A 288,358-nucleotide genomic window follows, 5' to 3' on the forward strand; every position below is an offset into this window, starting at 1 on the left:
GTGCACATCCCCTGGCAAGCTTCTCATGGCGCTCTGCTTGGCCAACTGTGTGCTGGCTCAAGGGAGCTTTGGATGCTGGATAGGAGGTACTCAGGAAAAGGACCCTAGGGTAGCACCTATAAAATGTGGGACAGGTGAAGTCTGTCCCTCTGATCACCTGTATTCAAACATCAGGTCACCCACTTGTGGGCTCTAGGACTTGGGACAACTTACTTTACCACCTTGTTGCCTCAGTTTCTCTATCTTTAAAATCATAATAACAAAAGAAATTATCCTAGAGGATAATATAACATAAGCTATAGAATAAATACAGCATGAGCAAGCTAATGCATATAAAATGCCTGACAGAGAAAGACTCAACATTTTGGCAGCTATTAATTAATACATACTTATTCATTAATTTGTGTAGACAAATGCATATAAGCACAGATGCCCACAGCACGCACATCAGATGCTAAGATATTGCAGGAAGATAAGTGTGCAGGGCACATGTGGCTGCTGGCTTGACAGGATGAGAATCTTATTTGCCAATGCTTTTAAGAACGGAGCTCCCGTTTCAGGGTGCCACCTCTGTTTTCATGCCAGTGTCATCAACGGAGCCTACACAGACACATACCCTGGTGATGTGGCATCTGCTACCGACTCAGCGAGGCTTAAACACAAAACACAACTCCAGCACCCCATTTCACAAGGCCTCAAAGATGAATCGAGGGAAACCAAAATAAAATGGACAAGGTTCAGCACCAAGAACCGGGAGACAGGTTCCTATATGGAGGTGTACTGAGATATCGTTCTATCTTTTCCTTATTTTGAAGGTAGGCATAACTACGATGCCCGAGACACATAGTGGCAAAACTCAGTCACTTTGCAGTGGAATGGTTAGCTGAGGTTTAATGACTCCATTCTTTTTTTTTTTTTTTTTTAATTTTTGACAGGCAGAGTGGACAGTGAGAGAGAGACAGAGAGAAAGGTCTTCCTTTTGCCGTTGGTTCACCCTCCAATGGCCGCCGCGGTAGCGCGCTGCGGCCGGCGCACCGCGCTGATCCGATGGCAGGAGCCAGGTGCTTCTCCTGGTCTCCCATGGGGTGCAGGGCCCAAGCACTTGGGCCATCCTCCACTGCACTCCCTGGCCACAGCAGAGAGCTGGCCTGGAAGAGGGGCAACCGGGACAGGATCGGTGCCCCGACCGGGACTAGAACCCGGTGTGCCGGCGCCGCTAGGCGGAGGATTAGCCTAGTGAGCCGCGGCGCCGGCCTAATGACTCTATTCTGAGCATACTTGTGATTCTACTGAGTAGACAAGGGTGGGTAAATCCCAGTTTGCACCTTGACTTTGGCTTTTTGGTGAAGAGATGCAGGGAGAGACCGTGCTCCTGGTGATGAGCACTCTCCAATAAATGACAAAACTAGAGCCTCAGCTTCCGCAGCACCGTGGCCTATCTCGCAATCCATTCTGCTGTTGGTGCTCCTACAATGCCCCAGTTAACAGCTTTGGGTATTTGTGTTAAAGTCAAATTGAATTTCTCTTGGTGTGGGTGAACACTAAAACGAAGAGTTATTTATACAAGATGCACCTTTATTCATTCTCCAACCTGAAGTCGTCTTCTTTGTATTTTTACATGGGATGAGTGATCTCATCAAACCCTTCACCAGGAGATAACTCCCAATAGCTCAAGAAAAAAAGGATTTAATTTGTAGACACTGGTATATGCAGTCATGGTACTCTCTCCTACCTTCTTTGATCAACCTCAATTCACAATGCCCAATGATACTGTACCAGGGATCATTAAACTAGAAAAGGCGTAAGAAAAATCTGAGAGTTCCCTGCAGGCCTGGGCCTAGACAAGGTTCATGGCATACTTCTGTTGATTTAATATGTAAAGCTCCCAAGAAGCTGGTAACCCCTGCATGTTAGGGTAATACACAAAGCCAAGCTTAGAACACCATAGAAGGGGTATACATAAAATATGAGGGCAATAAGCTGCTTTTGATTTTTGAAAAACTCACAGGGGTAGGGCTTGTGGCACTGCAGGTTAAGGCACCATTTGGGATACCCTTATCCCATACAGAGGTGCTGCTTCCAGTCCCAGCTACCCTGGTTCTGATCCAGCTTCCTGTAAATGCACCCAGACAGAACAGATGATGGTATTTGAGTTCCTGTCACCCATATGGGAGATCCTGATGGAGCTCCTGGCTCCTGGTTCCAGCCTGGGCCAGTCCCAGCTGTTATGAGCATCTGGAGAATGAACTAGCCAATGGAAGATATCCACCCGTCCTTCCCGTCCCCGCATCTGTCCATCTTTCTCTCGCTGTTTGTCACTTTTTAAAATACATACATACATACGTTTTTTTAAGAAAATCACAAATCACATTCATCATAGAAAACCAGAAATTTTATCTCTTTAGAAGCACATTCTGATTTAATTTTTGGTTTGTTTTCTTTGTTTTCTGAGGGTAAATGGTTAGAGGTAGGCAAAAAAAAAAAAAAAAAAAAAGCCAATGTTTTTGGTGGTTAGATCTCCAGAGTCTCAATCCAGGCCCAGATCACAAGGCTAACGTCAGCCAGCCACAATGCATACATGCACCCATGGGATATAAAGGGATGAGTCTGTGTCGACTCTGGGTGCTCTGGAATGTTCCAGACATTCCTTTGGCATGGCACTGTACACCAGGACAGGACTTAATCTCTACTCAGACTTCTCAAGTCCTGAGCCACATCCCTGTCCATGCTAGGGCTGGGTTATCCCAAAGCTTTGTGAAAACGCTCCTAGGGGAGGTCTTTCGGCACCCAGGCAGTTACTCACTCTTTGAAGGGCTGCCAGGCACAACTCCCAGGCCCCAGCTGTGCTTCCATGACGTGGCTGAGGAGTACCTCCTCTGCAGAGGCGGGACAACCTTGCTACGTACTGAGGGCTGCAGTCCCAGGGCAACCTTGCTACATACTGAGGGCTGCAGTCCCAGGGCAACCTTGCTACATACTGAGGGCTGCAGTCCCAGGGCAACCTTGCTACGTACTGAGGGCTGCTGACCCAAGTCACACTTTCTAGACTTCCCTGAATTTCTGTCGGTGAAAATACAACTCAGTCTGTGAGACCAGACGAGAGTGACCATAAGGAAGAAGACAGAATACCTTGGAACTACTGGGTCGAGGTCTATGAAAGGTCTCTGAGCGACCAATTTAATCCAGGAGAGCCACCAGCTATGGTTCTGCGTTAGGAAGCTGGGGACGTCAGGTCCAATGTGAATCAAGCTTAGGAAGGTGGAGAATTCATGCAGAAAATTTAAACACAGAGATGAAGAACGAAGTTTGAACGGGAAAAAAATCCTTCTTGCAACCTTCGCCCAGCTCAGTGTTGGCAACAGGGGCTGGGGCTGCCTTTACGCACATTATCTGCCATGCCTACATTCTTTCAGCCCTCACACTAGTGTTCCTACCCGTGTATTTGAATTAACCAGACCCAGAGGATAAAACTTTCAAATTAAACACATTCCTGAAGGATTTCAGGCTCATTGTGTATGCACCAAGGAAACATAACATCCTAAAAATAATACATACACAGAGAGAAGCACATTTTCCACGAACATTAAAGTGGAATATGAATTATGACCCAGCTCATGGGAATAGACATCTGATTACATGCAAAATGGAGCTTTTGTAAATAACATCAGTCTTTGCGAGCTCCCACAATTATTATCAACCATTTAATTTTACTCCCTAGCAACTCATCCATCATTGTTAGAACTGTCCACTTTTGTTTTCTGCCTTCTGATTCATGAGGCTCCAAATTTTATAAAGTTCACCGTTAGAGCTCTGTCGATTACAAACCTAGCAGCGGAGGAGTTCACGAGATTATTAGATTCACCAAAGCATATGTTGCATTGTGTATCTGCTATTTCAGGATGTATTCTGCTGGTGAATTGCTGGAAGCAGCAGAATTACAATGGTAGCCATTCTGTTTGCTTTTTATACAAAGGAATCGTGAAAATACACTTAAACTTTTGATATCTGGATACTGAAAAGCAAAGAGACTCTCAAGGAAATCAAGCCCATTACATTTCCTTGTTTTTCTTACCCACAATGTTCAACCCTATTCTGTGAAATACTGTCTACAGTTCCAGTTGCACTATGTCATATTTAATATGCTTAACTCATAAATAGTGAAATGAGCCACTTGCTGGCCTCACAAATTCTATTTAATAACAAAAACATGAGAGATATTTATCAACAGAATTAAACTTTTCCAGTGGGCTACCAAATATATCCTGTCTCTATTCCTGAATTATGTTCTTAAAAACAAGACCCAAGAAATGCCCATGGCCAATGAACTTTTGTTCTGGGACCAGGTGCTAGATAGCTCACCTGAAAGATACCAAGAACACCCAAGAGGGGAGCGGGCTTCATAAAGTGCATATGGAATTTTCTCTGCCCTGAAATTACATTATAATCAGAGGTAAGGGTTTTCATTGGCTCCCAGTGACCTAGAATTTTAACTGCATCAGAAATAAGCTTAGGAAGCCTCTGGCCTGTAAAAAATGTTAAGTAGTTTCAAAGGCACACACAGTGAGCTGTGCTTGGCTGATTGGGTAAGGCAGGTTTATTATGTCTTTTTCTACTGGAATATAAGCCCACTGTGGGCCAGTGTCCATCACTATCATATTCATTTCCAGGTTCCCACAGTAGTAGTTGAAATGGTATTGTTGAAATGAAGAGAATACTGTAACAATACAGATTTCTGGTGTGTGTGTGTGTGTGTGTTTAAAGATTAGTATTTGATGGCATAGAAAATTAATTTTTAAAAAATATCATGTAGGATCTCTGTCTTTAATGTGCTGTACACTGTTATTTAATGCTATAACTAGTACTCCAACAGTATTTTTTCACTTTGTGTTGCTATGTGGGGGCAAACTGTTGAAATCTTTACTTAATACATTCTAAACTGATCTTCTGTATATAAAGAGAATTGAAAATGAATCTTGATGTGAATGGAAGGGGAGAAGGAGCGGGAAAGGGGAGGGTTGCGGGTAGGAGGGAAGTTATGGGAGGGGGGAAGCCATTGTAATCCATAAGCTGTACTTTGGAAATTTATATTCATTAAATAAAAGTTTAAAAAAAAAATTCTGGAGACCAGAAAAAAAAAAGATTAGTATTTGAAAGGCAGAGTTACATACACAGAGAGAGACAGGGAGAGAGGCAGAGAGACAGAAAGAGATCCTCCATTCACTGGTTCACTCCCGAAAAGGTCACAATTGCCAAGGCTGGGCCAGGATAAAGCCATGAGCCAGAAGCTTCATCCAAGTTTCCCATGTGGGAGCCAGAGGCCCAAGGACCTGATCCATCTTCTACTGCTTTCCCAGGCACATTAGCAGGGAGCTGGATCAGAAGGAGCTGGGATTCCAACAGGCCTAGATGTGGTATGCTGGCACTGGAGGTAGCAGCTTACCCCACTGCGCCAGTTTCGACCCCTTTCTTTTATATTTTACAATGTTGTTTATTTATTTGGGAGGCCGAGTGACAGAGATAGACAGATAAGACACACACATACACACACACATACGGGGGTGGAGGGGAGTAGGGGGCGGAGAGAGAATTCCTATCAGCCAGTCCACTTCTCTAATGCCCAGAAAGCCAACCACTGGGCTAGGTTGGGGTTGGAGCTGGGAACCTGGAGCACAACCCAGGTCTCTCATGTGGGTAGAATGAACTCAGCGACCTGAATCATTACCACTGCCCCCAAGGGTCTGTCTGCACTGGCAGGAAGCTGGAGCCAGGAGCCAGAGCAGCGACTCTAACCCAGGCACTCCAATGTGGGATGCAGGTATCCCAGCTGGTAGGCTAAATACTTGCTCCCTGTAAGTTTCTATTTCAAAAATTTTAACATTTTGGTATGCCACTTCTTTCTAGTCTTGGCCTGAAACTTGTGACCCACCTCAAGAAAGGTAGGTGGAAACTTGGGTGTGCTTGAGTTGCCTCCCTGAGAAGACAAGAGGGCCTGGACCTGAGCTCTGTGGAGCTCTGATGCTCATAGCTTGAGACTGCATAGCAGGACTCTGCTCACAAGGCAAGCCGAAGCCGAGGGCCACTCTATGAAACGATGGCCTACAGTCGTCATCTGGGTCAAAAGCATGAAAGCCAAGGACACACTGACCAGCTGCCCACGTGAAAGGAAGCTAATGAGACAGACATGACAACTAGACCCAAATAATGACATTTTAAAATTAATATGAAATATATGTGTGTACATATATGTACACACATATAGACAAGTCAAGTATCACTCAAAATGCTTGGGATTAGAAAATACCAAATCTTATTTGGGCACCTGGTTGGTCAGTTAAGACAAATGCATCCCATATCAGGAGTATCTGGGCTGGACTTAGGACTCTGGCTCTGGTATTCAGTTTCCCACCAATGCAGATCATGGGCCATAGCAAGAATGACTCAAGATCCTGTCACTCACACAGGAGACCTGGATGGGGTCCCCAGCTCCCAGCTTTGGCCTATGCCACTTTAGGCATTTGGGGAGTAAACCAGTAGATGGGGATATGCACTCTCTCTCCCTCTCTCTACATAAATACACACATACACACACACACAGAGTATATAATACTATATATAGTAGATATCCAAACTTAATTATAATGTAAAGAAAATTCTTTCTTAATATCATTGTCAGTCAAACAATAACATATTGATAAAAGTGTAATTTAGATTCTTTTTCCGATTTCCAGGTGAAGGATATTTTTATTTGGAACATATTCATCTAGGATCTACAATGCTCAGAAGAGATGCTGCCTCAAATTTATTTGAGTTATTTCTTTTCTGGTTTACATCAAATGGGAATACTTTTTCAGTCTCGTTTCAGCTCAGATGCATACTTGAACTGACACTTGACTTAGCTCAGCAAGCAACCAACTTTCTGTAATATTGTTACTAAAGTCTTACAATACAATGTGGTTGTGTGTGCTCTAGGCTTGTACCTTTGAAGCAAAGATCTCAGCAAATTGAAGGGGAGGGAGATTACGGTTAGAACCGTTATCTACTAACTTTCAAAGACATGCATGATGGACTGTTTCATGAAAAAAATTAAAGTATGTGTAGTATGATGTTTCTGTACAAGAAAACAAAGAAAAGCCCTCTCTATACACGACGTGTCTCCGTATTAGCAAGCAGAAAAACATGAAAGGATAAGGCTTTTGTTCATTTTTCCATAATGATGTGGGGAGTGAGGAGATGAGGGCAGAAACACAGAAGTGACTGGAGACCCTTCGTATGCAAACGATTATATACAAATGTTTATGGCGATTTATAAGGACACGCGTAATTTCATTCTCAATAGCACTTACTTCCTTTCTGCAGAGTTGGCAGACAAGTCTTCTTCCTGTTTCTCCTGCTGAGAACGGTCACCTTATCACTGAAGACCTGACAAGGTGTGTCTCTAAAACACTGTCCTTTTGTGTCACAGCAGAAGTGCATTGTGAGGATTCATTTCATGCACAGTGAGTATGTCAAATCTTGCACATGCTCTGCCCATGAAAAACACCTCAGTTAATTGATCGGTTAGCCAACACACATGCAGAGTGTTTGGAATCATGCAGAATTACAAAGGAAACTCGTCCAAGGAGCTCACATCACATTTAACCAATTGTGGTGGTTTACTTTTGTGGATCATTAAAGCAAGCTGCACACAGTGTAGCCCAAACACAACCTAAAACAGAGAGTGTGGAACCTAAAGAGAAAGCTCCCCTTCCCCAAATGAAACAGAATCCTGCAAACTGTGCCTGGGTTCCCCCTCTGGGCTTGGGAAGGAGTCAGCATGAGAAAAGCGCAAATCCTTGAAAGTTAAAGAACACAAAGAGTAAAACGTTGGGGCCACCCTTTGCTGCCTTCCCAGGGGCATTAGCAGCGAGCTGGGTTGGAAGCAGAGCAGCTAGAACCTGAACTGATGGTCCAATAACAGACGCCAGCATCGCAAGTGGTGGCTTAACCAACTGTACTGCAATGCCGGCCCCCACACTTAGAGATCTCCGAACACAACCAAGACAGCTACCTACTTGTGACTCAGTTTCACCAAGAATTGTCTTCATTCAAGATCATAAACGAGGCAGCACAGTTCTCATTCATGGACCAATAGTGCAATGCCAAAGGGTCCTTCTGTCTCAAAGACCCAGCAGTATCTTGGGACAGTAATTAAGAAAGGAATCATTTCTTATAAGGTATGGCTCTATAAATATTATATATTCACATGGTTCTTATATTATGGTAGCAGCTATCATTTCTTGCCTGCCTACCTCAGGCACCTTGCCAGGTGTCTTACCTACTTTGTGATACTTGCTCCTAAACAAAGCTGTGAGAAAGACATGATCTTTCCTGCTGCAGAGAGGAGAAAACTGATTCAGATCTGCAATTTGCTTCCAATCACCCAGCTGTTCAAACCAAGGCTATCAGATTCTTGAGGCCCACGCTCTCTTGGCTCCACCCCAAGGAGCCTGTGCCTGTCCATCACTAGGCTCTGCCTGGATCTGGCCCCAGCATATGGGCACAGCATAAGTCAGAGGAGGCCACAGGAAGCCAGGAAGAAGCAGGAGCTGCCTCGGGCTAGCTGGGGAGAACCATGCTGAGCTTTGCTTTAGTCCCAATGTTCTTCTGTTCTGAGATTGTTCAGCGAGGGCTAATTCTTCCCCCACATTGCTCCCATTGCACCCCTGCTCCCAGGTAAAACTCAAGAACTCACAACGTGCAGCTTTATGCAGAGAAAACCAAGTGATGCTCTCAGTGGGATGCTTCACCTTTGTAAGGCCTCCTGCCATTCTCTTTCTCCAAATCTACTGCCATCCAAGTGACAAACAGGGTGATTCTTAATCCCCACGTTGACCAAAATAGTAGCCTCAGCTAACTGCACACAAGTTTTTCTTCAATTATTATTTACTTGTTCTACTGTCCAACTTGATTGCCACCATTGCACATGGGTATCAAGAGCATGAAATGTTGCTAGTTTCACTAACATGGGCTGTGAGAGTAACATATGCACCAGATTCAGAGGCAGGAAAAGAAAAAAAGGAAGGGAAGATAGCTTATCAACAACTATTTTAATTTGTTACACATTGAAATAAAAAATATTTTGTATCTATGAGCCTAAATCTAGTACCCAAATTAATTTACCCCACTTCTTTTTACTTGATAAAACGAGAATTTTAAATCACATATACCACGTGCCTTACAGTTCTACAGGACAATGGATGTCTGCAATGAAGCTCTGCCAACACATGTAAGGACTGCTAAAGAGGTTATGTGTTTTCTCCGCATCCAGCATCAGGGTACCTGGGTTCAATTCCTGGCTCCAGCTTCCAAATCCTGCTTCCTGCTTACGCAGACCCGGAGAAGTAGTAGATGATAGCTCCAGTAACTGGGTCCCTGTCTCCCGGCCCCAAATGTTAGAGACATGATGGAGTCTTGGATCCCAGCTTCAGCCTGGCCCAGCCTCAGCCATTATGGGGTACCTGGAGAGTGAAACAGCTGATGGGAGCTCTCTTTGTCTGGCTATCTGCTTCTCCCTTTCTCTCTCCTTCTTGTTTCTACCCTTAAATTGTAAGGAAACAAAACAGTTATTAAATGTTCTGTATTGGGGCCGGCGCTGTGGCGCAGCAGGTTAAAGCCATGGCCTGAAGCGCCGGCATCCCATATGGATGCCGGTTCTAGTCCCAGCTGCTCCTCTTCCAATCCAGCTCTCTGCTATGGCCTAGGAAAGAAGTAGAAGATGGTCCAAGTCCTTGGGCCCCTGTACCCACACGGGAGACCTGGAAGAAGCTCCTGGCTCCAGGCTTCGGATCAGCGCAGCTCTGGCCGTTGCAGCCATCTGGGGAGTGCACCAGTGGATGGAAGATCTCTCTCTCTCTCTCTCTCTCTCTCTCTCTCTCTCTCTCTCTCTCTCTCTTCTTTCTCTGTGTAATTCTTTCAAATAAATAAATCTTTTTTAAAAGTTCTGTATTATACACAGGTTCTTTTTGTGTTTGTTTAAACCAAGAAAGAACTGCAATGAAATTGTACCAGTATTAAATCCTTGCGAGACTGAGACTAAAGGGAAAAAAGTAGTAAGGACTGAAAGAAGGAGAAAAAGAAAAATGAGTATTACGCATTTCCGCTTCAAAAAAATCATTCATGATTTGTTTGCTGGCATAAAGTGATTTGCAAAAGAACATCGGCAGCAAATGAAAATTCAGTTTCTTCCCAGCTCACAAGGTTGAGTCAAGTGCAGTACACACAGAGGCTATTCCAGGATCCTGATGGAAAGCTACTGCCTTTCCAATTGTTTAGCTGATCACTGCGAACGATAATTATAGCTCATTGTTGTTCCCTCTTAAAAAACCATTGACATCCATCCAAAAATTATAGCTCACAGTTCAGGGAATATTTATGTGATATTTATAGTCTGTGAAGAAAACCCTGGGGAATTGCCAGTAGGGAGGGTTATTTATCAATTTCTCATTCTTCAAGTATGAATTTACTAGAGACTCATATCCAAAGGACATTTTTTAATCCTATGGAATGCCAGTGTGTGATATAATTGGGCATACTGGTCAAGTTCAAGGAAAAAATTCTGCTTAAGATATGGCTTCTAAACCCTGGTTGATCCCACTAAAAACATCATACACCCTCCCCCCAAAAAATACACTTCAGGAAGTAGTGTTACAATCTTGAAGAATCTTCTGATGTTAGCCAAGAAAAACAAAGTAAAAGCAAGGAGGAAAAGCTGCAGTTTCAGTTTCTGGAGAATGAACTTCCTGGTGATATAAAAACAAAACTTAAATTCAGAAAAATTCAACTCTGAAGTTAGCATTGCACAAAAAACAATAGAAAATATTTAACTGTGTGCATATGTTTGTACACAAACAGAAAGAGATATAAACAGACCTTAATTAGCGTTGTAGACTTTAATTATCTTTGTACAGTAATTGGGAATGGTTTTGTTCTGATTTATTCCATAACGCTTACTGAGTTCTGTTAACAACTAATTTTTTCCCCTCACAGCCCATAATAGAAGGCTTTTACTGCATACTTTATTGCATCTGCTTCTCATTTAATGACCATTGTTCTGGTCTGTCAGAGCGAGTGGCTGCACAACTTCCCAAATCTGCAAGATTAAGCAAATATTTTGACAATGCCTAGATTTTTCTCTCTTTTTTTCTTGAAACTAAACAAATAAAAAATAAAGAGAATTTATATTATCCACACCCTGGTTGAAGAGTTCCTAATCCAACGAGTATTAAGAACCAAGCAGCAGTCAAATGTATTTCACATTTAGCAATTCTCTCTCCCATCTAAGCTAAGAATCCTATGAATCTTGTCTGAATGCCACTTCTGAGGTCCCAAGAAATATTCCTTGACTGCAGGGATGGTGTAGGTCCCTTGTGCAATCCATCTGGAGACTTGTCAACTGTGATGAGCTTCTAGAACAAAACAGAGGCCTTCTGCTCACCTAGAGAAGCTCCAGCAGGTAAGCAGAGTGACAGGTGCTTATATCACTAGGAAATGTCATTTTTAAGACTTGTTATGCTACACACAAAACTGCAGGACCTGGCGCTGTGGTGCGGTGGCTTAAAGCCCCAGCCTGCAGCTCCAGCATCCTGTTTGGGCTCCAGTTCAAGTCCTGGCTGATCCACTTCTGATCCAGCTCTCTGCTATGGCCTAGGAATGCAGTGGAAGATGGCCCAAGTCCTTGGGCCCTTGCATGCATGTGGGAGACCCTGAAGAAGCTCCTGGCTCCTTGCTTTGGATCAGCCCAGCTCTGGCCACTGCGGCCAATTGGGGAGTGAACCAGAGGACTGAAGATCTTTCTCTCTCTGCCTCTTCCCCTCTGTGGCTCTGCCTTTCTAGTGAATGGATAAATCTTAAAAAACACAACTATAAATGCCCGTGATGTCACAGAGGCCAGGATCATGAGTCACTCCATAGAAGGTAGGATATATACAAGAACACGAGCATTGTGAAGAAATGGGAAAGAAAGGAAATGATGGGGTGGGTAGAAATGGAGAATGAACACATAAGTCTTCAATTATTCTACAGATAATCAAATGGTAGGAAGCCGACAATAAACCAACAAAAAGCATGGCATGCAAATATGTGCTAAGAGACCCCAGCAGCCTTGAGATGTGGATGACAGGGTGGTTGTCACTGGCACGAGGTTCCTCATGAAGGACAGTAAAGCTTAAATAGGTAGTCTTTCCTTTTCATAGTAGTTTAGGACAAAAGTTACTGAAAGATAGCCAGGAACAGAAAGCAAGGTGAGATTGAGCACCAAAGGGAACCCCAGTAGCATACACCTCTAAAAACTATCAGGTGAAGTCTCTCCTTGGAGAATTCACCAGCCAGGGAAGGCTCCTGCAGGAGGCGCTCAGGGTAGCCAGAGTTCTGCAACAGACAGGAAAGAAGACATTGCTCAGATGGGGCTGGAGGAGAGCATTAGCAAAGACAAAGCTGTTAGAAATAAGCCTCTTTGGAGGAAGGAGGGGTTGACTCAGTGCTACTGACCTGCCTCAGATACCCATTGGTTTGTATTCCCCACAGTGAGGAAAATACAAAGCAGGAGATGTACTTCTGGAAGCTCAAGGGCAAGGCTATGAGGTTCAGCTGCAAACCACCAGCAAATACCTTGTAGTTGGGGTGGGAATCCTCTGGGCAGTGCGTCTGGAACAGTCCCTTCACTGTCAATGCCACTGACCAGGCCCCTCACTGCAGCACGTCTGTGCCACTTACTGAAGATCTCAGATGAATTCTCTGGATTGTTCTGTTAGACACTCTCTGCCTTTAGCTTAGAAGCCACAATGAGCATGTCTACTCTAGAGAAGAGATTTAGAAAGTTGTCATGTTGAAATCACTTGTCCCTCCTGCTCTCAAATCAAGAAAACCAATCAACCTCAAAGCTCCTCCAAGCAGAGTGCAAAATAAAACAGCCTGGGGCTGACTGGCTGGTCTCAGCCCAAGGAGTCTGAATTGGTAGGTCTTGGGATACCTGCAGTTTTAAGAAACATTCCTAGTGATTCTGATACAGAGGGTTTAGGAAGATGATTTTGAAAAGCACGCTGGTGAGAGGCAACATGGCAAAGAGTTTAAGTATAGGGTTTGGAGCCAGACTACAGGTTTGGAATTCCACCCTATTTCTTAGCTCTGTGACTATAGAAAAATGACTTTAGTTTCCTTATCCTCAAAATGGGATAAAGGTAGCAATATTAAGAAACAAAAATATGTCAAGAACTTAGTATGAAGGCAAGCATGTAATAAGTGTGCAAAAAATGTGAACTATTAATAGTGGATGCATTCAAAGGTGCTTTTAACTAATAAGACAAATTTGGGAGGAGAGGGTAAGCTGGAGAAGATTCCATCTGAACCAGTGAATGAGTGCAGCGCAGCATAAAATGGAATCCTTAACAAGTATCCTCCCAACATTATTTCAGTATGGTCAGCACCAGTCTAGAAGTGGTAAAGACATCCTATTCAATATGAACTTCCTGTAGCACAGTATTCCCTAACAGCCCTCTTGGGTACACACACAGCTGCAAGGCAAGAGCCAAAGCAACCGAACCAGCATGCACGTGCTCTGCTGCCTCATTTCATGGGAACCCCATTCAAAGCCAATCTGGGAAGAGATGACCTTGCAATGTAAACCCAGTTAATTCAATTCAACATGCATTTCCTGAACCCCAGTGCTGCATCAGGGGCTCCACAAGATGCTGAGGACGATAGAAAGAGGAACACAAAAATGATCCTGTCCTCAAGGAGGTCATAATCTAGAGGGCGGAAGAGATCCCAGTAATTGTAAGGCAGGGCAGCCCAAGATGAGTGCCGCAATAGTAGCTGGGAGGAGGCCCCATGAGCACAGAGGTCATAGTAATTAACTCTGATGTGGGCAGTTAGGAAAGGCTTCTCTGAAGAGCAGCCATAGCACGCCACTGTGAGAGATCAATAAGGCCAACCTAGGAAATTGCTTAATGACTTTTTCATTCATGGAAACCACCCAGAAAAAGCCCGAGGGACCATCCTGGTCTCTGCATTCACACCGGTGTGCTTGGGATCGGATCACATGTTTGGGTTACTGTACTACAGCACACTTTATAAACAAATATCAACATTTATCCACTCTTCTCATCTTTTTTTCAAGGAGAAAAAAAAAACCACCCAAGAATACTTTTCTTTCTCAAAGGCAATAACGAAATACTAAAGGCCATTCATTGAACATATATCCCAGGCTCGTTGACCAAAACAGAGCTCCGAGAAGGCCCACAGAGCAAGACGACAAAACAGGAGAGGTTTTGTATTTTTCTCTCCTATGTGGCTGCCTCTTTCTACCTGCCTACAATCACTAACAATTTCTCCAGCCCAGTACAGGAAACAGGTATTGATCACAATAACCACTGCATCCACCAACACCTGCTGCAGCAGCTTATGGTCTCCATGGAAACCCTCCAATAGTACCAATCTGAATTCAATTTCAGAAGTCATGAGAGCAGATAATTTTACACTCAATCAATCACTGTCAGCCGCCGTTATCAGCCAATCAGTCATTGTGTCCGTCAGTCACACTCGCAACAAACTTCCTCCGTGGCGTGGTCAGATGAGCATGTTTTGACATCCAGAAGTAACACAATCAAATTGGCTCATCTTTCCAGGTAAGATGCCAAAGACACAGCAACGCATAGTCAATAAACTGAGAGGCCAACCAAAGGATGAAAACTACAAGAAGCTCCCAGAAAAATGGAGCTAAAAGAGAAGTTTTATTTTTTTAGAGAAGATTTAGAGAGACAGAGACAGAGACAGAGACAGAGAGAGATCTTCCATCCACTAGCTCACTTTTCAAATGCCAAGATGGCTGGAGGTGGGACAGGCCAAAGCAGAGCAGCCTGGACTCAAATCACTGCCCATAAAGGATGCTGGTTTTTTCATATTACATAATTTTCATGAACTTTCTGATGAAGCTTTGCATGGATTTTGAAAATGTTTTGCACTAAAATCAACCTACCTTCATTTTTCATAAATTTTTTGAAGTAGCCTCATACACTGTGGTAGTAGAAGATTTCAGACACTAATTATAGCAATTGTTATGATGTTGAAGACAGAGAGGAGCTTTAGAGCCAAAAGTCACATAGATTAAGTCTCTCATTTCAATATGAAAAAAAACAGAGCACCAGAGAATTTAACTTATCTCCCCAAAGCCACATGGCTAATGGTTGAAAAACCCAAAAGGAAAACACTAGTTTACTCCCAGTCTAGTACTTATCCGGGATGTCACATTGCTATCATCCAATGCCGCCTTCTTTGAGGCAAGATGGTAGACACACTTGAAAGTTAAGTGCTTATTCCAGGCGCCAGCATTGAGGCCACTGCAGCATCTCATATGGGCACCAGTTTGAGTTCCAGCTGCTCTACTTCTGATTTAGCTCTCTGCTAATGCACCCAAGTGCTTGGGCCCCTGCATGCACGTGGGAGACCCAGATGAAGCTCCTGGCTCCTGGCTTCAGCCTGGCTTAGCCCTGGTTGTTGCAGCCATTTGGGGAGTGAACCAGTGGATGGAAGATCTACCTCAGTCTCTCCCTCTCTAGTTGTAACTCTTTCAAATAAATAAATATTAAAAAAAAGAAGAAGAAAGAAAAAGAAAGTTAGGTTCTAATTCTAAACAGGAAGTCAGAGCCTGTGGGAAACTCCCAGGATACTTGGAGAGCTTCTACTAGGGAGCCAACTCAAGCCTCCTATTGTTTGGGGTTAGGTTGACTTTGACCAAATACAACTTCCAGTTTCTTTGGGGATCAAGACTTGAAATATGCCAGAGTTACCAACTCACTGATACCAAAGGACATTTGTAATGAGTTTAGGGCTGGACTATCAAGAACATACAGATTGAGTTTCCTTGAAAATGCATGAGATGGGAGGTACAACCTGAGGGGAAATATCGGCTTCAAGCAAAATCTATCTGCCCTGAGTGGGATGTCCCTCTAGAATTCTACAGAGCCTGACAGGTGTCTGCTGCACTGTTTGTGAACACACAGGTACAGTTTTGGAAATCTCAAACGTCCTTCAGGTTCTTCTGTAGTTTCTCTAAGAGATGCTGTTCTCATTTTATTTTTCTCTTTCATACTATGTCATGGTTTTGCCTATTTCTCAGACATTTTTCCAAGGTTGATGTTTTCTTGGTAAAATTCAAAGGCACTTCAAAAAGTTCATGAAATTTTCATTGCCAGAAAATGGAATTAAAAGATAAGTTTACTTTGGTGCCCCCAACTTTTGAAATCTACATTTTTTTCCATGAGTGTTTGGAAGAACTCTTGTAGGTCATCAACCTGATGTCTCTCAAAGGCCAATGTGCATGAGAACCTACAAAAGTCACCAAAATGCAGATCCCACATCCCACTTCCAGAATTTCTTCCAGAATTTCTCACTCAGCAGGCAGGGTTGAGCCTGAGATCTGCCTAATTAGCAAGAGGCCCAGGTAATTTTGATGCAGTTTCTCTGCCAATTACCTTTAGAATATACTGGTAGCTAAGGCTGTCTGGTAAAGGATTTGGGTGAGTTTTTTCAAGATTTATTTATTTACTTGAAACACAGAGTGAGTGAATGAGAGAGAGAGAGAGAGAGAGAGAGAGAGAGAGAGAGGAGAGAGAGAGATCTTCCCAGCTGGCTTACTCCTCCAACGCCCACAACAGCTTGGGCAAGGCCAGGTAGAAGTCAGGAGCCAAGAATTCCATACAGCTAGCTGTCCCATATGGGTGGCAGGGATCCAAGTAGCTGAGTCATCACCTGCTGCCTCCCAGGCACATTAGCAGGAAACTGGATTGGAAGTGGAGCACCTGTTGTGTCACATGCCTGCCCACCATCATTGATGGTGGTTTTCCAATTACATTTCCCCTCAACTACCTGCACCTTCAAAAAGAATATGGATAATCTATGCCATAAGAACACAACTGTAATGGCCATGTTCACAAGCTCTGGTAAATGCATAATCATTGTCTATCAGCTCTGAATGGGCTTTATCTTAAATATGTCAGTGGTATAAAGTGCACTCTCATTCATCCCACCAAAACCTAAGTAAAATGAGGTAGAAAAGGAAAGCAAGGTTGTGGATTCAAGCCTGAGATGGGACCAGTTTGGAGCTTGAACTCGGGACTGCTGCTATATTTCTCCGAGTCTACTTGCTTGACCACAGCTCCAGCTCCTACTTCACTTTCTTGAGCAACCATAATATAAGGCCCCTTATTTCTGTTTCAGCAATATTGACTTATTGACTTTTTCCCTGCTTTTTCTCCTCAACTCACGTTTAGTACTTTATTTACATGTTCCAGAACATTTGATAGGCCTTAGAGTGTGTTAAATGATGACAAAGAGGTTGCATATTCACTAGATAGACCACTCAATGAGGACAGACAAGTGTTTTTTTTTTTTTAATTGTATTCACTGAACTTGTTCTGACAGAGTAACTACTCAATATATATTTGTCGAATACGTAAGAAGAATGGGGGTAGACACTTGGCACAGGGCTTAAGTTGCCACTCGGAGACCACATTCCATACTGGAGTACTGGGTTCAAGTCCTGGCTACACAACTCCCAACCCAGCTCCCAGCTAACACACATCCTAGGAGGCCACTGGTGATAGCTCAAGTAGTTGGGTCCCTGCCATCCACATGTGAGACCCAGATGGAGTTCTGGGCTTCTGGCTTCAGCCTGATGCAGACATCTTGGGAATGAAGATCTCTCTATCTGTCTCCTTGTCTTTCTTTCTCTGCATTTCAAATAAATTTAAACATACACTAATATTTACATAAAATGAATGAAAGAAGGGCTGAATGATAGACAATAAGTAAAAAATACAACTCCATAGACACTAGGAAGTGAATACAGGCACTTCAAGGGATCCACAGTTTGCAGTGTTGACTCATTTCCTAAACCTTGTTTTTGATTAAAACTCTTGGTTAGGTGCTTACAGAAATCAAAAGCAAATCCAATATTTTAAATATGCCTTCCTTTGTAATACCAGCCATCACATAAATTCTTCTTTACCTCATTTATTTTTTGTAATGGTTTAAATGAAAATGTTACTGGAAGCCAAAACTATTCACAGACAATGGGTAGGGGAGAGGGAGGGCATGGACTGGAAGAGGGATAAAGGGACAATTAAAAAAAAAAAAAAAACCAGGATATTTAGCAATACACTCTAGAAGGCTGCAAAACCATGACATATTTATTTATTTATTTTTTATTTTTTATTTCATAAATGTGACTTTACAAAGTGCAGCTTTGGTATTGTTGTGGCTCCCCCCCCCCCCCCACCTCCCTCCCTCCCATGGCCCTCCCCTCTCCCTCTCCCATCCCGCCCTTTATCGAGTTTCATTTTCAATTACCTTCATATACTGAAGATCAACTTAGTATATACTAAGCAAGGATTTCAACAGGCTGCACTCACACAACCGCACAAGGTATAGGGTATTGTTCGACTAGTATAGTTTTTAAGTTTCATAGTAAAACACATTAAGGACAGAGATCCTACGTGGGGAGCATGTACCCAGTGATTCCCGTTGTTGATTTAACAATTGGCACTCTTATTTGTGACGTCAGCAATCACCCGAGACTCTTGCTATGAGCTGCCTAGGCTATGGAAGTCCCTTGAGTTCACCGACTCTGAACTTGTTTAGTCAAGGCCATGTCACAGTGGAGGTTCCTTCCTCCCTTCAGAGAAAGGCGCCTCTCTCCTTGATGGCCTGTTCCTTCTGCTGGGGTCTTGTTCACCAGGGTCTTTCATTTAGATTGTTTTTTGCCACCATGTCATGGCTTTCCATGCCTGTGAGACTCTCATGGACCTTTTAGCCAGATCCGAATGACCATGACATATTTTTTTTTCCTAATTTTTATTTACTGTGTTTATCAGAGAGAGACAGAGACAGAGTGAGATATTCCCTCTACCAGCTCACTTCTCAAATGACCACAACAGATAAGGCTGGGCCAGGTCAAAGCCAGGAGACAAAAACTCAATCAGGTCTTCCCACTGGGTGTCAGAGACCAAACTGTCTGCTGCTTCCAAGGGAGTACATGAACAGGTAGCTGGGATTGGGAGCAGAGCCAGGGCTCAAACCCAGGCACTGTGATATGCACTATGGGCCTCCCAAGCACTGCTTCTACTGTGATGCCAAAGGTTATCCTCATGGCATCTTCAGACCTCTCTTTGCTGTCACCACAATGGTCCCTGGCTGCAGCTCTGCTGTTGCATTCAGATGACACAGGCACCCCCTTCCTCTCACTGGGGGCTTCCACAGCCTCATACCAGTGACATCACAGACATCAACTTTATAGGTCCCATGAATAAGCAAGCTCAAGGGAAGAGCTGAACTCAATGAGCTGTCAGAGAGGCTTCCTCTCCGGTTGGGGAAAAAGAGGAAGGGAAAGGAATTCCAGAGGGAGGGAGGAGGAACTGACACTTTTTGAGCATCCCCTGACCACCAGGTGCTACATTAAACTCATAACATATGCTACCCCATCAGTTGCTCACCACTCTACCCACAGGGAGAAGTTAGGGTATTGATTTTACAGAGAATGGAATGAGGGCTCAGAGAGGGCCAACCCCTAGCCCAACACCCTAAGAACAAGAAGGTTGGGACAAAAGCAACTGTAAATGTTCACTAAGGGCTTAAAGTGAGTCACTGCTCCACCTGTGTTAACTATGGACTCAGCAGACCTTCATATCAGGAACTCTATGCCATTTCGTGCAGTCATAGAACAAACACAGAGAGGCTACGTAACTTGTCCAAGGAGTCAGAGCCTGTAAGCAGTAGAGCTGCGGCTGGAGACTCACTGGTCAACTTAGCACACTATCACACCCTGTAACACAGTCTTAGCCTTTTTCCAAAGGCCAAGGTCTTCCCAACCTAAGTTTGATTTTACATTTCTAGAGAAAATGAAAAAGGTCTACTTGAAGAACATCCTCCCAGACTTTCTCCAGCACTACAATTCACGTTTCTTATACATACAGACAGGCTATGTGGATATAATAAGGTAACCATGTATTTTATTGCCCAAATTGAGCCTCATCTTGGAGGGAGAGAGTCCTATTAGTCATTACCTGAGGATGAGAGTTGTAACCTGGACCTGCTCCAGGAAAGCAAAGGTGCCTGGCTACCCTAGTCTTCATAACTGTGCTTACACACACACACACACACACAAGTAAACAGAGGCACTGTCACACTCTGATGAGATCAGCTCACTACAGATGTGAAGCTCAATGCCTTCTAACACCTCACAAGCCCATCCCTACTCCCACCCCAAGAAGTGCTATCCCTTTCTTTACCTAACACTTTCATTTTAATTTGTTTTTTTATTCCCAAAAGACTGCACATAATTGTTCAGTCACGAGAGACTAATTTGTATTTAGCTGGCTGAGCAGGTGCGTGATAACTCAATAGTGAACGGCGCCAGTGCGTGGATGGACAGCTCCATGCACTATGACAGCCTTCCTCCCCACACGCAGCATCATCCTTCTTCAGCCTGCTGCTTTGGGAATTGCCAGCCTGCAGGAATTCACATCCAAGAGTTTTCAAATTTTCCTCCTGAGCCATTGTCTTTTTGGAAATGGACTCGGTAGCAAAGAAACACAGACCCTCCCCTTCTAAAACAATGCAGGGCTCAGGGTGCATGGCTAGCGGGGAAACCAGGCATGGTTACCTGGATCCGTCATCCTTCTGACACTGCTGACAACTGCTGAAGAGAGGGAAGACTGGTCAGGGCGATCGAGAGGGTCATGGTGATGACGATGACGATCATCTTGAGGGATACACTTCCAAGAACTTACAAAGCGCTTTACACTGATGATCTCATTGAATGCTCTCTCAATGGTAGGGAGTGCATGCAATTAACATTCCCATCCTAGAGATGGAAAAACTAAGAGGCTTAAATATAGGTGATGACTCCAGAACCAATGCTGTTAACCACAGCATCTGGGCATTCAGACATACAAATCAATGCCAGATGACAGAGGGTCAGAAAATGAGACTGGAAGGACCCATGCTTCCCACCTCCCCATCTCACCAAGGAGGAGTCCAGCTCAGTGCCTTCTCCTCCTCCCCAAAATCCTTACCTGTCAAGAACTTGGCAAAAATGAAATGAGAGTTCAAAAACTATATAAACCAAGCACTGCTATATAAATGTTACCTGATGTCCCTGCACCAGCACTTAAACTCTATTTCAGAATGTATTTTACTCTGATAGAGCAATTTAATACTTGGACACAAGACACAGTGTCGGGGCAAATTCCACGTGACCACTGCAGTGTGTTGTGGCCTAGGTTTATGCCTGTCATAAACCTCTCAAGGCAGTGGCATTTGCCACATTCCTGAGGACTCCCAATGAGAAGAAAAATCTTCTGAAGTGTATTTTTCCCTAGATATCCCTGAGAGATTGGTTCCAGGACCCCTGTGGATACCAAATGCCTCAGACGTTTATATACATCGCTTATATACAACAGGACAGTATATGCACAGAACCTATACAATCCTCCTATGTACTAGGTTACTTCAAACAGCTAATACAACAGAAATGCTGTGTCAATCACAGTTATGCTGTAATGCCAAGATATTAATAATAACCAGAGAAAAAGTCTGTACACATTCAGTCAAGATACATTTTCTCCCCAAATAGTTCTGATCCATGGCTGGTTGAAGAACCCACAGACACAGAGGGCTGACAGTACTTACAAAAACACACAAGACAGGGGCAAGCAGAGAGAGGAAGGAAGGAGGCATGGAAGCAACAGGACTGCATGACTGCAAAGATTTCCCAGTCCTCCAGTCAGGTCCCTTTTTCTGATTGGCTGGTCCGGCAGGTGCAGGTTTGACCTTCAGCACCAGGCACCCTGTTCTCATCTCTCAGCAGCCTGGGGCACACCACGAGTTCACACTGGGGCATGAGTCAGAATTGGCTTTGCAGGGCCACACTACGCTCAAAGGATTGGACATCAGAAACAAACTTTAAATGAGCCACACACACACACACACACAAAAAGTTCACAGGCTCCTCCCACCCGCCTCTGGTCTTCACTGTGGGGAGTGGATGTGGTCAAGAGATTGCACTGCAATGAGGCAGGACAGAAGGGAAAGGCAAGGTGATCAACCCAGAATCGGGTCACCTCTGATAGGAAGAAACCGCTTGAGTTCTGAGATTTTTCAATGTATTTTTTCATGAGAGGGTGGCACGTTAGCTGGTGTAAGATTCACAGCCCTAGAACTGCAGTGCCAGGCCTGTGGTGGCACCACCCTTCCCAGAGTGGCCCAGCAATGATGGCATCATCTAACCTGTGCTGCCTAATATAGTGGCCACCCCGCATCTGGCACGTGGCTAATCCAGGCTGCAATGTGCCGACTGTACAATTCATATCTGATTTGGAAGACAATATAAAAATATCTCAATTTTATATACATTATATACTAAAGTGATATTTTCACTACATCAGTTTAAAGAAAACCATGTTCAAAATCAATTCCATCTGTTTCTTCTTCCTTATTTTTCCTAACAGAGCCACATGCCCACTGATCGGCAACAGTCTACACTCTCACCAGGAAGGATGCCCTCTATGGCCCACAGGCTCAGTATCCACGGGGAGCCTGCGAGAAATGCAGATTCTCACCCCAGACCTCCTGAGTCAGAAGCTGCGCTGGAACAACATCCCTAGGCGGTCTGCACACACACTCAAGTTTGAGAGGCGCTGCCCCAGAGGCTAAATGCATTGCTTGGCACATAGCGGGGATTTGGGAAATTTTTGTTGAATGAAGAAATGAGTGATGTCTACAAAGCTGCTGCACACAGGACACTTGGGAAAGGGGTCAGGCTTGCCCTTCACTTTTTCTTTAGCTCATTTATATTGATGAGCTAACCTGATTCATTGCCCTGCATTTAAAGGTTTGAGAGAACGGGGCTCCTGGGAGAACACGGGGTGTGCACACCAGCAGCTTGGACATCCTAAGAGAACCTTCAGAATTTAGAACCCTGGGTCCGTCCTCAGACGTCCTGATGCAGGATGTGGGTTATAAGCAGATTTCCAGGTGAACTATGAGCACGCTAATGACTGAGAAGCGGGGGCATCAAGGCAACATCTCTCAACTGCTTTGCAGAAGCAAAATGGCTGAGGCCAGGAAAGAAGGTGGGAGGTGGGCAGAGCTGCTTCTGCCAGGGTCACACAGACCAGACCTGGGAGAGAAGGGAGACGAAGACCCCAGGGGAGGGCAGAGGGAGCAGAGAACAGTCCCAGGCCAGGGCTGGAGGAGAGGTGGGGCTCAGAGGTGCACTGCAGTGTCCGTGAAGTCCCATATCCACGTGGGGAACGGGCCTGGTCCCACCTCTCCTGTCCACTCTTCGCTACATGGAAAATTCTTGACAAAAAAAAAAAAAAAGGAATGTCTGATCACTTTAGCTGCAGAAACACAGAAAACTGATTTTTTTAAAATCTTAATCAGAAGCAACAACTCAGGGAAAAGGCTGTCCTGACATGCAGGCAACAGCAGTCACAAGTCCCATCCCCGTCCCCTGGTGTTCCTCCCCAGACATCTCCAACCCTCACAGGGCCAAACACAGACCAGGAAAAGAGAGGCCAAGAGGTCAGTGTGGCGCGGGGAGAGAAAGAGACCAGACACGGAGAAATCAGGCAGCTGGGCGAGAGAGGAGGAACAGAAAGCAAGGGGTCAGGCCTCAGAGGTTCCAGCAGAAGCTACGCCTGCCTGGGAGAGGCTGAGAGAGTGGTGGAGTCAAGATGGAGAGAATCCGAGTGTGTCTTAAGAACGCTTCTCTTTTGATCAGATGAGGGAGAAGAGCAATACGCTGAACAATGATGGCCCTGGTGCCAGCTTGGTTTCTCCACCCCGTTCTGGCTCAAGACAGTGAGCTGTTTCTCAGCTCTGACAGCTGTCCAAGGGGCCAGGTTCCCAGGAGAGGTCACGGGAATGCAGCCTGCAGGTCTCCGCTAGCTGAGGAGCCTCTCCTAAAGGGGAGGGCACTCGTGGGCACACGGAACCGCCCATCACCCCATCTGCCACCATGCTGGAGCAGCATGACGTTCCACCAGAGAGGCCCAGAGGTGAGTGACAGAGAAGCCAGCACAAAGGAATGCAGGGTGCTCCCCAGGATCCTCCACCAAGCAGCGGGGGCTCCTTCGCCAGCTGTTGCTCAATATTTTTTAAGATCAACAAACCCCAGCTGGACTTGGTGGGGTTTACAGAGCAAGACCCAGCACTGAACTGAAGAAAGGGAGCCAGAACCACTACCGGATGGACTCCAGGAGGCCTGGAGTGCTTCTTCCATCGTGAACGCCAAGTTGAGTTTTTCAGCCATCAAGGCTGCTCTCAGGCAAAACAAGGACTCTCTGGGGGCATTGGGAGCTAGTCCCCGGCCAAGCAGCATATGCAGTCAGAGTGGAACAGACATTTGCACTCCCAAGGCCCTTACTTGTAAGCATCTTCTACTCAATATGGCCACTTTGGGGTTTTCAACCACTGTAGCAGCCTGATATGCTATGTATTTATGTTCTAAGACACAGATACTAGATAGATAGATAGGGTCTGTCCACAAATGCCCGTGATAACTGGGGTTGACCCAAAGCTTTTAGCCAGAGCCTGGCACTCAATCCAGGTCTCCCACATGGGTGGCAGGGATTCAAGCCATCACCTGCCATCTGCCAGAGTGCACATGAGTAGAAGGCTGGAAATGGAAGCAGAGCCAAGCCATGAACCCAAGTGCCCCAATGCGGGACGCCAGTGCCTTAACCACTAACTCAAACACCCAACCTTGGACGTGCTCATTTGAGGCAGCTCGTCATCATCCCCAACCTCTTACCTTGAACGGGGTAAGCAGCCATGCTACGGCGGCCAGGAGTGAAGGCCATCAGGACCCTGTCCTTTCACTCCAGAAGGGGTGGGGTCTCTAACCTGTGCAGAGGGGTCTGCTTAGCCACACTGAGTGAACTCCAACTGGCCCTGAATGCCTCCTCCTCTTCAGGTCGGCCAGTGGGTGGCCTGGGTTTCCCAACAGAAGCCTTTTCAGTATGGGACTAGGAAACCAGGCAGGTTTACCAGGACAGGGACGTGTGCCCTGTGAATGTGAAGGATTTCAGAAGGGGGACCGCTCTCCTCATTCTATATCCACATTTAGCCTGAAGAGGAAAATAACAGGACTTGGGTTTTCCCAAGTAGGAAGGAATCAAATGCATTAAAGTCTCAGAAGTGCCACTGGATGGCTTGGTAACAGCAGCCTCAGGGTGCTTTGCCCTTTCTCGAAAGGGCAAATGGAACTTCTCCTGGGAGTGTCTCTCAACTTGCTCTTGAGAAATAAATCAGGATGGGGGAGGGGTGATAGTGGCCACTGAAAAACTGGAGGCATCTCTCTGTTCATTTTCTTTTCAAAAAGGTTCTATTTGCAGGGCTGGCATTGTGGTGTAACAGGTAGAGCCACCATTGTGGCGTAGCAGGTAAAGTCACCATCTGCAATGCCAGCATCCCATATGCATGTCAGTTTGAGTCTCAAGCTGCTCCAATCCAATCCAGCTCCCTGCTAATATGCCTGTGAAAGCAGCAGAGAATGGTCCAAGAGCTTGGGTCCCTGTACCCATGTGGGACACTGGGATGAAGCTCTTGACTCCTGGCTTTGGCCTGGCTCAGCCCTCGCTATTGTAGCCATTTGGATAATGAATGAGCAGATGGAAGACCTCTCTTTTTCTCCTCTCTCTCTAACTCTGCCTTTCAAATAAAAAAAATCTTTTAAAAAGAATATTACATTTCCTTGTTTTTGCACCTGGTCCTTTACTGCCCCAGAACTGTGCATATCCTAAGGAGACCAAGAAAGAAAAGCACTGTGGTGCAGCAGGTCCAGCTGCTACTTGGAATGCCAGCATCCCAGATCAAAGTGCCTGGTTCAAGTCTCAGCTACTCCACACTTATGATCCAGTTTTTTGCTAATGCATCTGGGAGGCATCGAATGACAGACCAGGTACTTGGGTTCCTGCCACTCATGTGGGAGACCTGAATGGATCTTCTGGCTCTGGCCTGATAAAGCCCAGCATTGCTGTGGCAGACATTGGGGGAGTGAACCATCAGATGGAAGAGCTCGCACTCTGGCTCGCGTGCTCCCTCTCTCCCCTTTTCTCTGTCTCTCTCCCTCTTTCAGCCTTTCAATTAAATAGATCTTACGACGAAAAGCAGAGGAACCATGGTTCTCTGGTTGCAATCTTTTGCCTTGGTTTCCCCAGTTACTCAAAGGGATACAGACAGAGGCATTCACTCAGCTGGCATGTCTCGCAGACCCGTTTGCCGGGCTAGAACCATCCTAGTGAAGACAGTAGCTTTCAGTCTGCCTGGGCACAGAAGGGATTCACATGTTTACAAAACCAGGCATTCAAGACAACACATGCCTGAAAGAAGCCACCAGCAGCGTGACAAAGTGTCTCATCTGAGCATTCAAAGCCACACTCAGCTCTATCTTCTCACATGTGCATCTCAAATCAGCATCCTTCTTGCTCTCTTCTTCTTATATTCTATTTTAAACTAAGTAACCTCCGCAGTACTTTAAGAGGATGCCAGTATTACCGGTTAAATCATACACAGGCCTACTCACCCTGCTCTCATCCGTAAGCCTTTGATAACTTGTTCCCAGGTTATCCAGTTTCACTTACCCGAGTGCCCATTTCATCCTGGGGAAATGAGAGCTGAACATTGTGTCCTGGTTTCTTCTTTCTGGTTAGCCAGGCCCCTGAGACTGCGGCAGCTCAGCAAGGCCATGGACCTGAGGGAGGCACAGACTTGCTCCTGACGCAAGGTGTCTGCCCCATAGAAGGAAGCCCTTGCCCCTGGGGGAACTGGCTCTTCTCCTGCACCATATCCCACATCTCTTTAAGGGGGCCTGGAATCCCAGTGAGCACCATGGCCCAGCAGCCAGTCCATTTCTGATTATTCTGCTTGACAGGGGCCATCTGCTGGCAGGTGCAATTTTAGAAACTTCCTAAGCTTCAGACTCAAGGGGGCTTTGACGTCAATTCCAGCAGGATGCTCTCAGTCCCCTTGAATGATTCTGGTCTGGGTGGGAGAGTGGAGCCAGGGCTTGGAACTCACCATCTCCTCCACTCAGGACTTGGCTCGTCCAGCATATATCATTTCCTGATGCAAATACACACCGAGACCTACTTCTGGCCTCAGATATAGCCAAGGGTCGCCCAGTTGCAAAACACAGACTCTTCTTTGTCCACTTCAATTTTCCGCAGGCTTTTGTCTTATGGACAGATCTCCACTCCTTACTTTCAAACCAGTGCCACTATGGTAGTCAATCTAGCTGCAACCCATTGGATATATCCATTGGGTCTGAAACACCCTCATGTTCCCATACCACCAATGCTGAAGCTGATGAGACCTTAAATGTTGGCAGCTTAGTGTTTGCAGAAACCGCAGAGGGTTCTCTTGCCACAATTCTCTTGTTGTCATCAAAAGCAATTATATGTTTCAGATGATGAAAAGCACTGTCACAAAAACCTGGCACAGCAGCCAAGGAGACAGATGTATTAAGCCACACGGCTTCTGAGAGCTCCCACTCGGGCTGGAGCTCAATGCAGAGAGGAGCGCGGTGCCTGCGCCCTTGCTCCATCCGCCCATGTGGACTCAATGCAGGAGGCCCTTTCTGATGAAGTGCGAAATTCTTTCAGTGGCTGAACACAGAATCACACCATCCGTCATCAGTCAAGTCTAGGTCTTCAAATGACAAAATTCACAAGGCCAAAATCCCACCAACAAAAAATACAGCGGGTCTGATTTTAGCAAGTCAGCATCTTAACTGGTAACGGGAAGAACACGGATCTGCAGGATGATAGGCAATGCAAACTACATCCTTGGCTCACAGAAGTAGGAAAACTGTAGGTTATCCAAAATCTTGTTTCCTAACTGCAGGACTTCTCAGAGCTTTTAATATGGTAATAAGTATTGTGAACTTGCAAGATTCAAATCAGTATACAGCCAACCCTTTGAATTTGACCACAAAACCCATTTCACTGAAATATACTTTTTATCATCCCCTATAGCTGGGGTCAGAAAACCACTGCCCATGAGGTCTAATCTAGCCACAGTGCCTGTTTTTCTAAATGACGTGTTGCTGGCGTCCAGCCCAGCTCCTTCCTTTGCATACTGTTGAGAGCTGTTTCCACACCGCATCCACAGAGCTGAGTGTTGACACACACACCACGTGGCTCACGACGCCTGAAAGATTTACTCTCTGGCTCCTTATGGGAAACAATGGCCAACCCCTGTCCTCTGTAATACAGTTTGGGAAACCTACTTCCTTGGTGGTGTCAATACTTCTGACACCTTTCTAAGACATGAATTCCACATTGAGAAGCTTTCCACCGGTGCCTAGAAACTCCCAGAGCAGCCAGGCAATAGAGAAGAAAGACACTGCCCCTATATGTCTCTCTCTGCAGGGAACTTCCCGAGCTAGTATGGGAGGCACATATGTGAGACAGAGAACACCTGGGTGCCAACAGGTGCTCCAACTGCAAGAGGAGACCATATGGCCCAGAGGAAAGCAGCAGTGTGCAAGAGCAAAACAGAGATGGGCTCCGGAGCTCCAAGAGCTGAGGCTGAGTCTTGGCTGTGATCCTTCCTCCTGCAAGAACAGTAACAAACTTTTTACTGAGCACTTACTGTGTGCCAGGCATCCTTACAATTGCTTTCCAGGAAGGATTTCCTCTAATGCTTATCATAATGACGTAGGCACTATTATCATCCTAGTAAATGGGTAAAGAAACTGAGTCTTAGCTGATTAACAGAACAAAATAAAGCACGTGCCTGGTAAGTGGCAAACAAGGACCAAAACAAGCTTGTGGGACAGTCAGCAGCATGTTACAGTGGCTATGCCCTAGAGGGGTCATTACCTGCTGCATTTCCCCAGAGGTGATGGGGCATCACAGTACAGCCATCTCACAGACAAAGTGCACAAGGCCATGCTCTCTAAGCTCTGACACTCAGTTTACTCATGAAGCAACCACACGATGACATACCTAGGATCCTCAGGGGGTAGGGAGATTACAGTGGGCTGCAAGGCTCACACAGAAGTTTGCCTCTGAGCTGGGTAGTGAAGGCAACGGAAGGGAGGGAGGGAGGGAGGGAGGGGTTTGGCACTCAAAGTAGACACAAAGCGATACAGCCACATCCCCAGCTTGAATCAGCGAGGAGTTTCAAATTAGACATACTTCAGAAAGTTCATGGAAATGGAATTAAAAGGTGCATTTGATTGCATGCAAAACATTTTTTTTTACTTTAAAAATGTCATTTAATTCATTTTATTGAAAGGCACAGAGACAGAGAACCACATCTTCCACTGGCTGGTTCACACCCCAAATGCCTGCGATAGCCAGAGATGTTCCAGCTTCAAGCCTGGAGTCTAGAACACATTCTGGATCTCCCATGGGGATAGCAGAAACCCAAGTACTTGAGCCCTACCTGTTGCCTCCTAAGGTATATATAAGCAGGAAGCTGGAATTGGAAGCAGAACCAGACTCAAAGCCCAGGTACTCCAATATGGGATGCAGGTGTGTGAGCATCCCAGGCAGTGTCTTGCCTGCTGCATCAAATGCCCATCCAGTGCAACACATTCTCGAAACCCTTGCCTCAAAGGGATCTTCAAAAGGTCCTTAAAGGACATATTAGGGAAAAAATGCATGATTTAATATTTTCTGCACCAAAATAAACATCATTAAATTCCATTTTCCCACCAACTTTCTGAAATACCATCCTCTGTATGTGTATGTATATTTGTTGGGGGTATGCAGGGATGGAACAGAGAAAAACAAGCTCTGTGGGGTATAACTGACCCAGGAGTCTGAAAGCGTGAGCCCCGAGCAGCAGCAGACCAAGCAAGATGAATAGTGCCATGCAGGTGCTTTTGGGGACAGACCCTAGAACACAGCTTCTCTCTCTCCTGGAGTCAAGCCGCCAATTCACTGCTAATGGAACCCTGCACCTGACCAGAATGACCTGCACGGACACCCTCTGCACGGGAATCCTATCAGGTCTACCATCAGAGCCTCCCACAACAGCCTCAAGCGTGGCTCCATTAGATTAATACACCAGGGCAGCTATGCCACCTAGTGATGTTTGGATGTACTGTTTTCATCCCAGAGAGAGCCGGAGAGTCTGCACGGAGGCCTGGCATTAGCAATTTCTGGCCAACACTTCCATGTGCAGAAGATTCGGAAGTCCGGGCCTTGGCTTCGCAACATTCCTGGTGGCTGCACTAAGCCTTCCATATGACCCTGGAGGACATGAGTGACTTCCTGCCTGGGAGTGCACTCCAACTCTGCAGCCCTAATTTGCAGGGATTACCCAGGAGGCCCCCTGCTGCATCCTGCCTTTCAGCAGACTTGGCAGGTGCACCTGTGATGGCAATAAACTGTTTTCCTTCTTGCATAGCCTGCAAGTCTTACAGACACAGCTCCTGGTGCTTCCTAAGCCCAAAAGGAGTGCCATCATCTATAGGGAGAAACAGAAAGGACAGAGAAAACCCAGCAAAGAGCTGTCCACCAGCCCAGAGTGAGAAGTGGTAAGCGCTAGTGTGCAGTGAGTATAGCTTATGCACCCAGAGAAAGATTAGTGCTTTCATTAAATGAGACCCCTGCTCCACCAAACACAGAAACATAGTGGTGCAGAGAAGGGTCTTTCAAGTCCTGTTAAGGCTGAGGAAAAACTCTGAGATCAAATTATATGAACTGTTTTGGGTTTTATTTTTTTCCTTTCAGATTCCTTCCAAGCAGCTTCCCAAACAGCTAGCATCCTAGGAGTCTGAACGGTAGACCTCATGCATAATGCTTTTCATCCTTTGAAACACAGCCAACTGCAGCAGCACCTACTCCTACTGCTTTCAACCGGTGGTTCCAGTTTCATCTGATGCTGATATAACGAGCTACAACCATGTGCTTTGTGCAAGGAAGGAAAACAGTCCAGGAGAGAAATGGTGGGTGAATGACACTTATCAGATTGTAGTTTCGGCAAATGGGTCTGCCTCACTAGATCAGAGACAGCCTGTTTCTACCACTTCATCCCCAATTCCGGGGGATGCTTTCCAGACACTCTCAGTGTGCCGCTGAGACTGGGAAGCTAGTTCCCTCACTGAGCACTCCTGCTGCAAGTCACTGTGTATTTGCCATGCTTTCTTGATTGTTTTTACATAGTTCATCAGCAAGGCTAAAGCACAGGTTACAAAAAGCCCAATGGAGAGAGACAGGGTCGGGGTGGGGGCGCCTAAGATGAGGACTCAGGCAGCATGCCATGCACAGGTGATTGAGTTGTGCCCTGAAAGAGTCTAGCCCATACCCACTTACAGAGCTGGGAGCCTGTTATGGACTATGGAAGTGATACATTTCTTTATTTCACTAACTGGGTCTGCAAGATTAAATTTCAGCATTGTGCAAACAAGGGGTCGTAAGGGGAAAAGAAGCCCTACTGTCACAATCCTTCGTTTATTTTCATGATTTAAGGCAAATATATTGCTGCTACTTTTACCTACAGTAGGTCCAATCACTTGGTCCTGAATCACTTGGTTTTCACCATAGCCAACAATCTTGATTCCTCGTACTATAAGATGCTCATCGCGAAGTACTGTGACTGTCTGCATACAGCTGTCAGCTGTGAAAACATTGTATTCCAACACAAAAATCTGGCTTCTGCACCCCCCAACCTTTCCCCCGAGACACAAGGAGGCCTAGTGACTCAGGCTGACAGCAAGGACAAAGGCCCTGCATTCCCTCTGTCCCTCGCTGCCCAGAAGTGACTACATCTTGCACAGGGAATCCCTAGGGTGGCTGAGAAAGCTCTGCAAAAGGGCTCATGGTGAACACAGCACCACGATGGCCACCAAGTGGCTCTCATCAGTTCTCAGGGGACGGCCACCGGCAGGATGTCTCTCACAATGTTCCAGACACTGTTGGCTCCAAACCTGGTGTCCAGGGATGAGCAGAGGCTTGGAGAGAGAGAGAGAGAGAGAGAGAGAGAGAGAGAGAGAGAGAGAGAGGGAGGCAGCACCCCTCTAAACAGCTGAGCTGTGCATCTTTGTCAATCCTTGAGAAAACAAAGTTCCTGCTTCTCCCTGTTCAAGGGGCCTCAGGGAGCCATCCCAGCTGACGGTTATTTTTGTAGCCTGATATCAAGCAGTATAAGAGCTGCAATGGGTTCAGAAGAACATGGTCCTTTAAGAATCTACACAGCACGGAGGGTGCGCAGATCTCATTTGCTCCCTCAGCACTCCCAAAGCAGAATACAAGGGGCCTTCAAAACATCACGGAAATCACAGATTATGAAAAGCTATGCACAGATTGCAAAATCTTTTGCACCAAAACAAACTTATCTTTTAATCCTATTTTTCCATGAACTCATTTAAATACTTGTGTGTGTGTGTGTGTGTGTGTGTAGGGAGAGAGAGAGAGAGAGAGAGAGAGAAGAGAAGAGAAGAGAAGAGAAGAGAAAACATTCCTCAGGAAAGGTTTCTTGCAGGAAATTCAATTCTTACAGAAATGGGGAGTGGGTGACCATTTATTTTGGTCACTTTTGTGTTTCTCCAAAGCTATTTCCTTAAAAGGAATCTAAGTAAAACAGACTACAGGAGGTTTTTATTGCAAAGCTGATAGGAAGCAGGTATGACTTGGAAAACTCTAGTTTGTCTCCAACAAACACATTTTGGGTTGAGCATGAAGTAGGGGAGGCGTGAATGTGTAAAGAATGTTGAGGAATGAAGGCAAAGGTTTCATGGCGGACAACATCATTGCTTTCATGTGCGTGTTCAAGGGAACTTGGGAAAGTTGGTGGAAATCCCTGGGAACTTGTGAACACAGGAGAGAGGGTGTTGAAACACAAGGAACAGGAAGGATATAGCAGGAAACTAAGCACTGGACAAGAAGTTGATTTGCACTAAGGCTCTCCCACTGATGCAACGGAATTCATCTTCAGCAGCAAGCTCGGCCGTATTCTCCCTCCACAATGTTGTGGAGGACAGCTCGTGTCTTCTCGAGAGGAGGAAACCCAGCACGGCAGGGAGACAGCAGACCCCAAGGCTGGGGCTCAGCATCAGGACCCACCCCAGAGCCCCTGCCCTCCTCATCCTCACCAAGGCACAGGAAACACAAGGCCTTCTGATTCCAGCTCTAACAGTGTCTTTGTTGTATTTTCTGTCACTAAGCATATTCTTGTAAATACTCTCTGAACCTGAACAGGACAGGTAAGCGACACAGCCAAACAAGGTGTGTTGACCACAGAGCCACATTGTCTGGGCTGCACTGAGGAAATAATGGATGGTTGTCCCCTTAACCTTCGTGCAAAAAAACAGAGTCTTGAGCTGCTCTGAGCTCAGCCCCAGCGTGGCCAAAGACACCACCCTGACCTGCGCCTCCTTTCCTTCTCCTTACTTTCTCTTTCTGTTACAGGAAGTCTGATTTCACACTTCCTGTACCGAAGTTTAGTATCGGGGGCTTCCATGTGTCTTATGGGTTGGCTTTTGTTGGGAATTTTCCGGGCCCTTCCTTACCTCAGTTCATGAAATAAGCATGACTTCACCAAGGGAGCCACGGGGCCACGGGGAGGATTAGTATTTCTGTGGCTCGCCGTGACAGAACCCCTTGAGATCTTCAGGAGAACATCACTTCTTTTCCCAGAGCAGACACCCTTGCCTTGCTGCTGGCACCACCTCACGGGCGCCGCCCCGCAGGTGTCTGCAGCTTTTTAAGGTGTTTCAGATGTCGGGTCATCTGCGAGGCCATTGTTAGGCCCACCATACCAGATAATTTTAGAAAGAAAGAAGCTACTTCAAAAATCCCAGCTGGCTTTTGAAAGCAATATTTAGAAAAAGGACACAGGCAGAAAAATCTGATCATCCTGAACTTTTATCACACATCAAAATTTCCTTCTTTATATTTTTAGAACCATCTCAGTGAAAGGATAGAACGGCACCGCTAATGTCTACAGGCAACAAACAGAATCATTAAGATTTGAGAATCGTTTTCAGAAAAGGCGGCTTTAAATAATTAACATCACAGCGCTCTACCTCAATTTTTGTCCAGCAGAATAAATGTCTCCTGACAGGTGATATTCCATTAAAGGAGGCTATAACTCTAGTTTGTTCAAGGTAACTGTATCATGATTGAAAAGCACACTTTAATTAAATACGTGGCTTAGAAAACCAAGCTGCTTTAGAAGTAATAACTCTTAACTATTCAATCATCAATTCATGTGTGAAAAAAAGATCCACATATTACTTCTAGCTTTTCAAAAAGAAAATATTGAGACAAGTGTGAAAGCAGGAGCAGACGCTGCAGGCAATGCCTTACAGGACTGCTTGGGACCCCCACCCCTCCACCCCCCAGGCCTTATCAGAGTGCCTGGCTCAGGTCCTGACTACCCCATGCTTCTGATCCAGTTTCCTGCTAATGCACCGAGAAGGCAGTGGGTTATTGCTTGTGCTTCTGCTATTCATGCGGGAGACCCAGATGGAATTCCAGTCTCTGGGCCTCAGCCTGTCCCAGCCCTGGCTGTTGTAGGATTTTAAGGGACAAAGCAGTACATAGAAGATTCTCTCTCTCCCTGTGTCTCTCTCTTTCTCTTTCTGTGTGTGTGTGCTGGGGGGGAGACTCTGCCTTTCAAATGAAACCAAATAAATAAATCTCTTACACAAGAGTGAAAGCAGGTTTTAAAATAACCAATCAAGAAAACAAAACACTCAGAAATGATAGTACCAACAGCCAACACCAGTTTGGGGGTGTGCATGGTCAATTTGTGGGCTCCCACATGACACACTCTTTCATGAGTTCTCCATGCTAGCCTTGTCCTAAATTCAATAAAAGTTGGGATTAACATCCTTATTTCAAATGAAGAAACCCTGAGATTTAGATAGATGACATATACTATCTAAAGACAAAAGCTCTCCAGTGGAAAATTTATTGTTCCTACTGGGGTCTGTGGAAATTCCACAATCTTTGTACTATTCACAGTGCTTCTCCAACTGGAGAAAGTAAAATGGGGAGAAACTGAAGAAGACTGACTCACTCAGGAAGACAAAATCCAGGATTATTCAGAGACACAACATTAACTATATTTGGGGTAAATATGTGTTTTCCAGCCATTGGATCAACCATGATGTGATTCAAACTGGCTTTCATGAAAGCCAAAGATACCAGATGGACCATCTTTCAATCTGGTGTGTTTGTCATCTAAACACAGTACTAGAAATCAAAACAAATAGAAACATAAAAACCATTTTTTAAAAAATATGGGCAATCTCTACTGTAGAATAAAGGCAACAGACGAAAAATAGTTATCCAAACCAGTCCTCGAGTATCCAGGGCCAGTGCTAATGTCACAAAGGGTGGACAGCCCTCCAGTTTCCTTCTGCAAATAGTCGCCAATCACTACTGCTGCTGGAAGCTGATAAAAGCACCCCAAAGTGGTTGTCCACAGGGCTGCTGGCAGCCTTGGGCCTGCGCAACTTCTGCATCTGCATTTCCTCTTTACCGCCGACTTTTATTTATTTTTATTTTAGATGCGCCGTGGAAAGGCTTGGCAAGACTTGAAATTAACCTTCTAGTGAGTCTTTCACATTCAATGTGAAACAACAGAACCGGCAGTGATGTGACATTTTTGGTAGGTGAGCACATCAAAGGTGCCTGCCTTCAACCATCTCCTTGAACACCCAAGGGTATCTCGGGCTGCCATGTCTCCTTAGACTCGAAGGCAGAGAGAGAGAGAGAGAGGAAGCATGAGCGAGCTCACTGGATGTTCCACAGAAAATCAAGGCAGCCCACTTCTAATTTGCTCTCATGCACTTCATTACACCTGGCTGTTTAATATTCAAGTATAAAAGAGAAACACAGGATAAAAGACAGGGAATGCTACTTCTGACTGTCACGCCTTCAAACGCAGAAATACTTGAACGTTTGACTTCCAGCCCCTACACTCACACGTGATCTTTCTGCCAGCATTTCTCAGAATGATCATGTTTAGGAGTTTCTACTGGGAAGGCAAGTGCCTTCAGCATTTCTTTAGATGTCACAAAGCATTTTTAAACTGAAAGCACAGGAAATTTGGAGTCAGCTCATAATAATGTCATATAATCATGCAAGCAACAACTACTACTTCAGCTCTTCTCCATGGGACTTCTTTCTTTTCATTTTAAAGATTTATTTATTTGAGAGACAGAGTTATAGACAGAGGGAGACACACAGAGAGAGGTCTTCCATCCACTGGTTTAGCCCCCAAATGGCTGCAACTGTTGGAGCTGGTCAATTCAAAGCCAGAAGCTAGGAGCTTCTTCCGGGTCTCCCACATGCCTGCAGGGTCCCAAGCACTTGGGCCATCTTCCACTGCTTTCTCAGGCGCATTAGCAGGGATCTGGTTCAGAAGTGGAGCAGCCAGAATTCGAACTGGTGCCCATATGGTATCCTGGCACCACAGGCAGAGGCTTAACCCACGATGCCACAGTGTCAGCCCCGGCACATTCCTTCTTGCACTGCTACCCTCAGTGCCTAATGGTGACTTTAGAGGCATAGCCATTAGTAGAAACTTGTTTCTCTCTTACATTTTTCCTTAAAACAGGGAACTGAGGGGAGACAAACTACACAAAAATCCAGTGTTTTCACAAGGCTGCCTTTGCGATCACTCTCTCACCCTACAACGTCTCACCTGACTAAAGAGCAACAATCAAGCTAAGCACAAACCTTGGAACTGTAGAGCTCCTAACATCTCTCTCTATTCATGATTTCATCCTTGGAGGGGGTGGGAACCCTTAGAATGACAGATCACTGTAGATGGGGGAGCTTGAAGACGAGGCATTCGGATCTGAGAGATGCTTAAGATAAGACCCAACAGACCGAGGGAAGCTGGAGATCCACAGGTCGCTCTTACAGGAGCTCAGTCTGTACTGACTGAATAGGGTGCGGCTGTCATTCAGCTGTAGCCCCGCACAGGCTGCCGCGCCCCCATGGAGGAGGGGGGCTTCCCTCTGACCATGATGGTGCTTTTGGATGTCCTGGTAGGGAGCATAGCAGTGCAGAGAAGACATGGACGTGTAAGGCGGGCTGTGGGACTATGAGCAGAGAGCAATGGCAGGAAGGTCACGTTTAGATCAGGGAGAAATGGACCAGGAGGGCAGGATACAGCAGACTGGAAAAGATGAGAGGTCTGGAGCTCACCCCCAAAACCAGGAGGAGGGACTCAAAGCAGCCCTTCATCCTGTGAGGAAGGGGTACAGGTGCAGGGGGTGCGAGCGTGGGGAAGAAGGTGGGGTTTCAGCAAATGTTAACCTTCCTACAGCGTCTGGGATAGATCCCAACGATGTTGGTTCAAGGGCAAAGCAATCAGCCAAGAAAACAAGGAATATAATACACGTAGAAGGTAGGAAGGTCCTGGGTAGAAAGCAAAGGAGCTAATGTGAAGAATGTCAGGAGAGTTACAGACTGAAGTATCGCAGTGTGAGTTGGAGACGAGAGAACAGAACTGCTTATAACCAGGTCTCTGCACTGAGATGACCAGAGAATGAGGAAAGTCTTAACCGAACAGAGGTTTCGGGGAGTTAGGGAGCTTGACCCTACTTCTAGGACATAGGACTTTGCATTTTACCCAGAGAAACCACACTGCATGCTGTCCACCCAACTGAACTAGGCAAGGACAACATCTGCATTGTATTTGCTGTTGTATGTTCCTAACATAAGGTCTAGCACAAAAGAGGCGATCAAGAACTATCTGTTGTACAAAGAAAACAGACTAGAATGATGGTGCTGCAGCTTTTCCACAGGCAGGGCTAATGTTGACATCTGGGAGACGAGGGTCATCTTTGATTTCTCCCTTAGCTACCAACCACTGCCACCCCTCCAGTAACACACAACTACCCCTGCATCTCCCCTCCCACCATCTCTCAGTGACATCCTTTACTTTTCAGTGGACAGAGCTGTCTCCCAGAGCGAGACAGAGAGATAAGAAAGCCAGGGTATGCATGCACCCAGGCAGCAGGAGGAGAAAGGGGCACTCAACTCCTGGGCATTTCAATAGGCTAAGAACTACACACAGGGCATATGGATAACCTAGAGACAATCTCACCGGATGCTCCCTCAGAACCTTCAGCTGATGCTTATTCAGCTGTAGCTAATGACATTTAATTGTCAGTTTGGGAAGGAGCTCACTTTATGTTCTCTGCCTGCCCAAGAGTTACTCAAATGCACCTACTGATTATAAGACCACTGCACGAGCCATGGCAAACACTTCTGGAGGAAGAGCGGTTTGTAGAAATTGTTCTTACTCCATAGAAAGTCTGCTTTGAGGTGCACTATTGCAATTTATATCAATAGGATCTTTCCTCCCACTGGGAAATCAGAGCCCAGGATTTCCTGCTATTTATGGGCTATAATAAAAGATTCTTCTTCTCAATTTTCTTTACCTGTCCTATCCCTAAATAGAGATCAGCCTGAAAGCTGTGACAAGGACAGATGGCATCAAGGAGAAAAATTAAAGTGGATTCATTTGAAGCTCTAGTTTCAGCAGCCAATGGCTCTAATCAAGAAAAAGGGATTTGGTTATTTTTGATGATAAAATAACTCATAAAACATAGAGGTGGATCAAAATGCCATGGTTCCATACTGGAGAAAGAAAAAAAAAAGGTTTTATGGCAACTGCCACCCAAATACTACCACACAGAGGCAGAGGGGTATCTACAGGAGTGATTTCTCCTCACTGCTGGTGCACGGTGTGGCTCTGGATCTCATGAACTACTGGTGAGTGAGTGGATTACAAATGACCTCTGCGCAGGGAGACAGAGATTTCCCATTTCTCAGGCTTCTCCTCGCCACCTGGCCTCCTGCTGTGCAGAGGCCAGCACCTGAGAGAACCTTGTCCCTCGGAGTCTGGCTTCCAGACCCTCCTCTCCTGTGCTCCGCTTGGCTCACGTCCTTCCCCTCCTCATTCGGCTCCAGCTCAAGTCAGTGCACTGCGGGAGCAGGCTTCTCCCTGGCCTGGACCCCGGTGGTTGTCATGACAACGCCCCTGCAGAGCAGGCATGGGCCTTCCTGCCACACCTGAGAGCAGGAGGCATCGAGGGTGACCCTGTGGCCCGCAGCAGGGATGCGAGGAGGTCCCACCCACGGGTGATGGCACCTTGACGGCCATGAGTGGACCCCTTCACGGGAGCTCTGCCAAAGCAGCGTGGGATGCTACCACGGTCAGATGCCCTCATCCTAAGAGGAGGCAAATGGCTGGGATTCAGGGTGAAAGACATTGTAAAATGTCACGCCTGAGTCTAAAAACAGGTATCCCTGAAGCCCTTATGAAGGCAGAGTTGTTGTTCTTGGCTCATCCCCTAGAAGCTGGCATTAGAGGACACGGCAGGCAGTGCTGACGTTGAGCTGGTGCTAGAGCAGGTGGCAGGCATATCTGTGTGGGCTGGCACAAGGCGTGGACAGCAGGGGGTGGGGGCAGGATGGACAAGCCTCCAGCCTCGTGCCTCATCCTAACATGTAATTCTCAACTTTAAAGAATTGCCAGACCTCAGCCCCAAAGCCCGTTATGGTTTATTCAGCCCTAAGGATATTCAAATAATTCAGATTCCCAAAGCTCCTCTCTAATGGCGAGAGTTAGAAAGAAACACAAAACACTGCTTTAGCTGCTCACCATAGGACATCACAGCACGGACACCTGGCATACAGTAGGTGCTCCATAGATGTTCACTAGCTGAATCCAGATACCACAGCCAAAGCTAGCACCCTCACCCCAAGAGATACTATCACCTCCTCACCAGGTCTGAAGGCTGGACAGTGCCTTCCCCAGGGACAAAGGCCTGGGTCCACCCACAGGGCCAAACCACAGAACTGGATGGAGTCATGGACCAGGTCTTGGAGGAGGGGTCTTTGCAGGGAGTGTTGAGAGGCAGGAGGATCGAGCCTCATATAGAAGAGCAGGGAGGGTGCTTCAGGCAGGGAGAACGGCGTGGGGGAAGGCTGGGAGGCTGTGCCGTGGGAGAAGGCTGGGATGCTGTGCCGTGGGAGAAGGCTGGGATGCTGTGCCGTGGGAGAAGGCTGGGATGCTCGTGACTCTTGCTTCTCAGCTAAGTGGCCTGGAGGAGTGCTTGCGGCATTTGCATACCATGTGCATATTAATTTGTGGACTCAGCATGTACGTGGCCTTCCTGTCTGGATTGACAGTGGCTACATCTTCTCCCCCGTCAACTGCGTTGGAAGCAACAGGAGCCCCTGTCTCAGCGGGAAGTGGGCTCCATCACGGGGCACGAGTGTTTACTGCTGAGGCTCAAGTCCATGTCCGCCACACACAGCCTGTGAGGAAACACGTAGTGGGATGAGGCATCCGACTTCGCAGGAGATCTTCTTCCATACTTGTTGATTTAACTCTTTAAAAGTTATCTGCTTGCTTATTGTTTAAGAGGCAGAGAGACAGATGATCAGAGCCCCACCCAGTGGCTTACTCTGCAAATGCCTGGCAATGCACTGGACAGGGCGGAGCCAAACTACGAGCCAGCAACTCACTACGGTCTTCCATGTGAGTGGCAGGGACCCAGCTACCAGAGTCAACCTGCTGCCCTTGAGGGCCTGCATCAGTAGGAAGCTGGAGTCCGGAGCTGGAGCTGGAGCTGGAACTGGGTACCAATCCTGGCAGTAGGCAGGCATCTTAACTGCCAGGCTAAACACTTGTCCCTTCTTTACTGAATCTATTACGATTATCTGAAAATGACAGCATTTACACAGTGCGAGCATCTTACCTGAGATTCACATCCACAGCACAGAGCAAAGGTTGTAACAGAAGGTGTGAAAAGCAGGGTCTCACAGGCCGGATGGGCTCATCCGCAGGCTCACCAACACCCAGGACAAGGCTGCCATCCCCAGCCTGCCCTCGGGAAGCCCCCAGATCCCAACACGCCACCTAACAGTGCCACCTGCAACCCAGCCTCCCCTGAGAGGCCAACGTCTCATTCTTCACGCTGCGGATGGTCCTGACTGCAACTGCAGGCTGCACAGAAAACACGGATTCTCCGCAGGCTGTGTTGGCTTATTTTATTAAAAGCAAAAAGAAGAACGGAGAGAGGCAGCGAGAACACAGCCAGAGCCCAGCGACAACAGGCTGGGGTGGAAAACTGTCACTTGATGACACCAAAAGTCCCCCAGAACCCTTGTAAAGTAAATGTTCAAGGCATCTTAATTTTAATCTTTGATTACCTCAGTGGAAAGAATAATTCAGGTTAAGATGAGTGGATTTTACAGCTATCCAAAAGGAATTTTTGTAATCAGCATGATCAACCGACAGGGCAACAACAACAAAATAATCTTAACATCAGACTAGTCTGGTGGAAATCTTCGGTCTCCAATTTATTCCTTGTGTATCCTTGGAAACACCCCTGAAAGCTTATAAAGTCTCTGTCTTCCCATCTTTAAAATGGGAATATTTACCTCCATCGGACTGCAGAGGGGAACAGGAGGTTAATGAGGATAAAGTGTTAAATGCACAAGCCTGTACACAGTCTGTGCTCAGGAAATATTAACCTTTGCAACTCTAAAAGAGAAAACACCAAATGACAGCTTTTGAACTTAAAAATTACAAATCAGATTTCCTGTGAAAGCAGTCAAAAAAGAGCCAGTACTACAGAATAAAGTACGAGCATGCTTGGCTTAGCTACTCAAAGTGTCAAAATCTCTAGGAAAGCCAAGTCCTGAACTACCTCTCTGTGGGGCCTGGGCATGCCGCCTCACCTTGCTGGGCCTTGCTCACTGCAGAATGAAGCAGTAAGTAGGTGCTAGGCAATGTCTCCAGCCCCTTCCAGCCATAACATTCTACAGTCAACCTCCCGGGCAGCTCAGATGGCAAAAGTCAACACAGTACATTTTATAAACCATAATTAGAGGACACAGTGATCAGGGCCTATTGGCCGCATTATGTAATTAGCCCTCTGCCTCCAGGGAGGGAGTGCCTCTGTGCAATTATGTAATCCTACTTGGAAAGGAAAGGCACCAACTCACATCACCTCATCGAGAACAACAACTCTGGTTCACTCGAGTCAGTTTCCACCCAATGAAGGCTGCCCAGGTAATTTTCGTCTGAGCCCTCACAGTGCCTGATATTTGAAAATAGTTCTTTATTTTTGCAAGATCTTGCAACATTGAGGTACATGCATGTAGCCCATGTATACTGACTTTATATTAGACAATGGAGCTACATCCTTTTAGGCCTCGGCAGCGTCTTGGGCACGCCCACGTAGCCTAAAACTCTAGTGCAAACCTCAGGGCTCTTAAGCTTTACAGAGTGCCTGTGCATTACAGAGACTGCTTGGTAAAAGTGCAGGCCTCCTTCTCTCCTCCATATTGATTCTGTGGGTCTATTGTGGAGCGTGGGGTGTGCTATTTTTAGCAGCCGCCCCCTTTTCCCCTGATGTCAGTGGGCCCCTGTATGAGAAAAGCATTATGAGCTTCATCATGGACGGCTTTAGCAGACTGTGCATACGGCTGAGGGACCACCATGACCTGAACAGAGGCTTCTGTGCCTTCTCTAGTCACCAGGCAGCAAGAAAAGCAACCGCCTAGTCCACCCCCTTTCCTCGTGCAGAAACAGAATTCCCAGGACAAGTTAGGAGCAATAAGCATTCCCCATATTCCACTGCCCACCCTGGACCCTCACACCCAATGCTGTCTCTCTGCTTGCCTTGAGCTAGTTACTCATGCTTGTTCTTCCTTCCCCAACAGAGATTTAACAAGAATCATTCAGTGTTCCCAGGACATGAAGCATGGAGCAAGAAGATGTGCTTAAGGTTCAAGGTAGTTTCATATATGCACAGTGGTGTGATCCTTCAAAACTCGCCTCCAATGGCACTTCTTTCAGGAAGCCTCCCTTGAGCATAGCCCCTCCCTGTTGGAATGTGTTTCAGATTTCCCTCCTAAGTGGTAGCACAACATGCCCATGCACACCTTCAACACAGGGAGCAGCCATCACAAGTCACAGCAACGATTTTAACTAGAATGCATGCCCTTTGCAGGTGGGAGCCATATCTAAATCGACTTCACCACCTCGGCGACTCTCTGCTTTGGCCAACATGTGCCAACGTGGGCTGAATGGCCATTTCCCCAAGACAGCCTTCCCTGATCCAAGTCAGACCTCTTTCCCTTGGATACCTCATTGTGCCATTTCTTGCAACACTCAGTGATGCTTCTGCATATTTCCCATACGTGAGGAGTTCAGCGATTGGTTAACCAAAGCCTCTGGCCCGAGGGAGGGGCCTCATGAGGGCACCATAAGGTTGAACACAAAGCAAGTTCTCAAATCCCTCTTGAATAAAGGAATGGATTCAGAGGTCAATACTGCCATCCTCACAGAGGCAGAGATGGATACCTAGATAATTCTACCTCTGAGCTTGGTTGCTTCCTGGCCTTGCCCTCAAAGAAGCCAGTACAGAGCTCACGCTGGTACAAGTCTGACTGTAACACTGGGGAAGAAAGGACGTCTCAGAGCACAAGAATGGTATCAGCACTTGGTTTCCACTGCATAATCGACTTCCTCTACTCCTAATTCTTTATTCCGCCCACATTTTATATTCTCTTCCCCCCAAAATGAGAGAATTTCTCTCTCTACCACAATGGGTGTTTTCCTTTCAAGTCTGGTGGCGGCTTGGTTGAGTATCACAGTGGAAAGCCAATGACAAAATCCTATCACATTGCTCCTTTTCTGGAGCAAGGGTTGGGCCTTTTACTTACACCGACTTGTCTGAAGAAATTTACTAATAAGTCTGCTTTGTTGTTGCTGTAAAGAGGCTTTTACAGGAATTCATTGGCACTCTTCTATATCCCAAGTCCAACATGCGTAACGCATTGTCATCTATCACCCATCAACTCTGAACAGATGCAACATGACGGTTGCACAGTAGCTGACTGTGCAAAGTGGACGGCACTGTGCCGTGTGCTATCAGCACTAACAACAGTTCAGAAAAAAGTGGGAAGCGTCAAGTATTTACCAGGAAATGGAAGTTCCACCAGGTGAAACTTTTTTTTTTTTTCCTTTTGAGGAGCAAATGATAACGAGTTGAGTCATCAATGATGTGTATAGCAGTGAGAAGAGATGGCATCACCCTCAAGGATGTGGGACATTTTCCCAATTAATGTTACGTCTCCTTAGAACTTAGTCAGTGAAAATGGGGTTTCTCAGGTCCAAAGACTCCAAACCTTCCTTCTTCCAGATGCACATGTCATGAGAGAAAGGTTATTGAGACAGAAGAAAGGATGACGAAGCTGGTGAGGCACTCCTGCTTTTGGCTGTCACGTGAAAGACACAATGTGGAAAGGAAAGACTACAGCCCCGAGTTCAATGTCAAGGGCTGATGATGCACCCCAGATGCCTTAGCTCTGTGCAGTTAACCATTACTGACATATGACCTATGTTAGTCTCAACCTGCAAACTCCTTTTCATTTCAACCTGTGCACTTTGATTTAAAAGCATCTCTGTTGTGCTTCATTGTAATGAACAAAACAAAACATGGCAGTGATGTTGTATGGTGAAACATTTTAACAAATGCCAAGAAGGATTGTGTTATGCACAATGTGTGTGCCTCACTAAATTAAAATTGCATCCCCTGTTTTCAGAGAAGAAAGTCAAGAATCAGATCAGTGAAATGCCTATAGTCAAATAAATGGTAGAACTCGGGTTCTTATACAGCCTACTGTGGGACACCCTCAAAACACAGACATAGATATTACTGCTGGGTTTGGGGAGTGTTCTCATCCTTTATTCATAAATAAAAGGCACTAAAACCAAGTTTGCCATCATCTGGTAATATCTCAAATCCCTGGGCTAACTTGATTACCCCTGTCAAACCCTCCTCTGGTCTTGACATGTTGTTCTTGAGGTACACTAGCCTAGCTGTAGATTATTGAGCTATGAATGGCTAGAGACATACTTTTGGTTTTTATTTTTAACATTTATTTATTCTTTTGAAAGGAAGAGTGACAAAGAATGAGAGAGAGACATACACACACACACACACGAACACACACACACAATGTGAGAGAGAGCAAGAGCAAGAGAGCACACTTCAATCCACTGGTTCACTCCTCAAATGGCCGTAATGGCTGGGGGTAGGACAGGCCAAAGCTAGGAGCCTGGAATTCTATCCAGGTCTCCCACATGGGCAGCAGGGACCCAAGAACTTGGGGCATCTTCCACTGCTTTCCCAGGTATAATAGCAGGGAGCCAGAACACAAGTGGAAAAGCCAGGACTCAAACTGGCTGCCAACATCACAGGCAGCAGCCTAACTCACTGTGCCACAACACCAGGGCCCGTGTTTTCAGTTTTGATTCTACTCCCCTCCAGGATTGCACCCAACATTTGGCCTCCCTTCTTGACCCAAACCACATTTTGTTCAACATCCTTGGAGAAATGTCTGCAATGATTTATAAAACCACTTATTGGTTTATCACCTATAATTCTGGCTGCTCATCTTCAGCTGCAATTTGTGCTACTTTTTTTGTAGGCTTTTTCTACAGATGCTCTTTTCTCTGGAGTACACTGGCCCATGTATTTCACTGAGTGGAAGATTCAAACTTCACTATATAGACAATGATATGCAAGTGTTAAGCTGGGTCATCCTTACCCAATGGCCTACAGGTCTGCACTGCTTATAGAGAAATAATGTTGTACAGCTAAGCATTGTTTCCTGTCCCTAAGACAGCCTCTAGCCATCAGAGTGTTTCCAATGATATGATATTCATTAGCAATTTTAGGGGGAGGAAATAGCTGGAAAAATCCATTATATCAAGGATATTTGTCAAAATTTCGCAGTAATTGTACAAGTGTTCCATGTTCTTTGACATCTTAGACTTGACTTTAAAATACTTAATTGCTCTGTGCATCTTGGTCTACATAAGCAAGGAATAGGAGATGATTGCACAGTTGTCCTAAAATATGCATTGTTCTGAGATGAGGGACACTACTCTCCCTGCATCAAGTCTCAGTTCCTGGGTAGGACCACATTTATCCACAAACGAGAGGTCTTCAAGAAGTTCACAGAGGCGCTGGCCTTTGGCATAGTGCTTAGCCCACAGCTTGGGGCACCACACCCCGTATCACAGTGCCTGGGCTTCAATTCCGGCTCTGTTCCTAATGCCAGCTTCCTGCTAATGTGCACCCTGGGAGGCAGGAGCAGATAGCTCAAGAGGTTCAGTCCCTGCCACTCATGTGGAAAACCTGGCCTGTGTTCTGGGCTCCAGGCTTTGGCCTGGACCAGCCCTGGCTGTTATGGACATTTGGGAAGTGAACCAGAGGATGGAAGAGCTCTTTCAAAGAAAAATCAAAGATTAAAAAAATGTATTTAAAGATTATTTTAAAAATATTCATTGGGAGGGAGAGGAAGTAAGAGAAGGAAATATCACTACATTCTTAGAATTCTATCTATGAGCTATATTGAATCTGTTAAAAAATCTTTGAAGGATAAAAAAACTTTTCATAGATATCAAAATTTTGTTGCATCAACATAAACATTTGTTAATCCCATTTTTTTCATGAACTTTTTAAAGTAGTCTCATATACAAAAGCCCTGTTCTTTGGTTTAGGTCATTTAACTCAAGATCTGCAACCCATCACTCATTAAAATAGCAAAAGTATGACTGGGCACACAAGCAGTTAAAGTCATTTTTCCATTGGGGAAGATGCAGAAACGGGCCTCTTGAAAAAACAAAGAGAAATTAGTCTGATAATGAAAAATCACTGAAAGCAATTTAGGAACTGATCCCCGGACGTCACGTAAACTCCTAATACACCCCACGTGATTCAGGGTTGGTCTGTTTTTGATCCCTTCCTTCTAATCACACACCTTTGTAGCACCAATACTGACACCTCACCTCTTTTTCTCACAGTTTCTGAGAGCTATCCAATAGCCAAATCGGCTATGCACTGAATAAAGCTAATGACTTGTATTATTTATTCAATGGTGTGCTGCTGGTAATTAAAAAAAAAAAGATTAATCAACCAGTTGTGAAACAAAATAATCACAGAATGCAAGCACTTTGTAAAACCTAAATTCCTAGCTATGTGCCCTTACATAAATAAACTACATGGTTGCCACAAATAAGAAAGAACTTACATGGTAAAACTATCACTCCCTTAAGAATGATACTAGCCAAGACAAAAATTTTGCTAAATAAAATTGGGTGGAGGATGGAATAAACAAGAAGGCATAGCATCCCAAAGGAGACAAGAGCAAAAAGAGATTTCAGAAAGGATAACAAATTAGTTTAGCAAAGTCACAATGAGAGAGGGCAGACAAAAATAAAGGCAAGGCTGCAGCGTCCAGGGAAAGAGGAAGGGGCGAGTGGAAACAGCTGGAATTGTTCAGCTGTGTCAACATTCGGCTGTTTCACAGATTGACTAGCAAAGTGTCATCTGAAACCAATTACATTCCCAAAACCCCACGGACCCAGTTCATAACATTGATTAATCCACATTGTGAAAAAGTCCCCAAGCAAAACTGGAACAGCTGTCAGCCCTTGGAGCTCAAAAACCAGCAATTGCTTAAGGGAAAAGAGAGAGAGAGAGAAGAAGAAGAAGAGGAGGAGGTAGGAGGGGAGGGAGGGAGAGGGAGGGAGAGAGGGAGAGGGAGAGGGAGAGGGAGAGAGAGGGAGAGAGAGAGGGAGAGAGAGAGAGACTGCTTGAGCACAAGTGAGTATAATTAGAAAAGTAGGGGTCATGTTCAAATAAACCAAAAGTCTATTCCCAAAGTCAGCTATAACTGCCTCTAGATCTGGAATACCTTGTGTCTTTCTGCTCCCTACAGGGAGTACCGCCATGATTTTATTTTTTTAAGAGTATTTTTATTTTTCATGATTTTAAATGCATTAATCAGCTCCCTTTGGGCCAATAAAAATGTAGCTATATTTCATATATTGTCTAATAAAAATCATGTTATACCCCTTGTTGTATTTCCCAGTGGCAGAAGTATTCTCAAAGCCCTTGATTTGCAAGCGTCTTACTGGGCATGAGTCAAACACACAAATGCCCACCATACTCCTTTGATGTGCAGAATTACCTACACGGGAGCCTGCAGCAGAGTTCCCACATACCCGTTTGCCCCCGTGGGATCCTATACACCCTGTGCCCTCTGGCAAAGCCTCTGATCCACAGATGACAGAACTCGTGCCAGAAGCCTTGCCTTGCCTCTGCAGCTCCTGCAGCTAGAAATCCAGCCATCGAGTGTTGGAGAGGAGGCTGCCACACTCCGAAGTGGCCCTGGGAGCCTTAAGAAATCTCCATTTCTGTGGACCCTGGTCTGCAATCACTACCATGAGGCAGCAGGCGTTGCAGGAGTCTTAGTATCTCTGGATGGATTTTTTTTTCCCTTCACAGAAGTAAAATGCATGCTGAGCATTTGCTCATTCATTCAACAAACACTGATCCGATGTGTACTCTCTATCAAACACTGGGCTACATACCAGAAAGAATTGTTTATTTAGAAAACATTCTGACATGCTGAATTCTGTAGCTGAGCCACCTGCAGCTCAGGAAGGTTTAGGAACCTGTCCAGAGCTAGGTGCATTACTAGTAGGAGTTAGTTTGAACTCAACCACAAGGCTATCTGATACTTATTCCGGTGCTCTTTTCCCTGAAAGGTATTAATCCATTATGCTTAACATAAGCTTCCATAGACCAGCTATGGAACCCAAAAGCATGCAAAATATAGTTCTTACCAAGTCACAAAAAGACTGGTGTAAACTGGACCTTCAGAACCTGAGTGGTTTATAGATTCTGATTCCATTCTAGTTTTGCTCTCTCCTCTATAAATACCCCATCAGTAATCAATGGTCCCCTCTATTGAAACATCAACCTGGAACTTCAAGTCTTACGAAATAAAGCTACCTCTTTCACACACTGATTCTTTTTCTTCCACATACGTATGCCTTTGTGGCACCACCCAATATTATAAGACTGTAACTCGAACCATCAAACAAATATAAACCTTTATTTCACTGGTTCTTCCTTGGGTTTGGAAAAGAAACAGAAACAGTCCATAAACACAGGAATTTATTACACAGTACCCCAAAACTATGTGAAATTAAAATAATTTAAACAAAAGAAATGAAACACAGCTCCACAATTCACCTTGTCACACAAAGAGATTCAGGATTATTCTTTGAGTTTTAGAATTCAGAGTGAAATTAAGAAGACCCATGCGTTATTTTAGATCTAAAGACAAAAATATTACTGAATACTGTCTTCCAAAGAATAATGATGTTTTTGGGTATGCTATGGCAAATGTACAGAAGTGGAAGTGGGAGTAGGGCTTAGGATATTCAACGACACTGCAAAAAGAAACAACTACTAAACTTTGCAGGCAAATTCTCCAACTCTTCCTTTTCACTAGTGTTTCACCCAGGAGGATATTTATAATTATTGGTTTTTAAATGCTCATGATGTCACAGATAAAGAACACCAATTGCTCCCAACAGAACTCTAACTACAGTATGTGTTTAGAAGAGCAAATTACTGTTTATACACGGACAGGATTGTAAATGAGGGAAACATTACAAATTACACACTACTGAAGGGAAGCCGAAACTGCTCCATTTCTTTCTTTTTATGAAACAATACCGTTACCTGTACCACTCCCCTTATCCCGGTCCCCTCAACTGACACTGGCACTGAGAAGCCTACAAGGAAGACAATAAGTAAGCTTCTATGTTTATGTTATGATTTTAGAACATGGGATAATACCCAGAAGGATGGAGGAAAAATCACTCACACTTAAGCTACTCCAAGACTTATGAGAGTGCAAAAGTTATAATGCTAAGTGCTGAATGGAGAAATCTGTTCCAAGAACTATATGTCTCTGAGTTTCAAAGCAATCTAAAGGGCCTCCCACTTTTTATTTTTTTAAAGATTTATTTATGTATTTGAAAGGCAGAGTTATAGGCACAGAGAGGAAGAAACACAGAGAGAGGCCCTCAATCTGCTGGTTCACTCCCCAAATGGCCACAACAGCTAGAGCTGAGCCAGGAGCCAGAAGCCTCCTCCAGGTTGCCCACAAGAGTGCAGGGGCCCAAGGACTTGGCCATCTTCCACTGCTTTCCCAGGCCATTAGCAGAAAGCTGGATGGGAAGAGGAGCAGCTGGGACTCGAACCAGCGCCCACATGGGATTCCGACGCTGCAGGCGGAGGCTTAGCCTACTACACAACAGCACCAGCCCAAGTCCTACTACTTAACAAAAAACCAAACTTAATAGGAATCCAAATGAAGTTTTGTCTAAACTGAGGTCTTTCCTCTGTACATTTTGATTAGCAAAATCTAACTGTAAATGCTACTGCTTTCATTATAAACAACTATTGTATGAAGACTAGTCCTACACCCACAAATATATATTTTTGAACTAATGAACACTAAAATATATTATGAGGCCCCCATAGAAACTCAGGGAGGACCAAAGGATCATGGTAGCAGGTTCACCTCACTGGTGGTGATACTGTTTTGAGGATTAAACCAATTAAGACCAGGTAAAACATGCAGGACAGACATGGTCCATAATAAAAGTGCTGGAATGATACTAGCTGTTCAAAAACTCTGCTTTCATCCCAACGAAGTTCCAGGAAAATTCCAGGAATTTAGGTCTGGGTCAACCCAAAGCAGTTTTATAGCAAAAGAAAGCTGTGAAAGGGATGGCTTCCTATCCACTTCTCAGCACCATCAAAAGCACCTTTTCTTATCTCGTTGCAGAAAAGCAGCTGAGAAAGAGCAGGCTTGCAAGGTACAAGTGACCATGGGCTGGGCATGCTCTCTCCTCTCGCTCCCATGCTGCACATGGCCATGGCTCCTGGGAGCAGCTTCCTGCCACAGGGCTTTCAGTCCTGAGACAAGGTGCAGGACAGTGTACAGGGGCACTATACATGCCACAACAAGCTTTCTTTCCACTCCTGCTCTGTTTAAAATCAAGATACTCACTGATCATGCAGGATCATTAAGAGTACAGCTCACTGACTCTCTCAGGGTGGGGATGGACACAGAAAGCTGTCTAGGCCCACCTCATTGCACACTGTCTGTCACTGCTCCGTGGTTCAAATTCTCAAATGGCATGAACTGCATAGCAACAGTGAACTCAGCCCGAGGGAGCTCCAATGACACTGACCCAAGGGATAAAGGGAAACACTTGTGCTGAGTTGATAAAATCCTAGTAGTGAAATTTTCATTTCAACTCATCAGGTATCTGACTTAATGGAAGGAAAACCTTAAATGGGAATGGACACATTACCTTCTCAAGCTAATTTCTACATCAATTCCATCATGCTTCACCCATATTTAGATTAGGGTCAGCCAATCCCATTGGAGGCCTACTTTTTAAAACATGTTAGGGTTTTCTGGAGTTAATCAATGTCCCCACCGTGTTTTCTCACCATAAATGCCAAGAGCTGCTAATTTCATTGTTGAAGTTCCAAAGAACTTAGTTGGACACAAGGAATGGGAGTGGCATAAGGCTCCAATACGTCCTACTCAGGAACAAGTCCAGGCACAGAAGGAAGCCTGACACAGACCCACATGAGCTGCTTGCTGTAAGCATGAGGAGAAAGACAGCTTCACCAGGACTTCCCACAGACCGGTCGGTGACCTCTTTGATCTCACTTCTGCTTAGGAACTCTTGAAGAGGACAAGCCTGTGCCTTTTCATGCAGGCTTAGCTGCAATGCTGGATGTATTTATGCTACTTTGCAAGGCTAGAAGAACAAGCATGAAGAATGACAGGAGAGGTGGCCACTGAAGAAGCCAGTTGAGGGATTAAAATAATCCACAAGCCATTCTTAGAAGTGTGGTATAATTTAAAATCACGATGAGCATCTACTCTATCCCAGATAATATCCTACCAAAGGCCCACTGTGGGATACAATGCAGAGACAGATTTGGGATATGGGAAGTCATTGCTACTTCAGAGACACTATTGCTTCTTAACTAAACTACAGGCAGCACATCTGCAAATTGGTTGAAAGAAATTCTTTGCCCAAAGCTCTGGCCTTTAGACTGAAACTGATCCTGATGTTGAAGTGCTGGTAAAGAGATCATATCTGCCCATCTCTTGTAATTTATCAAAATCACCTCCATGCCTATAGAAACGAGTAAACAAGGACACGTATTGTGGCACAGCAGGTTAAGCTGCTGCTTATAATGCTCATATCCCATATCAGAGAGCTGGTTCAAGTCCTGGCCACTCTACTTCCAATCTAGCTGTCTGCTAATATGCTTTATTTATTTCAAAGACAGAATTACAGAGAGAGAGAGAGAGAGAGAGAGAGAGAGAGAGAGAGAGAGAGATCCTCCATCCATTGGTTCACTCCCTAAATAGCCAGAACAGCTAGGGCTAGGCCAGGCTGAAGCAACAAGTCTAGACCTCCATCTGGGTCTCCACATGGGTGGCAGGGTCCCAAGGGCCATCTTCTGCTGCCTTCCCAGGTGCACCAGAAAGGAATTAGGTAAGAAGTAAGAAGTAGAGCAGCTGGGACTTGAACCAGTGCTCTTATGAGATGCCAATATTGCAGGTTGAGGCTTAATCTGCTGCGCCACCATGCCTGCCCAAGTTTTCACTATCAATAGCTCCATTCAGACTTAGTTGTTGGTTCAAAAATGCAATCAGTCTGAACCAATTATTGTCTCATTTTTACCCCAAAAGCAAATCTTTACAAGAATCCATGGGGTGGAAACAAGTTAGGTTTGCTGGTCCAAGTTAGAGTATGCAAAGGAGGATGACAAACTTCGGTGTTATCCATGGCACTCAAGATAGTCAGGTGTGTTTGCACACTATACAATGAGCCCACCACACAGTGGCACCCTCTCAAATTACCAGTATGAAACACACATAGCCTTTGCACCTACCTTGCCCCATATGTTAGAGTCTCACCTGACAGATGGAAAATGATGATGGATAGATTCAGCCAATTATCATTTTCATTATTGGATGGGTGTTAGCATTGTGCCTGTAGACAAGTAGAAATAGAGACCCAAGCAACAATAAAAGAACAAGGCAGATTTTGACCACTGTGGGAAAGGGGTCTCACGATCTTGTTCAAGCAAATCAGGGTGGAGGACAGGTTGCAGACCTGGCTAGTGCCAGACCATCAAAGTTTAGGCAGAAGGACAGTGTGGGAACTAGAGTCACACACAAAGTCTTCAGTAGCTATAGTTTGTAGGTTGGGCATGAGAAAGGAGTAGGATAGCAACAAGACATGCTTCAAGTCCACCTACCGTGTGACGCTGGAACTACTGATGTGTTGTCAGGTTAGGCCCAAACGTCTGGGGTTTTAAACGCAGTAAACCCACCCACTCAACAGGCCCCAGCTGACTCATAAATGTCAAACACCAGCTGCCTTTGAGGCACTAGTCCATCAGCCTTCCTCCCACATCCTTGCAATGCATGCCTCTTCCAATTTGATGACTCCTGTTCATATTTCCTCTTGATCTCAGTCTTCCCACATTTCTTCTGTTCTCCCCATTCCCTGGGGCTTGCCTCAGCACCACTGGCATGTCCAAGCCAAAGTAGCTTGCTCACAGATCTGCTGCTGAGCCCCACCCTTGCCCAGTGGTCAGGAAAGAGGAGGCCGGCCTGCGAGGGCCCACAGGGCCGTCTACTGGACATGGCACTTGGGGACGGAGGAGAAGAAATACTAAAATGCTACAGAATCACATGCACCTATATTAGCATTTTAGGTAGCATTTTCAGAGTGATGTTTAAGCTCCTGAGGAAGGAGAAAGCTTCTCCCTTCCTCTTCTTCTGTTTGCACTGTGCAGATGGAGACTTTCCACCCACAGCCCCATTTCAGCACTCTCCCAACAGAGAGCAGTCTTGCAGGGATTGCTTGAGATGTGCCTCTCCACTTTACCTCTCCACTCCCCACCAGCTGCCCGCCTTGGGAAGGGGTGTGCCCAGTAAGGTAAGTTGGAGCCTGCCCATCACTGGACTACGGTCATGAATGGCAGGATTGCTGTTCTCTTATGCAGTCTTGTCAGCTCCCCTCCTTCTCTTATTGTGGCCTGACTCTTGAGATTCTTGCCTGTGTGTAGTCATCACCCCACAGTCTTGGTCATACTTGGGCTTCCTGCTGCTCACACATAAGCTGGTTGGGTAACTGGATATATAATCTGTCCACAGTCTGCAAATACAGAGCCTCTTCGAGGCTGATGTGACTTAGCCTTTGTCCTATCACCCCTCACTAGAGAAGTGTATATACGTGGACTTGCACACACATGTGGGTGTATCAGCTTAATAAAGTACTTTGCTCTGATTGGGCTATGGTTCTTGTTGGTAGGGCACCTTCAGCCAGGAATCTGAGTGAAGAAGTGAGGGTTGGGGTTTGGGCAAAATCTTATCCTAATCCCTATCTCAACTGAGCAGAACGTGCTATGAAACGGACAGGACAGATATAATTATCTCTGTTTCTGAGATGGAAAAACTCAGGTCCATCTGAGTTTAATGAGGTTAATGGGTTTTCCCAGGGTCCCAAAGCTACTGGAGCAGAACTGTGCCTTGACCTGAGTCCTCCACACTGAAACCTCCTCTCAGACTGCACAGCTGTTTAGATTCTGAGCACAAACTCTTGCCCGTCTCAGCCTCAGCACAATCCTCAGTGGGGAATCAAGGAGACATTCCCTTCAAGGCAAGAACTCCCCATATCACACCCACCCTACACGACCTTGTGGAACTACTTAGCTCTAGAGCTGCCAGGTGGCCTTTAACCATCCAAAGAAGGAAAGGCACCATGTGGACACACTGCCCAGGCAGCCGAGTAACTGTGCCAAATCTTGCCTTCACCCTCAAAGCTCAGTCCCCACCCTCTGGTCTTGCTACCACCTTTTGTCTCTCTTCTCTTTGCAGAACAAAGCTAGGGAAGAGGCAAAAGGGCTGGCAGGGATGCAGACTGGGAATTCTCTCCTCCGAGCATGCATTGGAAACATCTGGCGTCCTGTAGAGCACAGTTAGCAGGGGTCTGACCCCCAGACTTGCTGAGCGCCAAAGTATCTGCATTTCCAACACATCCCAGAGTGAGGCTGAGGATCCTGCTTCAGGGCCCACACGTGGAGACCCAATAACCTCTCGTGACTTGTCCCTTCCAAGAGCTTTGCTTTTTGCTCCACACAGAGCAAAGCAGATACACTTACTGAGCAAGCGTTAAGGAGGGCATCCTTTGATCGTCCCAACAAAAACATGTAGGCAGTTCCTCTCTTCAGTTCTGTTTTAGACCCAGTGGTATCAGTTAGACACAAGTTGCTGCCCTCTGGGGACACAGAAGCTAAAGACAGACACCATCCACATAGACACACAGAGCAAGATGTGACTCCCAGATTCGGATGATGCTAACTCCCGCAGAATTAAACAAAAGCCTTCTGTAAGAGCCTGCACGGTTGCTCACAAGGTCTCCCAAGTCCGCCCTTGTTCCTTTCCAGTGATGGCATCACAGTACAGATGTCACAACTGTATTTAATCACCATTCTAAAGTCAGATCAGGCTGCTCGGACCTAATGGCCTACGAGTCCCTGAACTGCCATCAAGCGGCTCTCACAGGCAGGCAGAGCTGCAGAAGGCAGTTACAGAAATGGGTTTCAACGTGGGTGACTCACAGCACCAAAGATCTGTGAACTGTTCAGCTAAGCAGAGGAATCATCAGAATAATGATCATTTTTCACTCTACCCCCTCCCTTCCTTGTTCAAAGAGAAAAGCCTTTAATTGCTTCTTGAACTACACACAAGTGGGCCGTTGACTGTGACTGTAATTCAGCATGGGGAAGCAAAGAAAATAGTAAAACAGATTCTGTGGAAGCAGTGTCTTAAAACTGAGAGAACACTGCAGTGGGATCAGCAGGCACGGGGCACTGTTAAGTGGAATGATATCTTCTTAAAGCACAGCTTGGGATATTGTCAGCAGTTGGGGTAATCTTTAATTGTAGACACTAACAGGTGTGATAGGGGAATGGACTTCAAGGGGTGGGGTAGATGCAGAAGGCAGGGAGACAGAGAGAGAGGGAGAGGGAGAGGGAGGGAGGAATGGAAGGAGAGAGAAGAGGAGGAGGGAGAAAGCATAGAAATCATTTTAGAAAGATGCACATTATCAATGCTCTAGAGCAGGGGTGGGGAATGTCCAGCCTGTGGGCCCACATGTGGTCTGGTCCTGCCATGGCAACTGCAGGTGGAACTCACAACCCAATAAATCTACAGCAGGCTAAGTTTTAAGCTGATCATTTTGTATGGCCCGCGAATGACGCTATAGATATCCAAATGGCCCTTGGCAGAAATAAATGCTCCCCAGAGGGTTCTGGTTTCTAATGAAGAAGACTCTACTTAAGGAGGGACGACTCACTTGCCATTTCTCCTCCATCTACATCCATGTAAAAAGATACATCCAGATAAACTATTCCATCTTAAGAATTCTCGACAGGCCCTTCTTTCTTTCTAGACTGGGTACCTAAAAGGGGCTGTGATGAGAGTGAAAAATAATGACGCCCACACTGTCCCAATCACTCGCCACTCCATCCAAGGTCATGGCCAGCTCTGTAGAAGAAGCACTTGCTACAGGGTATCGAAAAGCAGTGCCCGCAACTGAGAGGCCAACTGTATTTTGCAAATACAGCCCTCCATGTTTACCTAAGAAACAGGCAGGCTCTCCAAAAAGAGCCTCCTCTTGGAGACTTTTTACTCTTTTGTACTGTGAGGTCCAAGAAATAGAAATCAGTGTCCAGAACCAGTCTAAGCCTCCCACCTTACTCCATCCAGAGGGCTCTCTTCCTGTAGATGTTTTCTGCACTATCCTATGTAAGGAGTTCTGCCATATTTGTCACATGCATATACCTGCCCTCTTACTTGACTGCTCCACATCACCTTTGCTGGGCTGGGGTTGGGGAGTGAAGATCTTTCTCTGCTGGCCACCACAGAGTGACTGTCCTATCCCCACAGTAAGCATGGTGAAGAGAACAGGTCCTCTAGGACTGGGAAAAGCTTAGTGAAGCATCAGAAACCTGAATCTTCCATGGTAGCAGTGTGCTGTGTTTATTTCTGCCAAGGGCTATTTGGATTTTTAAAACTGCATTTGCAGGCCATACAAAATGATCAACTTAATCATTAGCCTGCTATAGACTTACTGAATTTCAAGTTCTCTGTGCAATTGTCTCGGCAGGGCAAGATACCCACTTCCTAGTGAAGCAACCACTGGATAGTTAGAAAAAGAAAACGGATGTGTTGTGTTGTGGTGTAATAGGTAAATGGCACTGCCTGTAAAACTAGCATCTCATATGGGCACTGGTTCAAGACCTGGCTGCTCCACTTCTGATCCAACACCTTGCTAATGGGCCTTAGAAAGCAGCAGAGGATGGCCCAAGTATTCAGGCCCCTGCACCCATATTGGAGACCCAGAAGAAGCTACTGGATCCTGGCTTCACCCTGGCCCAGGTCTGGCCATCATGGTCATTTGGGGAGGGAACCAATGGATAGAAAATCTCAATCTCTCTCTGTCTCTGTCTCTCTCTCTCTTCACCCTGTAACTCTGCTTTTAAATAAACAAATCTTTTAAAACAGAAAAAAATATAATAATTAGCATCTACTGAGTAATTATTATGTGCTAAATCCATAGTAAGGGATTTAAACAGATTCTCTCATTCAGAACCAATATTCATCCATCCACTTATCTATCCATCCATCCATCCATCTGACCATCTCACATAATCAGGTTTTAAATGTCCATTAGCCTGGCGATTGTTCTTCATATACTATTTCTAAGGCTTATAAGAATTCTACAAGGTCTTCTCTTTTTTCCCCACTTAACAAACAAGAAAACTCAGAGCCCACATGTCTGCATACCATGTCTTGGTTTCCACCAAGTCTTAGGTAACAGGGACCAATTCAGAGTCTACATATGCCCCCCTTCGCATTCCTGATCCCACTTGCCCAAGTCCCTTTAGTAAAAAATCACAGATTTACTATCATTCTCCTTTTAATTAGTATAAAAATACATTAACTCCCATCTAGGCCCACTTGTAAATTCTTACAGACTCTGAGCATCAGAAGTGATGCCGGGGCTGGCGCCGTGGCGCCAGCATCCTATATGGGCACTGGTTCTAGTCCTGGCTGTTCCTCTTCCAATCCAGCTCTCTGCTATGGCATGAGAAAGCAGTAGAAGAAGGCCCAAATCCTTGGGCCCCTGCACCCACGTGGGAGACCAGAGGAAGCTCCTGGCTCCTGGCTTTGGATCAGTGCCAACTCTGGCCGTTGCGGCCACTTGGGGAGTGAGTCAGCGGACGGAAGACCTATCTCTCCCTATCATTGTCTGTTACTTTACCTCTCAAATAAACAAATAAAATCTTTAAAAAAAGAAGTGATGCCAACAACCCAGTTAGGCATTTCCTTTCAATTCTCATATATGGGATATTCACCATAAAAAATAAAACTGCAATTTGTAAATGTGATATTAAGAGAAATTAAGGAAACTGAAGTTACTTACTTCACTGCCAGATCTTAGATGCAGTTCTATATTATTCATCTAGTTTATAACATTTTTCCCATGACATAAGCCTAACTCCATCTCCCTGGTGGCAGGATATGCCCTCTCCCTCTTGAGCAACTATAATCCCACTTGCATCACCAAGCAGAGTACAAGGATTTCAAGAGTCTCTTAATAGCAGCTATGCGAACCAGATCATCTGCTGATTCACCTCCCCAGTTTCAAAAGAATGATGTAAAAACTGCACAATTTCAATTTTATTCTTAATTCTGTCTAAACTCTTGTGAGAAGGATTGAAAATTGGAACAGAAGTAGTGCAGAGCTTCAGTTAGCAAATATTTATTGAGAAGGCAGAATGTGCTCTGCCCTGAGGCTCTGGAAACCTAGAAGAATGGCCCTGAGCCTGGAAGAGCTGGCTGGGGAGTGGGGGAGAAGACTCAGGACACTGACTGTCAGCTTCTACCAGCCTGACTCTTGCTGGCCTGGACTTTTCTGGCTGGGGGTAGCAAAGACTCCTTGTTTTGAATTAGACCTGGTTTCACATCTGGCTCTGTTTCTCTATTTACTGCACAGTCATGATGAAGAAATTATAGAAACACTTGAAGACTCAATTTCTGCATTTATAAACAGAGGCAATAATGCTTCTGATGGGTTGGGATGAGTAGGTCAATCATGCAAATACAGAGGCCAGCATGTACTCAGCACACATAAAGGATTATTAGAGCCTAGCGTGCAGCTGAACAGAGGGGGCTGGTTGGTGGGAGTCACTTTGCAGGAAGCTGAGATGTCATGACTTATTCAAGAGTTTCTCCCTCTCTTACCTACCCAGGCCTTTCCAATCTTCCCTTGGCTGCAACTCTTGCTTTCCTACCAGCAAAACCCATGCAACCTTCACCTGGTCAACTGTTACTCCTTCTGCAGCCTAATCTAACCCTCATTCCCATTGTCTCCCGAAAATCCCCCAGCTGATCACAACAGCATGTAAACTGACCCACATCTTGGTGTCTGTCCTCACCTTTGAGGGTTCCTATTTTCTTGCTTACACCTACTACCAGATCGTGAATAAATCAAGGGCAGCACCATGTGTCAGGACTCTGTCCCCAGGACTGAGTACAAGAACAGACAGTAGCAGGTGCTCAATCGCCATTTGTTCAGAAGATGAATGGATGAAGGCAGAAAGATACCATGTCCAAACCTGCATAAATCTGCCCTGAATAAAAGGGCAAGGCTCAAGCGCGGCATCAAATTCTGCTGTCCAGTCTTCTGCCTGGTCATTAAATCTCTGGCTGAGAAGCCGAGACGGCTGTGGTGTCACTGGGAGGCCTTTCTACGGCGACATTAGCTGCTTGTCCCCCACACCATGGTGTAGAGTACATTACATGCCGTGGCTGACTTTCTGTTAGTAAGATCGCTGTTGCTAGATATGGATGTGAATGTATTTCCCATGTTTATACCAATGCCTGGCATAAATAAACATAGAAAGAACTGGTGTCAGCCCAACCATTAGTAACAGTATCTCCCTGCTCTACAGGGAGCTGTTTCAGACTCTGGCTTTGCCCCTACCTCTACATAGAGAGGCAGCAATGGAACTACAGCTTCTAGAATTACAACCATTTTGTCAACTTGTCATTTGACTCACTGGCTGGCTGGTGCCTCTCCCTCTGGGTCCGCAGACATTTTGTACAGGAAGAAAGCAATAAAGTGAGCAGTCACAGGGCCGGCGAATTCTCCCATCTTCAAAGCACCTAGCTCTGTCCCACAGTACATACATATTTCTGGTAAGCCCCGTGGAGAGCTTCACATCTGCTACCTCCCGCACCGCTGGGCATCAAAGCATTCACTCCCATGAGATGTTTTCTAAAGGCCCGAGGGCACTGGGCCATTTTATCCCCACTCTTTGGAGAGCGTTCCTGACTACATGAAAATACCTGAAAAGGCTAACTTTGTCTGTTCCTTATGGATTTAAAAATAAGAGTATGCTTAACCTTTAGGGATTTATATTTGGAAGAGGGAAATGAACTAGATACAGCTTACAAAAAGGTAGGAGGGTGAGTCATTTTTAAAATTGTTTACAAGCTTGGGACTAATCTATGTCTATACAGAGAATGCCAGATACAAGAGGGTCTTATGTGTGTTACTGTTTCTAAGTGAATGTAATACCTTTCCTAGATTACCTTTTAACTTTTCAAAAAAAAAAAATAGGTAGAGCCTATAGCAGTCTTTAAACAAGGCTATTTGATTATTAGAGTAGCCAACATTTAGTCATGGGTAAGTTAGAATTAGCATGGGGAGAAACAAGCAGAAACCTAGAAAACTGGGAGACAGAAAGCCCAGATTCAGGGTTTCAGCTTTACCGTTTTCGATGCATTTCCAAACATGAGGAGAGCACACAGTCACCTCACAGGCTTGCCGTGGGAAGTCTATGAAAATAATTGAAATATGAAATAATTCTGTCAAGTGCTGTAGGTCTGTCTGTGATCCTTCTAGCTCCTCATCAGCACTGAAGGGCACATGCCAATGGGTTGCTCTGTCAGAGAATAAGTTAAATCAAATTTTACTTATTTAAAGGTCAGAGTTTGTGAACTCAAGAGGCTTCCAGAGCCTTGGCAGCTCATGACAAGAGCCTTGGGTGATTCCTTACGTCATAAATAAGAGTGTCAGTTGTTAAATCAACAACAGGAGTCACTGTGCACCTGCTCCTCCTGTAGGACCTCTGTCCTTAATGTGTTGTACTATGTGAATTAACGGTATAACTAGTACTCAAATAGTACTTTATACTTTGTGTGTCTGTGTGGGTGCAAACTGTTGAAATCTTTACTTAGTATATACTAAATTGATCTTCTGTATATAAATATAATTAAAGGTGAATCTTAATGAAGAATGGGATGGCAGAGGGAGTAGGAGATGGGATGGTTTGTGGGTTGGAGGGTGGTTATGGGAGGGAAAAATGCTATAATCCAAAAGTTGTACTTTCGAAATTTATATTTATTAAAGTTTTCTAAAAAAACAAATAAATAAAATGTATCTTAAAATTTTTTTACTTACTTATTTGCAAGGCAGAGAAAGTGACAGGCAGAAACAAAGAAAGAGGCAGACAGAGATCTCCCATCTCCTCGTTCACTCTCCAAACACCCACATGGGCCAAGGAGCTGAAGCGGGGATCTGGAAACTCAATTCAGGTCTCCCACGTGGGTAGCAAGGACCTCTCCACCTGCACTGTCACCTGCTACTTCCTGGGGTACACATATCAGGAAGCTGGAGCCAGGAGCAGAGCCAGGACTTGAACCCAGGCCCTCTAACACGGATGCAAGTGTCCCAAGGGGCATCCTAGCTACTAGGCCAGCCCTTACATCAACATTTTGCTAAAAGGTAATTCATGTTCAGAAATAAATCTCCACCAATTATTTCTTTCAGTTTCTTTGGGTTAGCCCATCCTAGGATTCTCAGAAAAGATACAAACTATGAATAATTTATTAGCCTATTGAGCCAGCGCCGCTGCTCAATTGCCTAATCCTCAGCCTGCGGCACCAGCACACCAGGTTCTAGTCCCAGTCGGGGTGCCGGATTCTGTCCTGGTTGCTCCTCTTCCAGTCCAGCTCTCTGCTATGGCCCGGGAAGGCAGTGGAGGATGGCCCAAGTGCTTGGGCCCTGCACCCGCATGGGAGACCAGGAGAAGCACCTGGCTCCTGGCTTCAGATCAGCGCGGCGCGCCAGCCACAGCGCACTGGCCGCAGTGGCCATTGTGGGGTGAACCAACGGAAAAAGGAAGACCTTTCTCTCTGTCTCTCTCTCTCTCACTGTCCACTCTGCCTGTCAAAACAAACAAACAAATCAAAAACAAACAAAAAAAAGTGAGTCAAAGAAACAGAAAGTGCTGTCTTTAGAAGCAGCTCAGAAGGCATCTGGTTTTCATCCATCTCACTCTGCAGTGGTGAGGAAAGGCAGGTGCAGATAGGCTGGATGGAGTCCCCAACGTGACCTGGAGAGTAACAGAAGCAGGCTGAGACCCCTGCTTCAGTGCTCCATGTTAGACAAAACCTCGCTTTCAGCGAACCACGTGAAGCCAGCGTCTGAAATCCTGAAAGCATCCCTCTCAAAAAGGTGTGGAATTGTTGTGAAAGCTGTGGCCGGCAGGGCTGCACCTGCCTGTTCACCGTAGGCCCCTTTGTCTCTGAGTCCAGCAGGCAGGCAGGGCTGATGCTCCCTTCCTCACCCCTGAGAGCACCCGCCCAGGTCACGTCGGCTGCACCCACGGGGACCCTCTTATTAAAATTCCAGGCAGACTCCAAAGTGAGAGATTATGCTTAGGAAATGCCTGGTTCCAGTAGGTATGAGAGCAAAGAGCTTCATTCCTTGAGATTATTTGAGCCCACGGGGGTAGTTGTGTGACTCAAAGTCTCCCCACCTACTGAGCTTCTGGAACGGGGTAATTAATTTCTGAGTCCCTCCAAATCTGAGGCTGCAAATCTCGCCGTGTTCAAAAGCCCAACATATTTCACAAAATCCTCTGGCGCAGGAAAAGCCCAATTTCAACAGGCCCAAATAACCCCAGAATACCCTGCTGCAACAACACATCTGTCACCGGGTTTGTTCATCTGGCAAAGGATTCTGTGGCTCTCGGGCTCGCAAGGGAGACATGAGGCAGGGGAAGGAAGCCCCCAGCTCACACTTCCACCCACTCCTCCATGCACCTTCTGCCTTGGGCTAGTGTTCTCCCCTAGGAAATGAGACAAACAGAAGATGCGAATACACAGACTTCTCTTGTTTGTCCAGGCTAAAAGCATGATACAAAACAGAGAGGGAGAGAAAAAGCAGGAACAATGCAAGAGTTATTTCTGATGAGTTGCAGAATATTAAGTGCATGTGCACACGCCATGAGCCCATCACGCACGGAGAGCCTGGGGCTCTGCATCCATCTCTCCCTGAGTTACCCAGAGTTTAAGGCCCCAGGTCTTAGGTGGATTGAGAGCAAGCAGGATACTCGGCACCATGGGGATCCCTCTTTTGCAGCCAACCTGAAACCACAGACATGGGAGGGAAGAAGGCCTCTCACCTTGGATTGGTCCTACGAGGAGCTGTTTATGCCACTCTGCTCTACAATTTTCTTCCAAACCTCTCAGATCACAAATCATTTCTCTTGTTGTTTAAAGAAAAAAAAAAGATAATTATTTTTGGGGGCAGCACTGTGGCGCAATTAGGTTAAGCCTCTGCCTGTAGCGTTGGCATCCCATATGGGCACCGGTTCGAGTCCCAGCTGCTCTGTTTCTGATCCAGCTCTGTGCTAATGGCCTGGGAAGGCAGTGGAAGATAGCTCAAGTGCTTGGGCCCCTGTCTCCACAGGGGAGACCTGGAGGAAGCTTCTGGCTTTTGGCTTTGGGCCAGCCCTGCTCCAGTTGTTGTGGCCATTTGAGGAGTGAACCAGCAGATGGAAGATCTCTGGTGTCTCCTCTGTCTGTAACTCTGCCTCTAAAATAAAATAAAATTAATCTTTTTTTTTTTTTTGTAAAAAAAGGCAGAGAATCAAACAGAGGGACAGAGATCTTCCATCTACAGATTCATTGTGTAAATGCCCACCACAGCTAAGGCTGGGCCAGGTTGAAGCCAGGAACCTAGAACTCAATCCAGGTCTCCCATGCAGATGGCAGAGATCCAAGTACTTGAATCATCACTGGCTGCTCTCAAGGTACGCATCAGCAGGAAGCAGAACTGGAGCCAGGACTTGAGCCCAGGTACTCAGATGCAGGTGTCCCAAGCAGCATCTTCCTCACTGCTCCAAATGCCTGCCCCGCCCCTCTCTACTTTAGAGTGCTCTGGTCTATTCCACTCTATCTGGACTCAATGGAAAAGCACATGATTCATACAGACTCCATTCACCATGCTGTGAGAAGGGTGTCAGCCTTGACATCCACTCACCCTGTAAGGAACAAAGCTGGGCACTGACCACACTGACTCTGCATTCTAAAAGAGAGATTTCACTCTCCCTCTGGGGAAAGCAAGAGGTCTCTGTACAAGCCCAAGGACAACCCCGAGAGATGGCTCATTTACTCGACCCTTTCTTGAGATGCGTAAATCCTGGATGGAGAAAGAGTGAACGTTCCTTGGGAATTTTCTCGTATTTCCCGAGAAGCAGAAGAATCGTGTGTGTGTGTGTGGTGTGTGTGTGTGTGTCTTTCTCTCATTTTCTGTATTTCAAGTGTTCCACTGCCAGTTTGAGTTCTCTTGGCAGAACCTTCAAGTGTTCTCAGTAACAGATGCCTGGAGGAGAGGGAAGCTATGAATTCTGAAACACAGCAGTGCAGAGTGGAGGAGCAGCTGCTCGACTCGAGTCACTGTGTATACAACTCCACTCAAAGTGTTTAGGAAACAGATCATTCTGGAACCTTTACCACCTATTCAAAATTCAGGCCCTTTCCATTCCACCCATCTTTCTCCCCCCCATGCTGTTTGTTTTCTGCCATGCGTTTTTAGCAATCTGTTTATGGTGTGTGTGTGTGTGTGTGTACATGCAGGCTTCCCTCCCCAGCCTGCCTGAATTATCCCCAAGTGACTCTTAATCCTGTACCGTAATTCCCAGTGATTGCACTGACATGATAACAGGGGAGCCCAGACTCCTCCCACCCCACCTCCCTGCCTCCTCCCCTGTTGCTAAGCACAGCAAAGGATGCTCCAGGGAGCTGTTCATTTCAAAGAGGAAGTTCCACAGCAGGGTCTCCACATTTTTCAATAGAGAGAGAGGCTGCCCCCCAGGGCAGGAGGGGCAGGAAGAGAGCTGGAAGTCACAACCATTTCCCTCTCTCCTCTGAGTTCAGCATGTGTGGATGTCCCAAATGGTCATTCTTTCCAAGGCCCTCGACTTTCCCAAAGACCCCCTAGATGGGCACTGCAAGGACAGGAACTCTAGAATGGGAACCAGAATGCCAGGGCCCTGCCCCGAGCAAGGTGTCTGAGAGTGGGCAGCTCACCTGCCCTGTCTTGCCCTCACAATCATAAAATGTCACTAGAGAGATCTCACCAGATAAGAAATCAATAGCAGCATTTCTCAAACTTTGCATATCAAAGATCTTGTGAAGACAGATTCCTGGGCCCTTGTGAAAAGATTATCATTCAGTAGGGTGGCCTAAGTGCCTGATAATCTGCATTTCTAACACATTCCCTGGTGATGCTGATGCCACAGGTCTGAGGACCACTGACCAAGGTCTTTCACCCCTAACATCCCAAGGCTCTATCTCCAGTGTGGCCCATGAGCCCTCACAACTACTTAGCCCTGATGACATGAAAAATTCCACCATGGCAAACAAGCCAAAGGGTTCTGCCATATGCACAACAGTTCTTCTCTTGCCACTAACTGCTCACTCATGGGCAAAGACAAGCAGCAAAGATACATGTGAAAAGGGCTACTGGCTTAACTTTAGGCTGCCCATAACTGCTGGACCTGTGGGGGCATTGAAATTACAAGAAAGAAATAACTTGAAATAGAAAAATAGGAATAAGAATAAATTATTTGACTTCCACTTGCCTAGGCTGCCAATCTGGGTCATAGTTTGCCAACTGCCTAAGTGACCTGGAACAGTGCAATGCAAATATGGTGGTCTCAGGTGCTATTTAAAGATGCATAAAAAAATAACCCCAGAGTAATAGAAAAAGGAATACTATCATGTACACCCTTCGATATTTCCCTTGCTCCTAGCTCTATAATCCTTTTCAAACTATGAAACCAGAAATCTTCTGGCCATTCAGCGATCTGAGGATCATCCATTAAATATTTTCAAATTCCTGCACAGATCCATTCTCATAGGGGTCTACAGTCCTGTGTATAATACGGACAGCACAGGGCTGGGAATGTGTGCTTTATGTCTCAGAAGGAATTCTGGTTCTAAGCTTCTGCTTTCCAGTGCCCAAATATTCCTGTCAATCTGAAATTCTACTTATTTGAATGCAGTAACTCTGCTAAGATTCAGTTTTAAAAGAAAACGACTCAAAAGAGTATCACTCAGCCCCACTGCTTCTGCGAAATTTTTTGCTGTCATGAGCCACTGTTTCTAGGAATGCCTTCTATGTGTTACATGAACTAAAATTAAATCAACATTAAGAACTATTGTGTTAGAATAAAGAATACAACTGTGCTTTGGGATTTTAGACTTTAACTTGAAATTTGATTTGGCCACTTTGCAATTTGCCAAATACAAGGGTCCATTTTCAAAAATTCTAAATAAAGAGTTTTCTAGATTTCCCAGCTTTTGAAACACCTGTGCTTGTTTGCGTCCAGGGTTAGTAAACTGCAGCTGGCTGGGCTGTCTTTTTGTAAGAAAAGTTTTATTGGAACAGAGCCACACCCATTTATTTACATATTGTTTATGGCTCTTTTGTGCTTCAATGGAAGAGCTGAGCCACTGTTGCAACAGTAAGTATATCACTTACACAGCCTAAAATATTTACCACCTGGCCTTCTACAGAGACTTTGCCCAACTCTGATTGAAGTAATAGAAAGGAAAGAATAACAGCAATTTAAACCTAAGATGTGATGTATAGCATGCATACCCCAACCAATTATCATATAAATTAATTACAAATCTGTTGGATCAAAACCCCATTAGCCAATGTCAGAATCCATTCCTTTTCCCTGGCTCTCAGCAGTGTCTTCAAATGTAAAATGATAATGCTTTGAAATGCACTCAGCTGTTCGACAAACTTTTGAGAGCTATTTTATCCAAAGTGCTAAAATCAATTTAAGTACGGAAAATTTATACATACCCCGTATCCACCAAGAAATCAAAGCAGAGCCCACTAATCACAAATTTCTGTATGTGATTTGAGTCATAGAAAAGAACAACAACATATGAGAACGGGTGTAAATGGGGCCTTTAGAAGCCATCAGTCTACAGTTGGCAGATAAAATGCCATCTCGGAGAATCGCATTCAATTGTCACTAATGTTAATATATGTCACGAACAGTCGAGCGCTGCACACCAGAGGTTAGCTTTACTGCTCCTATGCAGATGTTTGCAATACTGAATCTCTGCCATCACCCTGTGGGAATGGCATTTTTTATGTGTTCTGCAGTGAATTTATGGCCAGGGAGCCATAAATGTTATAGTTCTTCAAACCTTTTGCTTGTGGAGATTGTCACAGTGCTTGAAAAGTAGAAAGACACAGATGTCTTCTGTTAGCAAGTCATTTCGAGACCCACTAGTGGATATGGCCTATGCCAGCTCCCACAGTCTCAGTTGTCTGCATCACCGATACCTCCCACGTCTGAAATCCCACTATCAACTTGGTGCAGATCAAACCTGCAAACAGCTTAGAAGCCTGGATGTTCAAGGTTTTTGGTCCAAGCCCTGAAACAAGGCCTTAGACCTGAAGGCACTTACACACTGCCCAGAGTGACAGGCCATGTACATGCTATGACGTAGTAAGTGCTAAAACAGCCAGAAATCAGAAGCATGAGGGACAAGAGCAAGCCTGCTTATGGAAGCTCCTGTCTGAACCATGACTTCCAAGACCAGTGTAAGACACCCAGCAAAGCAAGGTATGTGTCTCTGTGTCTGCTTGGGTTCCCTTCTGCTCATGTGTGTGCTCATGTGTGGTTCTGGTGAGAACATGCATGAACAAAGCCAGCTGCAAACAATAGGACCATGTGTTCCAGAAACTACATGTGGTCTGGTGCTGGTATGCAGAGTGGGAGGAAGAGGGACACCCACACAACTGTGCAGTGTGGAGAGGGTATGGACTTGGGAGAGACACAGACCTTGGTTTACATACTAGTACTTCGACCTGGAGGAACTTCCCAAGTCCCTACAAACCCACATAAGCCTTGCTTACTAGTGTGGATCTAAGAGGGTTAACATGAGGAAGAGGGGCGCTTAAGGCTGGGTTCTGAGAGCAAAGGGAGTTGGAAAATGGGTTAACTAACAACTAAGCCACGAGGGAGGAAAAGGACCCATTCTGTGCACCAAGAAAATGTCTTGTTAAAGAAAAAAAAATAAGAACTCTATCTATAGCCTCTTCTGTCAGCATCGAAGAGGGATGGGAGAATGCATCTCAAAGAGGAACATAAAGGCACAACAAAATCCCTCCACCCTCCCATTTCCCTGCATCATCTTCCTGCAGGTGAAAGGAACCCTGCCAGAGAGACAAGGAATCGCAAAGACAATCAACTCTGTGCAAGAGGGCAGCCTCCTGGGCACCCTCCCTGATACCTGAACCCCACACAAGCCACACGAGCTCTGCTCACCCCACGTGCCCTCGACACCACAGAGGTGGGAGAAAGCTTCCCCCAAAGCAGCACACAAGCCCCTTTGGACACATCACACTCCACAATGGATGCAAAGGTTCTTTACAGAGCAACGTATCAGCACAAAAAAAGCAATAACCTAGAACCTTCTGTAACAGGAACGTTTCCAGTTTCTTTTGGGGGAAATAACAAGCCACAGATGCTTGTGAGTAAACCCTCGTGCTCTGAGAAAAAGCCAAAGCCTATGGGCCACCCTTCCCCAGGGCCGATTCCAACAGAAACATACAGGACCTCGCTCACTTGGGAAGCCATCCTGATTCCTGCAGCTGTGACTCTGCTCACTGCTTTTTCTGCCACGAACAACACATGTCACATACACGCAAACTCACATGCATAATCACACACACAAAGAGGAAAGGGGATTGTTGCACCTGCGTGGCTGGGATCTGTCTCTTTCAGAAACTCAGTAGGAGGTAAGAGGGATGCATTTCATTTGTCTGGATGCCCAGGCCAACCTCAGAGATTTCTTTTTTTAAATTTTTTTGACAGGCAGTGTTAGAGAAAGCGAGACAGAGAGAGTTATAGACAGTGAGAGAGACAGAGAAAGGTCTTCCTTTCGTTGGCTCACTCCCCTAAGGGCCGCCACAGCGGGCACTGTGCCGATCCGAAGCCAGGAGCTGGGTGCTTCCTCCCAGTCTCCCATGCGGGTGCAGGGACCCAAGCACTTGGGTCATCCTCCATTGCCCTCCCGGGCCACAGCAGAGGGCTGGGGTGGAAGAGGAGCAACTGGGACTAGAACCCGGAGTGCCGGTGCTGCAGGTGGAGGATTAGCCTAGTAAGCCATGGCGCTGGCCAGAGATCTTTTCAAAAATAATCTCCCGGTAGAGGTCCGTGGGTCCCAGGAATAGAGTCCTGGTAGAGCCTCAGATGGGCAAGATGCCCTCCCATTACCCACTCCGCCCCCAATCCCAATCAAGAAATTCTCCTACAAACGTCTCCAAGCCTTCTTTGTGTATGGTAGAGGGAAGACCCAACTAGTGACCACAGAAACCAGCACTGTAGGCTTGGGGTCCCGGGACCAGTTTTTTCAGGTTCCCCTGCAGTGCTCACAGCACTGACAGGCAGGGAGCTGCAGGTGGGCCACCAAGGGAGGGAGGTGCTATTCCAAACACAGCCTTCCAGAGTCACACGATAAAATATCCCCGACTGCCATGCCAACAACCAGTCAGCCTGGATATAACTGAACAAACGGGCCACAGAAGGGTGATCCTTTATCTGGACAGCCCGGCAGGGAGAATTCTCTCCATTTCTAGCATCTACCTATGGCTTTCCAAAGTGCTAACTGGAGAAAGCACAAGGTCTTCTCCCAAGGGCCCTCCCCCCCGCCCCCCGCCGGGAGAGAACTCTTCATTCTTAACCTTTAGGAGGTGAGAGAAATGATCTAAGGGTTTTGCCCTAAAATGTGCTGAAATGTGGAGAGCTGTGGCCTGGCTTCAAGGGCACTCAAGGTGAATGATGTTCAGGAGCTCATGTTTTTTCCTCTGTCACCGGGGGTTTGGAGTGACTATATGATCCTACAGCTTCCTCCCAGCCCTCAGTTTGCTCTATGACACTTTGTAAAAAGTAACCCCAATCAACAGGTGCCTCTGTCAATATAAATGAGGCTGTGGACAAAGTGCTGTCATTTGAAGGCTGCAAAATATAAATAAATTTCCATGCCTCTATTGGATATCCCTGAAAATCCTGCCACCTAGTGATTCCCGAATCAAGACATGAAAGCCGCTGAAATGGACTCATTGTGTAATCTGGGAAAATGTGGTTGTTAACTCATTATGAGCCGTTGAGTCACCCACATAAAGTGTGTGCTCCGAGAAGTCAGCCAAAGGGTAGGTAATGTTTGTCAGGGTAGCCCAGGAAGATGAGAGCCACCACAATTCCACAGAAACTCAACAACTTGGGAGCGCCAGACAAGAAGAGACAAGACACAAGCAATTTAGTTCACGAGAATCCCTGTGGGCAGGGATCAGTGGTCCACAGCTACCACCTCGTGCAGTCGAGGTCCCCGTGACCTGGTGGGTACTTATCCCAGCTTGATGCTTTCTGCAGACCCCCAAATCTCCTCCAAACTTCGCTGTCTCAACACGGTCATTTGTGAGTCTCAGAAGAGCTGCCAACCTCAGCCCATCATCCTGTCCCCACCATCACCTAAAACAGCCCACTGCTCCACTTCCACAGGCATTTCCTCAGCAGATTTGCAAGGTAACATCTGCTTCAGAAGCAGATGTTGATGCCAGAATTCTCTTCTGCTCATTAATGCTTTTCCGGTTACCATCCAACTATCTCACTCATTAGTTCTTAATAATACTTTTTGTATCCGAGCCATGCCAAATACGCGCTCTTTCGCGTTCGGCGTTATTGTTGCTTCTGCCGCTGTTGAATCGCGCTGCTGAATAAAGGAAAAGTAAAAATAAGCCCCTCGAAGAGGGCCGCTGTGTGGCACAGCTCTATCTTTGTGAACCGAACAAGCTGAAATCAATTAAAAGTGTGTGTTTAGAGAAGGCATCTCAGCTGCCTAATTGCGCCACCTCTGCTTTAGGGCCAAAGTTTGACTCCCTGCCAACTGCTCTTCCAAATGGGGCATCCATGAGCGCGGCTGGGGCCTGATTCCAATGCTCGCTTCGTGGAGGACGCCCAGGGCGTCCCGGGGCTTGGCGCACCAAGGCTCCCACTTCCTGGGGCTGTCACACAAGACTCTGCAAAGCCCTCTGGGAGTGAGCCCTGGGACTGCAGAGGCTCCAGAGTTTAGCTCAGCTTCTTCAGTCGGACAGGGAGCACTGGTGTGATGTTCTCTCCTCACCCACAGCCAACTGCACCTCACAAGAACTGACCCAGGTAAGGGAGACTCAATACACCATTGCTGAGCCCAGCACTGCCCAGGACTGCTATGGAATTTTTATATCCATCTTTCATTAGAAATACAATGAGTGTTTCTGAGTGCTCACAGCCAATGAAAAAGATGGAGTTCCAATATTTTCTTCATCTATCCTACAATGCCTATGTGGAAAACATCTTTGATGGCGTGGGCATCCAGCACCATCGTTAAGACACTACTTGGGATGCCCAGATCGGAGGGCCTGGGCTTGAGTCCAGGCTCCAGTTTTGAGTCCAGCTTCCTGCTAACGCACACCCTGGAAGGCAGCAGTGACGGCCAAGGGCACAGGTCTCTGCAAGCGACATGGGAGATCCAGATGGAGTTCCAGACTCCCAGCTTCAGCCTGGCCCAGCCTAAGCTGTGTGTGTGGGGGGATACTTAAGAATGAATCAGCAAATGTATCTCACTCTCACTCTCTTTCTATGCCTCCAAATAAAATTTTTTAAAAAAATTATCTTTGAAACACTTCTAAAAATCATTTTTTAAGAAAGATTTATTTATTTGAAAGAATTACAGAGAGAGGTAGAGACAGAACGAGAAGTCTTCCATTTGCTGGTTCACTCCCCAAATGCAATTGAGCCCATCCATAGCCAGGAGCCAGGAGCTTCCTCCGGGTTCTTCCATGTGGGTGCAGGGGCCCAAGGACTTGGGACATCCTCCACTGCTTTCCCAGGCACATTAACAGGGAGCTAGATCGGAAGTGGAGCAGCTGGGGCTCAAACTCGCGCCCATATAGGATGCCAGTGCTGCAGATCAGTGCTTTAACCTGCTGCGCCATAGTGCCAGTCCCTAAAAAAAATCACTTTTAAACACTTGAGGATCACTCTCCCAAAACGCCTTTTATGTTTGAAGAAGCCAACACCATAGTCAAACAACTGAGCAAGCAGGTTAAAAAAAAAAAAAAGCTAACATTCATTTATATGATAAGGTAAAAGCCAGGTCTCCAGGGAACTTGGGGTAACACAATGCATTGTTTGGGATAAGGAGAAAGAATGCCCAATAAATCATCAACAATGGTTTCCATGGTTACAATAAATGTATGGTCATCTATATTGTTTAGCTTTGTGTGATCATTCCTACAGGCAAGAAACACCAAGGACCTTGGTGATAAGCAAACATGAAACTCATTTAATTAAAGGCTAGCATACTGTCCAAAAAATGTGAAACAGAAGTACCAGTCCGCTCATGCAAACACGTGGTCTCTGGAACTCTTGGTAGCCCCCGATTCTCGGTGTCAGAGAACTACATTTTGGCTCCATCCTGGGCTCTGCTCCTTTTAGAGCTGGTGCTTCCCTGTCTGCCTAGTGGCTGCTTTTCAGCAAAACGACTTGGCAAACACTGCCTTATCAAGTATAAATCAGATATGCTACTCGGGAATCTAAACCCACAAAGAATATGCCCCATAATGCTACAGAAGAATGGAAAATGGAAATACTCTATTACTGCTGCCAAAAGAAACGGAAAAATATGAATGAAAATGATTGCTGGGTGTGTCCTCCAAGAGATTCCATTTAAACAGCATCCCCACTTACTTAAATCTCTACAATCTGATGGGCTTACAGACTGCAAAATGAAATACAAGCACATTTTATGAGGAAATTAAAATGTTATGAACTGCCCTGGGTGGTGCTGGCATGATACAAAGAATGGTGAGTACTAACCACAGTCAAAACCTTGTTCCCCTCCAGTCAACAGATACCATCTGAGGTTTTGGAGCCATGTGCTCAGGGAAGCCATGCCGGGGAGCTCGGGGCTCTCCCCAGCTGCTCTCTCTGTGTCAACACCAGGGGAATACGGGACAACAGTACAGGTGGATGACGGAGTGAGTGCAGAACCCTTACAATGTTTTACCTCCCAGCTCTCTTGTTTAAATGCCCCAGGCCTCCAGCCCCACTCTCCAGCCTCTCGCTTCCCTTGCTCTCAGCCCTGCTGCCTGATTCTACCAGACCGCCACAGATATTTTCTTATATCTTCTGGTTAGACTGACAGCCCAGACCTCCCTTATGTGACTGAAGTAACAAACACTTACTCAGTTACCCACAAAGAGATTAAACAAAAAAGGCAATAGTCTTCCTTCTTTTGTAGTCTTCTTAAATCCTAGCGAGGAAGAGAAGTTTCCTTTCCCAGCGCAGTGCTCTTTGGAAATAGATGCACCAGGTGCCTTCAGATAGCAGCCTGGACTCAACGCTTCCCCAGGACAGAACCCCAGGGCATGCACTGAGTGGTCACCAGGTGCGGGTCAGCCAAACATGATGTATGTACAAGGCCACTTGGCAGACTGGGCATTAGCCTCTATGCCTAGAGACACAGACAACAAAGCAATGGGTAAAGAGCCATTGATTTTCTTCCGCTGTTTACTCTGAAGTTACCTTGGACAGAGGAGATGATGAAACAGCAAAGTGAATAATGAACACCATGAGGCAGTAGTGACCAGAGGTGGATCAACAACAAGTGAGAGGAACGATCTAGACTCTTGTAGGATTGTAGCTTTTCTTGAGCAAAGCCCAGTGCACATCAAGTCCTTGTAGGCGGTGGCTACAGCAAAGCTATTCTCATTGTAATTGGTAACTTGAGTGTCATCTTGATGCTAACAAGCTGAGAAACTGAGGAAGGAGTTGGCATTATTTTTCTCTTGCTGCACAAGGTCTAGAAGTAGCTGGCTACAACTTCCATTGCCTTCCTAGATGCGTTAGCAGGGAACTAGATCAGAAATGGAGCATCTAGGATTTGAACCTGTGCACATATGGGATGCCAGCACTGCAGGTGGAGGCTTAATGTTCTATGCCACAGTGCCAGCCCCTTGGTCTGTTTTCAAAGACATCAGTAGAGAGCCCAGGAGATTCCCAGGAAAAGGAATCTCTTCAACAATGACACCAGCTCTCAGACAAGATGTGATGAGGTACACAAAATGCACCAAGCCTATCTTACGTTCATGGCTCTGTGGGGAAGATGAAGATGAATCAGAGAGGAGACCAGCCTTCTAGGAGATTACAGTCCAGTAGGGGGACAGCAGACAGCAATAAAAATAACTACCCTACCAGTGGAAATAGATAAATGCCATGAAAACGATAGATGAGTCATTTCTAGTGGGAAAGATCAAGGAAGAAATGAGACAAATTCTTTGATCAAGTGCTGGGGAATACAATGACCAGCAAGAACCTGATCCTGCTCTTTAAGGCATCATCCACCAAGCAAAAAACTCACTCCACTCTTCTTAAGGTAGAAGAAGAACAGATACACATGCAGAATACATTAACAACAAGAAAGGGGCACACCTCTGCCTCAGAGAAGAATTCCCAAAGTATGCCATCTGAGCTCACTCTTGAATGGTAAGCTCACTTTTCACCAGGCAGAGAAGGTGGGGAGGACCCAGGGTGGAGACACCCCATCTCCTGGAAGGTCCAACCTTGTTTCTTCAGTGCCCAGAACAGGGCCTAAAACTTGGGCCCTCAGGCAACAGGACCGAAGCCAAGAACTTGGGGCCTGAATCAACAGGGAGTCATCTGGGTGTCAAGTTTCAATCTGAGCAATCAGGAGTCAGATCCTCCGCTTTGAAGGATTTCCCAGGTGGTCTGGAGAATGGGGCCATTTGGTTTTTCCAGGACAGACTCAAATGCCCATGCAGGAGGCTGCTGCACGTGGTGCTCAGGAGACAGGTTGAGCAGAGGTTGTCTTAGAAGGCAGTTTTCAGAGATATTTCAGACATTTATACTGGAATTTATTTACAAACGATTTTTAAAAACATTTATTAAAAAGACAATATTATGCTATTATAAGAAAAACCTGTTTCCTAGAAAGAGCTTTTAATAGGATTTTAATAATTTTAAAGGAAGCTACCTACAAGAACAGCAATAAGCAAACTGCATACAACTCATCAAGGTCAGCAGTGACCCATCGGAGGCATCCTGGCTACTTTGTACATATCAGCTCAGTCCGGGAGTGGGCCCTGGTGACAAAAACATTTTTTCAATCTCACTGAGAATGAGATAAGACGGTGCCAAGGTGTACAAGGATACAAAATTCAACAGTACATAAACTAAAGGTTTTAAACACGTTTTTAAAATAAAGCAGCAGAATCCTTTCCTTAAGCAAAATTTTATGAGAAATTTTATAGGCAAATCAGATAAAAAAAAATAAGGGTACTTGTTTGAGATTGAGCGTTTGCAGCTTGGGGACTCCAGCATCCACTACTTTCTGCCCCCCCCCCCCCCCCTCTGCTTCCCTGAACAAACACCTAGGTGCTCCTTGAACCACAAACTACTTTCCACAAGTCAGGAAGACTTCCAAAGTGGCCCATCTTTCACACCAAAGACCAGGCCTTCGGCATGCTGAAATGTACCCTAAGGGATCTGGCTCCCGACACGGTCGAAATCACAGGCCACCGGGCTGAGTCCCTAAGCTGGTACACAAGTGACAGCATCAAGAGATGGGCTCCTCCTAGTGCATCCCACAGCTGAGATTGTGCAGATGAGCACAGCAAGGCCTCATCCAGACAGCTCCTGCTCAGGGCCCAACCCCTAGGGGGAGACTACGGCAGAGCCAGCATGAAGGCTCTGGGAGCTTCGATGTAGCTTTCACAGGGGCTGTGTCCACCCGTGCCCCTTGGGGAGCCTTCCGGGGAACGATCGGGAACATTCCACATCCAGCTCTCCAGTACGAGATGCAGAGCAGTGACGCATGGGGAAAACCCAAGGATGGCGCCATGTGCCAGTCGGACAATCTCACAGTGCACGAGAAAACACTGGATCTCAGCGACAGATGGTGAAATTCACGCAAAGACAGCTGAATAGCACTGGAAGCTATTTTCAACATGCATATTTAATGCCATAAATCTTTTGTTTTTCTTTATAAAATAGTCTCACACAAGTGTGTGCTACAACTAAGTTCTTGGGAGGAAGGCTACAACCCATATTTCACAGACAGGGGCTCCAGGAAGGGGTGAGGCCAGCTTTGGGGTTCACACAAAAGGCTCCCACCATCAGCAGCACACAGCCTCTGCATGCCTAGGGCAGGTGCTTCAGAGCCACCACAGTCGGACCTGTTCTACCCCAAATGGACATCTGGATAATGATGCCCTGGGGAGACATGACGAGAGGCTGACCGAGAAACAGAACAAAAGGCTGCTACAGATCCACAGGACCAGTGCCCTGGCTTGTGGCTCCCCTGCCGATGGGATGGCGACTCTCCACCCGCATCTCTGGAGAATTGACCTTGTGTGTGTGTGTGTGTGTGTGTGTCTTTCACAAACCTTTCCAGGAAATACGAACAAAAGCTACCAACCGCAGAAACCATCCCATCTCAGCAGCCTTGTCCGTTCTTTCCGATTTTCTTCCCTTGGTTCCATTTGAAATGGATTTTATACTCTCCAGGTTGCGAGGCTGCCATCCTCGGGGACCAGTCCTACCTGTTTATGTGCAGAATCCATGACAGACACTTAGCTGCACAGAGGAAGAGGAGAGTGGCGATCTGGCGGTGACAAGAACAACGTGAGCCCAGGTGCCCAGCCACCCAAAAGCTGAGTCTGGTCCGTCCCGTTGAGAAGCTCTGCAGACTCCACTCTGAAGCCAGCCGGCCTATTAGCATGGCTTCTTCGAAATAACAGGAAACTATTTTCTAGAACAGCTCACTATGACAGGCATTTGAATACGCAGCAAACTCTAGCACAGATGCATTAAATGCATGGGGTGAGATTAAAAAGCTCTTGAAAAACTTCAAGCTCTTTCTCACCCAGAGGTTGCTTTCAAGCCCCTTAATAAAGCATACAAGATCTGTGATTTTGTCCTGGATTACCCTTTCAATCTTGCTGTTTCTATCCTCGTCCCAACATCCTATATCCCAGCCACACCACACATGGTGTTACTGTTTGTACCCGAGTACCCTTCCCAGATCCTTCTACTCCGTAAACACCAAGACCCTCCTTTGCAAAGTCTTGCTCAATGCTCCCAGCTTAGCTGAATATTCTCACTCTAGGCAACCAGGAAACCTTGCAGATTCCTCTAGCCTAGCTCTCATTTGCTGTATACAATTTTCTTTCTTTTCTTTTTTTTTTTTTTTTTTTGGACAGAGTTAGACAGTGAGAGAGCGAGAGAGACAGAGAGAAAGGTCTTCCTTCCGTTGGTTCACCCCCCAAGTGGCTGCTACGGCTGGCGCACTGCGCCAATCTGAAGCCAGGAGCCAGGTGCTTCCTCCTGGTCTCCCATGCGGGTGCAGGGCCCAAGCACTTGGGCCATCCTCCACTGCACTCCCGGGCCACAGCAGAGAGCTGGCCTGGAAGAGGAGCAACCAGGACTAGAACCCGGCGCCCCATCCAGGACTAGAACCCAGGGTACCAGCGCCGCAGGCAGAGGATTAGCCTAGTGAGCCGCAGCCTTGGCCCATGCTGAATACAACTTTCTACTGGAGCCAAATCGCCTCTCCCAGACTATGAGCTCCTTGAAAAACGAGGCAGGACCAAATCTGTCTTAGTGTGGTCGATCAGGGAGCCCCCCACCCCCTCTGCAAATGAACAAAATACGAGTGAATAAATATTTAGCAAAATAAAACCTTGCCAGATCACCAATCCTCGCTATCAAATGTTAGATTAAATAATCTAATAGACCCATGTAATGCCTTAAAAAAAATAAAGAAAAAAAAAAACCCCTATTTTGTGTGGGTACTCGTCAAATATTTCCCACTGGCCTCTTAAGTCACCTTCTCCCTGGAACAACGCTTCAGAAATCCCTGCTAGTCTCATATCCATGAGTCATTTCAACTCAATCCATATTTGTTGGGCATCCCCATGCAGAAGACACATGGACACAGCAATGAATGCAAAAACCACAAAGTGAGCAGCATAAGATCTCAGCTCCCAGAGGTTCCTGGTCTACGAGAAGTCAGAATGTGAGAGGTACTTTCAGAAGGAAAAAGCCAACAAGAGCAGGGAACAGTTCTAACCGAGAAGGTGGTGGAGCAGCTTGTGGGAGAGCATACATGTCAAGAAAGACAGGTGAGACTGGCCAGCCAGGATGGGAGTGAACAAAGAAGGCTGCCCTGGCTTCTCTGCTTTTCTGGAACATTGGGTAGTGGTCAGATAGCAAAATGTTAACATGCTTTGCAAGTTTTCTGCATCCAAAAGCAATGAAAGAAATTGCTGCAGACCTGGAAGAAGATTAAAACCATCGCCCTAAGACTCAGCACGGCCCCACACTTACCAGCCTTGGCACTCCTCGAGCCTCAGAGGCAGCCAGCCTTCTTTTCGCTCCCCAGGCTGCAGTGGCCTACCCTTTCAGCTATGAGCTCGGCAAAGCTTTGCACTCTCCTCTGCCTGGAGGGCGACCTCCACCAGAGCAGGCGCCTTGGCTGGTTTACAACCACATCCCCAGCGCCCAGCACACAGTAGGAGCTCAATTAGTAGCCTTGGAATAAATAAGCGGCTAAAATAAAGTTCTCAACCAGAACAGCAGAGAGCAAACATGAGATCTCCTCTTGGATACTTTACCTGGATGTGTTTTAATTTTCAAACACAGCTCTCTAGCCTATAAATCACTTTACCTTCAATCACAAACAGTGTAGCTAGTACTGAATCTACTCCAGCATTACAGTTCATTTGCAAGCAACTACCGCTGCTTCTGAACACGAGAGCCTTTCAGTCTGTGCACAAAGCCTTGGGGTTTTAATTTCTACTTCACAGTTGAGAAAATTGTCACTTGAAGCAAAGAACGATCTGAGGGATTACTCAGTCCCGAACTGTAAGAGGCAGGACTGGAACCCACGTCTTCTGCCTGATACCTTGTGCTATTCCCAACCTTGACATCAAGTTGCAGACGGTTTTGGCATCAACACAGAGATGTGGAACGATTTCAGGAAAATCTCCCCCACCCCTACAAACAGGAAACACTAAGCCAGTTCTGACAATGATTCCTCCTCTGGTTTGCTTACAAGCCAACATAACTGCATTTGGTTACTGTTATTGAAATGTCTAAACTTTTTAAAGTAATAAGTACTACTTAGGAGCAATTGTTATTTTAACTGTGAATTAAGATCATAAGTCTTTTGTTTAAAATGCAGTTGCGTGTTCTACTGAACACTTTCAAAGGTTCAAGGCTGTAATTCCCTTGCAGGCGACGTATGCTTCAGTGAAATTTTTCATTTGCAAATTAGGTTCGTTTATAGCAGAAAATGAAAAGTCCTCATCAGACAGACCAAGAAATGGGGCCATTCTTTACCTAGAAGGAGCAATTAGCTGAAATACTATCTGTGGGGAAATGTTATCATTCACGTATTGTCGGTTTCACAAAGCTATGAAAGAATCACTCTAAAAACCTCAACAACACACCTAATTATGGTTTACCCCAGAGACTGTTTCGCATCTGCCTGTTTACTCAAATTGAAATGGGAATTGCAGACATGCGTGGGACGAGAGCAGGGCCCATGGTAAGGCACGCAGTCACGCACCTCCCCCTCGCAGCTTCCCAGGGCACGGTCTGGGCACATTCACTTGGCACCAGTCAGTCCATCTGTATTTCCAGATGCCCCCAGGGACATGGGTCCCAAGGATCCACTAAGGCAGTTTACGTTGTTGCCACTGAACCTGCCAGCAGAAGAAGGGCAAGCCTTCCTTCCTGAGAGTGCTCCCCCTGCTGCTCCTGCAGCTCACTGTCCTAGGTACACGAGCAAAGATACAAGGAGAAGGGAAAGGCAGACTCAGATCTCACAGGCAGCCGGGATTCTTCCAAGACAGGCGGCTGTAGATCAGGCACGTGGTGGCCATTGAGAAAACGCTACTCATGACTTCAGAACTGGTGCACCTACACACCCGTCATCAACAAGAAAAACACAGACCATTTTCAGCCAGTTTGTGTCCCAGCTCAACGCTGACCATTTTTATTTCCAGCAAGCTGGATTCATTCCAGTCCTCGTGGCAGCTCCGAAGGGAAACACTCTTTTAGAACCTGTGTTTTGAGAAATGAAGTTAATGAGCCAGAACCAGTTTATCATGAAATACTCATCAAGTCAGGAAATCAAGCTCAGATCATTCTACCCTTGGGTGACTGAAACTCAATAGCAGGACACTCTCGGAGTAACTATCAAAAGGTCATCTTTCTAGTGTCTGAAGACGGTTCTGGAAGCAGTCAACTTGACTTCACTACCATCTTTTGTCACGCGTAGTTGACAAAGAAGGAAATGTTAGGTTTAATCTGAGTCGAATGCTACATAATATATGCATGTATCGAGACATCACAGAGTACCCCATTAACAGGTACAATCTGTATTGTGTCAGTTTTTTTTAAAAAAGGACACAAGTTTGACATCAAGACTAATGCAACAGTCTACCATCTTAGATTACAGGAATGGATTTCCAAAGATCTACCACCTAGTAAAGAGTGGCTACTTTTTTAAAAAAAATGTTCACCTCATTGATCACAGAATTCTGAAAAGCTTTAGACCTGGCATTCCACGTGAATGAAGCGGAAGGCTCTGGCCTTCCCCACTCCAGGGCTGTCTGTGGGAATGGCGCTGGGTCGGTGACTTGGAATGGGATCCCCAGACACATCCCTCTGGCTCTGGGTTTCAATATTCTTTTTTTTTTTTTTTTTTTGACAGGCATAGTGGATAGTGAGAGAGAGACAGAGAGAAAGGTCTTCCTTTTTGCCGTTGGTTCACCCTCCAATGGCCGCCGCAGTAGGCGCGCCGCGCTGATCTGAAGGCAGGAGCCAGGTGCTTCTCCTGGTCTCCCATGGGGTGCAGGGCCCAAGCACTTGGGCCATCCTCCACTGCACTCCCTGGCCACAGCAGAGAGCTGGCCTGGAAGAGGGGCAACCAGGACAGGATCGGTGCCCTGACCGGGACTAGAACCCGGTGTGCTGGCGCCGCAAGGCGGAGGGTTAGCCTAGTGAGCCACAGCGCTGGCCTCTGGGTTTCAATATTCTTATCAGCCAGCCACAATAGCTATCATCAGCACTCACAGTTAACTAGATCTCAGAGGCGATTTGGGAGGGGTTAATCACACCCCTGGTGAGTTAATTCCTACCAGACTGAATGTCAGAAGATTCTACTTAATGATGCTCCTGAACTACCAGAGGAAACCAGGCACTGAGAATAGCTTGTGTCTAACTATGATGGCACTCTGTACGGTGTGGACCACCAGACTACGGACTAGCTCTTTGACCAGAAACTTCGTGAGGATGTGAAATGCATCCGAGTCCTGGCTTGTACATACTTACCATGCACTAAATGTTGGCAGAATGAATAAATTAAGTAAATCAGGAATAACTGCTGAAATTCTACATTGACAAACAGGGTCATAGCCACCTACTATGGTCACTGATTCGGTCATTCATTCTTCTCTTCAAAAGATATTTAAAGTCCACTGAAGACCTGATGAACAAGAAAAGGCCTAGTCCCTGCTCTTGGGATAATTATACCTAACAGAGAAGACAGATACTGAAGGAGCAATGGCATACATGAATATCCAATTGCAAAACGTAATGGAGTGAATGGAAGAGTAAGTAAGGGTAGTAAGAGTCTAGGACAGACTGCAGAAGAAGGGATTGTTTATTCTGAGACTGGAAAGAGCAGAAAAGCTTAGAACATTTAAAACTTTCTAGGCACCGGAACTGCATGTGCAAAGGCCCTGGGGTGGTAAAGAGTGCTCCACGATCTGTGTGATTAGAATTCAGCAAGAGAGGGGGAATCAGGACTGATGATGAAAATCTAATCCCCCTGAAATCTCTTTCCTTTTCCCTAAACACCCTTCAGACATTCTTCCTTTAAAATGAAAAATATAAAGGCTCTGTTCATCTGGTGAAGAGGTTTTCATTTTGTCCCCAGGAGAAAAGCAAAGTCTTTCGTGCAGAACAACAGGCCAGATCTGCATTGCCAACAGCACCTTCTCCCTGACGGGTGGTAGTGGAGGGAACGAGGAGGAGGGAGACCAGGCACCGAGAGCCACTGGATCTCAGAGGGGACAGGGCACGGGTTCTGTCTGGATGCCTGGAATTCATTCCCAGGGCCTCGGCTGATACAGGGCTGAGGCAGAGGGGCAAGGTGCGTCTGAGGCTTGTGCACGCTCAAAACTCACCTGGACCACCAGGAGCAGAGGTGGCAGGCCCACCTCCCAATCCACCTCTGGGGCACACACCTGACATAGAAGCTCTGGCTCCAGGTGCACTGTTCAAGTCCAAGTTGTCCCACTGCATCCTGGTTCTAGCCCTTGCTTCCAAGCTTCCGCCAGCCCCCAGCCCAAGCTCCCACACCCTGGTCCTTATTCTGGCCTCCCTGGCGAGAAGGTGGATGATTGGGAGGATCCATGCACTTGCTCTTGTGGACACTTGTCGAGCAGGGTGCAGGCGTCCACTCTCGGGGTTTCTCTATGAGCAGCCCCTCTTCAACTCTACAAACTTGATATGCTCAGGACCGCCAAGGACTCCACGATGGAACACCAATGAAACCCCACACAGAGAGAGCAATCCAATCTCTCCTCTCTGCCCTGAGAGGCCTGAAAACATCCTTCCTTTAAAATAACAAAATAAAAGCCCTGCTCCCCATTGTGAGTTCTGGCCTTGGCTGCCCTGGCCGTCAGAGGCGCAGCTGAGGACTCCGGCCTCCCAAGCGTTGCATTGTTGCTCTGTGTTCCCTCTGCTGTGGTCTCCTGACATCCAAAGCTCTTCTGAAAACAGCCTTTGATATCCAGTTTCCCTCTTTGACGGCCCCTACTGTCAACAGCACATTTTTCTGTCTTCTTGCTAGAGAACTGATCCAAATTCTCCGTCTGTACGCGCACAACCCCTGGGTATTGATTGTGGATTCCCTGGTCTGGGCACCTAACCCTTCCAGGTGTGCAGCCTGCTCACCTCCAGTGCTGTCTCCAAAGACGTATCTCCTCTTCCCTCTCCTGAGCACTTGCTCCCCTCCGTGGCAGTATTTTACAAAATCAGACTCTTCCTGGTAAGTGGACTTGATGCCTTTCTCTAAGGGACCACCAGAAGGCTTTTACAAGCCCCAGCAAGAGACCCCATTCCTTGTTTAAAAGTCAACCTGTCCTTTGAACAGAATGTCTCTTACTTTGGAATGTCCCATGGGGTTAAGGCTACACAACAATGCTCCAATGCCTACTACATACTCAGGCAAGCACCATGTGTGTAAGGGGTATCTTTATTCCAGCACCCTCCCGTTGCCTCTACTCCCTGAATCGACCCACAGCCAGGTGCTCTGGAGGGCAGTGAGGGGTACTGAGCTCACCAGCCATGGCGAGGGCACAGCGGGGACGTGGCCAGGCTGAAGAACAGGCAGTGGAGGAGGGGGCTGCTTCGGAGCGGATGAGGAGGCGCATAACCATGATCCCAGGGGTAAATCAGCCCAGATCCTTACGAGCTAACTGGACAAGCCTTAAGGTACGTCAGACCTACCCCTTCGTCCTGGTAAACTGAGGGCCGAAAACAGAATGACTTCCACTATCCAGAGTGGAGGGCTTTCTCCAAGGCCGGGTGGAAGGGCAGGTGAAGCAGAATCCTCCCCCCACCCACCACCAGCCACACAGGGAGCTGACTGCGCCCGGGCAAACGCCATGGCAGATACCCTGACCTTCCTCAGCACGTGGCCTGGGGACCCTGGAGACACAGCCAGCCCCAACACCGTGGAGCGAGCTCAGAGCCCCCAAGAGAGTCTCTATTCTAGTTCCCATGGTGTGCACGCCATCCTGGCAACCCCCGTCCATTTCAGGGAACCAACAACAAATTCCAGGAATCCAAGAGAAACACTGTATGTGTGAGTATGTTGGGGGGGGGGGGTCTCTTCCCTTCCCCTTGAGGTTTACATCATGCACCCCCACCCCCAGCAAATAACTGACTGATCTGTTTAATTTCCTAGGGAACCATGAACATGGGCAGTTCATCCAGGAGAACCCTGATAGAAGGAAAACGCCTTTTAGAGAAACAAGGTTGCATTTCGGGAAGGCGGAGAGTACACCATGAACCTCCCAGTGCCCCCCCGCCCCCATAACTCACCTGTCATCTACATGGGCGTCCTCACCGCAGAACCAGCGCTCCTCTCACGGTCAGCTATGCACAAAATAGCCTTCTGTTCTCCCAGTCACATCAAAGCTCCTTCACGCTACGCCGACAGGTCGTCCAGCCAGGGAAGAAAATTAGCAAACCCACCCAGGTTGTTTCTATCCACATTAGCCCCTCCACCTGCAGGCTCTGCCAGTTCCCAGGGAACACAAACTCTGACAGGTCTACGGAGAACTCTTCGCCTTTCCAGCTTGTGTCAACAGCTTGGGAACACGACAGGAGGTGATGCCCCGGAGTCCCGCCTTTGCCTCTGATATGGGGGACGCTTTAGGGGTCAATGGCCAGCGGCTTTCTCATTTATCTTCATTGCTCGGTTCACCACCTGCTGCCACTTGAGGTGGGTTGCACCACCTTATTGGATAAAGACCCACACCTGTCAACCGTTTGTAGGGTCTGACAAGTCTCAAACCTTCTACACTTCTCCCCCTGTATCTTACCCTCACCTCCCCTTCACCCCTTCCCAAGCCCATTGAAGGTCCCCTCCTCAAATTATTTTTTTTTAAGATTTATTTTATTTATTTGAAAGACAGAGTTACAGAGAGAGGTAGAGAGAGAGAGAGTCTTCTATCCGCTGGTTCACTCCCCAGGTGGCCACAATAGCCGGAGCTGCACCGATCTGAAGCCAGGAGCCAGGAGCTTCTTCCTGGTTTCCCACACGTGTGCAGGGGCCATCTTCTACTGCTTTCCCAGGCCACAGCAGGATCGAAGTGCAGCAGCCAGGATTAGAACTGGCACCCATATGGGATGCCGGCACTTCAGGCTAGGGCATTAACCCACTGCGCCACATCCCAGCCCCCTCCTCAAATTCTTCAAACAGGTCAATTCCTCCTGCCACCGAGGAGCCCTCTCCCCTCCTAGTTAACTCCGTTTATCGCCTTGGGCCTCAACTTGAAAGTGCCTTCCTCACACCACGGAGGGGCCGGCATTCACCCCTGACAATCCTCCTGCACTTCTTCTGATGCAGGTGCCGCAGTGGGTGATTACACACAGTACTTAGGAGAATACTGAACTAAGGTTTGTCTTGCCCACTAAAATACAAGTTTCATGAGAGCAGGAACGATGTGTGATTTGCCTCAGGACAGAACGTCGTACAAAATATTTGCTCAGTAAGTTCACTCAGTTACCTAATTACTTTATCAGTCATTCCTCTAGCTAAAGATATCCCAGGGGCTGCAGTGACATTTCAAGTCTTCTAGGACCCCAGGCAACACACCCAGCCATAGGTTCATGATTATTTCTTTGGAGCCAGGGCTGTAGCCCAATGGGTTGAGCCACTGCCAGCATCCCATATGGGTGCAAGTTCAAGTCCCAGCAGCCCCACTTCTGATCCAGTTCCTTGCTAATGTGCCTGGGAAAGCAGAAGATGGCCCACGTGCTTGGGCCCCTGTACCCACATGGGAGACCCGGAAGAAGCTCCTGGCTTCAGCCTGGCACAGTTCTGGCTGGTGCAGCCATTTGGGGTGTGAACCAGCAGACAGAAGAGCTCTCTCTCTCTCTTTCTCTCTGCCTCTCCCTTTCTCTCTCTGTAACTCTGCCTTTCAAATAAATAAATCTTTAAAAATAATAATAAAAATATAAAAAGACTACTTCTTAATTTATCAGGTTCCTAAAAGTACTTTTCTCTTCTGCTAAGGTCACTGCCCAAGACTGTGCCTCCATCATTGCTTCTCATACAGACCAGCCTCTTCTCTTCCCTCTGCCTGTTCCAAGGTAGTTACCCACAGAGGCGTGGCACGAGAAGAGAACACATAACCCAGTGGAAAGATACAGCTCGGGATCAGGGTTCTAGGTTCAAATTAGCCTTCCCTACTTTGTGTGACCTTGGTCAAGGTTCTTAAGTGATCTGGGTTTCTCTCTTTTAAAATGGAAAAAAAAAATGCAATCCTCTACAAGGCTATCCTGAAAGTTAAATATAGTGAGATTTTTCAAGCACTGAACACACTGCCTGGGCCGTGGTTATTACTAGGTAGTAGCTTCACTCCCATTCTTCAAGGGAGACCATCATGAACTAACACTTATATGTGTAGGACTTGACACTGTAGAAGCAGCATGAGCAAAGTTCATATGCAAAATTAGCTTCCAGGAAAAGCAAGGGTTATCCTCACTAGCCGGCAAGGAGACACTCATAACAAGTATATGGGTTTATTCCTACTGGGGCCAGGCAGACCCTAGAAATGGGAGTAGCAAAGCAACCCAAGTTTCCAAAGACCTCATTCTCAAAGTGCTCAACAAAACACCAGTTTCTTTCAAGGCTTATATCCTAGGTCCTTGGCCATCTCATTCTATGAGGAGGAGTGTTTGGGCAGCACCTTCTATGTGCCCAAAAGCTGCAGTTGTTACTGTAGGAGATACATGGGGCTGGTGCTGTGCTACAGCAGGTTAAGCTGCTGCCTGCAATGCCAGCATCCCATATGGGCGCTGGTTTAAGTCCTGGCTGCTCCACTTCCAATCAAACTCCCTGCTAATATGCCAGAAAAGCAGTGGAAGATGGTCCAAGTGCTTGGGCCCCTGCACCCATTTGGAAGACTTGGATGGAGTTCCAGGCTCCTAGCTCTGGCCCGACTTAGCCCCTGATATTGCAGCCATCCAGGGAGTAAACCAGCCAATGGAAGATGTCTCTCTTTCTCCCTTTCTCCACCCCCAGAACCCCCATAACTCTGTCTTCCAAATAAATACATCTTTAAAAAAAATTAAGTATACACCTCTCCCACAAAGCACTAACAGGGCAGCCAGGGGGAGAATTGCTATTGGTAATGGAACAGAATTCAGGTTTAAATGGGGGGCTATAGACTGAGTTCAGAGGAGGAAAAAAAAAAAAGAATTATTCATTCACAAATAAACATGTTAAGTATCTCCCAAAAAAACAGGACAATGAATTAAAAAGCCAAAACATGTCTGATTTTCAGGAGCTTGTAACTCGCTCCACCTGTGATCTTCTCATCCCTCCAAAACCTCCTCGCTCACAAAGGACCTCCCACCTGCCCCAGGAAGCCTTCCGCGACCATTGGAGAAAAGTCTTGTATATTCCTGCCATTCACTCCACATTTGCATGACCTGTGCCATCTTTTGCGGCATAACCCTCATGTCACTGTTTTCTCAGCACAGGCATCTCTCTATCTATTCACAGTCCCTAAGATGGCAAGGCCCTCGGATCTTCTACAGCAGGCTGTTGAACAACAAGTGTTGTTATTTGAATGAAAGTAGTTCTTCCTACTTAAAAGCCTAAAGAGGGGAGAAGCATGGAAAACAGCATTTATAGAACATGGGCTGGGAACTCCCCTGAGCCCCCTTTCAGTCCTGATAGCCCTACAAGACCTGGCCTCCATGGAACCCTTCCTCCCTCCTACCTGCATCTTCCTGAGCGTGGGTACCGTGCAGCCAGGGTCTGCCCATCGTGGCCTGGCTGCAGTCACTGTTTGCCTGGGCGTATATTTAACACCGCTTCCAAAATCAGGGAGGTAAACCCTAGCTGCATCTAAGGGGCTGCAATCACCCCTGGTGTGCAGGATCCTAACACACCCATCAACCAAGGAGCAACATGCAGGAGAGGGCTGAGAGAAAGCACAGGCTCTCCTTGCATGATTGCCTAGGAACAAATTCACAAGGCCTCGGAATCAAGAAAGACCACAGAAGAAAGGCAAGGTTTAAAAATGAGGGGTGGCAGTTTTGCCAATATGTACAAGACTATAGTACTCTATATTATTTTTAAAGGAAGTCCACTATTTTCCATTTCTCGAAAAAGTTCTTTGTTCTTTTGCTCTAACAAAGTAAATTATTCCTCACCTTGGGCAAGTTGGTAGGAACGTGAGAAAATTACATTAAATCAGACATCCTTGAGATCAAAATAGATTGGAACAGGGGTTCTCTTTGCTTAAAATAGTTCTTCAAAGAGCAAGCAAAAGAGCTTAAGGGAAGAAAAAGTTGTCAAACACCCTCAAGCACTTTAGAAGCACCTAAGATCTACAAACTATTGATATGTTAATTAACATTTACTTTTATCTAGAATAGGTGTTTGCTGGTCATGGTCCCATTGCCCTGTGGCACTTTGGTCCTCTGAATAAAATTTCATATTTTGAAAGACATTAGAAAAGGCTTTCTTTGCTCTATTTCAGCTTGGCTTCCTCTCCCTTGCTGCAGCTGAGTGAGACTTCTCTCTGACTTGGCAATGCTACAAAACTGGTCACCGAGCCCCAGAGAGAATACCCGATCCATCCAGTCCATCCATCAGAGCAGAAGCTAACCAGACAAGGAGAAAGTCAGATTTTGTTTCTTTCATTTCTCTTTGAAAGGCAAGGAGATAGAGACAGACAGAGAGACCTAGATCTTCCATCTGCTGGCTCACTCCCAAACACCTGCAACGGCCCGCGCTGGGAAGTCAGGAGCCGGAATATTAATCTGGGTCTCCCACATGGGTGGCAGGACCCCATGTCCTCCCAGGGTATGCGTTAACAGGAAGCTGGAATCAGGAGCCAGGCCAGGACTCAAACTCAGGCATTCTGATATGGGACACAGGTATCCCAAATGGAATCGTTGTTTAAATAAAGGCGCCGGTGTTATGGCACAGCAGGTTAAAGCCCCAGCCTGTGGTGCCAGCATTCTTTGTGGGCACCGGTTTGAGTCCCAGTTGCTCCACTTCAAGTACAGCTCCCTACTAATGTGCCTAAGAGGGAAGAGGACGGTCCAAGTCCTTGGGCCCCTGCACCCATATGGGACACCCAGAAGAAGCTCCTGGCTTTGATCCGTGCTGCTCTGCTTGTTGTGGCCTTTGGTGAATGAACCAGCAGATGGAAGACTTTATCTCTCTCTCTTTCAAATAAATAAAGTAAATCTAATTTATATATTAATTTATTAATCTAATATAAAGATATTAATATGTTAACCTAATTTAATATAAATAAATCTTATATTTATGTCAAATAAATAAAATAAATCTAATATATATATATATATTTAAGGCCAGAGTGATAGAAGAAGAAAGACACACACACAGAAAAATAGGAAGATAGAGAGAGAGAGAGAGACAAGGAAATCTTTCAAACACTGATTCACTCCCTAAGAATCCACAGCAGCCCTGGATGAGCCATGCCAAAGCCAGCAGCCTGGAACTCCACTGGGGTCTCCCACATGGGTAACAGGAACCCAAGGACTTGGCCCATCGTCTACTGTCTCCAGGTTGCACATTAACAGGATGCTGAAGCTGGGAGCAGAACTGAGGCACTCAGATGTGGGTGTCTCCAAGAGGCAGCTTAAACCTCTGCACGACACCCACTCCCCAGGCAGCATCTGAACCACGGTGCCAAATGCCTGCTCCAAAAGGTGGATTTTAAGCCATGAACGATTAACAATCGTCTGCTGACCAACTGCCCAAGTGGGATGTCTCCAGAATTTAAAATGTTGACAGAAAGAAAATCCTTTCTAGCAATAACCTTCCTTGTAATTTATTTCCATACTGCAAAGCTCTCACTGCTGGAATTTCTTCTTTGTACCCAACATAAATTCCCATAAGACAGTTTATCTCCTCTGATTCTATTCCAGGAAAGATGCCCTTTCCAGCTTCTTGAAACTTCCTCCTCCAGCGATCCTTCCACGGGTCTGGATCGTGAACCAACCAGGAAAGGTCACGCAACACAAGAGACTTAAACCATTAAGCACCAAATCCAAACTTTTAAAAGTGTATAAGGAGTCTATTGTGTGCTTGCAATGAACCAAAGTTATCGTTATATTATTCCATGCTTTCTTTTCTCTGAGAAAGTTGATTCCATGTGCTAACAGAAGTTTTACTTTTTTTAGGAGCAGACGTTGTCAAACTCAGACCTGTGGGCTGAATACCTGTTTTTATGAATAAAGCTTTATTTGAACACAGATATGCCCATTTGCTGACATACTGACTATGGCTACTTTCTTGCTATAGCAGCAGGCAGAGTTGAGAAGTTGTAACAAACACCATCTGGCCAGCAAATCCAAAAATATTTGCTATGTGGACATTGGCAGGAAGAAGTTTGGTGACCTTTGTCACTACCAGAACATTACCACTAAAATATACAGTAGCAAACACACTAATCTCAGGCCTAGAGAGAAGAGTTTGCACGGTATGATTAACTCAACAGTGGTCATTATGAAGGCCTCTAAGAGACAACCACCTTGTTAGCGGATCCACTTTGCCATCACCACCTTCAAATCCTATTTTGCCACCTCATTTGACACACTCCACCAAAGTATTAGGGATGTGCCAGTACTGCCGAAACACACACTCACAGGAGCACCATGCACAGAGAACATCAGAGGCAGGCAGCTGGCTTAGTGTTCAGATACTGCTCGGAGTGCCTGGGTTCAAGTCCCAGCTCCACTCCCAACTCCAGCTTCCTGCTAATGTGGAAAGCAGCAGAGGATGGGAGATTCTCTCTCCCCACTCCCTCATCAAATAAAATAATTAACATTTGAAAAATAATAAAATAAAATCAACAGAGACCAGAGGCATAGTGCTAGGCATGTTACACAACTGATTATGTAACCACAAGATAAAACATATGAGGGCAGGACTGTGTTCATTTGGCTCAGTGTTAATCCCTTGGAGCTCCGAACAGTGGCCAGCAAACTGCAGCTACCAGTAAGAATTAACAGTGAATGGAGGGGGGCCAGCGCTGTGGCATAGTAGGTTAAGCCTCCGCCTGCCCAGCAGGTTAAGCCACCTCCAGCATCCCATACGGGCGATGGTTCCACTCCTAGCTGCCCTACTTCCTGTCCAGCTCCCTTTGAATATATCTGGGAGGGCAGTAGAAGATGACCCCTGCACCCACTTGGGAGACTCAGAAGAAGCTCCCGCCTCCTGCCTTTGGATTGGTCCAGCTCTGGCCGTTGCAGCCTTTTGGGGGAGTAAACCAGCAGATCTCTCTGTAACTGTCAGTTCTTACAAAAAGCAACACACTATGTCCAATATTATTAGGCAAAGTGACAAGCCGATTTGATACCAGGTGTTTTCAATGTCTTCATAGCCCAGCACCTCTATTATTTCCTAGTTCAACCACGAAGCCCTCCTCCTGCCCATCTTGTTTTCAATTAAACAAAAACCCTTCGGCAATAGACAACTAAATCCAACCTGATAAAACAGTGAGCACTTATCGGGAGTCTTTGTACTCAGCGCTGTAATACAGCCACAAACCTAAACAGAAACCTAAGATGCTTCTTGCCTGTAGTACACGCAGAAGTGAATCCTTATTGAAAGCATGGACTCTGGAAGATGGCCTGGTGTTCATGTCCCAACTCCATCACGTCCTTGCTATGTGACCTTGGGCAAGTTATTAAACTTCCACTACCTCAGTTTCCACCTGTGAATGTTGCAGGATCACCTGTGTAATATAACAGTAAGCACTAATGCATGATTGTGGGTTGTTTCGTATCATAATACACATTTAATGCAGTGAAAGTATAAAACTCTCACCTGACACAGTATCCTATTTTATATGCCTGTCCACTGGCAGAGAAAAGCCCTAAGCTGTTGAGGGCTGACGATATAACAAGAGTCATTGTAAGCCCGACAACACTCTTCCTCCAGGACTTCCCTTGGCTAATCTCTGCTCAGCCTTCAAGTCTGAGCTCCAGGAACAACCCTCTTGGTCTCCCCATCCTCACACTGGGTCAGGGTCCACCATACAATCCCAGACTTCTTGCACCCCACACTGCCCTGTCCACGCATGCATCGATGCTGTGCTTCCTTGTGCAAGAGGCCATCACTGTGTGTGTGCAGTCGTGTGCTTGTGCGTGTGTCCTGTTGTCTTCTCTATTCCTGCTTCACATCCAGGCTACCTCCAGAAAAAAAAAAAAAAAAAAAAAAAAAGGCTGTGCGTGTGGATGGCTTGAGAGAAGCAGACAAGCAGACATGACATGGGTTTGAATAGTCCGTAAGCAAGACCAGAGGCGGTGAGAGAGTTAAAGAAAGGAAGCTGAACCGTGTTCAGACTGGATGCGAAGGGGAAGAAACTACTGCGGTGCTTATTTAGGAGAAAAGTGTACACAGCGCCTCCCGGCAATGGTTATGGAGGGGGCTGAGCTGGGCTGTCTCAGCTGCCGAGGCAGAAGCAGATCTACCGGAAAGGGCCCATGCTTGCTGCTGTGTAGGTTCCTTTTCCATGCGGATGAGAATGAATAGATTGCATCCTGCAAGAAGAAAGACAACCTGCGGAGGGAGATTTTTCTTTTTCATCTAATATTGATTTGGTCACTGAAGGCACTATGACAAAACAAACGTCTACCTCTGTTAATTCGAATACAGTTCTTGCGTTGTAACTACAGTGCACTCCTGGTTAGTTATATACATAGAAGTATATCATCTCTTTCCTCAGCTCTCTAATGAGCACTCACTAAACTCAAGACGTCTGATCCTTACTACAGCATAAGGTATGTGTTCTCACAAGATTCTCATCTTGGTCTAGTTTCTCAGGATATGATCAAGTATGCCCATATTCTGATAGAAAAGCAGGAACCTTATCGCCACATAGCTATCAGAGATGGAAAATAAAAAAAAAAATAAGGAAAAAGAATTGGTCTTAATATGCAATGCAAATGAGTGAATTTTATGAAAGGCAAGGATAAAAGTTTTTAATCCCTATGGCGTGCCACTCATTAAGAAAATTCATCCTGAGAACTGTAAGTTTTAAATATGCTCTGCACAATCATTTATTCATTCACTCAATTCAACTAATATTTATTGTGCATTCATTCATTCAATTCAACTAAGTTGTCGAGCACCCTCCATGTGAAAGTCTGCTGGTAGGTGCAGAAGACCTTGAATTAGGCATTCACCTGAGAAACCACGGCAATCCAGATGGGAGTGACATGGCCCTGCCCTGTCCAGGGTGTGCCTCTCGGACTCACGCTGGCCCCGCAGCTGGTCCTGGCCAGTCTAGGGCAGGAGAAGCACAGCGGCTGAGAGTAAACCCTTAAAACCTTTCTCATGCATCTGACAATGTGATTTCATGTCCATCAATTCTAATAATAAAAAAAACTGGGCATTGTCTCTTTTAATTGCCGATGTCTTTTACATTCTGTTTTCTAAGAAGTACCGATCCATGGGTGGGCTTGGAGGTGAGGGGAACTGGTTCTTGACCACAGGAAGTCTGAGAAGCCTTGCTCCAGGTAGGGTAAAATGGCATGGTGGAGGGAGAGAGACGGCATGAGCATCTCTGGCCAGAGATGGGAAGGAGAGAACTATCAGCAAAGCTTCCCTGGAGGAAGCAGCATTTGAGCAAACCTAACATTGTGGTTCTTAGAAGGCTTTGAAGGCACAGACAGGAGAACGGGCTTTTTTGAGGCAATGAGAAAGGCTGAGGCAGGAGGGAAAGGAACTATACAGGGTGCAATGCGTATTTATAAAGTCTCTGTAAAGTGAAGGGCAGTTGAGTATGAACGATAGTAATGGTAGCTAGGGAATGCTTAGTGGGTGGAGACTCCCTCATTCACTCCTTCCAACTACCCACAGGGCCTCTGGTTTGTGAAGGTGGCTCCCAGAGAGATGAGGGATATTAAGGGGGAGGCGAGGGTGCACCTCTGGGGAATGGCTTTGGATACACAGGAAGGAGGAAGACAGAGGCCACTCAGGAACAGCCTGGCACTCACTCCACTCTCTATGTCCTCCTAGATGAGGTGAGTTTGTAAATATTCTTTTTAAACAATGGGTAGAGGGGTCGGTGCTGTGGCATAGCAGGTGGGGCCGCAGCCCACAGTGGCGGCATCCTATGTGGGCACTAGTTCGAATCCTGGCTGCTCCACTTTCGATCCAGCTCTCTGCTGTGGCCTGGGAAAGCAGTAGAGGATGGCCCAAGTCCTTGGGCCCCACCCGCATGGGAGACTCAGAAGAGGCTCCTGGCTCCCAGCTTCGGATCAGCACAGCTCCGGCCATTGCAGCCATCGGGGGAGTGAACCCATGGATGAAAGACCTCTCTCTGTCTCTGTCTCTGAAATTCTGACTTTCAGATAAATAAATAAATCTAAAAAAAAAAAAAATGAGTACAGCCTTGCCCTGCAAGTTCTTCTAGAATGGCAATGGGGCCCCCGGAAGAGGTGAGACTTCGTGCCTCTGGAAAATTAGATGCAGCTCTTAATCCCGCTCTGCCAGATGTGTCTTCTGCCCCTCCTGGTTAGTACAGGAATTCTGCACTTGCTTTGCAGCTGGTGCTGTCACTAAGATAGACGGCTGGAGCTCAAGCCTAGCCACCTCCAAAAATGCAGGCAGTGAGGCCAGAAGAGCAGGCGGAGGCCATGCGATAGATGCAGGCTCTGATGGCCAGCTTGAGGATGCAGCCTGTGGTTCTGAAAGACAGCAGGGAGCTGATGCAGACGGTGGGAGCACAGGAAGCACACGGGAGGTTCTGTACTTCCATGCAGAACACTCTTTGGCTCAGCAAGATAATACTGCGGGAAATGAACAAAGTTACTTAGGCGGCCCAGCTCATGGTCCTCTTGATGGGGAGAAAAAAATAATGGGTTGAAGTAAGAGAGTTGGTGCTTCCCTAACCAGATGTCGCCAATACCTGAGTCATCCCCAAGTCCACAGGGCCTTGGGATACTAGGTGGGGAGTTTCTGAGCCTGTATAAGAAATATCACACATGCACACACACACATGCACGTGTACACACACGCCCACGCACACATACACACCCCCACTTTCACGTTAGAAGGCTCCTGTGGTCTGTTCGGCCTACCAATGTGCGAAGCACTCCAGCAACTTTCAACATGTCAGGCGCGGGACAATCAAAGCCCCTGCTATTGCCAGGGAGTTGGCCTTCAAACGCCAAAGCAAAACCAGAGACAGAGTTCCTCGTGGCAGCCGCGAATAGCTGCTCTTTGCGGGCCAACATCATGATTTCCAATGTTTTTCCATCTGCAGGAGGGAACATTACTCACTACAGCCTGAAACCGTTTCCTGCCCGGTGCAGCTGGATTCCTACGCCAGCGATATGGGCTCCACAGAAGCCCGCACAACAGAAATGTCACTCCGCAGCGTCCTGATTGCAGCCAACAGCGTCTGAGTTTAGACTTCTCTGCGAAACTGAAAATTGGGCTCACCGCAGAGGCAACCAGAGAGGCTTTTTTTTTTTTTTTTTTTTTTTTTAAAAAACACCAAGAGATTGATGTCACTGCTTGGCCTATCCAATGTCACCTCCTCCCTCTCGCCAAAACCCAAGCGAATGTGACAAAGGGTTGAAATTTCAGCTTTATCCCTCGGCTGGCACAGACTTCCACACTCACTTGGAGCTCAGGTAAGCTTGGCTTTAGAAAGCGTGGTGGGGAAAAGATCCGGCAAGGTACCCCCACCAGCGTCTGTTCCAGGACGCAGCAGAAAACCACAGGAGGCTGACATCCAGCAGAAAATGCCCCGTGGTAAGGCCTGGCTTCTCACAAGCAGTTCTTTACTGCATCCATACTTAGTAACATGTGTGTTGTTGTGAGTACGAGACATGGGCGTGAACATTTACCCTCCTGTTTGGCAAGACTTTGGAGTCCTTAAGAATTCCACAGATAAATATTATACTTACACAGTGTGCAGCATTGTTTATTTTCATTTTTTCCTTTAATTTCCAGGGCAGAGAGACAGAAACAAAGAGATAGACAGATCTCTCAGATCACTCAGCCACTAGCCCACCCTCCCACATGCCTGCAACAGCCAGGGTTGGGCCAGGGCGAGGCCAGGTTCCTGGAACTCAATCCAGGTCTACCATATGGATGGCAGGAGTCCAAGTGCTGCGGCCATCCCCTGCAGCCCACCAGGTGTGCATTAGCAGGAAGCTGGAACTGGGAGCAGCGTCAGGACTGAAATCAGGCACTTCTGTGTGGGATGTGGGCAGGCATGTGGTGACCCTAACCACTGAGCAAAACGCTCCCTACTTTACTATCTATTTATTATTTTATTTGGAGGACAGAGAGACTGAGAGAGAGAAAATGTGATGCTGGGCTCTATTCTCCTTGGATGAAACTGGTTATTTAAACGGCTTCTCAGCACACACATTTCTCTGCCTACCTTGCTCTTGTCACATCAGTGCATCCAATCAAGCTCACCCCTCCTGATTTACAGCCCTGGCCAGTGTTTGCCCACAGAGACATGGTGAGGACGACTTCCAGGGTCTCTCCGTGTTGACTCTTTTCCCAGAGAGTACGGGAATCCTTTCACGACCTGAAAATACTAGATTAAGTTCCATATTGTTAAAGTTATGATTTTAGCCCATTAATATAAAACTCTGACAAGCTATTTAGCAAGGCTTTAAAATATTTATTGATAAGTCCAAAGAGCCTGTATACTGATTTGCGAAAGAACAGAACAGGAGACATGTCCAGTAGGTAGGCAGAGCTGGGGGTAGGAGGTCTACAGATTCCGGTAACTCTAGTTGAGACTCCGAGAATTCTGGGGATCCAGCACCCATAGGTTCTGGAATGCAGGGTCTGGCACAAGGAGGACACTGCTGTCTTTCATATCTCCAGAGTGCATGAGGGAGCACTTGGCTCCTTTTCCTGGGAGGTGCTCCACTGTGAAGGCTTTGTAATGGATAGTCCAATGAAATGCAAATAAAAGCCACATTCAAGGGCACCATTTAAAATGAAAACCCACATGAGATCTCTCAGCAGAAACCACTGGCTTTCAAGGGAGCCTGGTTGACTTGAAAGACAGGACACTCAATCCCGGCCACGCAGCCACCACACGGCCTGCCTGCCGCAGCTCTGCCGATTCCGACCGTGGAATTTCCAAAACAGACTCCCTCAAAGAAAGCCAAGAGCACATTTCTGTGGCTTGAGAGTGAAGTGAGGTTTCTCTTTATTAGAGAGATGGCATGGCTAAATGGGCTCCTTTCTCCTCTATAGCTCCCATCTCCAAGAGCCTGCCTTCCCACAGGAGGGCCCCGAGGAAGCAAAGGCCTTGGGCAGGGGGCCACAGGGTTGCAGGGACTCAAGCTGGCCCCAAAGAGCCTTGGCAAGGAAGAAGCAATTTCAGCACCACAATTGTTCTGAAGCCAAAAGGGCCTTGACAAGGTGGGCATGACCTATAATTAGCCTCCCAGGAAGACCACCCCCAGGAGCCAAAAAGCTGTGAAGTCCTTAGGGAGGGGGCTCGGTCCCAGGGAGCTTCCTCTTCTCTGAGGTGAGTCCTTCCCGAGCTGGGGTTCCGGCTGGCAAAGAGGAATGGAAAAGGCTGAGCCATCCAAAGAGGGCAAGATAAACTGCATGGGTGGCTTGGTGTCCGAGGGCCCCGTTACCAAAGAACCTTTGTAGCCCAGACAATCGAGGTGACTCACAGCAAACCACTGTCTATTGCCCTTCAACATTTGGTTAAAAAGATTTATATTCGACGTAGTTGAAAGACAAAAAGAGACAGAGATCTCCTATCTGTCTGCTGGTTCACTCTCACAAACACCTGCAAAGGTCAGGGCAGGGCCAGGCCAAAGCCAGGAGCCCCAAACTCAGTCTTGGTCTCCAACTGGGCGGCAGGGATGAAGTATGGGAGACATCACCTGCTGCCTCCCAGGACGCACAGTGGCAGCAAGCCAGAACTGCAGCAGAGCTAAGACTCAAACCCGGCTCTCTGATATGGGACAGGGATGTCCCATACAGCATCTTAACAGCTTCACTAAATGCCCTCTTCAACACTTCAAAACAAAACAAAAAAAACAGAAAAGCAAAAACCTAAAACCAAAAAACTCTTTGTCCTTGATGGAGGATAAGCAGAGCCACGATGCTGGGTAAGATGAGTTGTAATTACAGGATCATCACTCAGGAGAAAGAGATGTGGCAGCGGGAGGAAGACACCGTCCATGGGGATGTCAGTAAATTGACACAGCCAAGAGGTGACTCCGGAGCAGGTCCCCAGACCCACTGTGGCCCCAGGGTTAGGAAGTGAGGGGCGACTCTGGCTCTGAGCACCGCCGGCTGGAAGCAGCACTCACTGTGCGCCCAGAAGAGAAGAGCAGCAGCTGAAGGGCCTTCCGTTTCCCTCTTGTCTTAAGCTCCTCGCAGCCCAGTGACAGTCACTGGTCCTCGACCAAGCAGCCATTCCACTGAGGCCAACTCATTTGACAAGGTCCCCAAACAGAGAAACCACCCCGTGGGGGACCACAAATTTCATGGACGTGTGGGATTTTTCAACTGGGAAAGGACAAAACGCGCAAACACTGGGCTCTTTGCACAGAAGAGGAAGCACGGGACAGAGGTATACACACGGTTCCCCAGTCTCCAAGAGCTGGCCTCCGGGCCTTGGGGAAGTTCTGCTCCTGCTCCCACCCTTGAAACACTGGCTGAAGCCGACATTTCTTTCTGGTCTCAGATTTTGCATTTGTGAACAGAAAAGATAGACCTACCGGGCTCCTAGGTTGCTGCTAGCACTAACTTCTATTGTGATCAATGCTTCTAAAATTGCAATGTGTCCAGGTAGGGAAGTTCATTTACCCCCTATCTCGTTTATGCTCACTTAAGGGAGTGATTTCTTTCCTCCTAGGCTCTCATCTTGCCCATTATTCAGAGTGAGCTGCCTCCTGGTGTGCTGTCAAAATACATCAGCTTCAAAGACAAACACACACCTTTCAATCTGAGGCCAAGATAGTTTACTGTATAATTTATGATAATGTTAAGTCTGTTTCTCATGAATGTTAATGGTGCCACTTTTTTTCATAGATGGGTAATTCTCAGAAAAGCAGCTGGTTGTTCAGTTACATTAAAAAAATAAAAAAAAACATAAACTGCTTGAGCCAACAAATCCGATTAAAACAAAACAGAACTCAACTGGATTGCAGGCCCAAAGATTCAGTTAATGACTGTGAGTAAATCCATGCGGAAACCATCGGAAGGCTGTGTTTTCCTAGTTGTTTATCCACCATGATTTGGTTAAGCTCACATTTGCAGGCTTTTCTCCATGTTAACATGGAGACATAAAGAGTTCTCTACCTTACCTCAGGCTCTCTATTCCTGTACATTGCTGAATGTGTTGCATATCAATATTAATATAATACAATAGGCCAAAGTACCCTCCAAAGTAAACTCTATTTTGCTAAAAATATGTAGCCATCAAGTGCTCAACCTTTTCTCATTTATAGAAATTGCAAACTTTAATTTGAAACAGAAGTGCTATGGCCTCACCTCCTATGCTGCATAGAATTGTTCTGACTGCGCATGCTTTGGAGGAATTCTCTCTCAGACACTGAAAAGTCGGGTTTTGAAATTACTTGAATCTCTCAAAATTATTCCCTGATGAGAGAAAATGAGTTAGTAATTTCATTTTAGCTACTGCACTGAGACTTCTGAAATTCCATTTTTTTTTATTTGGAAGTAATTTATCAAAGTAAGAATATAGTATTCTTAATTTTTGGTGCTTTAAAATATACCAACAATAAACACACATTGGGGCTGGCACTGTGGTATAGTAGGTTAAGCCTCCACCTGCAGTGCTGGTATCCCATATGGGCACTGGTTCATGTCCCGGCTGCTCCTCTTCTGATCCAGCTCTCGGCTGATGGCCTGAAAAGCAGTGGAAGATGGCCCAAGTCCTTGGGTCCCTGCACCCACATGGGAGACCTGGAGGAAGCTCCTGGCTCCTGGCTTCAGACTGGCCCAGCTCCAACCACTGTGGCCACTTGGGAAATGAACCAGCAGATGGAAGACTTTTCTGTCTTTCCCTGTCTCTGTTTGTAGCTCTTCCTCTGAAATAAATAAATAAAAATCTTTCAAAAAAATAAAAAGTAAACACACATTAACATAAAAAAATTTTCAGAAGTCCACAATAAAACAGGTTGAGAAACATATAAAAGAATTAGGTGAAATGTCTTCAAATTGCTCAGACTCATGATACCTGGGTTCTCTCTACCCCTCCTCGACCTGGTATCTCCACAGTCTGATTCTTTCTTTTGTTCATTCTTTCATTCAACAAAGATGCTGAGTTTGACAGGTTCGACAAGGTCCTGTGCTGGACGTTGGTGAAAGACAAACGCTACAACACAATCTCTATGCTGTGGGAGCCAAAGACAGGCCTTACAGTGTGGTAGCTGCGCCGATGAAGACAGGCAGAGGACAACAGGAATGAAAAGGGGGTGTGTGTGACTGTCAGTTTTCAGATCCCTTAATGAAGGTGACGCCTCCACTGGGTCACAACACCTGCCCTGCTGTGGGCATCTGGCAGATCAGTGAAGTCACTACTTGGGACACCCACATTCCATACTGAAATCCCTGGGTTCCTGTCCCAGCTCTGCTTCCCATCCGGCTTCCTGCTAATGTGCACCTGGGAGACAGCAGGGGATGGCTCAAGTAGTTGGGTTCCTGCCATCCATGGGAGTAGACTCAGACTGAGTTCTAGTCTCCTGGCTTTGGCCCAGCCCAGCCCTGGTTGTTGTGGGCATTTACAGAGTGAGCCAAGGGGTGGAGCAGTCTCTTGTTGTTCTCTCTATATTTTTGTGTTTCAAGTAAATAAATACTTTTTAAAAGGCCCGCCCAGTCTCCATGCTTGGGTGTCACATGGCAGCTGAGATGAAGCCTGGCAAAGGGTCCCATGGACTGTAGCACAGAACAGTCGGTGTGGGCATGGTTCCTGTGGTGGGAGATGGAAAGCATCCTGCATGAATTCTTCGGAGTCTTTGCCTATTAAGGAAAACATCCCAATATGCTTTGGAAAAGGGTTTGTCAAGATTCTATTACAGCTGATTTTCTTAACCTTGTTTGCATCTATTATGGACGTAAAACCAAAGGACTGCATATCTCCGTTTACAGACAAGGACATTCAGGCACAGGGCCCAGAGACTCAGACAAGAATGTGCTTGAGCCAGAGGTCGGAGGGATCAACTCAGGAACTGGGGGAGTGGGGGTGGGGGTGGCAGTGACATTTTCCTTCCTTCACACTCCCTTCAAGGGTGACGCTAGCCCTTCCCAGAACAGGAATAGAAGTCACTTTTCCAAGCATTTCCCTCATAAAAAAAAAATGTCATGAACAAAATAACCCACATTTAAAACTCCCCACATTTCGAAAATATTTTTAAAAAAGTTTTTGAACAATTTATTTGAAAGAAGGAAGAGAAAGAGAGAGATCAATTGATCTCTGGTTTGCTCCCCCAAATGCCCACAATAGCTGGGGCAGGACCAAATAAAAATTAGGAACTCCATCTGGGTCTCCCATACCTGCTGTCTCCTGGGGTGCACATCAGCAGGAAGCTAGACTTAGGAGCAGAGCCAAGTCCAAACCCAGGAACTCCAAATAGGCTGTGAGCATCCCAGGTGGCATTGTAACCACTGAGCCAAACACCTACCCCGGCCAAATACCTTGCTAGTAGAACTCAAAGTCTTCTATTCTACTCTGTGCCATGGAGAAACTGGTAACGATAACCGCGATGTATCAGGGATTCTAAACAAGCATCCCCTCTCGTCCTTACCACCAACCTGCACAATGAACTTGAGCTCTAACAAGCCTATTGCACAGATGAGAAAGCCGAACCTCAGAGAGGTGACTCTCCAGCCCAAGGACACCCAGTAGGAAGCAGAGCTGTGGCTGTGTGCAGTGTGGTGATGCGTATTTCTCCTGGGAGATCCAAGCATCCCTTCTGAAGGGAATAAATCACTGACCATCATCCGCGACCGTGGCAGCCCACTGCCCACTCCGGCTCAAGTTCTCCGGACTTCTCGAGGAGGGAGCTTTTGCTCCTGCAGGAATGCGCAAATCTGCAAACCAGCAAGCCTGGAGTCAGCAATGATTAAATTGCCCCCTTGTAACCCTCGGCCACTTGTGTGTATCTCTGTCTGTGGGGTCTCATCTCAGCAATTCGTTTCAGCTTCAGTCTGCACCGGAATCTCAAATCTGTCATGCCGAGGGCAAGAAGAAATGCCCTCCTAACAAGACTCTGGGCATCGCTGGGGCTGCCTGCAACCTCGACTTGCCATGAGGCCCATTCTTCATGAGCAGGTAATGAAGCTCACAGGAACAAGAGAAACTGCACAAAAGCAGAAAATGACAATTCCGAACACATACCCATGCAGTGACGGCATTACAGAAATCCTCAAAGCCCTCAGCAATGTAGCTGCCAAGGAAAAAGATGACTCCTTAGGAAAAAAGGGCCCAAGTCGAAGCAATTATAAGCACCCACATCCACACCGCAGGTTATGAAAACAACTGTGCCATTAGAGTGATAAGAGTATAATGCCATCCAGTGTGCGTGCCATCCTGGACAATATACCACGGGCTGCTTAAGCATAAAGGCTAATACTGCCTGCAAACACCAGGGAAATAAGGGCTGCGTGCAAGAGGAAAAGCATTCACTTGGTGTTTCTGGATCATCTCTCTGGCTGCCTGCAGAAGGGTCAACAGTGCTTCTGATGGCGTCTCAGCGGTTCTCAGAGAACCCCTTCGGTAAGCCAGGCTCTGCTTTCGGAGCTGAAAGCTTGCGGAAGATGTTCTTCCTTCTCTGCCCACACTGCTTCTACAGTCTCAAAGTAGGCACTGGAGGGGGCTTGCTGCCACTGGGGCAGGGACTGGGAACGAAGAGAAGCATTGGAAGAAACCTTGGGGCTGGCGCCGCAGCTCACTAGGCTAATCCTCCGCCTGCGGCACCAGCACCCGGGGTTCTAGTCCCGGTTGGGGCATCGGATTCTGTCCCGGTTGCCCCTCTTCCAGGCCAGCTCTCTGCTCTGGCCTGGGAAGGCAGTGGATGGCGGCCCAAGTGCTTGGGCCCCTGCACCCCATGGGAGACCAGGAGGAAGCACCTGGCTCCTGGCTTCTGATCAGCACAGCGTGCGGCCGTAGCGGCCATTTGGGGGGTGAACCAACGGAAGGAAGACCTTTCTCTCTGTCTCTCTCACTGTCTAACTCTGCCTGTCAAAAAACAAAAACAAAAACAAAAAAAGACAGCCTTGGAAAACCACACGTCCCCTGTGTCTCCCTTGGAATACAGACACAAGAATCGCAGGGCTCCAGTGTGTTACTCCCAATTCCAGAGGTTTTTTTCACTTTCGTATTTATTACATCTTTTAAGTAACAGATTTCTATTTTACATTACTGTCAAAGGCTCCATGGCTTACTACAGAAAGGAATCCGACAAACAAAAAGTCCCAAGACCAATCTGGCAGGAAGGCAGGCAGGGGCCAATTCCGGATTTTGCAAATAAGGACACCAGGACTCAGGGCAGTGAAATGATCTGCCTTAAGTTCCACTGGCTTCATGGCAAAAGTGCCAAAGCCACAGCATCTGTTTTATATACTTGCTCTATAATAGCTCCAGTCCGTTCCCAGCTATGAGCTCCTGAAATACCTTTTCATCAGATGAAAACACTGAGGCCAGCAGGTTCAGTAGCCTCCTTTGTCTTCTTGTTTTCTTTTTCTTAAGCTTACGTAGTCAGTAAGGGCCAGATCTTCAAGCAGGTATCTGAATACTTTCTCTGATACCCAGAAAACTGCCTGTGCCAGGTATGCAGGTAGCAGGCCAACGCCCTCACCTGTACCAGGTTTCATTAGTCTAGATAGGCTGTGTTGCCCATGCAACACAGAGTGAAATCTATGCGGGCAGCTCCGGGCACAGGCTGTACAGAGAAAATGCAGACAAAAGGCTGAGGCTGTTTGGGCACAGGCGACAAGCTATATTACAAAGGTACATCACTTTCATATTCATTTGCACATTTTTCCTCATAAGAAAATTAGGCTTTAATGTAACCTCAATTTCAACCTTGTTGCTTTATGGCCTACAGCCCATTAAAGAGCTATTTCCCAGGGCCAGGAACTCATGATTGGAGGTCAGAAGGCTGGCGCTTTAATCGACTCTTGATGCAACTTCTTTCCCCAGGCTTCACTCTCCTGTCTCAGCTCTGCCCTAAACTCAGGGGGGATGGCACACCCTCCACGGACAATGAGGAATTTTCTTAATACACCAAAGGCTGGATTAATGGGAGGAGGGGGAGCGAAGGGAAATGGAACTCTCAATGACTCGCAGACCGAGGTGCCTCAAAGCACAGCAGTCAATCGTGCAAATGACCGCAGGATAATGAAAGAATAACAATGGAAGGGCACCCACCATCCTGTCTTACCCCCTCTTTCTTCCCCTGCACTAAGCCAGGGGTCTGATCCAGTCTAGGGTACAATGAAAACCCCCTGAAGAGTTAGCTGGGCCACTCCCTTCAACTTCCTTACATAAAACTCTGCAGAGTAAAGCCATTCCAGGTCACTGGTTCTGTGACTATACTGAAAGCCCCACTGCAGAGAACAGGGCGTGTCTGGCCCAAGGGCCATGTAAGGCCTGGGGGCAACCGCAGGTGGTACTCACAATGCCATCAATCTGAAGCCTGCTGATTTGTTAGTTGATCATTTTGGAGGGCCTGTGAATGATGTTATCAACACCCACCCTGCTAGGTGGTCTTAAAGAACACTGAGGCTCAGGCTCTCCAACCCCCTCAGGGACAGTGGGGGGCTCAGTGCTGGGATTCCAAGCTGCTCCTGGCCTGCCGGCCCAGGTGATGCTAACAGGCAGGCCAGTTTGGGACATATGTGGTAGCCTGGACCTCAGCCAGACTTCCCTGTGTGCCTCCAACCCAAAATGCCCTCTGGCCCTAAAGGAAGAGGGGGAGTGTGACCACAGTGGCCACTCCCAGCATGCTGGGGGCCACCAGATAAACAGAATGATCTACTCCTGGAAGAAAGATCCACATCCTGAAGTCTGTTTATTCAACTACATCAAGCACTTCCCAGGCCCCACACTTCCTCTAGTCCAGGAGAACAGTCACGGGAGGCCTACGGGAAGCTTGCTAGCCCCCAGCACACAGCACCACACCAGCAACGCTCATTCCCTTCAAAGTGGATTTCGCCCGCTGCTCCCCGGGGCCGGCCTCCCGCCTCTCAGCCCAGTAGGCAGCTGGCACCCCTGCCATATAGGTATCAGCTGCTTTCCCTTTGAGCAATTCCCTTATCAGGGCTCAGAGATAATGCAAACACTAGGAAAATACTATTTTTATATTCTAGTGGGGACAAGCTTATAATAATTCATGCTGGTCGGTTTTGTTTCCTCTACACTCAGATCCTGACTATGGCCGAACTCCAGGCAGGAATAAAATGGATGCACTTGGAGGCAGCGGGGGAGGCCAGAACCCTGCTTCACGCCGATACCTCTGGAAGGGCGGGCAGTGGGGTCGGCCTAAAGAGACTGCCTTCTCAGAAGACAGCCCAGATAGACCCACAGCCCAAGACGGCTGAGCCTGAACACAGCTTTCTAGCCAGGGAATCTCAAGAGAAGAATAAACCTACAGTTTCTGATCATGGGCAATGTTTTAGAAGCCGGGCCTGGTGCGTATTTATTCAGTCACTTGGGACCTCCCCTTTGCTTTTTCACACCATAACTTTTCCCTAATTCCTTTCCTTTTCAGATCCCACCTCGGAGTAATAAATTCTCGGTCCTAACCCGGGTCTGGCTGCTTAGGAGCCTCTCTCTGGGCCTCGGATTCTCCATCAGACGAGGAGAGCACTCTCCACAGGATGGCTGAGAACTTTCCATTCCAACCTGGCCTGCCTCCATGACCCTTCCCTGGTTTTATTCCCTTGTAATCTTTGTGCATTCTTTCCAGCATCTAAGCTGTGGCAGGCATTAGCGTTATCTTCTACACCACTCATTCCCGCACATTCTGGGGGGAGCTGGGGGACAGAAGGAGAAGAAAAGGAAATCATTTATGTGTTGTGGGCGAGGATCCATAGAATTTTCAATTTTTTTTTAAGATTTAGTTATTTATTTGAAAGGCAGAGAGTTAGAGAGCGAGCAAGCGAGCAAGAGATAAAGAGGTCTTTCATTCGCTGGTTCACTCCCCAGATGGCTGCTACCGCTGGAGCTGGGCTGATCCAAAGCCAGCAGTTAGGAGCTTCTTCCAGGTCTCCCACATGGGTGCAGGGGTCCAAGCACTTGGGCCCCCTTCTGCTGCTTTTCCCATTGGCAGGGAGCTGGATGGGAAGTGGAGCAGCCAGGACACACACCAGCACCCATATGGGATGCCGGCACCACAGATTGGGAGCTTTACCTAGTATGCATGCCATAATGCTGGCCCCAGTATTCTTAAATAGGTGCTTGCAAACAGTGCCTCTAGTGGGTGTGTCTAAGGACCATTTAAGCAGTGAATCCCTGTATTTCAAAAGAAAAATCAATAAAAGTATTTTTTTATCTAATACCTCTCTAGACATACAATTCTCAAAAGTAAATAAACTATATTCTATGTCTAAATATCCGGAAGCCATAAAAGAAGGGAAAAGGTTTAGTGTCATCTCATCTGATGGAAGCCCCCTAGAGCCACTTGGTAACACTCTGGGTTAACCAGAAAATCAATCTGAAGGCAAATGAAAATCTAATGTTTGGTCCAAGTTTGGACTAGAAAAATGGGTTTACTTCTCAAATCTACCTAACCAACGGAGAGGATGCTAACAGGAGTTATCTAACCCATGGGGCATTTGCTTATTTTTGAACTAGATTTTAAAACAAAGGAAATAGAATTCAAAAGCAGAAAGCTGGACAAAGAAGCCCTAAAGCCCCTCATCGGTTCCTCTTTATATTCCAGAACCTTCCGTGATTGCAATGCTTATAGGCTGACACCGTGAGGCTTCTCACATGTGACGGCTATCAGGGTGGGTATCCTGTTACCAATTCTGGTTAAAGGGCTGTGTCCTGGTCTGTCCTGAGTTGCTGTAACAGAAGACCATGGTCTGGGGAAACTCTGCAATCCAAGTGTATTTGGCTCATGGTTCTGGAGGTTACCAGTCCAAGATCAAGGGGTCGTGTCTGCTGAGGCCCTTTGTGCCACATCACAACCTGGCATAAGGCATCCCACGGGCGGGTGTGAGAAGGCATGAGGAAGGAGGCCAAGCTCATCCTTTCATCAGGGACCCACTCTGGGGCCAGCGTATGGTGCAGCAGCTAGGTAAGGCCACCACCTGCAATGTCAGCATCCTGTATGGGCGCTGGTTCCTGTCCTGGCTGCTCCACTTCCTAGCAAGCTCCCTCCTAATGGCCTGGGAAAGCAGAGAAGATGGCCCAAGTGCTTGGGCCACCCACATGAGAGTCCCAGAGGAAGCTCCTGGCTCCTGGCTTTGGCCTTCCTTGCACTGGCCTTTGCAGCCATGTGAGGAGTAAACCAGCAGAACCAGCCCCTCTGACTTTCAACATAAATAAATAAATCTTTTTTTAATATTTATTTATTTGTTTGGAAGGACGAGTTACAGAGAGGCAGGATGAGAGAGATCTTCCACCCACTGGTTCACTCCCCAAATGGCTGCAATGGCTGGAGCTGAGCCAATTTGAAGCCAGGAACCAAGAGCTTCTTCTGAGTTTTCCATGTGGATGTCTGGGTCCAAGGACTTGGGCCATCTTCCACTGCTTTCCCAGGGGCATTTGCAGAGAGCTGGATTGGAAGTGGAGCAGTTGGGACTTGAACTGATGCTCATATGGTATGCTGGCACTGCAGGTGGTAGATTTACCTGGTATACCACAGCACCAGCCCCTAAAACTTTTTTGAAATTTTATCATTGTCAACCCTTCCAATATTAGCAGCATTCGCATTGGTACTGAAAATAAATTGGCTTTAAGACATAAAAGTGTTGGGGCCGGTGCCATGGCTCACTTGGTTAATCTTCCGCCTGCGGCGCCGGCATCCCATATGGGTGCCGGGTTCTAGTCCCAGTTGCTCCTCTTCCAGTCCAGCTCTCTGCTGTGGCCCGGGAAGGCAGTGGGGGATGGCCCAAGTGCTTGGGTGTCTGCACCTGCATGGGAGACCAGGAGGAAGCACCTGGCTCCTGGCTTCAGATCGGCATAGCGCCGGCCATAGCGGACATTTGAGGGGTGAACCAACGGAAAGAAGACCTTTCTCTCTGTCTCTCTCTCATTGTCCAACTCTGCCTGTCAAAAAAAAAAAAAAAAAAAAGACATAAAGTGTCTTTTCTTCTTTTTTTTTTATACAAAGAGAGAAACAGGGAGATTTTCCATTTACTGGTTCCCTCCACAAATGTCCACAATGGCCAGGCCTGGGCCAGGCCAAAGCCAGGAGCCAGGAGCTTCATCCCAGTCTCCCAGTGGGTGCAGGGGCCCAAAGACTTGGTCCGTCTTCTGCTGCCTTCCCAGGAGCCTTAGCAGGGAGCTATATTAGAAGTGGAGTAGCTGGATCTCGAACTTGCGCTCATACGGGATGCTAGAGTCACAGGTGACAGCTTAACCAGCTACATCACAATGCCCACCACTAAAGCTGCCTTTTAGTCCACTGACTATCATCTTTTACATTTCTTAACATTAACTGTCATATCAAAAACCAATTATCACATTATTGTCACAACCACATCTTGTGAGGACAAAAGGGACGAGGATGCTACAAAACTCACCAGTAAGTACTCTGCATGTATTTCTATAAATGGCGTTTGGTGGTTCAGCTTGATGTTTTGGGTAGAGGGCTTTTTACGAAACTACAGAATCAAGGGTTGTTGCTATTGTTTGCTTGCAGAGCAGCTAGTTTCTTTCCTAGTGCTGTTAGATTACAAAATTTGGCTACACTACTCTTTAACACCAACAGCACAATGGTGTCCAAATGAATGACACAGAAATCTAATTCTGTTGAACTTGTGCTTATTCCAATGATACATCAAACCACACCGAAGGTTTAGATCATAAGAAGCATGCTGCGAGATCATTTGAACCCAAATATGTCCTTCTGTAAGAATTAGATGGTAAATGTCTCTTTATTATACTATCTCAATGGAATCTCTATGAATGGGCTGCCTTTGCAAACTGAAAATGCCTCTGATGCCTTTCTTTAGAATATGCTGTTATCATTCTGCTGCTTGCTCTGTGCTTTCGTTTTCTGCCCCCAGTTTTATATCAGAAGTGCTACCCGGAATGAACCTAAAATTCCTGCTTTCCATTAAAGCCCTGGCTTCAAATGCTTCTGAGTTGGAAAAAAAAAAAAAAAATCAGTTCCACCAGTCCAATCTGAAAAATCAATTAGCTAAAAGGTAGTAAAACACCACCACATTTACTGCGAGCAGCATTGTAATAGCCCCGGGAACGGTGGCACCAGGTCCAGAAAGGCATACACGACATTACAATACCAGCCGACAGCACTAGCGATGTGTGATCTCTTTAAAATCTCCTCTGACATGAAATTAGAGTTGGACCACTGGATAACGAGTGCTGACATGATTTTTGGTCACTTTTCTTTAGAAATCCCTTCTTCTGCAGCTATAAAGAATTGACCAGGGGCAGGTGTTTGGCCTAGCAGGTAAAACACCCTCATCTCTTATCAGAGTACCTGGATTCAACGCTGGGTTCCCGCTACCATGCACATTGGCAAGCAACAGGTGATGGTTAGAAAAGGTGGGTCCCTGTCACCGTGCAGGGAAACCTGCATTGAGTTCCTGGATCTTAGCTCCAGCTCCGGCCTAGCCCCAGCCGTTGCAGGCATTTGGGGAATCAACTGGCAGAAGGAAGATCTCTCTTATTAAAAAAAAAAAAAAATTAAGAACTAAGCTTAGTTCACATTAGCAGCCTGTGAAGCTTGACACTTCACATGCTCTAATCAACAAAGGCTTCCGGATGCTGCCTCAGCAGTATTAAAGACTATTTGACATATAAAAATTATATACACTGAGAAAGTCCCACGTGATGTCTTGGTATCTGTATATATTGCAAAATAATTAAATCAAGCTTATTAACATACACATCATCTACATACACATGTGTCTCCTTTTTGTGTGTGTGTGGCAAGAACATTCCTAATCTACTCCACTAGCAATTGTCAATTTTCTAGTACATTCTGATTAACAGGTGGGCACCATGGTCTACAATGGCTATCCAGCATTTTTTCACTCTACCTGAAACCATGTACCCTTTGACCAACATCTCTGTCTTCTGTCTTTGTTTTCTAAATGACTAATATGCAGGGAAAATAAAGAGCATTAAGTGAGAAAATTATCAATATTCAAAGAATTATAATTAACAAATTAATAATTTTTCGGCTCCTATTCTAGATGCCAGGTACTCTTCATGGCTTATCCTACATACGTAATCAGCACAGCACTCTCTCGCCCACACCTGATGGATACTGCTATGCCCATTTTACAGATGAGAAAACTGAAAGTTCCAGCTGGTAAGTAACTTGCCCAGGGACTCACAGCCATGACTAGAACCGAATCCAATACAGCCCATCCTGCACTCTCTCCATCATTTTGTGCTGCTGGGGTGAACCAGAGAGCAAAACAAACCACCAAGGAAGACAGCAACGAAGGCTGTTAAGTCGACAAACGAAGGCAAACAACACTGCATGCATTTTATTCTTCCAATATATTTTTGGCAGAGAACAAATTGCCCTGGGAGAGGTACTGTATAATTTCATTTGGAGCATTGTCCTTCTGGTAGTGGCAAACTGAAACACACACACATACACACACACACACGAAAATCAGATTGCAATTAAAATCCAATTATAAATATATTACTATATTAGACACCTACCCAGAAAACATCCAGCAGGGGACTTTCTCTGAAGGCGGAATGCCACAGCCTTCCAACTGCTTCCGCGTGGGCTTCTGACTGCACCCCCTGACCTCGAGTGTGCCGGGAGCAGCGCTCTCCAGCCTCTGAGCTGGACCCAACTGACGTCTCAGGACGGAGTACCTTTAATAATATTACGGCCGAGTCACTTTAGAGGACAACACGTGAGGATTATTGATTCCTCCTCACATAGATTATTAAAGGAATGAGGCCCAGGATTGCAGCTGAGGGCATTCGAGGGATGGGATCTGTGTGAGTCATCCACAAGGTCCCAGTGTGGCCTTCACTCCCTTTAGGTCCTTGCTTCAGACAACTTACGTGTCTGACTTGAGATGTAAGTAAATTTCTGTGACAGCAAAGGGCTGTCACTGGGCCCCCACCCAATGAGTTATTGTCTTCCAACAGGAATCACCAACTAAGCTAATGGTAACATCAAGAGTGCGGCACGTGTGGCGATCCAGGGATTCCTAGGAAATTAGTACTGCTGGCCTCTGGTTGGTTTTCTTTCCTTTGAAAGGACACCCCAACGGCAGGTCTCTGGCATCCAATAGTTTGCAACAGGTGTCCTCAAATTCATTTGCAATCATTAATACAGGCCATCCACTTAGATCACCCAATACAGCTCCAGTCACCCGTTCGGTATTCCACTGGGGACGCAGCACCAATATGTTTAATTGGTGAAAATGTCTGAGGGCCGGCCGCGGAACCCCCATAGTTTCTCGTTAAGAGGTCTGGCAGAGACTGTGAGTCCACGCTGTATGCATCAATTTCTTACAGCTATAGGACAAGTGCTAATTAATCCACCTAATCATGCAGTCAGTGGAAGAAGCTTACCCACAGGATTCTAAGTCTGGAGGAAAAAAAAAACTGAAAGAGGGAAAATGCTTTGGTTTTCTTGCAGAAACACAGCTTTAGAAATCATTTCTACTTCCAGTGGATCCACCCATGTATTCCTCTGTATCACAATGGCTCTGTGTGTATGTATGTATGTGTGTGTGTGTGTGTGTGGGGGGGGTGTGTTTCTTTCCAGGAGCATATTTTTAAAAGTGCTTATATAAAAGGGTCAGTAGACCTGAGAATTATTAGCTTACCTCTATTTTTTTAAACTTCAAAGAAGCAAGAAAAAAAATAACTCCAAACAGTGCATAAGCTTAAGATCAATGACGTGAAATACTCAAGAGCCCAAATGATGCTTTAATTTCCAGTAGACTCCTGTTTGCAGTCAACCACTGACAGGGCCGGTCACTGGAATTCCCTGGGCACCCATACAAATGAATGTAATTACAGATACCACAAGTGAGACCTATGAGGCTGCTGATTATGTTAGATAACTCGGAGGGTGGGGGGAGAAATCCTGGGGTGTGCAATTTGATTTCACCATATATCCTCCTTGGCCTCCCCAGCTCTGTGGAAGGGCTGAAGTGCTCCTTCTCCAGTCCTCAGCCGTCAGGGACACATACGAATGCTCTGATAGCTGTCCAGACAGGGGACAGGACTACTTCAAAATGTCCTCCAGGGGAGTCAACACAGATCACAAGAGATCTATTCTCTTAAGGCATACTCCAACACTGGCAATGCCTCCAGGAGACACGGAATCAGGGGAAGTGAAGTTAACCAGCCTGCACACACCATGGCCTGGACGTGAGAGCTGGCCGCTCAGCCCTGCACAGTCATTGCCACGGCCCCTGGGAAGAAGCACCAGCAGGCACGCAGGGGCCTCTCTTGGTCTCACAGCCTTCCACACATGCTCCTAACCCTTTACAAAACAATGATTTAGTGTCATGAATTAAAATAGCCAAAAATAAATTTTTAAATGAATAATTTAAGAATTCACATGTCTCGTTAACACTAAATGACTTTCCAGATGGGCAGAAAATAAAAATCTGCAATTGGCAGTTTTACAAGTCATTATGGAAATATGTCTTCTAACTCTTTTATTTCATCTCCTATTTCCAGATACCTTCCTCACTTAGATCTATTTTCCCTCTCTCTATGTTACAGAAGGTATTTCAAGCGGCAAAGAAATTGGGTAGCGTTTGTGATTGGAAGGCAAAAACAGCAAAGAGAAAAATAGTAAAATACCTGACTATTTAAAATGGCTAGCTGAAAAAAACGCCAGACAATAAAGGCCACATATTATACGATTCCCATTTGTATCAGAAATCTGCAGGAGGTAAATTCAAGCGTGGAGATACAGCAAGTAGGTCCTGGTTACCAGGAACTGGGGAGAAGACGTTGTGAGGTTAATGTACCAGGTTAGAATTTGGAGGGGTAGAGGGCATAGCAGTTCTGAACACTGCACACTTGTCAGTGACGGCTGCACAACACTGGGGACCGACCTAATGCCATGGCCCTGGACAGCTGACACTGGCAAACTGTATTTACATGCATTTTTCCCAAAACATGTGATACTGTATTTTAAATGCTAAAAGTCTGAGTCCAAGGGAATGACAGATGAGTGAAACTATCAGCCATTCTGGATCCTCTGCTAACCTTTCTGGTTAAAGCTTAAAGCTCAAAGAAGGGGAAGGCAATACCACCATCGACCTGGTTCCCCAACTTAGTCGTCCCTTCCTGGGACCTGTTTGCAACTGAGAGAGACGCTATACCATAAGACAGTGACTAGAAGGGGAGGATCACCGCTCCTCCCTCCCATGGCAGCAGAGCCCTCAGAGAGAGTTCAGCTGCATAAGGGACCAAGCCACAGGGGCGAACAAGCTTTCTAATGCATTCTGTTTTCAAAGAGCGCTTTCCAGAACAGAAAATGGAAGACAGGTAAGATTATCGTTTCCAAACTCCAAAATGCTCTGATCATGTCTCCCTTCTCACCAAGAGAAACAGGAGGGGGAGAAAGGGATGGGGGAGAAGAGGGCAGGGCGATAACCACAGAACCCTCTTGGATCCCACATGTCTAAGGCACAGCTTTCCATGGCTCTGAGGAGGTGTATTAACATCAGAGATAATAATCCTTGCACAATAATCTGCTGGTTATGCCATCCACAAAAGGGAGAGAATTTCCATTTGTTCTGGAAGGAAAGAGATCGAGGCACACATCTGCTTACTGATGATAGCAGTGGCTGCTTCACGATCCAGGAGCCAGAAGAGGCTTTTAAATCTTTGACAACCCTCTCATTTCACAGGTGGAAAGTAACGACCTACCTGCAGGAAAGTGAGGACCTGAGAAGTTCATGTTCTACAGTGGACTTTTAAGATGTGGATTCCACAAGAAGAGAAGAATGAAGTCAACCGTATGTGAACAAATTTGCAATTAGCCACGCAACGTGTATTGGTAGTAAGGTAAGAAGCTCAGACTTCAGCATGAACAGACTTGGGTTATAATGGTGCTTTTTCACTTAGCAGTTAACAGTACTTGGAGTAATTACCTGGATCTCTTTCAGCCTTGATTTCTTCACCCCTAAAATGGAGATAAGTACATCTAGTCATAAGGTCATTAAAAAAAATTAAATGAGGAAAAGACAAAGGGCTCAGCGCCGTATTCAGAGCTTAACGTCACCCAAGAGTGGGAGATATTCTCTCTCTCTCTCTCTCTCCCTCTTCTCTATATGTGTGTGTGTGTGTGCACGCGCACCTTTCAAGTAAATCAAATAAACAAATTAAAAAAAAAAAAAAGAGAGAGAGAGAGAAATTCTACCCAGCGCAGGATTAAGGAAAAGGAAATTGGACTCCTCCTTAAGTCTCCACCAAATAGATTTGTAACTCTAGGCAAGTCATTTCTCAGTTCATGAAAAATTCCCTCTCTAGCAAATCAGGAACATTTCCTTTGGAAACTTGCATTGCATTGGAGCTGGGAGTAGATACTGTGAAGCTGACCAGTAGGAGGTGGAACACTGTATGGAATCCTTGCCCCTCTGGCCTGCTCCACGGCCTCCCTCCTGCTGTCTTATTAAAACAGAAATCAGACTTCCATTCAGTCTTTAAGAAAGAGGGAATTTGCTCCCTAACCTATTTTTGGTATAAAATGGAAATGGGAATTCATTGAAATGCATATTTAGAGGGGTTTATAGAAACCATGCCATTCTAGAAAAATAAATTCAATTCATCTTAATTTCCCCAAAGGATAATCACATTAAGGTCTAGCGCATATACAACTCAACAGGAAAATTATTAATTTTTTTATTTGTTAACAGATGTGTGAATGATCAATGAGCCATGACCTCTATCACAGCAAAACACAGAATTCAACAGAGTATACCAAATTAGAATGTTGTTGCCATCTTAAAAGTTCCCTTTCACAGTTAACAAAGTATAATCACTCTTGTCACTAGATGATACGGATTGAATACCCCAGTCAGAACTGTTTCCCTCTTCACAATCTTTTTTTTTTTTTTTTTAAGATTCATGTTATTTAGTATTTGGAAGGCAGAGCATCAGAGAGAGGGAGAGAGAGAGAGAGAGAGAGAGATATCATCCATCCACTGATTCATTCCCCAAATGACCACAACGGCTGGGCCAGGTTGAAACCAGGAGCCAAGAACTCCACCCAGGTATCCCACATGGGTGGCAGGGGCCCAAGCACCTGGCCCACTGTCTGCTGCTTCTTGGGTGCATTAGCTGGGAGCTGGATCAGAAACAGAGCAGCCAGGGCTCTAATCGGTGCTCCAAAATGGGATGCGGGCATCACAGGCTCCACCTGCTGCGCCACAATGCCAGTCCCTGTGCTATTACTTTTAATTAGTAATCTCATGATACTCTAATAAATAATATCAAAAGATGAATGTGCAAAATTCAATGTGCTATGATTACAATTCTAAAAAAAAATGAAGGCTAATAATTCAAGGCTGTTCTTTAGCAATTATAAACACAAACAGAATTTCTTTGGCTTCTTGAGACACTCTAAGTCTGTTGTAACAGCACTGCTGTCAGAAAAGCAAACAGCTGAAAGAACAAACAGGACTTTACCTGCTGTTCTATAAATAAGGTCGAACCATTGCTGGCGGGGGAAACTCCGCTCACAGGCTTAGTACCAGCATTTGCTTAGCATATTTGTATGAATGACCAGTATAAAAGTGTGTTGCTTCACTGTTGACACTTGCATAAATGTAAAGAACTCCCTGAATAAATCCTGCTATATATCTCTTTGCATCAAAATGGAACACTCTACACTTGTGAAACCCGACAGTTAATAAAAATAGCCTGCTTTTTATTAGATTCACCCAACTATGGGGACACAACAGTTTAAAAGTAACTAAGTATGCTTCAAAAGATAAATTCTCTACAAGGAAAACTGCAAACACTGGAAAACGTTTAAAGGAAAATAACACCTTAGCTCAATAGCCCCAAACAAAAAAAAAGTTAGAATAAAAAGGAAACACTTTCCAAATTATGAATATCAATCAGACAAGCTATGTGGAAGTAATTAAAAAACAAACAAACAGTCTGTGTCCTGGTCTGAATACCAGTTCTGTTGTCCTTTGTTTTATTTCTGTTTCTATGAAGGCTTCAAGAAACCTTCAGAAAGAACTTCAGAACTCCAGAAGAACTTCAGAAAGTTGATGGAAAAGCAGAATTAAAAGATGAACTTACCCCGCAAAAAGTTTTGCAATCTATGCATTCAAGAGTTCTTCAAAAGGGCTGATGGAAAATGTATACTATCAAAAATAATAGCATGGATTGCAAAATTTTTTGTACCAGAACACCTTATCTTTCAATTCTACTTTTCTATAGACTTTTTAAAAAGTTATTATTTATTTATTTATTTATTTATTTATTTATTTATTTATTTATGGAGACCTCCCATCTACTGTTTCACTCCCCAGCTGCCCACAACAGTCAGGGCCGGGCCAAACCAAAGCTAGGAGCTAAGAACTCCATCTGGGACTCCCACATGGGTGGCAGGAACCCAAGCACTTGGGCCATCATCTGCTACCTCCTACGTGCATTAGTAGGAAGGTGGATCAGAAACTTGGAATAAGCAAGACACAAACCACGCACTCGTACATGGGATGCGGGGACTTAACCTGCTGTGCCACACTGTCCATCCCCTTCCACATTTTGCAGTGCCCTCCTATAGGGTTCTGCAGGGTAACTGCTAGTGCTCTGGGGGGAAGAAATCAGTTCAAGAGAAAGTAGTTCTCAACATCCTCCTGAACCTTATAGCTATGGCGTAGCTACAAACGTAAGACATAACTCTTGTAAGACTTAGTGTTATGATTGGAATAACAGAAAATATATTTTCCTTTTTCAGCAGGTTTGCATAGCCAACGTATGGGGAAAACAAAACAAGCTCAACCAAAAATGACCCCGAGCAACAAGAACCTGGAGAAGCATGTATTCGGATGAGGAAACCCAGAGAGCTGACAGCTTGTTGATCAGAGGCAGTCCGTAGACTGTGTCACGCTAGGCAAGCGCAGGGGAAGGCAGGAGTCACCGGTAGAACGGCCCAGAGACAAAAGGCTCCCTGGCTCCAAGAGGGGAGCACTCCACCATGGCTATGTATACAGACCCATTCACTCCATAAACTCATCTTCTCTGCTCCCCTTCAACCTGAAATAAACCAGCCATGTGTTGACACTGGCTGGTCACTCAGTTCCAGGAACCTGGGAATGTGTGCTTAGATGCCATCCCCTAACCTTTATTACCCCCTCCCCTTCTTCTTACTGCCTTGCCATGCACAATGAAAATAAATCAAACTGCAGCAAAAAACACTTCGATATCCCGCACAGCACTTCACTCTCCCAGCTCCCAATCCTCTACTGAGCATCACCTATACAAACAAGGACACTCTTCCAAGGACCTCTGTCCCACGAGATTTCAAGCAAACCCACAGTGTAAGGCTTTGTCCTAGGGTAGTAAAGATGAAAATGTAAGCAAATATTTGGTCTATTAGGAAATACATGCTTAAAAATTCTTGTTTTTTTTTTTTTGGACTTAACTAAGCTTTTTAATTGAAGGGTATGTGCTTTTATTTCTTGGAGTCTTTATATAATTATTCAGTTCTCTCCTTCACGTTGGAGGGTGTACATGAAATTCAACACTCCTGTTTAGAAATCAGCTATCTTTGAAAGATAGGAAGCCTTCATAGAAATAGAAATAAAACAAAGGACAACAGAACTGGTATTCAGACCAGGATACAGACTGTTTGTTTGTTTTTCAATTACTTCCTCAAATAAAAAGGACTTTGAAAAGTTTTGGGGAAAACGGAATTAAAAGGTATGTTTATTCTGATGCACAACTTTTTAAAATCCATGTATCGCATTTTCAAAATATACCTTTGCTATGGGTTCAATGCATCTACTTGTGAAATCAGCTTGAAATGTTATTTGGTTCAACCTGCATACCCACAAGTTTAAAAAACACAAAAAATCCTACCATCTCCATCTCTTTCTAATCTAGGATGAGCTACACCAAAAGCTCTTTGATCAAAGGCACCAGCACAGTCGGACACTGTATGGGACTTGCACTTGCATCACTTTAGGGGCCAAAGAGCTCAATTTCTTTCCCATTTCTTTAGGGGAAGGCCATTCTCCAGGATGAGGCCGGGGATCCTTACATATCATCTAAAGTGCGCTCCTTCCTCTAACAGTTGCAAGTTCACTTTCTTCTTCTCTCCATTGTTTTCTTCCTGGCAAATTGTTCTAGTTAAATGCTGGCTGCAAGAAAACTTTGGTGTTATCATCTGTTTATATCATAATTTTGGAGGAATAATAGGATATATCCCACTCACAGCAAGTACAGACACAACCTATAATAAAGCCTATTTTGTTCTCCAAAGTGTGAGAATAATATCTAAGTGTGAGCGTTTTTCTCACACTTTGATGTTATTCTCACATTTGTAACGTCAGAGACTTGTATTTCCACATTTAAGAAAAAAAAGCACACAACTGCCACCCAATTCTAAAACCAGGTAGCTGAAAAATCCCAGGGCATCTCTATTTCTATGCACAGCTGCGTTTGCCTGGCACTAGGAAAGCAGTGAGCAGAACTATCAGAACCATGGATGGTGAGCCACGAGACAGCTCAAAGTGAAAAGCTCTCCCACTGGAAAAACCAAGGGACACGGAACAATACTGAGAGCCAGTCAGAAATCTGACCTCAGATCAAACCAGAGACAGCCATAAACATGCACACTAAGATCTGGACCCAACTGGCCATCTTTGCCACATGTGAAACTCCAATAAAACTGACACATGGTTGTACAAGTGGAGTGAGAAGGTGGAAAAGTCAAAGTTGAGAGGAAAAACTAAAAATCTATCGGGGCCGGCACTGTGGCATAGTGGGTAAAGCCACCACCTACAGTGCTGGCATCCCATATGGGTGCCAGTTCAAGTCTTGGCTGCTCCTCTTCTGATCCAGCTCTCTGCTATGGCATGGGAAAGCAGTAGAAGAAGGTCCAAGTCCTTGGGCCCTTGCACCCGTGTGGGAGACCTGGAAGAAGCTCCTGGCTCCTGGCTTTGGATCGGCACAGCCCTGAATGTTGCAGCCATCTGGGGAGTGAGCCAGCAGAAGGAAGACCCCACCTCCCCGCCTCTCCTTCTCTCTCTGTGTAACTCTGACTTTCAAATAACAAATAAATCTTTTTAAAAAATCTATCTCCTCCAGAGTTCAATGAAATAAGAAAGATTATCCAAACACCCACATGGTTTTTGTTTTGAACATCTTTGTTTATCGTCTGCCTTTCTTTTCAGGAGTGGACCATGATTTGGCTCTGCTGTGCTGCTTCTTGGGATTTACTTCCCAGCACTCCTAGAAGGGTACGGATTATTCCCACCACACAAGCACAGAAGCTCTGGCTGTCATTGGGCATCCAACTCCTATGCCCCCAATAAGACGAGTTCTCCATAAAACATTCTCTCATAAAACACTACCTAAATTTTCACCCTGACATTCTCCCCCCCATTTTCTGCCATAAGTGGTTATACAGTGCTGATGGGCATTATGAAGCAACCGTGATACTGGATGTCGGAGAAGAATCCATTTTGGTTGTAGTCAGATTCATAGTTGGGTAAATCTGTAGCTGGTGTCAACTGTTTGGGTTCCCATCTACTGTTATTAGCAACAATTCGAGCAAAATCATTTAAGCCTTTTTTTTTTTTTTAAATGAGAAGCATAGTCACTATTTTTGGTTCATTAAAGGAAAAAAGGCAAGCAATAGACCAAAACAGACAAACACATGAGTACACTGTCACTCCAAGACAGATCTTGGTAAGCAAAGAGATTTTATCTCACTAAACAGAAAGTAAGTGGACCCAGAGTCCAAACACCGAACAGGTGTTCGGGTGGTGTCACTCAGTACAATCCAGAGATACCGGGACTGAGGCTGGACCCAAGACTGGCAAGGAGGATTATGTCAATGTTTTCCCTCCAGAACCAAACAATCATGGCCAACATTTCTCACTATAAATGCAAAGCAAGACCCCAACAAAAGCTAGTTCGGTTGTTTCTGAAAATCGCAAGTTCTCTTAAGTCAAGCTCTTTCCTGTAAAAATAGTATACTGCAAATACTCATACTTATTTGTAAAATGCCCCTGCCTGGCAGTGAGTGCCAAATGGCATGACTGAGCTTGTGGCTAGAAGTGGCATTAGCCTGCAGTGGTGAACCACAGCATGTGTGCCACTGAGTTTGCCTTTCCCAACGCAGAGTCAAGAACTGCACCCCCTCTCGGTGCTCACACCAGACGCAAACTTCATCGAGCATTTTCAGGTTTAAAATGTGTGCTTTGCTTCAAAGAGTACCACTCTTGCTGAACAATCAATTTGCATTACAATAAATTAACATAGTAATGGACAGCTATAAAATTACACATTTCATGCATTAAATCTAATGACGAAATAATAGGTAATAATAGGTTACCAAGTCTGACATAAATATCCTTCAATCAGTAAATCCACTCAACAATAATGAATAACTTGAAGCACCCCATTTCCTGGGCAGCAACCTTCAGAGCAGAGCATGTAAACCGGAAAGTTATTGTCCATCAGACAACATAATTACTCTGGACAGAGACATACAAAGGGCTGTTAACCTGTAGCACATGGTTACAGGAGATCTTTTCCATGCTTTATTTATATGGAGTCACATAGGAGAATTTAATATAGTATCACCCCTGTTTTGACATTTTCTCTATTGCTCAGCTTTATGGTAAAAAATGCTAACTCACTTGCCTGGAACAGGACTAGAACAAAGGTGGAAGTTCTTGGTAATCCAAGAAAGTGAGAAACATATGTATTTGGTTCTTAAGATTCATTTGGGTTTTTAAATTAAACAATATGATTTATTTTTACTTGTTTTTTCCCTTCTCTCTCTAATTATCTATGTGCATGAGACACTTTTTAAAAAAGAAGTACTTAAAAAAATGACTCACATAGACGGGGGATGGAGCTAGCTGGTTTGGTATAAGCTGAATGATGTATGAATAAAAATATTCGGAGAGCAGACTTCATGCAATCTGAAAACTTAACTGCTTCAGGCTGGCTGGCATGACTCCCCTGGGGTGCAGAGAGCCACTCTGAACGGGATCAAGATGCAACGCCTGCCTGTCTCAAGCACAGATCTCCGGAAGCTGTTTGACAAAACGTGAGTGCTTTGACACAGCAAGCAATCCAAGCCCCTTCACACTTCCATTTCAAATGCTGCCACCAGCACACAGCCTGTGAGACAGAGAAGCTGGACCAGATACACAGAGCGTCTTGTTCTGCATTCTGCAGAGCACTCCTGCCCCTGGGCCTGGAAGGAGGTTCTCTGGAGGGAAGAAACATATTGGGGGTGGAAAAGGTTCTGCAAAGGTAGGGCTCAACAAAGCCGAAAACTGACTTCTAGGGCAGGCATTTGGCCCTGTGGCTAAGGCCTCCACTGGGGACACTGCATCCTGTATCAGAGTGCCTGGGGTGCAGACCCAGCTCCACTGCTGACTTCAGCTTCCTTCCAACCACACCCTGGGAGGCAGCAAGCGATGGCTCAAGTACTTGGGTCCCTGCCACCCATCTGGGAGACAGGGACTGAACTCCGAGCTCCTGCTTTCAGACTAGGCTGGTCCTGGCTGTGTGGGCACAGGGGGAGTTAAACCAGAGGATGAAAGCTCTCTCTCTTTCCCTCTCTCTCTTCCTCTCTCTTTCTCTCTGTGTGTATATGCCTCTCCCTTTGCTTTTCCAATAAATAACGACCACAAAAAATAAGCAAATTTAAAACTTGTTTTAACTGCTAACTTTTCCCACTTTAATATGCTCATATGTACTGAGAAGCCCCAAGGATGAGGAGACACTGCAGGCAGTGGCTCAACAAATCAAATAAAGCATGGGAATATTTCCCACAATGACAACCACCTCACCCATCATCAGTGTTCCACGGAACACGATTTGGGAATCACTTGTCTCACTTGATGGAAAAACCAGTACATTTTGTCTGAACAGCCACAAAGTCTTCTTTGCCTTCTGAGAAGACACAAACCAACCAACCCCTAAAGAAATAAAACAAAAAGTAATGAATGAATACAAATCAGACTGGGGCAAATGGGGGAGGGAGGTCTTCACATGTCAGCTCCTGATTAGTTCATAGGAAGCCTTTGGACTGGCAGGTGGGAACATGGGACAAAGCCAAACCGTGGGCCACTTGGCTGGCAGCCTGATGGTAACCCGGTGCATTCCAGCTGGCAGTGGGGGTGGGGGTGCAGGTGGGTCAGAGAACTTTGCAGGTTCCAATGAACATCATTCCATGGGGAAGCCTTCTGGTGAGCCCTTCACTCCCCAACCTCTTAAGGAAATCCAGAGACTGGACTACAAGGACAGCACTCACCTGCTGTCGTGCCTCAATCGTTGGCAACTGTATAGGTGAGACACTAAAAGCTCAATACCTGATGGGAGAAAAGACACTGAAAATAAATCAGAAGAAAAATACAAAGATGCCACCCACAAGTTTTTCATTTTGCTTTCCCCAAATTCTAGCCACTGTCCTTAGGGTTTCTTTCAAAATACTGTCTGATTGGAAGCTGTCCTCACACCACAAAATCTGTCTGCTCGATGTGGAGGATGCTGCTTATCACCTCTCGGCCTCCGTTCACATGTCCTCGGTGGTGCGGCTACAAACGCCACCCCGGTGTGCACACGCGTTCACAGCACCCTGAATGCACACTGTCGAACTTATTTTTTTTTAAAGATTTCTGTATTTATTTGAAAGTCAGAGTTACACAGAGAGAGAAGAGGCAGAGAGAGAGAGAGAGAGAGAGAGAGAGAGAGAGAGAGGTTTTCCATTGATGGTTCACTCCCCCAATTGGCCACAACGGCCAGAGCTGTACTGATCCAAAGCCAGGAGCCAGGAGCTTCCTCCAGGTCTCCTACGTGGGTACAAGGGCCCAAGGACTTGGGCCATCTTCTACTGCTTTCCCAGGCCATAGCAGAGAGCTGGATTGGAAGTGGAGCAGCTAGGTCTTGAACCAGCACCCATGTGGGATGCCAGCGCTTCAGGCCAGGGCTTTAACCCACTGCGTAACAGCACCAGCCCCAAACTTATTTTTTGAGAGAGAAAATTTTCTCTTCACAAATGCACAGAGGAAGAAAAGCTGGTTCTGGTCTCACTTGCTTTATGTTTAGGCAGAAGGCCAGACATGATTCCCCAGATTTTCAACAATCCTATAGTTCATGCAAGACCCCTGGGTACTAGTGACTCTAAAGCAGGTTCAGGAGTTCTGTTCCCTGCTAGGAGTACGTAACACATCAGCGCTGGCAGGTGGGCCTGATCCACGTCCTCCTGCTCAAATTCCACTTGGCCTAGCGGTTGAGCCACTGGTGAAGATGCTCAACGCCCCACATCAGAGACTCTGGTTCCGTAAGTGGAGCTCGGAGTGTTGCTAAAGCAGACTGCGAGGCAGCAGTGATGGCTCCAGGATTTGTGCTCTTGTCACGCCTTGGGAGACAGGAATGGGGTTCCCAGCTCCCGGCGTCAGCCTGACTCAGCCCCAGCTGTTGCGGGCATTTAGGAAGTTTACCACAAGTGGACAGGAACTCTCTTTCAAAAAAAATTATATTTATTTGTACAGATTCAATTTAAATGTCACCTCTTCTACAACACTCTGATGTTCCCACTCAGACGTGACCTCTCCCTCACTCTATCTGTTCTCTGCTCCAACTCCCGAAGGACATACTGATACAGAGCAATGGAACCCAAAAGACAAGCTCCAGTGATGGATAGGAGAAGCTGAGAACTGGCCTGACCAATGGGAGATGTGGGGGTGGGGACACAGAATCCCAGCAAGGCAGAGCCTGGGCAAAGTTTTAAAAGGACCTGTTCCTGAACGTGTGTCTTTCTCTCTCTTCCTTTCTGTCTCGGGACCTCTGTCTCTGTCTCTCTCTTACCCTCTCCTTCTCCTTCTTTCTCCTTCTTCGCTCCTTCCCTCCAGTCTGTTGGGTTTCTCCCAATAAACTCTTTCCCTAAAAAAGAAAAAAAGGAAGATCCTGGGTGGAGTTTGTGAATGAGAGCAAAGGCGCAGGGGCTCAGCCCAGGGCAGCTTCACGGGGTCAGCCTTTCCTTTGGGTTTGAACACTGGCGCTCTGCGGAGGAAAAGTGAGAAGCCACTACTGTATATTCATATTTGGGGACTATTTTTAGTCTCGTGTTTTTGACGTGTGAGCTGCCAGCACAAAATACACCAAACACCTTCCTAACTCCCTTAAACCACATAAATAAATGAAAAGAGAGGCTGCTGCAACCTTGACAAGCAGCTTGTCAAGAAAAGCTGTTTTTCACACCAGAAACCTCTTTTCAGAACCCTAAATCCCATCCACTCTATTCTATTTGCAGAGCCCTTATCTGCTAGCATCACAATGGAAAAGTGTAAATTGGGCTCCCTGCCTCCCCCCAAAAAAATCCTCTTTATTTTCAAAACCAAAAACTGATCAAGAAGTTCTGTCTACATTTCAAAACACTGGATTCCTATTTCAGAAATATGCTTACAGACTTTACCAAAGAGTGTCATTTTGACTTGTGAGCTTAACGCATTGCCACTAGATTTACCTTACACGTTATATTCAACCTATGTTACTGGAAGTAAGTCTTTATGATCAGTAAGGTGTAGAATCAATGCAGACTTTGGAATGGATAAATTTATCATGGCAACGTTTGGAATGATTTTAAGCCAATTCACATGCTATTATGTAATCTTCTGCCTGTTACAAAGTCCAACACAATTGCTCAGAACTAGCAGAGAGAGACCCGGAGAGCACAAGAAAATCTAAAAAAAAAAAAAAAGTGACAACATGATCCAATTTTATCCCTCTATCCAGTATGATAAAGAGAAAACCAGAAAGCAGAGAAATGCAATGCTCTAAAAAATTTTAGAAATATATTGCAGGGACTGGCATCATGGCTGGTGGGTAAAGCTGATGCTGACATCTCATATGGGCACCCATTGAAGACCTGGCTAACTCACTTCTGATCCAGCTCCATGCTGATGGCCCAGGAAGGCAGTGGAAGATGGCCCAAGTCCTTGGGCCCCTGCACCCACGTGGGAGACCTGGAAGAGGCTCCTGGCTCCTGGCATCAGACTGGCCCAGCTCTGGCTGTTGTAGCCATATGGGGAATGAACCAGTGGATGGAAGCTTGCTCTCTGACTCTCTCTCTCTCTCTGTAAGCTCTGCCTTTCAAATTAATACATAAATCTTAAAAAAGAAAAAAAAATAAATGTATTGGAGCAGAAATCTCAGAAAGACTTTAGAAAAGGAATCAACACCTTCTGAGATGGAATAATACTGAGGCTGAGTGCGATGGTGCCATGGCTTGATTTCAGCCATTCCAGACTGAGCCTACCGACAGCATCAGTGCTATAGTGTGGCTCCAGAAGGTACAAAGAAAGGTCCCGCAAATCTGCCAAAGGCTACTCTCTGCTGCTTTGGGTTTCAGTCTCATCAATCCCGCACACAGGTCACCTACAGGAGGCACAGCAGCAAGCCTTCTCTGAACGTTGGTCTAGGCTAGCAACAGCTCCTTGGCAGGCAGCTGCCACAGAAAGGGGAGGTTCTTACAGCGAGGGAGAGTCCTACTGTCTGAGCCGGCGAGGGCTGCCAGGCAGATGCTGGGTGGGCAAGGGGCAAGGAGTAAGAACAGGAAGTTAAGTAGGAAGAGGCCTCCCAACAAGGTACAACGAGGGCAGCAGAGAGCAACTAAGAGAATGTTTATTCCTTCCACATTTTGCCACAGAATACAAATTCCTGATTTCACATTGCATACTACGTAGATATTCTGTTTCTGTTTGTGTTACTGTCACATGAAACATACGTCCAAGACTTTTTCTGTTGATTCCCAAAGTGGCTGAATTCCTTACTGCCTCGCCTCTTCTTAGCACATGCAAGCACATTTCCTAGCTCCTCTGGCATCTCCATAACTCAGGGACGCAAGGGTACTTCGAAAGCATCACTGGAAACAGAACTAAAAGACAAGCTTAGGGGCGGGCATTGTAATGCAGTGGATTAAGCCAGCACCCCTGATCAGAGCACCTAGGACTGAGCACCACCAGAGATGCTTATCCAGCTTCTTGCTAATGTGTACTCTGGGAGACAGCAGGTGACTGCTCAAGTACTCAAATTCCTGCCATTCATGGGGGAGACCAAGATGGAGTTTCTGGCTCCAGACCCTGGCCTGGCTCAGCCCCAGGTGTTGCGGGCTCTTGGGGAGTGAACCAGCAGATGGAAGATCTCTCTCTTTTTCTCTCTCTCTCTCTCTTTCTGCCTTTCAAATAAATAAATCTTTAAAACTTCAATATTTATTTTAGTATAAATAATTTTGAAATCCATAATATATATTGTGCATGATCTTTTTGAAGATACCTTATATGCATGGATTTCAAAATTTTAGCACCACAATAAGTATATTTTCTTTAAAGCTTTTGATTAACAGTTGTACATTTTTAAGGGCTATATGTGACAGTTCAACACATGATACAATGTGCACTGATCAAATCAGAGTGATCAGCAACTCCCCTTCTCTGATGTCACTTTATGCCTAGAGGCTTAGAGCTCCTCTCTTCTAAATAAAACACATGCTAGGTTAGAGTGAACTATAGTCACACTGCTAGGCTAGGCAGCAACTGCCACGTGACCTGGCCATCTCACTGCTGGGTTTATATATAAAAGACATGAAATCATTTTGTTTTTGACATGAAATCCTCCTATCACAGAGATACTAGCTGTGCCATGTTTAGTGAAGTGCTGTTCACAATAACCAAACTGTGGTTTCAAGCAAGGTGTTCATCAACAGACAAGTGGATAAAGAACACGTAGTATATATATACAATGGAGCATTAGTCACCCATTAACAAAGAGTGGAAACCTGTCATTTAACGGAGAACATCACACAAAGTAAGCCAAATATACATGTCTTCCTTTACGTGTAGGAGCCAAAAAATAAATTATCATTTAGTCCCATTTTTCTGTGAATTTCTGAACTCCCCTTGTATATCGTGAGCCCCTCCCTCTCCTTTGTCATCTTGAATAGGACATGTCCAGCTTTGACAACTATTAACGATAACTCATCACATAGTTCGCTCTGAAAAGCATGCTTCATGTAACAGCAGCAAGTACACTAACAATAAGCCACTTCATGCTGATTCACATCAAAATATTTAAATATGTCTTCAGGAGAGAACATCTCCAAGTTATTTTTTGAAAACACTTATAACATTGAATCAAACTCAGCAAAAATTACCCAAGAAAGAAAATCCAGATCAAAGCAACTTATAAATAATGATGTAAAAATATTAACTAAAATATCAGCAAAGAGAATCTAGCAGTTTCATACTAGAGTAACACGTTACAGACAACAGGGCTAATTCTAGAGATACCAGTATCATTTCTGAACAGAAATGTTGCTTCTATAATTAATAATATCAAAGAGTTAACGGAGAAACACCACATAATCATCTCCAAGATGCTAAAAAAGCATCTGATAAAATCAAATTCCTTTCTGATTATCAAGCCCGTGATCAAATAGGAATCTATGAATACTTCACAACATTGAGAAATATAAATATAACCATATCTTGATTCAATATCTCAAAACACACTTCATGTTGGCACACAAGAAGCATTTTTACTAGGACAAGAATAGTTACTTCCAATACTCTACAATTCTATACTTTCTTTTTCTTTTTTTTTTTTTACGATTTATTTATTTGAAAGGCAGTTACAGAGAGGCAGAGGCAGAGAGGGAGAAAGGTCTTCCATCCAATGGTTCACTCCCCCAAATGGCTGCAATGGTCGGAGCTGCACAGATCCGAAGCCAGGAGCCAGGAGCTTCTTCCAGGTCTCCCACGAGGTACAGGGGCCCAAGGACTCCTCTACTGCTTTCCCAGACCATAGCAGAGAGCTGGATCGGAAGTGGAGCAGCTGGGTCTTGAACCAGTGCCCATATGGGATGCCGGCACTGCAGGCAGGTAGATGATTACAAAACTAGGGAGGGCCGATAGGAAGGGAAGAATAACTATATTCCTAAAGTTGTACTTATGAAATTTGTATTCCTTAAAAAATAAATTTAAACACAACAAATACACATAAGGTAGCTTTTCCTATTCAAATCAAAATATTCGATTAATATACTGAAGACAGATATTATTTACAAAAGCAAAAGGGGCATCCAGTTTCAATACAGAAATTTAAAAAACAAAGAATTCACAAGAAAAAAAAATTAAATCCTACAGAGACAGAAAACATGGAAAATTATTATCCAGAAAGACATCCTTTGTTCTTAGATGGAAAGATTCACTGTAAAGAAACATCTTTCTTATTTCTCCCTATGACTCTATAAACTTAATGTGATCTCAATAAAAATTCCAACAAGAATACTGTGGAACTCAGAAAGTTAATTCTAAAATGTCCATAAAGAATTAGCCTATGAGAATTGCCAGGAAAATTCTGAAATATGAAGTTATTAACCCTTTGGATATTAAAACATACTATAAAACTAAGGTAATTAACAGTTTGCTACTAACAAAATGACAATAAATAGGTAAAAATGATTTAGAAACAGATATAATGAACACAGAAATTTATAATATCATGAAGCTGGCATTTCAGAAGTGGGAGATTGATGGATTATCCAATAAATGTATTGATACAACTGGCCAGCTGCTAGGGAGAAAAGATGCTGGTCCATTCTGATGTCTTACATCAAAATAAATCCCAGATGACTCAGAAATTTAAATGCAAAAAATAAAAACCTTAAAAGAAAAAGGGGAACATTCAAAATAAGTCTTGGCGTTAGGAGGGCTCTAGTGGGCAAGGGAAAAACATGGGATGTCATAAAATGAAAAAGAAAATAAGAGAGAAAAATGCGATATATTTGTATTAGCACCTGAGACTTTTGAAAAGCAAGGGATACAAGCAACAGGGACAAAAGAGTTTGAAAAAGGACAAAAAAAATCTGCAGCTTTATATGGTAGACACAAGGCTCATTTCTCCTAAACAGAATACATTTACATCATTAAAAAAAGGAGAAGGGCAAGGAGCCTGTGTAAAGATGGTGTGTGTGTCCTACACCTGACTCCGGGTAGCAAACTGAGAGATGGAGAATGATGTGCAGGGTTTTGGGGCAGGGTGTTTGGGATCAGCACCAACAAGCACTGCCCAGTGAAGAACCCACAATAAAGACCTCAGCTGCCTCCATGGCTGCTCTGGACCTTGGATGGCCTTTCAGAGATGTCCCCCACTGCTAACCAGAGAGATGAGCCTTTGTAGTTGTCCATCGACTGACCCTTGGCAGGGGCTGGGACCTTAGCTAGGGCGAGTGAAGCCTGATTCCTTCTGCTACCCACAAGCATAGGTGCAGCTTAGCTTAGCTTCCAGGACTGCTAGAAAGAGACAGCACTAGAAAAAGATAAGCAAATGGTTAGTAAACACACAAAAATGTGGTCAATTTTATTCACAACTAACAAAATACAAATTAAGCCAACAGTGGGCATCATGGGTCACATTAGATAAACAAAGGTAAAACTGGACCAACACAGGTGTTAGTAGCGATGTGGGAGGAATGCAAGTCCCTAGGACCCTCTGGAGGAGAACTTGGCCCATGGTTCTGAACTGAAAGTGGACAAACTCTCTGGCCCAGCATCTCTGCTTCTAGGAACTGGAGGGTGTGTCTGGAAGCAAAAAGTAGGTAGGACAGTTATGTGTCATTGTGGATTTTTTTATACTACACTGAATTTTTTAAGAGCAGCTCCCGGATACTCTTTCACACAAAATCATTAACTTACTTCATACCTGGGGAATCTATATAACAAGTCTCTGGATGCACTGATCTTCTGCAGAGCATATTACACCAATTTTACTCAAATTCTAGTATTTTAGGAAGAAAACTGAGCTACTAGGATATAACTATTTACCTATTTGGCCAATTTAATCCTAACAACCCTATGATATATGTCTTACCATTCCCAACTCAGAAATATGGAAAATATGGAAACAGAGTACACAAAAGTTAAGCAACCAATTCTCTGGACTACAATTCACAGTGGCTGCATCTAGACAGTGTCTGGATGTTGTGCCTCTTTCTACAACTTCCTCCTGCCCCTCCCCACCCCGTGTTTTCTTTTGCCTTTCAAAACATCTTATAAGCAACCACCAGCAACCTAAAAGAAGTGGTAGGGTTTCCATTTTTAAAAAGAAACGATGGAGGCCAGCGCTGTGGCTCACTTGGCTAATCCTCCGCCTGCGGCGCTGGCACCCGGGGTTCTAGTCCCAGTTGGGGCGCCGGATTCTGTCCTGGTTGCTCCTCTTCTAGTCCAGCTCTCTGCTGTGCCAGGGAAGGCAGTGGAGGATGGCCCAAACGCTTGGGCCCTGTACCCGCATGGGAGACCAGGAGGAAGCACCTGGTTCTTGGCTTCGATAGCGGCCATTTAGGGAGTGAACCAATGGAAGAAAGACCTTTCTCTCTCTCTCTCTCACTGTGTCAAAAAAAGAAAGAAAGAAAGAAACGATGGAAATGACAACAGGCCACAGCTGTCTCTAGCTCAGAAAGTTAAAAATCTCAATGAGCCTTCATCTTCCTATTGTCTCTTCTGGGGTGCAATTTAATCATGATAAAATTTTCACTGGGGAAGCATTTATGGCAGGTGGGATCTCCGCTCTGGTCTTCTTCTTTGGATACCATCAGAGAAGGATCAGGGGAAATAACACAGGAAATAGCTCAGGAAATGGGTAGGAGTTGAAAGCCATTGTTTTCATTGTGATCATTAGACTCAAGGCCCTAAAACGGAGACCTACGTTAGGTCAACTATTTGACTTGGTGCATGGCAAGGAGCACCACAAAATTCCCAAACAGAAGAACACTAGGGAGATAAAGTAACGGATACTTCTCTCACATGTCAGGACAATGAATTTAACTCAGGGGTCATAGGACGGCAGGTACCCTGAATGAGCTTCTGAATATCTGATGCAACTGCCTCCCAAACGAAAACAGCCAGTGCTACCAAAAAGCAGACTTGTGCCAATGGCAAGACCTTTTTTTTAAAAAAAAAAAAAAAATCATCAGAATGGATGATGGGTTGGTTCTAAAAAAAAAAAAAGCCTGCCGAGGATTTTTCACTGATGGTGCTGGCATCCAGAGACAGGGTGCTATTGCTTCTGTTCACTGACACCGTTTATCATTTCGCCCAGACCCTTTAATAGAGATTGCTGCTTCTCACTGCCGACCCACCATCTGTCGTCACCCACATGAAGGATCTACATAAATCCCTCCTAGTTGCCATACCTCTAAAATGTGCCCTCCCCAAGAAAACCACAGATTAATTGTTGCTGCCTTAAAATCTCAAGAGCAGATAATGAATTTAAATCTACCTTCCTCCCCCCAACACACACACACACACACACAGCAACTCCCATCCATAATTTAGGAAATGGATGCAAGGCAGCAACAGTTAAAGACTAATTTCTTATGCCTTTTGTGCATTTACATAATTGATTCGCTAGATAATGCACTCTGCTTCCTTATTTAATAAACATGTTAATGATTTCAGACAATTACTCAAAACTGCCTACAAGTGTCTGCCTAAGAAAAGCAACAAAAAATAATTAAAATGAAAATACACACCAAAAGGCACATCCTTCATATCACATTACACCAGATATTAAGTCAATATGTCACCCTGTCACCAGTCACTTGCTACCTGCTGTGATACATTTATTCAAATTCTAATGTATTAGCTGAGGCTGATACATTGGTTAGACACCCAAGCGGGCAAACACACAGAGTGAGGGAATCAACCTGGTGCTTTGTCAGGGTAGAGGCAGTAAAGTAGCAGCAGAGGGGGGTTACAATGAACCACAGCACATAAACAGAAGGCTGAAGCAGATGCTTTCGCAAGCAAAGCCTCTTCAGGCTATTCATGGTGGGGGGCAGTCACAGGGGAACTAAACACATCCCATTTTCCCTGCCACCCCGAGCGCTTGCTTGGAGAGCACCATGCAGGCCAAACACCACAATGGGTCCCTCTTCTGTTGATGCCTCTTGCATGTTGGCCACTGTCAGGCTGTCTTTATTGTGGCCCCCAGAACGTTCATATGAGCAAGCCATAGCCATGGCTGGAACCACAGAGACCCATGGGTATGTTCATCGCCCATTAGAAGGAACCATGAGTCCAGGCAAAGGCAGAGAAGGGGCTCCAGTGCTGGACAGCCCTGCCTTTGGCCCTCTGTCTTTCATGGCCTGTCCCACTTAAGCCTGGCTCTTCTAGATCCTGCTAGAAGCCAAGCTGCTTGGGCACAGCAAGTCCCAGCCACTTTCCTAAACCCTCTAGAGTGACCCAACAGGTACAACAGGGGAGGGTGGAGGTTCCAGTCCTTTGCTAGAGGCTCTCTGAGCCTGGCTCAGGAAATTCTGATTCTACCCACTCCTGAAGTCAGGCTGGAAGCAGAAGAAGAAAAATGAAATTGAGGAGAAAGTAACTTTTGCTAGAAAAAAGGATAGCAACACAAGAATGAAAGCAGGCAGCTTCCCTTGGCCAGTTAACATTCTTGCATTTCTAAGCCCAAGCGTCCAAGGTGGAAGCAACCCATTACACATCAGTCCTAAACTAGGGGTTACATGTCATTTGGCAAGTGTGTGTATGTGTGTATGTGTGTCGGACGTTCAGGTTCTTGACCTGTCTGCTCTTCTGAATAAACTGGACCTGCTCACAGCTGGATATCACGTGGACGAAATGGACAGAAACATGACAGTTCTCCAGAGCCACCTTTAGAGACAGCTTTTATCAGGAAAGTTACGGAGAGCTTCCAGGGGATTTTCAACAACGGTGATGGGATCTGATTTGTTTCCTGGAGTGATCATTCAAGCAGCAAGGTGGACAATGGCATGAAAGACAAGAGGGACCAGGGAGGCTGTCACATCAGTCCATCAATGCTGAAGGCTTGGGCCAAAGGAGAAGCAGTGAAGTCAGACAAGAGCACCGAGCAGAAGGTGATGCTGGTTTCTAAGACTCAGAGGGAAAGAGGAAGGGTGGCAGAAGATGGGCAGGTGTCGGGGTTGGAAGGAGGGTGGAAGTCTCAACTCAGCTTTGCACTGGATGTTGGGTTTCAGGTATCTAAGTGACATTCAAATGAAAGTGTTCAGAATTCAGCACTAGACTTTTTGCTTGTGGTTTCATTTTCCCATGTATTAAATGGTCCCCTGAACTACAAAGGCAGCAAAGGATGAGCTTTTACTGGGTCATGTCACTGCCCTGCTCACTGTCAGAAAGTCTCCCCTAGTTTCTAGAAACACAACCAAGACAAGGAACACAACGAAGCCACTCCTAACAAACACTAGTAAAGCCCTAACTAATAATTAGTTTAACTTCCCCCTCACCCAAAGTCAAGTGTGGAGAAATTGTTTGATCATCTTAATGCATTCATAGCCAACTGTCACAGCCAATTCATTCAGGCCAGAAATCAGAGCAGATAACCCAATGTTCAATATGATGAGAAGGTCCTTAGAAAATTACTCAACAGTTCATTTAAAATTGGACCATAATGGGATCATGCAGATGACCTAGTCCAAGAGAAAATGAGGCCTAGATGATCTTTATTTTAAAATTTGTTATTATCTCTTTTGAAAGGCAGAGAGCGACAGAGACAGAAGTCCCATCTTCTGATTCCCTTCCCCCACTCCCAATCCAGCCCCAAATAAAATGGCCAGGGCCAGGTCAGGCTGAAGCCAAGAGCCCAGAACTCAATCCAGGTATCCACTGTGGATGGCAGGGACTGAACTACTTAAGCCGTCACCTGCTCCCTCCCAGGATAAGTATAACCAAGAAGCTGGGATCAAAAGAGAGCCAGGACTCAAACCCAGGTAATCGGATAAGGGGTGTCAGTGTCTCAAGCAGCCTCTTAACCTCTGTGCCAAATACTTGTCCTTTGATGGTTTTTTAAATGAGCAAAAATACACCCAGCTGACATTCCTTAAAAAGCTGATTCTACACAGGGGCCACACATACATAGTATATGGAATGCAGAGAGGAGAGAGCAGTCACCTCCATGCAGGGCAGGGGCTCCCTGTTGGAATAATGTGCTCTGTTCCCCTTGATGATGCTTCCAACAAATAAACAGAAGCCACATCTGGGGATTCCAAATTCTGAGCCGTGTTCACATAAGCAAATAGAACCCATGTCAGGGACTTCATCCAGCAGGCTGACTGTTCCTACGCTGTCTCGTAAGGAAAAGGCAACCTCATCACCTGCTGCCACGAGAAGTTCAGCACACCCTGTTCTACCGTGAGTGTGCCCCTGAAGACCTGTGGGGCCATGGGAAGGAGTTCCCAATCGATTCTCCCACGTCACTCTGTGCTCAGCAACCCCACCTGGGGTCTTTCTGGTTCCTCTTCACCTACAGAGAAGCCTCATCTGGAAACCTGGACACCTAAGGGCTTCCTTGTCCCCTACAGGGCGCTCATCGGACCAGCTTCTCACCGAGGGAACTGCACCACCAATACTAGCAAAGATTTCTTCTGGCCGCTACGAAGACACCGCTCTCTCTAAATCATTTCCTTTTTATTTATTCATTGCCTTTCTTACCTCCCTCGAGAGAGGACTTGAGGAAGCTTATAACAAAGGGCAGCCATGCCATAAATCAGTTCTGGGGAAAGGGGAAAGTGAGTACACTAACCACACAATGATTCATACAGCTATGGAGACTCCATGTGAACGCCAGCCAGGAGCTTCCAGGCAGCCACAACCAAAGGGAAAGTACTCTTAAGGAGTGGCGACCTGTCAGAAATGACCAAGCACACCAACAGTCTCAGGGGGAAAAGTCTCAGAGAAGCATTCTACACAGTGACTCGGCGAGGACAAATCACGACATCAGCAATCTCGTCACTTCTCTTTCAGAGCCACGGAGCCTCAGCTTGCTTTTTATTGTCTTAATTATTTGCAGAAAGGAAAGCTGCTGAACTGGGGGTCAAGAATTCCTGATGTGACGTTGAGCTAATCAGGGGGCCACAGACAAACAGCCTCACCACTCCACTGAGACAGGTGCCCAGACCAAATGCAGCCCTTCTAATGCTAATGTGATATGGTTTTCAACATAAGTATCACCAGTACTTCAAGAGTCTAGGAAAGTGATACACAGCTCTGTGGAGCGACAGGACGAACACTGTCCTATCAGCGAACTCTTAACCTGGTACAGTGGGAAGATGGGCTTGTGGAGATAAACAACTTAAAGTCTAGGGCTCTGTGTAGCAGTCATATTTCCTAGAAGTAGAAGAAACACATCATTAGAAAATCACATGAGAACAATCTACTGGCCTCATTTGGTTGACTCTCTTTGACCTTGTAAAGCCCCACATCAAATGCCATTCGTTAAAATGGGGTGTGCAATTAAAAAATAACTATGGTACAAGCACTATTAGCGCAAGACCAACATTCACAGATAATGTGTGCACACACAGTCTCATAAATAGGTCTGTATTTAACGACCTCTTTTGGCCCTCTCTATTATGTATAACAACCTTAATTTAAATCCGTAGTCAAAAGGAAACATCCCTAATGAACCACAATTTCAAATTCAAGTTAAATCTGTCTCCTAGACCAAAATATATAAAAAGCCTCTTGCTTATATTTTTAAACTTCATGTGACTTATTTAAAGATTCAAGGTTTTCACTGAAATAAGGCATAGATGACTACATTTTAGTTCAGCTAAATAGTTACTCGTGCAGAATTCTAACAACGGATTTGGATTTGCTTCAATACTCTTCATGAAGCATATGGAAACCAATTCGACCAGGGGAAGCTACACCTTTCTGTTGTTCTAGGAAAGGCCAATGGTCTGAAAACAAAAAAAAATAAAATGTGCTTGCAGGGAAACCGCCATTCTTCTACCTACTGGGAGACTTTTGTAATCAGTACATAGCTTAGCTTCCCTTTGTTGCTTTCATTTTTAAGAATTAAGTTAAACAGAGTTAAGCATATCTGCAGAGATTTTAAGTTCTTAGAAGGCAAAGACTCAACTGTATTGGGTAGCAGGATACAGGCACCAGAACTTCATGGATTATCTGATTCAGGATGTCAGTTAAACTGCACAGTAGCAGTCTCTCTCTACTTCCAGTCCACAGCAGATATCACCAACAGGTCACAGCATTCTTGTAACCTATGGCCAAAGGATTTCTGTTCAACACTGCACTGCACTGGTCATGCATGAGATGAAGGCTTTTTGTATTCTCTGATATCCTCCAAGCCTGAGGTTGAGTTGAAGATGCCAACCCTCAAGTTGGATAAGATTCACAGCAGCTAAGCAATAGGGCCTGGACTGACCCCGGGACTCTAAACTCTTCATCCAGTGCTCCTCCACTAGACGCCAAGGGCAGTGTTGTGCAGCTCACAAGCAATCCCTAAAGGAGATGACTGAATAAATGAACCTTTCTCTTTTGATCTCCAGTGTCTCTTCCATTTCTTTTGGGAAGATGTGTCTGGAACAAGGCTCTCAGTCATTGCTGTCATAATAATATCTGGGTGCCAAATATGATTTAAAAGGCAAAGAAAAAATACTGAAACTCAGGCTGGCGCTGCAGCTCAATAGGCTAATCCTCTGACTGCGGCACTGGCACATCAGGTTCTAGTCCTGGTCGGAGCACCAGACTCAGTCCTGGTCGGAGCACTGGTCTCTGTCCCGGCTGCTCCTCTTCCAGTCCAGCTCTCTGCTGTGGCCCGGGAGTGCAGTGGAGGATGGCCCAAGGACTGCACCTGCATGGGAGACCAGGAGAAGCACCTGGCTCCTGGCTTCAGATCAGTGCAGCATGGTAGCAGTAGCGGTCATTTGGGGAGTGAACCAACGGAAAGAACACCTTTCTCTCTGTTTCACTCTCTCACTAGCTCTGCCTGTCAAACAAAACAAAACAAAAACAAAAACAAACAAAAAATCATCAGATCCCAGCACTTGCAGATAAATAAATAACTCACAACAGAACAATGGAGGTATGGACAAAATCTCACGAGCAGGAGGTGATCAGTGCTGCCCAGGTTGCAGGGGAATGTGGAAGCTGTAGCTGCACTGGCCTGTGAAGGCTAAGAGTAAACGAGGTGCACCAAGGGAAGAAAGGCATCCGATGGAGAAACATCAGAATTAGTCATGACGGAGCAGAGGGGCCTGGGAAACCCACAGAAGTCCCTGGGTCTGGAGCACAGTGTGCAGATCTGGAGGGGAGGCTTCCAAAACAGGGGCTGAGCCTGAATGCCAATCAAGGGGATTCCCCTTCAACTGGTGGGGGATCCCACAATGAACCTGTTTCAAAACACTTACACACTGTACCCTTTAAGTAGGGGTAGGATGGCTTGTCCCTCCACACTTCTGTGAGCTCCCTCCAACCTGCAGATGAGTGAGGGAAACTGCGTTCATTAGTATCAGGAAAGGAGATGTGGATGTGACTGGCACAGGCCAAGGGGAGCCCAACAAACCCAGAGAGATAGTATTTTATTCCTTTCAGCCACTCTATTCAATGAGCAGCTGCTAACCCACTGGTGGTGCCAGAGAGACTCAGTGGGCCTGATGACTGTTAATGGGCTTTATTACCTTGTTGAGTACCTCAAACTCCTGTTACTAATTACAGGGCATCCACTTGAATGTTTGGCTCTATAATTTTTGTTAATTGATTTGCACGAGGGGATTGAGGCATGACATGCGCTGAATTTTCTGCTGGCTCTAAAACTCCATGGCTCTTCTCTATAGCTGCATGTATCAGTAATGACCTTGTGCATTCTGGATTGTGGGTTTCATGCATGGGCTCCCCTTCAATTGCTGAGAACCCTCAGGAGCAAAGTGTTATGCAAGGGCACACAATGACACAGAGGCCCCGGCTGGCGCGGGACACAGCCGTTACCACTCAGGCTAGCTAGCATTTATTGATCTCTTCACAGGGAACACATTTTGTAAGGGCGACCCAGTTTTAGCCACTTAGACACCTTGCCTGTACTGAGCTCACACAGTTTATGGACATGACACAGGTGGTGTTGCTTCATTAGTGGACCTCAGATGCTTATATCCTACACTGCACAGCCAATCCAACCACTAAGGCAAAGCATACCCTCTATCTCACACCCAGTTGACCCTTTCTCTTCCCAAAGCCCACAGCTCATCTTGAATTCACTGCTTCCCACTTACAAGGTGACTCTTGGGGTCTCTGCATGACAGTCTTCCCCTTTGCATGTTCTCCTCATGGCATGGGAAAGGGATACAAAGGAAAGTCCCAGACGGCAAGAAGCCGCAGGTAAACTGACCCCGCATTTACACACCACCAGCCAACTGCTGCTGGACTGGGCAGGCGGCACTAACTCTCAGACTCTGAAGCCTTCTGATGGCCTGGCTTTCAAGGTGAGGAGCACATGAACTAAGAACCCATGAGCCACAGCACTGCATTGCTTACCTGTACTTCTAGGCAAGACCAATGCATGGGAACAAGTGACTGTCAGTGACCCGTCGTTCCCGCCTTCGTCATGAGCACTTTGTGGCTAAGGATCATGCAAATGCTACAGTCTCCAAATAATCGAGCTTCATACATGAGAAAGGATTCAAGGTTATCACATAATAAAGCCCCCAGAGCAGCTCCACCTTCGCTATGTCTTCTCAGATGAGAAAAATACAGCAGTATACGAGTTAGGGCGCCTCGGGTCTAAGCCTTGGTGTGTGCGTGTGCATGTGCGTGTGTGTGTGTTGAGTGTGGCTGGCATGCAGACGTCATTGTGTATGTTGGCTGCAGCAGCAGATGCTTGGTATAGCGGTTCAGATCCCATCCCATATCAGAGGGCCTGGGTTGCAGTCCCAGCTCTGCTTCTGATTCCAGCTTCCTGCTAATGCACACCCAGGAGGCAGCAGGCGATGGCCCAAGTACTTGGGTCCCTGCCAACCGTGGAGCATACCCAGATTGAGTTCCAGGTTCATGGCTGCAGCCTGACCCAGATCCAGCTGTTGTGGGCATTTGGAAAGTGAGTCACTAAATGAAAGATTTCTTTCTTTCTCTTCCTTTGTCTCTCTGCCTTCCTAAAAGAGTAGATAATTTAAAAAATAAAAATACAGGCTGAGAGTTTTGGCTGCATCAAGAGTAGAAAGAAGGCTGAAAATGAGGAAAACAATGATTCTGCCTCTGGCACTGTGAAAACAGAGTCTGGGCCAGGAGTCTCACTCTCAGCACATCAGTCCTCCAGTTCAAGATGTTGGAAGAAACACGTCTGCTTTAAGCCTGCAAACCTAGAGCCTTCAAAGCAGCCAAACCCAACTCAAAAGATGGCACCGAAATGTTTCTACACTGAGAGGGAAAAGTGAGAAAAAGAGAAAGTCAAGGAGTAAAGCTAGGAGAGTGGCTTGGTTCCCCTCTGGAAGTAATCTTGGCTATTTGGGGAGTTGGGGCCTCAGCCATGGGAAACTCTTTGGAAGAATCCGTGGGCCACTGGGCAAGAGAGACTGTTCAAATGGGAAAGATTAAGCAAAACACACTTGTGTGATGCCTGACAAATTGTCTCATCTTCAGCTGTGAAGGGAAAAAATGCATCGTTTCCTCCAATAACATTAATTATCCAGCCACAGCAGAAACTTGACAAAGGCGGATGATGTGTTTAGAAACAGCGAATGTGGTGATTCACTGGGCCCGGATCCAAGGATGCAGACACCTCGGAAGAGCAGCTCTTCCCGTGCCCCACATCCAAGGTAGAGGGAGATCCTGGCGCTTTCAGCAAGTCCCAGCGGGACCTGGCAAGCCTGCATTCCGGGCTCTGTGTTGTGGAAAAGGGGACCGGCTGCAGAGAGAAAGATGGCATTGATGCCTCGGAACCCAACCGCCAGGGTGTTAGTCCAGCTGCAACCGTTTACCCTCCTCACCCAGGACTGTTCTGGAAGACATTCCCTGCAACTTCTGCAGAAGAAGCCAAAGCACTGAGGCTACTCTGGAGGGTGAGAAGTCACATGGTCAGGTCATTCCTTTCTCTTTTGAATAGAGGAAAGCAGATGAAAAAGAAGAGACAACAAGGGAGGGAAACGTCAGAGGGATTATTTAAAAAGCTCTTCCTGTTACCATTTTAAGGATAATTCTAGAGTGTTTTGTTTGTTTCTGAGTGTTGCACATGGTCCAATACCATTTCCACTGAGTGTGTGTGTGTGTGTGTGTAGAATGCATGAGATCCCAGGTCCCCTGAGCAGTTTCTTCTAGGCAGAAAGGGAGAAACAAAGGGAGGCTTCCCTTCTCGCCAGAGGCCAGAACCCCCTACAGTACATGAGTCATAGAATAGCTCAGGAAGAGCCATGTCTATGGAGCCCTCTCAGCTTCCCTCTATTATCTTCCCCAGAGACTGGGGGAGATGGCGCCAGAGAACAGCCCAGCAGGAATCCGTGGGAGAAACAGCAAACAGGAAGCCTGGAACTCTAGGAGGTAGAGGCAGCCTGGGAAGGAGGAAAATTCTGGTAGCTATGGCATCCTCCAAGCCATCACTTAGGTTAGGGAGGCTTGGAACTATCAAGACCTTTAGGAATCAACTCCTCCACATTCCCCACTTCATACCTAGGGTGAAAAGAGCCTAATACATTTGCCAAGATGGCACTTCTATGGCTTAGTCCTGGCCCATATCAAGGATTTGCTTTTTGAAAGAATTTTCCAGGACATAAAATACGGCCAGTGCATATTCAGCTCAACACCATCTATCACTGGCAATGAATAATGAGAAGGAAGTGCATGCCGGAAACTTGGGCACCACAGAGCCCCAGCATCCTTCTAAATCACCCAAACAATAGGATCATCCATGCATTTTCAAGGCAGACTCTAATTTACCCTTCTCCAAGCTTCAGAAAACTCAAGAAGCCCACAGGGTACATGTAATTCATCTGAAATAGGGTACATAATCAAGCCAGCATTTGCACATGGTAGGTACTCTGGATGTGTTTGTGGGATAAAGAAATGATGGACTAGCCTGGCCAAATGGGAGTAGATTATCGCGTCTGAAACACTGGGTTTGATATCTCTCAGGAAAATCAAAACAACCCCTTCGGTATCAGTGAACAGACCAGGGGGCGTCAGTCTAAACACAGCTCTGCACTGGGCATGGCAACCACAGAGCTGTGCCATGTTGGAGAGGCAGGTTGGCTCCTCTGTGTTTCATCTACAAAAGAAATAAGAAAAATATCCTGTGATGTCAAATAGTTACTTGTGTAAACTAAGTAATATGCTAAACAGGAAGCTGAATTATCAAGTTAAAAACACTGGACACAACTAGATACATGTGCTATACAAACCCAACACATTTGCGTTTTATAGCACTCTACATGGAGTTTCTCTGTAACACCACATTGATCCCTGATGGGATCACCCCCTCCTCCTGTGCAGCAGGCACTAGAAAAAGCAGTGGGCACACCCAGAGAGAAAAAGCAAAGTGCCTTGTTACTGATTGTATGCAGATCTCTCCTCCTAGGGTAGAGTCCTCTGATTCTTCAGATTCTGCATCAATTAATAACAGATCAAAAATACTCAGAAAAAAATTTCATCTGTATTGTAGACATGTATCCTACTTGCTTGTCGTGATTTCCTAAACAATAGACTTTAACACTCTTTACACAGCATTTACAGCATCTCAGGTATTCTAAGATGATTTCAAATCTATCAAAGGATGTGTGCAGGTTCCATGAAAATAAGACACCATTTTACATAATAACTCCACTCTTGATTCCAGTCTGCTGCTAAGGCAGACCCTGGGAGGCAGCAGGTGATGGCTCAAGTGCATGGGTTCCTGCCACAGTGTGGGACACTTGGATACATCTTCAATTTGGTGCAGCCCCAGCTGTTGCAGCCACCTGGAGAGTGAGCCAGCAGATACAGGATCTCTGTCTGTCTGTGTCTCTCTGCCTTCCAAGTAAGATGAAAGCAAATAGATAAAAAACAAAAACAAACAAAACAAAACAACAATAACAAAAAACAAAACAAAACTTGAGCATCTAAGGTTCTTGGTATCCACACCAATCTCACATGGATACCGAAGGAGAACTATAGATGTCTGAAAAGTTATTTGGTTCTCTCTCCATCACTACTAGTGACTGGCCCCAGGTTGCTGACTGCCACACAGTGAGCTATGAGATACATGCATGGTGGAATGGATTCATGAGCTGCAATGCGGCATGGTGTAACCACCCGTGCTTCAGGCCCAGATCAGGAAAATTCCATGATATGAGGAGCTGAAGAGGCCAGAGCGTCAGGCCTCTGAGGTATGTGTCTGTTCCTTGGTCGGAGCCAAATCCCAAACCCTAGAGAGCACGGAAAGCCACAGTTCAATTCCAAGGGCCACGCGCCAAAGCCCAGCCCCAGCTGCACACTGACTTGTAGGAAAATTCACCAAACTCCCTTCCAGAAGAGCTTGCTGTGACCACTTTCCCAAACGGAGTGTTGATCACATGTCATGCTTGGATGCCAAGTCCGTGTCCACAGAGTGTGGGATGCACAGTTCCATCCCGACAGATGTGATCCCCAGAGTGCCGGAAGTGGACAGCATGGAGTTTTCCACTCCTCCAGGCAGTGGGCAAGTACGTGACGACCTGACTTGGCTTAAAGAAGGCCTGACATCCCCTGCTCCCTGGAAATGTCATCTGTCCTGGAGATCAACCAGGATGTTTCCACAAGTCCTGGGTTCTGAACATTCTAGAACTGGTGGGGATTGGGCAATCTACAGCATTAACCGGATAATGCCCATCCATTCCTCCTCCAGGGTAGCTCAGATTGGCGAAACACAGTTTTAAAATTCTAGTTTGTGTCTACACAGCTGTGGAGCTCATTACTTCCAGGTGGCAAGCCCTGTTTTTTTATTAAATACAGGATTTTGGAGAACTTACTATGCACCGACCAGTCTCGTAAGTTCTTCACAAATATCCTCTCACTTATTCTTCATCCAGGCCTTTGACATGGATACTTGAGGATGTGGGAACTGAGACCCAAGGAGGCCAAGAAATCATTCATACTTGGGATTGTTGTAGACGCTGAGTGTCAGCGGAAACAGCATATGATGAGAGACTGTGTGCTTTGGAAAGTGGAAGGACTCCATTGCTTTTCAACGGCGAGTCACTCTGAAGCTTATTCTATGTTATTTAAAGGATAAAAGCAGTGGCAGCAGGCAGCTAGCCTGCCTCCTATATTGTAGTACCTGGGTTCAAATCCCAGCTCTGGCTCCTAACTTCAGTTTCCTGCTAATGCAGACCCCAGAAAGCAGCACTGATGGCTCTGGCTGGAAGACGTGGATTGTGGTCCCGACTCCTGGACTCCTGGATTAAGCCCTGACCAGCCTTGGCAAGTGAACCAGCAGATGGGAGATGGATTGATCAATCTCTCACTTTCACTCTCTCCCTCTCCCTCCTTTGTCGATAAATATACAAATAAACAAATGATATTTTTAAGTACACAAATAAACAAATGATTTTTTTTAAAGGCTACAGGGAGGATGGAGTGGGAAGGAGTGCAAGGAGAAAGTTCCTGGCACTCACTTTCATATCACAGTTTCCCCCAGGAACAGAGAACATAGGGGATACAAGTTGGAGATGTAGGAGGGTTTTTCTTCTGATTGAACCTTACTCATTTTAGAGTTAAACCTCAGGAAATGGTGTGCACACGGTAATGTGAAACAATATATAATTACACATACATGATATAGGTACATAGACACAAACGGAGAAACCAAGGCTTCCAGTTTAAGAACAACTCCGAGCCCTTTGCTAAATGGACAATAACCATCTCCGGCACAGAAAGCAGAGCGTAACTGAGCCGGCATCAGGAGTTTCAGTTCTCCAGCCCTGCTGAAGGAAAACCTACACCTCTGAGACAACTTTCTCCCCAGGAAGAAGGAGCGTCGTCTTCCCTGTGTACTCAGCTCTCCTTCCTGAGTAGCAGGAAAACGTTAAGCCATCACTCAACCTGGGAGGAAAAACGGAGCCCTGAAAATCTACTCTTTGCCTTCTTTCTTCCCAGTTCATCACCTACAGCTATCCCCTTCTCCCATCAGGTTCCCTGTCACAAACCCATGGGAAGTGCAGGCTAATTTCACTACAAATACCTGATCTGCATTCTAAGTAATTAGCAAACTGGGTAACCTGTGAGATGCTGATCTTTTTTTACTAACTGCAAAAAAAAAAAAAAAAAAAAGGTTTGTCATGGAGGATATTTTAGTTCCAGAACATTGTGTTCCCAACTTGCAGCCTGCCCTGCATGGTGCATTCACGCAACATGCAGAGCGAGGGCAATGGTGAGGTTTGGTGACGGTCACTCTGGCAGTGAGGTGTGCCCCGCTTAGGCAGCTGCCCATCCACAGGGGTGAGCCACGACCAAATCCACTCTGTGCCCTTTTCCACTGGGAGTGAAAAGCACTTGCTCACTCCCGCAGGAATATGCATGGTTTCTGAGAACTTCCATCTCGTGAGGACCTAAAGTTGGGCACATCAGGTGGGAAAAAGACACAATTCCCACAGAATTCTGAAAATCAAACTATCGGAGTGCACTCTGAGGCAGAAGGGGGTTCGGTTCTGTCTCTTGCCCGTGGTCGCCAAGGGTGTGACCTCAGCTGCCTTGTCTGTGAAAGGGGCACGCTCACGCACACCTATATCAAAAGGTTGCCAGGACAAATGAAAGAAGGGATGTGCAAGGGCCACGTGATTGTAGATCAATCCACATCTGCTCTTGTGTTACACACAGCGACCACTGATCCAAGACCTTGCTCACACAAACTGAAAATCACAGCCAAGTTGCGCAAATCTGCCTCCAATTACCCACGCTAGGGGAAGCTGTGCTCTGTTTAGAAACAAGCTTGCTACGTTGCTAGCCTAAGGTAGAATATGACAAATAACTATGAAGCGGGAAAGGTAACTTTTTTCTAATTTCCAAGTTCATATGACATTGTGCATCCTCCACAGCGCCTCTGTTTTAACACTGAGCTGCACTTTACACCGTAATACCTTATCATGGGGCTGGGGTATTCACTGAGTAAGCTGATCCTACGAGGACCTCATGTAAATACACAAATCCCATGAAAACAAGAAAAACAACACTCTGCAAATGTGAAGCACAGAACGCGGGTGGATAAAGGGGCACCGCTGAGAAGGAGGTGAGGGCGCGAGGCTGCTCTGTCTCTCTGGCTGGCGCTCACCGTCTGCTTGACCAATACAGGGATGAGTGAATGAACCACAATGGAGACAAGAAACTCGGGGGTGTGTGGGGACTTGAGAGCTGCGTGTGATGCAGGAGGTACTCTAATTCATCATACAAAAGATGGGGAATTCTGAGTGGGAAATCTTACGGGGTGATGAAGAAGATCATCTTCATAAATGGAGGCATAAAAGTCACAATGCCAAGTATAATAAACCAGACCCAAAAAGACAAGTATCACAAGTTTTCTCTTATTTGTGGTAGCTAAAATATGGACACAGTATAAAAACTGTGAGCAGGTCCTATCATTCAGTACACAGTCACACATGGTGCCTCATTGAACCATGTCATGTAAATGACAATATACTCTTACTTCACATGTTAGAATAAAACAAAGGGGTGGGGGATACTGAGGACTCCTGGAGTATGAGTAATGCTTTGTTCTTAATTTGGGTGTTGATTAGGAGAACGATCAGATGATTTAAAAATAAAAACCCATCTATAGCTGTACACTTATGTGTATTTCTTGGTATACATAGTATTTTTCAATAAAAGTTTTTTCTAAGTCTCAATTCTCTCTATTTCTTCACCAAGGCTCAAGCAATAATCTGCCCAAGGTATGCAGATTTCCACTGCATGTCTGGGATGGATGGGGCAGCGAGGAAAACCCACCAAAGCAGCCCACTGCACATGCTGGCCAGCACTACCCACACAGGGCCAGGTCCTCATGGAAAGCTGGGGAAGCAGCAGGTGAGCTGGCAAAAATGGGGGGCCAGTTCCTACCCAGAGCCCAACATGTGAAGCAGGAAAAAGCCGAGCTGCGCTGGATGAGGCTGTGTCAGCTGAGACGACGCTGAGGCTAGAAGGAACATGGCTCCCATGGCCACTTCCTGCTGCCCAGGTCCCCAAGCTGTTCCGAGGAGGAGAGCTCAGGTTGGGAACCCTCTCCTGAACGTCTCTGACAGCTGCAGGGATCCCACAATGCAGTGCCTAACTGGAGTTACACAGCAAGGAATGATACAGGAAGACTTTGGATTTGGGATTTGTTAGACCTGGGCTCCAAGGCCAGCTCTCCCATCTTCCACGTCCATCAGCCTGGCCCAGTACAAAACCTCCTGAGTCAAGTTTTGTCTTTTGTGAAACAAGGCTACGGACTGTTTATCTCAAAGCCCGCTGTGAGAACTTGATGAGATAATGTATGTGTGGCCACAGAGCGTGTGCTCCACAAATGTCAGTTTTCCTCCATTCCTATCTTTTCCTAATGTTTTATTGCTTTGACTGCTCTTATCGTGACTATTGGGTTTGGGCGTGCACAAGTACAAAAATAGAACCTCCAAAAAAAGGTCCCGATGGCTGATTTGAATCTTTCAACATTAAGCAACTTAGATTGTGGACTGAACAGAACATCTGAAGATGCTAATTACAGGCAATTTCTTCCCACAGCCAATGTGAACTTCAAAACTATTACAGTCCAAAGACAAATATCTCTTCCCACCTATAAAATAAACTCATGAGATCTGAAAAAAGTACAGTGATACATTGTGGCAACAGCTAAATAACTTATGGCATTCTTGTTATGGACTGGACATGCAGTCCCCGAAAAAGTAGGTTTGTGAACCATTTCCAATCCTATGGAAAATGCATAAGATAGAACATTCGATGCAAAAGACAGAATGCAAATGTATCAAAATAAAGGGTATATATACATTCAAAAATGCAAAAAAAGATTGTTTCTAGGAAAATTTGTTATTTTCTATCAAAATAGGGGCATATATTTTGTCTGTAGTGAGAAATAAAATAAAGATGCCCTTAAAACTCTTTCCCAATGCAGAAATGATGCAGCTGCCACAAGCTCTCATGAATTTTCTTCGCAGTGTCATGTCACCTGTCGCTTGTTGCCTGTCACAGGCACATCCGTGCAACCACCCTGAGCCATCATCAGCCCCACAGAAGGATCTGCCTGTGAGCACTTGGTCCAGTCCTCAGTATTAGCTCACCACACCAGTGATGGCTCCCAACAGCTGATGTTGCAAAAAATAGAACATTTTGAAAAGTAAAATAACTGTTTAAGTCCATCTGTGCTTAAGTCCAGCTTGTGTTGCCAGGTCACACATGCAAGCCCAGCTGTAAGGGCCGGGAGGTTCATGGAGGTGACATCATCGGTGGGGGCATTTGGAGTGTACACAGTTGTAAGGGCCCCTCCACACTAGTCTCACATGGAGTGCTCTTGGCAAAGGAACCCAATATCTTTTTTTTTAATTTATTTTATTTATTTGAAAGACAGAGTTACAGAGAGAGGTAGAGACAGAAAGAGAAGTCTTCCATCCACTGGTTCACTCCTGAGATGGCCAGAACGGCTGGAGCTGCGCTGATCCGAAGCCAGAAGCCAGGAACTTCTTCTGGGTCATCCATGTTGTCTGTGTTTCTGGGCAGGAACTTCTTCCGGTTGCAGGGGCCCAAGGACCTGGGCCATCTTCTGCTGTTTTTCCAGACCATAGCAGAGAGCTGGATCAGAAGAGGAGCAGCGGGGACTAGAACCGGTGCCCATATGGGATGCCAGCACTTCAGGCCAGGTCTTTAACCTGCTGTGCCACAGTGCTAGCCCCGGGAACCCACTATCTTTGAGTCATGGAGGGGGCAGCGGGCAGCCAGGCACAGTACTCTCTTTCAGTCCTGATATTTAAAGCTAAGTTTTATAACGAAATAGCATTTTAGATCAAGCTCACCTCAAGCTCCGCTTCCTTTTATGGCTAAAGAAACTGAGGTAGAAGAAGATTCGGTGTTTCATCTCTGGCCCCACAGTGAGTTAGTAAAAGAGCTGGACCCATAACTGAATGCGCCACACACACAAGCCGACCCTTTGTCTTCCTGCAAGCGATTTGGCCAGCTCAGTGAGTGAGCTCTCTTTTACCACTTCCCAGTTATTCATAGGTATTCAACATCAAACCAGAAATAAGCCAGCATCACCAGGAACCTAGAAGAACACAGGGTGGTTGAATGCTCTATTGCAGAGGGTCAGAGGCCGACCTCCCATCCACCTACTGCTCACTGCATGCAGACCTCATTTATGTGGGGTGACAAGTTAGTGAGTGGGGTTCTACTACAATTTGACTTACTCTTTTCCAACTGACTACTCCATTTACACAGCGTGTTTGTGTATCTGAGCTGTTTTCACATCGGAGCACAGAGGATCCTTAGGAACTCACCAGGCAGAGGGCCTGGGCCCAGAGGAAGTGCCAAGAGACACCGCGTTCTGGTGGTCAGCAGCTTGTCAGGGCCGCGCCAGGCTAGGGAGGGGCTCGTGATGGGGCAGGGTACCTGTGCCTCTCTGTTCACAGGCAGGCGAGCTTTCAGAAGCTGTTGTCTCCAGGAGAAGGGAAGGCCTCTGAGGACAGGACACATGGAAGGCTCTGGAGCTGGACAAAGAAGACCAGGCAAGAAAACAGCAGCAGCCAGCAACACAGAGCGGTGAGCCTCATCTTCAACCAGAAACATTTTGCGGTTGACACTTCTTCCTGGGGGCGCGGGAGGGGCTGAGACAGGAGACCAGAACTTGAGAGCAGATGTGTGTGGAGCTGGGCAGCAGGTGGCATGGAAGCCGAGGTGGCTGCCGGGACAAGGGCGACTGCATGGAATGTGTCAGGGGACACCTTCTCATCTCAGGACCAGCCTGCAGCTCAAGGACAACTCAGTCCCACTCACCCAAGGAACCAAGCAGAGCTCTCTACGTATGTAGCGTTTCCTTCTCATAAAGCAGGCCATCACCTCCGTGTCACACAGGGAGAAACTGAGACTTGGCAGAGACAAAGTGACTTCTCCAAGGGGACAGAGCAAGTATGTGATGGAGGACTTGATCCAAATTAGATTACTGAGGCTCAGTAAATGCCAAAGGAAAGAAAATACTTAGACAACCAACCAACCAAACAAACAAACAAAAAAAAACAGATCTTCCAAACCACAAGATTTTACAACCACAACACAAAGTTCCCCTCTCAAGGGAGTTAAGAGTCTCTATCAACTGAAGTGCTAGTCCATCAGGCCAGGTGGCTTGAAGCCCTTTCTCAGGGCGCTGTATTCTCACCCATGTATTCACAAGTGCCCCTCCCGCCTCTGACTGTAAGGTCCCATTAGAACTTCAGCAGTGTCATCCATGTTGTCTGTGTTTCTGTCCTCCTCAAACCCCAAATCACCAGCAGGTGCTGGCAAGCTGACAGCTCTCACCCACGGGCCCGGCACTCTGCCTTGCACCCACTGTCAGATGGGTCTGCAGCACCAGTGGGGTCGGAAGGCAGGCAATGGGAGACACTGTGGTGCAGGGGGTTAAAGCCACTGCTTGGGCGGCACACACCCCTATCACAGTGCCTGGTTCAAGTCCCGGCTCCTCTACCTCTGCTCTCTGCTAATGCACCTGAGAGGCAGTGGATGATGGCCCAGGAACGTGGGTTCCTGCCATACAGGTAGGAGACTTGGACAGCCTTCCGGGCAACTGGCTTTAGCTCAGATCAGCCCCACTTGCTGCAGGCATTTGGGAAGAGAACCAATAGGTAGAAGTTCTCTCTCTCTCCCTCTCTCTCTCCCCCTCTCTTTCTCTTCCTCCCCTTCTCTGTGTCATCCTGCCTTTCAAATAAAAAAAATTTAAAGACAGAGGAAAAAAAATTTTTCCCAAGCAGGTGTCATTTTGAAAAAATTAAGAAGAGTAACACAACTCCAATAATGCAAGCATCACCCTTAGGGATCCCACTTCAATAAAAAGACAAGAAGGGACTGTAATGAGGACACTGCTTTATTTTATTTTATTTTATTTATTTATTTTTATTTGACAGAGTTAGACAGTGAGAGAGAGAGACAGAGAGAAAGGTCTTCGTTCTGTTGGTTCACCCCCCAAATGGCCGCCATGGCCGATGCTCTGCGCCGATCCGAAGCCAGGAACCAGGTGCTTCCTCCTGGTCTTCCACGCAGGTGCAGGGGCCCAAGCACTTGGGCCATCCTCCACTGGCTTCCCGGGCCACAGCAGAGAGCTGGACTGGAGAGGAGCAACTGGGACTAGAACCTGGCGCCCATATGGGTTGCCGGCACCACAGTCAGAGGATTAACCAAGTGAGCCACAGTGCCGGCCAGAGGACACTGCTTTAGATGCTCTTAAATCCCGTAAGCGTTTCATCCCTGGTGGGCGGGACCGCTGGCCGGCAACCCCTTTACTCTCGTGTGGCACTTGTTACACTGTTTTCCTCAACCTCTCATACAGCCATCACAGATTTTGAATCAGGAAGACCTGAACGAACACCGTCTTCTATACCACATCTGCACCTGTGAAGAGCTAAAGAGACCTGGGGCGTGAGAGATGGTAGAGACGGATGCAGCTGGCACGGAGAGGTCGCCCCTCAGGACTGAAGACCACCCTGCAGTCACGCCCCGCACCACCCCCCAGGAGGATGTGTAGTTCCTGTGGGAGCTGACACAGCGGAACATCGGGCTGGTCACTGCAGGGCAGAGGACCTTCTGCAAGGCAGACTGGGAGCAGCCGGCACCACCTCCCCCACTCTGCAGCTCCCTTCCATCCTGGGAAGCTCCCACCAAGAAGCTGCTTCCCTCCCCAGGCCCTCCTCACAAACCGCAGGAGCACGGGGCTACAGGGTGAAAGCCAGCACGGGTGGGCTGCAGCAAACTCGGCTTCATCCTTTCCACCTTCCTGCTGCTGACATGCAGGGAGTGGCTATCCCATGTCAGCAGGACCAGGACGCCTGGTGTCCAGGAACACTAGCCAGTGTCTCAGCAGCTGTGCACTGGGAAAATGCTCTCACCTGAACAGCAAGCCGTGGGTGCAACTCCGGCTGTCACCCACCGCAGTCACTTCCTGCTGCGAGGACAGCCCTGTCTTGACCACGCTTCAAGAGCGGCTCTGTGCTAACTGGGCCCCCCTCTGCATCTCTGGGACTTTCAGCTGCCATGGCTCACCAAGGAGTAGTCCTTCTTCTGATCCCTCCTTTTGATCCAGTGTTTTTAACCGAGCCCAAGCCCAGTGGGCGCTGGTTTCCAAAACTTTTCCTTTTCCTCTGTAGAAACTGCATCAAAAAGAAAACCCATTCCAAACTCCAATATGTAAATGAAATCAAAGACCTGGGGTCCCGTTCAACCCCCACCCTAGAGAACCAGCTTTTGATCGCTCAAGAGTGGAAACATGGGAACAGGACTCGGGGTGACAGGGTTTTTTATAAATGACAGGGGAAACCACATCCATCCTAAACACGGGAGCCGGCAATCCTCGGTCCATTCCCAACCACACAGGGCAAGTGGCAGTGTTTAACTTTTTTAGCCTGCCTTATAAAAAGTAATATTTACCACCTAATACGGGCACATGTAGAGATCCCATTTAACCTCCACAATTACCCCCTGACGTTTGCAGATTTTCAGCTCCCCGATGAAGAATGTGAAATGCAGAAAGGTTAAGTCACTTTCTCAAGGTTACACACACCTGTGTGGCAGAACCCTGACTCTGGGGCCAGGCTGGACTTGGAATCCTTCACTCTCAATACAGATGCAGGACCTCAAAACCCGCTAGCCTGATGGGGATCCAGAGTGCAGTCAAGGCTGGTGCTGTGGCGTAGCAGGTAAAGCCACTGCCTGTGGTGCCAGCATTCCATATGGGTGCCGGTTCAAGTCCTGGCAGCTCCACTTCTGATCTAACTCTCTGCTGTGTGGCCTGGGAAAGCAGTAGAAGATGGCCCAAGTCCTTGGGTCTGTGCACCCACATGGGATACCTGGAAAAAGCTCCTGGCTCCTGGCTTCAGATTGGCCCAGCTCCAGCTGTTGCATCCAACTGGAGAGTGAACCAGCAGATAGAAGACCTCTCTCTCTCTCTCTGCCTCTCCTTCTCTCTCTGTGTGGCTCTGACTTTCAAATAAATAAATCAATCTTAAAAAAAAAAAAAAGAGTGTGGAGTCATGGACCCACTGGGAGAATATTCCAGAATGTAGAGGAGGAATGGGACACACAGAGAATGATGCCTTTTGCTCGTAAGATACCGAAGCATTTTGAGATCTGCTTCCTTCTGAGATACGGGAGACCCTGATGAAGAGCTGAGAACGACACTGATAGCTTCCAGGACTGGTTCTGACCAGTTTCCACTGCACACTCACTACCTGCCCAAACACCACAAAGACACAAATGAACAAGACCCAGTTTAGATTTCTGGATAATTTCCCTGTGTCAGCCTAGAGAAGGGCCCAGGTCCAGGGACAGAAATAAGCCCTGGGGCAGACAGAGTGGCAGAGACAACAGGGAGCTGACCGGAAGGCAAGGACTGCTGAGGGAAAAGTAAAACTCACACAGCATTTGGGCTTTTCAGAGGAGCTGCACATCCACGGATCGCCATCTCTCAGTGCTTTTTTTTAAAACCTCATAGCAACTACAAAAACAAGGCTTCAAGGCATAGGGCCAGCATTGTGGTGCAGTGGGTCGAGCCACCGCCTGCCATGACGGCATCCCATTGGAGTGCTGCTCCACTTCTGATCCAGCTCCCTGCTCACATGCCAGGGAAAGCAGCAGAAGCTGGCCCAGTCCTTGGGCCCCTGCCACTCATGAGGGAGATCCAGATGGAAACTCCAGGCTTCTGCCTTAGGCCTGGCCTGGCCCCAGATGATACAGATATTGGAGGAGTGAACCAACAGACAACAGATGGAAGAATTTCTGTCTCTCCCTCTGTCACTCTGCCTTTCAAATAACTAAGAAACAACCCTTAAGAAAATAAGGCTTGCAGTTAAGAAGTTGGGGTGTCAGAGGGGTCATCTTACCCCACGGCACGGAAGTAGTTAGCAGTGGAGCCCAGGGTAGGATCTGACCCCCAGGATTCCGAACACTGTGCTCGTGCCTCCCTGCAGGGGGCACTGGGTGACGCAGAAGAGACCCTTCACCTGTCACCCACATCAACGCTTCCAGCCAGTAGTGGTGATGCTCTTCCACCTCCACAATCAAACTCACCACCCCTAGCCTCATCCCCAGAGCCCTGTCACCAACAGATCTCTCAGCCTAGCTCCTCCTCCCTCCTCTCCAGACCAGCCCTCCCTGGAATTACAGCAGAGAACGACCAGGAAGCAGCAGTTACCAGTCTCAGCCAGCTGCAGTGACACCCATGCGGATCACAGAATCGGTTGCACTAGGCAGCTCTTCTGTTCCCAGTCAGGTCCCTGTTGTAAGGACATCTCACCAGGCTGTGGAATCAGCTAGAACAAGAGCTTCTGTAACAATCACAGTTCAGTTGGTACCCAGCAGTTCAGCCCCTTAAATGCCAACCCATAAAGAATTATTAAGAATCTTCCATTACAAGTCTCAAAGTGTCCGAGTCATCTCAGCTTCCGACTGCACCCAGAAATTTGTGTATTCCAGACAGAAATTTCAATGATCTTTCTCTGCTAGCTGTGAACAGTGTTGAAGTACTCGAAGCAAGCAGTGTCTCCATCATTAGGGCTGTCCAGGTTAATGCTAAACACATGCACCCTTATTTAAAATATTTATAAGCTTCTAAAACCATCAGGGGATGCAGATTGACTTCACTAAGATTTTTGGCTTGGATGGAGAAATTCACAGCATTCGCCAAAGCCATGAGACCTGCAATTTGGTTATATGACCACCAGGTGGTGACAGTGTGCCGTCACCCAGGACCAGCGAGGCATCAGGAGCTTTCCCCACTCCTAAAGGCAACCTCAAAGACAGCCCTGGCTTCATCCCCTACCATACTGCAGAATGCTACTCTTCACCCAGCAGCCGAACCACCAGCTCTGGGTTAGGTCCCACCTACCCACGTTCCAGCATCTGGTGCCGTCTGCAGCACCCACATTGGCACAGGCCCCAACCCAGCTTTCCCACAGGGTCCTCATGCCCCAGCTGCACTGAACTCAACATTTCCCGCAGGTTCACTCGGACACAAAAATAGTTAACATGTCCGGCTTCTGTGCGTTTATTCTTGCTCTTCGGCGATCTGCAGATATCCCCTGATGTCCACCCATCCTTTCCAGCCACACCAAGGAGATCCCCACCAATCACTGCTCAGAGCACACGCCACCCAAGGAGGTGTTAAGGGACCAGGGCTCTATCACTGTATCACTGTGAATGTTGCTTCCTGCAGAACCTGGCCCAGTACAGCGTGGAGGGAGGATTTTAAAAACATCCCACGCTTCCACACCAGGGCAGTGTAGCCTGCGCTAGTCTTGAGATTTTTAAGATAAATAAACGAGTATGTTCCTAGGAGCCGGATCACAGAGCCGGCCACAGCCACTCAGCCAGATCCCGAAACCTCTCGCCAGGCCATTAAATAGCACATGAGGCGTTTTATGATGCCCCTCCCGCCCCACCGGGAGTCAGCTCCGGTGGGGGAGAGTGCCCTGGACTTGAAATCATCGCAACACGGAGTCTCCGCCGTGCTCCTGGCAGGTTCTGGCAGAGTTTGTGCAAGTTTCGGAGCCTCTGTCTAGAAAAGAGGGAAAGGGCTGTGTCCCAGAAAGCCTCACAGCCTCCGTGGGATAACTGATGAGACAGCGTCTCCCCTGGAAACCATCTCCGAGTGACCGCTCCATAAGGACTCATTTGCTTCCCAGGTGGACTCTGGGATTTTGCATCCCTCCTCCCCACCAGCAGGACTCTGTACCTCCCCCCATGCGCTCACAACAATCTCTCCTTAGAGCAAATGGTGAGCTGGCTGTATTACTCCCGTGGGGGCATGAGGAAGGCCCTCGAAGGCGGGGCTGGGTCTGCCATTCCTATACCACCCGCGGCCTCTAGCACAAGCTGGGCCCCCGGCAGGTGGACGCTGTCCTGGCAGCCGTTGACCTGGGCTCAGCACCCTGCTTCCCTCGGCCCTTGCCGTCGCCATGCCGGCTCGCTCTCGCAGCCCTGCTTGCAGCTTCAAAGGCAGTCTGGGCTCCTTCCAGCCCTGCCTTAACTTTGATGTTCAAAAACACCCAGTCTGGAGCTTAGCACTTTGGGTTCGCTCCCCCCGCAGCTCCCGTCTTGGCCGCCCCGTTGGCCCCATCTTCCAGGCTCCCCGCCCGTCCGTGATGTGTGCAAAGGCAGAGGAAGAGCGGCTGTCCCCTCTGTGCCCATGCGGGGTCCTGGCCCCTCCTCACACGGGAGACAGGCTCCAGAGCTGCAGGCGGCAGTGAGAACACTCGGAGGCTGGGTCCTGTCCTGGAAGCCTTGCCCGGCCTCCCTGCTTCTCCATTGTTGTTGTTGGAATTTCTTTTTCCTTTCCCTAAGAAAAGCATTCCTCCCTGCCCTTGGCTCTCCTTCCATCTGCTGGATGCTGAAGCTGCTTCCTGTTTTTCCTTCAACACCACCTCGGCCACTGCCTTCCTTCTGCGCTACCTTTGTGAAGGAGACCCAGCTCCCAACCCGGGGAAGAGTCCTCTGCTGCCCCACGGAGCTGCCATCCGTGCTCCCAGTGCGGCACCCGGCTGGCAGCGTCAGAAGCAGCATCCTAAGAGTTCTCCTGGCTCTGGAATCAGATGTGGCCGTGAGCGACTGCCCAGTCCACCGTGGCTTCTGGGCAGGCTCTGTGGGCCCAGGTGATCTGATCTCACTCATCTCTCAAAGGGGTGAGTACTAAGACTCCCTGTCCTTGCTACTGACGGCCATGTCCCAAGTTACCTGGTGGCTGCAATCAACACAGATCTGTTCTCTTCCTGTCCTGGAACCCAGGGGTCTTCACTTCAGGAGCCGGCAGCCCGGCTCCTTCCAGAGGCTCTGGGGGGATGTGTGTGTTTTCTTGGCTTTGCCAGCATCTGGGGGCCACCTGCACACCCTGGTCCTTGCTTTCATCTTCAAGGCCACCAGGCAGTGCAGCACCTTCAAGTTCCTCGCTCCCTCCCTGTGTGTGCATGTGCGTGTGCGTGTGTGTGTGTGTATGATGTCATCAGATCACCTCCTCCCACTCTGACCCCTCGCCTCACCCCTGTGAAGTCCTGGGATTAGAACGCGCTCGCCAGATCATCCAGGATCCCAGGCTGAGCGCGAGGGCCTGATCTCGTCGCATCAGCCAAGCCCCTTTCTAGGTGCTTTGCAAACCAGAGCTCCGGTTCCAGTCCCAGTTGCTCTGCTTCCAAGCCAGCTCCCTGCTAATGTGCCGGGGAAGGCAGCAGAAGATGGCCCAAGTGATGTGGGAGACCCAGAAGAAGCTCCTGGCTCCTGGGATCAGCCTGACCCAGCCCGGGTTGTTGTGGCCATTTGGGGAGTGAACTAGAAGAGCTCTCAGTCTATCCCTCCTGTCCATCCACCTTTCAAATAAAATAGGTCTTTAGAAAAAGCCCTTTTCTGTGCAAAGAAACATACTCACAAGTTCCAGGGATCAAGAGGTGTATGTTTTCGGGGAATATGACTTGGCCTATCACACACCTCTCATAACGTTGTTATGAAAATGAAAAAAAAAAAAAAAAGGCAAGAATGCATGTCCAGTGCTCAGCACCAAGCCTGGGACAGAGTGAACGCACCACATTCTTGGCCATTATTCTAGCAATGCACCAACAGCAGCATGAGCAGTGGGGAGGGAGCGAGGGGTCAATGCTTACTCAGACAAAGCAGGGCCACTTGCTTCAACCTGTAGTGGAAGCCAAAGGAGGCATTCCTGGGGCCGGAGAGTATGCAGAGACATCCTTTTGCAGTTTCCCATCCTTATCTTCCACTACAGAAACAAATGTTTGGAGGCCGGCATCGTGGCACACCTGGTTCTGCTGCCACCTGGGATGCCAGCGTCCCACGTCGGAGCCACAGTTCCCATCCCAGCTACTCCACTTCTGATCCAGCTGGGATGGCGTGCCTGCAGAGAAGGGGGGAGCAGAGGATGGCCCAGGTACTTGGGCCCCTGCCACCCATGTGGGAGACCTGGAAGGAGTTCCAGGTTCCCGGCTTTGGCCTGTACTGGCCACTGCAGCCATTTCGGGAGTGAACCAGCGGATGAGCGATCTCTTTTCCTCTGTAACACTGCCTTTCAAGTAAACAAAAATAAAATCTTTCAAAAATTAATGCTTCCTTGGCACCTACTAGGGACTGGTATGCGTCCTTCCTCATAACAGCCTTGCTTAAAATAGGCCATTGTAACCCAGTTTCAAAGGTGGAGACGTTGTAACTTAGCTTACCAATCTGCTCAGCTCGCTTAGCAACTGACCAGCAAAAATCTCTCTTGTCTGGCTCCACAGTCTTCCCAGGGCTCAGGTCTTGGCCACGTACCAACTCATGTGCGCTTGGACACTCAGGACAGCACCAGGCCTGCTGTGCCAGGAGCCAGCAGGGTCTTTCAGGGCAGGAAGCAGGTTCACGCTGCTCTAGCGTCCTCCACAGCCGTGCGCACCCACAGGCACAGAGTGGGCAGCCATGTCCTTGCTATTCTGTTAACAGCATGGCAGCAGCCCAGGGAGGGGGCAGTACCGCCAGAGCAGTGCCTCTCACCCTGGACAGGCAGCAGCCCAGAGTTCAGTAGGGCGGAAGGTGCATCTCACAGAAGCTCCCAGGTGACACGGCTGATCCAAGCCCTCACTCAGGAGAACAACTATTCTGGAGTGATCCGGAAGTAGACTCACCAGAGAACACGTGGCTCAGATGCGCGGTATGAACACTCACTGGTCCCTACCAGTCTTTCCTCTCTTTGATTTCCACAGAGCTCCCAGCACCACTCCCACTCTCACTGCCCCTCCCCAGGGAGGAGGCCATGGCTTTCACACGCTCCTCCCACACGCTCCTGCACGGCGCCTGCAGGCGGGCCTACGGGAGATGCCGGCTTTGCTGGCTGCATCTTTCCAACAGAGACACGGATCCCAGGTCCTCCCAGTCTCATCCACTCAGAGAACAAGGAAACACAACACAAGGCACAAAATATTGTCTCGGAAAATGAAGCAGTGGGGTTGAGGAGCCATCCCCGAGAAAGGGCAAAGGTGCGTCAGGCCCACCTCACCCACAGCTCCATCCAAGCCACAAGCTGGCCAGAGTTCAAGTTCTCACATGGGCCCTGGTGGTAGTACTTAGATGTGACCCCATAGGCTGAAGGGCATGGCCATCATATTCTGGAACAGCTGCTGGGGATTTTCAGTTTCACTCAGGGGACTAGCTGCAGCGAGGAACGTTCCCTGAGAATAATCCATATTGTAGATATCTGAATATATTTCCATGAGAAAACCAGGGTGAAGGAAACAAAAAGACAGGATCATGTTCTGACACAGCAAATGAATATTTAATATACTGAGGCTTCTCTTTAATAGAAAAAAACACTCTTTCCAATGTCACGTGCTTCGTATAGGAGCGGTAGCTTCCTACAGCAACCTCGGTACAGACTGCCAAACACCACAACCACCCACATCGACACCATGTACTCCACGATCCCCTTCTTACAGTGGCAACAAGAGCAGCTGCTACGTGAAAGAACCATGAAAATAAATAAAAATCAGCAGTCATAAACAGCATATTTAAAGCATGAGGCCGTGTGAAAGCAGTTGGGTTACCATAGGCTGTCGAGACAAAACCTAAGACAGGACGGAGCCAGGGAAGATGGGAAGACCGCAGGACAGCGGCCAGCAGGAGCTGCTCCCAACCCGGAGTTCAAGGGGGAATTAAGAGGACTCCTCAGGGGCCTGGAGGCACAATTCTACTTCCGGTTGACCCTTGCCACCCCCAAGAGGGACCAACACACAGGCTGCTTATCAGGACTATCTTTAACTTCCTGGCAAGATAATCCAGAGCAATGGGAAAACAGCCCGAAAGGAAATACAGAATCCCCTCCGACCCCTCTCCCGGCCAGTCACTTCTACTCTTTTCTCTTAGCTCCATTTCCAGGCTAAACCATGCTCCAGAGGCGGCGCGTGCAAGTCCAAGAGTGCTCTGAGAAATCCGCACGTCTGGCCGGAGAGCTGAGCAAAGGCTTACTTTTGCTTTCTGCTTTGCAGGCTGTGCCCAAGCAAGTCCTCTGTGAGGCCCTTCCTGGTTTCTCCCCTCTACCGTGGTGATGCATACCCCGAGAGCTGACATTGAGCAAACATTACTTAAGGCCACACAGTCATTCTTCCATGGAACAACTAAACACTGACTTATCTTTTAGCATTTTCTTTATACCAGGCACTGTACCCAGAGTCTCTCGTGTATCCGTCAGCTCAACACTGTGTGCTGGCGATCACTAATAACCCCACATTGCTCAGAGCAAAGAGAATCGTGGAGGAGAAATAACTTGCTCAACATCTGGCCACAGGGCAGTGGTGTGGTTGCCTGGGAGGCCCGCATCCCATACCAGAGGGCCTGGATTCGAGTCCTGCCTTGACTCCTGAGGCCAGCTTCCTCCTAATGACATTCTGGGAGGCAACAGGTGATGCCTCAGGTAGTTCAATCACTGCCACCCATGCAGCTTTGGCTTGGCAGAGCCCTAGCTGTTGTAGCTTCTGGAGAATCAATAGTGAATGGGAGTCTCTCTCTCTCTCTCTCTCTCTCTCTCTCTCTCTCTCTCTGTGTGTGTGTGTGTGTGTGCGCATATGTTTTTCTTTCAAAAAAAAAAAAAAACCCTCAGATCTGCCTCCAATGTGCTGCCCGAGCTCATGTATGTCACCATACTGTATTAATACAGTTCCAGAATAAAGAGTGAAGTAGTTAAACTAGTTGCAAGAACTAGTTAAGGGAGCTGAAGACTTACAAAGGACGAATGCATGGGGCTGGCGCTGTGGCGCAGCGGGTTAAAGCCCTGGCCTGAAGTGCCGGCATCCCACATGGGCACTGGTTCTAGTCCTGGCTATTCCTCTTCCAATCCAGCTCTCTGCTGTGGCCTGGGAAAGCAATAGAAGATGGCCCAAGTGCTTGGGCCCCTGCACCCATGTAGGAGACCAGGAAGAAGCTCCTGGCTCCTGGCTTCGGATTGGCATAGTTCTGGCCGTTGTGGCTGGCCATCTGGGGAGTGAACCAGCAGATGGAAGACCTCTGTCTCTACCTCTCTCTGTAACTCTTTCAAATAAATAAAATAAATCTTAAAAAAAAGGATGAATGCATAACTTGCAGCAGAATGTTCAAAATGCCTCAAATAGTGTCCTTCCCCTGCAAGCCTCCATGGACTCTTGGCTATCCTGGATCCCACATAGGGAACTACGGACCTACAGCCACCTGAACATCATCTGCAACATGGACTTTGTGGGCTCGTCCTGTCTACGGAACGTAGGAAGCCCACAAAATCATTTGGTGTGGCCCTGCCAAGGTAATGGCAGGTGAGACTCAAAATTCAGTAACTCTACAGCAGGCTGATTTTTAAGCTGATAAGTTTGTATGGCCCATGAATGATGACATAAATATCTGAATGGCCCTGAGCAGAAAAAAGGTTCCCACCCCTGACGGCGCAGAAACAACGAGGATCAAATCTTGTCTGATGCTCTGTGATATAAGGAGAAGACACAGGGAAAACGCTGAGCAACACTGACTCTTCTTACACTGGCTCTCAGCATCTCTTCACATCCACCTTCCAGAGCTGCGTGCCACAGGCTGAACCTGACTCAGCAGGTGAGGGCCTGAGAGTCCAGGCTTCCCCAGGGACCATCCCTGGCGGGAAGTGCATGTCAGGTCAGTGGATTCTCATCTCCTAGGTGACAATCCATTTCCTGGGCTCCCTATCTTTACCTCTGAGCTTTGTGCCATTGCGCGTGCCCATTCTACAGCCCGAAATGCATGTCTCATGCTTTCCTTCTGGTCCTGGCTTCAAGATCTCTCTGGGAAGCCACACCTGCTGTCTGTATTGGGATGTGACCCATCCCACCTGCCCCCATGGCACACAGCTTACTCCATGCTTCCATCACAGGGAGATGAGGCCAAGTCTTCCCCCAGTGAGCCATTGAAGAACTGGACTGCTTCTTACCAGCCCTTGCTTGTCTGCCTCTTAGCAAAGGCCCTGGCCACACAAGCTCCTTAGTAAGGATTAGCAGGTTTATCTTGTCACTGGCTACCAGCAGTAGCCACTGTCCCCCAAACAGATTTTCCCCCCTCTGGCTGCCTATGCCATGGGCGAAAACGAGGGAAGGGGGAAAGAGAAGGAACGGGAAAGGGGCACATGCACAAATTAAGGAAAGCTAGAAAAATGATGTTTCATTTTTTCTTTTAAAACAGTGATCCAGGATTAATAACGCACCAACGGCTCCCTGGAACTAGTCCATCGCTGTGATGAAAGCTTCCTGTCATACACTCTGACAAAATGCTTTCAGATTTGCATTTGTCATCATTATCACACTTCTCATACCTGAGATGCAGCAAATGACTCCTGAGCCTGCTCCCACCTGCCCAGGCCCTGGGCATCCAGCTTCACATCTTCACACCTTCACCTCGGCTGGGGAAGAGATTTATTCGGATTCCCAGCTGATGCCTATGGAACGCCCACTGCATCCTGGGGACTGAAGCCCCCAACCACGTGCATAAATGTGAATGCCCACAACGGCCCCCTGAGGTGACTGATGAGAAATCGGAGCTCAGAGAGGGCAACAGTTCCCCACAGTTGCATGGCAGCAACGCTGGGCTCTAAACTCCTATCTGCTTGGCTGGAAAGCTTGTGTTCTTAACCACCTGCTCATTCTTTGGTGAGGAGATCCACAAGATTTTGCAATGACATCCAAATTCCAGCAGCCAGCTTAAAAGGACCCAGCTTTGTGTCCTGGCCGCTGGCCCTACACAGAGCACAGAGCTCATCATGCGAGGGTACCACCTCTAAAGGAAGAGGCAGTGCGGGCTGTGTCCGTGGTCCTGAAAACCCTGAGCTCAAATCTATGAAAAGTATGGTAGTTGCCCAGCCCTGGCTTCAAGCAGCTCAACAGCCAAGTTGCTGGTGAGGACAGCATCTCAAAAAGTTTTGCAAAAGGAAAGGGCCAAGGAGACCTGGGAGAGTCCCTCACTCCACTCTCCTACTCTGAAGGCAGGGAAACTGAGGCACATGGGAGAGAGGTGTTGGCCAGGTCATGTAATTAAGGAGCTACAGAGTTAAGGGTCAACATTGTGTTTCTACCTTCATTTTTATCTTCTAACCATGTAAGAGTAAAGAATCACTTGGAGCAGTGACATATTAAGGGACCAGACAACAACAGCAACAGCAGCAGGAGGTCTCTGCCTGGGGTGGGCACATGGCATAGCAGGTTAAGTCATGGCTTCCGACACCCACACTCCTCATCAGAGTCCCCGGTCCAAGTCCCGGCTGTCCTGCTCCTGATATACCTTTGCACTAATGCATACCTTCATTGGCAGCAGAGGATGGCTCAAGTACTTGGGTCCCTGTCACATACACGGGAGACCCAGATGGAGTTCCTACTCTCCTGGCTTCAGCCTGGCCTACCCTTGGCTGCTGCAGATATTTAGGGAATGAGCCAGCAGAGGGAAGATTTCACTCCATCTCTCCTTTTTCTCCCTTTCAACTAATAATAAAAATAAATCAATAAATTAGAAAAAAGGTCTCCTTCATGTCACCTGAGATTCCTGCCTGCAAAAGACCACCAGCATCAAAGGTTGGATATGGACGTTGTCGGACTATTTCCTGAATTCTTACACATACCTATAACCACATGTGCACAGTCTTTAACCAAAATGGAACACACACACAGTGCTGATTTTGAAACCTTTAGCACATGACCTGTGTGGAATGCACTCTCAAGTAGCTGGACTCAGTTCTATGAAACACTGCCTGACACACCTGGTCAGGAGGCTGCATGCGTGTTCCAAAACATCCTGCTCTTGGTAGACAGACTGCAGAGGGTTCCTTCTACACGCCACCCTGCTGGCATGTAAGTAACGAACTCTGCCCTCTGAGGTGTGACCTCTAGCTCACTTAGTTTCATGTGGACCAAATTTAAAACATGGTCTCCCAAATAGGAATGGCTAGGGCATCACTTGGTTTTCACGGAGTGAGTTCCATTTCCTGTATACACAACAACTAGCCAATCTGCAAAACTGAAATACTTTTGAGTGGCTCCCTAAAAAAATTTGCTCACTAACCAGTGTGATTTGGGACAAGAGACAATTTATCAGTAAAGTGGGAAAATAATAGTACTTACCTTGTTTACCTATGTAACTCAAAATTAAATGAAATGATGATATATGTAAGTACCTCAAAAAGTTCATAGAAAATGGCATTAAAAATAAGCTTACTTTGGTAGCCCAAAACTTAGACATCTATAAAGTGCCTAACATGATGTTTGGCACATTACAAACACTTAATAAAAAATAACTATTATTACTATTGTTATTGAAATTATAGCCGGCATTCATATCAAAAGAGGTAACACAGTTTTTTTTTTTTAAGATTTATTTTATTTATTTGAAAGACGGAGTTGCAGAGATAGGTAGAGACACAGAGAGAGAGGTCTTCCATCTGCTAGTTCACTCTGCAAATGGCTGCAACGGCTGTAGCTGGGTCGATCTGAAGCTAGGAGCCAGGAGCTTCTTCCGGGTCTCCCAAGTGGGTACAGGGGCCCAAGCACTTGGGCCATCTTCTACTGCTTTCCCAGACCATAGCAGAGAGCTGGATCAGAAGAGGAGCAGCCAGGACTTGACAGGCCCCATATGGGATGCTGGCGCTTCAGGCCAGGGCTTTAATCTGCTGCGCCACAGTTTTAACATGAATGCCTACGCTTCATATATCGTGAGCTCTTATTAACTTGCTACCAGCCTCTGGAGCATCTATCACCCCACAATTATTGAGTGCCCATTCCCTAGACGGGGAGAGGAAGGCTGCCAAAGAAGGAAGCAGTGTTGGTCGGTCTTAGACGGGTGTTAGTGGGTAAAGATTTCAAAGATACCAAACCCCCATGACTGTTCAGTGTTTATCACGAGTCTCTGTGAAATGATGGAAGGAGTTCTGCTGCTGAAATCCAGAACTTTCTGGCATCGACAAATGAGGCTACTTCCAGTAGAGGAACCTTGCTGCCCTGAGTTAAGGCTGAGTATCGGAGTGAGCCTAAGAGGACTTAAAGAAAACACAACTAGAAAAGCAAGTATGTGAGGCTGAATGTTTTTAGCAATCAGTTTTTAACAAGACTGACAGGCTTGACTTTCTCACCCTAGACTTTTCCACCTTTGAACTTGTTTGTAATCTGCATGGTCTACACACTCCAGATTCTGTTTTGAAAGGGGAACTTTATAAATCACTGTATTATTACTACAAATAATTGAACCAAACACTAATTTGTGGTAGCCCACACGCTCACAACTATGCGAAAAATACTGTTGTCAGCACCAGGCCCCATTTCCATCACATCACTGCTTCTACATTCTAATGGGCATCCAAGTGTTGCAAATCCAGGGAGCAAGAAGCATGAAGAAACTTTTTAAAAATGAAAACAAGAAACAGAGGTAAAGTGAGGGAAAGATGGAGAAAATGGAGGGAACGAGGACATGAAGGAAAAAATATTCCTTCCATTTTCATAATCTCAGCCTTAAGAAAGACTCCAGAGCTCCAATGCAAAGTGCACTGAGATACTCTGATTCACTGTTAATGTTAAAGGAGAGAGAGAGGAGGAGGGAGAGAGAGAGGAGAAGAGAGAGAGGGAGAGAGGGAGAGAGAGAAAGAGGGAGGGAGGGAGGGAGGGAGGGAGGGAGGGAGAGAGGGAGAAAGAGCAAGCAAGAGAGCATAGTGAGTCCAAAGCATGTATTTCAAAGTCTTTTGGTTCTCAATCCATTCAACTACAAATCTCGGTTATGATTTAAAAGCTAGATACATCCTGAGTTTCCTAAAATGATGCGAAATATTCAATCCTTGGCCAAGAAAAATCCCAAACCAACCAACGGAAGGCAAGTAAAATTCAATACAGGAGCTTTCAACTTGAATGATTCGGATCCAAGGAAATTAAATGTCTTTTTTCTTTCCAGTTAACTTTTAAAACATTTGAAAGCTGTAGCCCTAAATATTTCAAAATATAATCTGAAAGTGATCAAATTGTATTTTATGAGCTGGAGTAAGGATAAACATATCAGTTTTATCTAGAATGCTCATATCCATTTCTTTCTTGATAGTGGAAAATTTTGATAGTTCTGTATCTATTAAAATGTTTCTTAGGTATCCTGGGAAAAGCTTTTTGATATTTTGATTAATTTAACTCTAAATTAAACCATGATTCCACAATGCTTCTTCAAAATAAAGGACAAATGTACTCGAAGAAACTACAAATGAGGCAGCCATTTTTTCAAGACACAGAAAACTAGAGAGGAAAAGAACCAGCCTGTGGATTAGTTAAAATAGAAAACAAGCTTGCTTTTACATGGCCCTCTCTCATCTACATACCTTGTCTTTAATACAAAAAAAAAAAAAAAAAAAAAAACCACCCAAAACTCATGCCGTATTTTCTTATATGATTCACACCCACCCAGTTAAGTGGAATCATACATGGGATCTGTGGGCTGATCCGTGGGCAGCTGATGTACATGAGAGGTCACTGGGAGGCAGCTCTGCCACTTGGGGTGTTTTCAAGCCGTCCAGGCCTCATTTCCCACTTCATGGAAAGCAACGGCATCATTTAGCACAGCGGTTCCCACAAGAGTGGCCCACAGCCCACACAGGGTCCCCAAGACCCTTTCAAAGGAATCCATGAGGTCAAAACAATTTTCTTAACAATACTTATCACAAGAACTAGAATTTTCCAGAGGCTACACGATGTGCGATACCACAACAGATTGCATGCAGAAGCAGAGTTGAGGATCCAGCTGTCTTCTATCAAGCATGACGTAAGAAGAGATTTACAAAAACATTGTTAAAAAAAGATTGCCACTCTTCTGTTTTTGTTTTTGCAAAATAGTTATTTTTTCATTATCATATGTTATTTGTGTTAAGATGCATTGGGGTTTATTATTTTAAAATAAGCACAGCTTTAAAAATTTGTCTCCATTTTCGGTACTAGGGTGGCAAATATCAATCAATACAATGCATACAAGTGAAAGCTCTTTTAGATGCTCAACATTTGAATATCAAGGGGTTCTGAGAGAGTCAAGTTTGATAATCAGGGTCGTAGCCTAATTCCTGACACACTTCAAGACAGAAGTTAAACACACATGTGGCGAAGGTGCAACCCAGTTGGTTAAAGGACTGTAATGACTATTTTACAATGTGATGGAGACTTCAGAACTCAATAAGTGAATATGGCCAGCGAAGGCCCTCAGAGGACCACCTGATGTTTTCTGCACCTGCTCACGCAAGAAGACAAGATGACAGAACTGCAGAGCAATGGCTGCTGATTCAAGATGGCCAGGGCCGTTTGCTTTAGAGACAAGGAAAGCACGTAAAGGGAGTGCCCAGGTAGATATTCGTGCAAGCAGGTTCTGACTATCAACAGGCTTCCTTTTTCTACCCTAATACTCCTCATACTGCTTGCTTCTCATTTCAGAGAAACAATACCTCCTGTGAATTCAGACAGTATGCCCTAAAGGGTCTCAAAAGAAATTTAATACACAAGCTAATTAAACTACGTAACATCTTACAAAGTTCAGTGCTTGTAACTCCACAAGGCCACAGGGTCATCTATGTGGACTGATTAGCTAACTTGTGTTCCATGGCCACAGTGTGTGTGTGTGTGTGTGTGTCCTTCCCTCAATCTTCTTGCTGGTAATGGTCATGTCTTATTCATCTTGCAAAATCCACTCTGGACAACACCTCCTCCAAAATGTTTTCCTTGAATTCTTCTTCTCCGGAGAAGATTTTAAAAAATCCCTCCTCTGCCTTACCTCTGTATGTGGCACATACGCCTGTGGTACCAGGTGGCACATTCCACTGAAATTCTGTGTTTTCATTGTCTCTGGTACTTGACCATGAGCACCTAGAAGGCAGGGCTTGTGCATTCTCCACCTTTTGGGACAGACACACCACAGAGCCACAACATGGGAGACACTTCCAAAATCCACTCAAACTCTCCTCCATCATCTTACAGGTGCATGGGACTATCACCAGAATCAAGCAACTGCAAAAACATACAAAAGGACCTGGTGACATTCCATTTTTCCTAGCCCAGCCAGAAATCCAGTGTGTGCATCTTAGCGGTGGTAAGTTAGACTCGCCATGTTCAAGAATGAAGGGCAGCCCACGTAAAGACAGCCCTTTCCTAAAGACCTAGCTCCTAGAAGAGCAGTGAGCTCTTCTCATCCTTCTGAAAGGACACAAATTTCAAACAGTATAAGAAAGGATTTCAAATTAAAAGGTAAACCAAGGGGGGCAGCGCCATGGCGCACTAGGTTAATCCTCTGCCTGTGGCGCCCACATCCCACATGGGCACCAGTTCTAGTCCTGGCTGCTCCTCTTCCAATCCAGCTCTCTGCTGCAGCCTGGGAAAGCAGTAGAAGATGGCCCAAATGCTTGGGCCGGGCCCCTGCACCCACATGGGAGACCAGGAAGAAGCACCTGGCTCCTGGCTTCAGATCAGCATAGCTCCTGCTGTTGCAGCCATGTGGGGAGTGAACCAACAGAAGGAAGACCTTTCTCTCTGTCTTTCCCTCTCACTGTATGTAACTTTACCTCTCAAATAAATAAATAAAATATTTTTTTAAAAAAAAAAGGTAAACCAAGGTAAAAATGTACAGGGCAAAAAGCAGTACTAGGCAAAAAAAAAAAAAAAAAAGGCCAATGAGCAGAGACACACAGGAGAAGAGGAGAAACATGACTATCTGGAATCTGTACACAACGTCAAAGAAGACTGGAAATTCACGCTCCAAATCAATCAGACTTTGTCCCCACCTTTAAAGGGACACGCCCACCAGGGAAGAATGAGCCTTTTCACTAGCAGAGCAAAGGAAGAATTGGTTTACCTAGCATCAGTTTTGGCAAAGAAATAGATAAAGTATAGCATTTCTGTGTTCAGCTTTAAGAACATGGCCACTTGGTAAGAATTAAGATGTTTCCCAGAATCCAGTATGGGAGAGATGTCTGCATAGTCCCAAAGAAGAGGGAAACGCCCTCAGAGCTCAAGCAGAGACGGAGTGACTAACGTCAATCCCATCTTGTGAAAAGCTAGAGAGGAAAGGTCTCAAAGCATAAAGGGCTTGTCTAGTCTCACTACTGTCCGATATAATTGGATATGTACCTTTTTGTTAGCCTTTGAAAACAGCAATTTATTTCTCATTCATTAGACTGATTTCAAATCACCCTTATCATGTCTCAATTATCAGAGACTCCAAGGTCAGATAACACCCAGACACTGTTCATACCTGTATTCTTTACCCTATTGTCACCCAGTCTTCCTTATTAGGCACAGAGTCTTAGCTAGGGGAGGGGGAGAGGGGGACACCTTGCCAGCGAACCAAAGAACATCGGTGCTGAAAGGCACCCTAGGAACTGACTCATCTAACCTCACCAACTGCAGGCAAACTGAGGCCCAGAGAATGCAAGTTCCTTGCCTGGGGTCACACAGCTCAAGACCATCAGGGGCCGCCCAGTCCTCAGGCCTCCCTTCCTCCAATTCAGTGCTATCTGCATGACATCACAGCAAAGAAGTATGGATACCCATTTGGAAATGTGTGCTTGGACAACTTGCCAGCCCTGAGCCCATTTCCCCTCTACATGACAACAGCTAAGCCTTACACCTGTCACCACCACCCTGGGTACATGTATGGTGTGTGTGTTGATTTCCCTGGGAAGACAGAAGACAAGGCATTGTGATGGAGCAGGTGTACTGTGTCCAGGGGCATGGAAGGTGGTGGTGGTGGTTACAGTGAGCCAAGGCTCAGGTTTGCAAAGTGGCCTCTACACAAGTTAAACAAATGGGTTGCCATCCCAGCCTCCAAGCATCTCCCAAAGTAGCTGTTGAAGATGAGGGCAAAAGTAGTGACTTAGAGTGGAGACAAGGTAGACACCACCTTAACCAGCAAATCACCAGAAAGGGGAACTGTGGGTATTGTGACAGGATGCACTATGAAAGGCAGGTCAATGTGGAGCTGTTGACTGCAAAGTCCATGGTTTCCATCTAGCCGGGAAAAAGCAACACAACACCCCATCAGGGAGCCTGCTACAGAGTACCTGCCTGGTGCTATCTGCAAAAGTCAAGATGATGGAAAACCAAGGAGCTGTCACAGGCAGATGAGACAACCAAATGCGAGGTGGCACCTGAGAAGGGCCTCAGGAACAGAAAAAGGCCACTGGTGGAAAGATGGATGAAATCTATTTGAGGCTTGCAGTTTAGGCAGCGGCGCTGTGCCAACGCCAGTTTCTTAGAGTAGATAGCTACACCATGGTTATGGGGGATGGCGGCTTGGGAGGAAGCTGGAGCGGGGCGTGCGAGCATGCCGTCTCTGCAACTGTTGTGCAGATCTAAAATCATTTCAAAACTTAAAGAGTAAAAACAAACATGGAGGGGCCGGCGCTGTGGTATAGTGGATAAAGCTGCCCTCTGCAGTGCCAGCATCCCAAATGGGCACCAGTTCAAGTCCTGGCTGCTTCACTTCCGATTCAGCTCTCTGCTGTGGCCTGCGAAGCAGCAGAAACTGGCCCAAGTCTTTGGGCCCCTTATCCTGTGTTGGAGACCGGGAAGAAGCTTCTGGCTCTGGATTGGCACAGCTCCGGCCATTGTGGCCATCTGGGGAGTGAACCAGCAGATGGAAGACCTCTTTCTGTCTCTCTGCCTCTGCCTTTCTGTAATTCTGCCTTTCAAATAAAATAAATAAATCTTTTAAAAAGCTGGATCAATGAGGAGCAGGAGACACCATTGAAGACTTTCCATTCCTTATGCACCTTGTGAAAAATCATTCACTTATCCCTCTTTTTTTTTTTAATTTAATTTATTTGACAGATAGAGTTAGGCAGTGAGAGAGAGAGAGAGACAGAGAGAAAGGTCTTCCCTCCGTTGGTTCACCCCCAAAATGGCCGCTACGGCCAGAACTATGCCAATCCGAAGCCAGGAGCCAGGTGCCTCCTCCTGGTTTCCCACGTGGGTGCAGGCGCCCAAGCACTTGGGCCATCCCCACTGCACTCCCGGGCCACAGCAGAGAGCTGGACTGGAAGAGGAGCAACCAGGACTAGAACCCGGCACCCATATGGGATGCCGGCACCGCAGGCGGAGGATTAACCAAGTGAGCCACGGCACCAGCCCCATATCCCTCTTTCTTTCACAAGCAATTGATGCAAACTCCTTTTTTCCTCATTAATTTTTATGATGACTCTATCTATTTTCTTAAAAGGGTAAAGTTTTAAAGGCAGAGGCTATAGTACAATCTTTACCACTGTGAAGAACACTTAAATCTGCCCACCCCACAAAAAAAAAAAAGTTAATAAAACACTCTGTACATGAACAGATGAGCTCCAATCCATAGTCCTACGTTCCATCCACACCTCTCCTCCTGGCAATTACATCAGCCACATGTTCCTTGTCTAACCCTGTCTGTCCTTGGAACGCACATGGTTCCAAGGGGAGGGGTCCCTGCTGCTCCCACAGCCCTTTGCCCAGACCCTCTCTTCACCTGGGCCTGAAAGGACACAGAGCTACCTCCTGTCAAAGCCCAGTTCCCACAGCCACAGAACTTAAACACATCTCTGCATAGTGGTTGACAGCCATGCACCTGCTCCCCATAGCTGAGCTGGATGCATTCTGCTGCATTTCAGGATGTTGCCTCGTCTTCTCCATTCCAGAAGTTGAAACATACAAGCTGGGTTTACGACCATATTTGCGTCTCTCCACCACATCCAACAAAGCATGTGACCCTCACATATTAAACACCTGGAAGCAAAAGCTACTCAGAATTCCCTATGCTCTTCACCGAAACTACCCCTCACCACCTTCTCAGTTCAGGAAAACGCCCAGTCATCTTCCCAAATTTCATGCAAATCTTATGTCACCTACTCCAGGAAGCCTCTCTAAGATAATGCTCAGTCTCCCTCTTAGACAAGATTCATCCTTAGAAAAAAATCCTATCTTGCTCTGTGGTATCTTTGTACCTTGTAAGTAATTCTGTTGCAGGGCTCATAACACTTGATTTTAATGATCTCAATACACATCCACCTCCCTGACTCTACCAGGAGCAACCTGAGAGCAGTAACTTTGTTTTATTTGTTGTGTATCCTTAGCACCTAGGAGAGTACTTGTATTCAATCAGTCATACAGTAAGGCTTGCTGAATCAAAGAAGGATGGCCATTCCCTCCTCTGGCTCCCACTGCCCAGGAACTCACCAAGGTAGGAAATACATGAGATGTGCAGGTGTTACCTGGAGCAAAGGAACACAGGCTACAAAGCCATTCCACAGTGGCCTTTGCACTGCTATAGCAAGTGAGGTCATAGGCTTGGATGTGTCTCCCTGTAAATGGAGCTTTGGCATACTGACGAAGCATGAACAGATTATCCACCAACACCCTGATGTCACTGAGTCTCTGCAGGAAACTAAATGATATTTAGCCTCCAACCTGTGGATTCAATCTTTTCCCCCCATAAATATTAATGCTCAATAAGAATGTCAGGAAATAAATTTTGTCAACGAAAGCAGCAGAATCTCTAGTGATATCCTGATTAGTATAAAGAAGTAGACTCTCTCTAGCATGTTCTCACGAGAAACTTCATCTTTGTGAATTCTCTAATCAGAGTGCTCATCTGTGATTGCCCTTGACATTGGCAAGGCCAAATGTCGGGTGCTAAACATCTGGCTGAATGCATTGCTTTCCCTCTGGTTCCCTCAAACTAGAAGCCGTAGCTTCATCAGTCATTGACGCCTCTCTCCCTTAGCTCCACGTCCAAGTGAAGCATCTCATGGTATCAGCCAACTACAGATCACACTCTTGACCAACAAGTGGAATAAAGCAAAGGACCACTCCTCTCCATTCTGCGGCAGGACTCAAATCCCAGCCTTCACCATCTCCTGCCTGGACTATGACAAGGACATTGTTTGATTCCCTAACTGGGCCATCCCTATCTGCTCTTCTAGGCCCAACATCACCTCAGCTCTTCACCAGGACTCTCGTGATCTCACCAGGATCTCCCCACTCTCCGGTCTCCTGCTACACGAGTGCCTTGAGGCATCTAGACCAGCACAAGCCTTGCTACTTCTCCTCTTCCTGGAATGGCCCACCGGGTTTCTCTGCCCCACAAATCTTTCACCACCCAGCTGGAAAACCACACACTGGTCAACCCTCACCCCAGGGGACATACACTGCATTATTGAGTTCTCCATACTGAATCTCTCTCTGTGGCCGGCCCATCCCATTTCTAGTTGTCTGTACTACCAATACTTCAGTTCCCATGGGCCTACGCACTGTGTCTCTGACACCAATACAAGCTCCTCCTTCTGACCCGCGTCTCCTAGGGCAACACCGTGCAGATGAGGTCATCTCAGAAGATATGTTGGTTGAGTGACTGAAGAGTAAAACTCAGCATGTACCAGGAAAAGGAGGTACCAGGATTACCCTGGTGATCCCAAAAACCCTGGTGTGCACCAGAAGCAGCTGGAAGGCTCTGTTAAAAACCCAGATGCCCTGGACGTCCCCCTGCAGAATCTGACTCAAGGGGACTGGGGCGGGTCCTGGAGCAATGAATGCCTTCCCCAAGCTCCCTACTCCTGCCTGTTCACTACACCACTCCCCAAGCATGAGAACCATTCTTCCACCCTGTGAGTGTGAGGAGCTCCCCTGACCTGCTTGCCCTTCGAGCTTCCTCCTGCTGGGGTCAGAGGTCAAAGGTGAAGTCAGAAGCAGTCCCCAAAGATGAGGGAGAGCTGGGAGCCCTCTGGGCCAGCATCCCCTGGGAACCAGCTCCCCACAGGGGAGGCAGCTGAGAGGTGATTGTATCCAGAGAGCACACAGCCTCCTTATCTGCTCCCTCTGAAATGCCAGCGAGTTTGAAAGGCACTTTGTCCAATTAGAAGTGTGGAGAAATATTCATCCTGTCCATGACAAAGATGAAGTGCCTCTTTCAAAAGCGGCGGTGGCAGGCTGCCAGGTCTAAGAAGTCCAACGATCGCACATTGAGCCAGCAGTTATTAATTAGTTTTATTAGTGGCAGGTCCTTAATGCAAAATGACAGAGGGAGAGGGAGAATCTCCCCGTCACTAGTGAAATACAAATTGTCCAGATTTAGGTTGTGCTGTTCCCCAACATGCACAGGCGGCCCGCCAGGCCCAAGTGGGGAACGGGGGAGACAGCCAAGTGCCGCTCTGCACAGTTCCGGGCTGCTAATGGCTTGACAAAGACACTCGGTGGCGTACCCAGGTAGCTCTCGAGGGGGGAAGTGCACTGACTTTGACAATCAAGGAGGCAGGATTCCTGAAGGCAGGCCTGGGGGGTCTGGGAGAAGCAGCAGGAGCAGGAGGAGGGCTTGGGTGGGCACGGGCAGGGGCCCAGCTCCCCGCACTGCTCCCGGGGCCTCTGCAGGAAGCAGCCAGTGCCACGGAGAGCGGCGCAGGGCTGCTTCTCGGAGAATTAGTCTTCCACTGTCAACCTGTTTTTTATGACCATTAATCACATTTGTATTTATAAACGCTAAGACAGGATAATCAAATCTCATGCTTCAAAGCATATGTTTATCACCACAGGCATAAAAAGGAAGGGAAAAAAGTTTACAAGCCCACACTGTTGGCAGGAGCTGCTGTTTATCTGGTCGCTTCCCCAGAAGCACCCTGGGGGCTCCAGAGAACATTCTGTAAGGGAGAGGAGGGAGCTGCCCCATGTCCCTGCAATGTTCCTACTGCAGGCATTCACGGGAAGGCCCCCAAGCCTCTCCCCACCCCTTCCCCTACACGCCCCTCCCTCCTTGCCCCTGCCCCATAGCCCAGAGGAGCCTGGCAGGCTCAGCACCATCTTTCTCCCCCGCACCTCGTCCGAGGAACTTCAGAACATTTTTTGGAAAATGGAATTAAGTAAGTTCATTTGAGAGTGAAAACATTTTGAGAGCCAGGCACAAGAAGCATCTTTATGAGTTTTCATATGCAGAATGGTTTTTCCTACTGATTTATTCATCAGAAAAGCAGAGAGATGGACAGACAGGCAGACACACAGATCTCTCATCTGCTGGTTAATTCGCAAAATGATCTCAAAAACTAGGGTTGGGCCAGGGCAAAGCCAGGAGCCTGGAACCTAATCTGGTCTCTCACATGGGTGGCAGGGAACCAATTATTTCTTCCATCATCTGCTGCCTCTTAGGGTGCCCATTAGCAGGAAGCTGGAGTTAGAAGTGGAGCAGGTATGCAAAACCAGGCACTCTGATAGTGATACGGTCACCCACGCAGCATTTTTCACTGCTACACCTATCCTCAAGATTTCCTTGCACCAAAATAAAATTCTTGTGATGTTCCACGAACTGTTTTAAGAATTTATTTATTTGAAAAGCAGAACTTCAGAGAAACAGATAGAGAAACAGAAGTCTTGACATTGCTGGTTTACTCCCCCAGATGGCCACAACAAGTAGGGCTGAGCCAGGCTGGAACCAGGAGCTTCATTCCAGGGTCTCCCACATGGGTGGCAGGGGCCCACACACTTGAGCCATCCTCTGCTGCTTTCCCCAGGCCATTAACAGGGAGCTGGATCGGAAGTGGAGCAGCCAGGACATGAACTGGCAATTGGATAGAGGATGCTGGTACCCCATGCAGCAGCTTAACCTGCCGTGCCTCAACACCAAACCCTTTCCATGAAGTTTTTAAATGACCTTCCTATGTTCCATATAGTTCCCTCAAATATCCTATACCCCAACCCCAAGCTGCCTGTGCTTTGAAGCCACTTGCCACCCGCCATGGTTCAGAGCCACTTTCCTGTAGACTAGAGCAGGGATGGGGAAACGTCTTCTGTGAAAGACCAGATAGTCAATGTTTAAGCCTCCACGGGCCATTCAGTGGCTGTGGCCACCACTCCACTTTGTTGTTATGGTTTGAAAGCAGCACCATACAATATATAAGCACATGGGTGTGTCTGTGTTCCAATAAAACTTGATTTACAAAAGCAGGCTGCTGGGGAAGCTGGATTTGACCCAGGGGCTACCACTGGCTGACTCTTAGTTCAGAGCAGCAGTTGCCAATCCAGGAACCCAGGCACTACTGAGTTCTGCAAATTCAGATGGAGCATTACAAACACTCTGGCAGAGAAAAGTGCACCTGCCCTCCCCACACCGGCATAGGCTAACCAAATTCTCTTGGCTGGAACTCCGTCACCTACCTCACACTTGGACATAATCATGAATCAATACAGGTGGATGACTGAAGTCTTTCCAAATAGAGGTCATGGTTCTAGGTCAGCAGGTAATAACAATGGCCTCACTGGGCTTCGGCCTCGACTGACACCAACCAAAGGGGGCTCAGCAGCATCTGACGCCAGGCGTTTCCCTAGGAGATTCCCTCAAGTAGCTCTAAATCCTTTATTTCAGTCAAGTAGGATATTATTTCCTAATACATGAGGGACCTAGGTCAGTGTGAAAAAAACCTTACCCATTCTCAATAATGTTGTGAGCACTCACTGACAAAGGAGAAGGCTTGTGAGCCCATCAGAACCAAAGGCACATCAATGCAGTCTCAGATTTTCTAGAAGAAGAAGAAGTGCACAGCACTGAGGAAAGAGAACAAAGAGAAAACAAGAGTGGGGAGAACCTGCTTCTCCCTCTGCCTTGTGGGGTGGTCAGTAGCAACTCGCTGAGTCTAAACACCATATCTTCTTCATCTTTGGTTCTTCAGTAGGTTTCTGACATCCACGCTAGGTGTTCTACAAGATGTAAGGTAAGTATGAGATCACGCTTGCCTTCCTAGGGCTAATGGTATAAAATGGAGATCATCAAAAGAGAAAGCCATAAGTAATAGCCAGGCTCCCCATATGCAGGCCCTCTGTTTGCAGGTTCCCACTTAGCACCTCTGAATTCGTGTTTGAGGGAGGATCTTGTCCAGTCTGCTTATCAGGTTTCCAGCTCTGAGCAACTCTGCTGTGGACAATTCAAAGGATGCCAGAAGAAGGGGCCATGTCAGGCCAGCACAGTATCAACAGCAAGGAGAGCTGTGGCCTACAAGAGGCCCCAGACAGTAAAGAGAGCATGGACCCATACTATCCTAGCAAAATTTATAACAGAAGGAACAACAAGAAACTACAGACAACCTAAATATTCATTAACAGCAATGGATACATCAGTGCATGCTAACACTATGTGAAGTTTTTAAATTCTTAGTAACAAGAATAAATGAGATTTATATATATATTGATTTGAAGTAGACTTCATGATACACATTTCAGTCCATCTGCCCCTTCAACGACAAAAGTCTGGCTGTGCCTAACAGTTACCCTATCAATAAAGATAATTCTACTCTATCAATCAGTATATGGTCCAGAAGAAAAACAAAAACCAGAGGGTCTGGCTCTAGGAACATTGGTATGCCTGGACCTAAAATCAAAAAACATACAATCAAGAAACACACAAAAGCAGGAACAACACCTCACTTCACAAAGAGCATCTTCCCATTAACCAAGGGCACACCAAAGAGCTTCATAAAATGTAGTGCTTTCCAGAGTACAGAGACAGGATGATGCTGTGTACAAACTAAACTCGAAAACTTTACAGAAACAACACATGCATAAGACGAGGTCTGCTCGTAAACACACTAGAAAATAAAGTCACAAGAGTTAGATTACATAAAGAATTCAAGTGAGAGCCAACGTTAAATATGCTGGGTATATTAGAATACTTGTATGAGGGTGTGTTTGTGTGTGCTTGTGTATTTTTATAGAATTCATATGAAGTGTAATTACTTCTGTTTGTATATATGAATCCTCTTTCCCCAGTAGCTTCCCTTTTTGAAAAAACCAAAACACCTGATTGATTTTCAATAGCTCATAAGCTAAGATTCTTAGCCTTGCAACTGAGAAATGAATGATCCATAAACAAAGACAAAAACACATCTGGGAAGTATTTCGTATATTTGGGTATTCACGTGGGAAGCGTGTTGTGTCTTGGAAATAACACAGTCTTTAGAGTGGAAGGAACCTTTGCTGAAAGGCTGGCTCTACCACTGTGGCTCTGGGCAGAGCTCTGAACCTGTTTCCTTGTCTAAAAATAGGCTTAGCCGACTCTCCTTGCACAATCATCACAAAGGATAGAAACACGATACGTGAAGCCTCTCCTGTGACTCTTGGAAGAGTTCACTTGGGAATTGTTACCTGTATTAATACTTTGCAAACTGATATTTTTATAAAAGGAAGGCACATCTCGCCTGCCATCTATCTCCTGGTAGCAAAAAACAAAAACAAGTTGAAGTTAGTTCTGATCGCAGCCACACCTAACGGTCGAAAAGCAAAATGGGAAGATGACAGCACCTCACAGCCAGCCCCTCTCTCATTCACTTAGATGTGTCCCCGGATACCACAAGGCGGCCTGTTGTATTTCCTAGGCTGTGTCCACATCATTCTAGTCAAGCCCAGTGCTTTCACGTGAGGACATCCTCAATCTTTAAAATATTCACCTTCCTCTCCATCCCTCCTTCCAATGTAACTGATCCTGTCTCCATACAATAAAAACAGTAAAGAGGTTCCGATGCAGAGGTAACACACAGTAAGCCACGGACTCCCCTCAAAAACCCAAAGTCCAGCTGTGCCCATCAGGGCAGTATCCACAAGACCCAGGGTGCCAATGGGCTCACCCATGGCTCTGCTTCCCCACTTTCTGTAGTCTTGCACCTGTTCTGAAAATCTGGTGGGAGGAGAAATATTTAACATCGGGTTCACAGAGCACTCTAGGTCTGAAAGCCACATACTGCTGCCATTCCAGCTTCAGTCCTCTCAGCAAAGACTGCCTAGAATGAAGAGTAAAACTGCAGCCCAACCTCAATGTAAGGCTGCTTGGCACCCGTGGTATTTAGGTTGACAGTCAAGGGTTCTGTGCAGCTTTGTGGGGGTAGCCCTCCACTGAGCATGTCGTGTGCCAACAGAGGCCATGTCAGCACACGTCACCCTTAACCAACACACTGCTTTTTAACCTGGTGCCACCGGCAGTTCCAGCAACCATGATTTACTGAGGAGGACATTGTGAACAGTATGGAGGCCTTGACCACTGGCCTTTAATGCCTCTCATTTAGACAGGCCACTCTTCACCATAAAATGGTCATTCTGTAAATTGATGTCTTTTATTTTTAAAGTGACATGTAGTACTGGCTGTGCTTAAGGGGAAATGGCTCCGCGTTGCGATTCTCCATCAGGCTACAAGGGATCCAGCATACTCTAGCTAGGTTAGAGAAAACAAATTGATCAGCGTCATACGACAATGTTTACCAGCCCTACCTGAGAGCCCTGGGTTCGCCATTCACCAACAAGGACACACCTGCTACAATATAAGGCTCTGCTGCTCAGTGACTGGGGACGTGCCAGCAGCTCAGCACTGGGCTCAGCCTCATCTACCTGGAAGCACACACACACACAGGGGCCTGCCACAGTGTACTTCCCTGAAACCCGGAGCCAGTGAGGCAGCGAGTTAGTCAGTCTGCTGCTTTTCCGGGGTAGAAGAAAGGATGCCTTGAACAATGACTTACAGGGTGGGTGAAGACTGATGCCTGCCGCTGCTGGTTCACACCCTGTGTCACCATGTTTCCTCACACAGAGGATGGGACTCAGTGGATTCCATGAGCACAGTCTCCAGTCCGTCTCCCAGCAGCTCTACAACTGGCTGAGAGGGAGCTTGAGAAAGTCTGTTAACTTCACAGAGACTTCATTTTCTAATGTGTAGAAAAAAGCAAATACCCGCTACTCGGGCTGTTGTGAGGTCAAATGGACAAGGTGCCAATGGCAGTGGCTGGAAGGAAGGAACAGTGTTTGCAAATGCCAGTCATTGCTATTACCATGATAACACCCTGGCATGAAACCTTCAACAACTCCCTGTTATCAAGTACATAACAACCAAACTCCAGCTGAGCCCCCAAGAAGGCTCTTCTCCAGCCCAAATTTCCTCTCTCAGGCATCTTCTCATTTCCCATAGGCACCATCTATTCCAACCACTTCATTAATCCCTGGCCACAGTATGATTCCTACTCTTCCTATTTTTATTCTGCTCATTCTCAATTACTTCTTTCTCCATCTCAGCCTATCTAAATTCCCTGCATTCATAAAACAATAACTTATTTTTAGAATCGACTCTGTACGTGCACAAGACTGAGGGAGACCAAGGGGAGCACCACAGCTACCTCTCAAGACAGTGGGAGGGTGGAGAAGGGTCACATGACTCAGCCTGAGCCAATGAGCATCCAAGGAGTCCTATGGGTAAAGCTGCACTTGGCTGCTTTGCTAGGGGAGGACCTGTTAACTGTGAGCAAAAGGCCAACTGAGAATCCACTTCACTTCCTAAAGTCCTTCCTGAAATTTGGTCTTTCCAGCTACAGGAGTCTAATATTTCCTATTTTTGCTTAAGACGGTTTGAACCTGGTTTTTCTCATTTGAGCGCAAAAGAATTGTGTGCAAACCCAGTTACAGCAGCAACTCCACTTGAGTATGAAGAATCACTATGTGGACTGGTTGGTATTATAACATCTTCAAATCATCTGTTTGTACAGTGCTGGAAGCTGAGACTCATCGAGGTTCAAGAATTTTCCCAAGGTCACACAAGTAGTGAGGGTCAAACGTCATGACCCCCAACTTAATGCTCCATTTCCACCATATGCCGCCCTGAGCTATTAGCCTTAGTGGGTGGTGCTGGGGGCAGGCAGGCTGGGTTGTTGGTCTCACAGTGGCCCCTCTTCAAGACCTGCCTCAGTGGGAAGCAGCTCCACAGCAATCTCCCACTGCCCTGGGCAGTGTGCTCTGGCAGACCACACCTCCAGCTGCCCTCCACTCGCTCCTGCAGCAGGGCCAAGACCGTGAGCATGACTGGCCACTGGGAACTGTGCTGTGTCCAAGGAGAATCAGTGACAGTGTTAACAAAACTGCTTCAAGTGCTAGAGCGGAGGGTAAACCTTATGCCCCGCCCAGTCACCAGGGAAGAAAGCAATGCACTATCACACATTGGATGTGCTAGATAGGAGCAGGGCACCACAGATTTCTCATATGAACATTAAATATGTATTAACTTCTCACTTAGACCCTCGTGTTGGAGAAGGCCATATTTCCTATGGAGTTCACAGCCAATGGAAACTCCCTTATGTTTTTCATGGTTTGTGTCTTTGAACATGACCCTGTCCACTTCAGTGTGTCATCAATAGGATTTTCTGGGGTAGCATTTGACACAGCACTTAATACACTGCTTAAGATGCCCAAACTTCAGGTCTGAGTGTCTAGGTTCGGGTCCCAACTTCACTCCTGATTCCAGCTTCCACACACTGGAAGGTAGCAGGTAATGGCTCAAGTAGTTAAATCTCTGCCACACCCTTGGAGGTCCTAACTGAGTTTCAGGCTCCTAGCTTCAGCCTAGTTCAGTCCCAGCTGTTCCAGGCATTGAGTAGAGAACCAGAAAATTGGGAGATGGCTGGCTCTGTCTATCTCTTTCTCCATGTCTATGTCTGTCAAATCAAGAAAACCAATCCATCAGCAAATTATTTAAAAAGAAGTGTCTAAACATTATGTCATCATGGCCTAAAGCTTGGTGGTTAGCAGGCAGCACAGCACAGCTGTTAAAGCAGTGGTTGAAGCATGGTGACTGAGTTTGTCTTCCACTTATACAAGTTTCCAACTGTGTGACTGGGCAGGTGAATTAACCTCTCTAAGCTACACTGCCAACTTCTGTGATATACAGTCAAGAGCAGTACCATTCTCATTGAAGACCTCATAAGAATTAAAGAAACACTGCAAGCCAAATGATTAGCACAGTGCCAGGCAAAACATATGCTGTAATGAACAATAATAATCATATCGTTAATCGTCAGAATCTTCCAATTTGCAAAATAGCCAGGCTCCTGAGAGTCAGGTGTTACACACAGTCTTACCATTAAGCATTGCAGTGACTCCTTTGGCCACTAGAGGTCTACTTCCTCATCCATGGGTTTGCAACCGGGCTGGGTTTTGCCAAGGTATGCAGCTCTACCCAGAGCTCTATGTTTTAACAAACCAAACCACACCAAATGGTGCAAGGACTTCCTTTACCCGGCATTTGGAGTTATCCATGGTGGAGTTCAATCTACATTTCTAATACTGTATTCCACCATTCATCACACACAAAACATCATCCCAAATGCATACTCTCATTGTTTCCCAAATGGGCCATGCGCCTTTCACCTCTGCACCATTACACACATTATTTGTCCCCCTGATCAGCTGTTGCCTCCCACCTTCCCACCAAGCCCCGTGCGCACACACAAACACAAATGCACAAACACAACCTCTAAAGGTCTCTCCAGTTTTCTAAATTTTTTTTTCAACCTTCAAAGAATGGTCAGGATCCAGCTCTTCAAGGAATTTACAGGTGATTAGGTCCTCTTCAAATTCATTAACCTTCTGGTCTATACCACTGATAGGCCAATAAGTCACAGAACGTCTGCGACATGTTTTATATTATCACTTTCTACCTTTATTTAACTTACCATCTATTGATATCTTGCTTCTCCAAACTGAAAGCATTCTCCATATGACACATATGTCTTTCCATCCCATGTGAGTGTCCAAAAATCAAGAAAAGGAACATCTGAGTAGCTCATATACAAATGGTCTTCAAAAGGCTCATGGAAGGGGCTGGCATTGTGACATATCAGGTAAACCTGTTGCCTGTGACACCTGCATTCCATATGGGGCACCGGTTCATGTCCTGGCTGCTCCACTTCAGATCTAGCTCCCTGCTAATGGCCTAAGAAAAGAAGCAAAGGATGGCCCAGGTGCTTGGGCCTCTTCCACCCACTTGGGAGACCCAGATGAATTTTCTGACTCCTAGTTTTGGCTTGGTCCAGCCCTGGCCATTGTAGCCATTTGGGGAGTGAATCAGCAGATAGAAGATTCATCTCTCTCTCTCTCTCTCTCTCTCTCTCTCTCCCTCCCTCCCTCCCACCATCTCCCTCTCTCCCTTCCCATTCTCCCTCCTCTATAACTCTGATGTTCAAATGAAAAAAAAAAATTTAAAAAGGTTGATGAAAAATCATATTATCAAAAAGCTGTGCATAGATTCACAAGTTTCTTTCGTACCAAAGTAAACTTACCTTTTCATTCCATTTTCCCATACGCTTTTAAAGAAAATACTTATTTATTTGAAAGTCAGAGTGAAACAGAGAGGAATGGACAGAGAGAAAGAGAAAGATGCTGCATCTGCTGGTTCACTCCTCAAACACCCACGGCAGCCAGGGCTGGGTCAGATCAAAGCCAAGAGCCAGGGACTCCATCCAGATTTCCCACATGGGAGGCAGGGACCCAAGTTCTTGTACCATCATCTGCTGCCTCCCAGGCACATCAGCAGGAAGCTGGATCAGAAGTAGAGGCAAGACTCAATCCCAGGCACTCCAATCCGGAATGTGGGCATCCCAAGTGGCTCTGCTGTGCCACAGTGCCCATCCTCCATGAAGTTTGCCAAGCACAACACTGGTCACTTCAATAAGCTTGATCAGTAATTGCATTAGACAGGTATTATTTCTATTGAGCCTTACAGAGAGAAAATAACTTGTCAAGCAAGCCAGCACCCACCAGTAGACCAAGAATCACAATACAAATCCAGACATGAGTCCAAAAGTCATGGTTTCTGCCCCTTTATGTTACACCTATCGGATGTTGCATGCACAAGCTAATCAGGAAACATTCAGGGGTTACTTGTGTAGCTTTGGAGCTCCTTCTTCCGGATGTCTGCAATACTCAACTGTGAACCAACCAGCAGCACGCACCACCAGCCCTCGGGCCCCCCCAGTCTCTCTGTGTAATGGTTCAGCAGCTCAGCCATTCACCCAGCAAGCTGAGGCTCCGTGACTTTAGAAAAGTCCTCCCTGGCATCGCGGCACCTCTAAGCTGCTCCTCCCAGCCTTCCCAGCCCACTGCATACTGCACAGGTCTAGTGAACTTCTCAGCTGGAAACCGGGCAGGTGGGAGTCACGGAGAAAGTCCCCGAGCCGCTCTCAAGGAGATTATCCAGGAGTACAGGGAGGCTAACGTGCACATTTTCCCTGCTAGCAGCTTTGTAATTCCAGCAGCACTACGATTCTGTTAGCCATAATATTATGAAATGTGCAGCAAACAACTGGATTGCATTTCAAATAGCAGAAATTAACAAATTGCACATGTGCACACAGCATCTGCTAACCTAATAATTAAGATATTAAAAAAGTCACCTAATGGCACCAAAGTCAGCATAATGGAATAATTGTTACAGTGTGTTTCTTAAAAAAAATAATAAAAACCCTTAAAGACATATAATCCAGTCACCCGTGCAGTACACCAAGGGAAGGCTGCTTTTTCCTGGTCCCCGAGCACCGTGTTTGGATTAGCACCATGTGAAAAGCAGCAACTGCTGTTATGTAACTAAACCCTGCATATACAGTTGTCAGTCTGGGTAAATTTAACTCTGCAGGTTTAAGGCAGAGCTGGCTTGCCAGAGCAGAACTTAGAAAACAACAAAAATTTAAAGACACACTGCTCCCCGGACCCCAGAGGGAAGCGGGTGCAGAGCCGTTCGGCAGCGAGGTGGAGGCAGGCCAGGCACATCAGCCCCGCGTAATAGCCGGTTTGAAAACAATGAATACTGACAAGAGCATGGTTGTTCAATTACAAAGCTGTCTGCATTCCCCTCTCCCTACACGGCAATAAAGGCACTTATGGGGGCCTGACGCAGTTCACAAGGAATGGGCTGAAACCTAGAATCGGGGGAGACTTTAAGAACAGGTTGCCTTGCAGGGAAAGCAAAGTGGATCCCCATCTCCAGGCCAGGGCTCTGCAGCTCCCATGCCATGGAGAAGACGGCCAGGAGCACAATGGTGACCTGAGTTCCCGGCATTGCCAGTCGGGTGGCTCAAGGGCCCATCCACCTCCCTGCATCTTGAGATTGTCAAGTGCCAGACAAGCAATGAGGGCACAGTCTCCAGTGGTCTCCCAGATCCATCACTCCTCCCTCTGGGCTCCTTAGCAGGTCTGCATTCATTACAGGCAAAGAATACCTGTGCGGGTCACCTCTCCTTCCAGACCGGGCCCCATCAGCTGAGGCTGAGAGAAGGACATTCGCAGGCAACCATCAAGACGTCAAAAAATATCAACTCAGTGGACCATGCTCCCAACCCTCTTCTCCACCCCGCAGAACTCATCTGAAGCAGGTTCTTCCTGGATGCCATCCAAAAAGACGTGGTGAAGTCAGGCAGGGCAAGAGCTTCCCTCTCAGACATCTCCCCACACACATCTTAAAGCCTGATGGTGATGGGCACATCCCAAAGAACCCACCGCGGCCCATGCTAGGGCAGGTACCTGCAGTGACCACCAGGGAGCCTTGAGAGCTTCTTGTTTTGTAGGCTGTCTGTTCTGTGTGCGTAGTGCACACAGACGATGGATGCAACTAGACTGCAAGAGCTGCTCAAATGACTTAAAGCTTTGCAAAGATTTTTCCAATCTGTTTTGGAAACGCAACAGGGCCGGACCAGGAAGGGGCCAGGAGGGCACTCATCTTAGACATAAGATGTAAGGAGTTGCCAAAAAAAAAAAAAAAAACTCCGCCATTGAAATCAACAATATTTAGTGCCATATTTTAAAAATGAACAGATGCAAAAAAAACATGAAGAACAAAATAGCAATCTTTTAAACAAAGAGAAGAGCAATTGAGGAAAAACCAGCCAATCTGGTTCTTGAATCATCTCAACAATGATTACAGGAAAATTTGATTCTAAAATGGTACATTTTAAAAAAACTAATGACTATTTGAGTAGTGAGAAAACTTTGACCTGCATGATATTCTCCTCTCAAAAGAAGAGAGGACTTGGGCTGGCACTGTGGCACAGCGGGTAAAACCTCCACCTTCAGTGCCAGCATCTCATATGGGTACCGGTTCAAGTCCCAGCTGCTCCACTTCCGATCCAGCTCTCTACTATGGCCTGGGAAAGCAGTGGAAGTTGGCCCAAGTGCTTGGGCCCCTGCACCTATGTGGAAGACCCAGAAGAAGCTCCTGGCTCCTGGCTCCTGGCTTCGGATAGGCCCAGCTACAGCCGTTGCAGCCATTTGAGGAGTGAACCAGCAGATGGAAGACCTTTCTCTCTCTCTCTCTCTCTCTCTCTCTCTCTCTCTCTCTCTGTGTGTGTGTGTGTGTGTGTAACTCTACCTCTCAAATAAATAAATATTTAAAAACAAACAAAAAGAAAAGAGGACTCAATGTGCCAACAAATATTGACTTTCTGAAAGTGCAATCTTGATGGCCCCAACTCAAAATCCTTATGTGGTGACTGACAAGAGCTTCCCTCTGGACTCCACTGGCTGGGGTTCGCCTTGCTCCCACCATGCGCCAGCAGGCCTGCCCACCCTGGCCTTGTCCTCCCCACCGCTGTGGCTGGCCTCTCCTGGAAGCAGGAGAACCCTTCTCTCACCTCCCCCAACCCAACACCCCAGCTCATTCACTGCTCCTCTCCCAATCCTACAACAGCCTTCTCTATAAAGTCCTGGAGCTGCTTTGGGAGCTAAACCACTGGACACATTAAAGGCAGCAAGTGGGGGGGGTGTCCCCAAATAGCTTTTACATTTCCGTTTAACCCTAAATAAACCAAAATACTTGATTTACCAAAAACTCCCCATTGTCAAAGGCTGCTGAAGACGGCCTCTCGGCCCTAGGGAGCAGCACCACCTGGGAAAGGGCACAAAAATGGGAAAAAGCAAAGTTCACTATCCCATGCTGACTCTCCCTGGGACCCAACAGGTATCCGGTAAATGAAAAAGCAAACACAGCTAACTTTATATGGTCAAGAAGTTGGTGCCCTGGCCCCAGGATTCAGATACAGGGGAAAAACTCACACAGAGAAACACAGGCTGCTCTTGGCTAAGCAGGCGAGGCAGGAAACACCCCGTTTCTACTCCTGAGCTTAACTGGAGTCCGGGTCTTCCCAGGCTCGTGGTGCCCGCCTGGGGTGATGTGTTCCCACAGCGCCAGGCCTGGCGCTCCCAGCCTGATGTGCTCCGAGCGCAGCAATTCACAACCATCTCAGTCCCAAGGATAGAAGCAGAGAGCACATTTCAAGCAAACTACCGGACTGAGGTCGAGTTTATCAAACCAATTACGCTGAGATGTTAGGGGAAGGGGGGAATGTAATCACATATGACAGGGATTATCAAAACTGCTTACACAGTAAATCAGGACACTGAGAGTAGGCTGACAACGGCAGGTACCTGACCGAGGAATTTCAGGCTCCGAAGCCCCAGGCTTGTAAAACACAAATCACAACAGAGAAGGAACGTGTGTGCGATGCGACCGGGCACCTGCGCGCCTCTGGGCCAAGGGTGGAGAGTGAGGGAGATGTGGAGCATGTGACGCGAGGAGCTCTGATCAAAGACCCTCTCCCAAGACCTCAGAGTGCAGGGCGCTGGGCCTCATCTCCTGGGACGCCACAGAACGAGAACAGAAAGGTGGGAGGAGAGACGAGGGAAGGCTCTGGGGAGCAGAAGATACAACGTTTAACACTGTGCTGAGAGCTGCAGGCTGCTGGAGCCCCACCCTGATGGCAGGGCCAGAAGAGAAGCATTTGCTGAGTTACTGAAGAATGGCCTAGAAAGCTGCAGGGGGCCTCTCCCCTGTGGAAGTCCACACTCCCTGGAAGGTCTGTCTCCCTGCGCCCCCACCTCTCAGGGTGTGGAGAGGCTGTCCAGTCAGGGCAGACAGAGCGGTGCATTTACGTGGATGCCAAAGGAAAGGGCGATTGATTAATTTTCGGGAATGCAGAGTCACTGTAGGATGCGTGGGGCTCGGGGCAAAAGCAAAGCAAGCTGCAGGAGATACCTAATGAATCACTGACAGACAGGACACCAAAATAGAGGCCCTAAATAAAGCCAGTGACCTGGAAAGGGAAATAAATCCCTACGCGCTACAGGAGAGGCCTCCCCGGCGTCGCCGCGCCTTGCTGGCTGCGCTCGCCGCTCACCACGTGGCGCCTGGAAGCACCCGAACAAGTTCGGCTGACTCAGGCTCAAACTTGATCAACGCCAGCGACAGCGGTGATTTGCATCAAGTTCAATGCTGTCCTTTTGGCAGTTGTTGCACTTAATTGAGTGAAAAAAGCTGTCAGTCTAAAGCCCCACTCCCAAGGTAAATTCACTCTGAACTAACCATCTGCCAGGGCTTCTCCCAGGGTAGTCAACACTTATCATCCACAGGACTGGATTCTCTTCCTCATAATTAGATCATTCCCGAATTAAATTGACGGTCCCAGGGAAAAAAAAAAAAAAAAAAAAAGCAAAGTGTGTTCTGAGACCAGAAGGCAGAAGCCAACTTGTTTTAACAAATGCAGGAGACTACGTATTTTTTCACACTGATACAGTGACACAATACATGATTTTCCTAAATTAGGCTTCACAACAATCATTATCTTGCAAGCCACGCTGAAAATTTTTATTCAAGTTTTTGCTTGGAAAGTTTTGGGAGCACCACACAGTGCCCCAAAGGACAGGTAGTTGTTGTTTAATAGATCCAAATGCCCAAGTAAGGTCACATCGGGTAGATCAATCTAACCAAATGAAGTGAATGACAAAGTGCATTGGTTGGCACATCTGTGAACCTGCTCCCTATTGAAAATAAAGGGAAAGAATTCCAGGCAGGTTCTGGCATCCCGTGGTAGCCATGCCTGGTGAAAAGGCAGGCCAAATCATCCAGTGAAAGATAAGCCCGCAACCAGGCCCCTAAAGCCACACAATTGTGCTGCAAGCAAAAAGAGCTGAAGAAATGCAACAGGAGGGGATTCTGAGTGTTTCTCCGTAAACATGATTTCATTCCCTGCCAGGAACTGGGTGATTTGCCTGGAGTCACGGTCAGTCTCGTGGGCACTTAACTGCACAAGGTTTTTCAAACACCACGCATCAGCTCAAAATTTTCCAGGAAATATTTCTGAATTAACTAAAGTGTTTAGTAATTTTTTTTTCTGTTGCTTTTCAGAAGTTCACACATCTCTTGGTTATCACTGTATTTCTGATGAGACACAGAGAATGAAATCAATGAAGCACCGTCTCACAGGGCCTTCTTCAACCACGGGTCAGCAAAGATTAATTTAACTCAAAATAGAATGAGACTTCCTCATTTCTGCCTGGATATCCAGATTAGATATTTCAGTGCCTACTTCTGCGGGGACACCATGTTAGAGGTAAGATAAAGGAAGATGGACAGAAACAGAGAAAGGGTCACTAGGTCCTCAAACCATGACCAACTAAATAAAACCACTATTAGTTTCCATGTGATATTTTTACGTATGCAATGCAGTCTTCCTATCTCTCAAATGTGTAATATTTCTCAACCTTGCCTGGTCTTAATAGTCACCTGGAGTATTTATTTAATTAAAACAGGATCTTTAAGTCTTTCTTATAGAGGTTTAAATTAAGTAGGTTGGTCTGGGCCTCAATAAATCTATTCTTTTGCACAAACTTACTGGAGGTCCAAACTGCATGGAAAATACAGAGGCTTGAAACAAAGCAAAAAGAAGCAGAAAAATAAATAGGTGATGCAATGACAGCCTGGGGCAGGGAGAACTCACACCTGGCTATACACACCTTGGGGAGTGTGTGTGTGTTTGTGGGGGGGCAGGGTAGCCTGGAGTGCTAACACTCTCACAAGTACAGGAGGCGAGACCATCATCCTTGCTAGGAAGCCAGAACCGAGAGGCTTCGTAAAGCTTGACAATGTAAGGAAAACTGCCCCCTTCAGGAAATAAGGACTCTACAGCTCTTCCCTGCACAGGGAGGGAAAATGGGAACATGCCACCAACCTAGAGTTCCAAGTAGGGAAAAACAGTACAGGCCCTTACGAGAAGTTGAAATCCTAATCCAATGAAAGAGGCAGCCGTATCTAGGTCCTGAATGTCTAGGAGCCTGATGTTGTAGGATACGGACACTTCCCCAACCCAAGAGACACAGGCCATGCGGGGGGAAAAAACAATTCTGATTTCAGTGAATTCACGCTTGAAAACTACAATTACACGCCTAGGGGATGAGACCTCAATTAAGACAGCTGGGCCCCAAATCAGAGCACCTGAGCTCAGTTCCCAGCACTGGTTCCTGACTCCAGCTTCCTGTCCGTGCAGACCATGGGGGGCAGCAGGCAATAACTCAAACAACCGGGTGCTTGCAGCCCACTAGGGAGACCTGGATGGAGTTCCCAGTTCCCAGCTTCAGCCTGGCCCAGTCCCAGCTGTTGCAGGCCTTTGGGGAGTGAACCACTGGATGGGAGTTCTCTTCCTCCCTGTCTACCTCTGCCTCTCTTAATTTTAAAAATTGAAAAAAATCTTTATGATTTAAAAAATTATAATTACATGAGAGACAGATTCACTCTACCCAAGGTACAAGCCACATCACAAGAACTTGACAGCCGTGTGTCGTGTGTCACATAATGACGGGGATACATCTGAGAGATGGATGCATCTTTGAGTGATTGCATCAGTGCATGAACATCTAGAGCACACTTTGACAAACTACGAGGGCTAGGGCATCACTGAGCAATCTAATCTCAGGGGATCACTATCTCAGAGGTGCTGCGTCGCTGACCCAAATGTCACTACGTGCTGCACAAGTGTGACAGACTATTACAGATGACTCTATAAAAGAAGCAACCCTAACTTATTAAAGAGATTTGAAAAAGAAGAAGAAATGGGAAAATACAATGATGTAATGGAAGACAATGACCAAAAAAAAACACACAAACTAAAAAAAAAAATTATAGGAAGGACAAATACAGCCATTTAAAACTAAAAACTCAAAGGACTTGGCACAAAAGAGTGACTATGGCATGCTTCCATTGACATGAAATCCAGTAAGAGGTGACATGAAGTCAGAGCAGCATCTGTCCCCAGGAGGATGGGCCTGGGCACAGATCTGAGGGAAGCTGGGGATGCTCTCGTGCTGATGTGGGCCATGGGTACCTGAGCGTGTTCACAGGAAAAATGACCGTCGCTTCACTGTATGTAGATTAAACCATCACTTACAAATGCAGTGGGCAGTTTACAGATGCCAAAACAGACAGACAGAATGTGTGAACCTGAAGAAAGGACCAAGGAAACTGTCCACAGCACTGGACAGAGAGAAATAGAGATAAAAGATAGGAAAGAGATGTGACATAGAGGGTAAAATGCCCATAGTATATCCAACGAGAGCTTCAGGAAAAGAGAAATGATGTTGAAGAATGTCCCAGAATTAAAGAGAAACTCGAGTTATCAGAATGAATAAGCACATGGAGTCCTGTGTGGAATACATAAATAAATCCACGCCTAAACATATCCTAGTGACCCTGCAGAACACCAAGGAAACAGAAAATCCTAAAAGCAACCAGAAAGACAAATCACCCATAAAGCAGCAATGATTTGAATGACAGCAAACTTATCATTCGCCACATTAGATGCCGCCTACTAGTCAAAGGCCACTGCCAAGCCACTGACAATGCAGAGAATGAGTTTTGTTCAGAATGACTGCAGAGAGAACGAATTTTTGTCACCAAGGCATTTTGTGCCAAAGGCATCCTTCATTCATTTCTCCATCGGGGTTTTACTGAGTCCCTACGATGGGCCTGCCTGGGCATGGGATTTCTCTGCTCTCAAACAGCTCAGCACCCTGGATTCAGATGAGCTGTAAGTGCTGTGATGAGTAAAACACAAGTGTTTTTAGCAGGCAAAGGAAGGGTGTCTAACCCAGAGAGGCAAGGTCAGGGAAAGCTCCCTAGAAGAAGCACATTTGAGCTGAGATTCCTCCCATGGATGTGAATTGGCAAGTAGGGCCTGGAAACTCCATCAAGAGTAGGGGCCTTTGTGTGTCTGCATACAATTGTACCTCCAGGATTCAAAACAGTACCTACACTAAGAGGTGCTGCATAAGTGCTTACTGAATGAGAATAAATGAGTGGATAAATCGACAAATGGACAGTGTGGCAAGAACAAAGGTGTCAGGACTAGCTCATGGAGTGAGACACCAGAGTGTGTTTGAGGCACAGGAGAAGCCCATGCACTGAGTGGGGAGGACCAGGGTCAGATACAGTTGGACAGGTGGACAGATGGACAGATGGACAGCTAGCAAGGGGCCCACCAAGGCCAAATTACAGGGTCTCGATTAGATTCTAAGAGAAAGTGGAATGCGGTGTGGAAAGTGACATCAGACATGCGCATTTGAAGATGCTACTTGGCTCCTAACGTCAGAGACGAGTGCATTATTCTATCATGGGAGACAGAGCCGCCTCTCCAGTAGTAGGACATACAGCATTCTGACTTCCATGGAGAGACAGAGACACAGGGAGACTGAGGGAGAAAGATGGTGCGTGAGCAAGTCTGAGAAATCTGAGAAATAAACACAAAATCCCGGCTGTCCAAATCCTGCAGTGGATGTGTTTTCCAATCAGGCCCAAGGCTTATGGCAGAGATAAAATAGGAAAGGAATACGTCCTCGGCTCCAGCTGAACATTCTGTTCAGGCTTCTCCATCTAAAAACTTCAGCACGCTGGTCGCCACCACTGCTGTTCCCATGTTTGGCCTACAGCGGGCCAAATCCTGCCCCAAAATATCAACGTGTCACATGTGGGCCCAGACAAGGCTGACTTCCTTCTATGCATTTTGAATGCTTCCCCCAAGCTTGCAGAAGCAGTGAGCCAGAGAAGGGTCCACGGTGATAATTACAGCTCTCTTGGTGTGAACAGCTTCCAGGAAGGGGCAGCAAGCCTAGAAGAACCTGGCTGAATACAGCTCGGCCGAGGTCAATGCCAAGTTCAGCAACTTCTCTGTTAGCAGCACCTGTTGGGGCTGCAGGGGACTGCAGGAGCCAACGAGGTTCTGGGGAAGCACCATTCCCGTGTCATCAACGCCACAGCTCTAATACTCACAACACGTGGGGTGCACACACCTGTCCCACCATGCTCACAGGTGTTCTCAACCATCACTTAAAGGCACTCATCAGCATAGCATGCAGGAATTCCTCCAGCAAGCTGGGCTTCCACTTTGTCTATTCAGGCACAGCAGTGAGAAGGGAAGGAAATCTGAAGGCCTTCTCCGGCCTGACGACCCTTGGGCCTAGGAAGAGCAACAGGAAACGTAAGGAATGAAAGGAAAACCCACGATCTGGCAGGGTGAAGAAACTGCCACGGGAACAGCCAAAGGGCAAGGGAAAGTAGAAAAACAGTCTCGAGTGTCTGTCTGGCTTGCGGGGCTCAACACCGCACACTTCCAAGAGCTCTCCTTACCCAGACTGCCGTTCCCAGCTGCGCAGGTTGAGAAGGGCACAGAGACAGAGACAGAAAGGAAACCCAGGGCACCAGGGCTCTTGCGTAGGCACATTTAACACAGGCAGGGGAAGGGGACCAGGAGCTGGGGGTAGATGGTGCAGAGCAATGTGCTGGACTCACACTAACCAACTCTTCCAGGCCTCAGTCTTCTCATCTACAACATGGGAATCCTAACTCTTGCCCCCAGGAATGCACAGAGAATCTTAAGGACTGAACTCAGTGTAGAGAGATGGAAGCAACTGGGAAGTGGGAGCTCATTGCTATGACTAATGCCCGTTAAATCACATACCAATCCCCAGTATGCCTTTCCTTGTAAACTCACTGAAGATATTTTATTTCATCTTCGTAACTCAGTCCACAGGGCAGTGCCTGGTGAAGATAAGAACTGAATACTTGGCTACAGGTAGAAGGAAGGGAGGGGGAATGGCAAGGGCAAGGGGCTGGGGTTGGGGGGAGGGAAGGAGTCAGGGACTTGTCTACTATGGACACCAGCCATAGTGGCAGGTTGTACTGTAAACACCAGCATATTTGCAGATACTGTCTCCTGCAGACTAAATACACACATAGCAGTTACCCATAAAACAACAGCTGAGTGCCTGCTGTATGCAAAGCGCTATGGCAGGGTCCCTGGGACAGCGCCCCTGCCCTCCAGGATCGCACTCACAGCTTAGAGACCTGAGGATAACCCGCTGTGCTAAGCCTGCACCACAGGCCCTGCCTTGGGCCCCCAGTCAAAGAAGCACCACTTCTTCCTTCCTGGGGAAGCAAAGCAAAGTGCCCCCCCCACTTCAGGCTGTGGGAGGGGAGGAACGTGCTCCTGCCTGGATGCAGCCTGCCCGTCCTCCGGCAGGCCTGGCAGAAAGCAGCCCTCCCTGCCCGTAGCCACTGCGCTCAGGCTCAGCACAGGGAGGGTCTGATGTTTGCTCAAGAATGTCCTGGCTTATCTTTCCCTACAGCAACCCTACCATATGGATCCAAACAAGGCAAAGCTTTCCCAGGACCCAAGAGGCAGGGTGTGATGCTCTAAACATCACTTCTACCACTGGGAATAGTAAACAGTCTAACTTCGAAATTCCAAAAGATATTACTGATACTGTTTATAATTAGCATGCTAAATAAAACTGGAGCAAGCTGCTCACTTGCAGAGGCCTAATCCTGGTATGCAGTCGAAAGAATAAGAATACGTGTGTGTGTGTGTGTGTGTACATAGATATTGCCTCCCGGGCCCAACCTTTCTGAAACTAGAATAAAAGATGACTACAAAACACATCGACTGCATGCAGATGAGAAAGGCGAAGGGAGTCCCGTTGTCCCTCATCCTACGTGACACCCGAGCCAAGGATGGATTCCAGGAAATGAGATGGCCCTGGGAGCAGCTGAAGATGGAAACACATTGCAGATTAACCACATTTCCAGAGCTAAACTCTAAACCGGAGAATTATCTCAGAAGCCTCCCGTTAGCAGGAGCCTGTCACATGGAACACACCCCGTCTTCTTGCATAACACAGGAAGAATGCCAAACATGACGACGTTATGGCTGTCCAGTCCATGGCTTCCCTCTACAGCAATCACCAGCCCCAAACGGCACCGAGTCCTCCTCTCACTCTGCTCACCTTTCCGTCAGTTATTTTTAGTACTCTCCGTGATTTCCAGCTGTAGAGCAAAGCATGAAACTGTTCTCTTCTGCGGGCTGGTTGCTATTCACGATCATTCCAACGACTTCCAGAGAAAACCATTGTAAGTGACATTACTGAGGCAGACGAACAGCCAGTGTCCTGAAGTCCTGCTCCCAAGTAGTTCCTCACCCAACGTGTAAAACAAATGCAAAACAAGCAGGCTGCCACTGGCAAGGCTCCGGAGCAGAGTTCCCTAATGAACCTCACATTCGTGTTCATCATCTGTCATGGAAGCATTAATAGCTCGTGCTTTCCCATGGACTGATAGCTATTACATGGCTGTTGAGTCACATTTTCAATGACTGAGCCAGCCTAGCCACAGACTGGAGAAGCTTTAAGTCATTTTTAACACACAACTCTAGCCTGCTTCTGCAAAGCAAGGCCTATAAGACAGCTCTTGGGTTTGTCTCAGTGAGGCCTGTTCTCCCAGGTATAGAGCAGGCCACAGTGTGAGTAAGTGTGCTACAGGATAGGAAAACAGGAGAATGGAGCCTGGAGTCCAATGGGTGGATAGACGACATGGGGCTCATGCGTATAAGAGAATATCGATCAGCAATCAAAAGAACCGAGGTATCAATAGGAGCTATAGCACGGAACTCCAAAAACACCCTGCTTAGTGAAGGAGGACAGACACAAAGGACCACCTCTTATATGATTCTGTTTCAGCAGAATATCCAGAAAAGGGAAATTTAAACAGAGAGAAAGTCGATTATGGGCTGTTTCTGACTTGCGGGAGGGGGGAGAGAGTGAGTGACAGCAACTGGGCCCATGGGACCTTTTGAGGGTGATGGGACTGTTCAGCTACAAGGTGCTGGTTGCTGCACAGCTCTATAGATGCGCTCAAGTGCACACGGAAGGCGGGTGAGGTTAATAAACAGTGCACTCTTTGCTGGTTGCTAAAACCATCTGGATCTTAGTCACAGGGGTCACAGAACGTCAGAGCTGGCACAAAGTGGCCACCCTGTGCGACTGTAGAATGGAGAAGTGAGGCCTCTGGGTTGTGAGCTGTTCATGTGCTCAGAGCCACTTACATAATTAATGGCCATGGCCGAGCTATATCAGAACACAGGCCCCCTGATTATTCGTCCAGTGCATTCTTGAAGTTTGTCTTCATTATTTTGCTCCATGAGAATACCCAGGGCATTAACCATATGGACATTAAAAGATATTCCCGAACAGATGTGCCTGAATTAAAAATCAATATGTTTTCAGAATTCTAACCTTATTAGATAACTCATGATTTAGTTATCTTCTGCTTGCATTCATTTTTCTTGAATTCTCAATCTTTGTTTTAGATTTGGATTGGAAATTCTTTCTGTACCCTAAAGATGCATAGAGGAGTTTTGTTTAATATTTTCTTTTTTAGAATCTGAATCAATTCAAAAAGGCTCTCAGCCTCAGCATCCAATAGCAAAGCTCCTAATTCAGACCCAACCAAAGGGGCTTACCTTTCTAACAGAAATATAAAACAGTTCTTTATTTGCCACAAAATTCAAATGTGATCCAATTATGCAGAATATGAAGAACTTGTTGTTGAAGTATCAAAAAAAATCACACGTTATAATTTCAAACAATGTCATCATAGCCTTAATTACCTAGGGCTTTCCTCCTGTAGATTTCTAACAGGACAGGAATAGGATGAGAAAATAGGCACAGAAAAATAAGATTTTGTTTCAACAAAGAAATGAGCAAGCAAAGAATTTTTACAAACTTTTTGGAGGCAAATCAGCACCCAGAAAATCTTACTATGCCACAAGCATCAACAAACTCTACTGACTGAATGTGTGTGCCCCACCCTCCCATGCAGACGCTGAAGCCCTAACAGCCAGTGCAATGGGACTCAGAGGTGGGGTCCCTGAAGGCAATTATGTTTGGGTGACATCATGACACCATGATAGGATAAGTGCCCTTCTAAGAAGAAGACACACCAGAGCTTCCTGTCCCTGTCACCTAAGGATCCAGGGACAAGGTAATTCCCTGGCCAGGAAGAGCATCCTCACCAAGTACATCTGCACCACCTGGCTCCTGACTGCCAACCTCCAGAACTGTGGCAAAACCAACAAAGACCTCCCAGCCAATGACATGTGATTATAGCAGCCTGAGTCAACGAAGGCCACCACATCTCCCTTCACTGTTTAGGAGACCCCTGTAGGATGCGTGGCAGTGATCGGGGTCAGGCGGTTACACAACATGGCCTCCTCAGGGAGCCCATCAGGGGTGTGGGATCCACGTGCGTGAAAGTATGTGAGACAACATGGAGCCTCGCTAAATCGGCCCTGGCAGGGGGCTATTCTTACAGTGCCTTCCACATTCACAGTCTACTTCCCAGTGCTTGGCACAAAGTAAAAATTAAAATAGAAGTGCAGATTTAGCTCAACTTCCCTGTCACACAAAATCAGCCCCTAACTTTCTAAAATGTACTTGAGCCTTAAACGGATACCTCTCCCGGAAACGCTTCGACTGTCTGTGCACACACAAGCTGGCCATGGCTGGGGGTTCCCAAGATGCTGACCCCGCCAGGCAGGGTCTCCTCCTGCAGGAGCACAGGGAAACACCCGCAGCTAGCAGGGGCACAGCTTTACTGACCAGCCTGTGTGGGAGCTCCAAATTTAAATATATCAGTGACCTCACACTTAGGGAAGCTCCAACCAGCCCCTAGAGACCAGCACTTTCTAGCCAGTCCGTCTGTCTCTGACAAAGCCCAGCGCAATTTCCCTGTTCCACCCAGGTGACCTTAAATGACCCTTGAGCTGATACCTACAGTGGGAAGAACCATTCCACCACTGAAGAAGGCAGTACTTGTGGGCATGGTGCCTGTGTGAGCTCTTAACCAAAGGATTTCGGGACCGGGAACAAAGGTTTTGTTTCAAATCACAGAGATTAAGCCCATACCCATAATAACAGGAAAAAATAATCCCAAACAGTGTAATAAGTCCAATGTATGCCCTAGGGTTCCCAGGTGACTCAGTTTACCTGATTTACAGAAGGAAAAAGGCAGAGACAGAAATGGCAGGTGTGTTTCAAGATGGGCTAAAGCTGTGCCTATCTTTTTCCTTAAAAAGATCTAAATATATGTTAATATGGGAAATAAAATGAACACATTGAACGCTTGAGCAATCAAGAGGAAAAACGTTCCCTAGACTGCAACAGTGACAACTATTTCTTCTGAGATCCCTACAGTTGCCAGCAGCCTGCAAGCTGACCCAGGACCCTTGAAGACAGAGCCCAATGGAACCTTCTTCACCCGGAGCCGAAGCTGGCTCGCCGCTCCTCTCTGCACACAAAGGCCTTGACCCTGAGCCTTCCCTGGTGGCCAAGGGAGACCAGTGGGGCTGCACAGCTCCCCGAGGTGGTTCTCAGGTAACCAGCTGGTTAGATTTCATCCCGGGGGTGGGGTGACAGGGTTCAGCTTTGCCGAGCTAGGCAAAGGAGGCGCTTGGCCTGGGCTAGAGTGATTTCTGGGTAGGTTTCTTCAGGGCTGGATTATAAACAGCCCAAAGAAAGGCCCCGCTGTCCTGAAGGGCACCTTTCAAAGGAAACAAAAATAGGACGCGCGCTTAACAAAAGGGGCCTGTTCAGCCAGCGGCGTCCTGAACAGGGTCTGAGTGTCCACCGCGAGGCTTCGGGCAAGGCCAAGAAGCCGGAGAGGAAAACAAGAGCCCCGAGAGAATCTCCGCAGAATCGCCCACTCGCCACCTCCCCTCCCCTCAGAAGCGCCACCAGATAAAACATAAACCTCTTTGAAGAGGACTCCAGCCGCCGCTCGGCTTGCAGGTATTAGGTGACACTGGCATCCCGAGGCCGCCCCTCTGTCAGATCAAACACACGCAAGCCACGGCCCGGACAGATCTGCCCGGCTCCCCCCACACCATACAAAACAGGCTTTCCTTTTAATCTCCTTACCGCACGGTGGGCGAAGGCCTCTAATTTCACAGCCCCGAGATAACACAAATAACTCCTATGACACATTAGCGGAGGATCCAGTCACCGCCAACAACAGAGGGCTCCGCCGTGACCCCGGAAGGGGAAGGCATGGGGCCCCCAGCAGGGCGAGCCCCTCTCGGCCCACAGCCCAAGTGAGGCTACACTAGGAGCATCCGAGTTGTTTGAAGGCAACAGGTCTCCATACCCATGCAACACTGCTCGGGTCCCTCAGCTGGCCACGTTACAGTCAACCCCTTCCTGGCCACCCGCAAGGGTGACAGTTCCTTGCAAACAGCACCTGCCATAAACACACAGCCACAGCCATCCCACTGACACCGTAACCCAGAGCGCCAGCCTCACCAAGAAACACCATGCATGTCTTTTTCTCCTCCTGGACGATGTATTAAAATAAATAAATGAAACCTCCCATTTACTGTCTCCTAGTTCGAGCCAGCCCTCGAAGATCTCACACTCTTTAAGACCCCCATTCAACTTGCTCTCCTACAAAGGCTTTCTCCCAGGGCCACGCCGAGACCTCTGCACAGCTTCTATTCATTCCAGTTCTTCCAGCTTTGAGGCTCTGCCAAGTGTGAGGCAGATTCTCTTCAGAGACAGGATAAATCAATGCTGGGCCGTGTAGAAAGCTTGGGAAAAAAAAAAAAAGAAAGAAGAGAAAAGGCAGCAACTCCTCAATCATCAATTAGGCATATGGGGAAGGACATCGCCACCAAAGCAGATAAAATGCAAATGTGAGTGGAAGCTGCCAGTGCACTGCAACCTGACTCCAGGGTTACAAATGCATTTGAGTTTTCAGGGGACTTTGGATGTAAAGGTCTCAACCTGGGTTTTTAAGACATGAGTGTTGGGGCCAGTGCTGTGGTGTAGCAGGTAAAGCCACCACCTGCAGTGTCGGCATCCCATATGGGCGCTGGTTTGAGACCTGGCTGCTCCACTTCTGATCCAGCTCTCTGCTGTGGCCTGGGAAAGCAGTCCTTAGGCCCTTATACCTGCATGGGAGACCTGGAAGAATCTCCTGGCTCCTGGATTCAGACCTGCACAGCTCCAACTGTAGAGGCCAACTGGGAAGTGAACCAACAAATGGAAGATCCCTCTCTTTCTTTCTCTCTCTCTCTCTCTCTCTCTCTCTCTCTCTATGCCTCTCCTCTCTCTAACTCTTTCAAATAAATAAATAAATATTTTTTAAAAAGACGTGGCTTTTGCTGCACCAATACATCCCCTTTGATTTCTCAACCACACTTTCTTGCATCTTAGACTCATTTTCTACAGCTGTCACTTCAAACTCCATGAGTGTGACCTGGGGGTTGCTAAGACTCACCTACCCAATCCCCATTAAAATTGTTGCTCAAAGCTCCGGCTCCCTGTCTCTAGCTGAGTCCTCCTGAACACCATGCACTTGTTCCATGCTGTTTTTCTTAACTGCACACGTCATGTACCATCCCATGCTCCCTCCAGGCCCACATCTTCCACTGCCCATTTGACACTTCCTGGGCCCTTCTACAAACCCAGTATCCAAAATTACACTCAGAAGTCTCCCCTCTGCACATCACACCCTACCAACTTTGCTGGCCAGCAACTGCACCGCAAACTTTGGAATCGACTCCTGTCACTCACTGCATCATACAAGTCCAATTCCATCTGCTGGGAAACTCGAGAACAGATGCCACTGCCCACCCACACTGGATCCTGCGTGGAATCTCTCTCCAGTACCCTCGCAGAGATCTCTCGATTTGCTCCCATATACAATGCCACTCCTCTATCCCCATCCCAGGTACTTAAATTGAAGTACCTACCAAAAAGAAATCCAGTTTGCATCAATTGTTCAAAAAAAATTTTTTAAGATTTATTTATTGATTTGAAAGTCAGAGTTACACACAGAGAAAAGGAGAGGCAGAGAGAGAGAAAGAGGGAGGTAGGAAGGGAGGGAGAGGTCTTCCATCCGGTAGTTCACTCCCCAATTGGCTACAATGGCTGGAGCTGCACTGATCCAAAGCCAGGAGCCTCTTCCAGGTCTCCCATGTGGATGCAAGGGCCCAAGGACTTGAGCCATCCTCCACTGCTTTCCCAGGCCACAGCAGAGAGCTGGATCGGAAGTGGAGCATCCGAGTCCCAAACCGGGGACCTTATGGGATGCTGGTGCTTCAGGCCAGGGCGTTAACTCACTGCGCCACAGTGCCAGCCCCTGTTCAAAACTTTGTACAGGGAAAGCGCTCGGCTTGGCCCCTGCCTGTTTTCTCCAATCTCATCTCCCAGTCCTCGCCAACATACTCCAGGCTCAGGTCATGCTGCACCTCATTCCCATCACCTGAAGGTGCCACAAATATTCACCAGTGTGCCTCAACGTGGAACGATCCCTCATCCTTTACCTAGAGAATCCCTCCATTTTTCCAAAAGCTAGCCAAACAAAACCCCTTCCTGGAGCTCTCCCTAACTCCTCTGGAGACATTTTCTCCTTCTCCTGTGCTATATAAAAATGCCTGACTTACGACACTCCACACATTTTCTCGATTAGTTATGTCTTTCCTGCCCATCAATGCCCTGATTTTAAACTTATCTCCATGGACCAGCATGCGACCTGGCACATAGTAACTGTTCAATAAATACTGAGCCCACACAAGGGAGTCACATACCCCATTTCCTTTAAATATCCAAGGCTTTCGAAGAACACGAGGTTTTCTTGCTTCATCCCACTTCTCTCTTGGCAGACTTGTCTTTCACATTTGATTCTAAGCTGCACCATCACTAGCATCCTGAGGGCATTCACTGAGTGCCCAAGTAAAAGGCAGAGAGAGAGGAGACAGAACACTACAGGGCTTCCCCGCAAGGAGTCAAGACCAATGGGAAGAGGAACACAGCTGAAGCAGCACAACATCAATCCAGTAGGGACTGGAACCAATGACAGACAAAACCAGAATGTGCTTGCTACTAGGAAAACGGAAAAGACCAATTAGTAAAAGGATGTTGCCAAATGCCATAGGACCTTTCATTATGTTTTATTAGGCACACTCTGGTGCCGTTATTTTTCCGTTGAGGTTTGCAATAAAATTTCTCCACTAAATATAGTCTTAATCCAGATGACAGGCATTGATGCTGTCTACTCTCTTCTTAAATCCTGGTGGACTTCAAAATCAACCATCACTGGTGGCAGATACAATGAGCACACAGGTATTTATTAAGAGAATTTGCTTCATTACCTTGGTCATCAGACAAGCATGATATGTGAGGGTACTTTAAAAAATTGGTGAAATGTGGGGTTGAAAAGCTAAAAAGATAAGCTTATATTGGTGCAAATTTGAAATTCATGCATCATTTTTTCATAATATATGCCTTCCAGAGGATGATTCCTATGGGAAAGCTAACCATGATGATAACATAGAGTTTCAATGCTTTGGAACAGATCTTTCTGAAGACCCAGATGACCAGGTCATGGTCTTGACAATGCCACACAAGCAAAAGCTGGAGTGAAGGCAGATGAGAGCTGGAAGGCTACCTATAAGATCTCTTCAGATACCCTTGGAGGAAGCACTCCAAAACTCTCCACTGGGAGAGTTTTCAGGACATCCGAGGAGACACCATTGTAATGATGGGAAACTTATGGCCACTTACTGCCAAATGACCCCCAAGGCATGTCCAGTAGGGGTGCAGGAATAAACTCAAGGCATCCTACTCAAAGTATAATCCCTTCTGCAGGCAGCCACACAGGATGCTGCTTTCTCATACCTTACTTCTGCTCTCGGGGTTGGGTTATGAGTTAATGCATAAAAATAAGCATTTTTTCTGCAGTGGAAAAAGCTGTCCCAACTACGTCTCTCCTTAGCAGACAAATGGCAAAATAAAAGTACCAACATTCCTAAACCTTTAATATTTCTTCCAAAACTGGAGAAAGCTCAATGACTGGAAGTTCTTGGGCATACTACTGAGGATGAAGAGGCTGAAATAAACACACAACACCTTGTGTTCAAACCCTGGTCTTGATGTTATTGCTGACTTAAGCTACTGTAACTGAGATCTGACCCCATTCAAGCTAGCCACCTTGTTAAAAAGCAATATAAGGGGCTGGTGCCCTGGCACAGCAAGTAAAGTTGTCATGTGCAGCACCGGCATCCCACATGGGCTCAGGTTCAAGTCCTGGCTGCTCCACTTCCGATCCAGCTCCCTGCTGATGCCTACATGGAAGACCTGGAAGAAGCTCCTGGTCCTGGCTTCAGACTGGCCTGGCTCCAGCCACTGTGGCCATGCAGGGAGTTAACCAGCAGATGGAAGATCTCTCTCTCTCTCTCTCTAACTCTGCCCTTTGAATAACTAAAAAAAATCTTTTTTTAAAAGAAGAGCAATATAAACCAAACATTTTTATGCCAAAGTCAAGCACATTCTTCTTGATCTCTGTGATACATTATGTGCCTTTATATGCATGCATATGTATGTACATATAGGAAGTAACTTTTCCATGAAACTAATGGCTTATTTTTGTTCACTGGCTGTAGACTATTATAGGATGGGGATCTTCCTTCCCAGCTAGAGTCTGTGTTTCTTAAAGACCAGCTACTCCAAGTCTGTATGTGTGTGCATCACCCGCACTATCACAATACAAATTAAATAAAATAGATGCTTAATGAGTAATTCACTTGACAATGGCACTATTATTACAGCGTTACTCTATTTTCATTACCACTGCATATTAGACTTGGCTTCCAACATGTTTGAGTGAAGAAATAAAACCACCTAATCACAGTGCCAATTAATTCTGTAAAAGTCATGTAGCATACCCAAGCTAACACATGTTCGCAGCACACAAAGACAGGAGTCCAGCCTTGGCTCACTTCCTCTAGCCCAGATACGAGCCCAAACCAAGAGACTCTCAGCAAATTTAATTGATTATCTAAGAAAGGATCCTGTAAGCCGTTAGCTCTCCCTCACCTTGTACAGACATTCCTTTCCTGGGTTTACTCAGTACCATTGTGGCACCAATAACTATTCTCATGCTACGCTCTCATCAGCGCCAATACTGTAACAGCACAGCAATTTCAAACAGGTTGTGAGTCTGAGAGTACTGCTTGCAAAGTGCATGTAAATTATTAGATTACATTTCATGTGAAAGACTCAGCAGTCGGTCACCGTAGTGGAGCATTAACATAGAACAAGTTGAATGGAACCCTTGCAGACAAGCTTCACCAACGTGATTTTTCAGCAGAGAGAAGGAAGTGAGTCAAGGGGATGGGAGGGCGAGGACTGATGGGTTGCTGAGAACCGAGGCACGACAGCACTGAGGGCCATGGGAAGCAGGGAGCTCCCCCAGCCTCAAGGGCTGCAGGGGGGCTGGGAACAGCAACCACTGGGGACCAGAGAAATAGTGGGGGCAGGTGGGGAGGAAAGGAGCAGCCAGACATGGGCTCAGCTCAGGTGCAGCTGGAGGTCTGGGAGGGAACAGCACGGAGGCCCAACAAGTGGCTGATGAGGTTGAACTAAAGTGATCTGTCCTCACTTGGCAGGATCTAGCCCATGGTAGCTGAGCTGCAGAATCGAGGCTGGATCCAGTCCCAGAACAGGAACTGGCAGTCAAAGGAAAGGCGTCAGGACCTCTGCTGGTGCCCTGAGACTCTTACTCCACAGAGCAGCCATCAGAACCCAGGAAGGAAGCCCCAAGCAGAGGGAGACGAAGACACAAGAAGGGGAGAAGTGGCAAGAGGAGACCCCCATCCTTGTGTGTGTCCCACCATCTACCTGGGGGCCAAGCCCCTTGCCAGGCACTTTGCATGCACTATCAGATGTGGTCCTCCCCACCACCTTGCAAAGACCTGCAACATCACCCTGGTTTCAGGTGAGGGTACAGAGTGGCTAATCAACTTGCCAAAGGTCACGCTGCTAGGTGGCCCATGTCCACCTGGGCCCTGTCCCAGGTCTGTCCCACTCCCCACAGGCTCATTACCACAATGTCCATGTATTCTGCTTCCCAACACATCCAGCTCAAGACTGGAACAGGCCTAAGGGTACACCGGAGGATCCCAGAGAAGAGAAAGTGAGATGAGGGTGGCTCGGTCCACCAAGGCTCGGTGGCAAGGATGAGCAGGCAGACGTGCTTACAGAGTAGGAAGCGCTGAGCTGGCCTGGAGAGCAGGAACAGCCCTGCAGAGCAATGTGGGCGAGATGATGTGCACAGCTAATACGCACTGCCTTCGTGCACAGCACTGTGCATGCAGCACAAACAAACTATGGTGCTGGTTTTGGGGGGGACAAGGCTCATGTCCAGCAAATGATGCCCCAAGACAGCATGCGATGAACTGGCAGGAAGAACAGAAGAATGTGCTTGTGCAATAAGTGAGGCTCACAAGACTGACTACCATGAAAGATGGGGTCCTGGGACCTTTGTAGGCAGAGCATGGATCTTATCTGTGGCTAAAATGATGATAGGATTTCAATAAGCAAAGAGAGATGGGAACACAGGATGAGGATGGGGTGGGGCTGGGAGGGGAGGATGACAGTCACGACACATAAACCACATAAAGGGGAGAGGGGTCAAGTTCAAAACACACTTAGAGGGGAACCATTTGAGGTATCTGGTCCAAGATGACCCAACAGTGGGTGACATTGAGAAACCACTTGGATACAGGATCTAGAAAAGCGGGAACCTGACCTTGCTTATCCGCGGGTTTACTGCCAGGGCCTGGCACACAGAAAATCCTCAGTAAATATTTGTGCAGTAAACAAGCCATCTTCATAGTGACGTCAACTCAAGCAAAGGGAGTCCCAGAATTGACAGTCAAGTCAATCAAGACAGCTGCATGTCTATAGCCAATAGGAAACTAATGAACATAGGCTAAAAGTGCATATGATTGCTGTGTGATTATAAATAATAATTTTTTTCCTTCCCATACCTCCTTCCTGATATCTTAATGAGTCATACTGGAATGCAACACCAGTTACTGGGACACAGCCCTTTCTCCCTGTCACGGCCAGGCCACGTCCCCAGAAAGGCTGCTTCTATCTCACGCAAAGGACAGGGTTTTTCTAACTGCAAGGAGCAATTCACAAATTGATCATGGAAGCAATCTAGTGGCTCATGACTTGTATTTTAAATAATAGAGCAGAAATAACAGTGCATCGTATACAGATAAAGCATAAATGATTTGTGAAAAGTTTATTTCTGTGTGAGTATGTGTGTGTGTGTGTGTGTTCGTTCACAATATCATGTTTTTTCTCTTTATACTTTGCAACGTAAGTATTTCAAAATATCACTCCAGGAGGGCAAGAAGCTCCAGCCTTGGCTCACTTCTCATACTCAAGCTGAATCACCCTTGCTTTCCTGGCTCAATGTGACTGTCAAAAGGTATTGCTCTATGGGCTAGTCAACTTGGCCCATCCTGGAAACCATTCTGTATCACATAGTAAGTTTAGGTTTAGTCCCTTCAATGCTGCCCAGTTTCATAAGACACAAACAAGCTTTTTGAGGAAAAAAAAAAGCTTTATTTTTTTTCAAATTACAAAATCATACATATATGAGGCAAGAAACTTGGAAAATACAGAAGAAAAAAACATAGAAAAAGAATCCCACAGACCCCATCATTCACAAATGTCCACTTTACATATCATTTTGGTACACATGGATCCCACTGAATTTATTGATATATTTCATAGATCTATACATACACACATTTTTTTTTTTACAAAAGTGATGCCATCCTCTGCACACTGCTGTCAAAGCTGTCACTTCTCATTCAGCAAGTGATCAGAAGCATTTCTCCCTGTCAAGAAAGGTTTTTCCAGTGCAACATGATTTTTAATGGCTATGTGGTATTCCAGTTGGACATTCTCCTGAGCAGGTCTATTAAAGGCACAACCCAAACCTCTGCTTTGAGGGAAAGCACTTGCTATGGAGAAACGCATCCCCACTGTGCCCTCTGGCTGTGCCTGGCTCCAGCAAGCACTCGGTACCAGGTGTCAACTCCACACCCTGTATCTTACCATCTACTAAATCAGAACACAGGGTATAGACCTTCTTTTGCCAAGTTTTAGAATGGCTTCACTGGCTAATTTTTAATGAATAATTTAGAAATGCTTGGTGGGATTAAAAAGATGATGACGACTGACAATGCTCCACTACTGATGAGTGATCAAAACAACTCACACTCACTTCCATACCCATCTGCTACCTTGTACAAGATTAACTGATGCACACATCTTAATATCCTCAAGGGAGTTTTCCTGGCAGGTGGGAACTTGATTTTGAACTATACTGGGACTTCTGAGCACACACATATGGGGAATATTAGGAGAAAAACTGGGTTCCAGTCACTGCCTGGCTACCCACTGGAAACACCCTCTCAGACACACCACTAGACTTCCATGAGCATCGGGGGCTGGCTAGATGACTGTGAAGGGCCCTTCTTGGAATGGGCATTTAGCCTAGTGGTGAAGCCACTGATGATGAAGCTTGTGTCCCACACTGGAGTCCTGGGTTCAATACCCGTCACCTCCTGACTCCAGCTTGCCACAAACAAGATGCATGTCTACAGCCAATAGGAAACTAATGAACATAGGTTAAAAGTACATATGGATGCTGTATGATTATAAATAATAATTTTTTTCCTTCCCATACATCCTTCCTGATATCTTAATGAATCACACCTGGAGTGTAACACCAGATACTGGGACAAAGCCCTTTCTCCCTCTCACAGCCAGGCCACATCCCCACATATCCCATGTGGCAGCAGGTGACGATTCAAGTAACTGGGTCCCTGCCAACCCTGTGGAGATCCTGGACTGAGTTCCCAAATTCCAGCTTCAGTCCCAGCCCAGCCAATATAAGCCTACAGGAAGTGAACCAGCAGAGGGGATCTCACAAATCTATAACAATTTAAAAATAAGGCCCCTCCTGGCTCTAACACACTTTTGTCTAATAGGATGGGACCCCTGGGGGCACCATGAGCAGGCGTCACACATGTAACTGAACTCCGCCATGCACAAGATTAAAATGTGAATTCTGGAATGTTCCAGAGTCCTTTCAGGGTAGTATCAGTCCTCCGACTGATTCCCAAGGGCCTCAAGAAAGGTGCAGGACCTCACCGGTGGTCGTCTGTCATCCTCTGCACCCGGAAGTTGCCCACCTGGTGGGTCAGCTGGCCTGGGCTCCCACTTTCTGCCCCCTCGCACTCACCCCAAATGCTGAAACACCACGCTGGCCACACCACGTGCGTCATCAGCGGCAACCAAGCAGATCACTGCCGGAGGAATTCGTGTTGACGATCAGATTCTTTCCTTGGCCGTTGCTTTCCCAATGCTTCAGTGACCTGGACACTGGAGAGTCACGGCCAGTTCACCCTCCTCCCAGTGGTCCTGTCCTTTCTGAAACAACGTCCCTGTCACACAGATGTTCCCGGGGATACGGGCGGGGCTGTCACACGGCCTCCCCCTCAGCCACTGTCTTTATCACTGGGAAGGGACAATGAAGAGCAGTGGCATTTATTGAAGAGGTTTTAGACTCGCTGAGTCCATACATTAGACATCCTCTGTGACTGGATGGAGCAATTCATGAATTTCCACACGGCCCCGCCTCCCCATGGCTGGCATCCATCCTACAGGGCAACATAAGCCCTCTACGTCTGACAGGGCAGGCCCACAGCAGGCTGCCTCTTCTCAGGCCTTGTCCATGTCTTCCGGCTTCTTTCAGCCGCTGTGGCAGTCAGGACACACGTCCGCCGACTCCTCCTCCCCACGCCGGCAGCGCACCCATACCCTTCTCACCTGCTCTGGCTGCGTTTCCCGGCATTCCCTCACCTGCCTGTGTCAGCCGGCATTTGCGACAAGTTCATCGTAACTTCTCAAAGTGTCAACTTTTCCTCTTTTCCGTGCCCTTGTTAAAGATAATTAAAAATTAGAAAGTGGCATTCCCAGCCATTGCACGGTCAATGTGAAGTTCATTTTCTCTTACACAGAAGCCGCTTCTCCCTCCAGAGATTCCTTGTCTCCTCCACAATACCTGCTCCCCGGCCTGACACGGGCCACCTGAATCCCTGTGTTCACCGCTCCAGGCCCCAGTGCGCCATTCTTACCTTTCTCCCCCCAAATACGTCACCCGGTGAGACCCACTTTAGCTCCTGGTTCCCCTTCCTTCTCTCTACTTTTGGGCAGAGATGTCTGAGTCTGGAGATTGTACAGTCACCTTTGGGAAAGAAGCATACAGCTGGCTGCAACTAATCAGGAGAAGGCAGAAGACATGGCATCATGCGCAGTGTGGCTTCCCATTGCACGCGTTTACGTCTGGGGGACCAAGGTTTCTCCCGCATAACCTAAAATTCGAACTTACGGCTTCTGTTTGGCTGTAACTAATTCTCTCCCTACCAGCACAGTAGTTCACAGCCTGGCACACTTATAGCAGTGATTACCATACCTCATTATAGATTCAATCGCTGGGCCCTCGTCTTTCTCCTTTTCCGTTTCACCTCTATTCTAGCAACCTGTCTGTTCCTCCTTGGGAGCATTCTTTGCTTATAAAATGAGTCCAGTGCTTTTATATGCTGATTTTTTTTTCAGGCCCACAGTAGGTTTGACAGGGAGATGTTTAAGGCTGTTTCTTTTTGCCCCATTAAGCACAGACTCCGACGTCACCGTTGGTGTCACGTGCAGAGCGCCATCAAGTTGCAGAGTGTCATTTATACACAATTTTATTTCTTCTTACTTCTTTCACACACGCCTACCACTTACGTACAGCAACTTCACTACATTCATATTTCATAAACTTCATCAGTATTCAGCCAAATCCTCCCCCGAAGTAAGCTAGGTATTTTTAACAGTGCGCTGCCTCTTTCACTGGCTGGAGGATCTGATCCCAAGTGGCACCCTTCCTTGTACCCTAGAAGAGCTCATCTATCATGGTCTGTGCAGGGATGCAGCAAACTCCTAACTGCTTCAGAAAACTTTAAGACAGCTCATGACTGAAACGCAAACACCTAAGAACCTCATTAAGATGATTCAGGGCTGGCAGATCATAAACCCTATACCCCAAAATGTTTCCTACTCATCCCAAACTTCTGATGGTATTTGAGGGGAAACACCTCTGGTGCAGAAACCCTACCTGAGGCCGTCTGGAACCATCCAGCACCTTCACCAATGTATGAGACCTACACTCTCAGCTGCCAGTGGGAGCTGCACCAGGCTTACCAGCTGGCCAGCAGGGCCCCAGGTCTTTGGACAAGACAACCTCCAGGAAACAGCACCATGCCATTGCTCATGTGACAACACATATGCTGTGATAAGACAGTCTGCAATAATGACATGTCAGTGAAAGACACAAAAATCTGTTGGGGGGAAAAAGAAAACTTCTTCCACCAACACCAGGGAACTGTTTACCTGTAATTCCTTTTGGCATTTGCATGTCAGAGCTAGTCCATCTGCCCAAGCCATGAGACGTGGTACATTCACCCCTCATCACACCCCATTGCCCTCTTCAATGGATTTCTTCAGACAATCTCCTTGATGTCTTTACTCCGAAAGCAAAAGAATAATAATAATAATTGGCTGTCACAACAGAACACAGAGATTCCTGAGCTGAATTTCCAACACCACAACATCAAAGATATGGCAAGACAACCGCACACCATCATCAAGGTAAGGGGGACAGCCGTGGGGGAGCCAGTCCCTGACACGTGGCTCCGAGGGCCCAGGCTCACAAGAGCATCTCCTCTTGTTCTCTATTGACATTTTGTAAAGTTTTTCCTCCCAACCCTAGAGATTCCTAATTTTTAGAATCCGCGAGGCCCCTGCCAAAGATAATTCCTTCCACACATATGAGGAAGTGGCAAAATTGGCTGAAGTTTCTATCTACCCTCACACAAGGAAGATATTGCATTCTTCTGGGATAATATAGAAAATACAGAACACACTTGTAAATCCAATAGTCTCTCTGACTATTCTAGGGTAATTTTTGTATCCTCTTTAACTCTAGAGAAAAAGTTAAGACGACTCTAGACCAGGGGTGAGAAATGCCTGGCCCATGAGCCATAAAAGGCCCGTGAAATCATTTGTTCCAGCCCTGCAAAGCTACTGCAGGTGGGACTTGAAATTCAATAAATCTACAACAGGCTCATTTTTAAGGAGATAACTTTGAATGGCCTGCAAATAATGTTCTAAATAGCCAAGTAGCCTTTGACAGAAAAAAAGGTTCCCCACCCCTACTTCCAGACTTTGATTGATATGCTCCCATTGAGTGAAAACCTCAATTAATGAGAATCCAGTAAGAGAATTTCTTTTTTTTTTTTTTACATATCTCCCTTTTTTTTTAACTTTTATTTAATGAATATAAATTTCCAGTGTACAGCTTATGGATTACAATGGCTTCCCCCTCCCATAACTTCCCTCCCACCCGCAACCCTCCCCTCTCCCGCTCCCTCTCCCCTTCCATTTGCATCAAGATTCATTTTCAATTCTCTTTATATAGAGAAGATCAATTTAGTATAAAGATTTCAACAGTTTGCACCCACATAGAAACACAAAGTGAAACATACTGTTTGAGTACTAGTTAGAGCATTAAATCAAAATGGACAGCACATTAAGGACAGAGATCCCACATGAGGAGCAAGTGCACAGTGGCTCCTGTTGTTGACCCAACAAATTGACACTCTAGTTTATGGCAGTAAGAGAATTTCTATTCTGTTACTTGCAACTCAGAGAACAAGGGAGGCAAATAAGAAAAGGCAGGGATACTGCAGATTTAGAAGGCTGGGACCAAGCTAGATTTGGTCCAGTTTCTGACATTGTCTGCATTCACAGTTCTACAATGTACAATCCGAATTCATACTCAGAACAGCGACCCCACAGTACCACAAGACTCCCTAACCTCATAGAAGGATTCAGTTACATTCTCAGTGTTCTCTCTCGACTGGGAAAGGGGAGTCGCACATTCTAAAAACATACTCGATAAAGGGAGAAAAAACAACTTTTGGTTAATCTATTGTTAGAAAAACCAGTTCATCAGTAAGGCCTTGGCACTCTTGGAGAAAAATCATGATGTGCTGTAAAATCGATCAACATTCAGCCTCATTATCTGAGTATCATCCAGTTTTTAAAACATACAGCCTAAAAAACTTAACAGCTTATTTCCAAACCAATACTTTTCTTATGAATTACAGACAACAACAAGAAAGAAAAAAAAAGTATAAAAATGTTAGAAAAGAGAGAATAAAATTCTGAGCGAGGAAGACAGTCTCCACACTCACAGAAGTATCTCCCACTCCAGAGTGTTCACCAGGGCAGGGAAGGCCTTTCATGGGGATGTGTGGTGAACTTCTCAGGGGTCTGGGGTGAGTGGGTCAGGGGTCCCCACAAGGCCCTGCCCACCGGCTCAAGGGAAGTGAAGAGGGTGAGCCCTGGGCCGCATCGTGCCAGTGAAGCTGCAGTTGCCACATCACCCCTTCTGCCTCTGCACACACAGCAGTCACGCTACAACTCCAGCCCAGACACCTGCTCTGTAGTCACAGGCTTGGCTCTGGGCGCACAGAGGTACACACACGCGCTAGGAAGTGCAGTCCTCCAGGCAGACTGGGAAGATGGGGGCGAGAAGGAAGAGCACACTTGGGAAAAAGAGTGGGATTTGCATCGAGAAGCCATGCCAATGGAATTCCCACCGGCACCCAACGCGGCCCTGTCCTCGCGGCACCACACCCCCAGTCCTCAAGAGCAAGACTGGGAGACTCTGGGGAAAGCCGTGCAGCTTAATTCCGAAGCGGCAGGAGGATGGCCCAAGAAAAGAACCCAGCAGCAGCCTGTGGGACTTGCATCTCAGAGGTTGGCTCCGGACAAGGGCCAGCCTGCTTCCAAAAGGCCATTCAGCTGTCACCAAAACTCCCTGGAACATGTTCATCTGGAGGCGCAACTCCTGCAATTAACATTCCCGGCGTCCCCCTGGTGTGGAACCAGAGTGTGTGCTGTGCCCCCATCCCTGCTGCTGAGAACACACAGGCTGAAGCGTCCTATCGACAGGGAACTTCAGGGCAGGCTGTGTACTTTGGTGGCAGAAATACAGACCTCTCCTCAAGCCACAGTCTCCTCATAATGCCAGTAGGTTCTGGAAAATTCCAGCAGGTGACTGACATGAAAGGAGCCTGCTATAAATATTTTCAGCCACTCAGTCCTTGGAATGCTAGATTAATAATTCAATTCTTTTTAAGAAATAAGGGGGAAGCAACAGAAAAGGTTATTATAACCATCATCAAATGCATTTTCTAAAATTATTCTATTACATTTTTAAAAGGTATAATTATAAATGTTTTTATGAGCAATTTACTGGAAAATTAAAGTTCCTACATTTAAAAACTAATTATTGCATCCCTCTGGCAAATGAGTTTTCTGCTAGCCAGCAGCTCGTTCAAGCCACGGGGTAGCACTTGTCGTTTGGGGAGAACCGAGTCCGGCCGACACAGTTTGCTCTGCGAACTCATCTCTGTGCTGGTGAGGGCATGGGACTGCATCTCCTGGGAAGTCAACGACAAGACTGAAGTAGGAGGGCAAGAGACGCCACTCTCCAAGTCAAAGACCCAAGGAGGTCCTGGAAGCCCTCATGGCTACAAATAAACTACAGGCCCTGGGAACTGATGTTAAGTGAGTCTACACTGAGCTTCTAGAACGCTCCATGTCAATCCAACTGAGCTTTTCAGCGTGAACCCCATCGTTTGGTTTTGGTGTTTCTGAGATTGGCCTGCCCTAATAGCCTTCAACCTCTGGCACTGGTGTTGCATAGGGGACTACGGGGCCACCCCACCTGGCCCTGTGGGGACAACCTGAGCACAGCAAAACACATCCGCCTCCCACATGCAGCCAATAATGCGATTCTGGAAGGTTTTCACAACAGCGACGTCACAAGACTCCTGGCTCCCTGAAGTCCCTAAAAGCCTCGTTAATCTAAAGATTCACTGTGGTTTCTTTCTGCCTCATTCCTGCTTCCCATATTGCCTCTTGCCTTTCCTCCTCTCCCTTCCACTGGCCTGGAAAGACGGGATCTGAGTGACACCAGGCATCATTAATACCTACCATGGAGAAAACAGAAGAGTTTCATTAGAACTGCTCCCATGCGCTGCACCGCCGTAAGGGCGAAGCAAGTGGTATTTGAGATGATACAGTCACACCTCAGATTGTGGGCGCAGGGCCATTAAAGGCATCAGTCCATTGACACCTGGATTCCCCAGAGGAACAAATTCAGCAAGAGCTTCAAGTTTACCCAGGTGATGTCTCATGAGGTCGCCTCAATGTCGACAGATTCCAGACCCAAACCTCTGTGGACTTGCAGTGCCGACTGGCTGGAAGTGAACCCTGCTAGCTCTCTGGAAATCAGCTCCCAAGTGGATCCCATGGCTTCCCATTTCACCGGGTGCCAAGTGCTCCCCTCAACCATCCCAGAGGTTGAAAATGTAAATACTAAGGTGATGATGCTTGCTTTCTCTTTCAAGTCACATGCCTTGGGGTTTTAAGTATTTAAAAGGTGTAATCACCTAGTGTGTAGGTTAATTTCTCTCCGATATTGTAATTTATGCAACATTAATACTGGATGCCAGCTCCAATTTTCTTACTGCTTATACTCTGGGAGCAGACTTGCACATTCTGCCAACTCCATTACATCATCTGAAAACCCAAACATTTCCCATTTTCAGATCACTCTCAAGGACCGGGCACGCTTACACTTTCTCCCTTTTTCTCCCTAGCTCGCTCATTCTCTCTCTCCTCACACACACACACACACACACGTGTACACACACAAATCGGTACCCCTGAGGAGCAGACACCACATCCGAGGGTAAAGTCTGCAAATGCACATCATTTCTAGAAGCTATTACTGCTGCTGTGTTAGCGAAAGGATGCCTCCATCTCTGACCTTCCTTTTTCCACTCAGACTGTTACATAACCTCGTGCCTGCGTGCAGGATGTGAGTGGAGTGTTTGGGCCTCACCTCCCTCCTCCCATCAGAATCGCCTAACAAGGATGGACAGGGGGTTGTGCAAAGAAGGGGGAGGGTGGCTCTCTAGGGGGCAAGGTGATATGGGTCAGCAGGTCAGCTGTGCAAGATGCACCCCACTCCGACTTGTCCCTCTCCCCTTTTTGTGGAGCCCAGGGGGCCAGTGGTACTGAATGCCCCGGAGTTACATAATGTGCAAGAACAGCAAGTTACGGATTTGCTAGTCGGTTCTGCAGCCTGCCACCCCATCTCTTTGCAAGAACACCTTTTGGCAAGAATGACACCTGAAGATGCTAATAACACGGGGGGGGGGGGGGGGAAGAAGCGGGTGGCAGCACCAACCAGAAATGAGTGAGGCTCCCCATATACAATGTCCCCTTCCCCCCTACCACCACCACTTAAAAAAAAAAAAGCCTCAGAAACACATGAAGGGGATTTTCTCCAGTGTTTCTGATTAACCTTGTTACATAACCCGCTCGCATTCCAAATCCACCGTCTCAGGGTCTAAATATACTCTTTACAGCCAAAAGCTCTGGGCACACAAACTCACCGCGCTGGTGGCAGGTCCGACCCCAGCCCTCAAGCCCCTTCCCCACGGTCCCGGCCCTCCATGCCCACCCCCTCCCGCTCACGCCGCGGCTCCGCGCGGCCACGCTTCGGAAATCGCCTTTAATTAAATGTTTTTCGCGTGTGTCATCCCGACGGCTTTTACTGTACTCGAATTCCGTGAATGGGGAATCGCCCGGACAGGGGGTGTGGCTAAGGGGGGGGGGGTGAGGGGTATACTGTAAAACAGCCAGCACATGATCAGCCATATTCCTGCCTCCAACTCTTGACATCAGAGGAAGGCAGCGGCCCCGGGGACCCCAACCGCCTCCTCCGGGCACTCCCCAGGCGCCGCCAGCGGCCGAGAGCGAAGAGGAGGGGGCGCGCTGGGCGGGGGGCCCGGAGCCCGGAGCCCGGAGAGGGGCTGGAGGAGGCGATGCTCGCTCCCCCGCCCCGGGCTGCCTGCGCGAGCCGCTTCCTCCGGAGTGACAGGCGTGATTTATGCATTATTTACAACAAGCATGAAAGCTGCGGCTTCCTCCCGCTCTTTGCAAACTCCAGACGCATTCAAATAAATAGCCCCCCACCCCACCCCACCCCACCCCGAGCAAAACCCACATGGGGTGCCGACACCTTGACGAAAGAGGGAGCGAGAGCCAGGCGGCTTCCCCCCACCGTCTACTTCTGTAAGGAAGAAGCAAGAAGGGGGTCCCGGAGCCCCCTCCCACGGCCACACGCGCTCCGAACGCCGAGACCAAGTGTACACGGCGCCGGGGAGGGGGCCCCTGGCGCGCCGCAGCCAACCAGCAACCAGCCAGCCCCGGGCGCTCGCGGAAACGCCTGCAACCTGCGAGCGGGCAGGGCTCCCGGGGCACGAGTAAGTTTGGGTGCCCTGGCGCTCTCTCCTCCTGCCCGCTGCGAGCGCCGGCGCGCACACGCCCCTCGCCAGCCCCGGCGCCGGGCTCCGAACCCCGGGCTGCAAACTTGCGCGTCTGCCTTCGCCGCGTCCGCCACCCAACTTGGCCACCCGACCTCGCGCGTCCGCGCCCCTCCTCCATACCCCAAACCCACTGCTCGGGAGAAGGTCTCCCCCTTCTCGGCCCCTGGAGCTCACTTCTCCCGCTCCCCACACCCTCAGCTCCGCGGGGCGCGGAAAACACACCCCGGACTCGGGCTGCCGGGGCCGCAACTGTCAAGAGCAGAGAGAGGGAAGGAGGGAAGGAGAGTGGCCGGACACTGATTTCCCCCTCCTCGCCTCCTCCACCTCCACCATCCCATCTTAAAAGGACGCTGCCGCTTTAAAAGTTTCTTTCCCGGGCCCCCACTCCGCGCCGGTCCGTGTTTTAGGGGCGCGCGTTGCCCTCGGGCAGCGCCGCGTTCCTCGCCTCTTTTGCAGGCGAATCAAAGCCAGGGCTGAGTCCGCCGGCTGTCAACCCTCCCGCCGCCTCCCCCGCCCCCTGTCCTCCTGCAAGCCCAGAACCGGCTGCAAAAGTTTGCAACATTGCTGGGGGGCGGGGGGGGAGGGGCGCGGGGCGCCGCGGGCTAGGGGGGCGCCGCCGCAGGCTCGCGCGCGGCCGCCGGACCCCCGCGCCCCGGGCGCCCGCTCCCGGCCGCCCCCCCCGCCCCGCGCCGGGGCTCCCGCCGCCCCCTCCCCAGCCCCGCTCGCAGCCGCCTACCTCTGCTGGTGCTGGAATAGCTCTGCCTGCGCACCGCGGCGGGCGGCTCGCTCTTGCGGGCGGATTCCGGGTTCAGCGGGGTCTCCCTGGAGCCGGCGGCCGCGTCCGCGCCGCTGCTGCCCGGCTCGCTGGCGGCGGGGTCGGGGGCTGCCGGAGCTGACTCCATGTTTTTTCCCAATGTAGAGATCGCTGGAGATGGCGAGCTCCGAGACTCCCTCTATCTTCTGTTTTCAGAGCAACTCTATGGTACCAAAAAAAAAAAAAAAAGGGAGAAGGAGACCGGCGAGAGCAGGCGGGAGAGAGCAGGCGGCGGCGGCGGCGAGAGCGCGAGCGAGCGCGCGGAGTGGCGGGGTGGACGCGTGTGTGCGCCGGGAGGCGCGGGGAGGCGGCGCCGGCCACGGGCAGCGCGAGCGAGAGCCGCCCCGGCCGGCCCCCACGCCCGCACTCCCCACCCTCCAGACCCCAGACCGAGAGCCGCGCACTGGCTGCCAATTTTGGGAGGTGGGGGCAGAGACGGGTTGGGGGGAGTGGGGGGGGGGCTCCCGGGCGCCCCAGTCCTCCGCTCTCCCCAGCCCAGGAACAGAAATTATCGCCGGCGAGCTGGTCGCGCGCCTGCTTCTGGGACTGTCTCTCAGTGAGCCGAACTCGTCGCTGTCCGCCGCCAGCCGGGCAGGAGACAAATCCGATTATCCGCGCTGGGGCGTCGCAGGTGGCTCCCTGCCGGCCCTGCCCAGGACTGCGGTGAACTCGGAGAGGAGTTAGAACTGGGCTGACACCCCAGGCAGAGAGGAGGCCGGGAGGACGTGGCGCTTTTTTTGCTTTGGGATGGGACGGCCAGTGCGTTTCCCACCTCGGTTAGACCTGTGTCGCAGACAGGTGTGGCGTCTGAACTCGCCGGGCACACCCAGTCTCTGGGTGGGGTTGCAAGTGCAGGTTTCCAGCTCCTCTGCCTTTTCCTTGACGAAGGAGCCAGGATGCGCGTGTCGGGGCACACTTTCTACTTAAGTGAACTCTGGCCTGCCTGGTCCGTAGCCATGTGGGGTGGATGAAATCAGAGGACGCCGCATCTGTCTCCTGCGTGGCTGCTAATTGTCACCCCCCGCTGGTCCGTTTCCTAGTAAATGCAGGGGGGCATCCCTGAAAGGCAGGCTGGAGAGGGATGAATAAAGTCTGATGAGAGAATTCAGATAATTTCCACTCCTAAGAAGTCGGGGCATTTTACACATCTCTCTGCTCCCTCCTCCCACTCATCCCCTGGCAGGTGCCTGGTGAACCTTCAGCCCAACTCTAATACAACACAAACTCTACAGATGGAAAAAACTCAAGTGTTGGAAGCCCCATTGGTCTTCCTCAGTAGTCAAAGATGCTAATAGAATCAGTCCCATTCTTAACATCACTCCCACCTTCCTTTCAGAAGGCTCAGAATTTTGACAACAAACAATATTATTATATACCAGAAGGTGGCATAAACACGTGTGTGTGGAAGAGGGTGGGGTGGGGAAGGGATCTAGGGAACATTTTGCTTCCGCTAACCTCCTAGTCTGGAAAAATGCTTTTTTTTAAAAAAGGAGGAAGAAAAATCCCAAATAATAGTTTAAGAGCAACTTCCACATAGGCTGAATTTCACACATGGGTGGTGTGACTGTTAATGATCTTGGTCTGATTTCAAATACACAGTGCTCTTTGCCGTGGTGTGTGTGTTAATCAGCAAAACCTGCCTGTCGTCCACTCTTCGGGGAGATGTAAATCAGATGTGAACTGCTCTGATACCTTAATCCAGTCTCTGCAAGGATCCCTGGCTCTAGCCTGTCTGTTGGCGCCTACAAACAATGCCACAATTGTCTCCTCCATCCCAAATCAAACGTGCAGGTTTCCCCAAACACCGAAGTGCGGGTTTCCAGAGCAGCCTTCACATCCCTTACCACTGGTTGGCCTGTTAATCATGTTCCTGATGCAATTGACCTTGCATGCCACACTTGACTTTCCTAAGTAAACAGATAGATCACAGCACACAGTTTAATAAACAACTTCCTCTGGGCCCTGAGCATCTTAAAGTACATCCAGTGCAGGGTCTGTATTGTACAATATTTTGAAAAATACTTGCCTAATATTAAATTCACCAGTAATACTATTTGGGTTGTAAGTGTCTGAAACAGAATCCCTGGCTCCCTCTAGATACACTAACAGCTGATTAATGTTTTGTGGTTAAGTATGTTCCCTTGGGCCTTAACTGTTCCTCTTTATCTAAGGTGGGATTTGGTCACCCTGGAAAGACCTTCCAGAAAATGACCCTAGTGACCTTACTCAGTGATGATCAACTTTAAATTCCCTTCAGAGAGAGAAAGAGAGGGATATCCTGGCTCCAAAAAGCCTTTTCTCCTAACTGTAGAAGACAATTACCACCTCTGCAATTTAAAACAATCAGGAGTTCAAGTGCTTTCCCCACAGGAAAAATAAAAGTGAGTTAGATACATTCCTTGACTGTCAATCATCCTTACTAAAGTGTAAATTACCAGGACTGGGGAAGCATTTACAACTTGAAAAGCACAGCGATTCGGCTTGTATTTCTTTCCTGCCCCTTTCCAGATGACTAATTAAGACTTTCCAGTTTTCCAAATATTTAGAGAGGTGAGAACCTTCCCTGGAATCCGCTCTTTGACAAAGGCCAACAGTGCTTGCTTGAAGATGGTGGTTTTACTTTGTTCTCCAACAGACAAAGGCTTAGGAAAGCTATGCTTTGTAGAAGAGGTAAATCCAAATCTGGTGTTCTCCCCCAGAGGTTTCTTTCCCCACCCTCACAAGGACTTGCCATATATCCTTGCTAATCCTAGGCTCTACTCCTGGTTGCATAACTACTTTTTCCTCTCTCCTTTAAGATGATTCCTGGGAATTGCAGAGTTACTTTTGACTCCTATCTCTCTGGCTCCGGTTCCTAATTCTTCATACCCTGCCGCACTTGCCAAGGGCTAGCAATTCTACCTCACTGTCATCTGCCCCTCCACTTGGAGTCACCCATCCAGTTCCAGACAGCACTGCTCACCTCACCCATTTCAGTACCCTCCCAAATAACTGGCCTTCAGTCTTCCAACCATTCTAATCCATTCCAGATCGCACTGCCAAGTTAATTACCCTGAACTACAGCTCTCATTTCCCACCGTGTCACTCCCCTGCTTACAAGACTTTAATGGCTCCCTATTGCCTATCCAATTAACTACTAACTAGTCAACACAGTATTCGAGGCTCTACCTCGCTTATGTCTGCACTCCTACGCCCAGGATGGCGGGTTGATCCCATCTCATGGATGAATTCTTGAGGTTGGATGGAAAGGAGTGGGCTGTGACTGATTAAGGCTGCCTCCCCCGGTGAAGCTTGGCCAGTATAAAATATCTGCCAGGCAGATGCCAACAGCCTTACATCCCTACACAATCCCGCAATCCACCTGTCGCCCTCAGACCATGCCACATTCGGCTGCTTCCTCCTCCTGAGTTCAGGGTACCCAGAGAGTTGCCTCTGCCTCTTCCCCCTAAACACCCTCCGTGCCTTCTCAGTTTACTGAAATCTGCCTTACTTGTAAGGCCCATTCTAAATGACAACTCCTCTATGGAGCCTTACCTGATTTACCCCAAACCCAACATTGGACTTCCTGGTGTTGCACATCCCTCTTTAAGGCACTGTGTCTGCTCTGTTGTCTGGTCATTTGTCTTATTGCCCTGGTGGAAGGTACATTCGTTGATAACAGGAAGTTGCACACAGTAGGTGCTCATTAGAATTGGTAGATTTGGGAAATACAGTTGATGAACTAATCATAAAGCGGCCTGTCCACACAGTGATTCCATTACACAAGCAGAATGAAAACCTAAGCATTTCAACTTCCAATCACTTGAAATAAGCCTTTCCTTCCTGGATAAAAGATTAGTTGACATGTGTGGGCTGTTAAAATTTATATATGCAAAAAAGTTGACAGTTATTTTCTTGCATTTCTTGAAGAGATAGAGAGAAGGAAAATGATAGAAATACATAGTAGAATTTCCTAGGAAGTATGGAGTTTTCTACAACATGCATAAGAACAAAGACAGAAAATTAAAACTGAGTGCCCACACAACAAGGTTCTTTCAAGAAAGCGTCAAGAAACTGAAGCTGGCCCATGTGCTGAAAATGGATGAAACCCAAATGAAAGTGCAGCCCTGCTCGTGGGCCCCAACCCGTCAAGTCCAGGGTGCGAAGAGCTGGCCATCAAAATCAGAGAAGGCATGGGCTCAACCTGAGGCCCCACTGCACTGTCGCAGGAGAGCAAGGCTTGCCAGCCATCACAAATAAAGACAGAGATTGAAGCATACAGTGTCCCACCTGGATGATCCATTCTACCGTGTCCCAACTATGGAGCGAGGAAACTAAAATGCAGAGCAGAGCAAGGACTTGCTGAAGGCCACCAAGGCATCTGTGACATGATGGGACTGTCTGAATTCAAGGCCAGGGCTGACACTAGCAGTGAAGTGGAGGGCGGCTCACTGTCACTACACCTGTGCTTCCTCACCAAGCAAGGATGAGCACTGTTGATGGTGGTGGTGGGGGATTAGATGAAGAGGATCTTTCTGGAATGCTGGGCCTCCCCTAATTTTCTGGTTTTGTTTTGCATCTCACAAGACATAGTAAAATTCTGCATAGAACTGCACTAATACTAGAGCCATTAGCTTCATGTGGCTGTTGGCTGCTTAAAATGCAGCTAGTCCAAACTGAAATTGAAATGCACACTTAATTTTGAAGATTTACTAGTAAAAGGGTAAAATGCCTCATTAATAATTTTATATTGCCTGTTGAAATGACAGCAGTTTGTATGTAGTAGGTTAAGTAGAATATATTACTCAAGTTAATTTCATCTTTTTCAACTTTTAAAAATCTGGCTACTAGAAAATTTAGAATTACTGGGTGGTTTGCATTACATGTTTATTGGACCAGGCTGGAGTATAATTTAGTAGGTAGCACACAGTAGGTATTCCAACAGTTTAGTACCGGTCATTGCTAGGGCATCTGCTAAGGATCACCTTAACAACCATTTTGTCATTTCACAAAATCTTAATTGTGCTTCTGTTGTTTTCAGGGCGTTGAGCTGGGCGGTAGGGAAAACTGACAGACAGCTATTGTGTCTTGCACGGAGGGTAAGATGTGCATACTAAAGCCAAGCGGCACCACATGCATCTTTTAAAATCATTGAGAGATGAGGCTTCAATTGCTAGTGAGGCCTCCACAAAGCAACTGGTCATCTTCTTCAGCACACGGAGCAGGAAGAGTCCTGTCCAGGGCAGCTGAGGTTGCCCCCAAGAGCCTCTGGGGCTGGGACTGTGGACTTTGATCTAAGAAAGGCAGTTGAGAACCTGTAATGCCAAAGGACACAAAGAATAGTCTTTTGTAGCCCAGTGTTTGCAGCAGCTTCACCTGGTCTGGCAAAGTGATATTTCGGCCTCGGTGTCCTCCACAGAACCATAGGAACCTCCCGATGTTGAGCTCACCAGCCTCCTTAACTGGCTTGGAAAAACACAAGGGCAATGAAGGCTAGATTGTAAGCCCCTTGAGGGCAGAGACCTTGTCTCACTTGCTCACTCATGTCTCTCTAGTGCCAAGTACTGGGTCTAACACATGATAAATGCAGAGTTTGTTGACTGACTGAATGGACACTAAAATATCAAAAAAGCAAAGGAATACCACTCATGAAGTATATATGAGAGTCTAGATACTTTCTCATGTCTCACGCTTATTTTGTACACTAAGCCCCGGCACTTTGCCATAAAACAATTTACTTTTCTAAAGTTCCATTTTCCACCTGTAAAATGGAAATGAAGACTTTCTATTCAGCCTATAACATCATAGTAGTATTGACGGCTAGACAAGATAGTGTTTGAAAGTAATTAGGGGGGGCCAGCACTGTGGCACAGCAGGTTAACACCCTGGCCTGAAGCACAGGCATCCCATATGGGCACCGGTTCTAGTCCCAGCTGCTCCACTTCAGATCCAGCTCTCTGCTATGGCCTGGGAAAGCAGTTGAAGATGGCCCAAGTCCTTGGGCCCGTGCACCCATTTGGGAGACCCAGAAGAAATTCCTGGCTCCTGGCTTCGGATCGGCACAGCTCCAACCACTGCAGCCAATTGGGACCTGAACCAGTGGATGGAAGACCTCTCTCTCTCTCTGCCTTTCCTCTCTCTGTGTAACTCTGACTTTCAAATAAATAAATAAATCTTTTTAAAAAACCAAAGTAATTAGGAAACTCTGGAGTACTCACTGCAGTAGAACCACGTTTGTACTTTACAGCATGATTGCTAACAGCCATGAGTGATGGTTGAGCCCATAGACATGACTACTCTGATGGAGAAACTGGGTTTTCCCCGCTTTTATGTAGACTAGTTTTAAAAGTTCACAACAAAATTGAGTGGAAAGTACAGAGATATTTAATTTGAGGTGCTTTCATAAAGTTGGTGGAAAGTGCATATTATCTCTTAATTTTTCCATGAATTTTTGAAGCCTGTTTTCTAACCCCAGTCCCAAAGCAGATGCAGTCTCTCTCATTGTCAACATTTTGCATCAGAGAGGTACAGTTTTTACAATGGGAGAACCGGCACTGACACACCATTACCAGACAAAGTCCATAGTTTTTATTAGGGCTCACTCTTGGTGCTGTTCTTTCTTTGGGTTTTGATAAATGTATAACAACATGCGCTCACCATTAGAGCATTGTACAGAATATTTCTCTGCCCTAAAAATCCTCTGTGCTCCAGTTGTCCACCCCTCAACCACAGGTCACCATTAATCTTCCTGTTGTCCATAGTTTTGCCTTTCTCAGAATGCCACATAGTTGGAATCCTAGTTCTTCCCTGTCTTTTCACGGTTTGATAGCTCATTTCTTTTGAGTGCTGAATGATACCCCACTGTCTCAATGAACCGTGCTCTTTTTCCATTCCCCTACTGAAGGCATCTTGGTTGCTTCCAAGTTCCGGCAATAATGAATAAAGCTGCTATAAACTCTGTGTGTGGGTGTTTATGTGGACACAAGTTTGCAACTTCTTTGGGGAAATACCAAAAAGTGTGACTGCTGAATCACATTGGTAAGAAAATGTTTAGTGTTGTAGAAAATGGACAAGTTGTCCTGCAAGATGGCTTAACCATTTTGCATTCCTCCAGTGATAACTAGAGTTGTTGTTGCTCCACATCCTCACCAGCATTCAGTGTTGCAATGGTTCCAGGCTTTGGCCATTCACATAGGCATGTTAGTGGGCTCGCTATTGCTTTAATATGCATATGGTAATGTGCCATAATGACATATGGTATAATGTGTGTTTTCATTTGCAAACTTGCCATCTGTAGATTTTCTTTTTAAAATATTTATTTATTTGATAGGCAGAGTTACAAATAGAGAGAGAAGAGAAAGAGAGAGAGATCTTCCGTCTGCTGGTTCTCTCCCCAAGTGGCTGCAATGACGAGAGATTGGTCAGGCCGAACCCAGCAACCAGGAAGATCTCCCACGTGAGTGGCAGGGGCCCAAGTACCTGGGCCATCTTCTGCTGCTTTCCCATGCACATTAGCAGGGAGTGGGATCCGAAGAGAAGCAGCCGGGACTTGACCCAGTGCCCATGTGGGATACCAATGCTACAGTGCTGGCCCCCATCTGTAGGTTTCCTCTGGTGAGGTGTGTGGGTCTTTGGGTCATTTTCAGTGGGGTTATACGTTTTTTGTTGAGTTTTAGGAGTTGTTTGTATGCTTTGAATAACAGTCCTTTATGAGTCTTGTGCAAATATTTTCTGTCAGTCGTTGGCTTGTCTTCTCATTCTCTTGACATTATCTTTCACAGAGCAATTTTTAATTTCAATGATGAGCAGTTGATCAATTATTTCTTTCATGGACTGTGCCTCTAGTATATCTAAGAAACTGGTGCCATGCTTAGGTGTCTAGACTTTCTCCTGTGTTATTTTCTAAGAGTTTGATAATTATGCATTTTATACTTAGGTATGTAATCCATTTTGAGTGAACTTTTGTGAAGGGTGTAAGGTCTGTATTTAAATTCTTTTTTGTTGTTGTTGCGCGAGGTTCTCCAGCTGTTCCAATACTGTTTGTTGAAAAGACAATCTTTCTCTGATATATTGCCTTTACTTGACTGTATATTTATATGTAGCTATTTCTGAGCTGTTTATTTTGTTTCACTGATCTACTTATCTGTTCTTTCGCAAATCGTGATCATAGCTTGGAAGAGGATTTTTAAAATTTTCTTTAACTTCAGTTCACTTAGTGTTAAATAGCCACATGTGGTCAATGATCATAATTTGACAATGCAAACTGTTTAATAAAAACGTGTATTCTTTTGAACCTGCAAGTCACCCTCTTATGGATATGCACTCATATATTTACTTGGCATCTGCCACAGCAAAGATGCTAAAGGAAATTCTGAGGTTCATCAGATATCACAAGTGTCTTCTGAGAGGAGCTAGGACAGGTCTATGAGATCATGGATGTAAGAGAGAAAGTAGGAAAGGCCATCAAATGGGTTCAGATGCAGGACCTTGTGAGCAGGAGCCTGTGATCCCTGTAGGAGAAATGCAGAAATGTGCTTCTTTATAAGAAGAAGCCCATGAGCTATTTTTCCGGGAGCCAAGACTAAGGATACCAGCTTGGGAAGTGGTTATGGGACCAGAAGAGTCTTTTGCAAAGACAGTTGTTGAAGTTGCTGACTCCATTTGTCTTCCCCAGATGGTTACACACAAACATTTTTCCACTAAATACAATTTTTCCTGTGCCAGGCCATATCCCAGATGGAATACATCTCACACATAGACTCTTTCGCATCCCAGATCCATGGTTCCCAAACTGTGGCTCTCAGACCAGCTGTACCAGCGTCAGTATCATTTGGGGACTTCTCAGACATGCAGGTTCTCTGGTCTCAGCTAGGCTCGCTGACTCAACATGCCCGGGGATGTGTCCAGCACTCTGTAAGGTAGGAAGTCATCCTGGTGACTCTGATGCATGCTCAAGTTTGGGAATCGCTCTCTTGTATTCAACACCAACAGGTTCATAAATGCACACATGTGGAAACCATAAATCTTAAGATGGCTCTTCTTTGGAGGGGTAAGAGCCATGCTCTGTGTACCTAACAAGACAACAGCATACCCACTGAATTGCTAGCACCGTGTAAGGCACCTTACCATCACTAAGGCTCTGTATGTCTCACCATTTGGGTGGCAGTTACATACAGAGAGCTCTTTTTCTGTTCTACAAAAACTTGGAAAGAGCTTAAATTTGAACATTTTTTAAAAGGTAAAAAAAAAAAAAATTGTCAAACTAGCCTGAGGCACTGATGATTCAGAATGCCAGCTCTTGCCCTGGTGAAGACAGATATTTAGATGGAGGCCCTGTGTGAAACTGAGTAAGAAATCAGCAAGAAATATTTTCTGCTTAACAGATCAGAAGGGTGACACAGACGGTAGCACTGTTCCAAAAAGCTGCATCATGGTAGACATCATGGGTCAAACTCATCCCTCTGCCGTGGTAGGAGAAATGCTTACCCAATCAAAATATACTTGACAATTTCATGAAATATTTTTTTTCTATTTCAGGTATACCATGTACCTCTTACCAAAAAATGCTGCTTAACAACCACTTCTAAGACCCAGTGGCTGACAGCAAGAACCATTTCTTTTTCATTCTTAGGTCTATGGGCAGGCTAGGGTTCAGTTGGCCTCGGCTCCAGGCTACTGATACGGATTGAGTTCTGTTCTATGTGTCCCTTATTCCTAGGACCACGGTTGATGGAAACACACTCTTCTTAGGGCAGAAAGCAGGTACACGAGAGAGCAAGCCCCCACTCACCGTCCACCTGTCAGACTTTCACAGCCATCCCATTCCTAGTATCCTGTTGGCAAAAACAAGTCACACAGCTACAGTGAAAGTCAAGGAATGGGGAAGTATCTTCTGCTCACAAGATACCATGGCCAGGGTGTGAATGTGAATGTGTCAAATCACTATAAGGGGATAAATAATTGAGGCCAACAATTCAGCCACCTGGGATTTCTAGATCAGGCTGTAATCGCCCTGGGAGCCTTAAAAAGCCCTGGTTTAATTGGTTTGGGGTGCTGCCCAGGCTGGATGGGGAGGAGAACGATGGTCCTGTGAGCTCCCCAGGAGATTCTAACAAGCAGTCAAAGCTGACAACCACTGGGCTAACCACACACAACTGATTAAGCTAACATAATTTTGACCTGTGCTTTGGGAAGGACCCTCTTCCCATTGATTTTTGGGAACTTCCCATTTTTCAAGACCTTTTACAGTTAAAGCACAATACTGTATCAGATGCAAATTTGGTTGCCTTCAGTGTGCAGCCTTTGGTCAGGTTCATTAAAAGGTATCATGAGAGATTTTCTTAGTGTTGGATTTTAATGAATCACTGGTGGTTCTGTCTGTTACGGATCTACCATTAAAGTGAAAACACCAGTGGGGGCGCTAATTGCTGATACGCTTCTGGAGAAGAGCATCTTCTAATGCAGTTATTAGATCTACCTTCCCATGGCATGGAACCCTTGCACAGATAAGGACTTTCATTTACTTGGATATTTTATCTATGTCTGTACATTGAGGAAGATTTCGTTTGTTATCTTTTCATTTCTTTTGGGCATTCCAAGTTGTATAAATACATGGAAGATATGAAGGATGTTACCAATGTTTCAAGGCCCTTATACGGGTCTCTTCTAAGGGGCTGTATGTTGCCACACATTTTGAAAAAGGGATGCCTGAAGCTGATTAAAATTGATGCCTCCTCTTTTGCAAGCCAGGCTTTTTCCCATTGAAGTTTTTGCCACTTACAGATATTTTTAGTCTTAAAACTCTCATGTCGTTTATTCCACCACTAATGTTATTTCACAGTTTTCTGTTTGGGATCTTTTTAAACTTCTTTAGGATACTGAAAATAAAAATATTGCATAATACTCCCTTTTCTGATTTTTTTTCCTGTGTGCAAAAAAAATAGTAGTTTGAGGCCCATCCTATGGTGTAGAAAATGTTTCCTAAGTCTTTCAGGATTCTTCTAGAGACAGTGATGGAGCAAGACATCCTCCTCCAAATTTCCCAACATGCTGCCTGGACCACGGACAAGCTCATCGTTTGCAAAAGCAAGAAGAGAGATCACCAGTTTGCCTGTTATTTTGTCTTCAGTTGATTGCTGGCTTTCAGGGTACTTGAAATTTTGAATAACCAAATTATTAATTTTTGGATGACTTTCCAGTGGCTAATAATCAACGTATATAATTTTAGGGGTATGAGAACTCTGTGTAGAGCAACAAAAAATGTCAGAGAAGAAGAAAGAAGAGGAGGAAGACATTGGCTCTGCACATGAGTCATTGGGAACATATTGGATACATTTATCAGAGCAGGAAGCACTATAGTCAACATCCTTTCAGTTTGACACTTATCTGACATCCAAAAGTTAGATCAGAAAGCATTTTCTTCCTGGGGACCTGTTGTCATAATAAAGAAAATAAAGACTTAGATCTACACAGCTGTTTCCCTTCATACTTCTTCCATGATGACATGACCAGCAAGCATGCCTCATCAGACACTCACCACCTTTTTGTCCTCAAGGGGCTGAAGGCAGGAGTCCTAGGACTGCTTCCCAAAAGCGGTGTGACTTTCGAGAAGCTGCTGCACATCTCTGGGCTTCAGTGACTTCATGGACGGATTAGCCGACTTCCAAAGTTCCTCTGCCATTCCCTTTAAGTGCCTAAAGCCCAGTTGGCATCACAAAAGACGCCGTGTTGGAGGGAGCTGTGTTACCAGAGATGGAATAAAGCAGATGTTCAACATGGAGGACGTTAAGGATGAAATATTGTGGTGCTGAGAAGTTCATTAGGCAGAGAAAGAACTGAGTAGAGAGGGTAGCCAGGGTCCGGAAGTGACAGGAGGGAACCAATGAGGTCAGGGAGGACTTGGTCAAAGTCACTCTTAGAGTTGGTGGCCAAAGGAAAGAAAGAACTCCCAGCTCCCCATGAGTGGCCCTTCCTCTGCCCCGGGCTGCTTCATTGCCCAAGTTTAGCAGCCTGGAGATGTCCTGGCTGCTCTCACCATCTGGCTACAGAAAGGTTTGTAGTGATTTAACTCAATACTCGTTTCCATGTGAGCAAAACAAGCTTTGATGGCAGACACAGGCTGTGGGATGGGAGACAGAATCATCCCAGGGAATGTGGACCCAAGTTCACTGTGAGCCACACCCCAAACATAGGATCAAACAGTCGGAAATAAGCTCTGTCTTCATGCAACGATCAGGATGCATTCACGTCAGCTTGGTTGGCCTGACTTGGTCCCCTGGGGCTATGGGTGTCACTGTTCAATCTCTGGGGAGACCCAGCAGTGCCTCCAGAGGAGTTGCGGTAAGGACTTGGAACCTCTGCCTCTGCGCTTAGTGGGCTGTGCCCCAGGGGGAGACATTGACATGTGTTGAACCATCCTAGAGCCGTTACATCACCACATGTACTGCTCAGGGCTGGGAACTGAGTGACGAAATTCTTGTTTTACACAGCCCAGATGTATTAAAGGGTTTGACCAAAGCTCCAGAGTTAATATTCAGCAAATGTAGGCTCTCTTCCAGTGCCCACGTTCCTTCTACAACACACTTTCTCTCGAATATAAACAACAATAAAATGAAAAGCCAGAATGGGGTTGCAATCTCAGGCTATGCAAAAGTAAAGGACGTAGGACAGACTGATGGAAATAAGACTTATGAAACCTGGCCTAAACTCCAGGGCTTTCTTCTTGATATTATCAAGCAGCTACTGAGCACTCGCCCTTCAAAAGCTTTAAACTCATTTCCTGCGCTTGACACATATTTCCCACAAGGCCATGCAGTGAGGCAGCTACGGGTATCACACCCACGTCATGGCTGCAGGGTGCAGTGTGGGGAGAAGGAGGGTAAATATGACCAAGATCATGTAACTCATGGTGGTGTGAGTGAAAGGGGACATCAAGCCCTCTACTCCCAATGTGAAGCTGACAGGAGGCCTACACTTGGTCACTCAGAGCACCTGTTACAAGTGCTTTGAGCTCCTGGATAAGCCATTTTCCTCTTGGACATCAGTTTCCCCATCAATCAAACAAGGAGGCCAGGTTTGCGAAGTCCTTTCCAAACTTAACATTTGCTGAATCTATGGGACACAAGAAAACTAAGAAAGGCATATGATAAGGAAGAAGCCAGAGGAAGATCAGAAAGGGGAGGGGAGAAGGGGAGAGCAGTGGATACTGGAGGGGTACAGAGGTATGCCCACACCACACTGCCCAACCTTCTGCTACCCCCACTCTGCTCCTGTCCCCACATGAGTCCCTTCCATGCCGTGGTCAGCGGGATTCTTCCTAAGCCAAGGGCCCTGGCTTTTCAAGGTTTCGAGAGATCTTAAATGGACTGAAGTTCATCCCTGTGTTCTCAGGAGAGGAGAAAACTGGGCTCAAGTAAGGGTTTGCTGCAGCCAGCTCTCTGACCTCAGGTGCCTGAGATACTGCTTCTCCAGGATCTCAGTTTTATCATTTCTAAAGCAAGGGGCTCAGCACCCAAAAGGTTGCTTTCTGTCCTTATAGGCAGTGGTTCTGTGGAAAGCATAAGCATATCTCCTCTCCTGTATGCCCCTGCTGAACTCTTAAGTGTTTATGGGAAGACCTTTTCTAGCTCAAGGCACGGAAGACTAATGTGAAACCGTGACTTTTCTGACAGTGGAAGTACACTAGGCGTGTGTGTGTGTGTGTGTGTGTGACATCCGTCCCTGGATAGTCACTCTCTCACTTATTCATGAAATCATGTGGTCGTTCCTGCCACTGACATTGTCTAGAGCACTATAAAGGCAAAGGTAATACTAGATACTATTTACTCCGTGCTAAGTAAGTGCTGGCATTTTTCTGGGTATGGGGGACAAAGTTGTGACAATCTAGAGTCGCAGCTAAACAGCCAGCTGGCAGGGTGTGTGGTGGGGGCAGGAGGATGAGATGAATGATATGCACAAGAATTGATGGAGTCATTTGGTCCCAGCCCCCAGGGCCACTGGCCACCAGAATTAATCCCTTGGCAAGTTAGTTGTATGGTGGACTAGGGGACTGCATTCTCAGGCATGAGTTCAGGTGCTGGCTCTAATACCCCTGGCAAGTCATCCTCCATATGGACTGTATCAAGTTGTGTTCCTTTTTCAACGAACAGGAAAAATGATTTCAAGATGGAAAACCCGTTCTAACACAAGAGGGTCCTAATCCAATAAGTTGGACCTGTGGTTGGCAAATTTTGCACCTCAATGATTTTTACAAGGCCCTTTCTGTCTCTCTACTCTGCATCCTCTCAATGCCAGCTTGAGACTCAGGCTACCTGCCTCACGGTGACAAGATAGCTGCTCCTGCTCCAGGTATCATGTCTAACAGAATAGGTTTACTTTGTCCTCTTTTTTTTAAGAGATAAATCAATTTCTAGATATCCATTAACAGACTTTAATGTGTATCTTCCCACCAGAACCTAGTTACAGACCCATTCGTAAACCAACCATTTAAAAAGGGTTGGCTTGAGCTGAGATTTATTCCTATACAGTGGGAGGGCAACTTTCCCTGATGAATGGTTGCCCAAGCACAAGTGTAGCCCTGTTAGAAAAGCCAGGACCTTCAAGTTCTGGCCTGAAAATAAGGGAAGTAACCACTGCTCCTTTGTAGGACTGTTGTGAGCATTAGAATGAAGTGGCCACATTTTGCACAATTTGAAGTGCAGGGAGACAGAAGGTACTGTTGCTATCCCTCAGTACATGTAAAGAGAGGCTCTCACACTGAGAAAGGGTCACCGGGTCACACGGAGGGCTTGCTACAAAAGATCACTGGCTGCCAGAGCTTCTCATGCAACAGGTCCAAGTGGGGGCTGAGAATTCTCTTGTCCAAGATGATGTTGGTGCAGCTGCTGGTGCGCCAGGACCACACTGGGAGAACACCTGTCCTTGACTTTGAGTTTCTTGGGTCAAGATCATGTGTTGTTTACATCTGCAGCACTTCAGCGCCTGGTGCACACAGGAGATGATGAATAACAAGAATCGATAATACTGTTTCTATGATCTACATTGATAATTTCATTTCCTTCTTCCTGGGATACCACAAAACAAGTCCTATTCATGCTCCTACTTCACAGATGGGTAAAGTGAGGCATGGAAGCAGACAGTCAACGAAGTGTGAAGCCAAGGTGAACATTGAGATCTAGATAAATCAGGACCTGTGCAATCAACTAAAAGTTTACCCTGAACATGACAAGGGGCTGCTAATGGCTTGTTGGGTAGATGAGTGAATAAGGGCTACTAAAGAAATCAAGAGAAGTAATACAGTGATATGTTGGTGACATGAGAGAGACAGGGCAGTGCTAAAGCACTGTTCAGTTCCCTGGGGATGCAGGCATCCAAGAAAAGCCATGGGCACTGGGGATCCTGGGCCAAAAAGTGGCAGGCCTCCTAGGGAGGGAAGCTTCCCACGGGAGCTGATTCTAACCTAGTGGAAATCATGTGGACCCCAGGCCTCCTGTTTCCCTCTCTCACAGATTGACCTTGGCTTACCTTCTGCTGACACAGCAGCCCAGCAGGAGATGTGGTGAGAACTTAAGAGCACTGAGGGTACCCTTTTCTCCCTATTTTCCACCCTTGGCTGTCCATGCATCGCCGGGAGAATCCTGAGCATGCATCCCTCGACGTGGAAGAAGCCTCTGTATAGATGTGCACGCATTCTGCAAGTCACCAGGGTGCCATTTGGTTAATTGCTGCTGCAAAGCACTGAATGGTACCCTGGTGGCCTCCCAGACTGCTTGTATCCCTAAAAGTCTTTAATTTATCTCAAGGGGAAATCTGCCTCCTGGGAAAGCCTGCTTAAATGAATAAACGAATCTTCTAACCAGGCAAGACGGGAGATACTGTAAAATCATAAAGCCAGAAGGACTCCTCGACTGCAGCAGGTTCATCCCCCTTCCCAGCACGTGCTCATCACACAGTCTCAGGCAGGCGGACTTTTCTGGTGATTCCTATAGCACACCAGGAGGTCATGTCACCCTTGGACCTTCAGGATAGTTCTGCTCAGCTTAAATTGCACCCCCTGAGCGACAGGTTGTGTTCAGGGCCCCATGGAGATGGAGGACAGATGATCAGCTGTGCCCCCTGAGTTGAAATAGTCTTCAGCTTGGTGAGAGTTGCGGAGCTTCTAGTGGCTCTAAATGTTTTGGGGGTAAGTCCAGTAGCATGACTCCCCTTCTCATGCCTCACGGTCTGATGAAGTTGCCAAGAAGTGCTTTAGTGGGCATGTTCGGCAGTGTTGCCCACCAGGGTAGAGTAGGTTCTACTGTGGTAGCAATCAACTGCCAAATCTCTAGGTTTTACAGTTTTATTTGGATTGGAGAATGAGAGAGAGAGAGAGAGAGAGAGAGAGAGAGAGAGAGAAAGCACCATGTATTCTTCTATCTGCTGGAGAGAATGTGAGAGAGAGGGAGAGAGAGCAAGAGTGAGGGAGAGAGAGAGAGAGAGAGAGAGGAGAAGCTGGTTCACTGCCCAGGTTCTCACAGTGGTACCAGCTGAGGCTGGAGGCAGGAGCTGAGAATGCAATCCAGGTCTCCCACAGGGATACCAGGGATACAATCACTTGAGTCAACACTACTGCCTCCCAGGGCGTGCACTATCAACTGCCAATACTTGAAATCTTCAACAATCAAGGTTTGCGTCTTGCGTACTTGAATGAGCCAAGAGATCTGCTCTTCGCAGTTCTGTTTCAAACACTACACGTTGGACCAGTGGGAAATCACATATGGGGCTCTCAGAGCTTCCACTTGGAGGTGACATTTCCATTTATATTGCGTGAGTCCAAGCAAGTCTCGTGGGTCACCCAAGTCAAGGGGCAGGGAAGGGAAATTGTAACACGTTCTCAGGAAGGAGTACAGGAGAGACTTTGTCAGCACTAACAACGACCACATGGAACATTCCCAGTATGGGGACTTTTTTGAAAAGGCATTTTTTATCACATACCTGGAAATACCTATAGAAGCGTTTAGTGAATTTGTGTGTGAACACCATAGGAAGATGAATTTAAGATTCTTGCTTTTTGACAGTATGCATGCTTTGGGGGAGTTATATCTACTTCAAAAAATTAAAATTCCCATGTCAGGGATGATCAAGGAGGAAGGAGATTCGATTCAAATGAGCTAATGCTTGTTATGTTTCAGATTTGTTAATATATGATGAGGATACAAAACAAACACGAGACTGTCCCTGGTCTTAGAGAACTTAGAGTCCACAGGGAGATAATCAAATTAATAAATAAGTTCATGATGATGTGTTAGACCATAATGGTCGAGTGTGCAGGCTTCAGAATCAAAAAGACCTCAATTTGCATTCCTGGTTCAACCTATTGAAGTGCCCTCTTTACGGATTGTCCATAATCACAGACGCCTCCTTCCTAGGGCTTGTGAGAATTAAAGTAGATAATCCGTATGAAACATTTATAGCACATCATAAGCGCAATGCTCAAAAAGCCATTGTATGGGAATAGGATGCAGGTTCTCACAGAGGCACAGAAGGAGCCTCGGTCTGGACTCTTGCACTGTGTTTGGAAAAGAGAACAGGAGTGAATTAGGGAGAGAAGGAGGTTAAACACCTCAACAGGAAAGGTAATATATCCATGGTCTGGGTACTAAGTCAGAATCAGGGCATAGACAGATCCAGACCTGCCTAAGTCTGTGTTGTATTACTATAAAAAATACGGAAGGCAGGCTACTTCACGAAGAAAGGGGTTCTGCTTGGCTCGTAGTTCTGGAGGTGCAAGGTCCAGGTACCTCCTAGTGGGGAAAGTCAGTGTGGCACAGAGCATCTCCTGGCAAGGCACAGGGAGCACCCACATGTGTGTGTCTGTATTGGGATTCAATCATGCGGGGTCCACCTAGTGACCTTATCTAATCCAAATCACTGCCCAAAGGCCCCCCTCTGAACACCAGAGTCAGACTAAGTTTCCACCCTCTGAATCCCTCCCTTTGGGGATTAACTTTCAACACCTGAAGCCATGGGGGACAATCACACCATTTCCAGACCACAGCCAAACCCTTGCTTTGCTAATATTAACTGTATAAACTTTGATGAATAAAATTTTGCTTTTCTAAGCCTTGATTTCTTCATCTTGCTCATTGGGTCACTATGAATATTTAATTCAAAGGCAGTACTTGGTCAGTGGTAGGTCCCCCCCCACACACACCAAAAAAAAAAAAAAAAAAAAAAAGGCTTGAGTCTGTGCAGGGAGTAGAAATACGAGATGCCAGCTCGCTCTCTCTCCTCCTATATGTTTACCTCTGCCCCAGTTTGACATCAGGAAGTATGAGACACTTGCTGCCATTACTCCACGCACAGCAAGTCCAAGGGAAAGCAGTTTCATTGGTTAGGGTGAAGGAATGGAGCTGTGTGTTTATTGTATGTGGTAGGCTCTTGGTAGCAAAAGAAGGTAATTGACTTATAGCTCCCACTAAACTTAAGAGGCTTTGGTTTGTGCCAGATGAAAATTAAATAATTAGCAGGGAAGGTTCAATTCCAACATCCTCGGCCAACTGCCTGCTTCTCCATAAAGATGGGCCCCCAGGGAAAGGAGAAGGATGTAACTGCAATTAAATAGGTGCATAAACCTTGCAGAGAGCTGTCACCGCAGTGCCAGCCTTGGCGGAGATGTATGCTGGAGTGTACACCAACCCTCACTCATGGCGCGCTGTAAAGGAAAGAGCATCAACACGGAGGTGAGTGCTCCCAGCTTTATCCATTCTGAAAAAAGGAAAATCAAATAAAAGAGGTCATGCTAAAGAGGTGTCTAGAAAAGGAGATGGTTTCAGAAAATAGAGATGAGAAGGAAAAATGTTTTCTTGAGGGTTCCAAAGCCAGGTCCAGATATAAAAGACATGACAAGAAATATGCATATATACCGACGTCACTGAAATTCTCACCGTAAATGGAAGTGCGGGCCTTCTACAAATAGCTATTGGGTATTTACTATGCTGTAGCTTCAGTGTCAAGTCCTGTGAATATCACGCTGCATAAAACATGAGGCCTCCCTCCACCACCTTGACTATGCGGAATCCAGGATTAGAGTCAGCTGCATGTAAGAGAAATCCAACCCAAAACAGGAGTGTTTTCCATTACCTAGGATTTCATTCTGCTTCTGGGGTGACAACAGGGGAGAAGCAAGCAGTCGCAGACTGCCACGCTAGAGCCATGAAGTCAGGAACCCTGGCTTCTGTCTCATGGTGCTGGGCTCTTTGCCATGATGCCACACAGTCCAATATGGCCACCTTGGCCCAACCCACCATGACCACGTCCATGCTTCCTCCCTTTACGGGCAGTTCTTTCACAAAACCCAGATTCTTTTCAGCTTCAATGAAAGCTTGCAATTGCATAGTGTTTATTCGAATTTGCCAAGTACCCAGCTAAGAATTGGGAGTTCTATTACCAAGAAGGAAGGCAAGAATGATATTGAAGGATAATTAACAGCTTTGCCACAGGATTAAAGAGCTCACTTCCCTTCTTTTCTCCATTGTCTTATTTATAACCAAACCACTGAAGTAGCACCATTCTCCTCCAAGGCAAAGAAAAAGCCCTGCGCACAAGTGTGGAACAGGAAAAAATTGTCTTGAATTTTTTCCCCTATCATTCAGATTAATAACAGCTGAAAGTCTTGTATGAAAACCAGAACAGGAAAATATAAAAATATCAGAGGAATTTTAAGGACGTCCCTCCAGGATATAATTGTTTAACCTCCTGGGGAAAAATGCACTTAGATGTTTATCTCGTGCTGCATATAATGACGGGTTCCACAAGATGAAAAACTCAAATCTAAAAAAGCATGAAAGTATTCTACATTTAAATTCAGAAGGTTACATATTTAACCTAGTGGGGGGGGGGCATAAACACATCACATGCACAACAAACACACAACACATGTAAAGAGATAGTAAATTAGGAAGCATTAAGAAATAAACATACTCATGAGGTTGCTTCACAAAGATCGTGGAAAATGAATTGAAAGACACATTTTTTTTTTTTGCCTTAACAACTTTTTAAAGCCATGCATACTTTGTCATAATACACAGATTCTGTGAACTTTTTGAAGATCTCTCTCATATACTCAGATTTCAAAAAAAATTGGACCCAAATAAACTTAACTTCCATTTCATTTTCCATGAATTTTTTGGTACACCCTGGTATAATGAAAGAGTAATAATTCCCTTAAGGCAAGAAAAGATGGATACTCTAGCTGGAAAAAAATGACAAAAGCCATTTACAAAGCAATTATATTTAATCTACATGAATCCAGACATAGCTCAGCTAAAAACAAACACAAAGGGAGAGCAGCAGTGGGTACTTAAGCCATCACTTAGGACAACCATGTCCCATATTGGAAAGCCTGGGTTTCTCGGCTTCCTTCTTTCCATCTTCCAGATAATGGAGACCTTGGGAGGTGGCAGCGGTGGCTCAGGTAGCAGGGTCTCTGTCACTCACATTGGAGTCCTGGATTGAGTGCCAGGCTCCTGGCTCCATTCTGGCTCAGTCCTAGGTGTTGTGGGCATTTTGGGGGTGATCAAGTCAATGGGAGATCGCTCTCCATCTCTCTCTCTCTCAATTAATAAGGAAAAATAAAACAAAAGTTTTGAGAAGGGAGTGAAAAAAAAATCACTTTGAAAAGTCCACTCATTGAACCTAAGCTCTGGATTGAGATAAGATCTGGGGACCTATCTCCTGTCTCCGTACTCCACTGGTAACCTAAGTCCTCTGAATTTTTGTGTTAAATGCTATCTTTAAAAGCTAAGCGTCATGTGAAATGCAACATCTCTTTACTGAGAGCTGGTGAGGAACGGGGGAGACAGACTTTCTCACTCACAGCTGGTGGGAAATAGAAGTTGCTAGAAGCTTTCTCGATGGTAATTTGGCAATGCGTGAAGTTCAACAGCCTGGGAGGTGTTTGAGAACTGTAGCTTGTTCAACAGGCAAGGGGACAGATTGCTGGCAAAGTTGGATAACAACTTCATGAAGCATTTCCATGAGGCAGGGTTGCTGGAAGCTGTGTTTAAACATTTTTGATTATGCATCTCAATAGTGATGTGGATCTGTTAATTAGTATTTCTCAAGAGGTCATGGGGCATCTTGGTGGTCCTGGGCAGTTTGTCAGATGTTCTCCAGATATTCTCATCATTTCAGAGGGAGAAGGCTAAAGCAATTCTGTCTTTATATGTTTGCAATTTGAGCTTAATTATGATTTTCCAGAAATATAGCTGTAGCATTAACAATCATTATATTCTTAAATGTTGGTTATGCACGACTAGAAGTATATTAGTTATTCTGTCTTGGCTAATTTCAGATAATCAGTGTGCTTAAGGTTGGCTAAAATATTTTACATCTCATGTACATTATAATTGCTTTTAAAACATTTATTTATTTGAAAGGCAGAGTTATGGATGGGGGAGACAGACTGAGGGGGAGAGGGAGCAAGAAAAGAAGCAAGGGGAGAGAGAGACAGAGACAGAGACATTTTCCATCTGCTGGTTTACTCCCCTAATGGCTGCAAAGGTGGGGCTGGGCCAGGTTGAAGCCAGGAACCTGGAACACCATCCAGGTCTCCCACATGGTTGACTGGGGCACAGGCACTTGGACCATCTTCCTCTCTTTCCTAGGTTCATTAGCAGGGAGCTGGTTTGGAAGTGGAGCAGCTGAGACTCAGACCAGCACTCATATGGGGTGCTTGCATTGCGGGTGTGGCACTATCCACTGCATCACAATGTTGGCCCTGTATATTATAATTTTTATTTGTGAACTTTGCATTTATTGTAGTCACTATATTATTATCAGTGAACCAAAAAGGTCAATAATTCATACATCATTGAATCAAGTACATGAGTACTGATAACATCACACAATTTAAATAATGTGTAAAACATGTATAGTGAGCCATTTTGGTGCAAACAGACAATGTGAGTCTCTCACGAGCTGGGACACGTGCATTTACAAGTCTGATGAGATTTTACATACAGACAAAAAATACAAAAGAGTAGGAAGAATCACGATGAGTGTGTAAAGCGGTTTTGATTGAGGCATCCAGCCACTCACTCTCAATTCTAAGCATAGTGTCTGATATGGAACTACCACATAGTGATAGGAAACCACTACATTGAAAACACTCTCTTCAAAGACTGCTACTTCTCCAGTAAATAAATTTGTATTTCCCATAATAAGCACAAAAGAATATTTCCCAGCATGAAATCTATGAACACTGTCGCTAAAGGCAAAAAAGAGACCCAAACTACAGAGGCACCCTTCAAAGTCACACCCTTTACAGCATACAAAGAAAGAAGTGTCATTCCTGGGACGCCTATGACACGACCCCTAATGGAACAAACATTATACCCAGAGAGAAGGAAGAGACACTATTGGTGAAATTCCTTTATCAAGTGAGACAGAGGAGACAGCGCATAAAAAACAGTGTTGTACAACAGGAAAGAGTAATCACTCTTTCATATACAGGTTTGTGATGGGAGAGACTCCACTGGGCTGTGGCACACAGATCGGGTCCTGGAGTATTGCGACATGCTTGGGGAAGATTCTGTCGGTTGGTCACTGAAAAATTCAGGCAGAGAAATTTAGGGAATGGCATTTTGTGAACCAATCAGAAAGTGAAAAAGATCTGTGGTGAGACCTCGGGATGCCACACCAGGCATGTATCCAACAAGAAAAGGCAGTGCCACCCACACACAAAGCTGTTTCATCTGAACACAAATCCGCAGGCCGATTGATTCAAAGAGGGCAACCGAGAGTGAACAATGTTCCTTCTGATCTTGATGTAATGCTGAAGGAATTATTGACTGCTGTGAATACAAGCAAATTGCGACATGTGTGTGTTTTTTCAATTTGTTATGCTAAGAAGGCAGCAAGTACTAGAATGCCCTTCTTTGCTAAGGCATACTTGCTGTGGAAGAAAAACGGATTCACCAAAGTTTTTGAAAGCAGGATGTGTAACTTAAAATATCAAAGCGATACTGGCAAGGAAGAGTACATAAGTTTGACTTGACTTCAAAGCTTGCAATAAAGCTTTGTGGTAAATGAAGGACAGTGTGGTACTTGGGTAAGGCACAAACCCTTCAGTGGGGCAAACTAGAAAACCCAGAGGCCCATACTTTGCTACCAAGTAACTTTTATAACTCCCTTGTATTGAGATAAAATGCACACAATACTGATTTTATCTCTCTATATTTAAAATTTTATAAAGCACACAGTTGTTAAATGTATTGCCACTGTTGTGCAACCTCCACCATTACCTGATTCCAGAACCATTCTAAGACACCATAAAGAAAGCCCTGTGGCATTAGTGGTTCGAGTCCTTGCTAGCATTCCATTTTGCAGTGCTGGCTCAAGTCCTGGCTACTCTGCTTCTGATCCAGCTTCTTGCTAACGTGCCTGAGAGGGCACAGCATGATGGCACAAGTACTTGAGCCTCTACCACTCTCGTGGGAGACCAGGGTAAAGTTCCTGGCTCCTGACTTCAGCCTGTCTCAGACCTGGGTGTTGTGGCCCTTTGGGAGAGTGAAACAGTAGATGGGATTTCTCTCTTTCTCCTTCACTTACTTGCTTGCTTTGCCTTCCAAATGAATGAATGAATGAATAAATCTTCTAAAAGAGAAAAACATTACGAGCCACTCTCCCATTCATGCAACCCCCATCCCCCAGCAATCACTAAGCTGGTTTAGGCTAATCTCTATGGATTTGCCTTTTCTCTGCATTTAGTATCAATAGACATAAATTTGTAAACTTTTGTGTCTGCCTTCTTTCACTAAACATGTTTTCAAGGATAATCTTTGTGGTAGAGGTATCAGTGCTTCTTCACTCCTTTTTCATGGCTGAATAATATTTCAATGTATAGATATACTACATTTTGTTAGTCCACTGATCCAATGAAGAAAATTTGAATGATTTCTATCATTTGGCTATTATGAATAGGGGTGCCATGAATACTTGTGTGCAAGTTTTTATGTGAACACATGACTTTTTAACTTCTGTGGGTGTATAACTAGAAAAGAAAGTGCTGGGTCTTCTGATAAGTCTAAGCTTAGCTTTCAGGAGAGCTGTCAAACTGCTTTCATAGTAACTGCATCATTTTATAATCCTGGCAGCAATAGAAACAAATTTCAATTTCTCCAAACTCTGGTCAATAGTCGTTTTCCATTAAAAATTATTATAGCAGTCCTAGTGTGTTAAAAGTAGTATTGTGTATTCTGTGTGGGTACAAACTGATGAGGTCTTTACTAATTATATACTGAATTGATCTTCTGTATATAAAGAGAATTGGAAATGAAAAAAAAACAACCTGGTGTTAAATTGGAAATGGCATAGAAAATTAATTAATTTAAAAAAAAATATTATGTAGGATCTCTGTCTTTAATGTGCTGTACATTGTTATTTAATGCTATAATTAGTACTCCAATGGTAGTTTTTTCACTTTATGTTGCTATATGGGCAAACTGTTGAAATCTTTACCTAATATATACTAAACTGATCTTCTGTATATAAAGAGAAATGAAAATGAATCTTTATGTGAATGGAAGGGGAGAGGGAGCGGGAAAGGGGAGGGTTGCGGGCAGGAGGGAAGTTATGGGAGGGGGGAAGCCATTGTAACCCATAAGCTGTACTTTGGAAATTTATATTCATTAAATAAAAGTTTAATAAATAAAAAAAGTAGTATTGTGTAGTGGTTGTTACACTTATTTCCTCTAATAGCAAATGTGTCAAGCATCTTTTCATGTAATTCTTGGCCAATTTTGTTGATTTTTTTCAAGTAAACACTGTTTGCTGACTTTCTCTATTCAGTTTCTCTGCTTTTTTTTGTTTAATTATAATTTTCATTATTTTGCCCGTTTCTCTTGCTCTGGATTCAATTTGCATTTTTTCTACTTCCTTAAGTTGGCAGGTTAGATTATAGAGACTTTTTTCTTATTTCTTTTAAAGATTTATTTGAAAGGCAAAGTGACAAAAAGAAACAGAGGGGGAGAGGGAAGGAGGGAGAGAAGAAAGGAGAAAGAAAGAGAGCAAGAACTCTATTTATTTATTTGACAGAATTACAGACAGTGAGCTCTTTTTAAAAAGATTTGTCTATTTATTTGAAAGGCAGAGTAACAGAGAGAGGAAGAAAAACAATGGGGTAGGGGAGAGAAAGAGAGATCTTCCATCTGCTGGTTCACTCCCAAATGGCTGCAACATACATGCCTGGGCCAGGCTGAAGCCAGGAGCCAGGAACTCCATCCTAGCCTCCCCTATGTCCAAGCACCTGAGCCATCTTCCACTGTTTTCCCAGGAATATTAGCAGGGAGCTGTGTCTGAAGTGGAGAAGCAGGGGCACAAGCCAGCACTTCAGTATGGGATGCTGACGTTCTAAGCAGTGGCTAAACCTACTGCACCACATTGGTCCAGTCTTACTTACTGTAGGTTTTTATAGCTATAAATTCATCTCTGAGTTCTGTTTTTTTTTTCTGCAACCAATAAGTTTGGATATGCTGTTTTCACTTACAACTATCTCAAAGTACTTTCTGACTTTTCTTGTGTGCTTTTTTTTCCTCTGACAAATTGGTTACTTAGAGCTATGTTGTTTACTTTCTACATATTTGTGAATTCTCAAAATTTTCTCCTTTTTTTACTGATTGCTAGATTCATTGCACTGTGGCTGGGTAACATACTTTGTATGACTTCTATAATTTCAATTTATTGGGACTAGTTTTGTGGTCTAATATATGGGCTACCCTAAAAAATGTTCCTTGTGCAACTAGAGAGGAAGGTTTGTTCTGCTGTTCTTGGTTGTATTGATGTTCATTCTTTAACAAATCCATTTTTAATAAAGGTAACAGAGCAATCTCACAGAGAAAGCCTAATCATTTCAATGGATGGTGATGGAACAACTAGATACTCAGATGGGAAAAATTGAACCTCTATCTCTCCCTTGCACTACACATGAAAGTTAATTCATAAGCTTAATGTAAAAGATAAAACCTTCAATCATATTGTAGGAAATTTGAGTCTGATACTGTGGGGAATCACTGGCCCCCACTGCACTTTGGAGCAGTGCTATCACTACCATGCCCAGCCAACTTAGCTACATGAGCACCCCCTCCCACAACTCCAGGCACATCTAGAAGTAAGGCTCCTGCTTCCATCACTCTGAACCCTGCCCCACAGGCTGCTACTGACACCCATGCATTCCAGCTGGGACTGAAAAGAATACTCATGTCCTCACTACCAATGTCATCAATTATTGTGGGAGAAGATACAAGGAGACTATAATACAGTATTAAACTGCAAATAAAGTCAAAATAGCCTACCAACCCAATACTTGAAGACTCATCTTCAAGAAAACCCTTTTACCATGAAATTCACTAATTAAAAGTGATAGAAAGAACTAATCTATCAGATTCTCAAATGTCAATGTAGGGAGAGAGAAGTATATGGAAAAGTGAAGCACTGTGGTACCCCAGAGGAACATAATGATGCATTAGTAACAAACTCTGAAGAAAAGACATTGATGAAATGCCAGCTAAAGAGTTCAACAGAATGATGTTCAGAGAGATATAGGAGAATACAGGCAGACAGTTGAATGAAATCAGGAAAACAATGCATGATATGATTGAGAAATTCAGCCAAAAGGTAGAGATCGTGAGAAAAAAGCCAAGCAAAAATCTTGGACATGAAAAGCTCAACAAGCCAAATAAAAAGTATAGCTGAAAGCTTCAGCACCAAATTACATTAAGCAGAAGAAAGAATATTTGAACTTGATGACTTGTCTTTTGAAATATCCAAGTCTGACCTCCCCCTAAAAAGATAAGAAAGAATGAAGATAGCTTGGAGACTTTTGGGACAGCATTAAACAAAGTAATCAAACTGGAGGATCTTTAAGGCCCTCATTGGGGTTCAGTACAGCAGGGCTCAGATCTGCATGCTTTATCTCCATCATCTCACTTATACTTCTACTAAACCAACTGAATTCCTGAATTTCTCTGCAAATTTCCTACTGGCAAAGCTCAATTATTGGAAGGTGATGATGGATTCTGTGTGTTTGAGAACACCATCACTCACTATGTGAGTGCTGAGGAGCTGCAGAGAAGGATTCCAGAAGCAGCAGCTCATGTGGTGCAGTGGGTGAGCTCTGCAGATAGTGACATGGTGCCCTTAGCCAGCACTTGGGTGTTCCCCACATTAGGCATCAGGCATCACAACAAACAGGCCATTGTGAATGCAAAGGAGAAGGTGAGGCAAATTCTGGGGCTGCTGGATGCTCACTTGGAGATGAGGACTTTTCTTCCGGGTGAGTGACGCTGGCTCACATAACAATTGGTCTGTTCTCTGGTTCTATAAACAGGTCTTGAAGTCTTCTTCCAAAAAAACTTTTCCCCATAGCAGTGACTAGTTCCTCACCTGCATTAAGCTACCCCAGTTCTGGGGGCTGTATTAGGGAGGGTCAAATTGTGTGAGAAGATAGCCCAGGCTGATACTAAAATGTTTGTAGAGAGCCAGCCTAAAAAGAACATCCCACAGAAAGAGAGGGGCTCGTGGGAAGAGAAGAAGAAACCCAAGAATGAGTGGGAAGAGGAGGCAAAGGCAGCTGCCCCTGCTCTGGAGGACGAGATGGCTGACTGTGGGCAGGCACTGCATGCTGAGCCCAACGCAAAGGATCCCTTTGCTCACTTGCCCAAGAATACATTGTGTTGGATGAATGTAGGCACAAGTACTCCATCGAGTACACACTCCCAGTGGTGCCACCATATTTGAGGGAGCACTTTGATAACGATGGCTGCTCCCTGCGGTGTGCTGAGTACCATTTCCCTGGAGAGCTCACGCACATTCATAAGTCGCAGCCTCTGCACTAGAATGCTCCAGTGATGCAGAGACTGGATAAGAAGAGGAAGAATGCCTTTGCCAGTGTCATCCTCACTGAAACCAACCGTGGCAGCCCCATGTCTGGAATCTGGGTCTTCCAAGGCAAAGAGCTTGCCTTTCCGCTGAGTCCAGATTGGGAGGTGGACCATGAGTTGTAATCGTGGAGGAAACAGGACTCTAGCAGTGAGGAGACTCAGACTCTGTTTTGAGAGCAGTTTTGGGAGGCGGCCTTTCAGCATGTGGGCAAAGCCTTCAATCAGGGCAAGGTCAAATGAACACTTTTTTGCTGCCACTTAGCTACCTGCTGGGAGTCACTGAAAGAAACTGAACATTGAATAAACTTTTGCAAGAGAAAAGCACCCTCAGTAAGGGAACCTCCATTAGATCAACAGCAGATTTTTCCACATTTATCATACAGGCCAGGAGACACTGGGATAACACATTCCACAGTCTGAAAGAAAATAACTACCCAGTAAAGTTGCTTTTCACAAATGAAGGAGAAATAAAGACTTCCTAAAAGCAGCTAAAACTGACGGCATTCATCGTTACCAGACCGATTTTATAACAGGTGCCTAAGGGTGTCCTGTAAACCAAAGCAAAAGGAAGACAGCAACCACCATGAAAACGTGTGAAAGGATAAAATCCACTAGAAAAAGAGCAAAGGGGGTGCCAGTGCTGGAGATTAACTTGCCTCTTGCAACATGAGGATTCCATATTGAAGTGCCATTCTAGTCCTGGCTGCCCTACTTCTGACCCAGGTCTTTGCTAACACACCTGGGAAGGCAACGAAACATGGCCCAAGTACCTGAGCCCCTGACACCCATGTGGGAGACCCAGAGGGAGTTCTAGGCTCCTGGCTTTGGCCTGGCCCAGGCCTGGCAGTTGGGGCCTTTGTGGAGTGAACCTGCAAATGGAAGAGCTATTTCTTTCTCTCTTTTTCTTTTATCATTTGCTATTGCTCTTTCAAATAAATAAATCAATCTTGCTTGAAAAAATAAAAAAAAAAACAGACACAACAGTATGCTTTCTGTAAGAAACTCACTTCACCAGTCGACACCACACACACACACAAACACACACACAGATTAAACATGAAAAGATGGACAAAAATTCCATGCAAATGGAAACCAAAACTGAGCAAGAGTAATTGCGTTTAAATCAGACAAAGCAGAGAATAAGACAAAAGCTGTAAAAAAGAGACAAAGATGCTCATTATTACAATGATCAACGGATCAACTCAATAAGACTCTATGATGATTAAGCATGTACATGCACCTTAAACCATTAAATCTAATTTTATAAAGCAAACATTATTAGATTTAAAAGGAGATCAATTCCAAAGCAATAATAGTGGGGGAGTTCACCATTTCACTTTCATTAGTAGAGACCATTCAGACAAAATAATTAGTGAGAAAACATCAGAGTTAAACTGTACTGTAGAGCAATATTCCATTCCATAAGTGCTGAATACATTTCTTCCCATTAACACATGAGTATTCTCTAGAATAGATGATATATTAGGCCACAAAACATCTCACAGTTTCAAAATAACTGAAATCATATCATGTACTTGTTTTGACCATATTGGGATAAAACTGAAAATTAACAACAAAAGAAATTCTAGAAATTATACAATACATGGAAACTGAAAAACATGCTCTTAAATTAATCGTAAGTCAATGAAGAAGTCAAATTATATAAAAAATTCCTTGATACTAATAAAAATGGCAATAGAACATACCAAACCTTATAGGATAGTACAAAAAGCAGTACTAGTACTAAGAGGCAAAGAGAACAAAAGAGAGAGAGAAATAGAGAGAGAGAGAGAGATCAAATAAACAACCCAACAAAAGCATTTCAAGGACTTAGGTAAAAGGAGGGAAAAAATAAGGATTAGAAAAAAAATAGAAACAAAAAAAAAATCAATGCAATGAAGAGTTTTTTTATAGGATAAGCAATTTTTGATAAACCTTTTGGTAGAATAAGAATAAAGAAGATTCAAATAAATGAAGTGAGAGATGAAAAAGGAAGCATTACAGCTCATACCACAGAAACACGAAACATACAAATTAAGAATCTGGAAGAAATGGACACATTTCTTGATAAATAATCTACCAAAATTAAAACAAGAAATCATAGAAAACTGGAACATATAAGTAATGAGTAATTAGATTAAATCAGTATTCAAAAGTCTCTGACAAAGAAGTGTCCAAGAACACAGGGCGTCAAAGCTTAATTCTACCAAATTTTAAGGAAAAAAACAGGTTATTATCAAGTTACTCAAAACTATTGAAATGGAGGGGATGTTCATTCTCAAAGCTAGAGTTACTTTGATTCCAAAAGCAGACAGGGATACAGCAAAAAGAAAACAGACCATCAGGAAAAGCCATAGGACATACCACTACATACCAATGAAAATGGCTAAAATTAAAAAAAACAAAAAAGACCACACTGAATGTTGGCAAGGATGTGAAGCAACGGAAACTCCCATGTATTGTTGATGCTCAAAAAGTGCTCCAATCCTTTTGGAAAAAAATCCAACAGTTTATAAAAGTAAGTTCACATTGATCTTATAGCTCAAAAATTCTACTCATAGATATTCACCCAAGAAATGAAAATAAATATCCTCAAAAAGATTTGTACAAGAACATTCATAGCAGCTTTATTCATAAAACCCCAAACCATGGCCAGTACCGCGGCTTACTAGGCTAATCCTCTGCCTGTGGCACCGGCACCCCGGGTTCTAGTCCTGGTTGGGGTGCCGGATTCTGTCCTGGTTGCTACTCTTCTAGTCCAGTTCTCTGCTGTGGCCTGAGAAGGCAGTGGAGGATGGCCCAAGTGCTTGGGCCCTGCACCCACATGGGAGACCAGGAGGAAGCACCTGGCTCCTGTCTTCAGATTAGTGCAGTGCGCAGGCGGTAGCAGCCATTTGGGGGGTGAACCAACGGAAGGAAGACCTTTCTCTCTGTCTCTCTCTATCACTGACTAACTCTGCCTGTCAAAAACAAACAAACAAACAAACAAAACTCCAAATCGGAAAAGGCTCAGGAGGGGACAGTGCTGTGGCATAGTGGGTAGCACCGCCACTTGCGGTGCCAACGTCCTATATGATTGCTGGTCCAAGTTCCAGCTGCTCCACTTCCTATCCAGCTCCCTGCTCATGTGCCTGGGAAAGCAGTAGAGGATGGCCCAAGGGCTTGGGCCCCTGCACCCACGTGGGAGACCTGAAAGAAGCTGCTGGCTCCTGGCTTCAGTCTGGCCATTTGGGGAGTGAATCAGCAGAGGCAGGATCTCTCTCTGTCTCTCCTTCTCTCTGTAACTCTGCCTTTCAAATAAAATAAACAAGTCTTTAAAAAGGAAAAGAAAAGGCTCAGGAGTCCATCAACAGGCAAATGGCTAAATGAATTGTGGTATATCTGTACCTATAGCACAGCAATGCGAAAGAGTATACTACTGATATGGCCAAAGGCTTGGATGAGTCTTTAACACATTATGCAAAAAAAAAAAAAAAAAAAAAAAAGGCCTTACAAAGGTAGTGCAAAGTGCATTCTGTATGATTTCACTTCTAAGAAGCTCCAGAACAGGCATAATTATTCTATAGTGGGGGGGGGAACCCTCAGCACAAGATTGCCTCTGGGAGTTACAGGGGGACTTCCTGGGGTGTTGGCTGTTTTCTATTATCAGTATGAGTTTGGGTAACTTAAGTGTGTAGATTCACCAAAGCTCACAGAAGAGTACACTTAAGATGGATTATCCATTGCATGTTTTCTTTTTCTTATTTATTTACTTCTTTTTACTTATTTGAAAGGCACAGAAATGGAAAGACAGAGGCAGTCAGACAGAAAGAGATTTTCTATTCACTGCTTCAGTGCAACAGCTGAGACCGGGCAGCTTAAAGCCAGGAGCAAGGAGCTTAGTCCAGGTCTCCCATGTCTATGGCAGGTACCCGCATTCGTGAGCTACTACCTGCTGCCTCCTAGGATGTGAATTAGCAGGAAGCTAGAATAGGAAGTGTCGCTGGGACTTGAATCCAGGCACTCTGATATGGGCTGCAAGCATTCCAAGTGTTATGTTGACCACTGCACCAGATTACCACTCCTATAACTCTTATTTTTAACATGGAATTATGAAAAGTTTTGAAACCTGCTAGTGAAATGCATGCTGCAATTTACTTTGAAGTATATAAAAATTAGATGAATTGATGGCTAGAAGTATGGGTGAGTAGAGACACGAGAGATAAAGCAGACAACAAAATGTTAACTGTGGAACCTAGTAAGTATATGAGTGTTCACAATACAATTGTTTCAACTTTTCTGTGTGGTTAGAAATGTTCATAATAGAATGTTAAAAAGGTTTAATATAAGGAAATATAACCACAACTCTCTCAATTTTTATATCTTTTGAATGAAATAAGCCTATTATTTCAGCTTTTAAAGCATTTTTTAGTGTTGAGGATAAAGTGTCAGGATGTTTTACAAAGACAAAAGTTTTGTGCGACTAACATAACTATCAAGAATCTGACATTTTCCATCACTTGATTTTCTACGCTAATCCGAGAATGAGAACCATAAGGACATGCAGAAATACTTTCCAAAATCAAGTGTTGTAAGAGCAAAATCGGGAATCCATTTGCTGCCATCTCTCAAGTAGAAATATTCAACCTTCTGGCTTTTGAATGGGATATGCTCATTGATTCAGCAACTGACTGAATGATGAAAGCAGTCTTCAGTGGAAAATCTCTTCATAATTCCTATGTCCGCAGTCAATCTAGAGCCATTTGTCAAAGCCACCAAAAACTTGCTGCCATTCCTGACATCCTGTGACTGTAAATTTGGATTTTCTAATATAGTGAACATAAAGAATAAAGAGAGAAATCGACTGGATACAGAACATGGCCTATGGCTCAAGTTATCTGTCAGATATTAATACAATCTTAGCCCAGTTCCCTAGAAAACAGAGCCTAAGGCAAAGATTATCTGTTAACACTTTATTGGGGCACATAATCCCAGGGAATTAAGAGGGAGGGAAAGGGGGAATTGATTAAGGGAAAGAGAGAGATCAAACAGAAGGGAGTGCATGACTGACATGGCCAAATTGCAAGCCTAATACAGTTAGGTGTTCATTCTCAGAGACACGACACCACTGAGACCTTATATGTTTAGTGCTTCAGAGTAACTCTGAAGTTAGGAGGTGGGCTTGTGAGGGGCTTGGAAATGGGAGAAAAGTTGACAAATTTATCTTCTTCCAGCATTTGAAGTCCATGGGAAGGGATGGCAGCTCTTCTGTACGTTGTATCATCCAGCCCTTCCATGACCCAATGTAGAAGCTGAAGTCCCTTTGGGTTTGATACATAGGTGCAGAGTCTTCTGCCTCTCACCTCGCAGCACATGGATGAAACCCTTAACAATGGACTTGGCAGTAGCATTTGGGCAGTATGGAGTGAGCCATGCAACAGCAGCTTGGGCTAGGAACTGAGTAGGTGACAGTAGACTGGGGATGTTCATGGTGGGTCTGTTATAAATACATGGATGATAGATTGTAAACAATACATATGTGATATAAAATGAATAGGAAATCATCACTAATGTTTGACTATTTTAAAAATGTTTGTAAAGTTTTTGATGAACAATTAAAAGTTTAACCACAAATTGACAATCATGTATGAAGAATAGCCTTTAAGAGGTATTCAGTGGTCAAAAATTGGAGATACGAAGCTATATACTGAAGCACTATCAGCTCCATGTGGAACAATCTGTAAGTTTTAGAATTCATCCTATTGTAACATAATGCATTTTTTCTATGATTTAGCTATATGCATTACCAAATTGTTTCAAAAGGAATTAAGCCATTAATAGTGGCTAAATTATTTAAATGAAGCATGCAATCTTGTCACTACTCCATTCTAGAAAACCGGTGACCACTGGTCTCACTTTGATGTATTCAAAGGTTATTTTATTTATATTTATCCTCACTGCAATTCAGTGGGGTTTTTCCTATCTGATAATTGATGTCTTTCTCTAACTTCGTAAACTCTCAGATAACATCTCTTCCACACTGACTTTCTGCCATTCCATCTGTTCTTCATTTCTTGAAATATATTCACGAATATATCTGAGTATATGCATGGCAATCTGTAGCTGTGACTCCTACATTCTCTATGCTATTTTCCTTTTCCTGATCTCTCCATCCTGCAGTCTGGATAAGTTCCTCAGTATTATCTTTCTAGTCATTAATTCTCTTTTCAACTGTGTCAATCAGTCTGGTGTTTAATTGTGGGTATTTCCCTTCCACAGCTAAATTTCATTTTCAAGGTTTCCGGTTGGCTCCTTAATAGCACCCTGTAACTTCTTTACTATTTTATGATGGTTATTGCTCCCTTTCTCTCTTTAAATATATTAAATATGCTTACTTTAAAATCTTTTTAGAGTGCAGGTGTTGTGGTCTATGGGTTATCACTGCTGCCTGCAACGTTGGCATACCACAATATGTCCTATCTGCCCCACTTCCGATCCAGATTCCTGTAAGCAGCCTGGGAAAAGTAAAGGAAGATGGCCCAACTGTCTGAGCCCTTGCCAACCATGTGGGAGGCTTGGATGAAGTGGCTGGCTCCTGGCTTCAGCAGTTTTCTAGGGGAGTGAATCAGTGAATGGAAGATTTTCTCTCTCTCTCTCTCTCTCTCTCTCTCTCTCTCTCGATCTCTGTGTGTGTGTGTGTGTGTAACTCTGACTTTCAAATAAATAAATAGACTAAAAAAATTTTTTTTTCAGAATCCTCTGTTCAATCTCTTTTCTTGACGTTTAATGGTTTTGATCAGGGACTTATTGCTCATACCTTGGTTTTCCTTGTGAGCTGCGACATTTTGCACACAAGCTCATTCTGTGTGGGAGCTTTTTATAGCTCTTCATCAGAGCTCCTGTTCTAGGGTCCATACTTCAGAAACAGGTCTTATGTTTTGGGTCCCAGAGCTCTTATACTGTGAAACTCTATAATTCACCAGGCATTCAGCTTGATACTATGAAACAGTTTAAACTTTTTTCTTGGCACCATTCACTGGGGAGCCTTATCCTAACCTCTTCACAATGAGACTTTAAACATGATCTACCCCCATATGTTGGCATGTTGGGTGACTTTTTTTAAAAATTGTAAATCCTCACACAGTTTTTAAGTACTTAATTATATGAAAGACAGAGTTAGAGAGAGAGGGAGAGAGAGAGAGAGAGAGAGAGAGAGAGAGAGAGAGAGAGAGAATCTTTTGTCCTATGGTTCATACCCCAAATACTTACAACAGCCAAGGCTAGGCTAAGCTGATGCCAGGAGATTGGAACTCCAACTGGGTCTCCCATGTGGGTGGTAGGGACCCAAGCACTTGGGCCATCTTCCACTGTTTTCCCAGGTACACTATCAGGGGTCTGGATCAGAAGCAGAGCAGCTGGAGACTTGAGCTGGTGCTCATTTGGGATGTTGGTATGGTAGGTGGTAACTTAACCCGCTGTGCCACAATGCCAATCATAAAATGTTTCTTTTTTTCTCTGATTTTAAAATTTTATTTAGCTTTAATGAACCCTGAAATTTCTCTTCTTAGACATTTTATTCTCTAAGTTTCCATTTCCTTATCTATGAAATGGTAATAACCATGTAAATTCCCTATAAGATTATTAGGGGATTAAATGGAATAATTTATATCAATCATCCAACTTAAGAATAAAAGAAAACTGCAAAAGGACTGATGGTGACTATTTCACATACTTAACCATAATTCTAAAAGTAGAACGAGAGGTATTGTGGGATGAAGATTATTATGCAAACATCATATATTCTTGCTAAATATTTGCTTGTTTATATTTGAGAGCCAGAGAAAGAGAGAAAGATCTTCTATCAACTGGCTCACTCCCCCAGATTTTTGCAACAGTTAGGGCTGAACTAGGCTGAAGCCAGGAGCCTGAAACTCAATTCAGGTATCCCATGTGGGCGGCAGGGATCCAGGCACTCCAATATGGATGTGTGGATCCTACGTGGGTTCTTTACCACTATACTAAACACCAACCCACATATATTCTGACAGAGGAACAAGAAAGCAACCAAAAATGATCGAAGGGAGGAAAAAAGGGAGAATATACAATAAGATAACTGACTGTTAGGTAGGTATCAGGAGTTAAATGAAATCATTTAAATGGAAGAAGAGTTTAAGTAGATTAAGAGGGAAGTAATAGGAAGATAAAAAGTATTCATCTAACTACTGAAATAAAAATACAAACCTTCTGGAGTACTAAAATAAAATGTTTTGAAAAATACATCAAATAGATAAACTCAGTAAATACAACTTAATATATCTAATAATTACAAGTAAGAGGATATGACAGAATTAAGGCCACATAATCCATTCATATTAATACATAAGAATGGACTTCCTTGCCAATTAAAAGAAAAAGATTTTCAAAATTGCATACAAACTAAAATCAAAATGCTGTTTAAAAGACACACTCTTAAAATGAGGCTATTCAACAAAGTAAACACAAAGGGATGGACAAAGCCTTAGCAGGCAATGCAAACAGTAAGATATCAGGAGCTGTACTCTTGATACTGAAGTACACACTATAATGTTACAGCCACATTGCACAGTACAACCAGGTAGAGTATCTACTTTGTTATGACAAAATGTGTAGGAGTACAAGGAAAAATATACTTACAATTGAAGAATTTAAAATAGCACTTTGATTATGAGGTAGGTGAAGTGGATACAGAGAGGCAAGGACACAAAATATCTAAGCTGTGTAATCAATATCATAGATCTTTTGTATGCACATACACACACAAAGTCTTCAAAAGGTTCAGGGAACCAGTGTTGTGGCATGGCAGATAAAGCTACAGCACCACTGGTTCATGTCTCAGCTGCTCCACTTCCAATCCAGCTCCTTGCTAAAGGCCTGGGTAAGCAGTAGCAGATGGCCTAAGAGATGGGGCCCTTGCCACTGACGTGGGAAACCTAAACATTAGTTTCTCCCTTCAGCCTGGTCCAGCCTTGGCTACTGTGGCCATTTGGGGAATGATAGAAGATCTTTCTCTCTGTCTCATTCTGTTGGTACACTCTGGCTTTCAAATCAATCAATCAATTGTAAAAAGCAAAGTTCATATAAAAAAGGTTCATCCATCACTTTAAGTTCTATTTCCATGAACTTTTTGAATCACTCTAACATATAATATTTACTTCAGTAACAGAGAATATGCTTTCTTATCAAGTACATATGCAAATCTCACCCAAAGTTACTATATACTAGAGCACAAAGAGTTTCCTAAAATTGACATATTACAAATGGCACTTACTGATAATAATGCAATTAAGTCAGAAATAAAAAGTGAAATAAAGACCAAAGAATATTGCTCACTTATAAACTGAAAAACTCATTGATTATGGGAAAAGATGCACAAAGAAATGATAGAAATCTCATGAAATTATGACATTGAGAGTATCACATATCAGAATATAAGATACTTTGAAAGTACTTGACATAGGAAAATTCACAGCTCTAGACATGTGTTCAATGTAAAGGTGAGAAAATGCAATAACTGCACCAAATTCCCAGCTCTAAAAGGCTAGAATTCAACAACAACAAAATAAACCAAGGGGAAGAACAAGGGAGAAAATCATAATGATGAAAACCATTCTTGATAAGTGGAACAGAAAATAAGGGCAAATTCATAAATTAAAACTGTGGTTCTTATAAAAAAAATCAACCAAACAGAAAAACAACAGGTAATCAAACAAGAAAAAAGAGAGAAAATGCAAACATGTAAAATAAGAAATGGTATGATGATTTCACTACTGATACAGAGGAAAATTTTAAAACATCATGAGAATACTTTGCATACTGCTGTGAAAGTAAACATGAAAAGCTGGAGGAAATGTATAATACACGAAGGCATTGTGAGAAGTTCATGGAAAATGGAATTAAAAGATCAGCTATTTTTGGTGCCCAAAAATTTGACATCTAGGCACGAGTATTACATGGAAAATGTATTACAAAAAGTTCATGGAAAATGAGTATTACAAAAAAATTTTGCCTAGATTTCAAGTATTTTAAACATCTTTTAATCCCATTTTTCCACAAAACATGTGACATACCCTCATATTGAACACATGTAATTTAATAAGGTTATTTATACTTTCTCAGTGGTCAGAGAAAGAATAAAAATACAAATTTTTCTAGAAGTAGGAAAGAAAAACTACCAAGGACTACCCAAAAAGAAGTATGAAGTTCCGATATTTTTGTAGGAAATTCTATCAAACCTATAGAAACTGGGTAGTCGGAAAACTCCATGGATTGTTTTTGATTATAGTAAATGAAGGATACTTCTAAATGGTTTTTATGCAGCTAACATTGATATCAAACCATGGTAAAAGAAAGACAAAGATTTACAGACAATATCATTTATAAATATCGATCAAAATCATATGTAAAATATTTGCAGACAGACTCATAACCCCATATTAAGAAAGTAACACAGCATAACTAACTGGGGTTTGTCCCAGGAAGACATAGATGGTTTAATATTAGAATATCTTTGAATATAATTCATCATAATAATATCTTGAAGGAGAAAAACCATGTAATTATCTCCATAGATTTTTTTGGAAAAATTATTTATTAAAATCCAACATCTATTCTAATTTGAAAATTTGAGAAAATAAGAATGAGTGGGTAGTTCCTCAACATATATATCTAAACTCCTCAATCCTAAAGTTAGTATCTTACATAATGGGGGAAGTTTAGAAGAAATACTACTGAGGTTAAGAACAAAGCAAAAATGTCTCTCCTTTTTACTAGCATTTAACATTTTTTTTTTTTTTTAGAGATATGAGCTAATGCATTTTCACTAGAGAAACAGAGACATGGTACTTGGGAAAAAACAATAAAAGTAGTTCTAGTTTTAGATGACATGATAATATACCTGGAAAGTCCCAGAGAATCAATAATAAATTATTAAATGAGTTCAAATAGTGGAAGAATTCAACAAGGTAACAAGACATAAAACAAATATGCAAAGATCACCTTAATTTTATTTAGGAGAATGAGTGTTCTTTGAGTACTTGTTTATCTTTTGCTTCCTCACCACTAAGTGGTTAATTTTTATTTAATGATTGTTTCATAGAGAAATAAAATTCCATTTTATGGAATAATTTTAAGACAGGCCACTGAATTGTTGTATGTAATGTCAATTAGAGCGAACTACAATGTTATAAGGTAATGTGAAATACTTTACAATTATCAAGAGAAAGCATCAAAAACTGCATATGATAGTTCATGTGAAACAAGGCATGGAAAGATGACAGCACTTACTGATCATCCCAGAGGCACCATGCTGCACAGGTCCCAGTAAGGGAAAACCATCATCATCCACGATAGTGACTAACTACTAATGAGGTGTCCACACAGGACTGAGGTCGCTATAATACTGTGGTTAAAGGAATGATCTTTGAGTTATTGAAACATAAATTTTGATCTATGCAATGTGTTAGTTGTGGGACATTGATGAAGTTATGGACATTCTGTGTGTCTCAGTTTCTTTATCTGTATAATGAAGGTAAAGGACACCAACTTGTTCAACTATGCAAGGAGAGAATAAGGAAATACTTGGAAAGAGCCTCAGCTGGTTGGCTGGACCGTAGTAATAACTTCTAAATTCACGATAGCTAGTGTTATTTATAGTTTCCTTTATTCCTCAATTTCCCATGTTCAATTCCAAACCTGAAAGTTTCTGTTTTCCATAACTTATTTGGCGGTACTACCTGAACTGATCTGTACTCATTTGGTAGTAAAATCGGACCCAAATGGAGAAGAGGCTATTTCTAGTCTCCATTCCTACTAGTCAGACTGAATATTCATACATTTCACTACTGAAATATCGGTGGGATTGATTATATGAGGTTTTGCTTTAGACACGGCTGAGAATTTTATGCAATAACAATATACTTACCATATGGCCTTCCCCAAACCTAAATAGTTCTGAATTCCAAAACATAACTGGTCTAAGGGTTTCAGATAATGGATTGTGGAATACGTCTCCTACCACCACCATCACTGTTATTTCCAGAATAGGGCCACATTCGGGAAGAGAAAGAGAATAATAGCTGACAACATTTTGGAAGAACTGGGGACAATTGAAACTTGCTATAGAGAAATGATTAATGGAAAATGGTCTATCAAATACATGATTTTTGTCATCCCTGGTGATGACTCTGTAGCACGAAAGTCATTCGCACAGCGATGCTAAGTGGAAAAAATAGAATATAAACACTCAAACCAGGTTAGCATTAAAAATGGACTACTGTTTGTAGTAATGCAAATGGCATGGACTGAGGTGGTGTATAGAGAAATAAAAATCAGTGCCCCGTGGAAATGGTAAGATTTTAGGTAACTGTTTTCCTAATTTAAATAGGAAGTCTGCCTGCTACCCAACTCTTCAGAGATTAGTGCATTGCTACCGAGTTCCAAGTTGCCTAATTATCACAAAGAACATTCTAGTGCTTGCTTGAGAATTTAGCAGACTGAGAACACTGCATATTGTGTCTGAGATTTACAATCAAGAGCAGTTGTGTTGATTCTGTAGAAAGTCATAAAAGAAGCCATTATTATGTTACATCCCTAATGCTCCTCCCCCACCCCCCAGTCTTCCTGGGCCAGTCTGACACTGTCCAACATTTGCTGGTGCCAGAGGAAGACATGAATGGAGGTCCACATATGATACATCTGAATACTTAGAGGCATCTGTCAATTGCTTCATCAGCAGTTACATCAAATGTATTTTGACAAATATGACAGAACTTGAAAATTTATGACTTTTACATAACTGACAATAAGAAAAGTATCAAGGAGAACTAAGCTTAATCATTGCATGTATCTGAGTGATCTATTGATGGGCTTTCTATGCTTGGAGGAGTCATAGAACAGTGAAAAGCATTTTAATAAATCATTATGTATTGATTCCACAGCATCTATTTGGCTGGAATTTATTTACAAAAGAGCATTAATTGTGTTATAATCAAAAGTTTGATTTAAATTATGTTCTGTGACAAGCTGGATCCAAATGATGAAAAATAAAGCTATAAAATGTGAACATATTTTTAACAAAAATGCAAGTGAAACTGATGGAAAATGGAAAAAACACCAGCGTCCAAATGAACCCTCCCCCAGCATGGGCTAGAGAGTGCCATACCTGTGGGCTGTGGCCATCTTGACAGGCACGGCTGGACAGCAGGGGCTACAGCTGGAGGCTCCGAGGCTGCTGGGGCCCTGGGGAACCCAGGGATGTGGGCCACAGACGTCCCTGCTTAGTTTACATCAGCTGTCTTTCAAGTGTTGCTTACAATCCCAGAAAATCATGACATCAGTTTAGCACAGGGACATCAACAGATGGACAGCACCATTTACTTTGAGGGGAGCTCTGTGCTGTGTGAATTAGAGTAATGAGCACTCCAGGATGCACTAGAGCTGCCTTTCCATTCGTTTGAGTAATTCAGAGTGTAAACAGAGCCCAGGGGCAGACGGGCAGCCCTAAACCCCTCCAGCTTCGAGATGAAGTCGGCGGGAATAGCGCTAGTAATAGTGGGGCTGACACCGTCACCAGCAGCACCTCTCCCTCCGTTCTCTGTAATTCTCAACATAACCCTGCGGCCCTCTGCAGAAAGACCAGGAGACTGAGTCCTGACATTGGGACAGCTGTTGGGGGGAGAGAACATGTAAGTGGAGGGGCTGGGATCTGAACGATTCCCCTGGGATTCTCAAACTCTTTCTTCCTCCTCTGGCCACCCCGTGGCCTGGAGGAGGTCTGCTGTCACCCTGCCCTCCACATGAATGTGACTGCTTTGTTTTTATTGGAACTTCACTGCTTAGTTTCTGATGCTTTGTAGCATCTGGCCTGGGCTCCAAGGCTAGCTCCTGGGCTAGTGAGGGATACGCACCAGGTCACCTCTTGTGTCTGAACTTCACTTTCTCCACACTTGAGGAGGAGGAAGGGTGGGAGTGTGGGCGGGAGGGAGACAGGGTGGCAAGAATCACTATGTTCCTAAATTTATATATAGGAAATGCATGAAGTTTGTATTTTCCTTAAACAAAATTAAAGAAAAAAAATAATATCAGGAAAAAAAGGAAAAAGAAAAAAAAATGGGGGTAGTGCTACCATACTCACAAATATAGTGAATGAAAAAACAAACAGGATTTTGGTAGACTCGTTGCTAGGACCAAATATGGTAATCAGGTGACAAGGTGTTCACATGATGTCAATTACAATACAGCATAGTACAGAAGAGTATAATACATAGAACAACTAACACAATGCAGTATTGACCAAAGTCATATGCTATAGGGTAAAGAACATCAAGACAACCGCTGTGCAATGTCCTCCACATGAGAACATTAAATGACTGTGGAGTAAACTGTTTTATAACACAGCTTTTAAAAACAAGTTCACATGTCAGAGAACACATTCAAAAGCCCTGTAAAAATCTGTTGTGCACTTAACACACAGTGGACTCAATGGAAAGAAGAAACCAGAGGTAAGAGGAAGCAGAGACATGATGAAGGTCTCATATTCATTGGAAACCAATGCTAACGCTCCCCTTGGTTTGGGTAAGTGCATCCTTGGACAACCATCGCAGCATCCTTGGTGCCAGCTTCGCTCTTCTTCCATAGGCCTAAGAATTCCAGTCTCAGAATGAGAACTGGTGCTGGGAAGTGACCTGGGGTGTTGTGTCATGATTACATCACTGGGGTGCTGAGGGCTTTATGTGCCTCTGTAGCGCTGGTGCCTAGCGTAGCCGTGATGGGAAAGGAAGCACTCAGTAAATCTCTGCTTAATGAATTGAATGCGTGATAAGAAAACGCTCTGCAGGCTATCAAAGTACCATTTTATTTTTAAGGAATGCATGTCTTCAGCTGTGAGTTTTAAAATTGACTGATTTATGACAGAAGGGCAAGGGCAGAGAGAGAGAGAGAGAGAGAGAGAGAGAGAGATGTGTACATGCATGATGGCGGAATGGTGGACTGGGGCCAAAACTGAAACTGAGACATGGGAACTCCATCCAGGTCTCCCACATGGGTGTCAGGAACCCAGTCACCTGAGCCATCTTCTGCTCTGCCCCGGGGTCTACATTAGCAGGAAGCTGAAGTCAGGAGCCAAAGGCAGGTGTCAACCTCCCACATAAGCCCCAACACAATCTCCGAAGTGCACTTATTAACATGGTGACACATTTTTCTTTTATAGTGATAGAAAATAGAATAGAAAAAAAATAGAAAATATATAGTACTATCTTCTTTTTGTAAGTTCACTGTATTTTCTTTTGTATGTTCAATGTATTTTCGCATCTTTGTGGGAGTCAGTGCTGGGAATTCTTAGTCTAAGATTCTCACTCAGCATAAAGCTCTGATGAATAGTAACTGGGTTTCTGGACTCAAATTAGTTTGGTTCCCAAGTTACCACTGACCTCAACACACAAGCCAGTTAGCAGACTGGGGAGGCAAGTGAGACACAGATTAGGTTTAAATCTAACTGGTCATCTGGATTTGGGCATTTTTTTATTCTCTTTTTTCTGTTCACTTAAACTTTCTTCACTGGTACAGCAAGGGAATGGAGCCTGGGACTTCTAAGTTCTTTCTTAGAATAAATATTTTAGGATTCTCTTTATCTTGTGATGTCTCCTAAGAGTCAGACTTCTTAAAACAAGAAAATCATAACTGATTTAAGACTATGTGACTGTTCTCTCACAAAGTCATTGCTTCTGTAGGATCAGAAAGACCTTGGGGACAGGCATTCTGAGGTCCAGAGTTCTCACACGAAAAGACGCTCCATGTCAGTGTTATGGGGGAAAATGAAGATTCAAAGCAAATGCTAACAGATTCTTTCTGGGAAGTGCAACTCCAGAGACACCAAGCTGAGGGGAGATGGAAAGTTGATTTCCTGGAGCAGGAGGCTCTCTGCTCCGTTGCCAGCTGCTCACGGACGCCTCAGGATGCTGGGGTAAAACAGATCTCATGTAACTTCCCCAGAAGACTTTGCGTGTGAGCAGTAAGTGGGTGAATATGAAGCACTTGGCACAGGGGCTGACAACTAGGAGGGGGTGGTACACATTGGCCGTGAAACGCGGCTGGCTGTCCTGTGTTTCCCTCTAACCATGCTGACCGCTTCATTCCCACTTCCTGCACTGCTGCGCGGACTGCCAACCTTTCCCCTGTGATTTTCCTGTATCTTCTACCCTCCTCTTGCACAGGAAGCTCTTTGTTCCAAAGCCACCCCCACTACATTTAGAGGTCCATGAGACCCAAACGGTTAACCTGGAGCAGAAGGCACACAGTGTCAATATTTAGAGTGGCACTATTTGACCAAGGGTGGTTTTTCCCTCCTCACAGTAATTACTCTCTGTTTGGATACTCAGTTTTCATAAAAGAAACTTGGCTTGCTAGCTATTACATATACCAAATGAAGCCTAAGCTTGTGCAAATGTTGAATAATGAATTAAAATGAAATTGCTGCGAGCGACAGGTCTTCCATGATTTAGTGAGTTTTGGAGGCAGCACCCCCGGGTCAGTTCCATGAAGTGGAGTGTCAGGGTTGCCACAGAGCAAGTCTCACCACAGTTCCAAGTGGCTGGAAGATGAGAACAGTGCTGAGATAAGCAGGGGTATCCCTCGATGAGCTGCCCCTTCCTGCTAATTTGGGCTGTCCAGATCTTGACTTGGGCGCCAGTAATTCTTCCAAAGACAGGGCCCTGGGAGCAGGACTCAGATCTTGGTGGCATAGCTGATATGGGATAAGGCAGGTAGCCAGATTAAGGCCAGGAGATGGAAGTCCCACCTCCCCTGCCCTATGTAATCCTATCTGCCTACTTGGTAGTCAAATATCCCTTTTCTCTTCACCTGGGAGCTAGGAGAGGTGCCATATAGCCACCCCCTTCCAACCTCATAAGAGGTTGGTTAACTGAGAAGGGCTCTCCTCTTTCTCCTCTCTCTCCTCTCTCTCTCTCTCTCTTCTCTCTCTCTCTTCTCTCTCTCTCTCTCTCTTTCTCTCTCTCCCTCTCTCTCTCCAGATGAGGACCAGAACAAGAGCTGAGGCACCATTTCTGTAGGTCTGTTCCCCATCCTTTACCTTCCTGGCCCACTCTATTCTTGAACAATGCCCATGTGTGTGTGTGTGTGTCTGTGTGTTTTCCTCATCCTTTAAATTAACCTTCTCATTTTGTGTGCTGTATTCATGTCTGTACTTAGAATGCTTCTCTAGGTGAAAGGCAAGCACCTGGAATAGGAATTTAGACCCCACCTTGTCCATACCACAGCCACTGAATGTTAACAGCACAGATAGGAAATGATTATATCTTTCAGGACATACTGAAAGGCTTGCTTAGTAGTTGGCACAGAAACTTTCAGACATGGTTTTGGGAAGGAGTTGGTAAAAGGTACTGGCTAACATTCATCAGAAGGCATTTATAGTCCTTGTACCCTTACATTTGTATCTTTTCATTATATTTTTTTAAAGCTGAAAGAGACAGACAGACATCTTCTATAAGCTCATTCACTCCCCAAATGACTGCATTGGCTGGGGATGGGTCAGGCCGAAGCCAGGAACCTGGAACTCCAACCAGGTCTCCCATGGAGGTGGCAGGGGCCTAAGTACTTGGCCATCAGTATTAGCGTTAGCAGGTAACTGCATCAGAAGCAGAGCAGCCAGGACTCAAATGGGACTGCTATGGGATGCTGTCATCACATGGTGCTGCTTAACCTGCTATACCACAACGCTGGCCCCGTAGATTTGATTTTATTCATAAGAACTCCCCACTCTCCATTGTAGATCATTGAGGGAAAAAAATAATCATTATATAATCCATATGTAAGGAAATGTGATTTTCCTCTTTGGGCAAATAAAGAGAAGAGTAGGAGATGATGGGCACAGAGGCCTTTAGAAGAAATGACGAAGAATTGGGGCATGGTGGAGCATCTGAGATTGAGAGAGACCTGATCTTGGTGCCAGTATAGCCAGAAATTCCTCAACTGGATTAATCTAGTTTAATTTTTCTAGAGCAAAGGTCTTTACTAAAGAGATTAATTTGTTCCTTTATGACACCAGTCCAGCACCTGGTCCCAAAACCTCCAGTTCCTCCCGTCTCTGCTGACGACGATTTCCTACCATCCACCAAAGCAGCTGAATCAGAAACTGAGCAGACCAAGCTCGGTTCAGGTGAATTTTTATCACATTTCTTCCCTCTGCTAGCATCAGGAGAGACACGGGAGTAAGACACCTTTACTCTTACAGGGCGCTCAGTCCAGCAGGAAAACAGGCCTGTGGTCAACCGTGAGCGCCACCGTGGGCGCTGGGTGACACACTGGAGGTGGGGCTGAGTGCCCAGGTTGTGTGGACCTGCGCTGTGAGCGGTGCCTGCTCTGGAATGGTTGTGTAGAAGAGGCATGTGCTAAGAACGGGGCAGCACCCAGGCGTGGTGAGCAGGGTTGTCCAAGTCCACAAACACAACTGCAGGGCAGCAACTCAAATCTGGATATCAGACAAACAACAAATGATTTTTTAACATTAGTCTTTCCCATGCAATGTTCTATTTGTTTTTTGTGTTATTTATCTGAGGTTCTAATTCAATTGGTGATCCCGTCTTCTCTGTGGTAGATCTAATGTAGGGGACTTGCCTTATGGTTTGGATGGCTTAGCATTTTACCAAAGTCTGAGCCAATGTTACGGTTAGAAGAGGTGCTCTTGAAGGAAAATCCAGGGGCAGGGTTTGGAGATTTGAAATGAATAGCTATGTCCTTGCTGTTCCAAGTGTGATCTGAAGACCAGCAATATCACAATCACATGGGAGCAGAATCTTGGGCCCCACCTCAGACCTATGGACTCAGAATCTGAGTGCCAGTAAGACTTGTACATGATTCACATGCTAATTAGTGTTTGGGAAGCCCTGGCATAGGTGGAAAAGAGCAAGAAGCTAAGTATGTTCATTGGCTTCATTACAGAAACCATTTTTTAAATTCTTGGATGTTTAGCATGCTTTATGGGATATGTTGTAATATTTCAAAATGACACTATGTATCTCATGTCATCATTATGTATGTCTGAAGTATACATACATTATATATCATAAATATACATGAATATATGCAATACATTTATTTAAAAAAATAAAAGAAGGGTGGGCAAGATACCTGTGGTTAAGATACCTGTGTCCCAACTGGAATACCTGGGTTTGAGTCTGGGCTCAACTCCTGATTACTGTCAAAGCTGACCCTAGGAAACAAAAGGTGATGACTAAATAATTGGGTCCCTGCCATCCATGAGGAAGACCTGGATTGAATTCCTGGATCCCGGATTCACTCCAATCCCAGCCATCGCAGGTATTTGGGGAGTGAGGGAAGGGACAGAATCTCTCTCTCTAGATCTCTCTGCATGTTTCTCTCTTTCCTTCCCTCCCTCTCAAATAAATTAACAAAATGTATCCATACCCAAAGCAATATGATAGTCTCCTTCTGTAAAATCAATCGCTTGCTGGATCCTCTGTCACACACAGCCTTAATACTATCCTCTGCTTTTTTTTTTTTTGTTTTGTTTTGTTTTTGCATAGACATTCTGTACTTCACAGCAAGCAAGAGGGCCCACAGCACTCCTATTTAGCAAGAGTTGTATTCTGGTGAGTGATCAGACATTTACAGACATAAAACTTATGACATACCAAGTTATTTTCAAGCATGTTCAATAAGGAGTTAGGGTACAGCGGGCTCGAGCTCTTAGATGCATAATTCTAACACGCATCAAATGGTCCTTCTGCATTTTCAAAATGAGGAAGCTACTGCCTTGAGAGACGGAGTGACTCGTACATTTCAAAGGCAGGATTCCAACCTAGGAACATCCAACCCAAATGCCCTTGCCTTCTACCCTTGATGTGAGCTGTGACTGTTAACAAAGTGGAAATCTCTTTAATTTTTGCAGCTCTTTGGAAGTGCAGGTTGAACAAACTTTGCCTCAGATACGAAGGCATGTTAGGTAGCAGATATTTTTGTTTTGGTTTGGTTTTTTTGCGTAGGGGCATGGAAAAGCTTGTTGGCTGGTTTGATTGATTTACACCATGAATATGTGTTGAAATATTACACTGTACCCCATAAAATGTTTGACTGTTACATATCAATCACAAAATGTGAGAAAGTAAATTTAAAAATGACTTCAGTTCTACATTCTTCTCTGTATACAATCATGGGCCTCTTCATAGGCCTCATATTTGCCCTTCCCTTCACTTGGCTTAATTCCAGGCCCCCTCCAGCGCTAACCTCAGACTCTCCTAGTTCTCCCCAGACAGCCTTCCCACACTGCCCTGTCTCACAGGAACCTCCAGCTCAGACCTTTCTCCCAATTCTTTGTTCTCATCGATTTTGCCTGTAGTTCTCAACTTGCTGCCCTCCCTGCCCCCAGCAGTGGACTCTTTTATTAAAGGACTGACGTCTTGTATAAATGCCCAGTTGGAAAAGAGAGGTAGAGTTCTGGGATGTCCAATATGCCCCAAACTCAGCTCATTTCCCATCTCCCCCAAATCCCGCAGGACACACAGGGAACATGGCTGGGAGGGGCGGCTGCCCTGTGCCACTTGTATTATTGTTTCAATTCGTTCTTCACCTCTGTCTATCTTCCTCAGCAAATGATGCTCTGTGAGGGTAAAGAGTAAAGACGGTTATGGTTGCTACTTCATCCAGATCCCAAGATAGGGTCATGTATTTCTGGGCACACAGGGTTCAAGGACAACTCTGAAAAACCTAGAATTATAGTCACTTCCTACTTTTGTATATTGTCCCATGGTTCACAGCACAGCGCCATCCACCTAAAATACATTTAATCAATTCCATACATGCTGATTAATTGACTGCTCTGCAGAGTTAAGTGGATCATTTCAATCTTGTTGGCTGAAATACACTTATTTAAATTGTATAAATTGACTGCACTCTTTATAATAGCATGTGGTCAGTGAACAATGTTTTTAAAATTTACAAATAGCAGGAATAAAAGCAACCTACACATTCATAGCAAAAGAGCTGTCATCCAATTTACAGGTTGTATTGCTTCTGTAGAAATATGTAGCTGGAGATAATGTATCACACATGTTGAGATTATAGAAGGGACTTTCTGTTTGACATGCTCCTGCCTTAAACATGTAAAAGTTTCTTCTAACACCTTCAGGTTCCATAACTCTATGTAATAAGCTGGGTAATTACTGTAATGAAAGCAATGAGGATAATTCTGATGGAAACGGGAACTGGTATCTGAATTGCAAATGGAAGTCTCTGTCACACAGAAAATTGTGGCTTTTTCAAAGTTTAAGTGTGCCAACGAGAGTGCTAAATCATTCATTTATTCACCAAACATTTATTGATGGATTTATGTCAGGTAACATAAACATGTATTTTCCCCCAAACTTCATGTTATACAAAAATTATACACTTAAAAAACAATAGGACTGGGGCTGGGGCTGATGCTGTGGCATAGCAAGTAAAGCTGCTGCCTGTGACACCTGGGTCCTGTAGGGTTACCTGTTCAGGTCTTGGCTATTCTACTTCCGATCCAGCTTCCTGCTGATGGCCGAGAAAGCAGTAGAAGCTTTGGCTTGTCCCAGCCTTGGCCATTACGGCCATTTGGGGTGTGAAGCAGTAGATAGAAGCGCTCTCTCTCTCTCTCTCTCTCTCTCTCTCTCTCTCTCTGCCTCTCCTTTTATCTTTCTCTCTGTAACTGTGCCTTTCAAATAAATAAATATTTAAAAAATGAAAACAACAGGACTGAGAGAAAGATAAGGTTGAACAGATCATTCCAAACCTAGGAAATTTCGGAGTGGGTATTTGGCATAGTGGTTAAGACACAACTTCAGATGCTTGCATTCCAAGCCAGCACAACTGGATTTGAGTCCCAGCTCTGTTTCTGATTCTGGCTATCTGCTAATATGCACCCTGGGAGATGGTATGTGATGCTCAGATGCCGGTGTCCTGCCATCCGCACAGGAGACCTGGACTGGGTACTCAGCTGCTTGTCCTGCCCATTATGGGCATTTGAGGAGTCAACTAACAGATACAAGATGTTTGTTTTCTCTCTCTTCTTTCTCTTTCTACCTCCATTTCAAACAAATAAAATATATTTAAAAAAATTTGAAAGCCTAGGCGGTTTTGGACTTGGAGCACAAACACAACAACAAAAAACCTGTAGTAGTTCTAAAATACACTAACATGATTACATGCTTGATTTCTAGCAGAAAAATATTATAGTAAATATTTGCTAAAAACAGTACGTATTTGTTAAATAAGCATTTTTGAAAGACAGTGGTTGCTTGGCTTGTGTCAGGGTGAGGGGTAGGGAAGGATGGAGGCTAGAGGTTGCTAGGCCGTGGAGGCAGGGCCATGGCCATGGAGGACTGTGCTACAGTAGGTCCAGGGCAGAGCTTGGAGAAGGGGCCAAGGAGGGTCAAAGGCATCAGTCCAGGCTTCCCCGAAATGGACCTTGAGCTCAGGGTTTTGACCACAGCGCTTTATGGGGAGGTGATCTCAGTAGTTGCAGTGAGGGAGTAGAATTCTAGGAATGTCCTTTTCCCTTCCTCTATAGCATCAGTGCACACATTACCATCGGGGCACCTGGAATTCAGCTCCAGGCGGAGCCTGTGAGGCTGAAGATCACTTCTGGGACCTGAATTCCTTGGCACTTCTTACTCCACGTCCAGGCCAAGCAGTGTGTCCTGGAGGCCTAAGAACATGAATGTTCTAGAATCTTATACAAGTGACCTGGGTCTAAGATAGGTAGTCTCAGAAACCAGGCACAGAGCCTGCAGGATCTGATGGTGCGAAAACTGATTTCACTATTCTTTCACAGCTTGTTGGAATCTACTGCGTTCATTTGCATCAGCTGCTGTTTGGTGTAACAAATCTGTAGAGTGTTAGAAATCCACAAATTGACTTTGAATCAATGGAACTTCCACATTATTATGGCATCATGGCCTCATTTATGAATTGTGTATGAGAATCCATTTATATTACAAAAACTACACATTATACAAAAACGGTTCAGACTGGGGAATAAAATGTTTGAATAAAATACTGACCTGTTTCAGAAGAAACAAATTTCCAGTCTAGGATAAAAACAGTTTAGAGTTCAGTGGGGGTAAGGACCATGAGAGACTATTGTGCAAAGTGCAATGGATCCCCAAAGGTAGTTCCTCCATCCACTCTGGGTATATCAAGAGGAGATACAGGAGCTAAGTCTTGAAGAATGAGCCAGGTAGCTGGGTAGGAGGAAAGAGAAGCTTAGGGAAACAAATGTGTAAGGATGCAGGCTGAACTTCCAATGAAAGCTGCCCCAGCGCCTGCAGCTCACGGAAGACCCCAAGATTTCAAGGGTTAGTAGAAGGAATGGGGAATGTGAGGACTCGAGAAATTTAGGTCCTGAGAGAAGAAAATGTAAGCCCCAAGGTAGGTGCCCAGACCCATGGCTGCCTCCTGCAGAGCCTGTCTGCCTGCAAGCAGTGGATAAATAATAAATACCAGTCCCTTCTGTCTCTGTGATCAGTGTCCTGCCTTGACCTTGCTTATCAGATCAGCTAGGAAACCCTGGTCCTCCTTACCACATGTGGTCATTACATTTCCCATGGCATTTTTCACAAGAGGCCCGGGCTGCTTCCCTGGCCATCCTCCAGGTAGGTAATTATCTTGCCTCCTGTTCGAACTCCTTTGTGGCTTCAGTTGTAGGAGGGAGCCCTCTCCTGCATTCCCACATGATTGGCTGCTGGTGCGAAAAGGTTTTGTTCCAGAAATCTGTTACCTTCTGCCCTGGAGTTTGGCTGGCATTCAGGGGTAGGAGAGGATGTCTGAGGACAACTTGGCCAGGTCTATCCTTACAAAGATAAGTGGAGGAATGGGACTAATTTCCTGATGAATTCAATGTCAAGTGTAAATTTTCCCCATATGACCTCATTTAAAAATATATGAAAATTTGAATTGTTCAGGGAAAAAAAAGTTTCCAATTCAAAATTCCTGACAGAAAATCTATCTACTTTAGCCTCACCACATTGCACACTATTTCAACAAAATGGCCAGTAATTATGATGGTCACATTTTCTAATTATGACATACCAGAAGATAAAATGGCTGAGTTGAGGCTGGATGGGGATCTCTGCCTCTCTGTAGGCTGAACATCCCTGATCTGAAAGGCTTGGGAGTAGAAGTGTTTTGGATTGCAGATTTTTGAATATTTGTGTATTCATAATGAGATATCTTGGGGAAAGGACCAAAGCCTAAACATGAAATTCATGTATATTTCAGAGTTACCTTATCCCATAGCCTGATGGTACTATTATACAATACTTCTGCTGCACCTGTGTGTTGACTGCAACCCATAGTAAGAGATTAGATATGGAATTTTCTACTGGTGGCACCATGTTGGCTCTCCAAAAGTTTCAGACTTCAGAGCATTCTGGATTTTTGCATTAGGGATGATCTGTCTCTCTACCATCGCATCTGTACTCTTTTTCTTCCGTTCATATTAGTCAGTCAGCTGACAGTGGCTGAGTACTCACGGCTGCGTGGCCATGGACGTGGGATATCTGAAGCTATTTCATGACATCTCATCCTCTTTCTCCCCAGTTCTTTTGCAGCCGTAATGCAGTATGAATGGGCCAAGTTTGCAAACAGCCCTGAATTCAAATTCTGGCATCAATACCCCTGCGAAGCTGAGCAAGTTAGTCAATCTTGCTATTGCACAATTTCTTCATCTATAAGTTAGCACTGATACCTAACTATTATTAATTTAAAGAGTAATAGATTTTGTGAGATACTGAAATTAAAATGTAATGTAATTGGTATACAATAGGCTTCATTTGTGTTTGTAATTATTATAATAATAGCTATCAGCAGACATATACACATACTATTCCTTATTTATACTGTTAAGTGAGGAAAAACTTGGACTGGCCCTTGTTCCTTTGCCCAGCACACAGAGAAGACCTGGTGCTCTGTAGCAATATGCATGGTGGTTATGCACATTGGTTTTTATGGTCACTCTGGGTTAGAATCTGAGCTTTGTTGCTTGTTATTTCTGTGACCCTAGATGAGTTAAATTACCTTGTAAAGCTTTAGTTTCCTGAAGATAAAAAGGATAGCTGTAGGTTAAATGCAATGGGTATGGTGCCGCATAGAAAGCAAGGCATCAGTGGTATTTATCACTATTAGAGATAGGGAATACAAAACATTTGTTGGTTTGACCATAGGAGTTAACCTAAAATGTAATTATTTGTATCTTTATCAGCCAAAAAATACCTGTCATTCGATACTGATCCAGGGACCAGTTGAAAGATACTTTTCATGGAAGCCTCCATTGTAGGACAAATGACCATCTGAGTGCACAAGTAGACATGGACTATCCCTGGTGCCACGCTATCATCTTGCGTGGAGGAACACACAGTTATCATTTACATGGCACTCACAACTGGGTTGAAACAGGGACAGTGCTGAAATCAAGAGCACTCCTTCAAGTAGTATTTTGCTTGAGGACGCACAGAAGGAAAGCCCCTTATACCTCCTCCTCTGAAAGCCCAGACCACATCCGGACTGAAACACAACATTTTTGAGCTTTTAATTTTGGAATAATGATTGACAGAAAGTTGCAAAGACTGCACAGAGAGGTTCCATATACTTATCACCCAATTTCCCCATTCGTTACATCTTAGGTAACCATGGCATGATACGAAATCAGGAAATTGCCATTATTTTCCATGACTTTACTGAAACAAATGGCATATTTAATTGATACTCTTTCTTTTTTAAGTTAGAGAGAGAGAGAGAGAGAGAGAGAGAGAGGGAAGGAGGAAGGCAGGGAGGAAGGGAGGGAGGGAGAGCGAGAGAGCGAGTGATCGCTTCCATCTGCTGGTTCACTCCCCAAATGACCTCAATGGCCCAGGCCAGGCAGAAGCCAGAAGCCAGGAGCCCCTTCTGATTCTCCCATGTGGTTTCAGGGGCCCAAGGACCTGGACCATCCTCCACTGCTCTCTCAGGAGCACCTGCAGGGAGCTGGATTGGAAGCAGAGCAACTGAGAGTCAAACTGGCATCCATATGGGATGCTGGCATTGTAGGCGATGGCTTATCCCACTCTACCACAACGAACCCGTTCTGCCACAATGCCGGCCCCAATTCTGACTTTCTTATATGGTCTCCATTTTATTTTACTATGTTTTTGTCTTACATATACAATGGCTGATTCAAATCCTTTTAGGGACAAGATTGGGGATGAATTAATAAATGAAATATCCTTGTAACACCAATATACTCTTTAGCATTTAGAATATTGCTCAAGTTGAGTCAATCCATAACCAGAAAGAAGCCTAAATTCATGATATCTCCTCTTCACACTGCAGGCTCTAACCAGAGCATTCTGATAGAGACCTGTGTTGGTCAAGGACAATTAATTGAATGAAGAAAAAAATTTTTTATCATAAAATTAGAATATGGCGTACCTGTACTAGTGGTGATAATAGCAGGAAACAGCTTTGGGGCATCTACCACTTACCTGACACAATGCAGGGTACTTTGCATGCATATTTGGTTTAATCTGTCACAAGTATCCTGGAGTTTAATCCTTTTCAGACATAAGAGTCATACTAACTTTATGATGCAACTGCTGATGTATTTTTTTTTTTTTATGTTTTTACAAATGAGGAGACTGGGTCTCACACAGATTAGCTGCCACAGTCACACACCTTGACAGAATGGCTCAACCCCAAAATGCCTCCGCCATGGGGCTTGGGACCACATTCGCATTTTTGTTGATAATTCAGTTTCAGCAAAATGACCTCATCTGCAATAATTAATATCAGCAAAATGCTAGTGTCTGTGATACAGTATGTCCTTGATTTTGCCCATGAAGTTTTGCTTTATTTAATTTTTTAACTTTTTATTGAAAATAAAACTAAAGGATTCATACTTTGTTTGCATAATTTCAATATCATCATATATGTTAATACTAGAGAGATATGAAATTTTTTTTTCTAATGGAGAAGTTATGTTTCTCAGGCTTGGAAAATAATGATACAGACAAGTTTTTATCTTATATCTGTTTTATCTTAAATCAACAAGATTATAAACACTGACAGGACGTATTGGGATGGCTGAAGAAGATGGGCTTTGAACTAGCTTTGAAAGACTTGGAGAATTTGCAATGTGAATGATACCTGACTGAAACAGCCAATACATAGATGATTTTTAAAATTTTTAATCATAGTATTACCTTTGTGAGAAGTATATGTATTTATATATATACACAACTACTAAAGAATCCCTAAAGTATATTCATATTATTTCTTATCTAACTAAAAGTTATGACATTGTCTTACTTTGCTCTTCTACAATCCCAGGTCATTATGAAAAGGTTCAAGTAATGGACAAATTGTTTAGGGACAATAGCTTCATGATGGTTCTGTTTTTCTAGAATCTACCATATATTGTCAGTGGATTGAAGACAAAAGCACAACATTAATATGAACTTGAAGATCTATCTATTTTCTGTTTGTTTTGAGATGCAATTCACATGCATTTAATTCACCCATTTAACGTGTAGCAGCTCATAGCTTTTAGCTTGTTCAGGGTTGTGCAGTCAGCACCACAATCAACTTTAAAGCATTTTCATCACTCAGACCATTAGGAGTCATTGCCCAGTCTGTGCTCTGCTCTCTATCCTGGAACTCTGGCTATCAGTTACCTACTTTCTGTTCCTATATGCTTATTTATTCTGAATAATTTTAATCTTATATTACTCTTGTCAAACTGCAATTATATGACGGTACCTCTTAAAGTTCGCTGAAAAGTGGAATTAAAAAACATGTTTATTTTGGGGCAAAAAATTTGAAATTCATGTATAGCTTTTTACATAATATTCAATTCCATGAACTTTCTGGACCCCTCATATATCCTTTGACTGGTATCTCCCCATGATCACACCCACTCCCCCATGGTCATGCCCTGTACGGATCATTCTGCTAGTTCTATGAGATTAACATTTTTGCATTCCCTATATAAGTAAGAACATACAATATTTGTCTTTCAGTGCCTGGATTATTTAACATAACATAATGTCCTACAGGTCTATATACACTGTTGCGAATGACAGGATTACATCCTTTTTTTTATAAGGTATTTGCCATCTGGACTACATTTCCTCTATTCACCCTCTGTCAATGGGCACTTAGGTTGGTGGCCTATCTTTGTGACTGTGAATAGTGCTGCACTAGATTTCAGAATCTCTTGGACACATTGATTTCATTTTAGTAGAGTTATAGAGCTGCTCATAGGATTACTGTGTGATATGGGCATTCTGGTTTTAATATTTTGAGAAATCACACTACTGCTTTCCATGATTGTACTAATTTTCATTCCTACCAGAAGTGTTTAAATGTTCCTTTTTCTCCACATCCTCACCAACATTTAAGATCTTTTGTCTTTTTTGTTATAAGCTGTTCTAACAGTTGTGAGGTGATATTTCAATGTGTATTTGGTTTGTATTTTCTTGGTGATCAATGATGCTGAACATTTTTTCATTTACCTGTGACATTTGCATGTCTTCCTTGAAAATCTATCTATTGAAGTATTTTTCCCATTTTAAAGTCAGGTTATTGATTTTCCTGCTCTTGAGTTCCTTATAAATCTTGGATATTGCCCCTTATCAAATACATAGTCCAAAACTATTTTTCCATGTTTGTCAGGTTGCCTCTTCACTCTGTTGATTGTTTCCTCTGCTGTGCACAAGCTTTTTGGTTTGATGTAATAATATGTATCTATTTGATCTGGCTGTCTTTGCTTTTGAGATCAAATTCCAAAAATCATTGCCTAGGCCAATATCATGGAGACTTTTCCCTACGTGTTCTTCTAGAAATTTTATTGCTTCAGTCTTAGATTTGAGTCATTAATCTGCTCTGACTTGATTTTTGTATCTGGTGAGAGATAAAGGTGTAATTTCACACTTCTAAATATGGATATCCAGTTTTCCCAATACATTTATTGAAGAGACAGTAATTTCTTTATTGAGTGTTCTTGGCAGTTTTGCTGAAAAGCAACTTACTGTAAATGTCTGGATTTATTTCTGTATTCTCTGTTATGTGCTTCATTGGTCCATGTGTCTGTTTGTATATCAGTAATATGCTGTTTGGGCTACTATAGCTTTGTAACATATTTTGAAGTCAGGTACCATGATACTTCCAGTTTTGTTCTTCTTGCTTGAGATTACTTTGGTCTTTTCTGATTCCCTACAATTCTTAGGATTTTTAAAAATATTTCTGTAAGGAAAGCCATTGGCATTTTAACAGGAATTTGATTAAATCCGTATATCACTGTGGGAAGTATGGACATTTAAACAATATTAATTCTTCCAATCCTTAAACACCGGGCATATTCTCATTCATTTGTGTCTTCAATTTCATTCATTAATGTTTTTACAGTTTTCAGTTTAGAGATCTGTTATCTGCTTGATTAAATTAATTCCTAAATATTCTGATTTTTATAGCTATCATAAATGAGATTATCTTCTTAAATTTTCAGATAGCTCAGTATTAGAGTATAAAAACACTTAATTTTTGAATGTTGATTTTGTATTCTGCAAATTTACTGATTTTTAAAAATTAGATCTAACAGCTTTTGTGTGAGGGTCTTTAGAATTTTCTCTGCATCAGGTTGTACCATGTGCAAATAGGAAGAATTGAATTTCTTTCTTTCCAACAGAGTGTCTTTAATTTTTTTCTCTTGTCTAATTTCTCTGACTAGGTTTTCCACTACTGAGTTGAACAGAGTGGCAAAAGTAGGGATCTTTGTGTTATTCCAGTTCTCAGTGAAAAGTATTTCAACATTTTCTCACTCAGTATGATGTTAGCTGTGGGTCTATCATATGTTACTGTTAGTGTATTGAGGCACAATCCTTCTCATACCAAATTTGTTGAATGGATGCTGAACTTTTATTTTCAGAGCATTTTCTGCATCTGTGAAAATGATTATCTGGCTTTTGTCCTTCATGCTGTGATTTTAGATTGAATTGTTTCACCTGGATAGCTGAAGGGTGGCCTTTATCCTGCATGGTCCAATGTATGGTCCTTCAAAAACTGAGAACTTGATGAATAAGGAGGAACTTTCTAAATAGAGAAGCACTTCTCTTCAGTCAGATATTAAGATGCAAACAAGTGGAGGTAAAGAAGACACCTGTTTTGCAAAGAGGAGTCCCAGGCACACAATGAGTAGAACTCATCAAGGCCCCTACATATAAATTAGTTTGACAGAGCCAAAATGTATTACTCAGGTAGGAGAGATGGACCAGAGTCAGAATCAAAACCAGAACCACATAGTGGATGTCTCGGAATACAGAACAAGAAAGTTAGACACTAAGTAATGGGGTGGCGAAGTGTATCTTTGAGTAGGAGACAGTGTTTCCACCACTACAGGGAATGAATAGAAGGTGGCAGGGCTTTCTAGACTGAAAAGGGCACTGGTTGGATACACCAGAGTGAAGTCCCAAGCTGAGCAAGGCAAGTGGTAAGAAACAACCCTGGAGTAACTTGCCCTTGTGAACTCAGACTAGCTACAGCTGGAGCCTCACCTTCCCTGAAGGTTTCCTATATTTTGGTCAGATTCATAAAGATAATAGAGAAACTTTAATATTGTCCCCTTGTCCTGTTGGCCAAGGTTTATACTTATGGTAGCCACTTGGGACCAAACCCATCCTGATGTTCCACAGATACACTTTTGACAATACTGGGCAGTATCTCTTTTGGAAAGACTCTGCCCAGGATAGCTACTGCAATCAACTTTCTTGTATTGGGTTTCTGTCGTAAAGAATTTGTCTGATGGTCTCATGCAGAGAACTCAATTTTTATCTTCCAAACAGGTGAAATGTGAAGTGTACCTCACTGGCTCCTGGGGTATGTAATAGTCACTATGTTTATCTTCCCTGTTTTCTGGTTTCTGGGGGCAAATGAACTGAACTGAAATTCAAATGTTATAATTAAAAACCCATTAGCAACAAACATCGGAGAGAAGAAGCAATTAGTTAATGTATTATTTAAGCTTTACTACATTTCCGCTATCAAGGACAATCATTCATTCTGAGTAAGATTTTTATACCCATTATTAAAAACTTAAGTGTCTACCAATAACTGAAAATATGTTTGTATTTGCTAGAATTCTACTCTAGGGAAAAATTCCCAGATAATATTTCCTGACCAAAAAACTCAAATTAGGGCACAAGATCTAAAGCAAAATGAATTAACTTTCCAACACAAATTTAAAAAGTAGTCTATAAATTTTGCTACGGATTCTTTACTGTGTAATGATCTATCCATAATTTTTATGTATATGATCAGTTCAGGGCACTTTGCTGGAAGCTGTAGGGTCATTGTAGTTTTTAAAAAATCTTTTCCTGCCTTCCTTCTTTATCTGAGAGGAATAGTGACAGAGAGAGAAGGAGAGGGAGAAAGAGAATGGGAGTGAGGGGAGGGAGAGAAGGAGAGAGGGAGAGAGGGGGAGGGAGAGAGAGAGGAAAAGGGAGAGAAAGAGAGTGAGAATCATCTGCAATATCCAGGGCTTGAATAGGCTGAAGCAGGGTACCAGGACTTCCATCTGAGTCTCCCACATGAGTGGCAGAAACCCAAGTGCTTCCTACATCCCCTGCTGTCTCCTGGGGTGTACATTAGCAGGAAGCTGGATTGGAAATGGAGGTAGGATGCAAAACCAGGCACTCTAATACGGAATTCAGGCATCCTGAGCAGGTGTTGACCCTCTGTGCCACAATGCTCTGCATCTAGATGGGAATGGACAGTCAAGGCATTTACAAAGACAGCAGTGATAACTGTCTGTCTGTGGATACTTTGAAACATTTGAGTAATTTGAGCTTTTGATCTTCCATTTAACATGCAAGGGACTTCTTTGAAACAGGAGGTGGGTGAAGGTATTACTGGCTACATTAAGTGAGGGAAAACATTTAGTTCAGAGAGAGATTCAGTGACTTCCTGAAAGTCACAAAGTTGATGACAGAACTAGAACTAAGGTGTAAATTTCTGGACAGGAAAAGAAGTATTCTGTCTACCTCTTTTTGGGATTCTTAGTTATATCACATGACCACTTCCCATATTCTGTAGAAGTAGCCTGTCATGGTACAGGGATTTGAAAGTAACAATCTTAGAGGCTAGAACAGCAAATTTTCTAAATTTTTGTAACTTTCGTAGCTTGATAACACAAATGCAGATGAATGTATTGAGCTAGCCATGGATAAATCCTTGCCACTCCAAAAAAGTTAAACTAGTGACAGACTAATGAAATTTAAATAAAAATGTGGTCTGAGTATGAAAGCAAGAAAAAGAAATGCTCAGATGCCAGAAATGAGGACAGAATTAAAAATTAAAGTCTAGAGAAGCTGAAGACAGAGTGGCATGGGCGATCAGCAGCTGCTAGAGGCCACGGGACAGGAAGTGGAACACTCAATGAGGGGGATCCTGGAACGCAGGCCACTGGAACTGGGCGGCTGGCTACCACCCTGAGAAACTCTGCTTAGTAGCTTGTGGTGGCTGGTACCACTCAACTTATCATGGACTGTGCATAATAGAACATTTGCCCAGGAAGAAAATGCAGTGGCAATGTAGGTGCATCACATGCAGTGTGGGTACCAAATTTATGCTACATGAGAGGCACAGGAGCCTACCTTGAAGACTTCATCCCAGAAACTGTAATTAAAATCTCACATTGTGAGGCTGGCTTTGTGCTATAGTAGGTTAAGCCACCAGCCGTGACACCGGCACCCAGTTTTGGAGCACTAGTCCAATTTTGGCTGGTCTACTTTCAATCCAACTCTTAGTAACGTCCTTGGAAGGCAAAAGAAGGTATCCCAAGTACTAGGACCCCTGCCTTCCATGTGGGAGAAGGGTGGAGTTCCTGGCTTTTGACTTCCATTTGGCCCAATCCTGGCTGTTGAAGCCATTCCGTGAACCAGTGGATGGAGGATATTTTTCTGTCTCCCTCTCTTCCTCTCTCTCTGTTGGTATGCCTTTCAAATAAGTAAATTTATCTTCAAAAAAATCTTACATTTCTACAATTTTAAGGGAATCACTGAAAGAATAAGGAACATATAATCTTGCAACCAATAAAGAAATAAAAACCCTTCATTGATTAAAAAAAGGATACAGGCAAAAAAGATTTTAAAAAAAGTAAAGAAAGAATACACTAATATGGAATAAACAAGTCCAAACATATAATTATCAAGAGATTAAATCAGTGGCTAAACATAAAAAATTACTTAAAAATTGTGTACATCTAAAACCTAAAGGCATTAAAGGATTAGAAACAAAACAATAAAATATCAACAAGTAAATATAAATACATAAGTATATATTTTATATTTATACATACAGAAACACAAACACACACATATATCTTAAGAAAATACTACTGAAATCAAGGCTACATGGCTCTATTAAAAACTGACAGAAGGGATTTTTAAGGCCAAAAGATGCTATATACAGAATGATAAAACATGTAATTCATTGAAAACTATAACAACTCTAAATCTGAACACAAAAAACAGAAAAGCAAAAACTGACAGTTACATGGAGAAACTAAAATGTCTATACCCTGAGTGGAGATAATGATGTGTAACTTAGGATAATACTACTACTAAAAGTTAGAGTTTAGGGGACTGGTGTTGTGACTCAGTCAGTTAAGCCTCCACGTGCAAGCTGGAATCCCATATCTGCGTGTCCATTAGAGTCCTGGCTACCCTGCTTCTAATCCAGCTTTCTGCCAATATGCCTGGGAAGGGAGCTGAAGATGGCCCGAGTTCTTGAGGACCTACTGCCCATGTGGGAGACACAGATGCAGCTTTTGGCTCCTGCTTTGGTCTGGTCCAGTACTGGCTATTATGGGCATTTGGACCAATGGATGGAAGACAGCTCTCTGTTATGTGTGTGTGTTTCCTTCTCTTTGTTGCTCTTTCAAATAAAAAATCTTTAAAATAAGTATGACCTACTCAATCCACACATCCTAATGATATCACACAGTTCATAATTCTCAACAAATTACAAAAAGCATAGAAATCATTAAGAAAAAGAAAAAATAATACCAAATATTGCAAAATTAAAATTATTTGCCCCAAATGGTGGAGTTAGAAATGTGCTAGGGGATTCCAATACAATCCCATCAAGATTGCATGTACCAATGCCATCTCATTAGTCCAAGTGATCATTTTCAATTCACAATTGATCACACTGATAGGCCTAAGAGTCAAAGGGATCACACAAACAAGACTAGTGTCTGATAATACTAACTGATAGAATCAAAAAGGGAGAGAATGATCCAACATGGGAAGTGGGATACACAGCAGACTCGTAGAATGGCAGATGTCCTAAACAGCACTCTGGCCTCAGAATCAGCCCTTAAGACACTCGGATCTGGCTGAAGAGAGCCCATGAGAGGATTTTAGGCATGGAAAGCCAAGACACTCTGGAAAAAAAAAAAAAAACCTAGATGAAAGGTCTCTGTGAGTGAGATCCCAGTAGAAAGAACAGGCCATCAAAGAAGGAGGTATCTTTCTCTGAAGGGAGGAGAGAACTTCCACTTTGACTATGACCCTATTGGAATAAGATCAAAGTCAGCGAACTCAAGAGGCTTCCATAGCCTTGGCAACTCATGACTAGAGCCTAGGGAGATTTCTGACGCCATAAACAAGAGTGTCAAATTGTTAAGTCAACAACAGGAGTCACTGTGTACTTACTCCTTATGTGGGATCTCTGTCCTTAATGTGTTGTCCAATGTGAATTAATGCTATAACTAGTACTCAAACAGTATTTTACACTTTGTGTTCTGTGTGGGTGCAAACTGATGAAATCTTTATTTAATGTATACTAAATCGATCTTCTGTATATAAAGATAATTGAAAATGAATCTTGATGTGAATGGAATGGGAGAGGGAGCGGGAGATGGGAGGGGTGCGGGTGGGAGGGAAGTTATAGGAGGGAAAAAGCCATTGTAATCCATAAACTGTACTTTGGAAAATTATATTTACTAAATAAAAGTTTAAAAAACAAACAAAAAATAAAATTATTTAAAAATAACTCATAAGTAAAATAACAAATCATAGCAGACAATTGAAAATAGTTAGAATCCAATACTAATGGAACCATGATATACAGCAATGTGTAGGATGTAGCTACAGGGACATAAGTATAAGAACTTTATATCTTACTGGTTCTATTAGGAAAAAAAAAAGGAAATTGATGAACCAAGCATCACCTTTGAAGAAATAGAAAATATAAAGTAAAATAAGACAATCTGTGAGATGTTTCCATTCTTGTCTATGCTGGGAAGAATTATGTAATACTATGCTACCTCTAGGAATAACTATATAAGCTTGGTAAAGTTCTAAAGATAAAACTGCTTGGTGGCATCAGAGATCAACCCAGGGGGACAGGTCTTGAGAGCCCAAGATTTTAAAGAAAAGGTAAGCACATTGGTGGCAATCTCGGTGAGGCTGCCACTGAGCTGGAGAGGCAGAGGTCAGAGGCCTCAAAAGTTAGAAGCTTGTAGGTTGTAGGGACAGAAGGTGGAAGGCAGGGCTTAAGAAGCCCAGGTCTGAAAGAGGTAGGAGTTGGAAAGAAGTGAACCTGAAATTCTACAGGCAGATTTCCTTAGAGCTCTTTGCTGACTGCCAAGCGGTGTGTGCAGACAGAGCACCAAGAACTAAACAGAAGGCAGCCTCTGTGAGGCTGAAGAGTTGGAATGCAGGCTTTGGTGAGACAAAGCGCTTGACACCCACCTAGTGTATCCCCAGCTTTCAGGAGAGACCCCTGAAGGGGATACTCTAGAAATCAGGGCTGTACCCAAAAGCAAATGGAAAATAGAAATCTTGAGGTTGGTAGTGTAGTAGACTAAGCTTCTGCTTGTGGTGGCCACATCCCCTATGAGTGCTGGTTCGAGTCCCGGCTGTTCCTCCTCTGATCCAGCTCTTTGCTATGGCCTAGGAAAGCAGTGCCTAGGCCCCTGCACCCACACTGGGGACCTGGAAGAAACTCCTGGCACCTTGCTTCAGATTTCCTCAGCTCCAGCCATTGTGACCATTTGGGGAGGGAGCCAACGGATGAAAGACCTCTCTCTCTGTCTCTCCCTCTCTCTGTCTATAACTCTGCCTCTCAAATAAAGAAATAAAATCTTTTTTTTTAAAAAAAGGAAAATAGAAACCTCTCCTGCAATAAAATCTGTAATCCAAGCTCAAATGGAATCAATGTGATCTGTCTGTACCCTATCCACTTGCCAGAAAGCAAAACAAAACTATCTTAGAAGGACCTCATCATTCTGAACCTTTACAATTTGTTATTGTTATATGCATTGTCCAACACCCAGTACAAATTACCATATGAGGCAGGTAATAGGACCAAATGATCAAATAAAAGCGAAAAATAAAACAGACAATAGAAACAAATGCAGTTATCACAATATGATTGTATGCTTGAGAAAAGAGAATAAAATATGAAGTATTTCATCAGAGAAAACATGAAATAATTGATAAAAACTGAATCATGGGTGGGCATTTGGCACAGCAGTTAAGATGCCACTTGGGGTGCCTGTATTCCACATCAGAGTGCTTGGACTTGAGCCCTGGCTTGGTTCTGAATCCAGCTTCCTGTTAATGCAGACTTGGGGAAACTCAAGTAATTGGGTTCCTGCCACCCATAGGGGAGACTTGCCTTGAATTCTGGGATCCTGGCTTCAGATTATCCCAGCCCTGGCAGTTGCAGGCAGTAGAGAGAGAGAGCTCCGTCTGCTTCTTCCTCTCTGGTTAATTAATTAACTCTGGGGCTGGCGCTGTGGCGCAGCAGGTTAACACCCTGGCCCAAAGCGCCAGCATCCCATATGGACGCCGGTTCGAGTCCTAGCTGCTTCACTTCCCATCCAGCTCTCTGCTATGGTCTGGGATAACAGTAGAAGATGGTCCAAGTCCTTGGGCCCCTGCACCCGTATGAGAGACCCGGAAGAAGCTCCCAGCTCCTGGCTTTGGATTGGCACAGTTCCAGCCGTTGCGGCCAATTGGGGAGTGAACCATTGGATGGAAGACCTCTCTTTCTCTCTCTGCCTCTCCTCTCTCTGTGTAACTCTTTCAAGTAAAATAAATAAATCTTCAAAAAATTAATTCTTTAGTTAATTAATAGAAATTTAAAAAAATAAAAGTGCAATAACTAACATTGAGAATTGAATTGATTTGTTTAATAATGGGTTAGAAGTAGAGAAAGCATGAATAAGATGTATGCAGGTCAGTAAAACAAATATAAAAATCCATTCCCATACATCTTTTTAAACTAGAGAAGATGGTTAAAGTAGCTCCACCGGCTACACCAACCCTCTTGTTGATAATTTAACAATTAACACCAACCCTCTTGTTGTTAATTTAACAATTAACAATTGATAATGATGAAAAAAGTCTCCAGCAAAAAAATCTTTTTAAAAAAAAGCCCATTACTCTAAAAAGATATTTATGAAGATCTAAATAATCAGAGCTGTTTTCCACAACAAGGGATTATACAAGGGCTTCTCAAAGATTAATGTGCATATGACACACCTGAGATTTTGTTCTTTTTTTATTTTTCCCCCCAAAGAAACATTTTATTTAAGGAATAAAGACTTCATGCATTCCATAAGTACAACTTCAGGAATATAGTGATTCTTCCCACCATACCCACCCTCTCACCCGTTCTTCAACCCATCTTCCTCCTCTCTCTCCCATTCACAGTTCCATTCTCCACTAAGATCCACTTTATTTTAATTTTATACACAGAAGACCAATTCTATACTAAGTAAAGCGTTCAACAATTTGCGTAGAAAACAAAACAAAAAAACTTCCTCAACAGTCAAAACAGGACTGTTCAAATTCATTGCATCTTGAAGTTAATTTCACCTTTTTTTTTAAGGGAAAGGGTTTATTGGGGAACACCCAACAGACCGTAGTGAAGGGGCAGCGAAGGAAAAAGAGAAGGAGACTGTAAGAGAGAGAGACAGAGAGGAGGGAGAAGAGAGATGAGAAGAGAGGCCAAGAGAGGCCAAGAGAGCAGGGAGCAGAGCCAAGAGAGCAAGTGTTCAGGAACAGCCCCCCCCCTTTTTTATTAAACTTTTATTTAATGAATATAAATTTCCAAAGTACGGCTTATGGGTTACAATGGCTTCCCCCCTCCCATAACTTCCCTCCCACCCGCAACCCTCCCCTTTCCCACTCCCTCTCCCCTTCCAATCACATCAAGATTCATTTTCAGTTCTCTTTATATACAGAAGATCAGTTTAGTATATATTAGGTAAAGATTTCAACAGTTTGCCCCTACATAACAACACAAAGTGAAAAAAATACTGTTGGAATACTAGTTATAGCATTAAATAACATTGTACAGCACATTAATGGCATAGAAAATTAATTAATTTTAAAAAACAATATTATGTAGGAACAGGCCCTTTCAAAACTTTGCCTGAGGGAGGGCAGGAAGCAGGAGCAGCAAATCCCATTAGGATGGGGGTGGAGCCTGGCTCAGGTAGCTGGGCTGTGCGGCCACCTGGCTAAAACTGCGCCAGTTTCCTAACATTCCCCCATTTGTTTTTTATAAAGCAGGATTTGTATAGGGTTACATTATTCCCAAAAGTCCAGGAGGGGTAGAAGGACAATGATCTGTCTTTAGAGCTACTGACATGCTGACATGGGGCGATGATGTACTCCTCGCTGGCGTGGGGCGATGTTTCAAGCCGCTGTCTCCTGGGTGGGGAGCCGAGTATATTCCCATAGCAGCATTTGGTTGACCGCCTGGTTGCTGAAGGCCTTCGTTTGTTCCATTATAACTTGCTGTAAACACTTAGACACTGTAGTATAAAAGACAGGGTTGAGAATAGTAACCAGTGATCCCAAGAGTAGCATTAACCATTTCATAGAGGAGAGGAAATGGGGGGCCTCTGGACCCTTGTGGGGACAGTTTGATGGATGTGGCTTAAAGCTGGTCCCAGCCAAGACTGGGAGAAAAGGCCACTTAGTTTTTGCAGGTAGCTGGGCTTGTTTGTAGAGAAATTCTGAACAATCATACAATATTAAGTGAGGAAGAGGACCATCAGTACACACAGGTTGGGAGTAGAGCCATTGGTGGTAGAGTAGAGGCTATGGTTACAAAGGAATGAGGCCCAAGTGGGCTAGATACAGAGGACAGAGTTGTTGTTAGAGAACCTAAGAAAGGTGCTGACTAAGCTACAACTAAGTTTTCTGATTGAGAGGCAAATAGAACCTGACAGAAGGGCTCAATAATAATCAGGTGGGCTTTAAAGCCTTGTAAATTATGAGGCTCAGACTCATCCATCTATCTCTTTATATAGCCTACATCCTAAGGGAGGTGTGAACCTCCTTGGGAAGGCACCCTGTTGACTTCCATTACCTAGCTGGCCTGGGAGGAGAGCTGGCCAGGCAAAGGCAGGAATTTCACCTCTTTTAAAAAGAGACTTAATTAACTTTAAAGAAGCACCCATGGGATGGCGCCGTGGCTCACTTGGTTAATCCTCTGCCTGTGGCGCCGGCATCCCATATGAGTGCCGGCTCTAGTCCCAGCTGCTCCTCTTCCAGTCCAGCTCTCTGCTGTGGCCCAGGGAAGGAAGTGGAGGATGGCCCAAGTGCTTGGGCCCCTGCACCTGCATGGGAGACAGGGATGAGGCACCTGGCTCCTGGCTTTGGATTGATGCAATTCCAGCCGTGGCAGCCATTTGGGGGATGAACCAAAGGAAGGAAGACCTCTCTCTCTCTCTATCTCTCTCTCTCTCTCTCGCTGTCTATAACTCTGTCAAAAAAGAAGCACCCAAAAATGATACATCTTTTGAGAGCACTTAGACATAATTATAATACAACTCTTTGAGGACAGAGATCCAGCATGGGAAGTTAGTGCACAGTGACTCTTTTTTTTTAAGATTTATTTATTTGTTTGAAAGCCAGTTACACAGAGAGAGACGGGGAGGCAGAGAGAGAGATCTTCCATCAGCTGGTTCACTCCCCAGTTGGCTGGAGTATTTGGAGCTGTGCCAATCCAAAGCCTGGAGCTTCCCCTGGGTCTCCCACATAGGTGCAGAGGCCCAAGGACTTGGCCCATTCTCCACTGCTCTCCCAGGCAACAGCAGAGAGCTGGGCCAGAAGTGGAGCAGCTGGGACTTGCTCACATGGGATGCCAGCACTGCAGGTGGCAGCTCCACCGGCTACACCAACCCTCTCGTTGTTAATTTAACAATTAACACTCTTATGTATGACATCAGTGATCACCTGAGGCTCTCGACATGAGCTGCCATGGCTATGGAAGCCTTTTGAATCCACAAACTCCGTCAGTATTTAGATGAGGCCATAAACAAAGTAGAAGTTCTTGCCTTCCTTCAGAGAAAAAGAGAAAAATACATCCTTCTTTGATGGCCACTTCTTTTCACTGGGGTTTCACTCACTGAAGTCCTTCATGTAGGACATTTTTTTTTTTTTGCCGCAGTGTCTTGGCCTTCCACGCCTGAAATGCTCTTGTGGGCTTTTCAGCCAGACCAGAATGCCTTAAGGGCTGACTCTGAGATCAGAGTGCTATTTAAAGTGACTAGCATTCTATGAGTCTGCTGTGTAAAAAATAAGTTTATAATTTGTAAACTAGTAAGTAGCTCAAAGGTGACTGAAAAACTCTCATTTCAATAGAATGCAGTACATTGAGCAAGAAGGAAGAAAAGGAGAAGGGGATTGGAGGGAGAGGATAAGCAGGACCTAAAATCATCAATAGAAAATTGAAATTAATCTAAGTACGTGAATGCAACAATATACTATTCGTGAGGGTGAGGCTTATTTATCAGCTTTAGACCGGAGTCCCCAGTCACTCAAATGCTAACCTAGACACTGCTGTGAAAGTCTCCTGCAGATGTGATTCAAGTCCACAAGCAGTTGACTTTAAGAAAGGAGACTGTTCTGGGTGACCTGGAGAGGGTCAGGTACAGCCACTGAAAGGCCTTAAGAACAGACCAAGGCTTCCTTGAAGAAGACGACGTTTAGTGTGTGGGTTGCAAAATCAGCCCATTCCAAAGAACTTCCCCTTTTCCACAATCTGCCCTACAGTTTCAGCCTTGCCTAAACAGCCTCCCTGTTTGTGCGTCCAAGTCTTTGCAGTAACTCTCTTAATATGTAGCTCCCACTGGTTCTGTTTCTCTGGTCGCACCTGGACAAATTCAACTCACAACCTCACATGCACAGACTCTCAAATTCCATTAAGAGCAAATAAAAAGGCTCTTCATGAGGAACACACCTAAAGTGTAGAGAAACTTGAAAAGAGGTGAAGGGAGGCCGGCGCCGTGGCTCAACAGGCTAATCCTCCGCTTAGCAGCACCGGCACACCAGGTTCTAGTCCCGGTGGGGGCGCTGGATTCTGTCCCGGCTGCTCCTCTTCCAGGCCAGCTCTCTGCTGTGGCCCGGGAGTGCAGTGGAGGATGGCTCAAGTGCTTGGGCCCTGCACCCCATGGGAGACCAGGAGAAGCACCTGGCTCCTGCCTTCGGATCAGCGTGGTGCTCCTACCGCGGTGGCCATTGGAGGGTGAACCAACGGCAAAGGAAGACCTTTCTCTCTCTCTCTCTCTCACTGTCCACTCTGCCTGTCAAAAAAAAAAAAAAAAAAGAGGTGAAGGGAATGCTGGGAGCAGGGGATGCAGTGATGGGGTCAAGAACGGGGTCACATGACAAGCGCTCCTCTGGTGAGCATTCTCCCATGAGGTCATCAATGCTGCCAAAGAAATCCTGGCCCTTGTGAGCCTCTGGGGAGTTGGTGATTTCCTTTAGTTTCTTAGAAGAGCCCAGACTACTTCCAAAGTTAAACCCGTAAACTCTGTAACTTTCAGTTTTGAAGTAATTGTAGAGTTTCAAAGAGGTCCCACGTAGCTGTCAGCCAGTTTCTCCCAATGTGTGTAACGTAGATAAGGCTAGTACAACAGCCAACCAGAAACTGAATTTGTAACATGCATGTGCATTTCTGTCACTTGTCACGTGTAGACCCATGTGCCTGCCACGGCAATCAAGACACGCAGCACTTGCATCACCAGAAAACCTCCCTTTGGAAGCACATCCACACTCTCCCCCTCCCCAACCTGTACCACCTGGCAACCGCTAATATGTTCTCCACCTCTAAAACTGTCATTTTGAGAACGTCCTATAAACGGAATCATATGGAATGCCACTCGTACTGGTCAGATTTTGTTCCTATAACAAAATAAACGAGGCAATTAACTTTATATATAATAAAATTTTATAGCATCACTGTTGTCTTGGTGGCCCAAATTTGCCTGAAATGTCTTTATATGGGTAGTGACGGTACTCAGTTTTTAAGAATTTCTGATTAGTAAAGAGATCTCACAGAATAGACCAAGTGTATCTTTGATTATGGAGTTCAAACATCATGGAACCAAGATATTTCTCAGTGTTTTTTTTTAATGATTTGCATTTAAGTTCTGTATATATATTTTAAAATGGTACAGAAATGTTTAGACTCAAAGGCTTAAAGGAAGGGTGGGTTTTGTGGTGCAATGGGTTAATCCACAGATTACCATGCCCGCATCCCACATCCTAGTGTTAATAGAAGCCCTGGCTACTCAGCTTACTGTTCAGCTTCCTGCTAACGCATCCTGTGTGGCAGCAGATGGTGACTTAAATAGTGGGGTCCCTGTCACCCACATGGGAGACCTGGATGGAGTTCTGGGATTCTGGCTTCAGTCTATCCCAGCCCTGGAATGGAAAATTTCTCTCTCTCATTCTCTCTCTCTCTCTCTCTCTCTCTCTCTCTCTGTTTCAACTAGATAGAAATAAATAAACAATAGCCATTTTAAATTTTAAAAGGCTTAAAGGAATGGCTGTAGATTTATCCATCTTGTGAGGAAACTACTCCATTCCAAATGAGTTACAATTTCAGTTTACAAACATGAGATTAAATCTTTTTGGTTAGTAGTCGATGATCTGTTAAGTCATTAGTGAAATTTCACAAGCAAACATTATTTTAAATTTTGGTATTTTGCATTGTTTCCTTCTCTAGTATTACTTAGGTAAAACCTTAGATTTGGGGAGAAAGACTAAAGTTGCAGAAGTTGCAATGACAACAGAAATAACAATAATATCATCAATTTCTCAAATTAATGACCCATGGGGTCTACTTGGAAGCCCTCTAAAATTAGCTCTGCATCTCTAAAGTTTTGCCAGTCTTTGGAACGATCTCCTTGGGTTAAAGTGTGCTTTCTACTTTCCTATTTTCATACTCAGTTCCTTTCTGAAACATGCTGGTTGAGGTACTATATGTGGAAAAAAACTACAGTGCCTCCCTTACGTGTCAGCTATCCCCTAAACAGACAGCAATGTTTGGCTTCTGTGCTTTGAATATGTTGCCCACATACCCTAAGAAAGAGACCCTCAAATCTAGTCCTAGGAAGTGGCTTCCAGCAGGCCCCCAAACTTGTATGAGTTTTTCTTTTATCATTTTTAAAGACTTATTTTTATTTATTTGAAATACAGAGTTACACACACACACACACACACACTCACAGAGAGAGAGAGAGGTCTTCCATCCGCTAGTTTACTCCCCAAATGCCACA

General features: G+C 45.6%; 1 pseudogene; it reads left to right on the forward strand.

Moving 5' to 3' along the window:
* Nucleotides 1-243,698: 243,698 nt before the first annotated feature.
* On the forward strand, nt 243,699-244,965 carry LOC133769582 (elongation factor 1-gamma-like; annotated as a pseudogene).
* The last annotated feature ends 43,393 nt before the right edge of the window (nt 244,966-288,358 follow it).

The sequence above is a fragment of the Lepus europaeus genome, chromosome 11, assembly GCF_033115175.1.
Source record: "Lepus europaeus isolate LE1 chromosome 11, mLepTim1.pri, whole genome shotgun sequence".
NCBI classification, from domain to species: Eukaryota; Metazoa; Chordata; class Mammalia; order Lagomorpha; family Leporidae; genus Lepus; species Lepus europaeus.